General features: G+C 38.6%; 3 protein-coding genes and 3 long non-coding RNA genes across 13 annotated transcripts in view; 4 read left to right on the top strand and 2 right to left on the bottom strand.

Annotated features, from left to right (window-relative positions):
• Positions 1-4893, top strand: part of LOC135418884 (uncharacterized) — a 7453-nt gene extending 2560 nt beyond the window's left edge. Inside the window, exon 3 of the long non-coding RNA XR_010432715.1 lies at positions 4750-4893. This is a non-coding gene — a long non-coding RNA (uncharacterized LOC135418884). The remainder of the gene's footprint in view (positions 1-4749) is intronic.
• A 39313-nt stretch (positions 4894-44206) lies between these two features.
• Positions 44207-79933, top strand: SNX7 (sorting nexin 7). Of its 5 annotated transcripts, none has more exons than XM_064664677.1 (9): positions 44207-45400; positions 50792-50974; positions 52874-52984; positions 53410-53574; positions 54510-54711; positions 56588-56787; positions 60130-60216; positions 65686-65838; positions 74904-79933. In XM_064664677.1, exons 1-9 carry the CDS (start codon positions 44336-44338, stop codon positions 74916-74918), a joined length of 2181 nt encoding a protein of 726 aa, XP_064520747.1. In that variant the 5' UTR covers positions 44207-44335; the 3' UTR covers positions 74919-79933. The 5 variants fall into 5 exon arrangements, with proteins under 5 accessions (XP_064520747.1, XP_064520745.1, XP_064520746.1 ...); XM_064664675.1 differs by lacking the exon at positions 74904-79933 and adding an exon at positions 73490-73889; XM_064664676.1 differs by lacking the exon at positions 74904-79933 and adding an exon at positions 66911-67641.
• Positions 79934-105690: 25757 nt separating this feature from the next.
• On the bottom strand, positions 105691-213182 carry PLPPR5 (phospholipid phosphatase related 5). Of its 3 annotated transcripts, XM_064664684.1 has the most exons (8): positions 213162-213182; positions 166877-166951; positions 149933-150121; positions 129202-129334; positions 126666-126916; positions 117736-117912; positions 115917-116036; positions 105691-107897 (listed from the first exon to the last, which is right to left on the bottom strand). In XM_064664684.1, the coding sequence occupies exons 1-8, from the start codon at positions 213165-213167 to the stop codon at positions 107865-107867; spliced, it is 984 nt and encodes a 327-aa protein (XP_064520754.1). In that variant the 5' UTR covers positions 213168-213182; the 3' UTR covers positions 105691-107864. The 3 variants fall into 3 exon arrangements, with proteins under 3 accessions (XP_064520754.1, XP_064520755.1, XP_064520752.1); XM_064664685.1 differs by lacking the exons at positions 166877-166951; positions 213162-213182 and having other exon boundaries at positions 149933-150280; XM_064664682.1 differs by lacking the exons at positions 105691-107897; positions 166877-166951; positions 213162-213182 and adding an exon at positions 107910-111417 and having other exon boundaries at positions 149933-150294.
• LOC135418882 (uncharacterized) lies at positions 175255-194970 on the top strand. Its single transcript, XR_010432713.1, has 3 exons — positions 175255-175484; positions 192446-192587; positions 194192-194970. It is a non-coding gene; the product is annotated as an uncharacterized LOC135418882 (long non-coding RNA).
• On the top strand, positions 201925-231579 carry PLPPR4 (phospholipid phosphatase related 4). Of its 2 annotated transcripts, XM_064664680.1 has the most exons (7): positions 201925-202081; positions 214192-214377; positions 218588-218717; positions 220413-220608; positions 223379-223436; positions 224696-224869; positions 226831-231579. In XM_064664680.1, exons 1-7 carry the CDS (start codon positions 202004-202006, stop codon positions 228166-228168), a joined length of 2160 nt encoding a protein of 719 aa, XP_064520750.1. In that variant the 5' UTR covers positions 201925-202003; the 3' UTR covers positions 228169-231579. The 2 variants fall into 2 exon arrangements, with proteins under 2 accessions (XP_064520750.1, XP_064520751.1); XM_064664681.1 differs by lacking the exon at positions 201925-202081 and having other exon boundaries at positions 214264-214377; positions 218588-218730.
• LOC135418883 (uncharacterized) lies at positions 223433-271059 on the bottom strand. Its single transcript, XR_010432714.1, has 3 exons — positions 270926-271059; positions 260942-261109; positions 223433-223932 (listed from the first exon to the last, which is right to left on the bottom strand). It is a non-coding gene; the product is annotated as an uncharacterized LOC135418883 (long non-coding RNA).
• Between the last annotated feature and the right edge of the window lie 17299 nt (positions 271060-288358).

Raw genomic sequence — 288358 nt, 5'->3', positions numbered from 1 at the left:
TTTATGTCAGCGATGCAACATAATTAATTAGATTTAGATTAGATGAGAATACATTAGACACAGTGAGACGCTACCTTTCCTGCCTGTCCATCCTTGGAAGAACTGGGCACACTTTCTTTCCTTATGCATATTCCCTTAATAATATATTTGTCACAAGGATTCTTCCTACACCCATCTGGCATATAGATATTTTTCCAAATTTGTCATTTTTTATGTTCCAAAACCTATTTTACTTCAGATGCTTTCATAATGAAGCAGCAAAAACCTGCCATAGCTTGATATATGGAGCAGAAATCACATCTGTGCCAGGCTGTTTTCTAATCAGATAAAGCACTGAGTACCTGCAGTGCTTTTTCTTCTGGTCTTTGAATAGATGTACCTGAGCGACTTCCAGTGCTAGTCTAGCATTGCATTTACAATTACTAAAAAATACCATTCTTAATTTTAGCTTTCAGCTAATTTCAGTCCTTTTAAAGCAAAAGAAAAAGAAGCATTAGAATTGCCTAGTGGTCCCCTGCACGACACAAACCATGGAAAGTCATTCTGTAACTTGGGCATCAGCCCAAACACTTGTGCTTGAACTGGAGTGTACTCAGAATGGCATTTGCCCCTGTTTCTCCTTTTAATGCTGTCATTCACACCATATAATTTAGACATCTGTTATGAGTGAGGAGTGGACTTCAGTGAGTTCATACCGTACCCCAGACAGAAGGATAAAAAGAGTTGTGATGTCACATTTTCACCGGCACCTTAAGTCTGTGGTGGAAGGAACTTCACTTAACAGAGTCATAAGGATATGCTTCTACTTTTCTTGAGGCTTCACCTGCCCTGCTGTGCCCAGCTTCTTTGCGTGCACACAACCAACAGGCAAGATGGATTCTGTAGGAGATAATTTCATCTGAAGCCACATTAACTCCCCAGACACACTGTCTGCTCCTCGTGGTACATCCCTGGAGAGGCTTCGTTGGTACAGCAGAGACAGGAAGGCTGATGGTTTGTGGCACTCCCTGGTGCCAAATCCCGGGAGAGAGTTCCTCCTACTTTGAATTTCCTCTGTTCATATAAAGCAAAAGGACAATCTGAGGCATTGCTCTCAGCATAGTTCAAAACACAGTTTGAAGTGTGAATTTTTCAATATTTGAAGCATTGGCTTTTATGATTTATTTATTGATATTCCAGGACAAGCATCACAGAGTGAGGCTGGTGCCTACTCCAAATATAACAACAATCATTGAATGGATAGCAATATTTTCATAGACATTTTGTCCATTGCTATGCAGATAAATTTTGTCTCTGTATAATAACACAAAGATGATAAGATCGAGCATATTGGAGAAACACTAAAAAAACCCCAACTCTGAAACAATTTGGTTCATATTGTTTCATTTCTGACAACAGTATGCACTTTATGAACAGAATCTGACTTTATAGCGGGTGTGACTCAGGCATAGGAGGTGTGCAGGGTTTGCTGTCTCTTATCCCTTGAGTCCACCTTGTAATATTGCTGGTATCCGTGTGTAACAGATAGTGTTGTGCAGTGGGCTGGAAGATAATAAATAGATGTGAGCTGATGATTTACAGGAGGGTGCTTGGAACTCCTTGAACCACTGGGGAAGGGAAACTGTGCTAGTGCAAGGTTGTGCTGTCAACCTCGCAATAGTTTTTCCTCTCTCCTGAGGGCAATTTCTCCAAGATGTAACTTGCTTCCTGCCTCATCATCTGGAAATTCACAAATCAGAGGAATTGTGGTTAATTACTAAAATGGCTGATCCATAGATTGTTAGCTGTCAGAGCCTGGGGGGAGGGGTTTAATTGTTGTTTTCCTCTGAAAGGATTTCTCCTAAAGTGATGAAATGACTCTCAGTAATGAAACTTGCAAATAGAAGACTTTTGTGATTATTTCCAGTTGTTGGAGAATTGCTTATTTAAAATGCATTCCTTTCTTAAGCGAAGAAACTTATATTTCTCCAAACATCCAGAATAAATTTAGCCCTAAAACATTCATAACAGAGGATGAATGCATATCTAGGCTAACACTGCATGTGATCTCTGATCATACAGTAGTTAAGTTATACAATCACAGTGATTTATGGTACTAAACTGTGGAGCCTCATATCTGCAGGGGTGTGGGTAAAGGGGTGGAACTCTCATCAATCAAAAGACTATACTTGTTCAGCATTTGGATAATTAAGGCAGACAATAAAAAAGCATGAAATAATATTTAAAAAAATGAAATCAGAATATCTATTTGCATAGTGTTATTAAGCAATACGGTGCTGAGACATCTTTTCAAAAAGCTTGCCTAGAAATCCACTTATTATCTTGTAGCACTCGATATATGAGTTCTTTATATTCATGCTGAGGGTATTTGTAGAGTAGTTATATAATACACATACTGTCTTCAACTTAAAAAAACAAGATTACAAATAATGGCTATCTTTCCAGTTTATTCCAAGACAGAGACAAAACAAGAAGGGAAAAAAACCAACCCCATAAACAAATTTAAAGTGCAAAATTCTAAAATTTCACTTATCCTATTGATAGTGCTTTTCTTCCAATTCACCAACCTCAGGTAGAGATACTCAGGCATAATAAGGGGCTAGCACAGGAGAACTGTATTAATCAAACAATGTTCAAAAAAGAAGTTTAATTAACTGCATATTTTGTAAAAGCCACATTTCATTACTGTTTGTTAGGAAGATGGAAGCATGCACTGGAAGCACTAATTCTAATTATTACTTCAAGTGGGAGTTTTTGGCAGAAGGTCAAGGAATAATAGAAGAATGTGTGAATCTGTGCTACAGCATAGCAGTAAGACTAATCATTTGAATACAGCCAGTTGCTTTTTCTTGGACTGTCTGTGTGCTGTTCAATGTTCTGGATGAATCTAACACAATCAGCCTGTTCTCTGGTGTATATCCACTTCCTGCTGACTCAGGGCAGCTTGCCCCTTCTGCCATTTATTAAAATGAAACATTCCTATTAAAACAACATTTTTCAGAGAGATGACCAAATAGATATTAGTAATGACATTATTAAAACTATTTTGTTTAAAATGAACTGTCACACTTGTGTGTTGCAAAGCAACACAAACAAATCTATTTCATTTAGTGAGAGATTGCTTTGAAGAGCTGGATTTCTTTCTTTCTATTAGAAGGTATTGCAGAGGGGATGTGATGTGTGCTCCAGGAAACTGCTAGCTTTTATAGCTATTAGAAAGGAAGAATATTGTTTCTAGTACTCTCCATAGCAAATAATGTATAATTCATGAATTTCATTAACATGCAAATATGATCCATGGCCTCCTATGTTTGTATCTCCTAATAATCTATTAATGGTTTTAAAAGTAAAGGGTAATAGAAACATTTTGTATGAGCAACATTTACTCGTGGTTCTCTTTGTTTGTCTCTAATTGTATAGTATAAGCATGTATAGAATTAAAACAGAAACAATGGAAATTAATTAACCTATAATTCTCAAATAAATATTTATTGAACATAAGGTCACATGTCCAATAACTTGTGATTCACTAATGAAAGACTCCATTATCATTAGATGACAACATGTCTTAGAAAAATTGTGCTGGGGGATGGAAAGCTATTCATACCATAACTATTGCTTGAAATGACCCCTAGATTTGGAAATAGTATTGAGATTTCAGCTCCCCCATCAAACATGGATGGGACAAGAAAACAAAGAAAGGATAATGTGCATCCTGAAGACTTAGACTTTTCAGTTTTCTTTGTCACAGCAGTAGATAGATAAGATTTTATACTGATGCAACCTTATTTAGTGTTTTAGGATCAGCTGCTCTCCACTTCCACGTTCTGACTGAAACTTTAGAGTTGTCCATCTGAAAAAATGTGAAAACTCTCTTCTTGCTTTGTCAGAGCAGACATACAGCATTACCAGGCAGATAATTCCAGATTTTGGCCAGGTTTTTTTCCTACTCTGAGCACTTGGTGCTTGCAGGTTTGCATGCTTTGCCTCCAATTCTTTGCAGTGCCATTGTACCCCTGTGCCCGAGTGCTGCCACCGCTCCCCTGCCCTGCACTCCCAACTCAGCAGGTACCCCAGCCCCATCACTGAGCCCCTCACCTTTCCCTCTCCCTTTCTGAAATTCCATGGGAGGGATCTGCCAAGATAGTAATTTCACTTCCATATTTATCAGAAACCACATGAAGAGAAACAGTGGACACATCTGCTCTTTGTAAAAAAATACATTTAAAGTAATGATGCTGTAGGCAACAATAAACCATTTTAATCAACTAATCGAAAGAAACATCCTGTCAAGGACAGTTTTGATGATTTTCATATTATAACCCATAAGCACTGGACAGTATTTTAGACCAGGGTTGAGGACTTTTTCTCTGAGTCTGAAGAATTTGTCTGAGCACAAGGAGAAAAAAAAATAATACATCAATCCCCATAGCATTTCTCTTTATTTTTAATAAAAAATTTTCTCATATCACAGGAATATGGGAGAAATTATGGACTTCTGAACATCTTTTAACAAATAAATACAGTCTTTTTAAAAACAAATCCATATGTGATATAAGAGCCCTTTATTTTACCCTTCCTATGATGCTGTTTCTCAGAGAAATGAGAACAAATTATGTCAGGCTGGGAAACACAGGACTTTTACTCAGTGCCTGAGCTCACCCCTTTGTGGGTAACTGTGTGGCGTGCAGATCCTGACCATAAGCTTGTGCCAGTGTTTTAATATTCTACTGTGATGATCTTTTTCAGGCTCACTGTGACTAAAAAGTCTCTTATCCACACTCTTATATGTCACACCTCTACTACATCCTCCTCCAGTCTGAAGCATGGAAGAACACTTCTGTCTCAGAAATGAGAATTGCCTGAAAGCTACAACTGCGTGAATTGGGGAAGCTGGGTGGTGGGTCCAACAGGAGAGAGGTGGTTCAGAAAAGAGCTTATATGCTATTCATATTGACCTATCTGTGTAGAAAAAAAATTTTATTTGTTTAGTAGAGGCTACCTGTCAGTATAAACAGTCACAATCACATTCGCAATGAAGATATGCCAATTTTACACAACAAAAAAGCCTGTTGGTACATACATTTCACAGTTCGTTACAGATTTCCCTAATTAAATGAATGTAACAAGTTGATTAGACTTGAGAAGCTCGGAGAAAAGTCAGATCCATTTATATTGAAAAGTAGGACTAAGAAATAAATTATTCACAGTTGATTAGACTAAGGCAAGCATTTCTCAAACATTTCTCAATACTTTAGAAAAAGCGACATATTGAACTCTATTTTACTGTGAGGCTCAAAATGGCAATTAACAGTCCTAAGCTGCATATAAAACTCAGTATGAACGACGTTTACAAGAACATTGTGTGTGAATCAAATTACTTTATCTTTGGTTTGAAGAACTTAGAAATAATTGCCAATAAGTATTCATGTATAGGACCAGTTTTTTGAAACAAGTTATTTTAATTACTACTAGTGTCAGGAGTACGTGTAGGCGATTTTATTAGACTTAATGTGTTTAGTGAAGCTCCCTGAACTGTAGCTGGTTTATTTCTGTAGAGGATGAAATATTTAATATATCTTTATTATTCTTACTTTCTAATATTGTATTTATCTCTACATCAAATCCCAACATTTGATGTTTTTGCCACTTTCATGGAGAATATCAGAATGAAGCACAGGGATGTATTACCCTCAAAAAAATCTGAACACCATATAGCTATGGGTTTCTGTATACCCCACTTGAAAAATTAATACCCTCCAAGCTGCTCTCCATTTGTGACCACACCTGGACCCCAGACACAGTCATGAGTGGGAGCCCTTCCATGAAAGAATGTGAATGGGAAAAAAGGGAGAGAGAGGAAAGGTCCCTCAGAGGTGAACATCTTGGTCCTAAAAAATTATAGAAATCCTTGATGATTTTCATTCAGCAGCTCTTTCAGCAATGTTTTTCTCAAACATGGAGCTGGGGAACCAAGGCCACATCCTGCCTGGCACAACATGCAGTGAGGGGTCACAGGCACAATGCCACTGCCTCCTCCCTCACAGAGGAGCAGACTCAGCCATCCCTACACCTGCAGGAGCTCTGAAGGAGTAAGGCAGTAAAGGAAAAACAATGTGGCACTTCATGATAATCCATATTTTTCATCACCCAATTCCAAAGGTATCATCTTGCACATGTCAATCCCATGCGAAGGTTTTACAGACGTCTGCAAACATTCATAATTCAAGGAACACAATAGTTATGCACTTTACTGATGTGATATAAATTAGCAGTTTCCCACTCTTCATTGCTACAATAAATCCACACAGAAAGAACTGTTGGTATATACAACAACATCAAAGAGCCTGGAATAGAAATAGTGAATTGCAGTTATAAAAATAATTTTCTAAAAAGAAGAGAGAAGCAAAAAGGGAGACGAATGTTCTAATCTTACCTTCATCATAATCTTATTAGCATTTCTCAGTGAGTAGTTCAAGTATCAGTCTATACTCTTATGAATCTGTCTCATAAATATGTCAAGTGCAAAGTATAGTTATTTTAATAGTCTGTGTTGGTGGGCCATCATGGATTTAATTAAGAGACAACTAGTGTATGAAATATGACACAAAAGCACCAAACTAAATGGAGAAATGTTTTACTGCAGATTTAAATCAGCGACACAGAAGTAATGATGATCTGGCCTTAGAATCCTACCTAGATTTAATTAATGTAGACCAGCACAGACCTGTTCTTATGGGGGGGAAAAAAAAGAAGCATTAAAAATAATGATTTAAGCTATACCATGTTATTTATAAAGACATTTGCATTATCTCCAACTTCATTATGTTATTCATAAATGTGTGTTGGTTTGTGGCTCTTAAATTAATTTTAAAAAGCTGGAAATGCAAGTCCAGTAAAAATTGCTAAAATAGTACTTTCAGCTATCCATTTTTCCAAAATGAAGCATTTATTAAGGTTTCTGCCTTTTTTTGAAGGCTCTCAGAATGCTCAAATGATTCTGCTATAAAATTGTCAATATCTTTCTAAGGTTGCGATGAAAACTGTTATTTTCCATCCAAATCTGCTCTTTCTCCATCTTTTCAAAGAATGAGGGCATAGTCAGCACTGTGAGTATGCAGGATTAGATTTTTCAAGCACTGCACAATTCTTCCTGCTATCATTTTGGTGCACTGTTTTGACTTGATAGGAGAGATTTGGCAAGATACACTGTTTTTAAGAAGCAATGCAAGAGCATATATTTTCGCGTTTAAATTCTTACTACTTATATGAGTTTAACACTGTTTTAGAAAGAAAGAATCCAATAATTCCATGAAACTATTCCAATATCTTGAACTGATCTTGCAAAATCATCGACTGCCAACAACCTCAGTTGCACTGAAGTTGAAAGCAAGGCTTACTATTGATTTTTAAGGGCACAGAAGCAGACTCTGAGAATATACAGTTAAGTATATGCCTATCTGGCTCTAGGAATTGATGCCTTGGACAACTACAGGGACCATATTTAGACATGATTTTCATCTCTAGGACTTTGCATTTTATTAATCTGATCCAGCAGGTACTAGTTACTGCATGTTAGCTTTCTCAGTTCAAGAGGCTTCCAGTAACTTAGATCAGAATAACCTTTTATTGGTTGGTTGGTCTAGCAGGCAGTTAAAGTATTCATAGATTTTATTAACCTTTTATGACAACGGAGAAGAAAAAAGACAGTGGCCAGAAAGCATCACTAAGTGAACTTCATCCCTATTTTCAGAAAACTCAGAGCTGTGGACTCTAGGTGCTCTCCAAACACCATAATTTGGACTGCCAGAAATGTAATAAAAACTGTAAATTGACACAAAAATGGAAGTGCTTGGGAGAAATAAATTCATAACTACTTTTATTTTTTGGTGAAGAAAACATCAAACATTTGCAACTCAGCCTGGAAGGCAAAAACAGATAAAAGGATAGTGCCTATAGTTTCAAAATATCTTTCTCTTTAATGAACAGTTGAAAATATCCATAAATCTCTTCCAGTATCACTGTATTTAAAAAGCAGTCAAGTCTTTTGTGCCTGGCATGTTTATAGTAAATCTATTCTCATCTGTCATGTTTGCATAAATTGTCCAAAAGTTCACCCTGTCTTGGCTGTCTTTCAGTTTTCATTAGTATTGAAGTAATTTTTGGAGTAAATGAAGGGGAAAAATGCCCAGAAATTGAGATAATGCATAGAAAGAACGAGACTTTGGATAACTAACAAGAACAAACACAGCTTTATTCAGCCAAATTCACAGAAATTTGTTTCTTATTGAACTAAACTGTATGAATTGTGCATGTAATAAATGAATTGTGTGTAATAAATGTATGAATTGTGTATAATAAATACATGAATTGTATGTAATAAATAAATGTATGAATTGTATGTAATAAATACAGACAATCAGGATGAAATTCCAAATAATATATGATAAGGTAGTAATATAGTGCAAATAGGTATTTATATGGACATCTAACTAATCACATGGCTCCTGTCAGAGGTCTGCTGTGAGCCATCACCTGGATTTAGTACAGCTTTGCACCTTCATCTGACAGTGAGAACTACAGTGCAGAAACACAATGTTAGTCCCAATCTTTCACCTTCTTCCTCAATTAAGGAGACTTATATAACAAAAATGAAGAAAATAGCATTGCAGAACTGCCATGTGGGTACAGCCTGAAATGTGGGGCTGGCTGAAGCCCCTGGGGAGTGATAGAGGGAGGGGAGGCACTGCACAGCTGAGAGCCCCTACCTTCTCATGGAACAGAGGATTCAGGTGCCTCCAGAGCTTGTCCTGGGTTAGCTGTCTGCTCCATCTGGGATTTTCCTCAGCACCCACAGTCTGGCTGTTTCCTCTCCCAGCCCCAGCAGCTGGAGGCATCCCCAAGGCCCTCCTTGCAGTGCTCAGCTGGGCCTCGTGTGTGTTTGCAGGAGGCAGTGTGAGCACAGCCCCCTTCCCATCCGGGAGGAAGGAACAAACATGGAGCTTTCATCTTCTCAACAAACACTCCCAATTCAAAACTTTCCTCTCAGGAATAATTAGAGCCACTTTGAGTGGCATGGTAACTGCAGCATCTAAACACCTTTTAGATTACTTTTAGCACGAGGTAGTGACTTGATAAAAAGGGCTGAAGATCAAGGACAGCATTTTGCTAAGTCCCCCAAGTAATAAAGAGGTGAATAGGTAAGAAACAACTGTACAGCTGCACTGCAACCAAAGAAACAAGGAAACCCAGAACTTTCCACTCTAGACTCCCATGGAATCAAACCTGAAGATATGCAGGAAGAAGTTTACCCCGGTCTAAATTCTGCACAATGTGTTCATTAGATTTTAAAATAATAGGGCACGATATCTCTTAGCCTCAGGGCATAGTTTCCTGTGATTTCCATTAAAAGTCTTGTTGACAGCAGGGTTTGTTCAATGAAGTGCGAACACAACAATGATCTTGCAAAGAGTTTTACAGAGTAACTTACATTCACAGAAAGCTCCCCACACCTCTGTATCAAAAACAATTCGCAGAATTAAATATTTAACAAACAAGTTTGAGATATGCAGTGATTAAATTAGTGAGATAATTAGGTAGATATTTAAGGTTAATGTTTACAAGTAGGTTAATTATATCCTTTCCCAAATTTCTGTTTTCATTTCACTTGACACGTTGCAATAACAGTGAAAGTGAGGCCACACTTGCAGGCATGGCAGGCAAGGCAGCAAGTGTCACCAAAGGCGTCTAAACACACGCTTCTGAGGGAACTTTTCTCCAACATACAGTCTTAGAGCTTTATGTTCTTCATGTCCCAGCAGTTCTCCATCTTTTAGGGTGAGTTCCTTTGAATAACACTTAAGATCTCTATAAAGAAACATTTTCGACAAGACTTGCAGGATTTCATAGCTTCAAGACTTCATACAGCTCTCTGATGTTAATTACAAAAGAGACAGCGTTTAATGCTCTGTGCTGAATTTAGTTCGCTTGCACAGCTCCAGTGTACAAGACAGCAGACACAAGGCAATATAAAGAGCTGAAATTCCCTCTGATTGGACTTTGCAGAGGTTACTTCTCATTTACTGTAATGAAATTAAGAACAAAATCTGCTGCAATGATCAGCTGGATGGTTGTAGAAAATCAAGAAGGGAATCAAGTGCTACAATAAAGTTTTAAAAAACTATTTAACAGTTATTTTTGCAGAGGCAACAGGACACAGCATCTGAATTAACTTACATAAAGTTATCTTGCAAACATGTCAAGTCAATGCAGCCATGGGCCCTGAGAAACCAGGGAGTACAGCCATGCAAACAGTGCAATGCTCCTCAGCCTTGAGCTCAGCCACAAGCTGGTGCTGATGAAAGGAAAGGTGCTGAAGCTTTCCAGTAGCAGAACAAACATTTTTCAAGCATCTGAACACTGTTCCCTCTTCTGCCTGAAAGGGACTATCCATTTGTTCTCTCTTCAGCATACCAGAGCCCAGGGCCAAACGTCCCAAACCCTGATGGGACTAAAATCCCACATATAGGGCTGAGCTTCAAAATGTTCACTTCTAAAACAAGGGAAGTTGAGACCCAGATACTGTCAAACATTATGATATTTGATATACAGATCTTATTTAGACAGCATGTATGGTTTGTAACCATTACATCCACCCCAGCACATTTTACAAGGCTTTCCTCTTGGTAAACATACAAAGTGTAGTCCACTGAAGGCCTCCCAGCCCAGCCACCCTCCCCCAGTGACAGGCAGCCTCAGAAAAAGTTAATTTGTCATTCATAGTAATTTTTTTGGATTCTTCCATATGGGAAGACAGCTACATTTCACATCAGGGTCAGGGCTGCTGGGGAGCCCATGCTCATGAGCTGTGGGATCTGTCCTGTTCCAGTCCCTTGGAGTGAGTGCTTTCAGCTGTCACTGCACAGCAAGGGTGGCTCCTGGAGAGGCTGTGCTACTTATTGCCCTAACACAACCCCAGCGCTGCCATCCCCTGGAAGAGGGCCCATTTCTCTCCAGGAGGAGGGTGTTTTCTAGCTGTTAACTGACATCTGCTTTCTCTCATGTTGACTCACGGCCCAACCTTCCCCACACAGACCCCTTGGGAGAAGCACATGCCAGGCAGCCAGGCCCAACCTGCCCAGCCCCTCCATCCCCTTGATTGTGGAGTCATAAAGCTGTTACTAGAAAAGCAAAGCATACTCATTGCACTACAGGGGAAGAGGGAGGCCAGGACTGAGGGACAAATGAATAAAATGTTTTGTGTCAGATTTTCTCCTGCTACCATTTTGTTGAGCATAAGAATGGATATCCGTGTCTTATTACTATCCAAGGAGGATGTGCTTTTCTATACCTCTGCAGCTATAAAAATCAACCTTCTGAGAAAAAGGAGTCACCTTTTAAACTAGAGTAAGCCACAGCAGCTGGTTCTTGGGTTCTGCACTGCAAGAAACTCACTGCACACTATGTTGAAATTTTAACTGCTTTCTGACTTTTTTTAGGCTGTAAAATCTTACTCAGTGTTGTTTTGTTTTGTTTCAGTTTTTATTTTTCATTTTATTCTAGTATGGTGCTGTTATTCAATACATTATTTGATCAATTTGCCATAGCATTAGAAAACACTAATGTGCTGATGCCTGCTGGACCCTGCTGATAAGAAGGCTCACAAGACAGGAGCTGGTGAAAATCAGTCTCTGTCCTTTTGAAAAATTAGTTGAAGTAATTTCACATTTTTACTTTCCCAAAGAGACACTGCAACCATTTCTCTTCCTTTCTTATTTATTGTTCAGAACACTGCAACATAAGCACATGCTTCTCTATCACACAGACCTACTGCCACAGACACAGCCCCGCTCTGTAGCATTTCCGTGGTGAGCATGGAGGTGGGGATGCTCTGGGCTGCACTGTGTTCGAACAAGTGACTGCTGTGAGTACACATGCAAGTAGAGCAACTGATTTTTGAAAGGCAGTTAGATACCCAACCAGTAATTGTGTGCACAATTACTGTGATTACACATGTAATCATGGTCATTGTGCTTTCAAATGATGCATGTGCTATTCTAAAAATTCGCTGCTGTATTACTAAAATTAATGGGAGCTTTGCCATCAATTTAAACTGATGGAGGATCAAACACTATGCATTGTGGCAGTAGTCTTGATATATCCAAGAGCAAATCCAATTTTTGCAACCCAAATGCAACCCAATTTTCAGAGTGTTTTAAAACAGTAAAAGAGGGATGAAGACATAGTTTCTTAGCATATCTAGACACGTATTCATTATGCATTTGTTAATAAATTATCATTTTTGACTAGAGTTCTCTATTTGATTCAAACTCAACTGACATTAAGCGAAAACCAGGACTCTGGCTCAAGGCTTCTTCCTTTAATGTTTCCAATTAGCTTAGGTTATACAGCCATGCATGCATTTTTTCATGGCAATATCTTTGGGTTTTGACTGCCTTGTCCTTCAAGGGTTAACCAGGATTTTGCAGTGAAAATAGTGTGCAACACAGTAAGTACAGTGATATGTAGTATTTAATGTGTAGTCTTTGTCCATGTTCTAACAATGTGCATTAGATTTCTTACTATTGTCTCTTTTTCTGATTAGTTTACAGCCCTGTAGTTCCAGCTGTTTTATTCTGAAACTCTAAAACCCTGTCACTAGGGAGTTCTGTGTAATTGCCCATAATACGCACCACATTATCCATTTCAGGAACTGTGCTGAAAGACAGCAGCAATAAGGGGTTTTCTAAAGGCAGTCTGGTTTACACTAATGGATCTAACAGGAAGGAAATGCAATTTGAAAGAAGCTGATGCATATGTTCTATTGTTGAATATAATGTTTGATTTAATTATTAACTGTCTGTGATGGAAAGTCAGATCCTGCTTAGTTCTGCTTACAGTTTGGTACTCTCCTACCAGCAAAACCAGACAAGATTCAGTCTAAGGATTTAAGAGTTCTTTGTAAAGTACTGACATATAATTGTCCTTTTATATATATCAGCTGAGGAACCTCAGTTGCATGCTTCTTCCATACAGGCTGGCTTCCTTTTATCAAGCTAAATATACAATATAGAAGCTAACATTCTATCACTTTTTCCTTGCAAAAATCAGGAGATTCTCACAGTTAACAATCTGCTATAATTATTTAAATAAATATGATCCAAACTGAGTTCATATTAACTGCTGTTCATGATCTAGTCCTTTATTTATTTTATTTTATTTTACATTTCATGTCATACATACCATGGCAGTCAATTTAATTCTGTATCACCAAGGAAGTACACAATGGACCCAAGTGAATTTTTAGGAAGGAGTTAAAATGTGCTGGCATGACTATACCTACCTTCTTTTATCAGGAACAGAGTATTTGGCAGCCTATTTCAGTCCAATTCTATAATTGGTATTTTGTGATGTCTAGTAAATTGTTGCATTGTGTTACAAAGGTCCTTAATTCCATGGGTGGGTGTTAACATGGTGTAAGGAATGAATTCATTATGAAGAACTCTTACCTGAAATTCCATTATCCTTTCCTCACCATGGTGACTCCTATCAAACTCATTCATGTAACGTAATCTGGAAAGAAATAGGTACTGATGCTAAATGGCTGCATTTTCAGAGGAGTTTGAAGGTAAAAAATCATAGCTCTTCTGCATGATTCAGAGAAATACAGTAGTTTAACACCACTAGTAAACAAAATAATTGAGCAACATAATTTGTTTTGTATTTTGTATCCGTCTGGTGAGATTATTATCTTTGACATAATCTTAAACAGATGCAGGACTGGAGTTGAAATTAAACAATAGTGATGATATTTGGAGCGCATCCAGAATGCATCTTTTGTTAAACATACCTGTCTACAAGTGGTGCACATAACATTAGCTCTGTGGGATGCACCTTCCTTTGCAAGCTCCAAAGAGATTGGTTACTTCTGTCAGGAGGTAACAGAGAGAAGTTTAGTTCCTAGGAAATACACCACCATGCCTCAGACACCTAATTGATTTGGGAATCTTTAGAAAAAGTCAAGACCCCTTCCATCAGGTATTTGTGTTATTGGTGTCAGTCAGCAGACTTCAGTCAAAGAGTATGAAAGAGCCACTGCAGCAAAATCCATCTCAGATTTATCTGGAAACTTCTGCTTGTAATCTGTTCTCTCTTGTAAGGATCTGAGAAGATTTTAAGCTTTTTAAAAATCTCAAACATTTTGAATATTTTGGTTTAGAGAACTACCTGAGAGCTCAGATCAAAATATATCCAGACTGCTTTAGCCTATGATTCCCGTCAGAGCAGATTTCTGCTGGGTCTTTCCTGGGTCACAACATCATAGAAACAATCTTTCTTCGGCTGTTTCAGGACTCTTGAAAAGGATTCCTTCCAGAAATCCTTGCCAGAAACCAACAAATTCCAAAATGTGCAGTTTCTTTCGAAAAGTTAACAACAAACCTGCAAAACAGGTATAAGCTGAAGTCACTTCTCATTTTGCCTAAAGTTTTCCCTTAGTTTCACTGTTACTCCTACTCCTAATTAAAACTTTATTGAAGCACTTTGCATACTCTAGTGTATTGAAGAAGCAATTGTTGGAGTGAGAAGGAAAACTGTCAGTTCCGAAAATAGCTTGGACTGCTCATGTGTCATTCTCAGTATATGCTGAAATATCCAGAAAAACGTGGCTCATGCTGAGGATTGCATCAGATACCAACACATGTATAAGCAACCCTCTCTCCACCTTCTCCTCCTGTGGCTCATTTTTACAAAACACACAGTTAGAACTGAGCTGTGCCTCTTGTCATTGGAGTAAACTACAATGGAGCAGAGTACAAAGGAAGTTTATTCCCCATGTATATGTAGGATCTGTCTGTAGAGCTCAGCGTGAGAATTAAGAGCAGACACGTGTAACCAGCACACTGCAGGGGATGGGGGGAAGCAGCCTGGTTCATTTTCTTGGATCCCACGACGAGACCTCAGACCTACATACGTGCCAAGTGTCAGATCATTTGCGGATCACAAATGCTAGGTCCTTGCCCAGGTCCTGCGAGCTCATCCTCCTATCTCAGCCATGCCAGAACCAATCTGGCCTGAGCATTCCCAATGCTCCCCCAAAGCACCTGTACAGTAAGGGTGGTGGGACCAGTCCACCCACCCATTCCCTTCTCAACATACAGCTCCCTGTACTGTTCATGCTTTGACTTCATCCTGAAGTACTATTCTGTGTTTGATGGCTTAGGCACGTCCAAGAAGGTGACTGAAAAGCGTATCAGTGGCTACACACAAGGGCAATTGAAAAAGGTTCCTGTGAAAATCATATTCACAGGGAGACAGAACTGAACTCACGCAGGTGTTTCTCCATGTCTGCTGTGACTTCTCTAGGCAGCAAAACAGGTGAGTTTGCTGCATGCTAATCAGGAAAAAAAAATCTGAAATATGCATCTGCACATGAGCATCTGTGCAGAGTTTCTCCAAACCAGTTCTCAAGTGCATTTTTTTTTCCCTGTATGGGCCTCTTTTGTACTTTGTTGTGCCAAGAGGCTTATTTTTTATAGGTGGAGAGACCCTATCCACCAGCCATCAGGGAGTGCTATTAATATGCAACATCTTGAATGCATGAGCTGAATGACAAGCTGGCAGTGTTTGAGAATGTGTGGTCCAAGTTTATGTCTCTCCCTGAAGAGGCGAAAAGCCCCTTCCTGAACTCTCTGCCAAACTGTGCAAGAAATGAGAGAAAGGAGAATGGGCAACCTAGTTTTCTGCTTCTCTCTTCCTAATATCTTCACCGTGGCGTTTCCTTCACCTGGCCACAGTTAATGTGAATGGCTGATTTCACACAGTTTGCTACTGAGCTTCAATGTCAGAACACAATAGCAGAGTTGTTCTTTTATTGAAAAAAATGCTTGTGGAAGAAATCGGAAATATTTACTAGACTTTTTATACATACATCATGTTTTGGATTCATGTATCATTCTCCATCCTGTGTCTGAAATGTACTGACAATAGTGAATTAAATTGAGGTCCTGAATTCTAGACATATTTGCACTTTGCTTTTGGTCATGCAGCATCATCATGCAAGGCTCAACTCAGTGAGTTTTTGAGCCTGGAAAAACTTGCTGAGTGTTTTATGTGCCTGAATAGGAAGAAAGGATACTGGCATGTCTCATTATGGACTAGTTACAGTTTGATCTAGGAAGAGTAAATAGGTGTTTCTTACTCTCCTCACCAAGAAGATGGGGAAGGATGCGGAGGGAAGAGGAAGAATCAGATAGTCACCATCCCTGGCCTCTAAACCAACCTATGGCTGTTTCCAGACATTCAAGTGGGGCTCAAGAGCTGGACTCCGCTTGTGCAAATTAGCTGCACCTACCTGGGTGTTCACCTAGGTCTTCCTGCACAAGAAACACTCTGGACACTGTTATGACACAATCTAACCATGCTGTGGATTGTTTGTAGTGCTGGTAGGTGCCTTAAAGACATACTTTTAGCTTTCACCAGCTGTTCAGCTTTGGGGTGTTCAGAGGAATTAGAGAAACAATGAGCCACAAATTGAAAATTTGCTTCAGTCTCGTGATAGAAAGCCAGAAGCACAGAGATGGGCCAGCATGTGTCCACATAGTCTAGGAGCAATGTATGAGCACAACTGAAAGAAGTCCACCTCAGAAACTTTTCCTTAATGCAGCCATTCCCGATGAGTCCATGTGGTCAAGCAAGGAACTGGTTTTCCAACTCTCCATGGCAGTGTGTAGTTAGGATCTGGTTTTGCTGTACTAGATGCCAGCTGGCTGGGGCCTCACAAGCCATGAGTTTTGGACCAGCATCTGCACCGCAGTATCTGTGCTAGAGCCTGGCCTGATCAGTGAACGGCTCCGCCCCAGCCTCCACACAGAGCAGTAACGGGGACGGCAAACTGGGCTTTTCAGACACCAGCTGTTTCCCTGGCATCGCTGCCTCCCTCTCTGCGTGCCTTTGTCATTCCCTGAATCTCTGCCCGCTGCAAAACTCTTGGAATCAGTTAAAATGACTTTCGGGATGTTTTTCTCTTGCCTTAAAGGACTCATGTGCTTTGTTTTTCCCTCAGTCACAGCAGAACATAGAAAATGGTCTACATGGAAAATGTGAAAGATGGTTTCTATGTAAATTGAAGGTAATGTCAGCCAAATTAATTTCTTAATTTAATGTCTAAAAATAATTTTGTATTCTGCATTTACAAATTTATATTCTTTCTTATGGGAATCTATTTTCTCTATATTCAAGTCATTTTTTAACTGCTCCAACCATTTTTCACCATTTCATAAAGCAGGTTCATTTACAAATTATGCTTATCAATCACAAGGGAAATTACATCTTTTCTTTCTTATTATGAGATTGAAGTCCTATCCCTTTTCTGGGAAGATTATGTAGTATCTTACCAAAAATTCTTTTTGATTCAGGAAACAGGGGAAGGTAGGGAAGGTCAGACAAATGCTGCTAGAGGAGTAAAATTATTAGCTACAATGCATCAGCTTGAGGAAAAAAACAGTTACACTTTGTGGAGTGATGTGGAACAAGTACAAATACATACTTTTATAATGTTATAACCTTCCTTAAAATTCTGTCAAGTAAATGCATTAAAATTTAGGTGAGTTATTAAGAATCTCATAAAATAGACAAAGTATTAATATGATTGTCCATGCTAATGCCGGAGGGGCTAGCAACAAACTGTCACTGATACTTTAAATTTGGGAAATATGGATTATTACCATCTTGCCTACAGAAATAGTGAAGAGATTTTCCAGGATAAGAGACACATGGGTAATTTAAACTTTCAGACATCTCTCTGTTGTTGAGTTCAGGTAACCTCCCCAAGATCACAGATAGGTGCTAGGCATGGGTCTTCCACAGAAGAGAAAATCAAAGCTTTGAATCATCCATTTGAGGACTTTTCACAGAGAAAGAAGCGAAGTAGTTTTTAATAAAATTCCCAGGTATTGAATAAACACTACAACAGCACGGATACCGGCAGCATGCCCCAGTACCTGGGGGGCACCTGGGCTGTCACCCCAGCTCTGCACAGCGCTGTGTGTGTGATGGGGACAATTCCAACTGCGGCAGAGCAGGCATGGGAGTGTCCCTATGAGCACATGGACAAGCCACCTCCTGTGGTAGAGGAGCACCTCTCTGTGCTAGAGAGGCTATGTCTGCAACATTAAGCATCCTTTCCCTGGGCACACTGTGGTGTTCGCTAGTTACAACACCTCTGCACATTGCCAGCATCCTTACAAACATTCTGTTCTTCCTATGAGCCACAGTGGCTTTACACCACCAGGTAGCATTGGAGAGAAAACATCTAGGAGTTAAAACCCACCACCTCAGTCTCCTGCTCGACTTTCCTGGAGGTCAGAAGCCCACAGATACCACAGACATCCAAAGGCTAGGGGCTATTTTAATGACACCAGACAGACTACACTTACCTTGCTGAGAGTGTCCTCTGATGCCACTACAGTGGTGAAATAACTTTCCCTACACTGTCATCAAGACAGATGTGGATTTCTTCAAAATAATAGAGGTCTGGAAATAAAAGGATATTGATTTAGGCTGTCTTGTCAATCACAAGAAAGAAAAACATCCTATAACATAAAGGGAGTTTGTAACAAAATGTGCCTTTGTTTCTAAAGACCAGCAGATATACGTGGTTTTAATGTTGGTTGGATGGACTATGAGCTTCCAAAAATTTACTCTGAGACAAAGTATTTTGCTGGAAACACACAAGAGCAAGAGAACAAGTTTTCCACTGGACCAAAATAAAATGATTCAAACAACTTCATTAGCACCTTGGAAGGAAGCAGCAGGAAAATCTGAGCAGTGTGCTATGCAGCTGGACTGAGCTTGGCAAGCATCTGGTACCTCTCACCTTGTGCAAGTTCCTCAGCCACTGCTGGCCCTCATGTATTGCCCAGATTCTTGATACCTGGTTCTTTTGAGATGCTCCTGACACAACAGGTCAGCAGCCTCCACAGCCTGGATCGTGCTGTGTTGCCCCTCATTGGCAGCAGGAGGAATGCTGCCAGCCCCAGGCATTCTGTATCGCGCTACCTCCACCAGTAACCCCTGGCTCCGACAGCCAGCGCGGGCACTCACCGCCAGCCCTGCAGCACAGCAAGGCAGCCCAGGGCCCCACGGCAAGGGCTGCATGGGCAAACCCATGGCCTGAGAGACTACAGAGCCTTTATGTTAAACAGAGCTTCAAAGCTGCAAAAATATTAACAGACACCAAAAAATAGAAGCATAAAGGTCCTTTAATAGCCCTATGTTGCTCTTGCCATGAGCTCAAGCGCTTAGTGTGGAAGTGACCTTTACAAAATTATTGTTTATGATCTCTCTGTGTGTGCCAGTACAGCCACAAAGAGTATTCCAATTTATTTAAAAGGTTACATATCAAAACTGAATATGCAGTACAACTGTGTTATCACATTGTATAGCTTTTACACAGGAAATCCAATCTTGGCATGTATGCCTTCTAGCCACTGGGACTGGATTCCCTCACTATCCAAACTAGAGATGAAGAAGCAATAGGTAACAAAATAATTTATTCACCCTTCTTTTCTTGTTTTTAAATCATCTACAAATCACTTAGAAAACTCCCCATATAATCCCTGGCTTTAAATTACTCACAAATTTCTTCTAATAAACAGTATTTTAGCTTGCACAGTATTTGAACATGGGATTCAAGGTACTCAGCACCTTTGCAAACAAAGACTGTTCTGGCTAAATAATTTAGTTGTCTCAGTTTCAGAAACCTGATTCAATTTCTTTTGAGTTGTACGACCCTCTTATGGTACCGTATGCATCATAAACAATTTCCCCTCACCTGCTGCTTGTTAGAGACTGGTTGTGCCTGCCGAGGGAGACTGACCCAGCACTGCCTGTTACTTGCCCTCAAGGTGACTCCAGTAAATAGGTGGAAAACCACTTCTCTGCTCCGAGGGAATACCTGTGTGCCAGTGTGTACAGTTCTCTGCTCCACCAGTAAGAAAGTGCCCTGAATCAGCCATAGGGAATGTGACTTTCACTTGTCAAAATAAAAGATGAAAACAGGATACCTTTAATCCAGTAAAATAAGTGGTTAGACTCTTGCACACCACATTGGATAAACTCACAAAATAAAAACTAAAATTAAAAAGCGCATTTCTAGACTGTAGTTATGGATAAGGACCTCACCTAGCCCCTGCAAGATCAGCAGCAGAGTGGGCTGCCAAATACAGTCCAAACCTCGCTCAGGCTGTTCACTCTGAGCAGCCTCTTTCCCCCATTCAAGGTGGATGAGCTCACCTTCTCTGGGCCAGCTCGTGGGGTCCTGTGGGCACCTCTCTCAGCTTCCCCATGCATTGGAGCTCAGGCCAGAACTGATCCTACTGAGTTCATGGAGGGGTCAAGAATCCTTCCTTCTTGTCCCTGTTTCTAGGAATACAAATGTACATGTGCCAAGCTGGCCACATCTTGTCCTCTCAACTCACCTGCTGGTGGCTGTTCTTCTGATATGGAAGATTGCCAAACTGTCATTTCTGTCATATTCCTTAGTAAGAATACTCTTTCTGGCTTCAGTTCTTCCTGCAAGTCACAACAGGCTTAAGGTCATGCTTAAACTGGATACACCATGAGAACAGTTTTATACAAACATCTGATTAGATCTAGGACTTCTTACATGAAGTCAGCTTCTATTTGAAACTACATATCTCATTGTGGAGCTCCACTGACAGTCATTGCATGTATACCACTTTTCTAATTTATCCCAAACTATCAGCCATTGCATTCTATCAGGATTTTTGTCTTTAATGGTTAAAAAAAAACCCAATCACTTTCTTAAAATTATTCTGCTTGGATATAGTCAGTGATCATCTGACAGCACAAGTGAGAAGAAATTGGCCTCTAAGATTCGCTTCATGCTGAATTACAATTATTAAAAAAAAAATTCCTCAAGTGGAAATTTGAAATCTGCACAGTTTCTTATTTTCTTGTATCTTCTTTGTTTCTTCTTCTTGATGAATCCTGTAATTCACAAAGTAAAGGTTCTCCAAAGTGTTCCCTCCAGCCAAAGCCTTCCTGAGGGCCATCAGATATGCAGTCCCACTGAACAGATCATGAATATCAGGCAGCATGATGTGAAATCCAAATCTCACAATTAAATATATCCCTGAAAAATTATTTCCTGTAAGTATCTGAAATATCTAATTGAAACTTTGCTTTTGCAAATATTCATGAAAGTTAATTTCAAGTGCTTGTATGCTCATAGAGAGCAAATTCCCAAAGAGTCATAGGTATGATCAATTTGGAGTTCATTTCTGAATTTAAATGAATATTCATAGCCATTTTTAACTATTCCTTTAACTTCAATACAGACTCATCAGCACTCATTTGCACCTAGTTTTTATTACTGTGAATCAGAATTAAAAACATTGAAATCAAAAGTTATGCCTGAAAAATACTTAAAAACCACAATTACACCAGCCTTTCTTATCTTCAGAATAGAATAAATCTACCTTCCTTTTTCTATCTTCCTTTTCTATTAAAATTTGAGAATGATATGTGAAATTTTGAAGTTATTGTTCTGCTGTCAGCTAAAGCCATTTATATGCTTTGATAATAAACATTCCTTTACATAATGGTGTCTCTTCCTCCCAATTCCTTAAAAATTACTCATCTGCAATACTTTTTTTCCCATTTCCTTGGATTCAGTTTAAATGAAGTTTATAAAACTCTTATAAAATTGTCTATTTCAGGCTGATTTCAAATGTTACCAAGTTGAATATTAAAAATTCTTCCACTTATGAAAAAATTGACCATATCAAGTAGAATAAGGAAGATATTTTAGACAAGTTTAAGCGATTGGAGATCAATGAGTTATTGAACCATTTTCCTAAAGAGTAGCAATAGTCATACTTAGTCAGGTTACTTACACGCTTCAGGTTCTCATGTGACTGAAGAACTTGTGGGATATGATATTAAAGTAAAATTGTATTGTTTGAAAATCTGTAGTCAGGGAACTTTGTTTTTTTTTCCACATCTTGTGATTTATTCTTTCTCAGGTTAAGGTTGAGCTCCGCAGTTCCTCATTTTATTTGTCTCCAAATTTATCTGGAAACGCTGGGATGACCCTTGAAGCTGTTTAGAAAGATGGGACTGTATTAAAGGTCATATTTTCAAAGATATTCTAGGTGATTTAGAAGTATAAAGGTCTGTCAACCTATAGGATTCAAAATGTCTTAGTCATTTCTAAAAAGGGCATAAATCTGGGACTGTTTGGCTCTTTTGACTGTCTTTCTAACACTACATTGTCAGAGCAATGCACAACGACAAACTGAGTTGCATCACAAAAGCTAAAAATTATATTAGAGCTAATCAAGTTTGTGCTCTATGATGTCAACCATAAGCCTTTTCAAAAAGCCAACAATGAGCCTGATGACCATCATTCTTGAAGAGTAACCAATCTGTTCTTCATCCTTTTCCCTAGAAAACTGGACAGATGTAGAATAGTGTCTCTTAAGAATATTTCCTTCCATGCCATAGCACTTTCTGGATGTTACAAATGACATATTTGCAGTTATTAGTTGCATTTATATGGAGCTAATTGATTTATTACAAAAGAATATCCTGGGAAGTATTCGCAACAAACGAGAAATATAAAGAAAAAACAAACAAAATTTTCTTAGATTATCCTAACATCTAAAATCAATATTTTTCTCCCTACTTAATTTCTTCAGTACCCAGCTTCTGGGCATGTTTTATATAAGGCAAAGCGAAAGTCTTGGCTTTGAAGTCATAGAAAACTCACTGGCCAAGTGCATCAGTAATTCACAGAAATACACATGAAGGCATATACAGAGAACTGGTACAGATCAGAGGAACTGCACAAGCTGCTGTATCAGTTCAGCTTCATTTACTAAGAGGAATTGACAAGATACTCTGTATTGGAGTCTTGAATATATTACTTACAGAATAACAGGTTAAACTTTATTAGAAATTTTTGTTGCTGCCTTTTGCAGATGGAAAGGTCTTACTGCAGGTGGATCATTTATCTCCCCTGAGATAAGACATTCTCATTCCATCCAGCCTGATCACTCTTCACCTTTATTTCTTAGATGATATTCACCCTCATTGCAATAATCACTAATTATCTACAATTCTGAAAATACAATCAAAACATGATATTTCCTTAAATCCTTGTCTATTATTATAATACTGAGATAGTCATAAACCTCCTATGCTAATTGATTAGCTGAGATATGTCGTAGTGGAGGAAACTGGTTTAATGTAGGGTTTAATTCCAACTGCAGAATTCTGCAGCATTCTTTCCCATTCAGCAAAAATAATTTTTGTCCTTGTCCTCTTTGCTTTCTCATTCACCCCACAGTCATTTACTCAACGATGCAGTTGTGAAGATTGCAGTAGCTGTTAGTCTACACGAAGAAACTGCTACATTCACACCAAATAGATGATATGCAAATATACCATTGTGATTCATCTGTTTCTTTAGGTTAATTTATATTTTAATGAACTTTATCATTGGGAATTGAAGTACTTTAACTTCAGAAACAGAGCTTGTGTAAAACCTTTTACTGAAAGACATAATTTTCAAGTAGGTTTTCAGCCAGCTCAAATCATTGTTGAGATCCTTTATTTAGGAACTAACACTTCAGTAAATAAGACAGAGATATAACTTTTGTATAATAACCCATAATTTTGTATACAGAGTATGGGGACAGAAGAGGAAGCTGTGCCCGCTGGGACAGATAGCCCAGCTATTTCTGAGGTGTAATGCAGCTATGAACCACAATTTGAAAACTATTCTAAAATGACTTTGCCTTTGTTTTGTTGCAGGAGTAGCTTTTTTCAGAAGATAATTTAAAGGAATTTAAAAGATGCCATCCTATTGAATAGACAAGTTCTAGTTCATAATTGGGAAATACACCTAGGGTTGGCTCACATGTTGGACAGAGGTAGGAACGGTCTGATGGGAACACTTCACAAGGTGGAAGTGGTCGATGTTCCAGCCTGGCATCACCTGAGATGATCTAAGAAAGACCACCCCACAGATCTGAAAGAACTGTAAAATGAACACAGACTTTACATTAGCACGTGACACAGCACTTTAGTGGAAAAATCCAAACTCACTTGGCGAAGCAAATTCAGGCAGTAATGAAATTGCTTTGGGAAGGGGTGTAAACCTTGCCCATGCTGGGTGTGACACTGACTAGCCAGTGCCTTCTGAATTCATGCAGAAGCTTAAAGGCATTCATTTTCCCTACAGAAAAGCACTGAATTTGAATTTTACCACGGCTGAATATAGTCCGACATCTGAAAAATCTAGATTTTCTGTTGGCAACACTTAGTTACAGGAAATATGAGCTTTTAAAGAACCCCCCTGCACAACAAACATTTTGGAGCTCTGGTTCATTAGCTGGGGATTAATGAGCTCACTGATGCTGGAAAGCCTGCGCTGTCATGGTCAAGCTAGAGTCATGCATGGTGGCAATTGTTGGCTTTTTAAATAGATTACTTCAGTTTGGATGGAAAGAACATGCAGATTCAAGATCACAATCAGGAGGACAGGGAAAGACAGAATGAGATTAAGAGAAATATCACTAAAAAACCTCACATGCTGAAAACAATGGCAGTAAACTCACAATGACAGAACAATCATTTATGTCATACCAGTTTCAGAGAACATCGATTTAAAAGGTGTAATCAGATCCATTTATTGCCAGGACTAAAAAAATATGGAAACTGTGAAAGTGAATACAAATACATCCTTTGCTGTCTTTTAAACCAGTGGCATAGCTTTACCCAATTAGAATGAAATCCATCTTACAAGAAATATCTAATTAGATATGGTAAACTTATTTTATTTTAAAAGAAAGACATTGATGACTTCTAATTATACACATACATGTTCTCTAAGTAAATTAGTTATTGTCTAAGCCATTATGCCCAACATGTCCTTATACAACAGTGGCATCTAGTGGCCAGTGGTCAGGCTCTGCTCCAGCTGGAAGAGGGAGATGGTCAAACAGAGGAGTAATAACAAACACGACCGGGTTTTTTGTTATTTTAATAGATCGCATTATTTCACATAACAAAATACTTCATGGTTTATTATGTTCGTGTTAATTATAGGCCTTTCAGCATGCTAGCAGAAGGCATGAACTGACCGATACTTGGACACTGGGAGAGGAAAGGGAAAGCCTATCTGCTGTCAGTCCAGTGGAAACAGGGGCTGTGCCAGGTTCTTTCTGCCATGTTAGCAACATTGACATGTTTAGTCTCTTTCTGTACCTCCAGATTTGTTCCCTGGAGTCCTTTTGGTCCAGGTTTATCATTCAAGCTGGGGGAAGCTTTTCTGTCGACTGCACATTCAACAGGGAGCTGATCCTAGTGGATCCATGAAGGGAGCTGATCCCGGTGGGTCCATGCTGTCCTACAGCCCTGGCTGCCCCACAGCTGCACCCTGCTGGCAGCACAGGGGGAACAGAAACCCCCCCCCCCAGCCACCCTGTGCACAACTGAGGCAATTCAGATCAATTTGTGCACTCAAGTCCGCAGCTCCCCGCATCGAGCTGTTCTGCTCCATGCCCTACACCTCTATTGGAGTCAAGAAAGTCTTTTGCAAGTCACTTTGCTTCCTATTAGCCAGCCAACTGCACACGGGTGAGAATACAGCAGCATGTGCTGCCTCTGACTGCAGTACTAGAGACAAAACACCCAGTGGAATAAATAATTACATTTTACAGACCTGCATCCTGGAAATACTGGTAATTAATGAGAAACAGAAAAAAATTATGTGATGACAACATGCCTTAAAAGCAATGCATCACCACAGCCCTGAATGACCTGTCATCATCAGCTGAGCCATGCATCTACCAGTAAATCTTATTTTATGAAAAATAAGAACTTTATGTTCTAGAACTACTTGGAAGTTCTGGATAACAACATTGTGAGTGTACAGCCTTGCAAGGGACACCTACCACAGCATTCAGTGAAAGCCATGTTTTAAAAATTAGATGCCTCTGAGATCCAATACTGATCATAACAGTCAGACATGCAAACCCAGATAGTTTTTCTCATCTCCTCACAGTAACAGGCTACTCCTATTCCCAGAAAAGCCTGATATCAGCAATCCTGACAAATCAGACATCATCAGATTGTCAGATTGGCAAACTGTGATGTTTGAGATAACCAAATAAAATACAGATTCCACCTCAATTCACAGGAATGCAGAACTATTTCCGAGAGTCTTCAAATATATTCCTGGAAGAATTGTGGCCCTATTTTTTGACACATAAATGTCATAATTTGCACTCATTAAAAGACTGGATTAATTTGGAAGGTCTTCTTTAGTATGTTCTTGAAAAAAAATCACGATACATCGTACACAGATTTTCAGCATCCACTAATTACAACTAGTATTGTCTCATACTTAATTTTCCCTGATCAATGACATTATGGAAATAAAGAAAAACAGACAGAAAATCTTGTAGAAATCAGCTGCTTTGTTAAGTTTTTTTGAAGGTAAAAGATAAATAAAGGGCCGTATTTTATGCACCAAATCTGATCTCTAACCAGTCTGGGATTTCCCCTGTTCCCTGCTGCTGGGTCCCACTTACCCAGCTTTTTCTTTCAATCCAGCCATCCTGAGAAGGGCTGCACTAAGTCAGCATTCTTTGACTGAATTGTTCCAGTGATCAATAGAGAAAGGACAATGATTTATTTATAAAGCAGCAATGCAGCACTGCAAGAATTAGTTCTCTTCTGGAAACGTTTCCCATTTTACACATTTTGTACATAAAAGAACGCACAATAAACTTCAGCATGAATTACAGTGCAAACAACATTTTAACTGTACCCCTTCATTTGTTTCTCTTTTGGAAGTATTGTGTGGTTTTGTTGTTTGTTGGGTTTTTTGGGGGGGGGTGGAGGGTGTTATTATTTATTTATTTAAAGCTTGTTGGATATTGATTCAGCAAGGAACAAGTAATAACCATATCAATTTTCTCACAGTAAGATGTACTGGTAGAAAAACAATTTTATAACTAAACAGGAATGACTGATCTATTGGCTATTATGAGCTATTCTATTATAGATAGATTATATAGCTGATATATATAAATAACATAAGCAAGATCTGTATTTTAGATATGCTTCAACTAACACAGGCAGTATTGCTGAAAGCAAAAGGTCCACATCAGCAGTATAATATACTAGAAATGCATATTTTGCATAGGAAATGGGATATGTGTCTCCAAATTCCTTATTATGTTGATTATTACATTTGGGAGAAATAACATTGATTATTATTATGGCAGCTTGAGAAATAGCAATGTATCTGAATCTGCAAAAAATACAGCTTGTAACAATCCAGGCACACACTCAGCGTTTCAGAAAAAGTAAATGCAATAGAAAGTATGTTTTACATCTTCAAGAATAGATTTTTTTCCCCCCTTTTGGGTTGCATGTTTCTTCATAATCATCATTTTGGAATATAATGTCAGAATGAAGCACAAAAGAGAATTTTTTTCCAACAATTGGAATTGCCATGGCAACACCCCAGATCTCAGATAAAGTTTGGTCCTGTACTGATAGTCACATTAGCATTTGTTTTTGTGCTAAGCACAATACTGCATGTGAAAATCACCTCGGTCTCTCTAGTTATGTATAAGAAAATGTAATTTGATTATTTCAGAAATGTGAACTATATAATTTTGACAGCTCCATAGAAAGCTTCATCTTTAAAATCACGTTTTTGAAATTACACGAATCATCAGAAGAAAATTAGGTACGGATATCAAAATTAGGAGCAGTTGTTTGCATCCCTAGTCTCAATTATGCTGAATTTGAATAACTGTCCACTGGCCCCTTTCTAGCAGCTCTTAACTTTCCCAAACATATTGATCTTCAGTCTTTGTATGCACATACATATATAAAAAACCTGATGAATTTAAGTGACGCCTTCAAGCTACTAAAGAATCGAAGGAGACTTTTCCCCAGACACCTTTACAAGGATAATTTCCTTACACTAATGCAAAGAATCAGTTGAAGATAAAGACAGACATTTCTTTCCTGACACTGAAAAATCCTATCCAAACTATAAGGAAATGATAATCTTCTAAATTACAAATATTCTAACAGGTAAATCTACCTATCTCTAGAACATATACATGCCAACGTACTTAGGATATATTCAGGAGATTTTTATCCTGTAAGATTACTCTGCAGGCTTGTAGAACAACCTACCAGAAACAAAACACAGAGGGAGAACCATGACCATTCGAGCTGAAACCTGATTCCTCCCCAAGCAGAAAACAAAACCAGAATATACTTTCTATCAAAACAGCATACAGTTCAGATTTCAATTACTCATTTTCTCAAATAGTGTAGAGTCAAATGGTATGTTTCAAAAAAGCATGATGGAAATACCTAGGAGATAACCATAATTTTCCCAAATAAACTGGCTAACAAGTAGACAGAGCGCTAAATCACTTACTATGAATTTTAACAGTTCTGATGAGACTGAAATTTTGTTACAAAAATAAGATATTTCAGAAAGATTTGATTCTTCATGATTGGGAAAATGATGAATCATAAAAACAGAACAATACAAGGATGTGGTCTTGGTATACTCAAGCTGGTACCACATGCTCTGTAATAAATACAATAAAGAATATACTACACAACGTTTCCAGCTGGAGAGGGAGTAACTCAAACACAAGACCCATGTCTCCTTTCTCTTTAAGGGACAGACAGGTAAACAACGTTGGCTGGGAAAGGATCTTCTGGAAGCCTGACATTAAACAAAGCACTCATGGCTGTCACTGGAAAGATCCTAAATTCTAACATTTTATGAGTTTACAGGGTCTGTTTGAAATCCATGCTGGTGTTTGAAGTGCTACTGTTCTATTCATATTTCAGATACAACTTCATGGGTCCAGGATGACAAGCTTAGCTCCTCAAATAAAAAATGGGACAAGCACCAAACTGTATTTAAGGGCAGAATAAGATAATGACCAAAAGGACAAAAAAATGAAAATTAAAACCACAGAGACCAGATGCTGTTGGCTGTTGTGGGGCTCAGTTTCCAAGCACCCAGAAGAACTTTTAAGTCCCTATTTCCTTGCCCCAAGGAAGTTTAATGTACCCAAGAGGTGTACATTACTCTTTACTGGGAATCTCGATGCCTTGACACGACAGCATCCTACCCTGACACACAAGTCCTTAGAGTTAGGTGAGGACTTCACCACTTTTAAGAGCAACAGCCTTGACAGTTGCAAAGCCCTTGGCAGATAAATTCCGCATGTCCCAGATGAGGCCCCGACAAGCCAGGAACACATGCTGCACTAGAGTCACTTATACGTGATTCCCTTTTAATATTTACTGGGGGATACTAGGAAAGAGAAAGGAGCATTTTGCTACAATTCTTCAACATTGTTTAACTTTTTTCTTTATCATATTGATTTCTACCTGGCAGAACAGGCTGTAAGCTTTGTGATCCAGCAATAATCATTTGGGTTTACCTCTGCTTTAATGCACAAATTCTAAACTAAAGATCTTTCCCACAGAAAAGGCAAAATATTCTGTTAATGCACATCATCTTTCACTCTCCCAAGTAAGATGTTTACTTTGTAAGGGTAATAACTGGGATCTTTTTGAAGACATAGGAATACTTTGAATCAGCTTTTCCATACTTCACATTGTTAGGCATGAATAATTACTACCTATGATGTGAGGCAAAAAAGTTAGAAAACTGGGAGATAGGAAGAAAGGACAGAAGCAGTGAGACTACACCACTGAGCATCTGTTTTTCTCTCTTCTTGCTGCCCTACAATTTTTCTAGTAGCTCCTGTTGGAAGGGAATAATACATAGGTAGCTGTGTCACTGGTGGCTCTATCTGCAACCATGCAGTTGTGATTTTATTATGCAGTGTTGTGTTTTAGTAGCTATTTGAAAGCATTATTGAAATATCCCATTGCACATTACGATGACTCTTGTACCAGTAACTAAAGATGTAGTCCCCAGGAAGTGCCATTTGTTTCAGTGGAGCACAGCTGCACTACAGGAAAAAGCCTGGGGCACCCACAGCAGCAATAGGGAAGCAAAGGGAATCAGCAGCTTCTGTCTGACTTGAAATAGGAGTCATCTCCTTTAAAGTACTTATTTGCAAACACCTTGCACAATTACATTTTAGAGGAGTCTCCATTTGGTTTATTCTTAATTATTTTTTTCTTCAGGTGTTTTGATTATTTTGCTAATCTTTTCCTTTGCAAATAAGTCTATTCCTTGTAAAAAAGTCTGACAGTTCTTTTTTTAGCATCCAATATGTCCATACATGGAAGTTACACATTGAAAAATGTATGCTGCTTTTCAAATTGTTCTTGTGTTCTAATGGAGGAAAAGCAGCAAGTCTTTGAAATGTCTTTCTTCCTATGCAAAAAATTTAGTTTTCTTTTTTTTTTTTTTGCATTTTAGAAAAACATTCTGAAATGACAATTGGAAGCAGTAGTTTCTGAAAACCCTTTCAAAGAGGTTTACAACAGCTACTGTATATAGTTATAATTATTTCTGTAGAGAGGCACAAAAAGGATACAATAAAATTCAAGCCAATTCCAAACTCTTCACCTCTTCCTAAAAATCAGGACTACATTTCTGATAACTCCTAATTTAGTAGGTTGGGCTAGGAATCTACTTCTCATGCTGTCAAAGCCGTGTGTTGTGATCTGAAACAGGTCACTTAATCTGTATCTGCTGTTTTCCTTCTTCCTTCCTTAGCTGTCTAATTTATACAGTGAAATATCAGGACAGACTACAACATTGCTGCCGACACAGCTCATAGAAAAATGAGGCATGATCTTTAAAATACAGTATTCATTATAACACTGGCATTGGAAATGCTTTACTCTTTTACAATGCAAATAAGTACATCTTAGTTATGGAGGTTACGTGTACAGATGTCACAGAAGGACATTTAAAGGCAGGCAAATATATGAAAAAAACCAGAAGAATCGGAATGAAGATTAAATTTCATGGGGTAAAAATCTGATCATGAAGGACACTTTCTGCACAGTGCATACTGGAGGTTATGGTGTATTCATTTATATGCCTCAAATGTGTACATTTTCAGTGTGCACCATTTCATAAATTAGAAAAGAAATTTGGATGTCAGAGTTTCCATAAATAACAAAAATCATCAAGATGCATTTTTCTCATGACTTTTTTTCTTTTTATCTGATTTATAATTTTTTAATTTCCTTTGTGTGATCTCGAGATATTAAAGTCCAAACCACCTAGCTATATCACTGGCAAAATAAGTCATATGTCATGCTCAATTTTTAGAGTCATTAGCTATCTGCAGACATCGTCTTATGCAGTGGAGTTAAAAAACCTAAAGAGAGAAAGACAGAATATATCTGAGGGTAAAAAGCCTTTGTGGGTGTTGATGGAAGTATATGGAAGAAACCAGCAAGAACAGTGGATAATGGAAGATTGGTAGTGCAGGTAGTGGGCTTATCTATATGACAAATTGATGAAGAATGAGGAGGAAAACTATGTTGATTTAATGCTGGCAATTTGAAGCATAGGCTGCACAGCTGTTTCAGACAGAAATACCAAGATAAATTCAGAAGCAACCCCTGCTCTGACAGATTAATAAAAGACCAGGAATTATTTGAGCTTCTTAGAGAGAGGGATCACTAAAGAGCCCTTCGAATACCCGAGATATTGCACATAAGAATAAAAGAATAGCTCATCCAGCCCTTGCCTGTCTGTTATCAAGAATATGCTTTAAACTGAGAGTCAAGCTTTTCTAGCAGACATAAAAAAATACATATTAGAAGTCAAAAAGCAAAGAATAAAGCGAACACCTGCTGTTGATACAATTTTAGGGAAAAAAAGTCATTGGCAGAACCTTCAAACAGGACACCTAAAAAAAGACTTACCTAAAATAAAAAAAAAAAAAAAGCCAGACAGGGTCTTCTGTTTCAACTTATGTTTCTTAAACTCATTACTAGAAATAGGAACATTTATCCACGTAAAGGGAAGACACAGGCTTTTTACATTTCAAAAATAAGACAAACCAACTCCACGTAAATATTTTCACCACTGCTTTAGGCATGTCTGTGAATGCTAAGCCCTTCATTCTCTGGTCAAAAATGAAAGGCCATCTTTCCCTGGTGCTGCCACATGTGTAATACGTGTCCTGCATGCTCACTGCTAACAATGCAAGTCTATATAGTCATTATAAAATATATTTTAGCACATTTTACTAAACAGTCAGTCATGCCTCTTAGCTGAATTTCTGAGGGAAAGTTTGATTTACAGGAATTTTGGCCAGTTCCAGACAATCCAGCACTCTCAGAAAGGTTACACTGCATCAGCAGCTTCCCCTGCTCTGCTCCAGAACCCCTTGGAAAAATAACACAAATTAATTCACAAACCTAAAGATCAGAGCTGAGAGTTAGTTCTATGTTGGGAGAGAAGCTTGTATGGAAGAATACTTAGGAAGTGTTAAGACTGCAAGATAGCACTGAAAAAAAAAAAGTAAGTAGCTTTGGTATCCCTCCCCTCCTCCCTCAAAAGAAGGGAATACTTCTTTGGAATACTTCAGTGTGATGGCTCACTAATGAATTATTCACAGAAAGGTAGGACTTGCTTTCTTTCCCAGGGGTTACAGCAATGTCAAGTGAAAACACGTCAGTCTGCCAAGAAACACCAATGGTGTGGAATAATTCTACAGAAGATGACACAATCACCTCTCTAATGCTGTGAGCTCTTTTGATGAGTGTATATGAATTACATTCCTACAAAGGATGCCAGGCATTACCAATAATTTGATACTTAATTTTGGGAAAACTTAAAGATTAACAAGCTCCTCTGAGCAACTTGTAAAGCCAGGTTTTATTTTTAATTTATCAGCATTGCCTAAGCTTATTATTCATTGCACAGTCCTTTTCCAGCACTCTTTATAGAGTATAAGCACTCTAAGCACTAATTTTAACGCTAAAATGACTTGTGTTGTAAAAATGCCCACCACCTCCTCATCTCAGTTCCAGGCAGAATTTCCCAAACCTCAGCCCAATAGACAATCCCAAATGGTGGGGAAGATGATAGCTCACAAGATCCGACTTGCTCTCCGATATTTGGGGTAAGCCTATTTTTCCCACAATCCCTGTAGATGCGGTAGAGAAAATGTGTTATTTAGGATGCTTTTTGTCAAGCTGTTGGTTCTGATGGTCAAGAAGAAAATTCCTTTATCAGGAAACCTATTAGGAAAATATCTGCAGTGGGTTTTTTTCACCTCATTCACAATATCATTGCTTAAATACCATTTAAAAATAAATTTAATTTTTCTAAACAGGTTGCAATTCACAACTTAATTTATGCCTAGTGCTAGTAAGAGATCTAAAGCACTTACCTTCCAGGACAAAATTTAAATTCATCTAGTGGACTTGATTCTTATGGGAAAATCTTTGTAGAGTCAACTTGTTCTTCACAATCTCTCTCTCTCATCCTCCAGAAAAAAGTTAGAGATCAGAGAGTTAGCTGCATTCATAAGTCAGTTGCAGGGGAGTCTCACAGAAACTCCATCATCTGTCTTCTACTCTTATATTAAGTTTTGGTATTTTGTGTGAGACAGTTTTAACCTAAAACGGAAATGCATGTTCGTGCAAATCTTGATCTGCCCATTATGTACAAAAATTAAGTTACAGGCAAGGAATTAAGAAGGAATTCTAGACTGACCTATGCTCAGACACTATTTCAGCCCAGAGGTGGGGTGAACTGGCCCCTAAGAACACCTGGGCCCTGATGAGGGTGTGTGTGCACTGCCTGCAGCACACTGCTAACACCAGCAGTCCTGTGACAGTCCAATACTCATAAACAAAGCTGGATTCAGTCAAACATGTGCAGGTATAGGAAGGATTCCCTCTAAAAGTTGTTCTTAAGCCTCAAGGTAGAATTAAGGCTACTTGGATCATTTTTCCTTCTCTCTGATCACTGTGTATTTGCTGTCATGTGGTCAGATACGAGACTTCACAAGCCGGTCTCTTTCTGGTCAGGGAACTCTTGATCACCATCCTTCACTAAGTCAAAATGCTTCTGTTTTGCTTGTATCTCAGTTGACAATGACTTTTATCTTAAAGCCTGTAGACTTACTCCTACTAAGCAACATCCATTTCCCACCACAATCAGTAGCAATGTTTCTAATGAAGACAGAATAAAACATTTTATTAGTTTTAGGGTCATACATTTAATCTCTGAACAGTGACCCCACGTTGTTCTTAGTGGTTTGTTTCTGAAACTGCTTGCTTAAAGCTGAGTAATTTTATCATGTTTAATATCCACTTCAAGGTCTAGCTCCTCTTGACTTTAATTCACCTTACTCCTACCCTTCTTTAACTCTTTTGCATAGATTTCTCTGCCTGTCAGTCCTTTCCGCAATCTTTTTACATTCTGCTAATTAATTCCGTGGCTATTCATCCAGTTAGATTATTTCTACAATGTTTCTTTCTTTGTTCTGGATATTAATACCGGATAGTGTTCAAACTTGTGAATAAAAAAGTTCCAGACCTTCTCCATATTTAAGTTTCTGAGTTTCTTTGGTAGATTGATTTAATCATTCAGATCTGTACAGTATCAAGCTTTGAAATCCTCAGTTACATGCAGATTTCTTTTACTCTTGTAATTTAATTGATGTGAATCACACATCATATATTCTTCAATCAGCTCATCTAGAATATCTTCATTACTTAAATGAAAAATTATTGATGAAGTGAAAAAAACTGTCAGCTATTATCAGCAGAAATAGCCAGTACTGTTAGCATTTGTTCTCCAAGCTATTCTGAAGAAGTTAAATACTTCCATATGCAGGGCTGCCCATCCATATGGTCACAACTCCTGGTAGTACTTAAAAGCTTTAATCGTGCACAAAATGTTAAAACATAAAACGCTTTAAAAAGATCCCTTTTAGTAAGCAAATTCAACCCTACAATATCCTACAGACTCAAAAAACTAATAGAATTTTTCTATCATTATTTGATTTTGAAGTGCTTTTGATTCAAACAACATAGCTACACTAATGCTATTTCTTTCTTTCATCTGCCTCATAAATTAAGATGTAATTCTATCTTTTGTGATTTCACACCTGTTTTACCACTACATTCTTGTAATCCTTCTAACACAGAATCATAAAGGTTGGAAAAAACCTCCAAGATCATCAAGTCCAACCTTTGCCCTAATACCACCATGCCCACTAAAGCATATTGCAAGGTGCCACACACTCACTTTTTGAACACTTTCAGGGATGGTGAATCCCCCACTTCCCCGGGGATCCTGTTTCAGAACATCCTACATTTTGCTGCTCCAGCATAAAAACATTTTAATTTCTCTTTCCAGGCCATCAGGTTTTACCCAGATTTATCAAAATCCTCCTGCTGACTGTGGCACCTCAGGAGCTGCTCTGGCCTGTTGCTTTCCCCTCCAGCTGGGCCAGAAGCACTTCCCTCATCAAACCACTGGCCAGTTCCTCCCAGCCACTACCCTGCCCAGCCACAGAGGAGAGGCAGGTACCCTGGAGAGGTGGCATAACGTGTCTCCCTCGGAGGTGCATTCACTGGCACAGGGATGCTAGAACAAGAACCAGCAAGGAATTCATCCCTCATGTTGCAGAAGCTGGACCAGACTGATCTGACTGTTGTCATGCAGATCATTATTCTTCTCTTATTTTGCCCGTGTTTCTGCTCATTGCCAACTCCATTATCATTGGAAAACACTTGATTCACTTCTTCTCTTAATGAGAGATAGGTTGGAAACCCAAAAATCTCTCTATCTTACCTCCCCTTTCTTAGCTCCAGACTCATTTTGCCAATTATGCCACCTTCAGCCCCCAGAGGCAGATTACCAAAGCTATTTCCTTATTGTCAGCTTCCTCAGTATGCAGCAGTACATTTTGATCAACTGTGAGATAATCTGTGTCCATTCCACTCTGCATTGTGGTTACCTACAAATTGACTGATTCATTTGTAAATAGGCATAATTTTGTTTAAAAACCATTTACATTTCAGGACATACTTTTATTCGAGGCTCATTGTTCCACCTTCTGTACTGATCTGTACATTACTTGGGGTTTTTGTGCTATAAAAGTAATGAGAAAAAAATGCTTTATCAACTAGATCATACTTTTAAATATGTTGCATGACCAGAGGATTACTGAAACCTTTTTTCTTCAGGGTTTAAGTTTATAACTATTGTGTTTGTTTTTATTGTTTCCTTTCACCTCCTTTCCTTAATCCTATCAGGCATGCTTCTGTGTTCCAGCATGTATGTAAAATTAAGGATAAAGTTAAAAAAGCATCCTCATACCAGCAGCATATCTTCATGGGAACCTTCAGCTAACTTGTTGTCTTGTGAATAAACTACATTGGTTCTCCTAGAGCATAGGAATCATGCATCTTCTTGGGGAATGCTCCTAAAGCCCTCAAAAGGCACACAGATATCAAAGGAGATTTGCTCCAATCTATTCAATGACTCTATCAGCAGAGGACATGGCTGAAGGCAAGAATGGCCTTGCTGTGCTCCAGTACTATATTCAAAATACTTGTGTGTTGCAATATCAGCACAGGCTTCAGACAGAATCCATACAGCTCATAGGAAATTGTATTCGAGATTTTTGGCAGAGTAGGAACCAAATCAAAGTCTCCCACATCTTATATCATTCCTCCTGAAGGCTTGAATGGCTTTCTGAAACAGAGATGCAAATTCATGTGAAGGCACTGCTAAACTATTCCAACTTGCTAAAGAGCTGAAGTAATTCCCAGCTGGTTCAAAACCAGATGAGTTTACCACTAAGATCCTTTCCCCTACACTCAGCTATTGAGTGTGGCATTAGAGTTTGCCCATTTAAGAGGTAGTCTCAAAGAAGCAAGAATCATTAAACTGGAGTTTCCTCTCAAGCAAACCCAAAGGTGCTCTCAGAGATGCGGTACATGGAAAATAAACCCTTTCCAATAGTTGTGTTCTATTCATTGCTGGTTTTCTCATGTATATCACATGAGAACAAGAAAAATTTAAAATTCTAGTCTGTTTTAATAGTTTCATGTACAGTTTAGAAATGTGAACAATTTGATAGTATAAATAATTAAGTCAGTTTAAAGAGGAATTCTTACAGAATACCAATTCAACTACAACAGCATATGTAGCCACAGGCTGAAAAATGCAGTCTATCAGCTAGTCATTTGCTCTCTTAAATGATATGGCACAGAAAAAACCCTATTATTCTATTAAGGCTTCAGAAGTTCAATAAAGCCAAAAGTAGCATGCAGCTTTGCTTTGCAGATAAGGAAAGCACAGTTATAAACTTAAAGTGTAAAGGAACTCACTTCTCTGATTTCAAAACTTTTTCAGAGTATGGAGTAAGTTAAGTGTAAATATTGTACTACACATCTCCTGAGTTCTCCCATATTCCTTCCACTTTTTAAAGTCTATAGCATCCTTCTAGCAATTACTTACCATAAAGATGAATAAAGAAGAGAAATTTAATGTATTTAAGCTTTCATCTAATATGACAGGGATTTAATTCATAGGAGATTGGGAGATACACCTACTCTTCCCTGCAGTTTCATCTTGCCTAACAGCTTTTCTCTTTCTCTCAGTGGTAAACAAGTGCCAGTGATGTCTAACTACAGAGCTCACTGTAATGCACCAGAACACAGCATTTCAATGCCACAGTCCATCCACAAACCTAATTTTAAACAGAAGTTCTCTTGCAAATCCAGTGAGTCAACATCTTAAGTGCATTATCACATCATTCCTAAGTGAAAAGTCAGTCAAATTTAATAGGGACCTAATTAATCCCATTGTTTCCCCTCTAAGACACAGATCAATCCAGTCCTTTCCATATTCTCACAAAAGAGAAAACTGCAGGAAGCAGTGACTGCTTGTGTTGCTACTGTAAATCACACCTGCTGGAATAGTTCCTTCCTATCTGATCCAGAGCTGCAGTCTGACCATACTGTCCAAAGTCACTGTGTCTTAAGTTACATCATGATATAAAGTCTTGAAATTTAAATGCTTCTTCTGCTATTCTTTTCTAGAATTTGGCAATGGCTCTTGTCTGTATTTTGAGATAAATACTTCTCAGTTTTGAAGAAAAAGAGTCACCAAAATTGAACACAGTGCAAACACACTAAGACATGCTAAGAGGAAATAAAATTTAAAAAAAACCAAACAAAAAACCAAAATAAAAACAAAAAAACCCCACCCAAAATCAGCACTACTAAATTAATGAAGTCTACTGTCCTGTGTGCTCGTGCCACACCTCACTCACACATTCACTATATAGCATTCCCACCAGATATATCACATGCCTTAGCTAATCCCAAGCACAACATGCACTAGTGAGAGAACAGACAGTAGCTGGCTTGCTGCTTTTCATGTGTTCTGAGCACAGGAAAATAAATACTGTCACATACTCATCCACTAGGAGCAACTGGTATTTTTATATCATAAAGATATTTTGTGGGGGGTTAAATATAAAATTAGGGAATACAAGTAGAAAAATTGTCTACTACACTACCAGCTTCCTACGTATGTCTGCTATCAGGAAAATTTTGAGGTTTCCCAAGAAATTTTGCCTAAGTAAGGGGTAAGAGATCAGGCCACAATGTAAAAGCATTCATTCTTCCATAAATCTATTTCAGCTCTTTTGGGAGTTTTGGAAACTCTTTTAATGGTGTTGAAACTATTTTGAGCTATTTAGCAACTTTATAACAAATTAAGTTAGAAGAGGAAGTCAAGGAGAGGAAAAATCTTCTTAGACCAACTGCCAAGTTTTCACACAAAGGTTTTTCCACATATTAATATCTGCTAAGGAAACTATCCTAAAATGTTGTAAACACATGTGTTTCCATTCTAGGCTTGATGTCTATGCCAGGCAGGTTCAGTGCTCACAAGGTACCTTAATATTACTCTTTTGTAATTTTTAATTATTCGTAAGTCTGCTTCCCTGTCCAATCAAATTGTCTGACAACATACATTGTTCTTTTGGTCAATTTTGAGTCTCACCAGTTTTCAGATTTTTAAAACCACCTCCACTATTAGTCAAAATGCATCATTTGTTTGCAAGGATCTAACAACAGCTCTTCATACCCTGAGAACAGTCTTTGCCTTATGGATTGTGGGGGGGAAAAAAAAATCAATTACAGTCTGTGTAAATGACAAGAGAGGTATCCATGAAGTAAATTCAGAATTTATACCTGAAGACACTGCAGGCACCCTGTCAGGCTGCGTGGATTTTCTTCCAACTCTGGCAGACTGTAATTGTTTACTTAACCTGGATATTGATTGTAGTTAGACTGCTGGCTCACTTCCTTCGGCTGCAATTCTCATTTTGGCAGTTTCACATACATCACTTAAAATTCCTCTCTGCAGCAATGCTGTTCACATTCTTAACTCTGGGTCATAATCTACTAAACATGACTACATTTTTAGTTCTGCATTATGATGATGGGATTTTTCTTACATTTTCTGATCTCTGTAGAACAAAAAGTGGAAGTTTTTAGTAAGAATGACCTTGAATCACTGCCCTTTACAATTAGTATTATACAGTTTTATGGAAGAGCACAGATAAAAGTGAGAGATTCTGTGGCAGTGCAGCTGTAGAATACATTTTCCATGTTTTATGAATGACTATATACATATCACTTTCTATCAATTAGTATTAAAATAATAATTAGGTCTCATGTAGATCCAAATTTTATGTCAATAGCTCAGATGTGGCTTTGAGGACTAAAAAAAATCTTTTATATGAAAACTTTCTTAATAGTCATTCTGGTAGTAATAAACTACAGCAAGAGGCACATGAAGTTGCTGTCTGAAAAAATAAACAAAACTATTAAAACATAATGACTATGAAGTGTTAATTCAGTCATGATGTGTCTTGTCTCCTGTATTGGTTTAAGTAGGCTCATCTACTATAAACCTATTTAGGCTCACCTACTACAAAGCTTTTAGGGTCACTAATGTGTTCATGTGTGAACATGAAAGATTGCTAAATCCTTATAAAGCAACTCTGTAAAGGTGAATAAACCTTGAAATAATGGCAGATCCCATTCCTAAAAGGGCAAACAATGATCACAGAGTCATTACACTGCACCAGCTGAAATACAGAATTCTTCAATTTAAATGGTTTATAAAGAGACATCTGTAAAGAGATAACATTCATATAAGTCACTGTCATTTCTTTTCAGTTATTTAACAAACAGGACAATGACACCTGGTCATTGATAAACAGGATAACTTGACATCCAGTATTATCTGTTTCTCTTTACCTAAAGCTGAATTCCAAATTAGGCATCAGGAAAATTAAAAATAGAAAGAACTCATATTCATATATCAAATTAATTCAATAAGCCTCTATAGGTATGTTAAATATTAACATATTTTTGCATACTTTTGGACTAGGAGATACTCTGATATTTCAGGCCCTGAAGTACAGATTGCTAAATATATCATTCATCCAAAAACAAGAACAGAAGCATTTTTGGAAACACGAAATCATTCCTTCAGTAGAAAAGACAGTGCTAAATTAGAATAGATGGACTCTATCTGACAACAGTGCAAAGTATTAACCCCCCCTCAAAAAAAAAAAATCAATGCTTTCATAACTAATGAAGCTTGGGAACTGTTTTTAGATATTGTAAAAAATATGAAACCCAAAAGTGCTTCACCTGGAATATTTTCATGTCTAAAATTTGGCAGAGTCACATAACTTTAAAGGATAGCACATCTCCAGATGTCGATCAGGGCTTTGTACAGCTACAATGCCATAAAAATGATCTGCAGCTATAAAAGAGATAACACGATTATGAGTACACTACATTGTAATTTCCTTTGGGCAGTCAGAAAGGAAAGACAGTCTGATAGTCTCTGAGAAAAATAAGCTTGGAGGATATCCACTGTCTGACAGAAAAATCATTTTACAATATTCCAACTAAAGCACCTTCCCAACTTAAATAACAACAACAACAAAAATAACACTAGAGCTTAACAATTACCTTTCAACCAAAACACAACAGGCAGCTGCAAAGCTAAGCAGCTCACAATGTATGAGAGTTTTAATGCTCCAAATTCCTTGTGAGTTCAGGTATGGAACATAGATAGTTAACCTTATTTTGAGCCATTAGATGGAGCTTACTAGAAAGCTTGCTCTAATAAATGGTATGATATGAAGGTCAGCCCATAATTTACCATCAAAATATCTTCTAGATGTAAACATAATGCTTATGCACTACACAACCCTGACAAGAATGCTACTTGACAATCCATTTCAGATCTAGAAAAACGTTCTCATTTGCCTCAAGGTGCCGAATGTCAGCAGATTCACTAATATGCTTATTTGCACTGCAGTGGTGGAACAGAGGAAAACACCATGAGCCTCCATACCCTGCCGCTGCCTGGCTAGGGAGATGGTGAAATAAAACAAGATTTAATCCTGTCCATATCACTGTGCAGTTGGTGAAACTTGACAAAGCAACATTAAGTATTCAAAGTGGTATTGTGGTCTAAAGGGATCACATGCAGCCTGCACATGAGAGCAAAGGAATAACTTGGTTCTGCTTCGGTGTTTGTAAATTTAATTTGTTCAAGGAAAAGCAACTCTGGAAGGGATTACTAGCTGGGATCAACACTCTTACCAAAGAAAAAGATAAAATGCAAGTAGGAATAATATTGACGTTTTTGTAATACGAAACAGCTTTTTGGGCTTAAGTGAATAAATAAAAGTTGGAGGCAACTGCAGCTCAACCCTGGCATATGAGAATACTTCACTCAGTGTTCCTGAGCAGGAGGGCCTGGAAAGGTTATGTATTTCATGAAGACTGTATAGGTATTTAGAAAACACCATATTTTACAAAATTTAAAATTTATTCAGTAAAATATTGTTGAGTATTTTCTCAGTGTAATCACTATTTTTTAAATAAGTGGGGCAATAATATTCATGGCATAACAACATCTGATATATTGACTCTTTATTATTGACAACATCTCATTCCACAGGTTCAGGGAAGGATATCTGTGGCTAAGTGTGTAAATCCCAGGTGCTCAGGAAACACTGAGCCAGTGCACATGCACACATTTAATTAAGAATAACCAAGATGCAGCAATGCACTTCTGAAATGATAGTACAAGAGAAACTTGTAAATCCCGTTTGCTAAGTGTGGCTCTGTATTTACACTACCTGCAATATCCCTGAACAGCACAATTATTCAACTGTTAAAAGTCACCTCTGGTCCTACAGCAGAAAACGAGCAACAAATTTCTGAGTCTGTAAAATGCTCCTTTTGCTAAATACTGGAGTGGAGAGGTGCAGGCAATCCCCTGGGACTTGGCATGGGAGGGAAGGTGTCCTGAAGGTACATTTGCTTACTGGGCCCTTTCCATAGAAATTAGGGACAACTGGGGTAGAGGGTGGGGAGGGCAGCTGAAAGCAATGACAGAACGGTCTCCTATTTTGTTTTAGCAGGTGTCTTTGTGATAACTAAACCTCCAAATATAACAGCTAAATGCAATGCATATTTTCCTAGAGTGAAGGACAATGAAAACCTTTTCCTTGCAGATTGATACTTCAAATATAAAGCACAGAAAGATAAGCACTGCCAGCAAGGAAACTAAAAATACATCTTCTTAAGCTTGATTAATGAGCTAATAAAAAGCTATAATAAGAAAAAAATCCAATTAAAGCATCTTGTGATATTTCTCTCAAACAGAAATAAACAACCCAAGAGCATGGTAAAACTTTGAAAAATTAGTATGGATTCATATGACAGCCTTAGTATTCAAACCTACAGTACATCAGTTTTATACTTTCTTTGACTAGCTGTCTTTTATTTATCATCTCTGATGTGTATTGCCTAGAATTCTGATCCTTGATGAGTTTTTTTTATCTTGTTATTGCCTCACAAGTATAACATCTGAATTTAAATACAAACATATTAAAAACTCAGGCATTATATGGGTTGAAGATACTTATTCTATTCAGAAAACTTGCAGGCCTCTGGCACAATGTGTGGTACTTGGAAACAGTGAAATAAAGGTAAACCCCCTGGAAACAAAACTCACCCGTCCCCTATACAAAGTCAGAAAACAAACTAGCTACATGCATCACTGATGTACAAAGGACGGAGTAGAAAGCATAGAAAATTTATACTGTGATATTCACCCTTCATCAGTTTCTGGTACCTGAAGGTAATCAGAGGATACAAGAACAGCAAGGACACTGGAAAGGAACTCTAAAAGACATAGGTGGGAAGACCTGTAGATTTGAAGCCAGATGAGAAGCACCTGCACCACAAGGAACCCCAGCCTGCACCACGCAGCACCTGGAAGTGAGTAGCACTCAGCCAAGGGCCCGTGACAGTCTATGAGGAAGGCAGCCCACCAAAGAAACCCCAGGTTCCTCAGAGGCACAGAGCTGGGGCACAGCAAAGAGCAGCAGGGCAGGGACAGTCTACATAGGGTCGTAAAGAAGACTGAGAATCTCGTACCAGAGGCAGTTGTTATTTTAAAACTACAGAAACTGTCTGTTTTAACTTACTGAAACATCAGTGGAGTCTCCAGGATAGGTGCATCCCATCTCCCTCTGCCGGCTGCTCCCCGCGAGAGCGACCTACTGCAGCAAAGGCTTCTGTCAGCCAAAAGGTGTAGCGGGACACTGCCCCCAGCTCCCTCTGAATTTCATTTTTTAAACAAGAATTAAAACGTCTTAGTACACATTCTCTAATTAGGCAGGCATAGTCTTTTTCTCTTTGCACAGTTCAGTGAACATTTAGCGTTTCTTTTTATCCCTTTATTTCAAGTTGTGTCTCAAGACTTCACTGAAGAGCATGAAATATCAAATGAATTTCCTCATCAACTGCCAGGAGTGTTTCACGAATACTTTTCAAAATACTTTCGTTTGATGACGGGGTTTGCGTTTTCTTATTTGACAGCAAGGGAACCAAGATACACAAAGACTATATTGTATCTGCCTGCTTCAGCACCCGCCCAAGATTCCTGAAACTTACATTAACAACAAAGTTGACTTCAGATACTTCAGGCGGCGCCTGTAAAGACGTGCCTTGTTCTACACTGAACCAAGTGTGCCTGGGTGACGTGCCCGACACCGCAGCGGAGCTCCCGTGTGTCCAGCGCAGAATCCAGTCGCCCAGGGAAGCACCGAAACCCCCGCAAGTCAAACCAGCGTCCACCTCACTCCACCTCCCTACTCGTCCCTGGCTCCTGCAGGGAGTAACGCCGGCCATTACTTCCATTTCAATACTTCGAAATTCCGCAATTCTGATGGTTTTACTTAAGAAAAAAAAAAAGGGAACAGTTTTACTGTTTCAGAATGTTTGGCATCTCTCTTCGCGCTCCTTTTCTGATGTAATGTGTTGTCAACTTGTTCTCACAAGCACATCCCTGACGCCAAAGCAGTCCCTGGCCCCAGCACCAGGAAGCACACCTGGCCCCAGGGCGAAGGGGCAGGCGAGCCTCCAGCTACAACGACAGAGTGGCTGCCCCAGGTGTGACAGAGGCGACGGGCAAGGCGCGTTCGCGGGCTGCTGCTCCCATGGCGGGCCCTGGGCGTCTACCAGGAAGGGAGAGACCAGCCTTAAGAAGGCAGAAAAGCCTGGGTACGTCCCTGCCGGGCGCCCGGGGCTCCCGAGGACAGAGCGGGCGGCTGCCCGGCCGCACGGGGCTCTCCAGCCCGAGGCACTGCACACACTCGTTCCAGCGGCCCCGGCCAGCAAGCGGCCACGCTCCCCACGACCGCCCCGCGGGGGGCTCGCCCACGGCCGCTGGCCTCCGCCCGCCCAGTCCCCGCCGCGCCAGGGGCAGCCCGGGCAGGGGCCCCGCGCCTCCAGGAACACGCCCGTGGGCGTTGGGCCGCCCCGTCCCGCCTCCGCAGAGGTCGCAGCCGCAGTCCCGCCGTCGGGGCCCGCCGGCAGACAGGGCACCTCCCAGCCCGGACCGGCACTCCCGGCACCCGCAGCCCCCCGCTCCCTCCCAGCCCGGGCCGGCAGCGCGGCCCGCCCGCCGCCGCTTCCACTCCTGCGCACTGGGCGCGCCCCCCAGGCGGGCCGGGGCCGGGGCCGGGGGCGGGCCGCGGGCGGGGGAGCGGCGGGCGGCCAATTGCGGCCCCGCGGGGAGCGGCTGCGGCGGGGCCGCCGCCCGTGCTCGCAGGGCAGGATGGAGGCGGAGGGCCGGGCACCGGGGTCGCCGCTCCTCGCCGGAGGGGAAGGGGCCGGGGCCGACTCGCGCCCCGCTGCGGGTGCCCCCGGCACGGCCCAGGGGCCGCTGATCGCCGCCGCCGAGGTGCTGGCGCTGGACGATGAGGAGGACGACCTGGAGGTGTTCAGCAAGGTACGGCAGCGCCCTCCGCGGGTCGGGCCGTGCCGCGCCGGGGCGGCCGGGCGGGCGGGCTGGCCAGCACTTTGCCCCGGCGGGCACCGAGCGAGCCGGGCCGGGCCGGCTCCGCCCCGAGCGGGATCGCGGCCTCTGCCCGCCTGCCCCGCGGCCGCCGGCAGCCCGCGCTCCCCGCGCCCGGGCAGGGCAGGGCTGGTCCGGCCGCCCCCGGGGCTCCGCTGCGAGGGCTGGGCTGCCCGGGGCGCGGGGCTGCCTGGGGACAGCGCTCGGCGGCCAAGGAGCCCCGGGCGAGTTCCCCGGCACGAAAGGCAGGTTCGCTGCTTCGGACCAGCAGTTTGAGTCATGACTGCCCTTACCTTAAATGTGTCGTGTAATCTGGACTCGCTGTAACCTTATCATCACTTACGTTCGTTATGTACCGTATATGTATCTGTAAATTAAATAAACACTCGTGCTTAGTAATTGCAGTAGTGTTTAAATAAATGTTTGCAAGTTTCAGTTTGAGTTTTCTTTTGAAAGATGAAGTCTCCCACCTTCACATAGGAGGCTTGAGAAGTTAACATCTGTATTTTGATGAAGGGAATAAAATAAATGTAACTGAAATATATTAGGGTCCATGTTCAGAAACCACGCAGTTAGCTAGATACATGGGTGCCAGTCTTGCCAATATTGCCGATTTTAATTAAATCAATGAAGTGTGGTATGGCTACTATGTATATTATTTTTCATTTTGTACTGATTTGGTTAAGATTAGACTTACCTCTTGCCTTCTCGGCAGTTAAAGAAGAGAACATCTCATGGATCTATTTGCCTTATCAAGGCAGCATCTAAAATATAAAGACATACAGAGATCTATGGTGGAAAAAATATATACAGAGGCTAAGGTGCTGTTCACCCTCTGAGGCTTGTGAACTGCTGTGTGACAGGATGTGTGCCATGGGAGAGAAACAGCAAATACATTTCTGATTTGAAAAAGCAACAACATACATATATTCAGTAGGACTGGTTGTCATATGGATTAAATGCGTGGTTTTTTATATTTCTGTAGGCAAGATACATTGTTGTGGTATGCATGAATAAAATCATTGGAATAAGGACTTCCTTCTTAGAAGCTATGTATTTAAACTTTGACTCTAGTAGAATTCTTGAAACTCATGGCTTTTAAGGCCAGAAGGAACTATTAGGTCATTTATAGTTTGTAACATGAAAGACATCAGGCTAAATTTCACCAAGTTATCTGTGTTTTTCTGAAGCATAACTAGGGTCTAGCTGAAATATGTTCTTCTAGGAAAGCACCAGCCCTGGTTTGACATAAAGCAATGAATGATTCACTGAACTTGCATGCAAAAGCAGTGCTAAAATATAATTTTAGTTGTTTGTGCTCACTTTGAATCCTTTTGCTTTTATGAGGTAAGGTCAGGCAGTTCTGCATGAAGGTATCTGCCTACTAACACAGTGTATCAACAGTTATGCTGCTTGCTTGTCAAGAGCTATTCCCCTTGGGAATAAAAAATAAAAAGTGGAGTTGATAAAAGTTACTGCTGCTATTGGCAAATACCTATATCTTTAAATTTCTACTTGGCTTCATGACAAATATTTCTTACTTATATGAAATCTTTAGTACTATTAATGCATGCTACATGATAAGTTATTCCCCACAAACAAGAAAAAATGTCATATTATGTTAAAATACGGCCTTCTTTCCAAAGCTTGGACACCTGCCTGTAGTGTATATATAGACCAGAAATCCCTGGTTTGTTTTCAGGTGTAATTTGAGGGCTGATCTTCTGAGCTTATGAAAATCTGTGAGGTTGTTTAGGCTTTACACCCTATTTGTTCACGTTCCATATATTCAAGGGAAACTGACAGGCTAAATGTAGCTTCCAATTAAGTGTTGTAAAACCAATTTTTCTGTAACATACTGTTCCAGGACTACTTTGATTTAAATTGTACCTTAATGGGGTTCCTTATGCCAGTGTCTGTAAGGTAGTGGTTTAGCATTTGCAGGCCAAGCGGGATGGCAGCAGCAGTGCAGAGCTCAGTACCTGCCACTGCCGTCGACTTCATCTTTCTCAGTTTAGTCCGTGCAGTGTGCCATCTACCAAAATGGTGAAAAATGAGATTCTTAAAAATTGTCAACCTCAATACCCTAAGTTATTACTCAAAATGTAAATCCTGGGCTTTTTAATCTATGAAAATCCATAGACATTTAACCTGATAGTGTCATAAGCCATTGGCCTGGTATCCTGTGACATATCTCAAATACTACAGACCAGTATCTTCTTCGGCATCTCTGATAAACCATTTCATGATGTGGTGTGCATTTCACTTTATCCTAGTTTTCACTACCATTGAAAAAGTTCTGACTTCTTTTCAGCAGAGACAAATTCTAGGAGTTGAGGTATGAGTCACACAGGTACAATGTTTCAACCTGCTTTCTTCCATGAGTTTGGAAGTATGGAGTACTGCATGTATTGCAATACCCATTCAGGTATCCTTTGCCTTCCTTGTTAAGTGACACCTAGCACTGGGAAAGCTTCATATGATTGCAAGCTCTGGATCCTTACTGGGAGGTAGGGATGGATGGATGAGGCATGGAGGCAAACCTGAGTCAAGGGACTGTGCTCTGGGAAAGAGTGGTGTTTAGGCAAACCCCCAGGCTTAATGTCTTCTACAAAGAGCTGCAGTCTCAGCTGTGTGCTCTTTTTTGAGGCCACTTGCTGTGTGAGTGTTTTCCTTCCCTTATTTATTTTAGAGTCTTACTGACCAGCTGCAGTCAAATGTGAGAGTGAGATAGGGTAACTGCAAGTATTAGAGAAAGGAGAGCCAGAATAAGGCCCTCATACTGCCAGGAGCTCGTTGATTTTCTGTCTGTTTGGTCTCTTGGCCAGTAAATCAAAAGGCCTGACTCGCACACACAGCTCTGCCAACTGCTCTGTCAGGAGTGAAAGGGCTTGGAAGGAGAAGGGATACTCCAGGTAAGTGGGGCTAGGGAAGGCATGGGAAAGGACATAATTTTCTGGGACAGGGCCTTGATGCTTTTTGCATGGATGAAGAGGAAAAAGGTTTCACAACACAAGAGCTGGAAGAATTGTGTTTTTCCTGTGCCGCAAAACTCCTTCTGCCCTCATCTGTATGCACACAAAAACATAGCTCCAACCACAAAATTACAGCTGTATAGAAAATTATCATCTTTTTTTAACTGTGTTTCTGTGATGACATCAGACTTAGTTTGCATGAACTTCAAGAACTACTGTAAGTAAACCTGAAGTATCATGAGGATGAAACTTGTTTAAAACTCACATGCATTCATTCATGTGCACATGACTACTAGACCTGTATTAAACAAATCTGAAGACCTGCTTATTCTGTGGATTTTTATGCCTATGTTTTGTTTCACAAACCACATATTCATCAGCCTTTCCACATAAAAATATACTTTCAGAAACCTGCATGTATAGAGAAAGTTTTAGTAGCAACCTACAAGAAAGAATGAAACATTAAGATATTAATGCCCCATGAAAAATGAGAAAATATGAAACACATTTACCTTGATCCAATTTAGGCCTTGCAGAGTCATTAGTCCTCAAGTTATATGGCCATTCAAGTCCCTTACACGCTCATGCATTTTTCTTTCCCTGGAAATTTCCCGTTGTCTCAGCGCTTTGAATCGCATGGGCTGCTCTGAACTAGCAGTCCTCATTCTTCATCTAGAGTGTGGCCAGCCAGTGCTAGCGGGCTCTGAAAACAGCTTCTCTGTTTATTCTCCACCACTCAGGACAGTGCTAGCTGGATACCAGTATAGAAATCACGTGTAGAAACACACTGAATAAAAGTAAAATGACTGACAGGTGTACAAGGAAGCCACTATATAATATTTAAAGTCTTGTCTTTAGTCTTCCGTGTTGCTTTTGTCTCCCTGTTCAAAGAACTGGTACATAATTGCTTTCTGGGCATAATTCCCAGTATAAATTTCTCCTCCATATTTGTGGGAGTACATTGATAAATCCAAAGGAGAGGGATGGCAGTAGGCAATGAGCTTAAGGCAGGAAAAGAGCAAGATACCATGTTCCAGAGAAAGTTTTGATCTAGTTGAATTCAAAGGGAAAAAGGAACTCTCCCCAGCTCAGCAGCACTATAGTGGTGTGCTCTTCACTCCCATGAGAGCAGCCTTGGGACGATGCCGTGACTCCAGTTTGTGTGGACTCACACATTTCCAGTCCTGGCATTCAAGCAGTTTACTCTTTAACTGCATCCCTTTCCTCCTTCCTCCATAGTTAACAAGGCACTGGAAAGGGCAACTCTTTCTTAGTGTAATCTAACTATGCTTTTAGAAAACTTCTAGAAAGTAGATTAATTTTCAAGTTTGTTATGAAAATACTTCATTGCATTGCATATATTACAAAAAAGTATACAGTATTTGCTATTTAAAATATAGTGATTTCTTTCAATTGCTCTAATTTATTATTTCTAATGGTTTAATAATTTGTTATGCTCTTTCATGGAGTTAGTGATTTCAATTTATTTTCCTAGTAACTGTACCTTTCAAGATTTTAGATTACTAGATCTCATCCAGACTTGCATCTAAGGAAGCAAATGAGATTTCTTGCTTGTTTCCAATTTACACTCCATTTCTCAGCACTTGAGTGGTCACCATTGAATGCACTGAGCAGAAGCAGCTGCTATGGGGTCATATTCTTAGAGAGCTGTGTGGAAGTGGTTGATGCTATCAAAAAGTGGATTTCCTCTTCAGCAAAATAGTGGTTTGACTTTTTTTTTTTTTTAGAAATTAAGCAGCAAATTTTTACTTCATCCTTACTTACTGTTTTCCTTTAGAAAAAAAGAAAAATATTAATTTATGTATCTGTAATTGTTTTCCATTTCAAATTTTATTTTAAAATACATGCAAACTGAAATATCCAATTACAATAAAAATTCTGATTCTGATTTTGTCTTGTTTTCTTTTAAATCATTGGGTTTTTATCTACCCTGTTCAGGTTATTAGAGATAATTCAAACATCATAAGTCCTCAGCAACTGGCTTTTAACATTTTAATAAAGCTGGTAAGTATTCTACACAATTAATGGGTGCTTGGATTCATAACTAATTTTACCATTCATAGGCAAGTTCTCTTTGCATAACATTCTTCTCAAATGGTAGTATTTTGCTCTTTCAACAGTTTTAGAATAAATCTTATTTCTTACATCCTCAATGAAGTACATACTGAAAAGGATAATAGATTTTCTAGGTACTATATAATTCTTTCATCTGCTCTATATTATATCTGTTCTATCAGATTATTTAAAAGCTTGCCATTTTAGCATCTGAGACATATGTGTTTGTATACAAAGAGGTACTGATATGAATGTTCTCATGTCTTATCTATAGGATACATCTCTGGCTGAGGTAAACTCATTCAGTCCTTCAATGCCAATATCCCCCTCATCAATGATAAACCAATATAAATTTGAAGATGGACCAGAATTAAGAGATCTCTTCATTACAGTCGATGATCCTGAAAGCCACATTACAGCCATTGAAACATTTATTACATACAGAGTAGTCACAAAGGTAAGCATCTATTCATGGCTGTAATGGCTTACTTTGATAACACCAGTAGCATTTTTGCTCTTCTTGCCTACCATTCTCTGTGATATTACTAAATTTAAATTGTACTCTGATTTTGCCATGAGTTACAGACAACTAAAACTGTATGAAACTGTGGTAGATTCTGGAAAAAAAAATCAGTGTAAGTCTGCATAGGTGCTTACCTGCAGAGGTGCTTACATTATTTATATTGAGAAAATAGTTAATAAACCTTCAATAGCAAAATGAGTGCTATGTGAGAATAACATTTTCTGTTGTGATCTTCAGCAGGAACATGAAACAGCAGAAGGACAGATTCAGTTTGAAAACACTATATTGGCACAAGTATTTATGACTTTTGGATCACTTGCAGCCTGTGGGTCTTTTGTCTGGCATAAATGTTACCTGCTACAGTCTTTCAGTTCCATTCTTTTCTAAGTGCATCCATTATCACATATTTTCTAATTGCATCCATTATCACATGGTTGTTTGTTTCCCATTTACAGTTGCATGTGATTTCTGGGGAAACTGCCACAATTCTCTAATGAAAAAGTAATGCTGGGAAACAATGAAGTGTATTTTTAGTTGTCCTAAATGCAAGTTATTTACAGGAAATAAGGAGGAAAGTCAGCCTTATGAGTCCAGCCAGGTCTTCTGAGATTACCAGCAAATAATCTGCAGGCTGCATTTTGAGAATTGCATTGTTAATTTATTTTACTTTGAGTTCTTTTTAAAAGATTCATTTAAAACCAAATTTTCAAATGGGAATTATTCATCTTTAAATAAGAGGAGATATCAATTCCTCATAAAATATTTAAAGAGTAGGAAGAGAGCTATCTTCATTAGGTTGCTAGCAATAATTTTCCCTTTATGCATGTTTCTGTAGACTAGAGAACATTTTTTCTTCAAGCAAGTATGGATTGGCCATAAGATAGATTGCTTTTGCCTTTTTTTATCTCTTCTGTCCTTTCTTATCATATTTAATTTGGAGTACTGGCTGTTGATGATAAAGTAATAGCATTCCTCCCACATACCTTGAAAAATTTTTATTCAACAAAAATGTTTAGATTACAAAAGCATGTTTTGAGGTTTTTAGAATTTACTTGCATCGCATTATAAATCTCTGTGCAACAATGAATGCTAAATAGCACATATTAACGAAAACATGGGCTCTTCGTGGCTTGCCTCTAGAAGACAGAGCAGTGATAAAATAAATCTCATGGTCTGACAATTTTGTAACTCTGTAATAAGCATTTTCTGTAGACATTAAAGGTTTGTTGGCAAGTTCTAACAAAGGGCTACAAAGCTGGAATTGATGATGGGATGCAGAATCCATTAAGCAGTGCAAGAAGTGTTATTGCTGTAATATTCTGAAGTTTTCATGTTTTGAACGTGGGGATTGTTGATTAGTGTCAGCAGGTTCCAAGGATGTGTGTCAGGTCTTTGGGGTTTGTTCAGAATGCTAAAAAATGGACTTTCCTCATTAGTAGATTACTAATCACTTTAAAAGAAGTGCCCTAGAAGTAATGAACATAACTGGGATTGCTAAAAGGAAAATGCAACACTAAAGTAATTATTGAAATATTTTGGAAACATTTTGGTAGGACAATTATTATGTCACTGCATGAAGTGCAGTTAAAAGCTTGCTTTTTTCCTTTTTTCCCCAATAGAACTTTGATTTCTTGCTAAAACACGATGTGTTTTAACTCTTCAAGGAGTCGATCATTGTACTTTAAAATAACAGCAAACAAATAACAGGGGCAAAATAGAATCATGTTGCATTCCCTTCAAGTACTCAGTTTTCTCCAAAATCTAAAACTGCATTGTTCTTTTCTTTTTCTGGTATTGTAACCTAAGCCTGTTGTTTCTGCCCCTGTTTTTCAGACATCCCGTGGTGAATTTGACTCCAGTGAATATGAAGTTCGAAGACGATACCAGGATTTCCTTTGGTTGAAGAGCAAACTTGAAGAAGCACATCCGACACTGATTATTCCTGTTTGTTTGTTGTTTTTATTTGTTTATAAGATAGCTCCAGTTTTATACAGAGATGTTTGAGGTCTTTTTGCAACTTCTGAAGTCTCGCAAACATTAAGCTAACCTATTTTCATTAGCTTTATATGCATGTGATAATTAAAAATCACATAAAGGTATTTATTAGGTTTTTCATGGTGCCATTTGCAATAATTTATGTCCTCCTTTCTTAGTTGCATTTGTGTTCTTCTGCACTGTGTGTTACAAGAACCATATTATTACAAGAACCATGTTATACGTTAGTTCAATATGATAACTTTATATAGCTTTTGGGTTTTTGCATGATAGATTTTACAAGGTATACCTATTTTTTTTATTAAGTAGAAGAACTACTGTAATAACCGTAATATTATGCAAATTGTACAATATTATTCTTCTTTTTTCCTTAGCCATTGCCTGAAAAATTCATAATGAAGGGCATGGTGGAACGATTTAGTGATGAATTCATTGAGACTCGAAGAAAAGCTTTACATAAATTTTTGAACCGTATTGCTGATCATCCAACTCTAACTTTTAATGAAGACTTCAAAATTTTTCTTACTGCACAAGCCTGGGTAAAATTACTTTGTTTTTATCTACAGTTATGTGAAACCACCTCTTGTGTTAGTAGAGTGTATCAGGAGTCCCCCTGGCTCAGTGTTCAATAGTGTCATTCCATGGCTTGTTACAGAAGTGTTAGAAGAAGGCAGGGATTTATGGAATATACATACCTCAAGATAACCTTTTCTTCAGTGGTTTTGGTAATCATGTATGTGATCATAAATATTGCTGTACCTTCCAAAGTAGTTTTTGTTACTGCATTCTGGATTTTTTTGTGGCAATTTCACAGTATGTCAAGTCTGCATGCATTTTGGTACACATATAAGCTTCCAAGATTATGAATTAATTATTGGTTTGGCATGGCACTGTCTTTTTCATCTCTTTGTTGTTTTTTTTTAAAGTTATACTGATCTCATAAAAGAATTTCCTGTTGCATTGTTGCAAGATGTCACCAGTTGCAAACTGGAGTTTTGTACTCAGCAAAGCCTGCCTCTGAACTTCAGCAAAGGTTATTCTAGCAACATTTAAAAAGAGACAAAAAAAATAGGTGGATTACTTCCTCCAGTGGGGACATTGTCTGCTTTTCTCAATTACTTATTTCTGCAATCATTACCTCTGCTTTCCTGTTCAAAAAGCTAAACTGGAAACTAGTTAACTCACCCTGAGGAATGAAGGGGTAAAGGTTCTCTGCCTTCTTTAACTGTTCTTGTGGAGCGTGATACATGGCATGCTTGTGTTTGCTCAGAAAGGCTTGGCTCATAAATGCACATGACAGGTACAACTCTGACACTTGTCTAGTAATTATAACATAAGATTTGTACACTAAAAAGACACAGAGAGGCTTATGTACGTAGTTTTATAAAAAAAAAAAAAGAAAAAAGCTTTATGAATTATTTTCAGAGAATTAAAAAAAGTCCTTGAAAGTAAACAGAGCTTATTCTGTCTTTAGGAACTCTCATCACACAAGAAGCAGGGTCCCGGTTTGCTGAGCAGGATGGGACAAACCGTCAGAGCTGTAGCATCCTCAGTAAGAGGAGCAGTTAAAAATCGTCCTGGAATGTTTACAGAAATCAACGATTACATGGGAACATTTAGTCAGAAAATAAACTTATTAGATAAAATAGCTCATAGGATTTACAAGGAAGAAAGGGGTAAGTAGAAAACAAGTATCAGTTTTATTGATTTAAGAAATTAATATATTGGAAAAGTAAATCAGTTTTTATCGTGCCAGGCAAAATGCTCTTTCCAGCAAGGAAGGAAAAAGGGAGATTTATGTTTATACTGTGGTTTTCTTAATGGTTATGGTTTTGACAGATCTTCCAGTTAGTTTTCATAAGTTCTTAATAGGAATAGTTTTAACATGTCATTCAGCTGCTTTTGAGGAACTTTGAAGAAAATGTAATAAGTGTGGCTGTCTTTTTACCTGTGCTTTTTTGAAAACTGAATGACCTTTTGTTTTTTACTTTCAGGGCAATCTCATGCTGACATAATGCTATCTAGATTCCAGATCTTTAAACATCTCTTTTTTTGGTTTCATTCTTCACCTTTTTTCTGTTTTGACTAAGTAGATTTTTTTTTTTTAATAGCTTTACTGTTGGGCATAATTTCTGTCATGGTAAGCTGTGTCTATTAAGAGTTTTCTTAAGAAGAATGACTTGACCTTATTTTTTTCCTTAAGTAACAGCAGTTTGCACACCTACGTGGAATGCTAAGTGATTGACTTTTCTGAGATTCTGAAATTACTCTGATCTCAGACTATGCCTGTTCAGTAGAATTTCCACTGGGCAGCACTTGAGGTATTTTCTTGTCTATTTAATTTGAAAAGCTGCACTGTGTTCCTTAATAACTGAGCCCTTGTGCTTTATTGTGCAGCACCAGATCTCAGCATGTCCTCACTGAATTGGAAGGATCTTATAAAAGGAAAATACATATTGGTGAAAAGAGTTCCTTTTGATATTGTTCCTTTCAATGGAAATAGCTGAGGTCTGTAGGTTCAAGGCATCAGTATCAAATTCTTGGAAGACCTTAAGAATTTTGACATGCTTCCAAATGCTGTAGTTATATCTTCTTCCCATATTTTCTAAACAGCACGTCAGAACACTTGTGTGCAGGGCTGCACTGTTGTGGATGGGAACTGTTGATAGCTGCAATGCAGACAACATTCCTGCTTGCAGTACCTTGATGTGGGATTCTTGATTACATCTTCCACAGAGGTTTTTTTGTCCAATTAGTCTCAAAGTAAACATTACACTCTTCATGCCACACAACTGCTTTCATCTTTTCTAGGACGTTTCTTTTTTTGATACATGACCAGTGCGTTCACAGTACCCTCCTGTGAACATGCAGCTTCCTGGTCATATGGAGCTTTGCCCACGTTTAGCCCTACCAAGTGGCACAGTGAATTCTGGGCCCTCTCTCTCTCTGCTTACAGATTATCACTTGGTCTAGAGACATAAGAGAAGTAATTTGTTGGATATCCCTATATTTAAATTATTAAAAACTACTGAAGGACATAACACCTGGAGAACTGGTGTGAACTTTAGTGTTTCTTTTGAAGCTTTTGGGACATAACAAAGCTTCTAGTTTTAATAACCGAGACAGGATTTGGAACATTACTGTTTCAAGCAGCAGAGGAATTCAGGATAGTAGACCCAAATCAGACCAACTGCTGCCCACGGCTGCTCATGGCTCCTGTCGCTCTATATGAAGATAATGTGAAGCAACGCAGGTCATTAATGCAGGGTGTCTGAGTACAACTCTTCAGGTCTGCCTGCATACGTGTGTCCTTTTGAAACGACTGGGGCATTTTTGCTGATAGATTTCTTGAAACTACTTAATTACAATACATTAATTGATTAGTTTATTCATAAACAATGAACCAGAGTTTACTTACCTTGGTCATTTGAGCAAATTTAAACACTAGCCTCAGCCTCTTGGTTTGTTCACAGTAAATACGAGGTTGTAATTAGCATCGCTTAGATATCTATTAGAGAACAAAGAGTAATATGTGTATATGTTCCTGTTAAGACTATTTTAATGAAATGAAGGAATACGGCCCCATCCACACCCTCTGGTCAGCATCGGAAGAAGATTTAGCAGACTCCCTGAAGGGCATTGCCAGCTGCATCGACAGGTGTTGCAAGGCTACGGAGAAGAGAATGGCAGGGCTCTCAGAAAACCTGCTGCCAATTTTACATGAATATGTTCTCTACAGTGAAATTCTGATGGTAAGGTTTCTTTAAGGATTGTTTGTGGCTGTAAATAAAATCTGGCTTAGTCCAGTGACAAAGTCTAGGAGAGAATGATGAAAATGATTTTACAGTCCCTGTTTTTACTCATTACAAAACATGTGCAGCATAGGATAACTGTCCGTTAGCAGGGAATCTGGTTGGTTCTGTTTCCCTTGCTAATCCAGCCAGAGATGCCCCTTCCAAATAAGAAGAGCTTGACAGTTCTGCTTGGCAGGCAGCCCTTGGTAGCTGTGCTAGGGTGTCTGGTTTTTCCATCTTCAGTGAGCTCTGCATTGTAGCCAAAAGGGTTTGGGAACAGCAGCTGAGAAAGACCTTCTCTGACACGGATAGAATATGAACTCATTGAGTAACAGATTGTGTGTGGGAAAAGGAGTGGAGAGGTTTTTCCCTTTCTAGGAGCTGTTCCTAAACTATGTTTTCTTTTTCCAGAACAGCAGGGAACTTCCAGTCCCTGCGCCATTATATAAGCATGTGTTAGTCTTTGCCATAAGCTACTGCTCTCAGTTCCCTTTATGTATGTATTTTTCTTACACTTGGAGAGAATGTAAAAAATCAGACTCCAGAGTTGATATACTCAGTGTTGGTGGATAATCAACATAATTAAGTAACTGAATTCAGCATGTCATAATTCCCACTTTGCTGCCTCCAGAAAGCAGAACATGTGTACAAACCCCTCTTTGTCTAGGTTTTGAGCAATGCCAGCTGCAGTATCTGTTCTTCTGTTACTGCTGGGAGTCCAGCTCCTACTGCAGTGCCTTCTGAGTAGGGGCTGACAGTGTGTGGCAGGCCATGGGTAGAGCAAGACCCCAGTTAACTGAGCCTTTGCTGGCACTGTGCAGAGCATTGCCAATTTCTCAGTAAGGCTCAGCTACTGAGAGGTTAGGAATTACTGCTGCAATGACTGCTGTATTTAAAACAAGCTTCACTGAAAGAGGGGCCATGCTGGTAGGTGGAGGTACTGCTTTGCTTAAAGGTTTAAAGAGATTACCATCCTAGCAATTGCAGCTCTTCTTCGTCTCCCCCACTTCCAGAAGTAATTTTTCAGCATTTCTAAGTCTGTTACCCATGAGTGATCCTAGCCTTCATGCTACTGAAGAGATTCTGCCTGCCCATGACCTTCTGTTTTGCAGCCTGGCTCACCCTTACCCTTTCTCAGGCGTTCTGTCCAGAGCACAAAGAGGTTTCTGTGGAAACTACCTGGGTGACTACCTGGCTCTTCATGCACACTTTACAAGTTGCTGTTCCCCACTGCATTTTTTCTGCTTGTAGTTTTCTTGATGCAGCACTTACAACACAGCATTAGTCTGCCATGAGGTCCTGTCCAGAGGAAAAACCTTCCTTCAGTAGCTCGCTGCTGTTCTACAATTGTCCCTTTCCCTTCTTTCACTCTGGATTTTTATTTTTGTTATGGCTTACTTCCCTCTTGGAGTTTGGAGAGGGTAAAACTAATCACACTAAAAATACCATGGGAAGTCACACAGTAATAAACCTGCTTTCAGAGGTGTGTTTAACCCCTCATGTGCAGTGCTGCCAAGATCACATGCAAATGTGCAAAACAAGGTGTGATCAATACAATACAGTCCTTGTATTTCCCAGTGTTGTGAGTTCAGCCTTTAACCGGGGAATGAAATGAATTCACAGCTAAAATATTTACATCTGGACCAGCTCCTTCCTAACTGACCCACAGAATAAAACTGCTGTCCCTCAGGGTACAAATTACAGCATTAATTATTTACAAATTCGCATAAAGAATTAGAGGGTTTTGTGGCAGGGTACCATTAAATATTACACCAAAAAGCTGTAAAAGTGTAATAATATGTTTTAAAAATATAGTCCCTATGTTTGTCATTAGAAGTCAGCACTTGTCTGTAGTTGTAGCACCTTAATATTAAAATAGTTTTGTTTTATAATTTGTGATAGTAGCCATTAAAACAGTTTTAAAAGAGGCAAAATAAATAGTAAAAAAAGAGCAAGCATTTGTATTATGAAGAAAAGTTGTTCCAGACATTTGTTTTGCTTCTGTGCTTATAGCTAAACTTTTTCTGTATATATTAAGTTCTGAGCTATTGAGCAGATTTATGAGCATTTGTATATATAGCTAATCCTTTACTCAGAATAGCCCAAAGTCAGGTTTACCAATATTTATTGTGATTACCAGATCAAAAAGAAACACTGAAAAATTATTTGAAAAAAACTCCTAAATTATTCTATTGTATTTGATAAAGTGACAAGATCTCAGAGATATTTTCAATCAGAGAGCTAGAGAAGGTAGAGCTGCTTGTGCCCTGTGATGTTTCAACATGCCCTGTGCTAGAGGTGAATACTGAACATCTCTGCAGCAGAAGCAGTAAAACCAGTTGTGGCAAGGTAAAGTAAAAGAAGATTTTGAGGTTTGTAATTTAATATGTTCTGCTTCTGACTTTTTTCAAAAGGACTAAAGCCTTGCAACACTTCTGCAAGATAAGCATACCTGAGTGTGCTTTTACAGATGAGGAAGCTAAGACAAAGAGAAATTTATAAGGCTTCATCAAGGTCTCAGAGCAAATTAGCACTGGAAATGGAAATTTAATTTGTTAATACTGTTCCCGTTTTGTAGCTTAACAAGTAATGTTCCTTCCCCCTTCTAATTATTTTTTTTATATTATGCTAAAAACCCAATACCTGATAAGACAGTTTTAAAGGAGGTAATAATTACATATGCTGAAAATAAGCACATATATCAATGGTAGAACAGCTATCATTCCTATGATAATTTTATCTGATTTTTGTTAATTTTTTCTGATTTTTCAGAACTACATTTGGCACTTACAAAATAATATTAAAGGTTAAAGTCACACTTTCAATAAGGCCTTGTATACCATTTTTAGTCATTCTACTTTATATTGTAAATTTTACTCAATGAAGATACTGTCATTCATGAGATTTGGCAAACTCATGTTGCTGTTTTGAGATATGAATATATAGTAAGTTGAGCTGATACCAATTGAACTGCTGTTGCAGTTTTGTTCATATAACTAGCAATGATACTGTGTATGCATATAAATAGCAATGATACTGTGTATGTCAGATTCTTGTGGCACTGATTTTGGATTTACTAAGATTCTTGAAAAACACATAAGATAAAATACAGGTATGGAAAAATAAGTCTTCATAATTTTAATTTTTTTAATTAAAGTATATGTATCATGTCAAAATTATTAAATGGCATCATTCTGTGATCTTACTTATTTTATAGAATAGCCAAGGTGTTTGATGGTTTTCTGAAATAGCTAAAATATGGTGTAGTTTACACCTTTTTTTTTCTTCTTCTATATTAAGGGTGTTTTGAAAAGGAGAGACCAAATTCAAGGCGAGCTTGATTCCAAAGTTGATGCTTTAGCCAATAGAAAGACAGAAAAGGAACTGGTGAGTATGTACAGAAAGCTGAAATCTTCCAGGCCTTATTCTAACTGCAAAAGATATGCAAAAGAAGTGTCCTGAGAAGCCATGTGTAGTAACTGGATGGTGTCTCTGCGATTTTTTGTAGCTGTATGTGCCAGGCAAAGGCAGTCCTGAGAAAGATGCAGCACTTCAGTAGATGGGCTGCTGGAGTGAAAGGCTGGTCATAGTGGGCGACCACTGTGTTTTGTCAACACAGACTGTACCACAGATTATTTTTAGCATTTCCATTTGCTTCCACACTTGGAGTTAAAAGAAAGTAAGACTTGCTGCAATGCTCTTGTAGCTGCTGCTCCATTGATGTAGGAGAGGGAGAGGAGGTGGTTAGAATGAGCAGTTGTTCAATAAGCTTATTTAAAATGAAACATTCTGCATTTTGTTCTGTCTAGTTGAGCTGAATATTTTTTTAAGTCCAGTATGACACTTCATTCATTCTAGTGAAGTCGGACTGTAACTGGTAGCCTGTGGGGGCAGGCATCCCCAAAACCATCAGCAAGGCTCAGTGAGCCAGTTAAAAGCAACTTCCAACATGAGTATTGGCATTTTAAAATTTTTGATTGTTGAACTGTCACGCCTAAGTAATGTCCTTTTAGCACAGTGTTAACACAAAGTGTTACACAGTGTAAATAATATATAAAACTGACTAATAACTTTTTAGTACATAAAAGGAGAAAGTCCTTGACATTTCAGATACTTTTTATTTGAGTTGTTGTAATTAGTTTTCATGTAAAGATGAGCTGTTTAGATAGTTTTCGGATTTGAAATTCCTATTTTCATTTGATTTGTCACTGAGATGAATAAATAAGAATATATTACCACTCTCTGGTATCTACTATGGCTATGGTATATTTTGTAACAGTTGGCCTCTGTGTACTGCAGTGGGACATTAAGTAAATACCTCTGTTTTTTTTTTTTCTTGAAGTAGAAATTCTGTTTACTTATATTGTCCTATCATTTCTCTGCCTCTGTGTTCTCGAAACTGTTTTTGTTTCTTTGCTTCCTTTGCTGCTTCTCCTGTCCTTTTTCCTTAGTTTAAAGTTTGAAACTCTTATAAAATGCACAGAGGATGGTAAGTTGGAGAAGTCCTCTAGGCTGGGAACAGGGTAGCAGTGGCAGGTCCATTCAGTGATGAATTCCAGTTTCATACAGCTTGTTTAGCAGGCAGTCTCATTGCTGTCCACCATAGAACATTGCATGGCAGGACATGGCCTCTTCAGGATGTATTCCTGTTATAATCTGATGGAGTCCTCAGGCAAGGTGCATGCACTACCTTTTTCCTGAACTGTTACAAATCAAGAATATTTTTACTTTAGCATAGTATTGATTACACCATGTTGATTTGATACTGACTGGTTTACGCCATCATGAGATGTTTGTACTTGCTTCCAGTAGGATTTTGAGATCAGCTTGCCCAAAGTTATCTTTTTTCACTGTTTCTGTGTTTCAATATCTGCATTTACAGTTTTGGTAAAGCCTTTGGACAGTATGATTACCCAAGTGTTCAGATATTTGCTTTATCTGTCCAATCCCTCTGTGTTTTACTCATTTCAGAGAATCCTGTTTCTGAGAGCCTGATTCTCCTTGCAGTCTCACAAAAGCAGTAAAACAGATGTCTGTTAGTCTAATCTGATAATAAAATTCTGTGTTCTCTAATTGAGTGGCAGCTGTATCTGAAGATGTTTTCTTAATTAGAAGGCTTTTTCTATTAAGGATAGTTTGATTGCAGAGAATGCTGTATTGCTATTTTTAACCATTGAAGTGACTTCTAACTGTTTTCTTGGTAATTTTTGTACTATTTTAAAATTTTTGTTATGTGTTGAAATATTTTTCTGACACTCCTAACCAAACTGATTTCAAAATAAAAGGTGGTCATAACACAGGCACTGTTATTGGAACTGGTGCCAAACACTGAGTTTGAGTGTGTTTGCACATTTCTATTCCTAAGCAGAACTCCTGTAGCTTCTAATGATCTCATAGATGTCAGATTGAACTTGTCAGTGCAATCTAGTAGCCAGAAATTTTGCTGACAATGAGTGGCATGAACTCTAATCTCATTTGAAGTACATTTCCACCACAGATAAGGAGACTCAGACTGTCATTAGAGCTGATAAAAGGCTGTGAGATCTTTAGCATTGGTCACGGCAAACATTAAATGATTTAACAAACAGGAGGTTGTACAGCAGAAGAATGTAAAACATCCCCAAGGTCAGTGCAGATGAAATAGGCTGGAATTGTAAATTAAACCTTATGGGACATTAACCTCATTGTCTGGGAAAAAAAAAGTTTTCTTGAGCTGTGCTTCTGCAACCTGGCATTTAGGAAGCTGCTTGTGGTGCTGCTAAAAACCCAAAACAATGTCTCCCGCTCCAAAATTTGGTCCATGAAGGCGGCAGTTGTTCAGGGTATGGATGGTTTGAAGACTGTGATTTTGGATGCAGGCTCTGACAGAGATATTTGGGAGGACTTTGGTACCCTCTTGCTTGCCTAGGCCTTTCTACCTCCAGAGCTCTGGCTGTGAAGTTGTTGGGCTATGTTGCTCCATCGCTCCCACGCTCCATTCTGAAGGCTACACAGCAATGCTCATGTATCCCTCTGTGGTTTGGATACTTTTAACAGTTTTAGTACTGCCACTAGCGCTGATAGTAATTCTGACAAAGGGTTGGTATTATGTGCTCTGACAGAACCAGATAAGCATTAAATGCTAACTTAAGGATTCTAGTGTTCAGGCTTGAAACTGAGTAGTAAAGAGATGAAATGCTGAATCTATTACATTCTGAGTATAGCTTATGTTTTAACTCCAGGCTAAAGGATTAATTTAAAACTGTAGGATTAATTCATGTAGCAGATAGAAATTCATGCAATTTTGCCATACTAAGACAGTGTAAAATGCTGTGTCACCAGGTAATTTGGCTATTGGGCCAGGTCTCTTTGCTACAGGTCCCACTCTTCACATCTGGTGGCACTCTGCCCTAACAATGTCTGGCTCCCACCTTCCTGTCCCGTGGTCAGATGTCTGATTAGCACTGTGCTGTCCTTATCTGGTGATCACTGATGTGAGATTTAATTTCTCACACTTGGTGCCTCAGTGAGATCAATGTAAGAAAATGGATTCAGAATCCTATTTAATTTGCAGGATAAATTGTAACAATTTACACCTTGTAAGTGAGGAACACACTAGGTAGATGTTTTTATTAAGATCAAGCCATTCTTCTTTGAATTCTGCTCTCATGGCAGCTGAAGAGGGTGGCATTTATGTTTCTTTTTCATTTTCAAAAAGCAGATATTAAACCTCTCTACTTGAGATGATGGCAGCATAATGCTGCCCTTAGATCTTAAGTCAGACCCTTGCCTTGATACAACACACGGTTCTTTGGGACTTTAGAGGGGGATGTTTAAACTGCATATCCAGGCAGGAATGTAGAACGGGGTCTGCCTATCTATGTCACACTGTAACTACACTGTGGGAGAAATCTGTAGTTCCTAGAAAAGGACAGACAAAAACAAACTGTAAAATAAATTACTTAGAGATATAAAGAACAAGATAAGGGGAAGCTGCTGGAGCCATGACTTCTAAGTCGGAGTAGTTCTTTTTGTGTGTAGACTAGTGCATTCTCATAGAGGAACTTTTTTTTTTGTAAAAGCAGAAAATGGATTCAACTGCCTTTCCTACTCTAAATCATCTTAAAAATGTCACCGTTTTCAGTATTCCGTCTGCATTCATTTTTTGGTGTTTGAAGGAAAAGCAATTAGCATGGGATATGCTCAAAATACCAAATCCAGTTGCCTGTAATTCCTTTAAAGGTAATTCCCCCACATTTAAACTGTGGATTAACTTTTTCATTTTGAATACAGAGTTGGTAGTTGAAATTACCCTTGTCTGTAACTTGATTACTGGTCTGGCTAGGTAATTGAACTTGGGCTTTTCAGTAAAGTAGAAATAAGATTTTGCATTTTGTTCTCGATTAATAATTGGTATTTCATTAATCTATAAGTGTGCCAAAGAAAATCAGTGTAGAAATCAAGTCTAACTAAAAATGTTTATTATGGAATGGGGAAAATACCCATTCAGATGAATTTTTCAGTTTTACTAGCTAAGGAGTTTTTGGCTACTTTAAGAGCTGAAGGATTCTAGTATGTCAAACTGAATGGGATCCAGGTTCTGTGACCATTTCAGGCAGTGCAGCTTAGTTTGTGTCTAATGGTGGCAGGACTGCTGTTGCACTTGGATTGCTGTTCCCCCTGCATGGTTCAAGCAGGAGGCTGTGCACCAAGACTTTCCACATCCTGCTCTGAATTTTGATGTTTCTGTGTTCTGCCAATAGAAGAACACAGAAGAAGAACACAGAAGAAAATCCTGGAAGTTAATCCTGGAATCCTGAACTTCCTATCATTGATAACACCATCTCTGCAGAAAGCACGAGTAGCTATCCAAGTTTACAGAGGTGTTGTACGAGGAAAAAAATTATTTGCCTGATAGCAGAATACAAGGAAGCAAAAGAAGTGTATGGGACCTGAGTTGCAATGGAAGCAATACAAGGAATTAAATTTCCTGCTTGATGTTCCTTACTGATGTTCTTGCCTGACCCCTCCTGCTGCAGACAGTCACTCTGCAGTCGCAGCAGATGAATTTGCGCTGTGGCTACAAAAGATGTATCTAGTTCTGTGACTGGGTGCCAGCCAGAACTGACACTGCTGATGAGTAAATGACAATAGGTAACAAAATTACTGAAAAGACTAGAAAATTCATTAAAGAGAGGGCCACTGTGCACTTATTCATGCCATTAGCTGCAAAGTCACTTTGTGCATCGACAGTAATTAGAAGCAAGTAATGTCTGTAGACTAGCCCTCAAGATTTTGGATCCTGGATCAATGTGGAAGAGTTTCTTCTCTGTTAAAGTCCTTTGGTTTAATTTCTTTCTCTGCTTCTGTATTCCTTTTTCCTTCATATGGTTCCACAAAAAAAGATGACAGTGTGACAGGCAAGAAATCAGAAAGGTTGTGCTTTTGATTTCTGCTGTCTTCTCCCCATTCTGATTTCTCCCGAGGTTATCAAAGGTTCTGTCAGGGTTTTCTCATTTTTCTTGCCCAAATCTAATTGTACAGTTGATTCTGCTTCAGTAAAGCCCTCTATATTTTACTTTTTAGATGCATTACTGTCAAGTGCTAGTGAAGACGTGCCAGAGTCTGTAACTTCTCAGCCAATAAAAATATCTTCAGGAATACTTGAGTTGTGGTCTAGAATTTCTGTTATTATTATTTCAAAAATTATAGTGAGTTATTCATTAGGAATGATGTTTCAGTATGATTTTTTGTGCTAAGTTAAATATCAACCTTGTTTTTTCAGTTCTGTTTGCCTCCACTACAGTCAGTTGATTTCAATAATTTTGAAAATGGTGATTTTCCTAATATTTTTTAATATTTACAATTAATATTTAGTTCTCAGAAGAGATTGGGAAACTTGAAGACAAAGTTGAACGTGCCAATAATGCTCTGAAAGCGGATTGGGACAGGTGGAAGCAGAACATGCAGTGTGATATGAGATCAACATTCACTAATGTGGCTGAGAATAATCTCCGTTTTTATGAAGAGGTAAAAACTCTTTCTCATAGCAATGTTATTTTTTCATTGGTTATTTCAGTGCAAAAGTCCATGGATTGCCTGTAAAGAGGAATTTTTGCATTTTAGTTCAAACATTTGTTAACTTCAGAATCACCTTTTGTGGGAAGAGGGAAGCAGTTATCCTTAATTTGACACATTTCAAGCAAAATGTGTTTTGCTTGTGCCCAAGTGGTTGATCTTGAGTTCATCATCGACAGAGGGCAGTCTTGTTTTACTAACCACAACAATTTGGAACATATTTTTCGGTTCAATGTCAGCTGCTATATTTCAGTTTGGAAACATTTTGCTGTAACTGCATGAAGAAGCCTTCTGGAAGGCTCAAACCTGTCTAAATGATCCTGTATGAGGAAAACGTTTCAATATTATTCTATCAGATTTTTAGTTTCAGCTCTAATGCCACGGGTAATATTCTTGGTAAGAATTTCCATTTACAAGGATATGTACTCAGAAGGAGAACTTGAAAACAAACAACAAAATACATTAAGCATTCTGTGAAGTTTCCTCATGGGGAACACGTTCTTGATTGAAATGCGCATTTTGAAAATATCCCAGATGTTTTTAAAAGTTTTAAAAAGAATTTCTCCTTATTTTAGGAAAAAAAATGGAATACAATAGGCCATCTATTAATCATAAATTAGTATTTTTTGCAGATATATGTTGATATCTGTAACTTCCAGTCCTGTAGTCCGAACCTTTTATGGATCGCCCATTAGCCAATGGCAGTGCCCTGATTTTACAAATCATTTGGTAAAACGTAATTGAAAAGACAGAGCTCTTGATCATCAAGTCTAATTAATTAACATGTGGTCTGTGAGATGCATGGACATTGACAATCTGTTGTTACATATTAAGATCAAAATATTTTCTGAAATCAGACAGCAAGCTTTTGGCATCCTCTCACATTGTCTTCAGTTATTGATGGTTTCTGACTTCTATAGCAGCAATATGTATGATAAAACAGTGCTGAATATATTGGAATATTTTGTTTATGAATGATTAGCTAAAACACAAAAATAATTATTTGTTTCTTTTTCCTGTCTAGAAATGCTTTTTGCTGAATCAGAAGTTTAATTCAGAACACCAAATACTGTACATGAAATTATTATTTTAGCCACAAACTGCAGAAAAAAGATTCAGCTATTTCTGTAACTGTTGGTGGTTCTTCTTAAATAGCCTCTGAAATACTGGACAAATTGGTTTATCCTGAGACATGATTCTTTGTGCTTTTCTTAAATATTGAAATCTGCATAAAATGAGTTTACTGTTACATCTCAGTAGATCTACATTTTAGAAAAAAACACCTTATCTTACTGCAGCAGTTGCACTAATAAACAACACTGTGCTAACTGTATCACTCCTTGCTTGCAACATGAGGGCTTACCAATATCTCTCTGTTTTATCAGAAAATCATTATTTTAATCCTGACATTCAAGAGAATTTGATAAAATGAATATTTCGATTGGGAGTTTGGATCTAAAATACCCATTTATCTGAGACCTGTGGTTAATGCTGATGGTTAACTGTTGGAGAAGTGATTAGTGATTACTGATTACTGTCAGAGGCCTTTATATTAAAAATTACCTGTGTGCAATGCACTCCTGAAAGGAGCAGGAAAATAAACTCTGGCATCTGCTCCAGCTGTTTGGAAGTGAAACTTCAGGAAGGGAATCTCAGAAACCCAGGAAGGAGAATATTATTTTTATGCTTGCAGTAGGAAACAAAATCCTGCCTTAAGGGCTTGAGTCTAACTCATTAAACTTATGCACAAACACAGTTCCTGTTACAGTGTTTTTCTCTTTTCAGTCATTACTTGCATCATTAACATTCTTTCACATGTCTGAAGTTACTCATTCAGACTTTCAATGCACCATTTGATGCTTACTAAGCCTGTTCTTGCTGTAGCATCCCTCTTTTCTTTTTCCCAAAGCACATTCTTTGCATTTTCCCAGGCACCATGGATGCCATGGATGTGATTCAGGAGTCATTCTTGTTAGTGGTCATTATCTGCATCCCTTAAATTTCTGAGAACTACAGTGATGAGAGACAGCCATCTATTTTCTGATGGCTTTTGCAGCAGAGAATCCAGTCCTTCAAGACTGTATAAAACTCAAGCCAGTGTGATCAAATACAACATAGCAATGTGTCAAAGTACACTAGAATTTCTAAAATGTTATTTCCTCTTGGTCAAAATATGGGAAAAGAGTATATGACCTTATATTTATTTGGGGTTTTCCGTAATTGTAGTTGCCTAAGGATTCTGCTGTCAAATTATCAAGCATCATTTAGATGTTAAGAGTATTTCATAAAAGAGTATGTCTCCCTTAAGCTGAATTAATGTTCACATTAATTAAGTGCTACTTTAAAGCATTACCTGTAATTGTATTTCTCTGGCAATTAGTAGAATTGAATTCTACTAATTCAAAACAAGTAGAGTTATTCCTGTAGCCTTCCAGTTTATTCACTATCTCTATTTAATATACTTGAATAAGAAGTGTTGCTTTGTTTCTACAGCCATGAAATCACCAATCTCTTTGTGTCTCTCAATGCTGTGGTAACAAAGACAACAAATGAAAGCCCAGTGTTGCAAATTTTCAGGGTGCTCCTGTGCAGGCCTATAAAAATGAAAGCTTTCCTGTGATAATGTACACACTTAATTATATTTAAATATGTCATTTAGTAGCCAAGAATTACCATGACTGACCAATCATTTGCCATTCCTGTAGCTGGTCTCAAGAGTTCATAGAGCTCTCTACTTCCTTTTCTTTGCTCTGGAAAAGATTTGAATACCTTCTTAAGTCTACCTGTATTCCACAAAGGCTTAAAGCCAAAAAAATACTGTAATAATAATAACTGTAAATGCATTGCTAAAATAGGGGGGATTTTCTGAAACTATGTAAAAAGGCTTTGATTTTTAAAAGTTCAGAACTTTACTTCTATTTGTGAACTAAATAGTATTGATTTGTTTGCCTTACAGAGAAAAGTTCTTGAATGCAGCATGAGTTAACACTGTACTGTTTATTTTATTCCTTTTCCTGATGCCTTTTAGTCCAGAAGAGATATCTGCCAAACAGCTGGAATCACAAACTGTCCACAGGGTGGAGCTTACCAGCTGAGAAAGCTGATTGTCACCATGAGTATTTTCATTAATTTAGGTATAGATACTCTATGCAGCATTACAAAAACCAAAATACAGAGTTGTTGGTGGTGCTGGTAGTATTGTTTAGGTAGCACATTTGAAATGTAACTGGTGCAAACTAGTGAAAAACCGGGCAGTGTTGAACTCTGGTTTCAAAGAGCAAAACCGATTAAACATATGCTAAATTCTTTTTTTACTATAGTCACTAGGACATTTACAGCATTGAAGAAAAAGAAATACTTCAATTTTTCTCAGCAAAGAACTTTGTTAACCTATTCTGTTCAGGAAGAACACCAGAATAAGTGGCAGCTCAATCCAAAGATAACTAGACATTATAATTCCAGGAAATATATGAGTTTGGTTTTCCACTGCTCATGAGACGCTCTAGTAAATGCAGAAAGATTGGTGGTTTTTCCTAATGTAGTATGATAGTTAGTTTTGGCATTGAAAGAACATGGTTTTTGTTGAGCAGAGATAAACCTTTGTTTTAAAGTGTAGTCTCTAATTTTATCTATCTTGTGTCAAACTAATCCTGTTAAACCTTTCCAGCTTAATCAGATAAAAAGCTAAAGGTACCTTTGATATAGTCAGATTCCCGTTGGTATTGACACACCTTAATCTTCTCCAAAAATATAAATGGTTTCCTGATTGTCTTAAATAGCTCAAGCATAATTTAGTCTATTTCTGTGACCTACATTGTTGTATAGACATAAATTGATCCAAAAGGTTCACTAGGGCAAAACAATACTCAGTCCCCATTACAGCAGCTTCCCTTATGTACCTCTCGGTCTAGTAAAAGCTGTAGAAAAATAGATGAGATTTGTTGCTTGCCCTAGAGGCCTCTGTAATGATGCATTAACTAATCATTTGGTTGCGTAGCAGAGAGTTAGCTGCTCATGCATGTTGATCACATCCTACCTTAGCAATGCCTGGGAATTTAGCTAACAAACTTCATGTGATTTTCAAAAGCTCCCACGTGGCTGAGCCCATTTGTCTTCTGTGCATGTCGCTTCAAAGACAGGCTCCATCTTTGAACCCTTATTCACTTCATCCATTACGATTTCTTTTAAATAATTTTAGGAAGACATTTTTTATAGTGGGAATGGCTGTTTCTATGCACTCTATTTTTTGTTTCCTTGCACCCAGAAATTATGAAAATATTTTCTGCCTTGGACACGAACAAGACTTCATTTTCATATTCTACTCCAAAAAATGCCATCATAAAGGGTATTTTTAAGGTATCGACCATTCATAACAGGGAACACACACGGCATGTGACACACTGCTTCTGCTAGCATCCTTACTACATATTCTGTTTTTATATCTCCTTTTTAGTTATATATGCAATTGTACTATATGAAAAACTTTCTGCTGTTTTTTTTCTAAGATTGATGTTGTAGAAAAGATACATGTCCTGCAGCAGTAATCGGAATATTTTAGGTAAAATAGCCTTATTTAAGCTCTTGCTATTTCATTTTGTGTATTTAGGCTTTTTTATTTCTTCCATTGGGCTTTTACAAGTAATTGGATTATGAATTTCAATCCTGTGCAAAGACATTTAATTTCCTCAGTTTGGATTTTCTGGTGTTTTTTTTTCCTTTCTGTGTCCTTTGTGAAAACTGGCTGATCCTCTATTGAGATCTCTGTTTTCAGCCTCCCAGGAGAATGGAGTAGAATCATTCTGTAATAACGTTGAAGTATACATCACTAACAAAATGTCGTTTATGCAGTTCATGCTTCACAGTACGAAAAGCTTGAGCCTAAGGCACAGAGACCTAGTTTTGTTTTGGTATGGTTAATTATAAAACTTGTCAGCTGTAGCAGCACTGTGATGTCTGACAGTGAAATGAGCCACCTCTTACATTTTGAAAAATGTGCTTTGGTTATATAAACAGAGATGAATTAAAAACTGAATAACTTGTGTGAAAAAATGCTTTGCATCTTTGTCTGGAAAGACTTCAGTAGATTGTATCTCTCTGCTTAAGCAATATACTGTGATTGCATTTTAACATGTGCAGTTTGGCTCAGTGTTGCAAAGATAAGACACAGCCATTTTTACAGTGCAGCCAGTGCTGATATATGTATTTTAACTCACATTACTGAAATTGCAGAATGACAAAACACGGAGTTACATGGTATAAATTAAACTGTGGTTCAGGAAAAAGATCTGTCATTGCCAACAAAAGACTCTTCAAGAAGAAGTGATGTTTTCTTGCCCTATATCTAGAAAAAGCCTAGGAAAGCAGCTGTGCCTTGCAGCTCTCTAGGATGGTAACCCAGGCTGGGCTCTAGCAAACAGCAGTTGATGATTTTGAGCGCCACAGTGAAGACATGTTGCTGCCTCACTGACATTTTAAAACCAAGATGCCACATTCCAACTCAGGCATCTCAGATAGATTCAGCTGCCACAGTGTCACATGAAGTATGGGAGAATCTAATGATCAAACCTTAAAGGCTTTATACAAAAGGTCAAAAAGACCTTTTAAGTCAGAAAACAGTTTGCACCACTTGCAGTTCACTGTTCGTGCCAGCAGTATCTTCACTATTTCTCCCTGATGTACCATTTCAAAATAACATTTATTCAAAAAGTCAATGAAGAAAGCAGATTTCCACATGAATCTTATCCTGTTAGTCCTCTCTTTTCACAGTAATTTAAACATTAGATGTACTCTGAACAGCAGCATAATGTTGTGTGCAATAGCAGAAGTTAGTTGGGGCTTTTGTCAGAAAGATCAGAAAAGAAAGATTGAGGGGGTAGATTCATGGTATTCATAGTCTAGGGGACAATATATGAGTAACAGGAATGATCTCTAACAGGGCTGATAACAACCAAAAACGTATGCAAGAATAAGCTTCCACATACTTTTTCTTTGTGCTCTTTTAGTTCAGTTGGCCGTTTTAACCACTCTCGTTATCTTGCAGACCCACATCTACTTTCTTATGTCTTCAGAGACAAAACCATTGCTGACTTCTGTTTGCTTTTTCTTGTTACTTTTGTCACCCATAATTTTACGGGTATCCCTGGTTCTGCATCCTTCTATAGTCATGGGTTCTCCCAGCTCCAGTCATCCTGTGTGTATTCTCTGTTTTGCTCTTTGAGCTTATACTTCAACATTATTCGTGACTATCAGATCCTCCCACTCATCAGCTTGCACATAGATATGGAGCTATACCAGGACCCAGGGTAATATGATTAAATCTGCATATTTAATGGCAGAGCTTGGAAGTCATTCACAAGAAATGTCTAACAGAGATAGATGGCTGTAAGTTCAAGCAGCGTAATTTCCACATCTCCTAAGCAATGACAGATGGATGCTACATGTTCCACTGTAGCTGGGCTTAGCAAATTGCTGTGGCTTGAATAGCTTATGGCAAAAGATTTCAGTTACGAAATGATGCTGTTTTCAGGCTACTGATTTAATTCAAAGTTCAGATAAATGGAGTGTGCTATCCAGGTTTTAATATATATTTCCTGAGAAATTTCAGAAGACCTATTTATTGTGAATAATACAGATTCTTCATGAAAAAAACCTGTGTACACTAAGTAGTAAATAAGCTGCAGTGTCTAGAACAATAGATACAAATGTATAAGTCAAAATTTTGTTAGAACATTTCCATTTCAAGAGCTTTTTATCAACAGCATCAGAACAAGAAAATTATTGCATGAATTTCCCTGCCCTGTTCTACTGATAGACTTGAAATAGTAGAAGCCTGGGGCTTTGTCAGCTCACTATGGGTTACCTAGTGATAGCCTTGCCATGGCTCTCAACATTAATCTATGATTTAGAATGGCTTGCCAAGCTGCCAACACTCATTTAAGCCAAATTGAACCGAAGTCATTTGGGGTTTTGGTTTTTTTTAATTTTACTTGCTACAGTCTTGATTATTTAAATAAAAAAAATAGTTTTTACAATGATAAATACATTTTTCCGTGAGGAGAGAAATGCCACTTGTTGTAAGGATGACAATTTCCCTAATCCCAGCCCCTGCCTTTCTGGTCCCATTTCTTTCCCATTACTCAGGGGAAAAAATGAATCCTCTCCTTATTTAGGAAAAAAATGGTTTAATTTAACTTGGAAGGCAAATTTGGTGTACAATAGGAATCCACAGAGATTACAAGGGAACTGTGCCTGACAATGTGCTTTCTATTTGGAAGAGATCTTTGCCTGTAACTAAAGGGGGAGATTAAAGAGGAGCATAATTAATGTTAGCATCTTCCATGCTACAACATACAATTACAATGCTCACACTGTGCACTTGTCATTATGTAGAAGTGACCTTTACAGCTCACTCAGCATGTTAGCTAACATTTTGCATATCACTGAGCTGCCTAGGAAACCGTATTTTGCTCTTACCATGGTCCCACAAAAGCAGCTTGTGACAATGTGTATGTATTCTGATTTTTTTTTCTCTTCTTTTTCTCCTTGGCTAAGTTTACAGAAATCTATCTGCTGTACTCATATGTATGTGTTTGGTTTTTTTAAGTGCCTTGCTACATGGGAGTCCTTCCTAGCATCTCAAACAGTGGATCTTCATGTGGAAGAAGATTCTGAAGACAGGCCTTGAGTAATATCTCTGCTTGATCTCTGCCTTTTCCATGCAGTTTCTCCCAACCAAAGTGCTTTATATGAGATCAAATACATTATTAAATTTAACTGCTAAAATCAGTGAAATGCAGAAAACCAGCTTATTGAACACTCAGGTATTCTAGTCCTGAAATACATTTTGAAACATGCTATATATTGCTTTTTATTGCTTAGCTCTGATTTTACATATTTTTATGCATTTGCATACAATTGTTTTCATAAATATAGCATAACTTGGATATAAAGTATTTTAAATATGTAAAAATAGCTTCATTTTAATAAAAAGTTTAATAAGGAAAGTTTGTCATCTTTCTGTATCCTAGTCTTTAAGAAGTATTTCGGTATTTTAGCATTCTTCTTATATTCTCTTTCTTGAGTAATTTCTTGTAGTTGTAAAATTACCTCACGTAGTTTTCAAGGACTAGGACTTTAGGATTACATTGATAGATCTTGCTGGTCACTTGATGGCAACATGGTACATAGAGACGCCAAACATCTACTGTAAGATTAATGATGTTTAAAGTATTGTTAGTTTAGTTTTTAGACTGCATACTTACATGTCTATTAGATGTCTATTAGATGTCTTCAATTTGACATTTTTTAAAGGATGAAGAAAAAACTGGCAGTTCATGAAACAGATTGTTTGTACAGTGATGACACAGCACTGATCCTACCAGCACAAGAGCTTCCATTTGGAGTTTGCAGGATGAAATCTTTTACTTCCATGGCTGACCCTCCTGTAATCCTTAACTTCTTCCCTCTTCAGATAGTCAGTGTGGAAGAGAAAGGGTTAAGAAAATAAAAGAGAGGTTTGCATTTGAAATTATTAGCTGATTCACTCATGCAATATGCATTGAAGTCTTCCAGTCATTCAATTATTCCACCCAAAAGGTTTTCCAGTCTGGACTTGTAGTTTCTGCAGTTTTATTCCCTTTGGCCTGAGCAGGCCGAAGGCTGAATGTGGAAAGAATGAGGTGCAGGAATGAGAGACAGTCTAATCAGGGCTCTGGTGTGGCAGAACAGGAGGGCCTCAGCCATCACCTGCACCTTTTGTGGTGGCATTTTGGGAGCTTGCTCTTGTCACTCACCTCATGGCAGCAGGGGTCAATTCCAGAGCACACAGCTGCTGCTCTTGGGTGGCTGTGGACCTGTCCAAGCTGGGAAAGTATTTTGTGGTTTTGATTTTAAAAAATTTAGATTGCAAGTGAAACCTGGAATACCATTACGACCTTTTCAGCAACTCTCTCATGCTGCTCCCGTGAAGTAGTAATGAAAGCTCAGCCCTTTTTTTCTTTTTATCTATAAAATGGCAGTTAAGATGCTCCTAGAGTACTGCAGGAAGTATGCATCCCTCCCAGGGTGGACAACTCACAGTGGAGTCTGTGTTAGGAGGAAGGCAGTGTGGTGCCAAAGGGCTGTGCTACAGAGTGTCTTCTCCAGCTGTGCTGGCAGTGGATGCTTGCAGGAGCCAGGGAGGAACAACATGGCTGGACTGTGCTCTTTTCCCACTGTATCCTTTCTGAAGATTTTTTTTTTTTAACATCAGAGCTTCTATCAATTAACTTAATAGCCTTTAATAGCTTTCACTGTGCTTTCTTTTTTTCCATCTAAACTCATAGTATTTACAGTGCTGAATGGATTCCACAACTTAACATGTAGGAAAAATCAATACTTTTTGTGATTTCCTAAACCAGCTGCCCAATAACTTCTAGTGATGCCCTCTACTTGTTAAATTGTGAGAAGAGATGAGCAACTGTTTCCTATTTATCTTCCCTGTGCCATTCAAGAATTTACAGACCTCTAGTGTGTTTTCCAAGCACTGCTGCTTTCCCAGAGGAAAAGCCATAGCTTAATACCATATTGTACAAAAGCCATTTCACATCTGTGCTCATTGTTATTGCTATTCTCTGTATTTTCTAGTTCTGCTGCAACCAGTGTTCAAAAATGCAGGCACACCAGAAATGTACACGTTGTCATAATTATGCTTTGATTTTTGTCATCATTCTTTCCCACTAATTTCTAATTTATTTTTTAAAGTACCACTGAATGCTGAGCTGCCATTCCATAGAACTGTCCACTAACATTAAGAGCTATTCTGAAGGTTACTGAATAATTTAATTTCCATCAGTGTGTATATATAGGAGAATTGGCTTTTCCCCAGTGAGCATTTATTTGCATTTATTAATACTCAATTTAGCCTGCTGTTTTTAGCTCCTAATCTCTCTGTGGTGTACAGTCCTATAAACGGGACTCCAGCAAGTCAAACAGCAGTAACACTCTGAATACCAGATAAACAAAAGTTCAAGAAATTGAGCTTGAACAGGCTTACCTGGAAGGATAGGAATGTTTCAATGTAACCAAAAATTAATACCGTGTGGCTCATTTAGGCACCTCTAAGGACATGTACTGTCTGGTTAGCTGAAATGGGCAATGCCAGTGTGTGTTGGGTTGATTTTACCTGTATATTCTGCTGGAGCAGAACGTTGCTACCTGAGATATTTGGAAATCAAAAGCATCGGACATTTTGCATCCTTGGTAAAAACGCTCATTATGTTCATGATTTCTTTTTCAATTCTTTTCATCTTTAGCTAGGCCATAACTTGTGGGGGAAAGACTTTAGCAGTCAGTTATACAGAGGCCTTCTTTTGACCATGTGTTTGTTCTCCTGATTTTCTCTATCATCATGCAGTACCAAGATCCATTGTTAAGTACAATCAAACATTCTCCTTTTTGTGACATGCAAATACTTCTGCTGCCTAACAGGGGAGCTGTCACCAGTGCAAATAGCTGATAGTAAAGGTAAAACACAGGTAGCTTGTGTGGGTAAGACATCAGTGTCTCTAAGCACTAAGTGATTTTATATGGTTGCCTGGTACAGACTCTGGTACATTATCTGCAGCAAGATGCACGTCTAGAGGAAAAGGAAATAAATGCGGACCCTGCTGGCCCCTGCTGCTGTCAGCCTACACCCAAAATAGTGACCTTTCAAAATGATTTGTGCTTTATTTATTGACATTTTTTCATTTGCCTGATAGCTATGGGCAGGATTTCACTGATAGCATCACTAAAATAAGGATCATGCTGGCATAAATTAATCATGAAACCAACCTTCCAGCAGGAGCTTTGCAGGCCAGAAGGAATATCAAGTGGCTTTCTTTCATATGTCTAAATCACTTTAATATTACATATCTGCACTGCCCACTGTTTTGGACAAACAGTCCCTTCATGAAGAATGGATGAGGGCAGAGGTGTATGTAATAGGCTGCTCTGATGTGTTTTAAGTGTACTCAAAGAAAATGGCTAAATAAACCTTTTTCTAACAAATAAAGGAGCTCCTATCTGCTACCCAGGGGGACTGACTTGAGTGACTAGAGGATCCAACTGTACAGCCCTTGCAGAAAGCACTTGGGCAGCAAAACTTTCATAAAGCACTGCACAGCTTTCAAGTTTTTACTGTGTGAACCTGTTGTTACCTCACCATCATTTTTACTCTACTCCTGCCATTATTGTGGAGAGAGAAAACCTTATCTATGCAATCCCACAGAGGCACCTTATTGAATACAGTGTGATTAGAAGAAATGTTGGCCAATAGGGTGAACCATAAACTCCTTCAAGAAACCTACCATGTTGCTTTTCCAAGAGACACCAATGTTTAGATGCAGCCCCTACTGCTGACAGTGGCTCTGCCTCACTGGCAGTAACTCACCTGAACCTAAAAGGGATAGACAAAAACTTTCAGTGGATTTGGGACTGAAAAGTGAAGGTACATCCTGGTTTAGGTAAAATACATGATTAAAGAAATGCAGAACAGTCAAATTATGTTCTCATCTAAAATATAATTGGAAAAAATGTCAAAAAATATTGTATTCATTTTTCTACAGGCAAAAAGTCATATTTGAGATTTAAATTTTTTTATCTAGACTGTGACATGAAACTGAATTTCCAGCAGGAATAATTCTTTTGATAATTGTATTACTTAGAAGGTTAATTAAGGAATAAACATTATTATGTCTGCATTAATAATTAATGAAAAGTTGCCAGAAAGCCATTAACTGTTAAAGCCAAACTAAGAAACTCCCTTGGAATCACAGCAACATTGATTATGTGATGAAGACTCATTGTTTTTTAAATAATTGTTTTAACACTATGGCATCTTAAAGAGCAACGGAACTGCCTTTTTGAATTAACTTTTTTAATCAAAAAAATAAGTAGCTGCAATGTTAGAATATGATTTGATTTTTTTTTTCAAACATAAAACATCTCACCAGGCTCTTTCTGCAAATGAAAACAAATAAGATGTTTATTTTTTTTATTTGTACTCTGGAGTTGTGTTCATTTAAATAATAAATCAAGCTTTCACCAGGAGGTAAAAGAATAGTATGTAAAATGAGAGCTGAGCAAGATGCTCCCTACATGTTCAGCTGTCACAAAGCTCCTTACTTCTATGTGGAGAAATGTTTTTTCACTCAGCCACGGCATTATTTGGCTGTCAGGTTACAAGAGAAAGCCAGAGGTGGTCTGAACATCATCATCTCCTACCCAGGAGCCTGCAGGAATTGCTTGGGCCCCACAAAGCTGGTACTAAGCCCTTCAAGCTGGCAGAGCCTACCAAAATGAGCAGCAGCTCACTGCAGTTGCAGAACCACTACTGCTTTATCATCTCTTTTTACTGCTTGATTCTTCAATATACACAGCATAAGAGTCCGAAGTTTCTGATAAAAGCAAAAGAGGGAAGTTTATGAGGGTTCTTTTCAACCTAAAAACTATTATATGAGGCTATGAAATAGAGTGGAAATTGAGAGCAATTATATTATGAAGTGAAAAACTGTTACAAGAATTAAGTATCCTCTCCTACTCTTGTCCACCAGCAATACCTTTTGCAATAAACAAAAGAACCTGGCAGACACTCAGCTGACATAAAAGCAAAGCTAAAGCAAGGTTAGAGAAAGATTTGTAACTGGGTTTGAGAGAAAATAGCTAAGTTAGAATAGCTCTTTGGAGACTATGTGTTCATTCACTGATGGGACAGTACAAATTTTATAAGTGAATTAATTGTGACAGGTTAACATAGTAAAGTAAGTTGTTCAATATTTATTGGTGCCTTCCAGCATGTTGCTTTATTCCTATTATTGTACCTATTTTGTTACCATCTCATTGTAGGAAAGAAAATTAATGGAGAAATATAAAAGGGGAGGTGCAAAAGCAGAAAAAGCATCAAAATTATAATCAAAATTATAATCTTCTGTGATGATGATTGTGCACTGTGGCATGCAGTTGTTAAAAGAATTTAAAAATATACAAATACAGTTGTGCCTCCTTTTGTCACATAGGGGTACAGCAAATTAAGAAATACACTTCTGCTAAAGGATGAACCTAGAACCTTTTATTTGTATTAGCCTTTTCTTCATATGTGAGTTTTTGCTGGAGCAGAGAGACACTCAGTGCAGATAATCATCAACCACACCTCGAATAACTAATACAGAATGGCAGTACTGGGTCAAACTGGCAAGTCTCAGCCAGGTTCTTATAACCAAGGTAAAAAAAGCCATGGTCTATCTGGTTAAAATGCAGAGATGCCAACAGAAGATGTTTCCTGGTTTTTTTATCTTTTTTTTCCCTTTCCATAAGAGCTGTAAAACCACTTCTGACACTGGTTCCTGCTCACCCACTGAGCACCTTGACCAGGTTTAATAAGAGCTTTTATGGCCACATTAGGACAGGGTACACAGACCCCTGACAGAGGAGCTGGCAAAGAGCTGGCATGGAGAGCTGGGAGCCAGGCACACACCAGGGAAAGGGAACTGCCATTCTCTTAGCTACCCCTGTGCTGAGAGATGCTGAGGAGCAAAAGAAGGTACTGTACTTTGTCCTTTACTCAGATTCTGGGAGTGGTACAAAGATAACTGTCATCTGTCACTTGGATTGCAGTTTATACACAGATTTCAGAATACAGAAAATTAAAACATAGAACAGAAGGAAAAAATACCTTGGATACAATTAGAAGGATATTTGCTTTCATAGTTTAAATTATATTTAGCTTAGTTTTTAACCCTTAATTTGAAATGTTCCTGTTCCTACTTTATATGGCTTGCTACCTACACTGAGTGTATGTCTGAAGTTTGTGAGGGTTGCCATGGGATTTCTGGCTTCACTGCTTCGAAAGTCATTATCTGCAATTTGACAAAGCTGATCAACACTACTGCTGTATATGTTCATTTTCCCTTAGAAACATTGGTTTTATAGATGACCTTTATGGAAAACAATATTATTTCATCTCTGCTTTTTAATATGTCATTTATCAAGTGTATTTATTCAGAACAAATAAACTGCAAGTCTGTGAAGACTTTCCTTTGTAGTCCCTCTCCAATAACACGGTTACAATGTTAGATTGTTCTAATTAATTGTCTGTGGTACAGCTATTTTATTTATTTATTTGTATTAATTTTAGTTTTAAAAAAATGGGAGATCAGTTCAGAGCAGAATTGAGTTCCCTGAGTAATTCTAACCATGCAAATGTATTTATATATTATCTGTATTTATATTTTTTTTGGTTTGCTCATTCATCCTGGGATACATGAACATTCCCAATGTGATTGCTGACCACTCCATCACCATGCTGTGATCCAGAGTCCATGCAAATGAATGGAAAGACTAAAAGCTGCTCTGCTGTTCTAATACAAAGTCTCCCAATCTAGCAACATTCAAATTATTAATAGTATTTAAGGAAAATTTACTCATTGTAAAGAAACTAGAGCAGAAAACTATAATCAGTATCTTGACTTACCCTTATATTTGGTGGTGACCACAGTCTTTCTGCCATTTTTTTCTAAAAGATTGGAGGGTGATTTTTTTGGGGGGGGGGAGCATTTTCCATTGTCTTATTTTAATTATCTCAGCTGTTTTTCAGCAGCTGCAACACGTGTTTAGAAGGGAAGCAATAAAATCTTAATTATAGGGCAGTGGAACAGCTACAAATGCATATTCTACTGCTACATGTTCTTGGGAAGAATGTAATCAATTCACACTGTTTTTGAATGATGTTTCATATTGTGATCTTGTAAACAGATCTTAAAATAGCCAGTTTATAAAGAAAGCTAAATCTCTATAATTAGGAGAGCTTTTCTTTTTTTCCCAATTAATCCTAAAAGAAAAGGTGGAGGCTGGAGGTACATCAGCTTTGATTTTGAACCCCCCACTGAAGTAAAAGAATGCTAATAATTTGAAAGTGGGTTTGGGGTATTTTTAAGAAAAATGTACAGCCATTAAACAACATACACAGCAACTAAATGTGGTATGTCAGAGATGAACTTAAAATGATGTTTCTGTAATGCCAAATCACCATGACTTTGTTCGTATAATGATCAGTGACACATTGTTTTGGGTTTCAGTAAGAAAACAAGAAAACAGAGTTGACAGAATTCAGCATTTTCCAAATTCATTTTGTACCATATCATTTAACAAGTGGCTAGTGGCTTCTGATCCACACTGTGAGGTCCTGTTGGAAGCTCAAATCTCTTGTGAATTGAATTATAATTCTGGGTTTTAAACATGCCACCAACTGAGGGTGTTAATGTACCATCCACAAAAAAACTCACCTGATGTTTCATTACAACAGATTTTGAGAACAGTTGCAAATCCCTTGCTATGGAGATGGAACTATAGTATATTCAGAGCATATTTCATCCTTTGTAGGGAACTTTGAAGAAGCTGGGATTAATGGATAAATCATAGTTGTAACAGCTCTATTTCAGTCTCTACAGCAAAGTAATTAATATTGCCTAGTGAAAAAAACCAAATTCTAAAGTATCGCGAGTTTTACTTTTAAAGTCCAGTGGAATTACACCAGCCCTTTGCTCATCCATTTTGCAGAGACATAGCCACTGAACACAGGGGCTGAACATTCATGAACATGGAACAGCTCTACCCACAAGCCAAAGTGGCACAAAGATGCCACTGAACTTTGGATTAATGAGGTACAGCTCCATTTTAGACTGTAAAGTCCCTCTCTCCTTTGCCACTTGCCAGCAAACCTGAGCACAGCTGTCAAAAAGCTGATCAACAAGCTTGGAGTTTCCATATTTGCTACATGAGTGTCATTTTGTGTAGCAAGTGCTTCTCATCATGGTCTCCCATGTCATCAAACTTCTGATGAGGCTCCCTGTCCATCTTATTTAACACTTCCTTGCAAGGATAACTTCATAAGTACGTTAATGACCAGGGAAAGAAAGTATGCCTATTTGGGGAATACTGTGTCTTTTTAAACCATAAATGATGTTCTCAAGTGAACAGAACCAAAACTATTAGAATAAACTATAAATTGTTTTGCCCAGTGTCTGCAAGTTGTGTAGGACACAGTCATATCCCCACCCTGTGGCAGAGGGCAAGAAAAGCTTCTCACTTTTCTAAGTCTTCAACAAAATACACATAGTAGGAAGGAGAAAGACTGTCAAGTCTCTTGGCCTTTTCTGTTCTTAAGTTTTATCATGTACTTCTGCAGCATATGGGTATAACTAATTACATTTTCTGAGCAGATGTGCAAGAGATGGATTGATATGCCACGGTTGGTAAATGTCCAATGAAGAGGCGACTGGTGTGCCCATGACAGATTTTGTAAATGAGACATTTACGGAAATGATGAACGTAAAACATTTCATTTTAATGTGTTACTCCTGAGGTTAAAAGAAGCACAAGTCCATTGTCAGTAGGGAAAAAATATGTAATGTGTCTCCATTTCCACTTTTAGAAAAATTATTTTTTTCAAAATCTGTTTGGAATATGTTGGGATTTTTTAACTTCTTTCTTCTCTCACATTTTATACTTACGTTGAAAAAGAAAGGTCAACAGGGAGGGATTTGGAAGGAAAAAATAAGGTTAAATTCCTCTTTGGAGGAATTGGTTTTGGATTGGTTTTGAATGTTAAAATGAAGAGTCAACTGATAAGACTAGTGAGAATCTGTACACTATACACATGAGCAAAAGAGCAAACAGGGAATTAATGTTGTTGCTACTGGATGCAGTATGTCAGAGCAGATTTGACTGACCATTCAGACATGATCAATGGCATGGCAGCTAATGCTGCTGAGTGTGTACCCAAAGCACAACAGAAGCCTTATGGATTCTGTCCTCAAGAAATATAGAATCGCCTTGTCCTAATTCAGTATTAAGATGGTGAGAAAAGACACTTTGCAAAATAAAAATAACACATTATTTGATATTTAAAATGGTATTTTTCTCCAAATGTTACGACCCTTTTGTAAATCAGTACTTCTGATCATGTTATTCCCTTAGCCAGATCTAGGTATGTTCCCACCTGGCTAACTCTAGGGGGTCTTCTTTTTGTTTTTAGACAGAGCTGAAGGAGGTTTGAGAAGTTTGTGTATTCTCTGTAGAGAACTACTAAAGAGGAAGAGTATTTGCCTCTTGAAGTGACTCATAGTTGTCACCATTTTTATTTCCCCCCATTAAGTCTCTTCATTATTATTCACATATCTCAAATCTCTGTATTCACCTTCTCCAATTTTCAGGTGGTTTTCCTTCATACTTAATTTCTTTCTTCATTTCAAAATCCTTGATTTCCCTCTGACACCATGTAATATTTATTATATTAGTGCTAAAGCTGCATGAATAATTTATCAACTATTTTGCTGCTTTTCCTATTCATGTATGGACCATAATAATTTACTTGAAATATTCATTATTTGAAATGTGTCACTGAATAATTTGTGCAAATAATTTTTGGCCTGTGTATTGTTCAGAGGTGCAACCAAAAACCCAAGTGGCAGAGCCCCAGCTTTCATCCAACTGTCCCCTGATGGAAGCTCTTCTTATCAAGTGTTATCCAGCACCTGCTGATAATGCCCCACTTGCAACTGGCTTCTTGAAAATACTCCTCAATCTTCACAAGTTCTGATATAGAAAAAAATACCAACCAAAGAAGGGCATATTTTTTAGGCTACTTGAAAAGGAAGGGCATTAGAGTCAGTGGTCAAAGCAATCTCATTCAGCAGTGAGTGCTACCTACAGGGAGTTTGCTGCTTGTTTAACTACCCGACAGGCTGTCATGCTCTCTTCAGTGGGTTACTCCCATTGCTCCTCAGCACCATGGAACAGCAGCAGTTACACCAAGTGACAAGTTCCTTAAAAGTGAAATGTTGTATGTATAATTTAAATTCTTCACTGTGAAGAGGCACTGGAACAGGTTGCCCAGAGTTGTGGATGCCCCATTCCTGAAAGTGTTCAAGGCCAGGCTGGATGGGGCTCTGAGCAACCTGGTCTAGTGGAAGGTGTCCCTGCCCATGGCAGGGAGACTGGAACTAGATGATCGTTAAGGTCCCTTCCAACCCAAACCATTCTATGGTTCTGTGATTCTACATTGCCAGAGATAACACTGATACCAAGAGCAACAACAGTACTGAGGTTTCCCTTGCAGCATCAATGCTGGCAGCAGTGAGAGGGCAGCACTGATCCTGGAGTGGAGAGATGCAAATTAGAGGCTTCACTTATATTCAGCCAGATACATTTTTTCAGCCAGCAGCGGCAGCCAGGGTATGCTGACTTCTCACTGTTTGCACAAATGAGGGATGCCACACTTTGGGGAGTGAGGGCTTTCAGGAGTTTGAAATTTAGTGGCATCAGGAGGTCACGTGCCCCCGTTCCCCACCTGCAAGCAGCTGGGTTTGCAATCACTGTCTGTTCTCATCAGCACAACGGCCATTTCCAAATAAGCATCCTAGACTATAAATCACTCTGTTAATGTTCCCTCTGTTCTTCAAGAAAACCTAGTACAAACCGCCCCCTTGTATCTCCAGCTTTCAGCTAATTTCTACACCCTATAAAAAGGTGCAGGACTTTCTTGGCTACTTTGGCTTCTTGGTGGGAAAACTGGTGCCAAAGATAAATAAATAGTGGCAACAAATTTTAGTAGTAGCATAATTATTTTTTTCCAGGCATTTCTGTAAACATCTATCTAAATATTGCAATTCCTTAGATTGTCAGCTTTCAAGCCCCAGGTGTGTTTCAGTTTTGTCGATAAAGCACTGAACAGAGCAGTTTCTGCTCTGAAGTTGGGACTCCTACTTGCTACTACCTCTGCACATGTATTTTTGGTATGTCCTAGGGTGAAAGCTATTTGTGTTTCTAGTAGGAGCAAGTGGTCATTGCAAACTCAGGGCTAGGTCCCAGAAAAGTGTTACCTACAAAATGCAGTAAAGCTGTTTGCAAAATACTGTCAGATATAAAAGTCAGATCTCAATGACATTTCTCTTGCAGCGAGGAGGCTGCTTTTAATTTAATTGCGAATTAAAAGTTCAATCATTTAATGCTTAATATTCCCAATTTAGCACTAAATAAACATTAAGTGATATAACTGCTGATGAAGTCCCTGACCAAATGGTAAAAGGAGGGGTGGGGGGCAACATTCCAAAGCATCAGAGCTCAGCCTGTGCTTATGTCAGTTTTCCACCTCCTCCTTCCATTAGCAATGGCAAGTGCAGAGTGCTGACCCTCAGGGTTTGCTTCTCTTGAACAACAAAATGGGGAGTGAAATCAGTGTGGCTGTCTGCTGCAGTCTGTGAGAGCTGCCAGCTTACCTGTGTTCTGCATACGCTCTGAGAGTGTGTCCAGGGCAGCAGGGAGTGACAGAGAGGAAGAGACGTGAACCCAATGGAGCTGTGCTTTGAAGAGGACCAAGAGAAGGTGCTATGTTACACACCAAAGCAAACAAGTGCGACTAACTTAGAAGACAGTAAGGAAAACAAATATATTTTTTCTTTCTGAATTTCTAATAAAACCTTGATATTTAGAAATATATACGAGGAAGACCACAAAGTAGACAAATCTACTGAGAAATAGTCTGTAAATCATTGACTATAAAGCTGTGACTTTTTGGAATTGTGTCATTTTTTTTTCTGTTAGGCTGAGCTGTCACACACTATAGCCAGATTCTGTGGAAGAATGTGTATCTTGTAATTAATTATTACTTATTGTTTTTCTGTCTGACCCCTGGAGTTGGTTTTTATAAACTACAAATTGTCAGAATCTGACTCGCGCTCAGTGCTGTGACAGTGGGAAAGATCAGAAGTATTCACTTAACAAATGTAGATGATAAAATAAAATGTCACATTTTATTACATACTTTCGTTCCATCTGTCTGAGCAATTTTAAATGCCAGATTTAAAGAAGTGCCAGCAGGCCATGTCTTTCAGGGATGCTTGCACATGGCTGCACTCGCTTTTAGCATTTCCTTTCTATTAAGAAGATAATTCGGTGGCAGGGTAAACTCCTAGAAGGGTGTAAGAGCACATGTTTGCAGTGGGACAACTCACCTATGCTCCTGCCCCTGTGCCACCATCCTGAGGAGAGCACTGGGAATCACCACCTCCCAGTTTCTCTCTCCCTAGCTCACATGACTGGTGTTCATGGCACTGCCCTAGCAGGGAAGCTGCATCATTTTTTCCATGCAGCTTTTGAAGGTCACCATTGCTCACCTCCATGCTGTTTGCTAATAAGACACTACAAGAGCGTGTCTGCTACTGTGGGCTTTTTCTATCACTCACAGATTTCTCTTGTTTGCCTACCAAATATTGAGGCTTTGGAAAATTTCAGATTATCTTCAAAGTATTTCTGTTTCCATCAGTGAGGCAGAGCAATGGTGGGGGTTGTTAGGTATAAGGTTGTGGTGCTTTTTTAGCTTGTGTGAGCAGCTCCCACCAGGCTGCTCCTGTTTTGTTCTGGTCCTTGTTGGGGACAGTACCTGCCCTGCCTACCAAGACTGTCTGACCAGCCAGACACACTGGGCCCACCCCATTCTCCTCACCAAAGAGGGAAGTGAATCCACATCAGCCCTGAAGTCCCTTAAAGACTGTGTATTTCAAAGTTCACTTCAAACTCAAAGCATCTCTGATGCATTTTCTGCTTCAAAAATGCTGTGAAAAAATGAACAGGGAAAAAGAATTCCCACAGGAAATAACAGTAGAGGAAAAAAAATTGGGAAATGGAGCACGAGGAGGTAAAATAAAAAATGTAGACAGGAGAAGAGGAAAAAAAAGAGATAATGAATAAATAAGTAAATGCAACATACTACACATCCAACTCCTGCTCTCTGTGCCAGCTCAGTGGCACTCTGGCTCTAATGCACAGAACTGGCACTGCACAGTGAGGAGAGGTTTCTTCTCCTTGGTACAATCTGACTGGCTTTCAAGGGGAGCAATGATACTACACAGGACAATCTGGTACTGCCTCAGTATTAATGTGAGAAAGCTATGACCTAATGAGCAGCCAGGAGTACCTCTCTAGCTACACCCACCTCCTGAAACAGAATTTTCATTCCATTCATCACTCTTTGCCACTGTCATGGTTTAACTACAGATGGCAACTAAGCACCTGCTCTGCTTCTTGTAAGGCTTTGTCCTCTGTTGGTTCAGGTGGCTCCTGCTACAGTAATTCCCATAAAATGCAACTCACCAATTTAAAGCTATGTCCATTACAATGTCCATTCCCAGTGCCCTTGGACCAGACCATCACAATGAATTCCTCCCCTTATCCCTGCTCTGCCTTGGACTTATCCACAGACTAGAGTCCCTCAGGGCTGTACCTGCTGCAGAAGGAGCCTTGTCTATGAGCCACAGTCTCTTCAGGAGGACACCTGCTGTGGCACAGACTTATCCACAGCCACAGTCACTTTGAGGGGCACCTGTTCCAGCATGGCCCTATCCATGGGCCACAGAGTCTTCAGGGATACACCTGCTCCAGTGTGGCCTTACCCACAGCCACTGTTCCTTTAGAGCCTGCCAACATGCCCTTAGCCCTGGCTGCAGTCCCTCCAGGGGTGTTCCTGCTCTGTTGTGGGCTTGTCCATGGCCAAACACTTTGAGGTGCTCCAGCATGTGCTCATGCACAGCCACTGATGCTTCAAGGTGTACCTGCTGCAGCACAGTCGTGTCCTTGGGCCCCAGTCCCTTCAGAGGGACACTGCTGTGGCACAGACACAGCCATGGCCACAGACACTTCGAGATGTACCTGCTCCACCGTGGATCCATCCACAGGTCACAGTCCCTTTGACCCGAGTTCACTCTGGAGTTCCAGCCTGTCTGGTACAGCAGCACAGAAACAGCAGCAATATCCTGGCCACCTGCCAGCCCAGGAGCATCTCCACTGCCAAAATTCAAATGATCCCAGAGTGAGGTGATCAGCAGCACAGTGGAACAGCCAGCAGGGAAGGCAAAAAGCAGCCACTAATGAGCTCTAGACTCTAATACACAAGTGAGTCCTGTGCAAGCACAGGAGCCTGCCAATTAATAGCCAAAGAGCAATAACAGCTATAAATTCCATCTAGCACATTCCAATCAAACCTGTTGTTATTCTATGAAAATTTAAATTGCATTTTGAAGTTGAAATTTGCACTCATTTTCAAGTGTTCATGGTATCTTGCTTTTTTTTTAAAGAAGCATTACTTCAGCTCTTTTTAGGTGCATGTGTGGAGTTAAGCAAAGTTGTGAAGGCAATACCAAAGCCACTTATTCCTCTTGAGCCTAAATTTTCTGTACTGATTTAATTAGAGTTGGACTTCCCAGCTAGGAGTTAAACTTTCATATCTGTTTCTGTGAACTGGCAAACAAGATGGTAAATTGCCTTGGCTGCCTTTGAGAAACCTAATGTATTTTTCAACCTTTCTTTTAAAAGTTGCCTGTACAATGGTAATGGTCAGAGGAGATGATGCTAAGCATTTATCAAGTCAAGGATCATTTAAAAAAAAATCAGGAAATATGTATACTAGAGCCAAATATGCCACATATTTTAACAACTATTAAACATCGTTTTGCTGAAAGACACTGAATGTAAGAAATACTCCATCTTTCTATACTAAATCTTTGCAAAGACGTTGAATTTTTTTTTCATGTTTAAACTTTTATCTTGATGCTTGATCCTGGCACATAATAACAGAGTCAGGGCCATTGTTTCTGAAATAATATAGATTATAAAGGGAGGTAACTCAAGTATTGGGATTTGAATGGGAAAACTTTGCTGACTCCAGGCTACTATTAGTTTTGCACCCTGCCAGTGAGTAAAGTATGGATTAGACTTGCAGAAATACCCCCAACTGTGCTCATGCCTTGGGGAGGATTTAGATCAGACTGATTGTTCCATTAAGCTCCCAATCTGGTGAGAAGTCACACTAGTAATTTGCATCTTCAGAAAAGAATTAGCAGAGCTGTTGCTTTGAAGTTTAATTATCCATGTACATGTTTAAAGCAGAATATTGGAAATGCACTGTGCTGTTTGCACAGCTGCAGAGAGCTAAAGACACGGGATGTTTGCAGGTTTGCTACCGAGCTTTCCCTGCAGCCAGGGAAACACAGGGCTATTGGGAAGTCTGCAGAAAAGCTAAAACCATGGACAGGCACTGAAGAGAAGTGAAGCTCTGAAGAAAGTTTATAACTTCATTTGTGGACACTGAGGATAAATTCAACCGACCACTTAAGTGTTTATATTATGAGGTGCCAGCTGCAGCTCTATAGTTAAGGCTGAATTGAGCTTTGAATTTAAAGCAGGGGTTCAACTTTGTTATTTCTGTGGATGATGTAGTTTCCTTTTCTTACCCTGTCTCAAAATATACAGTACTTGCTCTTTGGGTACACGATGGATTTCCTACACGCTATAAAGTAAATCAAGCAGTTAAGGGTTAAAATCTGTAAAGCAGATTCCTTGGGAATTTAGATTTTGTTCAGACTACTTCTAATTTTTTTCACATTGTTATTACTGTTAAAATTCAGTTATATAAAAATAGCTGAAAAACACTATGAAAATAATCAATGTTTATACATTACTATGATCAACAGCTAATTTATACATATAGGGGTTATTTCGACATCAAAGCTTATGCGGTCTATCATCCCTCCTTGCCAGCACTGCCATCACAGTCCTCCAGGTTACAGCTTCCATGCTACAGTTCTCCAGCTCAAAGCAGGGCAACAGATATGTTGGCCCACCTCCTGATGCCCTGTCACACTGGTGATCTCCTGCCTCCTGGCTGCTCAGGTGGGATTTGCTGCAAGGCTCTGTAAGATTCCCTGCACAGGCACAGCCCTGCACCTTCCCCAGAGGGCTGGGGTGGATGGTGGCTGGTAGTTTGGCACTTTAAAGCCTTGTCCTATGGACCTGCCTCAGCACTCCATGTGGGAACACCCTGGGCTCCAGCCCAAGCAGTGCTAGCCCAAGCTGCAGCTCCCACCTGGCATGCCCCCAGGCACCACCTGTGGGTCTGGTAGCAAAGAGACCACTTGCAAAAGCATCTGAAAAATGCACTGATATTGGTCTGCTCACCTCATTGAGAGAGATCCCACAGCTAAATGGGGCTTCAGAGAAGCCACATGGACTAGATTATCCATTATGATACAGTATGCACTGTAAGAAAAATGAATATTAAAAAAATTGGCCCAGGTAAGCTGCAGCTACTGCTGTCTATGCAAGGCACTTGATATTATTTTATGTCATTCATCCTTACATAACTGACACAATATTTCATGGACCACTCACTGCTTGCTGCCACTGTGCCACATGTTGGCTGCTGGTCATTTTTGCAGAGAACAGGAGGGATTGCTGCAAAAGAGACAGGCATGGCACATAATATTTATCTATGAGTGAGGAAGACATTTTGATATGACTGTTTTATTTATTGCTAGTGACTAATCAAAGTTCCAGCTTGGCATCTGAGGATCAGCATTTCTAATTTGCTGGCTGCCTACCTCTTAATCAGATCACCATCTTAACATCAAAGATTCTGCAGTCTGTGGCATTTGTTATAGGAATATATTTCCTCAAAAACCTAAGAGAAACAGACAGATCTCATCAGAAGGAAACAAATATATTACAGATCTCATGTTATCAAAATTAAATGACTGCCTTTGAACATACTACTTTTCCTATAGCAAAGACAATTACAAATGGAAATACAAGTGAGGAAGGTATTTTGAAATGCAGTAAGTAACTAAGAAAATTTCATGTATGAAAATCAAGGGTCTTCCCTATAATTTCATGCATTGATGACTCTTGTCAAAAGGAACAGAATTCCTTAAGCTTACAATTGTACATGTAGTTAACCACATCAAAATGATAACCCATAGGAATTCAACAGTTTGTCCCAAAACATCATCCTCTTGGATGTTGTGACAAATTATTTGTTAGAAAATAAGCTTAAAATGTTACAGTCAGATCTGTTCAGTTCACAGTGTGTTCAGATAGCTGTGTCTTCTCAAATGAAAAACCCCGGTGAAAGAGATAACTATATTTATTTTATCAAAATACTACTGATCCTCAAAGAACTAAGTTTGGGGTTAATCAGATTTACTGCAGTTTATTACTTTTTATGCATGAATTATTGGAATAGCATCAAATCCTGGTGCAGTCAAACCCCTGAGTACACTGCAAATCAATATAAAAATTGATCCAGTCTTTTTCCACAGCACAAGTCTTCCTATTGGAGTGTAAATGTTATTCAACTTAAACTAAACCGCTCAAAAAATTTTAACATTATAGCTGATTTCTGGCAACTGCTAGACACCTCTAGCCTGAGACCACACATTCCCTAACTGCACCACAGTCTCAATACACTGCTTTTCAGTGATTCATATTCTCATAATCTACAGATCATTTATTGTCTCTCTGTATTTAGCACTGCAATAAATGATGCCTTTTCACCGTATTATAATTTCTTTAATATTCCATGGTGTTCACACTACTATTGGAAAAAATATTTTTCCATAGTTTTTAATATTAGAAGGAATTATGTCTAGCAAAGAAAACAAAGTGTAAGAAATAGCACTGCACCACATTATGCCTTGCTAGGATTTATGTTATTTTCCTTAGTTGTTTATGATTCACACACTATTTTCTGGCTACACAAATCATGTTTGTCAAACTTGCAATATTATTTTCCTGTGATAAAGAAACTTCACCTTGTTGTTTTATTACTAACCAAAACCACTTTGACAAAACAACTCAAACCACCGCTCTGTTTTAATAAAATGTTTGTATATTTAGTCTGGCAGAAAGGGGAAACAATGCCACCTTCCTGATTTGCTCACTTCCAATGTGAACAGTTTGAATTGTAAATACTGCTAAACATCAAAATAAGCCCCTAGTGAGAAAAGCCTCAGAGAACAAAGACTTTTGTCCCAAAATGTGCACAACAGGGACTGGCAGCTATAAAGAGCCCAGTTCAAAGTTCAGAAATTAAAAGAGTGAACCTCAACTTGCAATTCCATCAGAAATTTTTCTGAGCCATCCTTATTCCCAACAGAAGGTGATTTCTGCAATACAGTATTTTAGATCTTCCCAATAAAATGTCTAATGAACACTGTAGGGGCCACAGTTCCTACTGAAACAATAACTTCTCCTTCTGAAGTGGCTGTGCCAGGACTGCTCCAAGCCCGAGGAGCAGTTGGAGGGTGTTCATTAAATGGCAGGCACTGCTGTGGCAGGACAATGGGACAAGGGCACAGCCGGATGGGTGACAGCTTGAGTCATGGCCCATGTCTGCTTCCAAACACAGCAGGAGCAAAGAGGAGGCAGAAGAAATCACCATGGCAGAAAAATTAGCTCTCAGAAGCCCAAAATGACCTTCATAGAAGAAGATAACCCTGAGATTAGCTCAGCTGGTTAGAGCATAGTGGTAATGACACCAAGGTCACAGGTTTGATCCCTGTATAGGCCATTGAGAGTTGATTTGGACTTGATGTTCCTTGTGGGCTCCAGCTCAGAACATTCTGTGAAATCTGTGAAGTAAGCCTGTTGTAACACCCACATGCACAGAGGGTGCGCTGTGGACATAGAAGTGGTTATGAACAGTACACATTACTCACAAGTGTCAGCAACAACCATTAAAATAAATACTCGGTAATATGTTGGAAATATCTAGAAAAAGTGCACGATTGAGTAAGGATAATCTCCCCATGTCAATGCTAGGACATAAAGCTCTTTCTATTCCCAGTACCCTTAAAAAATGAATTGTTTTTTAACTCCGGAAAAGGAAAAAAGAAAAAAAAAAACAAGAAAAAAAACTAAAAAAAATTATTCGCTTGGCAGTAATCTGGTAGCAGAGAGAATTTTTTGACACTGAGCCAACAAAACCAAAACCTCCACATGCTCTGTTTGGTTCCTCACCCACCAGACTGTTTCAGGGAGGTGATGTGTGGAGGAGAATTATATCGTTTAATTGGGTATTATTATCTATAAAGTACTAGGTAGGCCCTGAGGTGTAACCCGTAAAAGGAAAAAGCATCTGCAGTAAAGAGCATGACGAACATAATTCTTTGCTTATTTACTATTTAGAAGTATTTTAAATCTTGTTTTTATTTCCAAGTCATCTCAGTTTGCAAATGAACAATGCATCATTATAACAGCTGCAGATAATATTAGAAGAAACGAACTGCAAGTACACTTTGCAGCACTGCACTGAATCATTGATGAGTGCTGGAGAATTGTTCTTCCCTTATTTTAAATGTGTACACATTACCAAACAAAATTAAAATATCATGTATTATTAATATTGTATTACAATACAGTGGGTAGGTTGCATAAAATCCAGAAAATGATAACCAGAAAAACTCTAAAGTTCAAATATTTTAATAAAGTTTGTAGGATTTAACTTGTTATCTGAAAAAATTACAAAAATGAGGTATAGATACAGGATCTACCCTTGATCTCAGAAGGAATTTCATTATATCAATTGCTTTACAGAAGAAGCTCAGCTTTTGTATGACTTATTTTTTTGTGGTTTAATCATTGTAGGCTTCTCCAAATTAAATGTTCAGTTGTTTAGAAAAAGAAGCATAAATTATTACAAATACATTAGAAAGTATTTTTAATAAAATCCTGCTAGGCTCTATGAATGAATGGTGGTGAGGACTGTAAAATGTCATTCTAAAATGAACTCTTGAACATCAGAGAAACATTCTCATGCTTAAATGCAAGCTCATAGATTTTTCTCTAACATGGGAGCATTATTCTGCAATGAAATGATGGAAATGCCATAATATGCCATAAACACAATTTAATACTTTTTTTTTTTCATTAGCAGAGTGCAGGCACAAAGATAAACTTATTACAGCAGAACCATTGGTGCTTTCAAAGTTAATACTTGATAGCGTTTTCATTTCAAATTGGTTTATTCTGTGGTTTGTAACTTGATAAATTTGCCCTGGACCAAAACATGGTTCTCAAGAATGTCAAGAAGAGGTAGGGACCTCATTTAACAAATTACATTTAAGCATGTATTTTAAAAATAGTGGAAAACATTTTCCATGACCGAATCACGATGGCATGTGACAACCACTCAGGATGCACGGCAAGCTGATAGGGTGGTCAAAATCCACAGAGCAGGTTAAATATTACCTTTTCAGCAGCCTAACAAGAGTTACCAATCTGTCCCTGAAAATCATCATCCCTGCCTGCAGGAGCTTTATTTTACCAGTAGGAGAAACAACTGGCATTGGGAAAACATGAATGATCATCCATGCTGAGACATGTGAGCAATCAAGGCACAAAAGGTTCTCCATTCTCTGAAGGGTCACCCATCTGCCAGTAATTCCTATCAGATGCCTGCTCATTAGCTGTGGGGTAAGTCACAGGCTTTTGCTTTCTAGTGACTTGCCCAGGTTTCCACAGATGTTAAACCCCCAAAACCTCCAACCATCAGCCTACCTGCCAAAAAACAACTCACCTCTCTAAACTTTTTCTTTTCTCTTCCCTCCTCCTTCCAAAAGATATTTCTCTAAACTGGAAGTTTCAAGTCAACATCAGAGATTGGCAAATTAAGCCTTGTGTTGTTTTCGTTCTGGTTTATCCAAAGACAAGTAGGGCCAGAAATGTTACTAAAATACATGTGCTAAGTGCATGATGGCTGTATGCTGCAGAACTAGGTTTTCCAGCTTGAATGTTGCATAGCTCTTTCCTGCTGTCCTGTAAGTGTGGGAAATCTCTTAATACACGCTAGAGTTGAAATGAAGATTTCTTTGCTTCAGAAGCAATCTTCCAATATGAAGCTTAATAGTTTTTAAAAATCCACAAACTATGATTTCAAGAAAGGGCTCTTCAGAGCCCATAATCTGTCACTTAAATTCTCAAATGAATAGCAGAGACTGTGCTTTTCATAGGCACAGAAAATCTACTGAACTCCCACTGCAAACTAAAAGCATTTGACGCTTTATTTCTACAAATTTCTACAGCAAATCCCTCAGCTATGGTATATAAGCACCTTTTCCTGGCCAAAAGAAATAGCCTCCTGCAGAGACTATTTTATGGCCTGACAGGAGCTGGCTGGGCAGCCTCGGCACTGCGGCCAGCATGAACACCTCAGCGGGAAGAAGCAAGGCCACTCCATTAGGGAGAGCACTTCTTGCCATGTCTGTCCTCAAAGCACATGCTGGAAGGGGAAATTCAAGGCCTGCCTTTTCCACCACCCTTCTGAAATGAGATATAATCTCTGCTTTTATACTTTCATTCCTGGGAATCCTTCCAGGCTAATCTGTTCTGCACGGACTGTTTGGGCCGCCTCTGCCCCCGCTAAGTAAGCGATGAGGCACTCATTGCTTTCAGTTCCTGCTGGCTGTGTCCAATGAGCTCATCAAGAGCTTGAGACAAATCCAAAACCTCAAGCTGAGCTCCTCAGCATGTTTGGAAGCCCTTCACTGTGTCTGTCCCACAGTAATGTATTTTCATAGCTCAGCACCCTATGCAATCATATTTCTCTGCATAAAGCCAAAAAAACTAAGCTTTTCAAGCTGAGTCTTGTAGGATCATCCCAGCATCAGCTCTTAACTGCCAGTGCACTGAGCCCAAATCCAAGTGTTTAGCCTAATATTAGACTGTTTCATCCAGATAAGCACATTCACGAAGATGTAGGCAGTTATACCTTTGAAAAAAAAAATGAACATTTGAAAGTTAAAATGCATTTGAAAACTTTGGCCCAAAGACAGAAAAAAGTAAAATTGCTATCAACAATTGAAAAGCCCAAGTCAGCTGTAGGTCTACTAAGCTAGCTCTACTAGCATCTATTCAGACCTAAATACAAGTTTACAGTAATCAAAAAGAGATCCATCAGTACAAAAATAGCTATCAAATAAAATTAAACACTTTTATAAGTAACACAACTTCTTATAAGCACTTCAAGAACTTCTTTGAGTTTACAAAATAATAAAGAACAACTCCATACATGTAAATGAAAATGTAAATCAGAATGTGATTTCTCTATGAAGAACGACTTTCAAAGCATAAACTACTCATTCTTATATGTAGTGCTTTCCAGACTGAATGTCCTGCTTAAAACATACTTCCCATATTTCCAGCTCTGTATTCCCCATCTATCCCCTTGTTCTTTCACATTTTATAATAATATGTTTCATGTATTTATCTGATTATTCTTCACTTAGTTCTATTTTATATAGTAAGACAGCTACCAAGGTGTGAGAAATCTCTGTGACAGACTTCAGCCAAACCCTGAAAGGCACAGCTAAGCAGGCTACAGATTATGGAAACATGAAACCTAGTAAAGTACTAGATGCCGTTCAAAATGAATTTATGGCTCTTCTTGCCCACAGATAGAGCTTTCCTTGCAGTATTTTTCCTTACATTTCTCCTTCATGCTTCATGAAAGTGTTTCCAAACAGGGTAAACATGAGGCAAATGTCATGCTCAAAAGACAGTCTGGACACAGTTTTATGCATCCAGCATCCTTGTGCAAGTTTTCTAAGGACCTTGACAACAATATGCCTGCCCTAAGCCAGTGAGGCTCACCATCCAGCACCTTGTTGTTGGGTATTGTTTGCCTGACCCCAGCCTGCCTTTTTTAACCACTACTATTTTTGCCCAGTGACTACCCTGGACTGGCTGTTTTAGTGGTGCACAACTATATCAAACTGAAAAACAGGAAGTAAAAACTGTATCAGTCTATTGGTGGCACTGAGTAAATTAAGCCAGGCAGAATATACTTGGAGGTTTGCCAGAATACAAAATGTACTTCAGATCTCATCCAAATGGCTAATGTTGGATGACAACTCAGGCTAAACTCCATTTAGAAAAGGAAACAAGACAGCTGCAAACCTATAGCTGCAACTAAGGTGACCTTTAAAATAAAAATTTTGAAGAATAGGGGAAGAGAAAGATGGACTCGGATCTTTTTGCTGTTGCCTGCAATGTCCTGCTTCTTTGATACTAGCTGAGACATGGAGACCAGGAGAACAGAGAAACAGAAACAAGGCCAATGCTCACTTCTAACAGCTGCTTCTTTCCACTGAAAAGAGCAAGTTTCCAGAGAAGTAGGTTCCCCAAGGCAATAAACAGATTTTAATTACAGCCAGGGGAGACCAGACAAGGGACCAGGTCATTTGCTACCAAAACTAATGCATAAGAATTAAATTGGTTGTTTTGGCTGAAAAAACAAGTAGAACAGCAATGTGTTCTCATTACCTGGGTGACCACACTGGTCAATATCCAGCAAAGCAAAATCACCTGCTGTTTTTATACATCTGTTTAAGCATTATAAGCAAGCCTATATTTGAGGGTTTTTTCCAGTTGTTTTAGGATTGTGTTAGGTGAAAGAAATTGAAACTCAGGAAAATGAAACAACTATTAAATCATATTTTTGTTTTGAGGAAGTAAAGCTTTATGTGTTTCCTCTATGTTTAGTCTTTTCCATAAGAGTACCAGTAAATCAACATAAAGGAGAAATGCATTATTTTTTAACATTTCAAGAAAATTTAATCTGTATTATATAATTTTACTGTCTGCCATTAATGTTCAATGGTTTATTTATCTGCCAACTCAAGCCAAGGTCTTCCACTGGCAGGACCTTGCATCTCCACTTCCCAAGCTTTGATTCATTAGGCTAACTCCGAGGCAAGGTACTAAAAGATGCAGAACACAACTATTACAGGGAGAAAAGAAATCCCTCAGTTCCTTCAAACCAAACTTTCACTTCTCTGGAGTCTCCCAAGTGCTTCAGAAGTACTTGTGGGCTGGGCAGGTGTGGCAGGTAGCAGGTGATTACACTAGGATGAAAAAAAGATCTCTTACCATGATTTTGCTTTTAGATACGACAGTGAACAATTGCTTTAATAGCTGATGAGTGTGAATCCTCCTATGATGCCTTCTTACAGAGTCCTGTAAAGCTGAGTACCTTATCTGATAAATGGAGCCTTATGTCATTACTCAAAATGCACTCACACAGCTGTAGAACTGATTTCCTGATGTTCCCTCAGCCTCTGCCTAACAAATCTTCCTCCCAGACCTCTTCAGAAATAAATGAGCAATGAGAAACATCAGGACTCTGATACCTAAAGTCACACTGCATGTAAATTGACAGTTTGTTTGTCTAAAAGGCTCTCAACTGCTGTAATTAGAAACTGTAATGTTATTACCAACAGTGGAAATTTCTATTGCTCAGTCATAAATTGAGTGATTTGGTTATAATATCTCTTTGTAGGAGCATGAGTATGTAATAAGGGAATCAGTGAGTGATGGATTCAGTAGCCATCACCCCCAGCTCCCAAGCTGCTTTTTATCTAGCTGATATCAGCAAGTCCTGGCTGCACACCCATATTCAGCAAAACTCCACTTGATTGCTCATAGTGATCCTGATGAGCTACATTCAGGGAATAGCAGGTCAGAAAACAAATCCCTGTTACATAAATATAATCTATAAATATAGTCAATTTATACTTTTGTACACTGATCATATACTGCAATTTCCTGAATAGGATGGTGCAGTAAAAGGCTCAGTCTCAGAGAAAAGGCAGAAATCTATTTGCATTTATTTGAGTTTACATTGTTTCTTCAGCAAAATATTTGGAAAGCTTCCTTTTTGGTAGAGATTTTTTTTTTTTTTGGTAATTTTTCATCTGATGTGCTTATCATGGTTTTTATGGAATACCACATATCCACTGGCCCCAGCCCGTAAAATGGGGAGGAGAATCAGAAAAAGGCAAAAACTGTGGGCTGAGATAAGAAAACAGTTTAATAATTAAAATAAAGTAAAAATATAATAATAATAACAACAACAAGAAGAATAATAGTGGAGATTAAAAAAGAGAGAGAGGACTAAAACCCAAGAAACAGAAGTGATGCACAATACAATTGCTCCCCACTCACTGACTGATGCCCAGCCCAGCCCCAAGCAGTGATCAGCAGCTCTCAGCCAACTCCCCCCAGTTTATATATTGAGCCACACGGTCAGTTGTACCTGAAGGATGTACGTGACAACAGATGAGGTGACACATGCACTGATGCAGCAACATGTTATGGATTTGCACACAGAGGCAGACAACAGAAAATGAAAAAATGTTGGGAGACCTCTGTGTTTCTGGCATTACTCACTCCACCTGGACCCTGCTGACACAGAAACAGAAGTGTACGGGCAAAACAGCAAAATACAACTGTCATTGTGACAATAGCACTAAATACAAGAGCAGGGCTCCAAAAGGACCACTCTGACATGTGCCTGTGCCAGAGCTTCCTGAGTCTCATGGCTGTCTGTGCCAGGAGAGCCAGGAGGACACTGCTGCCCAGACTAGGAGGTCTCTCCCTGCTTTTAGAAAGTTTCATATTTCTCCTCGCCTGTACCTCTGCACTGAAACTAGCACTTATGTCCAACAATACAGGATCTGCCAGAACTTCACAGTTCCACCCCTGCCACAGGGAGACATGAGCCTAGGTGTTGAAAAGTGCAAGGCAAAGCTGCCTATTTGTCTATGATATATTCTAAACCAAAAGCTAAACTCCAAATCAACGTCAAACAATGAGGAAGATGAAATGCTTAAACACTAACAAAGTGTAAAACTCAGCAGAGAGGAGTGGCATTGTAGGGAAATGGAAAATTTTTGAAGATAGGTTAACGTATGCTGCAAAGCTCTTTATGCCATCTAGAAATAAGAGCAATAAAAGACGAATATGGAAGAGTGAATAAGTTCGAAAAGTAATCAAGAGCAAGAAATTGGCAAATGAAAACAAAAGATGTCATCTGTTACAAAGAATGAATGGAAATCACATCTATCTCATACTCAAGGAATAAGAAATGGCAAACTGAAAGCCAGTTCTGACAATGCACTGTCCTGGAAGAGGGCTATGCCAGGACATCCTAAAGCTTCTGGGAGACAAAGCTGATAAAATTCACATGGTAATTCTAGTCTCCATCTGGCAAGTGAAAAAGCCTTTTCCTGTTCCAGGGCTAACCACTAGCTATGTGAGCTTGCAGCCTCTTGTAACAACTGAGTCTGTAAGGAAGAATTATACCAATATAACAACACAAATATGCAATACTCATCAGCAACTAAGACCATGGCCCAACTTCCCTCAGCATCCTGTCCTGCTGAAGACATTTGGTGTCCTTTTTTACCCAAGTAGGAGGGAGCATGATTGTGTATCTCAGCTCTAGCTACAGAACAGCAGTGACAGGGGAAGGTACAGCTGTTCTGTGTCCTCCTCACAGCTATTGCAAAAGCTGTGTTTGATAATGGTCTGTGTGCACAGGCTGGAGCAGGGGCAAGAGCAGAGGAGAGATGTACAGGAGAGGAAGAACTGCATTTGCATTAGGTGGCCTACATTTGAGGTCTAATTCAAAGCCTGATCTCAGTGGGTTATGGGTTGCCTCTGAAAGCAGGAGGACACAAGGTGGCTGAAGAGCAGTGATGATGATTGGGATTTTCCTGTTGTCTCACATACATCTTTGCTGATTTTTTTTAGTAGCTCCATACAAGACATTTACTTTGGAAAGGGCCATTTGTCATATCTAGAATGCTGCTCCCAAATACCACATGCATTTGAAACAATTAACAAACATATGGTTCAATTTGCAAATGATAAAAAGATATAAGAACAGTGTCACCCCCTCCTCCTCCCCGCCTCCACCTGGAGTTAGACAAACCAGAATCAACAGGAGCAGTATCTAGTCCTTCCCTGACCAGTTTTCTTTTCTGTTATATTGCAGAAGGTATGATACAGACAGCCCTGAACATCTTGGCTTTCCGATTAGTTTTTGACTCATCACAAACTCAGGCCATATCTGTGCCCATAAACGTGACTGTCAGACCACTCCCTGTGGGACCTGCAGTGTCATGAATTAACCTTGTATGATCTCTTTGCTTTACCAGCTGTATAGGAAATTCTCATTCACAGTCTATAAAGCCACTACACATTATATCCTTTAAAATTTCACTTGTATTCAGATTATCTCACATTTTTTAGCAGATTTTTCTCACCACCTCTTCATTTTCTTCTGAAACAACCTCATTTTCTGCTCTTGCTCTACTCCCACTAAAATAATTGGTACCACACCACATTTTTTTTATTTTTATATTCATATCTGCATCTGAAAAAGCAATGTTATGTTGGCAAAGGCCTAAGTCCAATCCACTTCCTGGTTATTACACAATGTGACACAGCAGTATGTAACATCTACTAAGCAATACAAATGCCAGAAGCAGAGTGAGAAAGTGAAGACAGAGCACAGAGCCATATAACAAAAGGAGCAGGTACACTGAAGGCCAGTGAGAATGAAGAAGTTTTAGTACTGTTCCCTTTTGTGTTGACAGCTATGCTTCTCAGCAATATTCCCTCCAACTCAACCATAGTGAAGTAAGTGGTACGTTTGAAAATCAAAACACAGACTTGTGATCAAGCAGGTCATAAAGACATTCATAAGTGGCCAAACTCTTGTGGTATCTTCTACCCTACAGTGCTCAAGACTTGTAGCTAATGGCTCTTCCATTGAGCCCGTAGAGGTGACTCTTCCCCACAACTACAAGAAGCTTTTAGTTTCAGTTTTATAGCAGTACATGGGTAGAAGTAAGTTTACAATCCAAAGTTTCAAAAGAAATGACATCCATGAGAGATTTGCTTAACCTCTATATGCAGATCACCAGATTCCTGGAGAAAAATTTAATTTTATTAACTGTATTAAAATGAAGTATATAGTCTTTTAACTTCAATATGCAGGGAAACCAAGTCATCAGGCAGAAAATAAAAAGCAGTAGCATAGTGCCCAACGCCATAGGATTATCATCTTCTCTTAATCTGACAAAGAACTAAAGATCAAACATCTCATGATTATCTGATCTTCTAAGCAAAATGTTAATTGACTGAAAGATACACACTATCAGCAGGCAGCATTCCCATGGGAGACCCAGGATGACAGACTTTTGCCACATCAAGTCCTTACTCACTTGGTTTCTTTCCTGAAAAGATGCAGCGTAGTAAATCTCTCACCCTCTAATTGACAAAAAATAGTTTGTTTAGTCTTTCTATTCCCCCTCTTTTGGGCTGGTTTTCATGGTCTTCGAGAGTGACTCCACAGAATAAACATAATACAATACCAGTGGCATTCTCTGTTTCTCCCTGGAAGATTATATGCTCCAAGCTTACATCCTTATGTTTTTTCTAAGTTCTCAGGAAAAAAAAAGGGTATTAATCTCTACAAAGATCTACCACCTTGTCTGGACAACATGGTAAAGTATTGCCAAAAGGCAAGGGTCTTATCTTCGTCCTGATGTTTCCTACTAGGATTAGCTTCAAGTCTCCTGTCTTCAACAAGAGCCAAAGGGCATTTTCTTTTGTTTTGCCAAATAAGCACTTTTTTTCTCATCACATCAGACTTAATTTTAGAATATTTGAATAGACTATCTTTGTCAGTTGCTACTGTATAAATTGAGGTTGCTAAGGAAAGAACAGAAGCTGCTTTTCCTTAAGCAACAGTAGCAAATGAGGATGAAACAGCAGATGATTTCTTAGCAGTAACATCAGACTAAGAGCAGCAGTTCTCTTTTACTGCAGTATTTCAAAAACATAGAAATGCCATTCACTAAAGTATTAATATTTTATGTTAGAAAAATAATGCAAATCTACCTCAAATTGGCATACATGCTAATGAGCGTAAGAAGGCTTTTCCCCTGCTTCTGAAATTCATCCCCTTCTCATTTTGTAGCTCTAGTTTTTCTTTTAAAGTTGTAGACATGTTTACTCCCCTTTTTAGGATTGTTTGCCTACTTCAGAGCAATCCTAGGAATTCACAACTCAAGGATCTAGCATTTAGAACCACACTAAAGACTGTCAGCAGGGCTACAAGATCCCTGTAGCTGCAGAAAGTATGTATTTAGGTACAACACTGGTATTTAGGGAGAGATTTGTCAGAAAAAGGATTTGGTTTCTTATATTTATTTATTTTGCTCTGAACATTTTCAGATGAGAACACTGGCGCAAAGAATTTGGTTTTGAGGACTAAAGCTCTTTACTGGAGCTTCTACTGAAGTCCCCATCTTAGAGAATGGATTCAGTAATTTCACATTTGGAGATTAGCATTGTGCTCATTCTAAATCACTTTCAGAGCCCAAGAGCAGTCCTCTGCACTCAGTCTACTAATAAAGCCACTGGCACATGCACAATTTAGAGACAGATGATTATTTTGCTGATGTGACCACTTCAGGAAGCTGACAGCTGCACACTGTTCTGGCTGTAGTCACTAGGGGAAGATATTACAACAGCAGAGCTACTCTGAAGGGGAAAAAAAAGGCTTGGGACTTGTTCACACAGGGGACAACTCAGGACGGTTTATCTGAATTAGCTAGAGATTTACTGTGGATTAGTTAGAATCATATAAAACCTCTGAGGGTATACTTTTGCTCAGAATTAAATTGTTCTAATTCAATTAGATTAACCTACTTCCAAATGTTTTACACAGCTAGCGACAACAAACCAGACTAGAAGGCACGTAAGGGTATCTAAAACAGTCTGCGGATGAACACAGTCACGCTCCCCTTATGCCATGTGAATATTACATCTCACAGCAAAATGTAGCATCAAAAGTTGACAACTGGAATGGAAGAAATTGAGTTCAAGGACATGATAGGCAGAGAACTGGATGTCATCATCATCTTCAGAAAAAATGCAGTTGGAGCCCAGGCACTAGCCAGTTACAGTGCTTCCAGCTAGAATGATCATCAAACATGCCTGGATCGTGATATCATTTCAGGCAAGTGGAAGCTAAGCATCTTGGAAGCCTTAATGACAGCTAGCTTACCACCAGCTTCTCTGCGAGAGCATTGCGCAGACATGGGGGACAAGTTTCATGCAGGATATGCTGTCCTTCCTAGGATTCTCTAAAGAGAAAGAACAAGCTCCAGTATTGAGCAGGGAACCAAGCACCTAATCCTTTGTGCTGGAAGTGTACTAGGGCTTCATGATAAGGCAGCTTGGTATCAACAGCAAGTCCATTAGAGTCATACCTTAACATGGCAACTTGGTGAGTGCTGAGGAAACAACCAGGCTTATCACAGTCACACCAGGGCTTCCAATTCCCACTCCGGCAGGGATATTTCTGGGGTGTTCACAGTGTCTTCTTCCCCGAACATCAGGTCAAACCTGGAAACTCTAAGAAGCTTTTTCAGCCATCCTCGCACAGGAGAGAATGACAAAAAGGCAACACTGTGTTTTAGGGAAAGTCCCTAGTGGCCAATAGCAAGTGTAAAGCTTTCACACCCTAGGCATGCAGCAGAAGTTCAAGGAGGTAGAGAGACTGTAATGATTTCCTTTACTTTCCTTTGTGGAAGCCCCTGAAAACCAAAAGGCCTAGAAAGTGGAGGGGAAGGCCAAAAGCTGGAACCAAACTTGGTCTTCATTTAGCTTTCCACTTGTCCGAAAGAGAACCAGGCAGCTGCTGGCTCCAGCTGCAGTCGTGCTTGCAGTACACTTCAGGGTGAGGACATGGCATCTTGCCTGATCTGTCCAGTATCTCAAAGGTGCTTGAGGGGAGAACAAAAGTGTTCATGCTGGTGTACAGCAGGAAAATCCGGTGTGTTGGGGTTGAGTCAGCTGTCAGAGGCAGAGATGGGTAAAAATGCTTTTGATGTGCTTGGAGGGAGGTGCTGCAGGGCTGAGAGGTCTGGAGGTCTGCTCGCTTTTCTGTCTGCAAATGCTCCTGAGTGTCCCCAAGGCCAAGGCTGTGCAGATGGCCAGCGATGTATTAGATCAAAATAGACCCAGTTTATCTGCTCCTAAAATGTAATGCACTCTGCTTTCTGATGGCAAGCCTCAGAAATATCAGAATTAGACTTCAGAAGAGTATAAAAAGCTCCCTGCTAACCTAATGTGCAAATGGACTGTAGCACTTACTGTGATCTTGGGCAGCAACAAAATTAGAAGGCAACAGCAAACATGAAAGAAAAATGCAGCTGAAAAATACCAACATTATCCTCTTTTAATACATATTGTTAAAATTAACGTTTTTAAAAGCTGAAGAGATAGGAGCCTGGGTGCTATCACCGTATGTCTTATGCAGTTCGTGATTATTAACAAACAGCAGAATACATATAAAAGAGTCTGCAATGGTATGGATATGAGCCCAGCTGGTGTCCCCATATGCCTTACAAATTCCATTTTTAGGAACACAGTGGCATATAACATTAGAGATGCTTCTTAAACATCTCATTTATAAATAGAGCAGAGCTATTTTACTGAAGTACAGACAGAAAAGGTCTACAAGAACAATAAAATCAGCTGCATTCAAAAACACTGAAATGGTTCAACCACACTGTTTCCAGTAGGAACCACTCTGCACCAGAATATTCCCTGAATGAGGAATGATGCTTGTCATAGGCTCATCACTAGGATTTTTTTAAAAGCAACCACCAAAAAGACATTTTAGTCAGAAAATGCCAACTTACTTTTGTTTTGGCAAAACGTTCCTCCTGAAAGGTTTTTCGGGTCCAGAATGGAAGAAGGAAGGCCCAAGCTTCAGGGCAGTGGAGAGTTACAGCTGTGACTGAGCAAATTCTGGCCACTTGTGAAAATTAATCAAAGTAGGGTCTGGAGCCCGGCTGGTCCACATCCCGGGGAGAGTCCTTCACCAACAGGCTGTGGGGACTCTGCAATACAGCTCCTCTTCCAATGCTTTTCAATTTCAGCAGAACCACCTCGAAGGGAAGGTAGTTAACTGTGGGGATTCCTGGCTCATTGTGAAAATATATCAACAAATGCATTTGACAAAAAATCATAATTTCGTTATAGGTACACTATCAACCAAAATATATCTAAAGCAGATATCTAAAAAACATACACTACATATGAATGAAAAATTATTTTATTTAAAAATACATTATACAGCAGAGTGTCTCTCTTTTTGTTTTCTCACTGCTGGTTCACAGAGATAGTATGATAAATTTAACCCAAATATTTGACTGGGAAAGATCCTGAGAAAGAGACCAGTTACAAGCTGATGATATACAGTACACTGAAAAAGAGTCATCTCTTTTAACATAAAAGAATCTCTTGGTAATCTTATAAATCAGATATAAAAAATGCAGGTTTGCTACCATGCAAAAACGAGTGAAGATTTCATTTAAATCTGCACACAGAGAAATCATTAGTACCTTGGACCCTAACTACCTAGACTAAGAGAAGGGTGAGTGTGCCTAACACGGTGATACAAACTTTGGATCTACTACGATTTTGTAAACACAGCTGATAGTCTAATAAAGGTGGATTTTCAATCATCTAAGTATTGTAGTTGTAGCTAAGGACTCTATTCTAAGATTTTTCTCCCCATTGATATATTTCTTCACTCTCTTAATTCTCAGCTTAGCACAATGACTTCGCGACAAATGCTCTATTGCACTGAAAGACAACTTGGCCTTGCCCTGTTTGCCAAGCACTCTTTAGGTAGTTGAATTTTAGTGAAAGCAGAGGTTAAAACAAAAAGTAAAAAGCAGGCATCACCTGATGACTATGTGGGAATGCATTAAAATTCATCATCGAAAAAAATATACCCGCTTCTACATCCTTATGTTTCAAACATACTCTAACAATGATTAACGTACAGAAAATACATTGAACTGTGGAAAATTTAAGGCCTAAAATGCTCAACAGCTTGCACTGAACAATAGTATTCTCAATGTTTCTGTAGTGCTAGCATTTTATCAGCTGTTGCCAGAGGAAACACATGTGTTGCCAGAGTTGCACACATTAAGAATGTCGTCAGCATCTACAATATTCCGACCCATTTGGTGCTCAATTTTTATAGGACAACTTCATTACGTATTGTCAGCACGACTGTCTTTTAAAGGGGAGACTTAATCTGATTATTCACAGCGATAACAGAGCTATGATAATATCGCCTGATGTTGAAGAAAAATCAATTCATCAACACCACACAGACTGGCAGAGGATTTTTTTTTTTCCCCCAAGAACAAGTGCCTGAAACACAAACAGAGATAGAAAGCTTTGTAGAAAATCTGCCTGTCCTGGCCACTTAGGCTGAAGAAAATTAATGAAGCCATTTTGGCTTTACCGTGAGTTTTCCATGAAAATGGAGAGTAGAAATTCAGACGCACTTTTCTCACTAAGCCAGTGACCCTCTTCTTACCTTAGCACTCATTCTCCCAGCATAGTATCAGGGAGTACAACAAACATGAGAAGATGCAGGCTTTCTTAAATAACTCATTTAAATAACTTATGAATAGCATGGCTTCCATCAGATATGCTAAGCTAAGAACAGAGCCCTTAACCTTTCATGGGATATCATTAGTAATAAAGAATATATCAATGATCAAACTTGCTATATTATTTTCATTTCTTTTAACCTAGATACATATATATCATTCAAGACATTCAAGAACTACAAAACAACAATTCAACTACAATTATGTCAGGAAAATATCCAAATAAATAAACCTTTAATTATGATACAATACTTATTACAGTAAAAATTGGCATTTTTTTTCTCTTCAAAAGCAGAAGCACCAGTCTTACATGTAACATATTGTTTGAATGATATCTTACATGAAATACAGCGTAATACAATGTGCAAACAGCATCTTCATACAGAACATAATATTTGTCTAGTTTTTATACACTGAAATCGCCTCAAATGGAAACAAGTTCATGCTCAATTAAAAATGTAGATTTTAAAAATCAAAGTTAAATCAGAATACAAAGTACTGTTGGAATAGGTACATGAACCATTAAAAACAATGAGAAGCCAAAATAGAGGGTATTATAATTAGTGCTCAGTTTGTCCCATTCCATCATAGAAGTAAACAGTTAATATTTTTGCTAGAAAGTAAAGTGACCTTCTAATATTTAAGAATTCTTCAAAATGTTGGTATCATTTTAATGATGTAAAAATCAAGTCAGAAATAGGACTTTTAAAAATTTCTTATTTTTGATAACACTGCAAATATCATGTGTGGGCTGTGAAAAGAGATGAAGTCCAATGGAGTGAATATACATCAGCGTCAACATCATGTGACTTCTGCAAAGGCCGTGATGTGGTTCTACAAGTTAAAGGAAAAACAAACAGATAAAAACCACAAAACCACACAGATAGCAGTCACCATTGTGAAAAATTTTGCCTCTTGAGCTTTAAGGGCAGCCTTGTACTTAGAGATTGTTGCAGGACAATATTTTATTTACAATATTTACAATATTTTATTGTAAATAAAACTGGTTTTCACTGCAGTGCTCTCACTCGCTCTCAAGACAATTCTTTGTTAACCACTGAAAGACTGGATAGGGAAGTATGCTGAACAAAGTTATTAGGTGTGACAGTTCTACAATATTTTAGTTTTAAATGTTTTGGATTTTTTTTAATGAAGTAACAACGTGAATAATTGAGTTAGCTGTACCTTTATTGCTACATTATTCATGATTTAAAACAAAATTCCTAGAAATTAAAATGACCGTTTCTGTCAGAGTACCATTTTCTATTTCACTGTAAATAAAATTCTAATGTTAATTTTTTAAAGAATAATTTCTCCCCTGAGCTTGATGGCACTGAATCAAGTAGCAAAATGCTACAATCAAATTGCATTTGTCAGTTGAGAACCATATTAAAAATTTCTTTTTCAGAATCACTCCAGTGTCCTCTTCACTTGCTGTGTAAGAACATTTTCCTCTTTCTGTCAATGGGACGATTCTTATGAACACAAAGATGTGTATCAGAATGTGAATATACTATGTGTGACTCTACACAGTAAAACTGCAGCATCCCAAAGAGCTTTGCTACTTTTTCATACTCTAACCCAAGCAAGTGACTCTGCAAACATTCGACAAGTAAAGTCTCAACTGCACAGTGATGTGCAGGATCCAAAGGAAATGTACGTTCCCTTGAGGCACACACAGTACCCTTGACTGCCACCATTTTTTATAAAACATGCAATGCATAAAGTTAATCAAGGAAATCTCTATGTTAGGCCATGTGTTTGCTCCCCAGCACAAAAATGCACACAGGGTAAAATACCAAGCAAAGCACTGCAGATTCTTCTCATCACTTTGCCTCCTGGAGCAGACTAAAGTCAGAAGAGAGGAGGTGTAAGCTGAAGAGGACGAGTTATGTAGATAACTTGGAGAGAGTGGGACCTCTTGTTTTTTGCTTAAGGGAAGTCCTTCAGAAAATCTTTTTATCACACAGCACAAAAAGTGCCGGAGAGAAACAGTGGACACCACCTAAGTTTATATTTCTCAGTTCTTCTTTAAATTGTCAGAATATTTGTCTATCAGTCCGTGCAGGGGAAAGCAAGTAGGCATCTTTGATTTGCACAATAAAGGAAATCAGAAACACCCTGACTGGGAGCTGCCCCTTATCCCCCCTCTCCAAGCCAGGCTGTCAGCTTTGCTCTCACTCTCACTGTGCTGTAACTGTACTGTGTCCAGGAGAAGCTGTCTTCCACCTCCCCTACAACATGCATTTTAGCTCTAGCAATGTTCTTGCTGTATTTTATGACAGCTTTCATAAGAGAATACTACCAAATAGTAAGCATCTATATACAAGCATCTATACAAGTTCTTCTCCAAAACAGAATAAGTATATTTTAAAAAAATAGTAATTATTAAACCATAGGTAGAATTTTTAAAGAAGCAGTAGAAAAAAAAGTGTGCCACTTTCTGTGAAAATGTTTTCAGTAAACAATATTAACAAATGTCATTGCTTGCAGATTTTAATACTGCAGAAGAAATGCAAAATTAGATTTCCTAATTAGAAAACAAAAATTAAGAATTCAAAGCATTTGGGTTGGTTGGCCATCTTCTGTTTTCAGTACATGAAAGATGATATAGCAGGCAAACTCAATGACTCTGGAGTTGCTGTGAGGCTATTATGACATTTTCTTCATAGTATTTACTTTATTTTTCTTTATTTGGACCTGAAAAGTCATCCTGTCAACTTAAACTATCATCAGTCTAAAATTATTCACTTTGTTAACAAGTAAGATGGTCTAAAAACAAGGAATTGGAGGGGAAAAAATTTCCTCTATTTTAATCAATTCTTTCAAGTCCTGCTTTGTGCCATCCCTTTCCCTAAGTGACACACATTTGCCTGTGATGCAGAGAACCAACTGCTCTTTCATGTGACATTAATTCGGGACTGGATAACTATTATTTAAGGAAAGGAGAATGTGGTTCATACTCCTGCCAGCTATACTCCCAAAATGAGTGGGTCACCATGCCTGGAAGGACATGCAGAGGCATGGGATATAGTAACAGAAAAAAAATCTCCCTTCCTCAATAAACCCTCAAAGAGAACTGCTAAGCTCCTGATCATGGACCTATTGGTTTGGACCCTAGTAAAGGACTGTCAATTCATTTCCAATGGACTCAGAAGGGTGATGCATAACTAGGTCAAAATTAATCACTTGCTGATGGCAAAAATCACTGATACAGATTCATGCAACTGTCTGGTTATTCATGCTTTTTTACCTTATTGTCTCAGGCAAAACTACAAATAAGCCTTGCTGAGACTCAGCAGAAAAAAATTAACAAACAGCATCCCTCCTTGAATAACTCCATTAACCTCTCTTAATTCTGCTCAGGTTTACTGTCACAAAGTTCAGTGTGAGATACTAACTACTGTCAGCAAACAGATGCACACAGATGCAGGAGACAAGCGAAAAACATGCACAAGACCTCAGCTTCTCCAACTCCACGGGAAATTATTTTCCCTACAGTACTCAAAAGAATTAGAAATGCTGAGGGTCTGCTCAGTGGCAGCAGTTTCACAGACAGGCCCACCAGTATTTGTACTATCCATTCTAAATAGACAGTATCAGCTTGGTGAGCAAGGCATGCATCATAACCACGCTCTCACACCACTAACAAAAAAGGGAAAGCTAAAGGCTAAGCCTTGAGTGCAGGTTACTTGGGGAAATGATCCACACCTGTATATCTTCTGTTAAGTTTTAATTAATTTCTGTTCATAAGCAATGCTATAATGTTAAAGCATTGAAAAAATACATTGAAATGTCTTGTGATTTCCAGTTTTCAACATATATTATATAGTGAACTTTTTTTTTTGTTCTGTTATCATCAATTCAGTTAGAAATATTCAGAAACAGTCATCATCCTAAAATTTTTTCATTTTTGACAACAGGAATTTGTAAAACTGTTTGTAGTCCATGTTAAAAGAAACAGAAAAATACTATGGTAGTAGTTCAGGCAAATCATAATTTATCAAACAATAATAATACTGTTATCATACAATTCTCGGAGTGCGCAGAGCATATTTTACGCTTTTACTAGACAATCACATTTTTAAAGGAAAAAAAATGCATTCAAGTGAAATTCCCCATTTCAAATGTTGCAGACCTGCACAGAAGGCTGCTGCCACGCTGCATCTGCCTGGGTTCTCACACACGCTCACTCAGGTGCGCTCTCGCGCACATACGTTCATTGCCTTATGCGAAGCTGTTCAAAACGGTCTGTTCCCGATATCCAGGAGAAGAACCTAATGATGCGAGCTTTGAGGGAGTTTCGCTGCAAAGGATCTTCTTGATTGTTACTAATACCTTGATTCTGTAACATCTACAACATGCATGGTTGGGGAGGTCACACTGAATATATTGTTCCACTTCCCATGTTTAAATATTATTTTATTTAAACGTTAGACGTGGTGATCATAGTTTGCATTCAAACAGAAATAATTCTTGTACAATGCCCTAGAAGCTGATTTAAGCAGAAGAGTAGGATAGAAATGCAAATTCAGCTGCCTGACATTGAAACAAAATTGCTTATGTTTTTTTATGAGCTGACTCTCCCATATATGCGTTGAGGTGTGTGAAACAATGTTGTATTATGTCTCCTTTAAAAGACTGTATTATCACAGAGAACCATTATGCCAACAGAAATTTGAAAACTGCCTATAAGCTAATGTAAGCACATGGGCTCTCCTCAAACTTACCTGGAGAAACTATGTATGGATACCTATGTATACTTTTGGACATCAAGCACTACAGTATTTGGATATTTATCAACTAAAACATTTTGAAGCAACAGAAATAGACACAAACCATCTTCCCCACTTGCTCATAGCACGATGAGCTAAAACATCTTTGTGTTTTGCTTTTAGCTGTGAACTCAGTGAGAGGTGTTCAGTCTCCCTGGAGAGCTGCAGGGATCAGACCAGACTCCCTAGGCCATGCTGCTGTGTGATCACAAGGGCACATGATAAATACTACCAGAACTCATTGCAATATCTACACTTACTACTGTTAAAAGGTTTTATCACCACTACCTTTGGCACATACACAATAGAAAAAGAATTATAGTGTCAAACTCAACAAGACTTCTGGGACAATTAACCCTGATAGTAGCAACTGGTACGATGGGCAACAGCAATGTCACATATTATGAGAGGAATTCCAAATAATTATAACCATTAAAAGTTGGAAATAGCAGAAAAAGAGAGCACCTAATCTATCTCTTTCTAGTTCAGTCATGCTGGATAGACAGTCCTATGGGGGAAGTGTAAGAAACCACTTTGTAACAAGGAACAGGGACTGTGTTTTGGAACATGGTTTGGGCACTGCTGACAGAAGTGGCAGTATAAAGGAATACCAAACAGAACTTGGGGAATTAATGCACTTAGCTGTCAAACAGAGCACTGCAAAGAACCCTCTGTGCAAATAAGTAACACTGAATAGCTACAGAAAGAACTGATTATCAGACACAGTAATTATCTCATCCCACAGGAGATGAACCATAGCACATCTCCTAACCAAACACTTCCTCCTAAAACCTTCCCTCTCACTATTCTATCTACTGCCTCAGTTAGTCCTAAAATTGTCCATGTTCCTTGATTTTTTCGAAGCTAGAATACTTATTTAAAAAAAAAATAAATCAAAAACACCAAACCAAAAAAACCCTTAAAAACAGGCTAGGAGAATCAGAAGCTACTACAAGACATGCATGGAGCCCTCTGTGAGCCCCAGCCAATTTCAGGTAACTTTTGCATAAAATAACGTCAGACTCCCCTGAAACAGTGAAAACACAGTCTGTGACTGCACTGGATGAAGTTGAGCTTTTAAACTCTTCCAGGTAACACCCAGAATATCCCCATTTCTCAGTAAGTCTTGCAAAAGAACAGGAGTCTGTAACCTTGACTGTGGCAGAATGAGAGCTTACTCTCTGTAGGAGAGTGCCAGCTAACTGAAACACAAATTATCTTGTAAGAGATGAACAAGATCAGAGATAGTAGAGAAGAAGAGGCAGATGGGTGAGTGATGAGGTTTCTTGGCTTCCATTCTTTTCATTAATTCTGAATACGATTGTAGTTAAGGTAAAAGCACTAAGTCTGCACTGCTGAGCCAGCTCTGGCAAGGATTCCTCAAGGAGACACTCTGCAACTATGGCTTGAATGCATGAGGAGTGGGTACCCGTGCAGAAGAGCTTAATCATCTGCATGCACCACAATTAAACAGAAGTGTCATGCAAACAGTTATCTAACCTTGTCATTAACCAGCAGCAGCTCAATTCAGAATATTACAAGTACACTTATTCCTATTTAAGTGCTCTTCAAATGTAGCTCGACCTCCACCAGAATTCAGACAGTGGCAGGACGGCGAGCATGCCAAGAGCATTCATTTTCCATGGAGAAAGCACTGGAATAGCAAGTAGCAGATCTGGAAACAGAAAAGTAACGTGCTTCCAGGTCTGTGTGATGCACCCTATGCTTATTCATTTGGGGGTGAATTTGTAACATAATAGCAATGAGTGAGGTCGTGGGGCATTTCTAAAGAAAGTTGTTCTTTAAAACAGGATCTTTGAATTGCTTGCTCCCAGATACCTATACAGTTATTATTTTGAAACACCAATCACAATTGCATTGCTTCATGCTTGCGCTGCCTTAGCCTTTGATAACTTCAGACAGTTAGGATTTGTGCTACTCTTAGTAGCTAATTTCTGACAGTAAGCTGTCTTTAATATTGGCACAGGAGCTTGCAGACTGAAAATAAGGAAATACGGTTTTAAAATAAGCCAAATGTAAATCTATGTGCATTCAGAATGTTGAACTAGAACAGTCCTAACTGAAACGTAGTGAAAATCAACTCACACATACCCAGGCAAAGGCAAATAGCACACAGATTATTTAGTATCGCTCCATCTTCAGTGAAGAACAAAGGATGTAAAATAGGAAGGGAGTTAAAAAGCAAAGACTAAGTTAATAATGCTTGTAGTGATGGTAATTAATTGAGATTAACTAACTTAATTTAGACCTTAGTTCCCCGTAAGTATTATTCTTAGTGCCTTTTATTAAACAGGGTCTGTCTTCTATCTAAAACTTTGGACTAAGCATTTAATAAAAAAAATAAAAAATAAAAAAATATAAATAAAAATAAATCCACAGAAACTCAAAATCTAAAGCACTCATATGTAAATAACTTTTTGATTAATTATTTGCTAATTCAAATTTAAAGTTTCTGAGAGCGGAAACAGAAGAAAGCATTTCCCAACAATTAGCAAAGTCTCCACATTATTGTCCTCACATTCCATCCTCTCTGCCTGGAAAGGAGAAAGGTTTTGCAACACAAAGATGAACTATACACTGAGATCTCACCAAGTGTTAGCACCCTGCAGACAGTCTCCAATTTAGTTATCTAGAGAGAAGTTCCATGCCGGCAAACAGCTGCTGTCTACTGCCCCAGGAATACGAGCTCAGAATGAAAGAAGTTTGTTCATATCAGAGTCCTGGGCAGTTCACAAATAGCTTTTGCCACAGCATCTCGAACTAGGTCAAGTCTCAGGAAAAGAACATTATTCATCATGAGTGACAGGGTTATTAGCTATGATGGCTTTTGAGCCACAGAAATGGCTGCTATTGCAGGAGAGCCTAGCATGTAAATAAGACATGCTCTTATTAGTGTGGTATGTCCTAGGCCAACTGACATCTTGCTTTGTTTTGACATTTTACAGAAAGTTTACTGAATGGATTATTTTGAAGATACACACTCATCATGTAAATACTTGTTCAAGCAAATGAGACTCTGACCTCCTTATGACAAGATATCAGCAGAAGTAGCTTAGACACATTTGGTTCAAAAAGGCATGTTGGACCATTCTGAAAAGAAATCTTCTTTCCCTTCAAGGAAAGGAATAAAACGCCCAGGGCCCGCAGAAATTCTTACTAAAGGACAACTTCCACCACTTCCAAGTGGCTAAGACAGGCTGGGAAGTGATTAAAAACATTTCTTCTTAAAAGAATGCCATAGAAAAGTACTTTTAGTGCCCTATCCATTGTGGAATTCTTTACTATCTATTTCACTACTTGTTTGCTCAAAAAACTGTTCAGACATAATCTTACCTAACACATAGTACATCATAATCTTCAAAAAACAAAAATGGTTATCACAGTAAACTAAAATAAATTTTAAACACATTTTGTGATACTTACTCAAGCAAAATGTTTTGGCTTGAAAATTATCACTAGCACGCCCTTGTCCAAAATCCTATTTGTTTTGACAAGAGATTATGGGGTTTGTGCAGTTACTATAAGACCCATGTTACTCTCACTTCCAAGTGGGTACCCTGTCCTTGGGTACCCTGTCTCATGATAAAAGCACCACAGCTGATCCAGAAGGGACTGGATGCTCTATACTAGCCTGAGGACATATCACAAAGAAATAGGACAAATGCCACCTGTACCTGAATTGCCTAACCCCTTGGGCCCAGGGTTAGATTTTCTTTCCAAGCACTTCAAGTTCTGTGGACTCTCAGACAGTGTTAATAAAATTTACTTCAGGACCACAAGGGAAGAGGCCTCAGATCTACTACTCATCCTGATTCCATGGACTTGGCAGCAGCTACAGCAGTAAACTGGACAGATATAGAGCCATTGTCCTCATAGACGACATTAAGAGCCTCCCATGGAGTGTCACTGAATTAATTCTTCCCTTCTTTTTCCTTCACTGGCATGTCTCCTTATTTTAAATCTGATTACCTCGGCACTCTTGTTAAGATAGTGTGGGATCATCCTTCCAGGAAAGCTACATTTAATTTCATTGTTTTAAAAAAAAGTCAGACATTACCTTTTCTAAAGGGCTTTCTACTCGGGGTATGCTGATCATGGGCATCTGGGCCAGATTATCCATATGAGAATGCTCATGTTCTGGCTGACGTCCTCTGAAGTTATTTACCACACAAACAACCTAGAAGGGATTAGAAGATAAACAGAATAGCTAAGGAACAACTTATTTTTTTGAACTTCGATCCTGACATCCATAATTAGGCAGAAATTACACCAGCTTTAGTCACAGCTTTACAGTAGAAACACTGAAATGTGAAGTTCGTGTTTTAGAGAAAATCCTTAATTAATATTTCAAGACAAAAGACTTTCAACCAATTTATTGTTACATGCATCATTTGGGAACTAAAAAACCCTCTTATATAAAGAAAATCCTTTATAAAGAAAATCCATTACTCAATCTGAATAATAGAACACTAAGGCACGAACCCCGCTACAGAACACCAATTATCAGTGTCACGAAGAGATGTCCAGAGCACATGCAGCAGCACATGGCATTAACCTTAAACTCCTATGAAGACCAGTACCCTTTAAGTTTTGATCAGCAAAGACTTCTTCAAATGGAGAGTGAGAAAGGGAACAAGGCAAGGACCATCCCCAAGTCTAAAGGCAACTCTAAATCTGGTCAGGGCAGCAGTGGTTCTCCCACAGGGACTTAGGAATGTGATATACACCAGTTTGTTTGTGTTTCTACTAATTCAGATGCTCAGCTGAGTAGCAATGTTTGCCAACTGTATTTCCTGCAAAACACAACTAAATTTGACATCATGTTACTCAAAGGAGTTTATGCAATATACATCACAAAATACAAGAAAAAGTGTGGGACAGATTTCTTCTCTATTCTTTTCTATTACTTTAGGGGAATGAACAGAATGTAAAAACTAAAACATGAACAACCAAGTATAACTCCTGGACACCTTGTGTGGAAGGGAACATTTGGAAATGCAAGCAGGTATATTTTAAAGGAGACCTGCAACTGTCCTTGCATTTCTCAGAGGATAGAAAATACCCGTTGCAGCCATCCCTGGGAGGGTTCTCAGCCAAGCCAAGTCTTCAGATTCAAGATCTTGAGACCAAGACCTTGTAATCCAAGAAAAAAAAAAACTCAAAAGTGTTTTCACGGAGGAAAAAATCAAAGGTGTACTTAGAACTATTACAAGCAGCCAGGCAGACAAACTTGCAGGCAGTAAACAGCAGTGACTGTTCTATTCTATAGCCTTGCACTGCAGATATTAGTGGAGCTGATTAATAGATTAGAAATAGCTTTCTGACACAGACACTAGTCATCGGGAACTGTGGTTAACAATCAGGTTTTGGAACACAGTTCCAGAAAAGGAAAAGGCTAAACAAAGATGGTGGGGGTTTTTTATAGAGAATAACACAAAATTTCAATGTAAACCCAAATCAACATGAAAGGAATTCATTAGGGTTACTTTAAAGTCAGAAAAACAAATGCTACCTATTCTCTGATCAGTGTAGGTATCACTACCTCAAATTTAATACTTTATATATGAAATCATAACTATATGTTTTTCTGAGGCATATATAATTCCTTAAAGTGGGCCTTGATGCAAAAATTACTGTTTGAAATGCTACAGTCTGATTTATATGGAAGTCAAAAGAGATCACACGATCAGTCCTTTCATGACTTCACATTTGTGAGGGTATCTAAATATAACAAAGGAAACTGATAACTAATTAAAAACCCTAAAATTAGCAACACATCTTTTGTCATTTAGTGGTCTGATTTTATTTTTTTTTTTAGAGATGCAAACTTAAACATTGATTTTTTTCAAACAGAAGTTACACAGATACACACTTACCAAGAAGACTGCTATAGATATTCCGATTACAAATCCTGCTATTACATCTGACCAGTGATTTCGATACTCTGCTACTCTGTTGATTCCAGTAAGGAAAGCCAAGCACATTAAGCCCAAACATAGAACAGGTTTTGCAAGCCTTGTTCCTCTGGCTTTCACTGTGTTGGTGATATACATCTGAAAATTAGAAAGGAAGAAAGTGTAAGATTGATGGATCTCTTCCACTAATTAGTGAATAAAAGCTCTACATTTTGTTTGAATAGACTCTGTGTATTTGATGCCCTTTTTTTTTTTTTTAGAAGGGGAGGTGGGAAAGAAATTAGGAAATAGAGCACTAGATAAAGTCACCACACTCTTTTGCTGGGGATATAGAACTAGAAGCAGACCATACAGCAAAATTACATTTTATATGAACCTGAAAAGCCCACAGAAAACCAGGCAAATTAGATAATCCTATCCTATTACTCCCAATCTATGTATTTATTTATTTTTATAAAGGTAAAAAGACTAATTTTCCACTGTGCAGTGCTGACAGTTACAGAAAAAGATCTTTACTCTGAAAGGGGTTACATAAAGACCTTATTTTTATTAGCAAATGCCTTTTTTCCATTTACACCACTCCTTCATGTGACTAATTAGTGATTTGTCAAAAATCAGTGAAAAGGTGAAAGAAAAGTGTCAAACAGCAGTGAAAATTAAACTAAATGCCAGCATTTATTTTTATAAATAATGTGTAGTGGTTTCAACCAGTGCTGAACTAATACAACTCTGTACTTCACACAAACCAATCTAAATGCAGCAAGTTTTATGCATCAGACTGCGAGAAATCCATTTGCCCTGCTTGCAGTCTGACTCTCCCTGTGCAACACTACTGAATTAAAAGCACTGCTTGATGACAGAGAAGCTCTTCTGCCCTAAGGTGCATTAGTGACTACTAGGTTTAAGCCAGCACTTTCCAAGCTCTGATGGGCCAATGGAAAAAATGAATATAAAATATTTTAATATCCTTTCTCTTGAATCTTGGCATTAAGACTGCTTGAAAGACTTCTCCACTCTCCACATTCCAAAAAAAAAAAAAAAATATATATATATATATACTTCAACCGACAAGATTTTTGAGGAAAAAGTTTCTAATTTCTCCAATTAAACCCCTGAAATTCTTAAATCTTCAAATTTTAAACAGAGTTCAAGTTTTTTGATGGAGGAATGCAAGTATTTCCTGTGGAGCTGCACTAGAGAATCCAAGTGTGTAATGACACACTTGGCCACAAATGTTCCCTTTGAACTGCAAAGGGAAACAGATGAATCTCTATTGAAGAACCAGTACCATGTTTCTGGCCAACAAATGGTTGGGGTTTTTTCTGTACTAACTGAAACTTTAGTGGAATTTACTGTGTAATCAGTTAATGAAGTGCTTCAATAATCCAGTGAAGAACTGGTTTAGAAAGTGTGGATAAATTAACTGATAAAGTAGTGGACAGAATTTGCTCAAAAAGAGCAATATCTGACAATAATTTTGTCCAAAACACTGAAGAAAGATTCACGGTTTAGAGAATGAAACAAAGCTTAATCTTAAAATCACATCAGAGTACTGCAACACAAATCTTCAGTGTACTTTATATGATGAACAGTAAACAAGTAGCAAGCTTTCCACTAATTCAGACAGAGAAAAGGTTTGCAAAAAGAGGTTTGGGATGTATCTCCAGGCCACATGTCTCCTCTCTTCTTCCTAGACCATTTCAGAAACAGTGTTTCTCCCTTTGCTGACTATCCTTTTATCTTAGCTCCTTATATTTTGCAGGCTATCTTCAGTGAGTTACTCTTACCATGCAGAAGGCTGGACAACAGCAACTGTAATTTCCAGCTTTTTAGCCCCACTGGTTTTCTACAAGCTACAAACAGAGTAATGCACAATGAATTAACTCAGCAACCCTCTATTTTAGTGAGTCTCATTGTAGTCCTGAATACTACCACCATTATCCACATTCACACTATATGTTAGGACATCTGGTGATACCAAAAATATTTGAATATTTTGAATACACAGTAAGAACAGCTTGGGTGAAGTTGACAAGGAAGTTGTCAGGAAACTATCCTGCATGTAATTCCGTATTGTGCAATATTAAATTGAAATTACTACTGAGAAGGAAAAACCTGCTTATTTCAGTAACCTATAACACCTGGTCATCACTCAAGAAGAATATCTGCATTTTTATTAGGACAAAACACATAATACAAATGATTGATTCTGCAGTACTTCAGTCAAACTTCAACATTTTTAATATAAAGCTAAACTGAAAAGTGCTCTGAAAAAAATTCTCAAAATCTTCCCACAACCAAGCATGTCCTTCAAATTCCTACTCAGACAAAGCACTGAGCAGAAACAACCACATGCTGTGGTTCAACACATTCATGCTGTGCCTCACATGAGTAGTAATAACCTCCATTTGTAAAGTCCCTTCCTATATGTGCAATCAAGATTGTCATGCCCAGTCCATTACTCAAAATAACCTGAGGGTTCTGCCAGCATAGGTACTATTTCTGTCTTTTCTTTAAGTAACAGGTACCACTGATGTTAAGAATAGCATTATATTAAAATATTAAGAATCAATAGAAACAAGGTAAACTTTTCCTGAAACAATGTAATGAAAACTCTGTATATTTGCAAAACTCTATATAGCAAATGTAGCCTCTTTCCAAGCCAGGATTCACAGATAACCCATTTTTAAACTTGACCTCTTACAGCTCTACAATATGTTAACACAGTCCACTCAGTCAAAGATCTGATTTGCATTAAGAAAAAAATATCATTAAGCTGTTGTTTTCTTCTTAATTCTGGTGGAAAAGTTATAAACCAGCACAGTTAGTAATTGACAAAGAATAAACATCTTGAAAAGATGACAGGATTTTTCTTCTCTTACTTTTAATAAATATTAATGCAATATCAACAAAGGAAAATAGCTCAGTGATTTTAAAACATTAGTAAGAATGAACAACAATATAATTTTTTACATGGGTAAAGATGTTTACTGAACAACTTCATCTCAGTTCCTTTTAAAGAAAAAAACCTGGGAGATGAGGAATCTAATTAAAGCAAACTTTTAAATTAGTCAACAGCAAGACCAGCGGCAGAGATTTTGTATGTAAGGTAGAGTAGTTAGAATTAATTTAGGAGGTTGCACATTCTTCTGCAACATTAGATCAGTGGTGAATCTTCTCTTGAAGAACCTCTGCTACTGCTTTTCCTTCTTCCTGAAATAAGATTTTAGTATTAAAAGATATAAAGGTGACACCAGCACACAGACAGTGTCAGTCATACAAGGAGGTGGATTGTTACTTGTTACCTGATCACACAATATAACAATATTTACTAGATTTTCAGAAAAACTGCAAACACTGACCTTCAGTCTTCAAGATACTGGAAGTGAAACTGTCAGAGAATGTTGTAAATTGAAAGAAAAACTAAATGAAGCGGGTTTGAAAAACATGCATTTCAAAGATCAAAGACAAAGCAAGCTACCTGTTTCTGACATGACTGGCTCAGAGCATAGTGTAAGGAATAATCAAAGCATTGACACTCAGCTTGTGCTGGGAAATATTTCAAAAGTGTCGTGTTGCAAGTCCTATGTGAAATATGTCCCAAATCTAGTGCAAACAAAATCATTCCAAAACACATAATTTTACGTTTAGTGTGGGACAAAGGAGACTCCTGGGCTATGCTGGAAGCTCTTCCTAGGCATCTTTCAGCTGTCTTTAGGCCCATCCACATAAACATCTGCGCACACAAACACACATGGAACAGGACCCAGACTCCCCTTTCAGTTTCAGAGGAGCTAGACATCAGCCTGGGTGCACCAGCCAGGAGAGAGGATACTTTTCCTAGCTGATTTCATCAACCTGGGGCCCAGGTATGCAGTAAGAAGATTCCCTTCATTCCTCCCTGAAGCAGACAGTCTGGGGGACTGGCCAGTCCATTAGCAGGCAGTGAACAATGACTCATGAAGCAGAATGAGGAAGGAATCACAGTACAGGCACCTATCTCAGGTAGCACTTCAAATATAAATTATTTCATGGTTTCTTTTGCTTTTACGGTATGCTATCATTAAAGAAATAATATTGAACTATTCAAGTAATAGAAGAAATGTTATAAATGGTCCACCAAAGGAACTTTCAATATTCATCATACTCACTAGAACAGGGACACTTGGAGATCAAAAAGCTGAAAAAGTAGTGGGCTGTAGTAGTCTATAACCAGGTTCAATGTTTAGTTAGAATCCTGATTGACAATCTAAAATCTCTTCAGCTTCTTCTGTTAATAATTATTTCTAGAGCAAACCACAGTCATATTCTCAAATCATCTGTGTCCTTCTGCAACTACCCACTGAAGATCTTTTTTAGTATTTCTGAAGCCTCCTCCAGCTTTCTCCATATGTTTTGCACTTATTACTGATGACCCCAGACAAAAACCAGCTTTCAAAGGCAGGGGTCTGGGTTGGCAAAAGGAAAAGAAAGCTCTAGAAATTCTGAACCTTACTATTCGTTTTAGCACTACAAGCTCCCCACAGCTGTAACTGTAAACAACTGGAGAAGGAAAGAGGTATCTTTCACTGTACCAGGAATACAGAGGTTGTTATCTTGAGCAACTGAATTGTCATGAAGAGCTGACTGGCATGAAATATCTGTAAATCTTTAGATAAATAGCGTGATCAAACTGTAATGTTATTTTATTATTCAGTCTGAAAGTAACCAACACACTCAACATATGAAGCCCATGATGTTTGTGGTACAATCAGTATTGAGGGACACTTTTTCTTGCTGCACCAGATACCAAAAAGAAATTCCACGTTCCTAACATTGCCCCTGAAAGACAGCCCAAAGAATCCTTTAATTCTTTAATTTCCTAACAAAAAATGGACAAAGTTGACTCAATAAGGTGGCTCTGCTACTACTTTTCCTCCTAAACACTCCTGAAAGTCCATCAGAGGCCTATCACGCCTCCATCAGCTTCCCGTTTAGCTGGAGCCAAACAGGCACTTCGAGACAAAGCACAGGTGAAACTATACCTACAGCTAACAATTGGATCAAGGAAGGACACTGAGGAGAATGTCACCATGTTGCCAGCACTGTGACCCCGACTGCCTTGCTGTCTTTTCCCAGTGACTTACAAACACACTAAACTGTAAAAATGATGCAGCAGAATGTCAGGAGCAAGAACCTTGCAGGAAAGATGATCATAGGTCAAACAAAAGCTCTGCAGAGAAGAAACTCTGCAAGCTTTATGTGCTAGTCCTGTCTGAGGCTGTAGATGAGGCCAAGGACTCACAGTACAAAGCAACAAAAGCTGCCTACAGACTTAAGGGCTACGTTATCAAGACATTAAGCCTGTTCCTCTATTATTACAAATCCAAAGGAAGTCTGAAATGTATGTGGTAACACCAAGTTCAGACACTTCCCTACAGACTGGTTGGCTGCCACCTGCTCTTGTCCAATGTAGTAGGAACAACAACAACGCAAAATTTTAGAGAATTAATTAAAATTTGTCTTGAACTACAACTAGCAATAACTAATCCCCTAGGTCTGAAGTACCAAAGGATGACTGGTAGTCACAAGTCTTATATTTAAATCTATGGGAATAGGCTGACTAAATCTTCATATATCACTTTGAAATCCTACCAAAAAAAAGGACTCATGACTTCTCATTTCTCTGTCTCAGTTGTGGAAAAAAACCCAAGTATGTGCATACTTGGCTGCTTCAAAACATCCCTCTACTTGTCCAGGCTGTGTCAACTTACACATAGCAAAATCTAGCTTATACAATTCTATTCTATTTGATAAAGTTGCAGTGTTTGCCTTAATACCTATGTTAGCAAATGTTGTTCCAGCTGAGAAAGGTGAATTGCAATGCTCATAAGAAATGAAAGCAAAAATAAACAAACAAAAGATCTCCGATGAGTTGAGCGGACACCTAAGGAAAAACACAGGTGGTAGCCAGCTCGGTTAGAGATTTCAGAACAGATTTACAGTAGTTCATTTGGAATACACTGGTATGCTGGGAAAAATAAACCTGAAAGTCTGAAGAAGACAGGTAATGCATTATTGAGAGCATGTTTGGAGCAGGGTAGAGAAAGCATCTAACCACTGTGCTGCCTTTCAACATTTCCATTGCTAAGTCCTTCTTGAAAGAAAGTAATGGAGGAAAACATTTACAGAGAGGCCTAAATATTAGCAATACAACTGTTTGAAAAAGACTGTACTTTCAAGCAGGAGGGGAATTCTGGGTTACCATAGCAGCCACCCACTCTCAAAATTGGGGAAGGGGAAAAAAAGAAGAGTCAAGAACTTAGATGAAAAAAGAAGCTATTGTTAACCAGACAATATGCTAGGTGATAAGAACGTGGCTGCACCTCAATGGAACGAGATAGGAGCATTATTAGATAAAGCACAGGCTTTGTTTCTAAACGGGTTGACCGGTTAAATCACACAAGTCTGACAGTGAAATCACACAAGTCTGATGGCATTTACTTCATCCCTTCAGAGAGCAAGGACTCAGATCAGCTTGTTGTGTGTTTCTTGTCTTTAAGGTGGTTTTGTTTTGTGCACAGCTGGCTAAAATATCCAGGGAGGATTCTGTAACAATCTCTCCCTCTCTCCCAAATTTCTGTTAACCAAAAAGAAAGTACATTTTGTACCAGAGATTATATGCTAATGAAATATTGAGTACTATACGGAGGTCTTTATGTCCATGCTCTCAATAACTGTTGTAACATGGCTCAAAGACGAGGCTACTGTTCTAAATCTTCTACTCCAGTGAACAGTGATGAGAAAATTGTTATTTAGGGCCAACTATCTTGACAAACATCATGTCAGCATAAGGACATGACCTCAAATATTGGAACATGGCAAATTTTTTCCCCCCGGTGTGTAATAAACAGTATTTTTAGCTTCAATCATGCAGTAGGATTAAAAAAAACCAAAAACAAACAAACAACTGCCAATATTGTACCATTGCATCAAGGAGTTACTATAAGAACTCAGAAGTCCTAAGAGCAGTTTATAGTGCTTCAGTTAAATCATGAGTGTCATGCATCATGCAGCAATACAATAGCAACATAGAATATATTTATTTCTGCAGGTACTGAAAGAGCACATAGTCATGAAATGGATCACAGCAGTTTTAATTTTTGATATCACTAACTGTATATTGACCAGAGGCAAGGTTTGCATAAAGTATTCCTTGCTCATGTCAAAAGCCACTGATACTAGGCATTAAAAACTTTATTAATGTCTACTTTTTGTTTTCAAAATGTATTAATACGATTTTCCTTCCTGCTTTGCAGTAGCTGAACAGTTGGTTTCCTTTAGTTACAGTGACTCATGGCAGCAGTGAAAATACAACTTTACAGATGGATGAGAAAAATAGGAGCAATTAAAATAAAAATTCTGAGTATTTTCTAAAATAGCTTGCACCAAATTTAGAGGTATGTTTCAGTGAAGCAAAATCTTAGATATCTCCCCAAATAAAGACAATACTATCAGGAGACTTACAGTTGCCTCAAGTTAGAATAGAATATTATTGATCATCTCTTATTTGCAGATAACACTTGCCTGTACTAACTGTTAATCCACATCTCTTAAATGACATTGCTCACAAGCAACTTTTGGTAAATGTTACCGTCAGTGCTGCAGATTTAATCAACTGGTTCTAAACTCATATGCAGAAGCACAGAGTTGACACACTGCCTGTGGATGGGGTGGGATCTTTGCCACGTTGGCAAATATCAGTTTCCAGATCAATCAGGAATTAAATTGGGTCATTCAGTATATGCTCAAAAGCAATACACACTCACACGATTACATCTACATGTGTGTACACACACACATACATATATACAACATACATGTATAGGCAGGCCACTGTTCAAATACTGAGGGAATTAAAGGGATGACTCCTGCAATGATCAGAGGTACACACAAACACACACACACACAAACACACTTGTTTGGTTTCCCACTGATACTATGAGGGCGGTCCTGGGCCCATCCGGAGGGCTACAATGGACTGATCACCAGCTCAGGTCAGGTCAGAGACTCCCACAGGCACGTGCTGGGGACAGCACATGAACAAGATTTGCCCCTGCTTAAGACTAGAACGATATGCACTCCAAACTAAGCCAGTGAATACTTCACAGAATTACATGAGTGAGATTCATAGGTCACTCTTCCTCTGCCCTGCCTCTCCTCAGCCTGTACAAGAGCTCTGATGCCAGGCAGTAAACACCAGTTTTTATCCCAGCCCTGTTCATCATTCCTTGTAACAGAAAGGAGAGGTGGGGAAAAAGGGTGGATTGTCTTGTAGCCCACCTCATTGCATAATAGCCACACTGACTTTGCATGAACAGTGAGGTACCTGTAAATGCCAATCCTTGTACCAAAAGACATGCACAGATCTCAGGAAACCTGCAGAGATCAGATGCATATATATGCCCACCCTTCTGCTTCACCTCACCAAATATGGCCATGTGCAACTCTACTATCTGTACTGGGTTAAAATGTGGAAAGGAACCACTATCAGTCAGAAGCAGTCAGTTCCTACCCTTATTCTTTACCACCCAACAAAGTATTGTCCTACAAGCTCTGGAAGTAGGGAAAAAGTAAACCAAGAAACTGTTTATCCTATATCTGTAATCCTTTATGGACAACTTGCTCTCTCTCAGCCTTGGCTTTCAAGGCTCAGAAACCACTACACCTTGTCAGAATTAAGTCCAATGAATCACATTCTCAAAGGCCTCACAGTAAGTCACAGAAGCTGTGCATACACAAAATCAGTCAACAGTTGCCTTATCTTCTGCCCATTCCTCCCTCCTCCCCCTCACAGTGTGAGCCATTTGCTCTCAACAACATAGTGACATTAAATAGTACAATATACTTACAGCCAGATACATAGCTGCATATACGCTTAGTGCTGCTTCTTTGGATGGGAATGTCTTTCTGGCTTTCATGATAAGGTCTGGATTTCCAGTACAGGCATGAACGCTACTGATGAACTGTGTATACTGTTTACATCCCAGTGCTGTATAGTTGGGTTTACAAAGTGCAAGAAAATGGGGTGCAAGATTCCCTGTTACTACTTGTCCAGCATTTACAAAGATGTCCGTAGCAAACAGTCCAAATGCGTAAATTCCTAAAGATGGAAACAAAGAGTTAAATTTCCTGACAATTTCACCAAAGGGCAACATATTATATTATTTATCAAAGCAATATAACAGCTTCTTCCATTCAAGAACATGAAAAATCCTCACATGTACTGTACCCTAAAGATCATGGTTCATGCTGGAAATGTTACTTTCCGACACAACTGCAGCAGCAGCACTGCAATGTACCCACACACCTGATGTCTCTCCATCTTCCATAGGAGCATGTTCACCTCTTTGCAAGTGGCCTACTTTCCTAGGCCCCCTAGCCATGCATGTTCCCTGTTTGAGGTAGGTAGCTATACTGGTACATAAATTTTGCCTATGTTCATTAAACATGGTGAAACAACAGAAGCACATTCTTCACCCTATAAATCTCCTTGAGAACCAAGGAAGCTAGGCACTGATGGAGAAGTAACTTGAAAAGTTGTACCACATACTGGACAAACATTTTCTTTTCCCTTGCAGCTGTAAAGAAATTAAAATACTGAATAATTCAACATTGCCATTCACAAGTTGTTTTCATCTGCCTGCCACTGGGTAAATCCCTATGCATGGTATATTAATCACAGTATCAACAGAGCAAGCTAAAGACCTATATATTTGAGGAGCTACTTATGCTAAAGAGTTTTTTTAATCAGACATATCAGCAAAACATTAAGCACATGTACTCATTCATTAGAATGTAAATGCATGTATCTGATTACTTAAAAGAAAACAGATTTCTGCTTTTCTGAAGTCCCTCTCTATCCTTTTGTAAATAGAAAATGAGCTCTGGAAGAACATGCAAACACAGCACTCTGACCAGAAGGCAAAGCCAGTAGGTGCTTGTTCAAATTTCACCTGAGCTATAGATTCCCTCCTGTATTTCCACAGGCAAATGACCTTACCTTTCCCATACTCCAATTCACTCCAATATAAAGCAAGTTTTGGCAAATCCCAACTTCATGGGGCACCATGAGGACTCTACCAGATGAACACCACAGCAGCCACAATTTCACAGAAACGTGCATTTCTAAAGGTCAGGGGTTTTTTCTCAGCAAAGCCAGAGAATCAAGGATGATTTCTGGGATCTGGCTGGTCAGCAATGTCACACTACTGTTAATTCACCCTGGGATGCTAGACTCTGGTGAGCAGCAGACTGTGCCTAGCCAAGTCGCTTCACAGAAGGGCCCTTTCAGCAAGTCCCGAGGGTGTGCATTGCCCACATGTAGGTGGACACATCACTTTGTGTGAGCACAGTGGGTAGCGATGCCTCATCTGGTAGAACAGCACAGAGCCTTTTGTTCATCCCTGCCCTTCCTCACAATTTTTCTTTTTGCTTCTGCGAAAAAAGGAGGGCCCACCTAGTAGGAAGGAAACTCAGGCACTGATTATACACAAAGCAACTGGAGTGGGAGGAGCGCCTTACCATCACTCCCCACCTCCTTCGGACCTATGCAAGACAGTGTCATCTCTAATGACTTTTTGCACTCAGTGTGACAGCAGCAATCGCCCTCTCAGAAGGCAGGCACGGCTGTTACACAAACACTGCAAATACAGACACAGCTGCACATGCTCTCCCTCCCCCTGTGACTGGGGCACGCAGCAGGATTAGCTGCCCCAAGGCTTCATTCCTCCAGCTGTTTCTCTTAGATACAACCACGAGAGAGAGAAGCAAACAATGGAACTGAGCCCTGCTATGGCATCCCTGCACGCATTAAGAAGCAGCATCTGGGAATATTCAACACACATTTTGAGTGGTGAGACTTCTCCCTCCAAACACGTTTAGAGCAAACTAAGTAGAAAAGATGACTCCTCATATCTATGGAAGTCAATGGGGGAGTTTCAGCCCAAATCAGTGTAGCATGGATTTACTACAGTTTTCTACTAGAGACTATAACACAATATCCAGACTAAGAAAGCACCTAAATTTGCTTGGCTTCAAATACACATTTGTATCCCAATGTCAACTTTGGCATACGTGTGTGTACTGTCATCCACAGATATGGCACAAGGATATCTCCTTTCTTCATTTCACCCCACTCCAGGCCTGCTGATTGTTTTCCCCCCCTTGTGATCCCATTTTTTTCTATTTTTACAGCTGTTTCTGCAAGTATTTTTTAATCCAAACTTCCAAGAAGCTTCGTTTGCTACCTAAAAGGAACACTGAACCTGAATTAAGACTACACACAAAATGTTGTATGGTTATCTGAGTATTTTCCCCAGGTCAAAATTAAGACATAATTGATCACTCTCACCATTCAGATAATGAAAGCAGTAATTTTGCTCATACCAAGGAATCTGATGGTCCTGCGCACCAGTGGATTTATATAACAACAGTCTCCAGTTAATATTGTTTTTTCTTGGTTTTCAAAATCCTTTGTAGCTAACTGTAGACAAAAGACTGCAGTTTCTCCAACGATAATCTTAGGGGAGGAGAAAAAAGGGGAGAGAAACGGTACATCAGATTACAGCAAGTAAAATACACTAATATTACAGAGACAGCCATCTCATCTTAAAGAAACAAGACCAAATCAGCACAAAAGACAACATAAGTGAATCAAGTTCTGTACATTAATCTTCTTATGAGGGAAGTATGTCTTATGGCTTGATTTACTTTATTTGCCTTAAAAGAGAATAAATTACTACAACCAGGATTTGGAGTCGACATAACATAACCTAGTTTTCAGGATGAGGGGAAAGAGAAAGAAAGAAATCTATTAGTTCAAGAACAACAGATCACATAATGCAGAAGATTTGCACCACAGTAAAGGCCTAATCCTGAAAGACACTGAACATTTCAGTTTTCACACGGCTTTCACTGGCACTCAGCACTTCACAGGGTTGAGCTTTAAATTTTGCACCACAGCAGGTGAAAATTAAAAAAAAAAGAAAAAAAATCTTAACAGAACTCCTGTTCACATCAGAGGTTTGGTTTGCCAGGAGGCACTTGACAGGGTTTGATTCTTATTTTGCCAGCTAAGTTTATCAAGTCTGGCTTCCTCATGCTTGAACAAAGTGTCACCACTGATATTTTAACACTGTTTCACATTCATTACACCAAAATGAATAAAGTTCTCGTGTCTATATATCATTTACATTATGGTTGGCAAAAAATAAACAAAAATCAAAAAATGAGAAAAATATGTATTTTAAATGTAAAATATCCCCTGCAGGTTGTGTATTTACCTGTACAGCAAAGCATGGCCTTTAATTTATTCAAACAGTTATGGTATTGAGACTTAATAGCCAAAGCCAAGCCTTAAGCAGGTACTAACCTACTATACTGAAGTGTTATGGCACGTAGCACAGGCATAATCAAAAAGTAAAGCAGAAGGGTCAAATACTGACCACTGTATTCCAAATCTGATTCATTGTGGGAATTATAGGCAAAGCTCTTCTACTCTTCTATATGAAAAGCTGTACCTTATTGAGGTACATCACACTTTAATAAACGGGAATGAAGATCAGCAAACTGAAGTTGTAATACCACACAAATACAAGAAACAATGCCATTAAACCTGATTCACTGCCTAGGTTTTCCTAAACCTTTCACCTAAGAGGAAAACACGAACCTTTTAATACATCACAATAGGTCTGAAGAGTTCTACACACAGCACTGGTTACAAAAAAACCCACAACTATGGACACTGACTCACATGTACATTTTTTTTTCAGGAAGAATGCAATTAATGACCTTACTTAGCTGTGTGTAGATCTACACAGATAACCCTGGGGTTGAATTGTGACACACAGGAGAAAAGTGCTTCTTACAAATAATGTGACACAAGTAACAAAAATTACTGTGGTGGTAAGTGTGTAAAAAGCAAGATTCGGTTTGTCACCAAAACAGTCATTATCTATTACTTTAGACTGACTTCAGATCCTAGTGGAATTTTTACATCAAACAGAAATTTCAATACCTGAACTAACAAGTATCCTCTCTCTATTTTGATGCAAGCAAATTTTCAGTCTACTGAAGTAGAATTCCTTCATCTATAATTAGCAAATGATCAGTATACATGAAAAGTAACTCAACCTTGAATTCAAGGCCATCCAAATTATGACAAACCAATGAATTCTTGAAAAAAACATAAAAATAAAAAAACCAGTTTTAATATGATTCATAAAGGTGAGAACTGAAACAATATTATTTTCTGAGTCACAGTAACGCCTTTCTTTCATCAAGGACTAGGCAACCTGAACACAGTCAGATTCTGCATTTAACCAATTCTTTTTGCCAAACTCAATAAATTTCAGTAAAATTTTCACAGATTTTGAAACTCCAGGAAAAAGCAGAATTCAGCACAAGGGAAGCATCTGTGATATACAGCGCTCAACCTTTTGCAAGAACACCAAGAGAAAGAATGCCAGCAAGCTCAACTCTCCAGCTCTGAGCACAGACTGAATCTGCTGATCTAAGAATAAAGGCCTTCTTGCATAGTAGGGAAGCTGGGGTTAACAAAAGGCAGAACTGCTCACTCACTTATAGGAAAGGATATCCTCATTTTCAGCAACCTGTCTTCACTGGCTGCATCTAGATCCTTACTGCTGCCAACAATTTTTCCTTGTTACATTTCCCATCTTTGATGGTGACCTGAATGAAAAAAACCCTCTGTTCTGAGAATAGCAGGGAGCAGTGTTCATTCTTAGCTGAATGAAAATACTCTTAGAGTGGGCATGTATATGTAAGGGTCAGAAGGACGCAGAACCCGGCTAAAGACAAAATTTTTGCTATAGCAGGCCTAGTGCTCTACTGTCAGAAGTAATCAGAGTGGGATATGCCACTGAGCACACAAGGCATTCATCTCTATGCTTCTGTGGCTTCATTTTGACAGAATCCTTCTAGAATTTGGCAATAAATACAGGTCCTTTATTTTTCTGTACTGGCAGCTCAGCTAAAGCTGTTCTCCTTCCTCCATCCTTCAGCACAAGCACTGCTCATCTCAATAATCAGCCTATTGATGTTTCAGAAATGGAAAGAAAATCTTTTTCAATCTCAGCAAATCCCATGAGAGATTCTGTTTCTCAGTGCAATTCTTTCTCCTTCTCTCCAGCATCACTGGCAATAATCAGCCCTACACGGTAGAGGAAAAGGAGGGCGATCTCCCCCTTGCCCTTTACAATAATTTGCATGCCTGGAATATTCCTTGAAGGAATAATTTCTGTATTCCCGCTGGCACAGGAACCACCATTACCGCTTCCACTGCATATGCAAGTTATAATCAGTCAACAAATGACATTTAATTTAACAAAATTATTTGTGTACTTTTTCTCTAAGTCTTGGGGCAAAAAGTTTTTGGAATGTTCCTAAACTGACAGTGAAAGATTGCAATGGAGAATCTGAATGTTCTGACAACACAAATCTCTGGACAAAACTACACAAGTTCAGGTATAGAAATAAAATTTGCAATGGAAAGAAGAGGATATTAGAAGTATCTTTTACCTTATTCTAACAGGGTCATACTACTTAAGATCACTGTACAAATTTCCAGAAGGCATATATTAAAATTCTTAGCTCACAGATATTTTAACATCTGTTAAAAGCAGAGGAGGCCATCCTTCCCTAAGGGTGAGAAAACCTTTTGACATAAAACTACAGCATGTAAAATATAAGGAAAAGAACAATTTTCAGCTGAAGACTAACAATACAAAGTGCAGACTTTCCAGTATTCTAAAGAATATATATATAAAAAACTTACTTTCACAGTCCTTAGATAAAAACACAGAGTACAAAACTGCTACAAGAAGGAGCAAGACAAGAATGATCCTTTATTATTAGGGAAGCATGTAAAAAAAATATTAACCCAGTAAAATTTAAGTTATAGGAGAAGTTTCGCCTCTTAACCCCTGATTAATTTATTAGCTGATTGATTTTAATTGTGGCTTTAAACTAGTGATATATTTATTGCCAACCACTTAATACCAGTTCCCTTTCCTTGTTTTCTACACAGGATTCTTATAGCCTTTAGCACACATTCTCTACACTGATTCCTTTCTCCCAAATAAGTCCAGGGTTTTTTCTGTATTAGTTGTTTTTCTGAATGCAGGCAAGCTGTTCCTAGTTTTAGCACTGTATGTCAATTTAGAAATCTAATTTGGCCTTCCCAAAATGATCCATCCAGTATATTCTTAACTTGGTTCTAAATTCTGAGCTGTTTTTCAACTTAAAATGTCAAACCTGACTCATTCCAAATATTAGAGCTAGAGCAGCTCTGACATTGTTGATTTTCCAGTAAACTGACTCCATAAACAAACTTCCCCCACTGTCACCTATGGTTTACAACACCCAGCACCTATATAAATAAATGACCTTAAAACTGCACTTCCGAAATACTAATGAGGTTTATTTTATGGCCTACCTTCTCATCTATATCACGTAACTGCCTATAAAACCCCAGGACTCAACTGAGAATTAAACATTCATTTGGATGACAAGATATCTGAGGGTGCATTAGTGCATTTAAACACGATAAATCCTGAAATTTAAGGTTGATAATCTCTATCTGGGATTAGGAAATAAATTTCCATGTATGCAGTCATAGACTATTCTAGCTAACACCTACTTTAAGGATATACAAATGTTCATGAAATATTTCACACAGGCTAGGGAACATTGTGGAATACACGATTCCCTCTCTGCCAGTTCTCAGGGTTATGCTGTAGCTACAGCAACCACTCAGAAAGATGAGTAACGCTGAAAAGCAGTTATTACATTAAAAAAGACCACTAAATATTCATCCATGTGCTAAACTTGTCAAGTTAAGAAGAACAGTTTACAATACTGTGCATTGTAATTCTGACTTCTTTTCATTCATTGTATTTCTCTTATTTAGGCATGACTTGAACCCTACTCAAGTAGGCTTCTGTGAGACCATCTTCAAGAAATAACACAGCAAGGGATTGTCCCTTTGGGGAATGAGCATCTTGGGCAGCCCACAGCTCTGCTTTTCTCTTTAGAATGAGCTTTCTCATACCTCCTTATCAGATAAGAAGGGAAGCTGGGAACTGGAGCTAAAAATCTTGGGGATTATTTATGTATCTCTAGGGAAATTGTTGTCAATTAAGATGCATTGTCTCCCCATTCATTTCACTTATGAGTTCCCACTCATAAGTGTGTTGTAGATCTCTTCTAAAAACATGGCTTCCACATGCTTTATTATTCCTGCCCTTTACCTTATCCTCTCAATTTTTGAGACCATGGGGTATTTCTGGCCAATTTCCTCTTCAAAGATGCCATAAATGTACCAAAGAGCATAGTGGTCTCAGAGTTTGGAAAATCTAACAGCATAAACCTCGGCCTTTAGTGATGCTGCTCTACTCTCCACTTCAAGCTAAAAACATTGAGTGAGGTGACAGCCCTGGCAGGAAAAGCAACAACAGTATTTCCAGCAGTAGCAATTTCAAGTTCATTATGCAGAGCTTTCCCCTTGAGGCCATTTTCTTTGTGTTTTTCTTGTTCTTTGCTTCTTGCTTGCTTAAACTGATAGCCAATGCCCTGGTTGATTTTCACAGAAGTACATTTTCTTTAGTGAAAAATGACCAGTAGTTTTGCAGAAAGTGAAAAAAACAAATCCTAGATAAATCTGTCTGCTATTGGTTAAATACAAAATATCCCCTCTGCATTCAGCATGGGGATACAGGACTACATTGTATAGCAGCTTCTGAAGGTCTAGAGAAAAGATCTGAATAGAAAATTGCTCCTTCTAGAGACAGACATTGAAAAAAATACTCGGTCTTTTTTTATCCAGTAAATTTTGTTTTAAAAATATGTAGTCTTTCTGTCTTTTTTTTTTCAGAAAAATATCAAATATCAAAATGTAAATAGATTTCCTGGTATGTATTTGGTCATAGCCACTTACTAAAAAAAAAAAAAATTACATATCTAATAGTGAAATATTATCTGTAGGTTATATATGGTCTAGTGTATAGTCTGTGGTGACCAGTGACAGGACCCAAGGGAGCGGCCTGAAGTTGTGTCAGGGGAGGTTTAGGTTGGATATTAGAAAAAAGGTTCTTCCCCCAGAGGGTGGTTGGGTGCTAGAACAGGCTCTCCAGGGAAGTGGTCACAGCACCAAGCCTGACAGAGTTCAAGAAGCAATTGGGCAATGCTCTCAGGCACACAGGTGTGGTTCTTGGGGATGGTCCTGTGCAGGGCTAAGGGTTGGACTCAATGGTCCTTGTGGGTTCCTTCCAACTCAGCATATTCTGTGATTTCATACGCTACTAAGCAATAATGTTACTTCAGACAGGAAGTATTTTTAATACATTGTAGAGATAGTCAAGAGGCACATAATAACCAAGCATTTATAAGCAGGAAGCCAGAAGAGAACCCTATAAGCATATAATCACAGACATGGACAACTTCTTCATTCACTGAATTATCTTCATTCATTACTTAACCATATGAGAGAAGAAACTGTAATGTTTTAAGCAGAGTCTCTAAGAGCTTTGCCCCTCCTTTTCCTTTTTTTTCTTAACTGAGCAACTGATCACGTGTGCAAAAGGCATCTCCTCTGGAGCATGTCTGCAGTGCCCAACAGGCAAAGTCTCTGCAGAGCAGCACCAGGGCTGGAATCACACAATGCCAGAGCAAAGTCTGGTTACGTGAAAGGATCATTTTGAGAAAGAGTTACCAGGACCCCTCTCTTCTGAGTGTAACTAAGAGAAAGGCCAGAGCACAAGTCTTGGCACATGAGAGCAGACCCTGTTGCAGCACTTGATGCTCTGTGACAGAAGCAGAGGGATGAGCAGCAGCCCCACAGGGTGCACCAACCCTGCCAGGCTCCGCCTCGATGAGAAATTCACTCTAGTTCTAACTGCATTCAGCCCTCTTTATCCACTGTCCTTGGCATTACAGCTCCTGCTCAAGCCTCCTAAACCTTTAGTATCACTGTGAGATGAAGAACATCCAGCTGCTCTGCTCTGCAGTTCTCCCAGCAATTAGAAATGGCCAGGACACTGGGAAAACAAGCTCAGTAATGCCAGTGTGGCAGCCTGGGGGCCAAGTAAGTGTCTGGCAACTGGCTCTAGAACTATCTAAACTACTGGCACAGTTTCACGATACTGAGACAACTGTTCTTGGTGAACACATTGCAAGAGGTAGTAGATAACAGGCATTCATGAGAACTCTTGCACATGCACCAAGCTTTTCTAATTTTAAAATATAACATCCAAAAGCTGGAAAAAAAATGTTAATCTAGAGGAAATCTCTACATATAAAAAAACCCCTAGTAAACAGCAAGGGGAAGAGAGGAAAATTAATTCAAAACTGTTCTAAAAGAATCGATTCACATTTCAAACTGTAAAGTTACTTTAGGCTCCAATACTCCACATAAGATTCTTACAGCAGGAAATTCATACAGTTTTTAAGTTGTTCTCATTTTCTTTTTACAAAAGGCAAGGATGACATTATCCAGAGTTTCCAAGCTCCACACTTCACAAATACACCTCGTTAGGAAGAGTATCTGTAATATGACCAGAGATCAACTAATTTTAGTCTTCTGATCTCTGACTGATACTTTAAAAAGGTGGTTGTTAAATATAATTATTTCATTAGGGAGTTTGAAGAAGAATTTTACATTAAATTTCTCTTTTTTTCAAGCACTTAACTTCAACCTTTAAAATACTATGACACTTGTGAAGGAAAAACAAAATGTTCAAAGCCCCGTGATTTATCTTCCCTATTAGAAGATGAATTTCATAAATGTTCAGCTATGCACTCAACTGTATCAAGGAAGTCTTCTACTGGACTTCAAGTGACACATCTGAGAAAGACTGTGGTTGGTTCCTTATGACCTGGCCTTGGTAAACTCCTTTCTTTCTTGACTGCCCAAGAAAATGCCAGAGTACTTTGTTCTCTCTGTTGAGGGAGATTGGATTCTTAATCTGTCTGTGCATATTGAAAACATTATTCCTTGACAAACACTGTACCAATGCTTATACCACCCATTCCAATGATCATTTCCAACAGCAATGTTATGCTGTATTTTAAACCTTAGGTGATCTACGCAACTGCACTTTTCTATCCAGGACGAACATTCAATTGCAAAATTCAACATAAACGGTCTTTCATCCCTGTTTGAATAAAAACTGATCACATAAAAGGCATCTCTTAAAGATTCTAGTCACAAAGTAGTGGTTTTACAGTCAGCATATGACTGTAGCCAACTGTTCTCAGAGGCTCAGAGGAAGGAGAATGTCTGAATTTCCTCCTTTTCACACTGTCTTACTTCTATCTCACTTCTACTCAAGGCCAGCCACATTTTGTAGATACATTATTCCTGAGATCAGTTCAAGGAAAGCCACTTTCACTGAATTTCCATTGTCATCAAAAAAACTGAAACTGAAGGACCAAATACTACAACAGTACAAGCACCCTGTGTTTTAAAAAAGCTATGAGAAAAACAGGCTGTACATAAGATTAATACCTGTAAGATTCCACAAAAATTGTTTTCTGGATTTTTGTGGCAAAATTTGTGTATCTGCAAAACATACACACGTAATTGGTTTTTTACTTATGCTTGTTATTATCAATTACTATTTGATTCCTAATGATAAATTTAAGCAGACAGCTCAGTAAAATAACTACATTTTTTACTAAAAAATTATTTTCACAATAAAATAGTTGTCTTTGAAATCACATACCTAGCTCCACCCCTACTATAATGGCCTCTGAATAAGCATCTCTTCCTTTACAGTTATTTTAGGCTACAGTATAATTGCCAACACATCAAATGCATTAAGGTCATTAACTTCTTCCAGTTGAAATCAAAGGTAATAATCCCACAAATTTCAACAGGAGCTGGATTTGTTGTGAAAACCTACGGCACTCTAGATTAACAGCAATACTTAATCCAAAGTCAAGACATGGATCTTAGCTATGAATGCTATCCCAAGAAAACAATAAAACAAAACTAGGAAGACAAGCCAATTTTACAGGAGAGTAATACCAAATATTTGGGAAGAAGGTTGAACAGGTCAGATGAATCAGGAAAAAAAAAGTCCAAAAATGTAATGCCAACTCCTGAACGTATTACCTTAAAGTCATTCTTCTTATATAATACTTTATGTCTTCGCACTGTAAGCATTATTGCAAAGGATCTAGGTGTCATTAAAAATGGGTTTAAAACATTTTAAAAGCCAATGCACAGAAGCATTTGATCCAAAACTATTACTTACTCTGAGCTGTCTCTCATCAGGGTTACTTGTGTGCAATATGTCCATAAAGCATAAAACCAACAGTAAAACTACTCAGTAACAAACCCTGACAGTATAAATCCATTCTTCTAGTGCCTCTGAAAGCCAGGAAACAAGTGACCAAATAAAAGCTTTCAAAGAAAAGTACTGACTGCAACTTATACTGACACTTGAGTAACACAAAGAGAACTATCCCACAAAAATTAACTTCTGAAGTTTCACTGACTTCAGGCAGACCCACAAAGTTATTCCCATATCCCAGTCATTAGAGATGCTGGTCAGTGAGAAAGGATCCAAAGAAAAAAACAGATCAGAAGTCCCTCTTCTAGACTCACCTCAAACAACTAGTAAGCCCAGATATGAAACAATGTGTGACCATTCCCCTGCATCTCCTTCCTCAGACCTGAAAGCTGTAACTTCAGTGTGCAGTTATTTCTCCTTGAGAATATTATTATAATAAATTAAGATTCTGAAGTGATGTTTATTAGAAACAGAATCTTAATGAAGTCATCAAAGTGGAGGCAGAGGCCTGTTTATGAGGACCAGAGGCTTTAATAATTACTTACCACTGCTCTTAACAATGCGATGGGAGTGCATTGTTAGCCAGCTAGCTTTTTCACACAACACTGCATAGCAGTAGTATATCCCATTTGTCTTTATTTGATACACATATATGTAGAAAGACCTTTTCAGTAATGATACTGTATGTCCTACAGACCAAATATGGGGCATTTTCTTCATAGTTTTCTGCAAATATGATTTGCACCACTTTTGTCACTCTTTCAACTCTGCTACACAATGTCTATTTTAGTGCTCCTGCTACAAATCCAGATGGCTGCAGATGTGCAGCTGGCAACACTATGTTGTCTGACCCTGTTTAGGAGTTTACACAATGCAGTGCTTGAATTAAGAGGAAGTCCCAAGTGCCCTCATTAGCACAGCAGCCAATGAGCTGAAACAGGAGCAGCAAGAGTGGGAAATTTTAGCAAAAATTTCCTAGTACAGGAAATGCCTGCAAGACAGAGAGGAGATTGTATACTTTGCTGTGAAGACAGCAGAGCATAAAAACAGCCCTTTAAGGCATGCACTGGTATTCTGAAAACTAATTGCAAAGTCTACTGGCCAAAGTAAGCCCTGCTACTCTTCTTCATTATGTCACTGTATCTCCTTCCACTTATAAAGTAGTGCAAAATGCTTTACCTTAACAAGGACCACCTCCTTTGCATAGATCTGTAAAATATTAGTAAACATATTGCTGCTTTATCAAAAATCTTGGAAAAAAGTTCAAGTGGTGAGAGAAGTATTTTAAGGATGAATGTCTATCTGAAAATTTTTGATCTTGTGAAGCTTTAACACTGACTGTCTTCAAGGCAGACTTTATAAGAGCTGGCTTTTGGTCTTCTCTGTGAAGACAATAAAGGGGTACTAGATAAAATACATATTTGTTATGTAAACGTATGAGCATGTATTTTTAAATCAATGTTGGATGCAATCTCTCATTATTCGAGCAACTTAAATTACTAGAAAAGAAATTCAAAGTATGCTGCCTTGAGAGGTGCTTGCACAGATCTGGTGATATGATAATAATTTAAGCATTCTGATGTAATGAACTAATTCTTTCAGGCGTTACTTTTTTTGCCATCAGCATTCAAAGTTAAAGGTACACATAAACTAAACTATGGATACAAGTCAACCAGGTAAATATGACTATTTTTCTGGCAGCACGTGCACACACTTGCATATGTAAATAAGTTTATTTTTTTAAAGAAATAGTCTCCACTTTACGATTTCCTTCTAATTCTAACCACACAGCAATCACAGTCAATTCATAAGCAAAAGAAATACCAAGTAAAACTGCAATATTAACTATGAAAATAAATGTGGTTCCATAAAAAGATTCTAGTAGCACCACACACTCACATATATTATTCCACCTCAGGAAAGCCTTGTGATTTCAAGTAGCACGGAAGCGTGTGATTAAACTCCATCAATACCAAGATAATTAACTATCAATGAGTATGTATCTAGCTCCTGTACAATTCTTTTCATGCACAAATCTTCTAATGCTTTACAGAGAAGCCTAATTTCACAACTACCACTCGACAGCTAGGCAGTAAAGGCTAGATGTCCCTCCTGCTTGAGTGGTCAGATCCCCTTATCGAGGCAAAGCCTGATAGAGCTCACAACCCAGCTCTGTACATTCATTCTGCCAGCTGCAGACGTCCCCAAAACACTCACATGCCCCAAGGTCAGTCTGCCTACAAACCTCATCTGCCTTTGCTAAATGCTCTGGAAAGAGTTCCCATGACTGACTGAAGTGCTGACTTCAGTCAAGCGTGAGCACTTGGCAAAGGGGACCATCCCAACAGCCGGACTGTCCTCACACCATCACACTGAATGTGCTTGTGGACTACAGTATAATGCAGCATAAGCTCCCTTTTGCTCCCTCGGGCCTCTTGGATGCTCAGACTCATGTCTGTGCAGTTTGAATGCATGATGGCAGCAGCCTCAAGCCTGGTCTCATGGCAAAGCCCTGATACACCCTGAGAGGTCCAAGGACACTCCTCGCAGGAACAGGAGAGGCAGAAATTGAACAGTGAAAAGGCTCTGCACATCAAGCTCAATCTATGTTAAGTATGATCAAAGTACTATTAAGTATGTGCTGAAGCTCAGGCACATCCACACACTGGTCTGCATAGAGATGAATTTATGCACAGACTTGCACCTGGGGAGGTCAGACATCAGCAGGAGCTGTTTGACCACATGAGGTCCCCACTTGTCAGCAGAGCCCCATCACGGACAGGCTGTGCACCCACTGTGCAAAATACTAAAAAGTAACATATATTGGTCTAACTCTTAATTAAAGCAGGTCAAGCTCAAATATTTCACCTCATGCTCCCCACAGCCTGCAAGTTGCATGTCATTGGTTACTGCAGCTCAGCTGACCCATGACTAAGAAATCTTTAAGCAGAATTAATTCAGTCATGTCTGAGCCCTAAATTGCTACAGACAGGTCACAGAAATCCTTATTACTAACCAAAATAACTAGACTAGGAAGCTGAGTTCCACTTACTGATTCTAATATTTAATACTTGATTTATAATGAGGTAAACTATACATTGATCAAAGAAATCCTCATACTATTGTTCAGAATTTGACTGATAAAAAACCAAAATTTATGACTGATCCTTTTTAGAGACAGCATGACCCTACCAACCTAAAACAACAGGTGTTTCAAAATGCTACATAGAGAAGGAAAAAATAAAATGAGAATAGCAGAATACTGTTGGGCTGAAATGCTCTTCATAGCTGCTTTTCCCCTTAATTATTATTTAGAAAACTAAAAACTCTGAATGCCTTCATACATTCTCTTTAACCCTACATGGCTGAGAAGGAAGAAGTAATACCAGCAGAAAAGGAAAAATACTATTTGTAGAGAAAAAAGCCCTTAAAACATAGCTATACTGCATTTATATAATTGGCTGTACATCAAGAAGTATATAGGTTTAATTAAATTCTCATTTAATATACAAAGTATAATAACTTAGACAGAGGATAACTATGATACAATTATACAATACACACAGAATTACAGGTAACTGTATGTTGTCCAGAACGATAAGCAGAAGTGGAATCTACAACCTACTGAGTTTTCATCCAGTATAGCCAGAAGGGTTTTTATGGTGCCTCATACCCCAGGAAATGGCAGCCAGAATTAAGAATCAATTTTGAAGCTGAACAATTTGTTACATTAATAGTAGATTTTAAAAAGTCTTAATATATACAATAATTTTTCTATTGCTTATTTCTTAGTGCTTTACATTGAAAATTAATATATTCTGACCCACAGGTAAACAGAAGTTATCTTAGTAAAGCCAGGTTGCCCATCAGAGGTAGCAAGTGTTAGAACTTTTGCTTTCCTAGTCATTCTTTGAACACCTTGTCAGTACTATATGTGAATACAAAGGACTATGTTTTCAACAGATAATTCTTATTAAAATAGCATGTCACATGTACATGCTTTTTGAATGCCAGAGATATGGCATATCCACTTTAGCTGGACTTTTTATTTGCAATCTATGAGGTTACCACAACTCCTCTAAATAAAAACCATTCATGATGAAAGCTGGGCCGTCACGCACTTCTATGAGATGGTGCAAGAGCATATAAAGCTTTTTAAACATTACACTGCTTTTAAGGCTGAAAAAACAGATAAAGCTACTTACAATTCTACTTTGGCTGTCATTTATTATGTATCACATGGACACCCATCTCCTCAATCTTGCAGGATGTACAATGAGCAAGAACTGTTTAGCTGAAAAACTGATTATTACTTCAAGCCTGCTATTTTAGATTACAAACAACGCTTACAAATTCCTTCATCGGACAGGATTAGTTGGATTATAAATTTCTCACTTAAACGTAAGTACATCCTTTGTAGGACAAACAGGCATTCAGCTGTTGCAAACAGAACCCTGTCTGCCTTGTTCACATCTGCTTGCCACTTTACTTCCAGGGAGCCCATCAAAGGATGAAGCATATGGCCTCAATCTTGTTAGTGTTTGTAAATCGCATGCATACTAAGCACAGCAGAAATACACTCAATTGGAAGTACAAACATAACTTCTGCAGGCGCTGCTCACGCAACCCATCACACCACAAGAAGAAGATGGACAGATAAAGAAAATTCCTAAGAAAATCCACAATGGTTATGAGTTTTTAATTGTTTCTCCTGGTTACAGCTCTGTTGGATTAGTGGTTTTATGCTGAGATAAAACCAGCATCAGATTATCAAATCATGTATTTGTCTTACGATGTGTCCCAACAGGCCAATACCAACATCTGGTACACAAAGTTACTGCAGACCTTAATGGTGCAATTTATTTTTTTATTCTTAAGTAAAGTTGCAAAGCAATTATCCATTCACAAAGGAAGAGCATGACATAAATTATCCCTTTGTTTGAAACATCTCCTGCATTCCCCCACTCCAGAAAAGGGCAATTCCCCCTTTCAAAAAAGTGTTTTTCTCAAGTCCCTAGCATTTGCAAATTAAAAAAAAAAAAAAAGGTGCTAGTTTTATGTATCTTCCCCACAACCACCTGAGAACAGAAGAAGAAAACTATCAAGGAAAGTAGTTGCAGCTGTGCATACAGGTTGAAACAGAAGTATGATGACACAGACCAGATGGGCCCTTACAAGAATAACCTGATCACAGAGCAATCAAATTATTCTGGCAATTCCTTACTCATGTAAAGTTTTAACGGCTGACAAATGTACCAGCAAGAAAAAGGCACACAAAGCTAAAAAGCTTTAGCTAATCAAAGATAATAACTGCAGTACTATTGAAATAGGTTATATATCAAGAAGCTAAAGAGAGTGTCTCACACAAATAAAACCATTTCCATTTGACTTCAGAGGCTGCTTAGTCTACCCAATTCATATTTCTCTGGGTGTAAAACTGTAATCTTCTGTTGTATCAGCATTATCATATCAAAAGCACCAGGAGATGTTCAAATACTGCAGCTACCTAGCACAAAAAAATTCACTGTTTCCAGAAAAGAACGCTAGGATAGACTGTACACCTTGCTGGGCGATTCCTCCAACTTGCTCTAGAAGTTGTAAAGATGAAAACTTGACTACCTTGCTACATACGCTTAGGATTCTTGCTACATACACTTAGGATTTTTTGCCCTGTAACACAGAGCTGCTGGCAACCGCTCATCCTTGCATTATTTATCAAGCTTCCTTGATTTGTTTCTGGCAGAAATGACAAAATACTTTTAGTCTCCTTCAGGATGCACAGAGGCCACTTCTCCTTCAAGTAGCAGATCAGGAGAAAAGTCTATTCGATCCATGGAACCACAGAATGGCCTTGGTTGGAAGGGACCATTAAAGATCATCTAGTTCCTACCCCTTGCAACTAGGTTGCTCAAAGCCTGGTTGCTCATCCAACCTGGCCTTGAACAATTCCAGGGATGGGGCATTCACAGAGTCTCTGGGTAACCTCTTCCACTGTCTCACCACCCTCATAGAAAAGAATTTCTTCCTAATGCCTAATCTAAATCTACCTCCTTTCATTTAAAGCCATTCTTCCCCTATCCTATCACCACATGCCCTTGTAAAAAGTCCCTCTTCAGCTCTTCTCAGCTCTTTATGTACTGGAAGGGGCTATAAGGTCTCCCCAGGGTCTTCTCTTCTCCAGCCTGAACAAGCCCAGCTCTCTCAGCCTGTCTTCATAGCAGAGGCATTCCAGCCCTCTGATCTTCTTTTGTGACACTCCTCTGGAATCACTCCAGCAGGTCCATGTTATTCCTATGTTGGGGAGCCAAGAGCTGGATGCAGTACTCCAGATGGGAGTCTCACAAAAGTGGAATGCCCCTGTGCTTTGGTTTCTTTCCAAACTATCAAAGTGTCCATAGAAGCAAAAGCGACTTGGTATCAACCATGAAGTAGAAAAATAGTCAGCCTAAAACAGGTTGAAGAAACATTTGTGAAGATACTGGGTTTTTTGTGACTAAGGTGAGGAATACAGAAACATCTCAGGTATGAGGTAAATGAACAGATTCCTGGCACAGCAAATTTACAGAGACCATTTTTAGAAATATTTTTTTTTCGGAACTTTAATTCTAGATTGTGCTTTTCCTTGAGTTATAACAAACAGGTAACAGTATTTTGATGTCCCTGAAGTGGATCACAATCTAGAATCCATTTTCATGTACAGCACTAAGTTATATACTAGTAGAATAGTTTCAGTGAACTACAGGTTAACTAAAAGCTTCTCCGTCAAGAGCATTTTGAGAACTCAGCCTGATAAAATCTGATTAGTCCCTCATGCCACAGCACACAGAATCACAGATCTGAGAAGGAAAATAGAGACCAGTAGGTTCAGAAAGAAAGACTGAGAAGGGAGCATGCCCAATCACATCAGCTAGATCTATGTGCTGGAATCAAGTGGTGCATCTCCTTCAGGGCTCTGTATATTCAACTGCTCTTGAGCTATGTGGACGTGAAAGTATTAAAAGATCAGCAAAGACATTGAAGAAGAAAGGAGACTTATGAAGTCTGTGCTGATCCTTCAAAAAGCAGCTTCTCTTTTTCAATTTTCAACAGAATGATCTTGTTTTTCTTAAGCATCAGGGTACAATAAATTTGATACAAAACCAGTGAAATTGCATCTCACTTTACAGTCTTTTTTTGCCAGGATTCAAAATTCCTTCCTCAAAAGAATGGAAAAAGTTACTAATTAAAGCTAAGCTGAAGGCAGAATGCCTGATTTTTGGCACATCCCAAACAAGGAAAGGATGTAAATCTAAAGATTCCTCCAGTCTACTAAAAAAAAAGAGAATACAATAGTTAACATCTAAATGGCAGATATTTTTTCAGTGATAACATTAAAAGGATTATCCCAAAACAAATTACTCTTAATTGGTTTACAGAGAAAAATATGAATATGGTAGGAATTCACTGAGGCAAACAGAAGTGCATATTTTATGAATAAGTACTCCGGTCATCCATTTGTTACTTCAAAATAAAAAACAAACAACATTTGCATAACAAAACTGTTTACATATCTTAATGAAAATGTGTCATTATCTCCTCATGCCTTTTTTTTGACAGTCAGTATACGTCTTAGGTCTAATATATTGAGTTTTATACCATCTATTGCTTCAACAGCTTTGATATTTTAAGTAATCCACATTAGCATGCAGAATCAACAAGAATCCTTGAGTGCAGTTATTAGTATTTTAAAGAGGTCAAAATTATGCAGATCTACCAGAAAGAAATAATGCAGAACTGATCACTCTATTGATTCTGAAAACATGAGACACTAGCCTCACCATTCTACAAATCAATTCTACTGGAAGCTAAAGGATTAGACTGACGTGTATTTCCCAAGCTACATCTGTCAGAAGTTTAAAAAAGCAACCAGCCCACTGAGCAAGAACTGGCACTTTGGGAAATGGCTTAAATAGCATTGAGCTCTCAGCTAGCAGTTTTATGCTTATTACATATTTGAATAGACTCAAGAGTCTATTTCTTGTCACCTCCACATTTGACTTAAAGATAAAAATTAGGGGGAAAAAAAAGGAAAAAAGAAAAAAACAAACCCTGTATTGTGAATTTCTCAGTATACCAGAGATTTCAGGATATTACTGCTATGGACAGTAAAAGCACAGGAGTACAGAGCCAGCAGTACTGTTTCAACCCTAAGTAACAAAGACAAACAGGAGGAAGGGAGGAGGGGAGCCCACAGGGGCACTGCCTCTGCCCAAGTCTCATCCTTCCCTCCTAGAATCTCAGACTTACGGCTTTTCCATTCTTCTGATTGCAATTTCCACCTCAGCCACATTTTACTGATAGTGTGCCTAATGTTCCTTATGCAAACACATCTACTCAAGGCACTACTTTGCTTGTGCGTAAAACTATGACTTAGGAGACCTTCAACAAATAAAAGTCTTACATCAGACTGGGCCATATACTTTATGTTAAACTGCAGTTGTTTTCAGACTTTTTTTAAAAAACAAACCCAATCTTTTGGGCCCTCAAAATTCTCCAGTGGAAGAACTCAAAAACTACAGATTTGACAGATAAGAAACGGTGCATACACCCTTTAGAGATAACCCACACAAAACCAACATTCTACTGTATCCTGCTTTATTTCATGAAACCTACACAAAAGCTAGTCCAACTGCCCGACCAATTCAGGGCTGACCAAACGCTTGGTATATACATTGTAATTACTTGACCAAAGGCTGTAGATATACACACCCAGTAAGCACCAAGTGCAGAGTACGAAACCTCCTTCCTTCAGGCAGTTTCCCCTTCCTATGCTAGAGCACTTGCAAGCCAAGCACTGCAGTAGAGCTAGCAGTCTGCTTCTGCCTTGGGACTACATTTTCCCAGATCAGACTCCTGAGCACCTGTGCCTTGACAGCCAGCTGCATCCATCCTTGGATAGCATGGGGGCAGATGGGAACGGGGAAGCAGATGGACTCAGGCATGGCAGCAATGCTGTACTAAGGCTGCACAAATGCACTAGCAGGAAGTAGCACTTTGAAGACTAACCTGAAAGGTCCCATGATTAGTGCAGGGCTCACAATACATCCTTGTCAAAGGACACAGCTTGATATTCACAGCTCAGCATATGCATGTTGCTGCCCTGTGACCAGACACTCAGCTCAACCTCATGGCTTGACACTGAGATCTGCTACAGCATCTCTGATGTAACACTGGAGTTTTGGATGAGCAGCCATGTGACAGCCTCACAGCCCCAGGAGACCCACTGCTGATGAGCTGCTTATCAAGACAGATCCAGCTACTGGTGCTTTACTTTTCCACTTTTCTAATAGCAGGCATGTGGAAAGAGGAAAGTCATTGGGAAAACTCATCTGACTTTTGAGCAACTTCATTAAAACTCCATGCAATGAAGCCATTAACTGAGTCACTTTAAGAGAATCAGGCTTACCTTGAAGCACTCTATGGCTCCAATTCACAAGTCCCATGCCTCAAAAAAACTCGGCTGCTGCAAACACCAAGGTAAAGACTTTGTTGCTCTATCTCAAAACTCCAGAAACAGCAAAAATGATTTTTTTAAAAACTCATAAATCATGGTATTTAGTATGCTATATTTGAGGACAATAATGATTTTGAAAAAAAATAGTACAATTACATTTGTAGAAACCCATTTTCTTCACTGGTCTACATTTTTATCTTTACAGACAGAAATTTAGCTTTGTTAAATGATTCATTTTTATATTTCATTTACAAAAAAAAACTACAGAACACGTATGTACAAACTGTCATAGACGAGAAAAAAATTAAATAGAAGGCAATCTAATTAATCTCTGAAATCTTGGGAAGAAACTTCAACCACAGCTGAAAACATACAAGTTTCTTTGGTGAAGAAATACTACCTTCACCACTTCTTTCAATGAAAAAAACAAGCAAAGACAATGTGCATATTCTGCACAACTGAAAAAGTGTCATCCCATGTAAACACTAAAATCCAGGAGGGTTGCCCAAGGCAAATCAGAACAGAATTCTGTCCAAAGACTGAAAAATGTTGCCTTCATTTAATAAAATTAATTATTAGACTTAATGCTGTTGAAGTCATGAAATTCCCAGGAGTTGAATTCTCCATGTAATATAATTAAATAAAAATATTTTTTTAAAAAGTGCAACACGGGCACCTAGAATGTGGTTTTCCATGCCCTGACATCCCAAAGCATGTCATTTGCCCAAAAGACTGGTGACTGGGAAAGGAAGCAAAGTTAAGTATCATTAAATACTATTATTAGCTTTTTAGCAAGGCTAATTATAAGACTGCCAACCCAAAATGTCATGGCGATTTCTCATCTAATCATCTAGCACCTAGGAAATGAATGGAAACCATCAATCCATTTTTCTGACACATATTAGGAAAAACTGATGCTCAACATAAATCTGACATAATTTTTATAACTTCCTGAGCCAAACAAAGGAAATAGAATTAAAAGCAAAACAAACATCACAGGCCAACAAAAGGAAAACATCACCAACAACCAGTAAAAAATCTCTTCCCTTTCAAATCTTAACAGCATTTGGGGGTTCAAAAGAGCAAACAAACAGGAAAATAAAATGGTAAAGTACTTGACAGTAAAAACAAAAGAACAACAAAACCAAAAGACTACATGACCTGTTTTGCCAAATGATGAGGTTCAATCCCTAGCAAAAAAACCCCAACCAAACAAAAAAACTGAACAAAGTCTCAAATACTAAGGCTGATCCTCTAAAGGTTTTATGTTGGATACCATCTGAGACCTCATGGTGCTACAATGCAGAAATTGTGTCTGGGATTACCATAGCATCACCATGATGAAGCTTTTTATCTTCATAGGTTTTTCATATTTTCCTGAAAATATAATCTGTGAAACAAATAATTACTAAAAAAGCCTCTTCTTATTGTATTTTTTTATTATTCTAATGCTTATAGTTGATCAAAATAAACTCTTTACAAGGACTTTATGTGTAACTATGCACCTGGTGAGTCTATATATGATCCACCTCCAATGGTTAAATATTCCCCTCTCACTCTTTGCTCCACAGTATGGTCAGGGATGACTAAATAATGCTAATGCCCTCCTTATCTGACAACACAACGATACCCACAACAGCTTGAACTGAAGACATATGACTGATTTTCCCTTTTAGCTGTTTAAAAAAAAAAAGGAAATGGAAAGAAAAATCAATGAAATAAATCTCTTTTTAGACACACCTGTTTAGAACTGATTGATAGAAGATCACGTTCAATTAGAGACACACAGGTTTCGCACGCACACACATCAGTAACTGTGACATATGGAGACAACTAAATCAAGTATAACTGCTCCCTGTTCCTTGCATATATCAGTTACTTTCAAAAACCAAAACTGACAGAGGGTTTTTCTCATTAGTACCGGATGACACATCAGTAAGCGGTTGCTGACAAGCGAGTTTCCCCCAGGTTGCCCACACACCTGCAACCGACAGGCGTTTCGAAAAATAATAGATTATTTTTACCAAAAGGAGTCGCACGGGGCTGGTAATAGAAGCACTGGCAGTTACATAAACCGGAGCTAAAAATAAACTTCAGGGGCGCGGGTGGGCAGCGGTGGGGCAGGGGCTGGGGCCGGGGGCGCTGCCCGCCGGGGCCCGCGGGACCGCAGCCCCGGGAGCGCGGAGGGTCCCCGCCCGCCGGGCACACCCCGCCGGCGGCGCCGCTCCGGCCGGACCCGCGGCCCGCCCCGGCCCGGTCCGGTCCAGCCCAACAAGTCGCCAGAGTGGGGGCGCGGGCGGCCCCTGCTTACCACCAGCACGGGCACTCCTGCGGTCAGCGAGTAGAGCAGCACCGGCGGCACGGCGCTGCGGTCCTCCGGGCCCGGGTAGGGCTTTCGGTACGCGCCCTCGTAGCAGAAGAAGCCTTGCACGTTGACGGTGAAGGTGTCCGTGTATTCGAAGTAATAAGCCAGCATCACGGTCCCTGCCATGATCACCATCTGGAAGTAAAGCATGCTGGTGAGCGGAGGGGGCACTCGCATGTACGTGGGCTCCGGCGGCCGCGGCAGCCCCGCTCCCCGGCGGCGCGCTCCGCCCGCTCCCCGCCGGCATCCACCGCGGGCGGGGGCGGCTCAGCGGCGGCCGGGAGCGCGGTCGGCCCGGCGGGGAGCGCGGCCAGGGCAGGGCAGGCGGGGCCCGGCCGCCGCTCCGGCACCGGCTCCAGCGCGGCCGCGGCTCGTGCGGGGGGCGGGCGGAGCGCGGCGGCGACGGGGGGCGGCTCCGCCCCGCCCCGCCCGCGGAGCGGCAGCCGCGCCGGACCCGGACCCGGACCCGGCGGGGAGGAGCGGGGCGGGGGGGATCAATCCGGGAGTTCCCCGGCCCCGGGACGGCTCGGCCGTGATTAGCGAGGGAACCCCTCCTACGGGGCGGGGGCACCTGGGTCCCTCTCTACACCCACTCAGACCTGTACGACGGGCGTGCACGGGCAGAGCAGCTCCCGCAGGTGTTTGCCGGCCCGGCCCGCACCCGGCACGGAGGCGCCGGGAAGCGGCCCCGACACGGCCAACAGCCGCAGCTCGGACGGGGCCGGGCAGGCAAAGGGATCGCCACTGTTCGCCGGAGTGGTAAAGGTCTCAACATGGAATCACAGAATCAGTTAGGTTGGAAAAGACCTCTGAGATCATCGAGTGCAACCTATGACCGAACACCACCATGTCAACTAGACCATGGCACTAAGTGCCGTGTCCAGCCTTTTTTTAAACACCCGCACGTACTGTGTGTGATTCTGTGACTCTGTGATTTTGCAAGAAAATAAGTCTTAATTTTTTGCTCTGTGGTTTGCCAGACATTTTTATGTAAGCAGTTTTGGACATACTTTGTAATTATATATTAGCAACAGAGTCCATCATATACTTCAAAAATAGATGCCTTTAAAAAAAGCAACCCAACAACTTTATTATATGTGCTTATATTAAAAAACCTGTTAATGCATAAGACTAATCCTGAGCATAACTACTTGTTTGGATCATGAGGTATATGAAATACAACATTTGATTTTTGTGATCAACTTGTGCTTCTGGCTCATTACTGACAACAGAAGTTTCCCACAGTCCCACAACTACCCACCCTCACTTCCCAAGCCTTCCAAAACCAGGAATGGAAATACATACCCTTTTGTACATGGATACCCATGAAAGCAGTTAATACTCAAAGATTTCATTTAAAGGCTATAAAGAAATTCGTAGCTGGCCATGAAGCTATCCTTGCCCAATTAACATCCTAGAGTAAGAGAAGAGTCTGCTCTGGTGCTGGGAGAAATCATACAGATACAAACATAAAAGAGTTCTACTTGAAAATACATACATAGCACACACCCATGCAATTTAGAATAGATGACTGTGCCCAAGGCCCGATACATCCATATGTGGGCTCCAGTTCGGATTCCCAAAGCCAACAGCTAAAAAGATAAAAAAGTTACTTAAACGTACACACCGCAACCCAAATATTATAAGGATGTGAAACAGTCTTTAAATGGACACCTTAGCCATAAAAAGTCCATTTATCTTAGATAGCAAAGGCCGTTAAAAAAAACAAATGAGATTTGATTGCTCCGTTTTATAATGTGTAATCATTCTCCTAGTATTGTACTTTGGCTTTAACTGTTCATTTTCCTCCCCCTTCTAGAAAATGTTGTCCATATTCAGTGATGTTAGTCTCCATGCATTTATTTTTAATCAGCCCTTGAAGAACACACACTTTTCATGCCTGGATTCCACATCCAGTCTATTTTTATGTGTTCTTAACACACTTTCCAGAAGAATCTAAATCATGTCATTCGCATTGCTCTCACCAGACTTAGCTGGATAGCTCCCTACCTTTACAGATTTTTCAGTGAGACATGAGACATCTTGTGGTGAATTCTGCCTAGCACAAAGTTTATATTCCCCATTACTTTAGAGCAGTCCAATACCCATTACCATACACATAAAAATCTTAACCCTGGAAATTGCATACAGGCACCTTCATTGTTAGGATATAAGGTCTGATCCAAAGACCAAAGTCGACAGCAGGACTGCAATAAGCACGAGACTCAGCTCTTCAGTTCTGTTTGAGTGGATGCCCCAGAGAAATGCTGGTGGCATATTTCTTTCAAAAATTGCCATTGGGGAAAATCAACCTTTTTCCAGAAACCAGCTAATAAAATAGTCCTATATTTGGCTATTACAAACCAACTTCTGCTTATAGATATAACAATGGAGATACTGCATGTAGGAATTAGAGGACATAAGTAGTCTTGTTTTTACAAAACAGTTTTGAAGCTACTATCAAAATCTCTAAAGGATTTTGGAAAGAATCTCTATAACTAACTCCTTATTAAATAGCAAGGGGCTTGACAACTACAAAACTTTAAAGCAGAAGGTATCTAAAAACTTCAATGATTTTTTTTCTTTGAAAGCTCTCTAAATTTTTGACTGTTTCTGGAAAATAATGATGAACTGTGTATTTACTTTTATACAGGTAAGATATGCTCTTGCACTGTCAACCTTTCTCAGCCCCTTCTTCCTCTTCTCCTATTTAAAAGATCTTTTTTTCCTTAGAATAAATCTAAAAGGCTTGGTTTATTGCAGCTAATAAAGTTAAAATCTGGATTAGCTTCTAACTTGCACTAGTTGAAAAACACACACGCACTTGATGCTTCCTACTGTTCTCTTCACAGAGGCCGATTGTTGTAATATATAGCCTACTATTTGGTATGATAATGAAGGGTAGGAATTCATAGGTGAGACAGGTCCAAGCTCCACAAGATGCTTGGAATATTACAAAAACAGACACTAATACCAAACATTGCTCTATTTTAATACTCATAACCACATTCCCGTTTTTGCAGATGGACTTCACAAGCATGGCCTGCACACCAGTGATTTGCCTGCATGAATATGTATTTAGCTGATCAAGTAAAACCAAAGATAGCCTTTTATTATAAAAGAGCATGATGTTTATTGACTGCACAGTTGAATATGCAAACATGTATTAAATCAAACAAATAGAAGCATAAGAACACAATCCCCAGTGACTAATGCAACCCACTAAATATATTCTGCAACCACAGTGATATGCAAAGACAGCAGAATGGCAGAGAAAAGCCCAGAACCAACAATTTTTGTTTCAGAAGGCTATTGGTAAAATTATCAGCTGAAACTCATATAACAGACAGACTTGTTTTGAAATTAACTTCCTTGGGAATAGTGCCACTGAGCTCAGAGCAGGAGTTCCCCTGATAGTCATCATAGATTTATCTTGGTCTCATCATTTTCTACCTAATTTTAAGTGAAATTCCAGCTCAGGAGACACAATGTACAGCAGACACAATAAGATACACTGTTTTGCAATACTTTGAAATCATGACCTGCATTACAGGAAGATATTTCCAATTCCAAACCAAATTCACTAACCTTTCATGTGCTTATATCACCACCTCTTATAGTATTTTCTAATTATAAAACACTGCTATGTCAAATGGCAGTAAAGAAACAGAGCCAACACAACTAAACTATCTCAATTAGAAGAAAATAAGAATTGGTATCAAATCATCCCACTGTTTTTATCTTTCTGTTTACCTCTTTCATGCTTTATCTGAGTGTTAGCAGCTGGAAGCCCCCTGACTGTTTCCCTGTTACATCTCCGCACTACTACACTAACCCAGCCATTTCTGAGAGGAATATTGGATCTGTGTTGATGGCACATTAGTAGGGAAGAGACAGAATCAACTAGATATTGTTAAGAGATAACTAAAAGGATATTCTAATTGATTAATTAAATTGTTCAACAATGCACAGTAATATAAGTCCCAAAGCCCAGGACATTTACTGCTAAAATTTATGTTTGTAGGACCATCATAACACAAGACAAAAATAATTTCCTAGCAGTTGGAACAGAATCAGCACAGAATCAGAAATGGGGGCCTGCCCTGAACACTTGCAGTAGGATTCAAACAAGTTATGCACCAAATATAAGCTTTTCGTATGGTCTTAGTAGTAGTTCACAGAGAGAGACAACTCCATTAGGTGACTAAGCTCTACTACATTAGGGCAGGATGAATCATCTTCTAAAATGTCATTCATTACATCTTAAGAAATACCAGCCTCTGATTATACCACTTGCAGTGATACAATGATACAATGACACAAGCTTTGATGACTAGCTTAGACTAGCACCCTTCTTTTAAAGGGCTCTAGTGAGATGTGATCAATTTTAAGTTTCACTTGAACACAAATAAACTAGCTCTAAAATAGGAATTATACTTTCCAAGAGTCAGAGGGGAAAAAATGTCAAATTGGTAGCAGCATAAGCATTAATATTGTATTTGTATTGCAGTATTACATAGACCTGGACCCCCTTTCCATAGAAGACAACATTTTGCCCCAGTAAGCTTGGGCACCTCTACGATGCAGTGCAAGTATATGAGAGAGTGAGCAGATGGAGATGAAATAAATGAGGAGGAGGAGGACAAGGCAACAATGAAATGATTGAGTTTGATATAATGAGTAGCAGTCACAGCACATTAGTTGACTAGTCAGTGTTTACATCAATAATAGACTTAATCTTCTTAAAACTGCTTGCTGTATTCAAATTAAGAAGTATTATTGTATACATGTTCTTCATAGGTTATAACAAAAACTTGGGACGCCAGAGGGACACCATGTGCCTAAGGCCTGTAGTTCCTGAGAATTAAAGCCCACATTAGCATATCTACCACTATACTGTCATAATAAAAAAAATACAGACACAGTTTTGTCAATGGGAAATGACAGGAAACACTGGTACTTGAAAGCTCAAATAATGATTATTTAATCTTACCTAAGAAAAACTTAGGAAAAAGCCTACCACTTAGAAAATTACTACCACACCTATGAAGTTATTTTCATTGATAGACACATTTTTGGTAATTGCAATGCTATACAGACTGTAAACGTGGCAATCTTTGGCATAACTGGCTCAAAAGAAATCATATGACTAACCTCAGAATGTTGGAATAAATTACTTCTCTCATTCACAGAGAATTCTTACAATTTCTTTTGATGAAAGAAACCCCCTTTCCAAGGTAATCAACGATACCTTGAAAGATTGATGCAGCAGATTACTAAACAGTAGCTGACATAAGCAGAGCACTTGTCTATTCATGGTGCAGTAGTCAAGTGGGAAAAAAATAATCACTCAAACCTACCTTGTGTAGGACACTGTATGTACCCATACAGCCAATTTTGTACATAATCCAAAATTAGTTCAGACATTTTACAATGCATGAAGGTTTTACAGACCAATTCTAAAACTCTCTTTACATGTTACTGAATTATTTTCAGTCATTTGAATATGGCAGTTTTCTGCATTGTAATTGGCATTCTCTTTTGTACCTTTTTATTACAAATAGTGAGACTAATTAAAATAATTTATTGGCTAAAGATTCTGTATAGTCATTAAGGGGATACGCCTAAAGTAAATGATTGCCCACTCCTCAAGGTTCTATGTTATCAATATAAAACTTTCATCAATCTGAAACCTCAGAAAAATGAAGGAAGGAAATGATGAGCCCATCAAGCCACCTTTCCTTATGCTGTCACCCCCAACCCCCAGTTTAGCTGCCTTTAGGAACTGGACCCTAGCAGTCCCCAGTGCTTTTACAGACACTTTAGACACATTGCTCAAGGCTCTGTGAACAACAGCTGAAGTTACCAGAGGGATGGAGATAAACAGCTGTTTTAGTGGCCAGGGTTGCTGGTCTCTGCCTGGATGAAGCTACTCTCTCATTTTTAAATTCCACACTTAACAGAAGCTTGACTACTTTTTATCTCTGTGTACTTAGCATCATTATCTTTTGCTAATTCCATGACTAGGGAATAAAATATCCTGAGATATTGAGGAGGGGAAATGTAAAACTGTCCAGAAGTGTGTAAAGAAATGAGACTTTGGCATGGGACTCTGCACGGAACTGTGAGGTCTCCCTTTCATTCTGATGATTCCTCAATTCAGGGGCAGCTGAGTAGTAAAATGTGCAGAGTTATCTCTTACCTTAACCAAGCTTGACCCTTAGCAATTGTATCACAAACAGGTAAGGTAAACAGGACTCCACTTTCAATCACAAATCTGTACATAAGATTAAATTTACCCACTTTCTAACTTTCTATCAAAAGGGAAAGACAAATAGGCTAACAAAATAAATTATGCACCAAAATCACTGCATACTTCCAGCTCTGGTTGTAGTTAATGTATGCAGCTCATCCTGGCAGGAGTCCAACGCTTCCTCTGTAGCAGTTTCTGCTGGGTCAGCTCACACACAGTAGTGCAGTAGAACTACTTATGTTCTTACAAATTATACCAGACATTTCTCATTAGCATTACACCTGAAACCCCATTCCCAAATTGGATATTATCCATTGCTTCATAAGCTTACAATGAAAAGCATAGAAAGAGCAAGTTTAGGATACCTTTAGCAGTGGTTCAATGGAGAAAAGAAAAGAAAAACAAGCCCACAGAATTTAGCAAACAGAATTACAAACAGTATCCATTGCTACCAGGTAATCGTTCAAGAAAGGTACAGGTAGAGCTCATTATTTTCTTAGATCACTTTGAAAATTTTAAATATTAAAAATGGACTTTAAAAAGTCCATTTCATAATACTCATCATCCAGACCCAGCTCTTCAGTACCCTGGTGTAGCCCTCAGCATTCACGATCCACAGAGCTACAAGGAATACTTGTATCACACATTTCTCTTTGTCACCAAGACATTCGTGCTTTCACACACATCTCTTCTCTGAAAAATTCTATTTTTCATGAGGTTGCAGCAAAGACAGAAAACTCAAGAAAGAAGAAAATTTAAGTGACAAAAGGTAGTCAGCTACAAAGACACAAAGCATTTGTACAGCCTCAGGATACTGCCATGAATGACACCAGACCAGTGAGGACACACCTCACAGGAATTTCCTACACTGGTTTGTTTCATAAAGTTGCACTTTCCATGCCCACCGCAGGACAGATGCCTCTGCACTTTGAGAAGCCCCCACCTTCTGCAGAACACTGCCTTTATGCTATCCATTTTGGCTACAAGGCTAAGCTCAGAGTAGGACTAAAAAGACAACCTTTGTTTTAAGGCATTAGGCCTGCTCACGCTGAAGTATGTATGTTTCTCCAAATGACTGTATTCCTACAAAACAATTGTTGCAGGAAGCATCCATTTCCATCAATCATTATTCAGCTGGTTTCCTCCTATCAAGGTATCTCTATCCTTGGAGATATATTCAAAACTTCACTTACAAGGCTCTGAGGAATCTGACCTAAAAGTGAAGTCAGCCCTGTTCTGAACCTAAAATTTTCTCTGATTCTGTGAATTGCATTTGATTTACTCCAGCCCAGAGATTTGCTGTCTTTAGTCTTAATGGTTATAATCCATTCGAATGGTGATTCACTGCAATTATTGTAATTCACTTGATTATGGTAATTCATATCTAAAAATAAAATCATCTTTCCTCTAAATGGGTGCATTGATACAAAGTGAAATTTCCCATTCAGTTACCTACACTGGTAGCAACAAAGATATCTCTTAATTTTCCCCTTTCTAAAGGGACAATACTATATATATATATATATATATATATTTATATTTATATTTATGCTTTAATAAGGCACTACATAAAACCTGTTACAGGATTGTCTCTTAAAAAATAATCTGAGAGACTACACCTTTGAGTTGGTCATCATTTCTTATCACAATTACCTTTCAGGCAAAAACTATACTGTCAAGGATTAGCAGGAGACTCATGAAGGCAGAAAGGAAGGAAGTAACTTAAACATCGAAAACTCACTTCTGGGAGACATAGCAACAGCCTTTGCTGCTTTGAGAAGTGAAGCCTGAACTGAAAGTAGCAGCTGGAAAACTGAAGAGCTAGGCCAATAATAAAATAATAAATAAACCAGATTTTGAAGATTCTTTGTGGTAACTTGGCACCACGAATTATTAATAACCAAGGCTTTTAAGCTCTGCTAAATTAACTTACTTGAGATTGCTTCTCATTTAAAAATATTCTGTGTTTAACAAATTGCTAGACTAAAGAATAAGAAATTTATTTGGTTATAATATGACTGTCACTAAGATAATAGGGGACACTGTCAAATTATTATGTAATAAAATATATGCTTGTTTGGTTAATACACAACTCTTTACTTTGATCACTGCTTCTGAAAATTCTTACTCATTCAATGCCTTATTCATCCAGCTGGCCAGCTTAACTACAGGCAACGGACAGTACTAAAAGAAAGAAGTGGGAAGTGATCATGTGGGAAAAAATTATTAGAAAAGGAAAGGTGGGGAGTGACAGATTTGTGCAATGGTACATTTATAAAGTTGGCAAGAACATCAGAAGTTGAAATTACAGGTTTCTTGTGGGAAAATGCAGTAAGTGGGGGATTCTGCAGGCTCCTGCCAGAGCAAAGGGATTAAAAGGTAGCAGCTCAACAACTCGTCCAGACAGTGAGTACACAGATGTGACAGCAGGACAGTATGAAGAGATCTGATTATGCAGAGGCAGCCTGGCTCTTCATAGGCCTGGCAGGTGGTAAAGAGGTAAAGAAGGCTGAATCACTGTGACAGAACCAAGGAATATGAAATACCTTCTGGATTCATTTTAGGACAAGATTAATTGACACCTGCCAGAACTAAGGTTCATATCTCTTTTCTGTTATGACTGCCTACAGACTACTTTTATGGCCTTAAAGCATCATGCAGTTTTTACACTTCTCATATTGCCAGAAACTATCGTTTTTAGAAGCATATAAGGCTCACTTCCTTTGAAGTGACTGCTATGTGGTAAACCTGTAAATGCAGTACAACTAGCTCAGAAATAGAGAGACGTTAAAATATTATTAGTGTTTGGTTTTTCCTCCCCTCCCTCACATAAGAATTCTGCTGATTTATAGAAATTAAAATCAGTACGAAACCTGAGTACAAAATATAAGAGCTGGAGATCATATTCTCACTAAGCTAGCACAAAAAATTAACCTTTGGGAAATGGAGTGGACAATTGCTAAAAAGATACAACTATCTTAGGACACATAATTTTTATGGCATTAACCTTTTCTTCATAGAGCAATGTCAATATCCAACATGTTGATTACTGCTTCTACAATAACTAGGACAGCATCCAAATTGGATTTAAGCAAATTATTTAGCTTATTAGGCATCCTAATGTCCAGGATTTAATTACATTAGGAACATTGAAAATTTCAGCTAGCAAAAAAAGGAAAAAAAAAAAAAACAAAAAAGAAGAAAAGAGAAGTCATCCCACAGAAATGGCAGCAATATCAGATTTGTCCTAGATGACCTTGACATTAGGTACACAGCCCAAGTCAACAGTAAGTTAAGGAAAAACCATGTATGATGTATTATGTCTGACTTTAAACAATGTATATGATCCAGACAGTTTTAATCATGTACTTTTAATATCTCAACTGTCTTACAATAATGTTGCAACTAGCAACTCCAGAAACAAGGATAACATAAACAGGGAAGCAGAGCAGATTTTGTCATAGAATCTTCCACAAAGATAGAAAAAAAAAATCTTGAAAGGAGAAATTTTTGTTGCTGTTGATACACAGCAATTTAATCCTACCCCAGTAGCTATATCTCATTAGTTTTATACAATTAATAGATACTTCTACATAATCTTTTCACTTCAGTTTCCAAGAAAAAAATCACTAGTGTGGGCGTTTTAAAGAACTACAGAGTAATAAAACTTATAAACTAGTTGGGATATTTACACTATAGAAATTCTTAGAAAAGACATCCACTGTCTAAACATCTCCCTACACGTACTAAAAATATCCCACAGGAAAAGGAAAGTTCAGCTACATGCTCATATCCAACAGGTACAGAACTCACAATGCCCTCCCTTCTAGGAGAGCCAGCAGGAGTGGTAAACCCCAATGCATTCACTGGATACCAGAATTTTTTTTCTCCCTGCTTTTCTCATGGTCAGGGCTGAAAAAGTCATTTCTTTACGGAGAAGAGCAAAAAGCCTGGGAACCTCATCAGACTTCAAGACAAGTCCAGAAAAAAAATCATTCATTGATTAGTTTCCCTCAGAATATAGTTCCCTTGGATCCTACTGTCCTTGGCATCTGCCTGCCTTCTTGTGCTTTGATCTATTTCTTACAAGTGGAACAGGCGTTATGAAAAGCAGGGGAAACAGCACCCACTTCATGTGACTGGCTCCTGCCATCGCCTCAGTCCCAGCAGGAGAGGATGAACAAAGAGGGGGAGGTGGCTCATTTCTGCATTGCCCGGGGTGACTGGCACCACTCTTACACACAGGACATTTAGGTGCATCTGGTTCTCTACTATACAAGTCTTAAACAATTACCTGCTACAGTGCAAATGCTTATTAGGGTGTTACTGGTTTATGAGAGCTAAGCTCAGAAATCGCTTGGGAAGATTACATTACTAATAAAGAACATTTATTGAATTACTATGCTTTCTCCATTTCAAAAAGCAGCTGCTTTCCAATGCTTGCCTTGTCAGTAGAAGACATTAAAAAGTTTCATTAGCACAGTTAGTGCTTTTCATCAGCATCAGTTCATTCTCTCTCAGTTGCATGGCTTTCAGTGAATGATTAATATTGAAATCCTCTTCTCTCTGAATGTTAATCATCCTGTTAGATATGGTTGGAAGTTTAATTTTTCAGGACATTGTCAAATAAAACATGTTGCTGGTTTTGAAAGTGAAATACTATACAGATAGCCAGAGCCCCCACTGTTTCTAACAGAGGACTATTCCTGACTAGCAATGACAGAACAGATCTTTATTATATACATTTTTCATTGTAAATTATTACTAAAATGAGTTACAGAAATTAGCAACTGAAAAGAATTGTGAATTAATTACTTTCATGTAAGGTCATTTCAATCCAAAAGTTACTTAAGTGAACAGCACAGTAAATGTAGGCTTATCAATATTTGGCAATAACTTTTACAAAGCTCAGAATCTCAGTTGGCAACCTTTGCTATTTTCACAAAGGAAAAGAAGAATCCATTGGAATGGGAAATTTGCATGCAGTTTTCCTCCATGCTCTTTGTCAGACAATTGATACATCAAACTCAGCAAGATTTTAAAAGGATCAATAATTTTTTTTCTGTTTTTGTAATGGGGTTAGAGACAGTCAGTCACAAGAATTGCTCTGTAAGATGATCTCTTGACATCCTGGACAAATTTGACAACAAAGACAGCCTAAGCAATTCACTTCCTAGTTCAAAACTCATGCATTTTCCTAAAGCAACTTATTTGTGCCACCTGTTAGGATTGCATTTTTATCTGAAGTCATAAACCATGAGTAGTTAATGGCATGCAAGATTAGAAGAAAACAAGCTTTCTCTCCCCAGACTCCAAGAAATATGCAGGATAGTCAAAAGTATATTTTCCCTAAGTCAAAATGCGCCAAAGGGCTACTTTGAATTGAAGGAACAACACTCCACCAAAGACAGCCAAAGTCACTGAAAGCTATGGAGTAGGGTTTTCAGCTATAGTTTATTTATTTATGAATTCAGTTTTCCTATTAAATCTCTGTATAACTTCTCTGTTTCCAGTATCACCACAAGTTCATACAACTGCAGTCCAGTCACTCACAAACAACTAGTTTTGGCATCTATGCTAAATGCCTTACCCAGTTTTTAAGACTGTTGACAAGCTACTTAGGTACTGGGAACAGAAAAAAAAATAAAGTGGAGAAGAAAATAGTAGGCTGAGAAAATTATACAAAAGAGAGATTATAAATAATGTCCTTCTTAGGCAGAAAATAAATCCTTAAAACCCAAAGGGTAAAGGAGAAACTAAGATTGACCTCCTGCTGTTGAATCAGCTCTGAATTGTCTGAATCATCTTGATTCTCAGCTACAAAAAAGCTCGCAATTCAATGGAGAATAAATTGCATAAGGAGCTCTGCAGAGTGCATAACCAAGGCAAAGAGAAATATCAGCCAGGGTCTCCTGAGAAGCATGAAAAAAAGATATTGCTGTATTGTTATAAAACATATCCCAGAAAAAACTTTAAAAAGGACAAAGCCTATCAGTGTAGTTAAGCACAGTTCAGAGCTCTATGCTAAGTCAGAAGTGCCTTGCACATTCAAGTAATTTTTTCACAAAATTTAGGTAAGTCGATAGGTAGTTGATGAACGTAATTCCAAGGTATCTGAAGTACACAGAAGACAATATTCTCACAGGTACATGTATTAAAGCATCTGCCCACTGCCGGAGTTAATAATAGTCTAATTACAAAAGTTTATGACAGGTGAAAGAGTTATACCTGCTGTAGAGATTCTAGTGTGTATATTTATATGCAAAAGTGGAAAAAAAAAGAAAAGAGAAAACTGGAAAAACTCTGATAATATAGATTGTTTAAATCACTAAATGATAGTAATACACTTGGTTAATTTAGTATGAGAATGCCTAAGCCTAAAATTGCAGAAGTGTGAAAGATTAGCAAAAGTTTGCACCTGGTGATACTAAGAAGTTACAAGATTAGACCATTAGATTTAGGGTCATTAAGACAGAGTCCAGCAGGCAGTTAGACTGCCTTGTCCCAAGTATTTCCCCTAAAGAGAGAGAGCAAATGTTACCTCACAGCTGTTACCTGGACATCTGTTTTCAGCATATATGTTAGAAAAAATAATTCACTTATCAACAAATAGTTAAAGCATCTCAGAGAAAAGAGAAATAAATCAGGTTTTGCATAACAATGGACAAGGTAGGGAAAACTCAGGTCAAATGAAAATTGAACAATACCTTTGGACAATAATTGTCCTTTGGAATCTAAAGTTATGGTCTGTCATAACAGCTGGATGAATTGGTACTGCTGGAGAAACTAACTTAAGATATTGTATGGCTTTGAGGAGGTAAATCTCAAAATCTGATGCTTACATTAACTTCTTTAATGAAAAAGGTACTCTTAAAACAATAAATAAACAAGTGCAGCAACATGCCATTAGAATTCAATGTCTGATACAGAAGACAGGTATACAGGAGACTGCATAAATGATGCCTTGAACCAGCAGAAGCTCTTAACAGCAATAGCATGTAACAGATGTTTGCACAGTTCAGGTTCTGCCTTGCAGATTCAGGTTTAAGCTTGCAAAGTCTTGCAGAATTCACATTTTTTCCTCCAGCTTGAATAGACATGAACTTCTAGTTCTATCCACTAGGATCAACAGATTAAAAGAGGTTCATCTCTTTGAATTAGATTAATGAAAGTATCTGAAACACATGACAGAACACCCAAGTGCATCTTTTCTATCATTTGTGAACTGAATAGGACAGAAATGTTTGGAAACATTGACAGTAGTAGTTCATAAGACTGTTCAGTAGAGAAAAGCTGACATTCTGATAGGTATAAAGCTTAGTATCACGAGAAGAATCAAGTATACAGAGACCCTGCTTCTCTTATCAATGAAAGTTTCTGTACATCTTAGATGATTTCTCTCTCAAAGTTAGAAATTAATTAGGAAAAAAAAATCACTAGTGTTAAAAAGGGCAAGAGCACAGAAACTAGACCTACCTGTTCTGACATCAGTGCTTAGCAGTGTTGAGCCTATGCTTGGGAGCAAGCTCTAAAAAGTGCAGAAAACCTTATTCTGCCTTGTTGCAAGAGAGAAACTACTCTAATGTAAATAGCTCTGATCTTTGCAGTTTCTTTTACTCCTAACCTGCAGGCTACTCATGAAAAAGTAATATTTTTCTAAAGAGCATGAAATAGAACCTGACTAACATGTATGTAACTATTCCCTGCTGTAACTTCCAACACGCACATTCACATCCCTTTCCTGGGCTAAGGTACTTACTGACCATCTTTCACAGCTTTCACAGTGCTGCCCCTGCTTAGCTCCCAGTCAGGAATGCCAGGCCAAGCCTTGGCTGAGGGCTAAGCCTCTGTTTAACCACTGCTGTAGAGCTCAGGAGAAAGTGCTGCCAGGACATCAGCAGCATGGGGAGCTCAGACACACTTCTCTGAGAAGCAAGCTAGGACTTGTGTACAGTCCTGTGTCATATCCTGTATCCCATTTACACCTGCTCAAATACTCTAATCGTTAAGACAATAAAGGCTAACAGATCTTCAGGAAGTCAGATTTTTACTGCGTTCCATGCAAAATAAATTCTTGAAATACAGGCTGAAAAAGCCACACACTTAGTAGCCTCTTAGTACTGCGCCTCAGCAAATAAGCAGTTTCTCTGACAGATAGTGCAGTCCTATAAACTGTGCAGACACATCAGGTCACTCCAGGCAATCACTACCAAGTGAGTGACCACTACTGCCACTGGCACCTCATGGCTGCCTTTTAACAGTAGGGAGGACTTGGTCTTGTGGCCCTGTGTCTGCAGATACTTGAACCCAAACCTGGTACCTTCTTTTGCTCACAAGCTGCAGTCCAAGTGTAAGCACAATTGTTGGCTTATCATGCTCTTCATGTACGTGAGCTGACTAATTTCTTCTGCTAGAGAAGTAAGGAACATATAACAAGGCTTTTAGAGGAAGGCTAAGAAAGCTCACAGATCTTTTAATCACCCAAATACCTAAAATCAGGTGCTCAAATATTGCATACTTGTCTTATCCAGTTGCTTTAAAAAAAGAATTAAAAATTATACAACATTTGGAACACCTTTTAATCCTGAAATTATGTGACAGAAATAATGCCAGACAATGAAGCAATTTTCAATCCACATGGAAATAACCTCCAAAATGTGCTGATAAAAAAAAACCCCACCTTAATTTATTTAAAAAGCAAAGAAGAAAGACTCCATGGAGAATTAAAATTTCTTCAGAAAAGGTCACTTAAGTCATAATGTTTACACCATAAAAAACTTTTGCTTAACATGCTGCTATTTTCTCTCTCAGTTTATGACATCCCCCACTCTCCATTTATCAGATAACTCTAAATGTATCACAGAAGGATCTATGCATCCCACAGGAACAAAAGCACTGGTTTCCCAGCACTAGTATGAGGTAAGGAGATAGGTACCAAGACACAGAGTCTAGGAAGGAGATTCACAGGGGAATCTTAAAGCTCCGTAAGTTTTACTTCTGAAGCCCAATACCAAGCACCACTGAAACCCCCAGAACAACTGCTACTAAACAGATTGCCTGAAATCCAGGAATAACAATGCCCAATTGCCTCTGCACTAAGGCCCAAGTGGCACACTCAATATGGCACATGAAGTCTGTGGCTGAGCAGAAAACTGAATGCAAATCCCCCACTCTCCCTCAGCCTAAGAAATGTTTATCTGAAGATGTTCTACTCTGATCTGCAGTCCACAGAATCCAGTGACATCAGTGTGCACATGTAAGTCAGGAAAGATTGTGCTGAAAATACAGCTTAATAGTCTCCCTCAGGCTCCCTCATACCAAGTCAGCTGGCAACCCTGGAAGAACCATCAGGATTTTTCATTATAATTAGCATGCATTAAAAGATAAGAAAAATGGTGCTGGATTTTTTTACATGATCCAAATGCTTTAGATGTAGAAATGCTTTAAGAGAAATGAGAACAAAGCCTCTGCCAATATAAACGGGTACAACTACCCTAAACAGAATTGCCAGTGTAAAACATGTCCTATGAAGAGTTCCATTCTCCTCTACACCAATATTTTATTGGGTTCTGAAAGATATATATTGTTATATAATAATATATTTGTTGCAATATAATTTGGTCCAAGCTTGCATCTAGCTCGAAATGGGACAATTCCACACCACAGGCCTTGCATGACTGCAAGGTAACACACACTAGCACAAGTTTTACTGCAGGTACTAAGAGGCTGTGTCTGCCAGCCCCACACACTCCAGTGCAATGAATGTGCCCCTGGCCACACACAGCTAGTCTGTGCAGTATCCTTATCCATATCCCTAGGGATCTAATCCTAGGTTAGCACAAACAGCCAACCTAGTCAGCTGTTTGTCTATAGTCACAGCAGCCAGGCACTCCAGAATCCCTGCAGGTGGCAAGTTCTGCTGAGTTCATGGTGGGGCTGAAGCGAGCCACTATAAAGGCAGATCAGACAGAACCAACTACACCCAACTACATCTGTGCTGTGCTGCAGCTCCAGCTCCACTGCAGGGCAGACATAATCAGATTGACTTCTGCTATAAACGTGATCTACAAACATCAGAGAAAGAAAATTAATTGTTTATAGTACCTCAGTAAGAAGTGTCAAAAATAGAAGAAAAAGAAACATAAACTGTTTTAGATGCTGCTTAAGTTACTCAACATGTATTATCCCAAAATGTTCCTAACAGACACTGAACAACCTTAAACAAAGCCTTGAACTTCAGTTCCATTGCTCCCTAACTCTATAATTAAAATAATGATACTCACTCTCAAATGTAAGGTGGTTTAAGAATGAAAAGAATTCTAGACTCATGGACTATTGTTATGAAGATTTAATCATCAATATTTATATTACTTTGCTCCCCTGGATTCTGGCACTTTAGAACATCACCATCACTTAAAGTGAAATTGGAGGCATATGGACTCCATTCCCTCTCATGAAAGAATTGGAGAAAAAAAGTACAGTATAGGGACAGGAATTTTATTCACAGCTGCCGAGATCACCAACTACAGAGAGCAGACCATGTTGAGATAAACATAAACATGCTGGTAGCTGTTGAGAGCATTTTCTTAAAAAAATATACTCAAGGATTTAGCAATGTATCTACAGTATTTTCTTACCTCAACTAATATCGAGCATGGCAACATCATGTGGTTTCTCTGAGACTGATGCCCGGGATTTGAAATCATGTTCACCTGTGAAGGAAACAAAGTGTCCATCTATGTCCATCTATAAGAAGCTATCCTTGTTTATAATAATGTGCCCACAGCAAACTAGAAAAGGCCTGCTTAAAACACAGGTTTGTACCAAAATAAGGAATGGCGAGCATTACAACAGAGAACTGTTTGTGTGCATTCCTTTATTCCAGTATGAAAGAGCTTCAAGCTAATTTAGATGTTACTATTTTGTTAAATTGATTAGAGCCACTTTTGTTCCAAATAGCAGTATCTATAAAAAGATTTTTACTTAAAATTATATTAAACATATCCCTGAATACTTCAACAAAACAAATCCTTTATCTCTTTTCTGCAGAGCTTTTCTAATTCTATTGACTTCAAAGAAACTTTAGCACATTCTTAAAGTTTATACTAGAGGACTTTGCTGAAGAGGCATTAGTTGAAGGCTTAAAAATGTTCAAAACTTAAATATTAATCTACCAGGCTTCTACAGAAGCAAGGGAACACAGGACTAAATGGAACTGCCAAGCCGTGAAGTCGTGTCTTGCAGTTTCAATACAGTAGATCTTTAGTTCTGAAGGATCCACAAATTATTTATTCTCAACATTGCAGCTACAAAAAAACTTTCCTAATCCCTTACAAAAAAGTTAAGATCTGTTGTTAAAAATAAAACAAATCGAAAAAAGCAATAACTGCCTGAAAGAAAAACCTGCCCTACTAATCTCTGCCATAGGAAAAGTAGAGCAGAGAACAAAGTACTCTGGATGTAATGATACTACAAATCAGCCCATGACTGATACAGTAAATTGACTAAAATCTCTAGAGAAGCTAGACTCTTCAAGAATTAGAAAACTTCTAAATGCTGGGTAGTCCCTCTAGATTGCTCTCTTCTTCCTTAAAAACACCCCACAAAACCAACAACCACTACTGCTCTGATTACTTCATTTTTAAAACTCTACTTGTAAAAGCTTCCCTCTAGGCTCTTCCTAAAAGGTGCTGAAATAGTCCATTAGCTGTCTTCTTTTTTTCTCAGCTGTTCTCCTCACTGTTCTTCATTTATGTCTCACCATTCTCTCATTTTTTATATGCTCTCTCCTTCGAGTCTCTTGTGTTCTCCCTCCAGTTTATCCTTTTCACATTCTCCCTTTTAATTCAGTTTCTTGCATGTAGCACATCTTTCAGCATCTTGTATCTCCTTCTCTCTCTCTTCCATGGCCTCCCAAATTCAGCTTTGATTCCCTTTCTTCCTCTGATGCTTTACTAAGCTGCACCTGACTCTTCTCTTTCTCCCTCCCATGCCCTGCCTATGCACGTGCATATTTTATACAAGGCTTGGGGCTGAAAAGTCCTGGAGGCAGCACACTGAAGAGAAGAGAAAGCAGATGCTTCCAAGCAATATCAGAAAAACTCTGCTCTGTGTGTGTAGCCCGGCTCCCAGCAATGCACCAGGCATCTCTGATGCTCTGCTCCCCCCGTGAAGGTGGCTGGGGCAGCCTGACACTGTGCCTCCCTCCCCTGATGAGTGAGTCAGTAGTGATGTGGAGGCAGAGGTGTTGCTCTGTTCTATGAGACTTATGCATACACCAGCTGGGGTCTCCCTGGGAACTGGGGGATTTTTTGCTGTGACCCTGTGACTCTGGGCATTTTTAGCCCAGTCGTTGGTGCTATAAAACACAGCAGCAATCTGCATTCAGCTTGTGTTTATCCAAAGCAATGAACAAAAAAGCACTTCATAAGGAAGCAAGTATGGCATATGTTCTTGAATTCTTTCTCAGATCATTAGAGGCTGAACTTTTTTATCAAGCAAATAGAAAAGGTTGCTCTGCTGTTGATCAATTACTTGTATGCATACAAGGCCAAACTCTGCAGTTCATATTCCATTCAAATCCTCACTCAGGCAAGAGTCCCAGAGACTCCTTGACACTCCATTATACAGTTACATAATATAACCATTAATAATGCATATGGAGATGTGCATGCACAGCTACTGCACAGTGGGACTATAGGCTCAGTTCATTAAGGAGACATCAACATAGCAGTTACTTACTATTTAATGAGTGCTAACAATACATTGAAGAAAAGGGAACCAGCTCTGAGCATTAAGGACCAATACGTGGCTCCTCTGCAACTATTACCTCAAGAACAAAAAGGGCCTAAGATTCATTGTCTCCAACATGGCATCAAAGGAGTGACATGTTCTTGTTAATTTTGTGTAAGTACTGCAGATGTGTGTCTGCCAATGTCCAAAGCTTTCAATGCGCTGAAATTGGGATGAACTCTAGAGCCTGAGATGTGTGCCAGAATTTTTTCTTTCAATAGCATGGAGATGGGCACTGGTTGGAGCCTGGAACACTCTTTACACAGAATAAACACACCTGATATGTGAAATTGTCCCTCTAAAGGTTGCTGCTATGAGTTTGGAGGAAGATGAGTGAGCCTGAATGAGGCATCAAGAAGCCATCTGTGAGAGAATGGCTGAAATGCTACGAGCATCCCTATAAATATCTCCTGTTAAAAGGACTAGTTCTGTTTCAGTGATATGAAGTCTTTTTATGTAACTAGTTACTAGGCAGCCTATGAAACAGTTTCTCTGGCAGTACCACCCTGTATGCATTAGGCAGTCTGCCTCCCTCCAGCTGCAGTTCTGGGGGTATGCCTAACAACAACCTACAGGATCCCTCTCCAGACAAGCCTACCCCTGCTGCATGGCATCACCGCTAGACTAGGGTGTCATATTCACATCTGTGCTGTTTTGGGAAGAAAGCTGGCAAGCACACACCTCCAGGAGGAGCTCTGGACAAGAGCATTTTCCCTCAGCAGCAGCACCCCCCTGCAGTTCTAAATGCGGCAGGTCAGGAGCCAGAGGTGAATTTCACAATTAGCACTGTAGGCTGAACATCCACAGTTTATACAGTTGTTGCAAATCTGCTCTCAGTGTTTCTGATCACATTTGGATCCAAATCCATTCAATTTATATCTCTCCTCAACATGAGAGAACTGCATTCATGTTTCTAGGGTGGGTTTTTCATAGAATCATTAAGGTTGGAAGAGACCTGTAAGACAATCAAGGCCAACTGTCATCCCAGTGCTATCACTGTAACCCCTAAACCACCAACTCTTAATTGCTGTCTAAAGGGGGTAGGAATTTGGCAGCAAGACCATGGCCAAAACAGCAGAAAGTTTTTACAAAAAAGCAGTCACTGCTCTGTATATTGCCTAAAAATCAATTCTATAGACAATTTCTAGGCATGCCTACTGACCCAGGTACTTCAGGTTCACAGGGAGACCTCCTTTGAAGATGTGACATCAACAATGAACTCTGGGAAACTCTAAACAACTTTCAATGTAAAAAAGTAAGATGCCTAGAGTTTAATAACTTCCAATGTTACTCAGAAACAGAAGAGGAAATACTTGGGCTTACAGCTTGAATATGACTTCAAAGGATTTATTTAATACCATATTTCTGCCACAGCCAGAAAAAGGAACTCAAATATCCTTAGTTCTGAAACTGAGTCCCCTAATCTCACTATTTTGCCACATCTATTATCCGCAGTTGTCATTCTTATGTCTGTCTTTCAGCATTTTTGGTGAAAGCCAGTGCCAAGCAGATTTAAGACACTACTGTAACATTCTAAAATGTCTGTTCCATCACAGGTTTCCCTATAACTTGGAGTTTATCTAAAAATAAAAATGGCATCTTCCATGTCATTTGTCTCTTTCCATTTATGGGTGAAGTTCCCCTATCCTAATGCAAAAATACTTACCAATAAGCAGGAGATGTAAGATGCACTCTGAACTAAAAAAAAAAAAAATCTACTAAAATGCATATAGAGCTCACTAGAACTATCAGTAGCACTTACATTCTCCAATGTGGCTTGCAGAAGGTAAACAAAGCATGTGTCTGTTCTGTTAAGAAAACAGGAAAATAAGGTCACTGTGCTATGAAGAAAATCTTCATGGTAGGAAACCATTTTTATGTGCCAAATCTATATAGTCTTCATAGAGGTAATGGAGAATAGAAAAGATGATGAAATTTTAATTACGAGAAAGAGAAAGAAATATAAATTCTGTAAGAATAAGTTGCTATCAGCTAAGAGACACACGAGAGAAGAAAAGTTGTGAATCACCCTGATGAGAGCAGGAAATGGCACACTTGGCTGCTTTTGCTACCTGAAAATTCATGAGTACCACTAACTGGTGAACCTCAGTAATGAACTCAGATGCTCTGTCCCTCTGAAGCCCAGAGCAGTTACTCGCTTTGCCACTTCCTCCAAATAACCTTCCACCTCACAGTGTATCCATCCATAGCCAACAAGGTCCCTGTAACATCTGCCAGGCTGTCAGTGATTGTCGATGGACAGCAACATGTATGTCAAGTGTAAATGAAACGTGGGGGAGAATGTTACTGGAAGATTGGAGGCAGTGCAATAGATACCAACACAATATTTTCCCTAGTGATTTCCATGTATGTTGCACAAATATCTTGTTTCTTCATTCTTTGCTGACCTTCTGATGGGTGTTTCATTTGTGATGATATTGGGAGCTAAATTGTGCTCTTCTGTCTTGAAATTAGATAAAATTTTTCAAAAGCTGTTAAAGAATTGAAAGAGTATTGAGTGACAATCTTATTACCATAAAAGATGAAAGCTATAAACCAAACTATATCCCTCTCTTTCTTAGATTACTCATTATCTGAAGATTAACATTAAGAGGACCTGGAAGCCTGTCAAACACCAAATCAAAAGCTCCCACAGGAGTTTAGATAGTAAAAAGTGTTATCAGTAAGAAGAGGATTCATGGGATTATGTTTGTAACGACAGGATTAAGTTTTGCTCAACAAGCCACAGTAACAGAAGTAACAAAGTCATTTTTCTTTTAAGAAGATGAGGGAAGAATGCACTTGTTTTACAAGCAGGCAAATTAATATGGGATTAATCAATAAAAGAATTCCATAAAATTACTCCATTTGTGAAATCAAGGTGAATCTTAATCCTGTAGTTTTGTACTTAAAAGACCCCACTGGAGTGAAGGAGCAAAATCCTGGTGCTGACATGAAATCCCATCCACCACAAACGTGACAATGACCCTCCACCATAATAGCAGGAAGCCCTTGCCACTCAGAAGGCATCTACACAGACACCTTCCCACAGTGAGGCAGCTAACTGTGGGAATCTCTGCAGAGATTCACTAGAATAGTTAGTGCAGTTTAACTGCCTGGAATAATATAGATCTTGGAATGGCTTATTGTCTTCATTTTGGTCTCTGTTTTAGAATCAAAATATTAAAATATGTGGAATGCTTTAAAAAGCTAGTCTTAATATGCAGCTTGCTCTCCAGTCAAGAATGGATTTACCAGACAAGGCAAAATCAGCTGCAGCATTCTCTGTATTATCAACACCCAGTGAGGTATGAATGACACGGGCCGTGCGATGGGGGAATGACATTGCACTTGTTCTAAACCCAGTGGAACCAATTCTTGAATCCTAAAAGTTTTGAACAAGTAATTCACAAATAAAACATGGAAATTAAAAGGGGTTTGTTTCAATTACACACTGATGACACTAAAATTAATGCTGCCGAGAGTCCCTCACAGTCACGGCTGGGAGTGCTGTGGAGGCGGCGGGTGAGTCAAGCTTGACTGATGTATCCATGATTGTACCTACATGTGAGAAGCATCTTTCGTCTCACAAGTCATTGCCTCACTCAGCGCTCAGTTGAGTATTTAGAGTTACTGCAGTCCTTTCTGGCCAACCACACTTTCTGTATTCTTTTCTAGTTTGTGCATTCCTTATCTGAACTCTGGGTCTGATCAGTCACAGGCACTATCCAACAGTGAATGTAGATTTGGCCCACCGTGAGCAGTGGACATTGCCCTGTCTGTCATACAGTGTCATTTGGAATCAGGTCTGAGACAGCTGCTGATAAAACTTATCCAGCTGATTAACGTACTTTCTCTCTGCCTCATTAACAGTATTAAAACAAAATTATAGCAGAGTAAGTGAAGTTATACCGTGGTTTCTTCAAATTTGTTCAGTATTGACATTTCTGTCCTGATTTTTTGAATTCTCTTAATCGCAAAATGTTTAAATTTTGAGTAATGTTGATTAGTTTTAAGCAGATATAAATATCACATATTATTGTTTCTGTTACAAGGATCAATTCCATCCTGTATTAATTAAAATTAAAAGTTAGTTTGCATGCCAGCCTGTGAAATGTACTATTTCTAAATATTTTTTCCAGAAAAAATCAATTGCACTAGTGTTCAACAAAAGTACAATAAAACAGCATAAATCACCCCAATCACATGTATATCAAAACTAATTTGTATTTAAGAATAGCTGCATCTCAAGTTGTCTTAAACTGCTGATCTGCAGAATTCCTGATGGGGATTTTTGGTAAGCTGGGCTGAATACACTGTAATGGTTTTCTTCCCAGTCTTTAGCTGCTGCTTTTCTTTCAACTGTATCTTAAAATATATTAAGTACTTTCCTCATGTGACTATCTAATCAAATTCTGCATGGCCAAACAGATGGCACCGGATATAATTCTTCTTTTTCAAAATCAAAATGGTGCACAATGTCATCAGTATGAGAGACTCTATGACACTGCAGCATAATGATGTATCAATTATTTCTCATCGAGAAAAATTTGATGTAGGCTAGCATATATTAATCTCTACATGCTATTTCTTCAGATTCCACTTATTTGTTCTATTTCCTTCAGGTCAAATAAACTCAGCTCATGTAAGACTAAAACCTGGCATTATTTCTGACGAAATAAAATTCACTGGTAGTCCTCAACTTCTGCATAAGACCTAATTTGTGCATAATAATATGTGTAAAAAGCCACAATTAAACTTCAAAGAACTTAAGCATGATAATCATCTTTATGCTTCATTAAAACAGCAATGACTTGAAATTTTACTGCATAGTTGTAAAGTTCCCAGTTAGCTTATGGAATTTTTTTTTCTTCTTCCTAATCTCTGTTCACTTGAAAAAAATAAATCACAGTAAATATCCTAAAGAAAAAAAAAAGAAAGAAAGAATACAATTTTTTTTTCCACAAGGGAAATTTAAGTAAAGACCAGTAGGTGAAGGTACATGAGTTGGTGAGCTGTGTTCTGGGCCTGCCTGGATACCAAAATACTGCCTATGCTGCCTACCAAAGTACACAGGCTGAATTGTTCAGAGTCCTCAAACAAATGTACAATGAAATAGGATCTCTATGTTGTGTTTGCATTTTTTAGTGATAAATTATGTACTTCTTATTCAGGCAATTGGGATACCTCACAAAGGGTGAGTGCAAACTGCTAGATTTGCTATCTATGAAACAACAGTATGTTCACAAGAGTATATAGCCATACTATAACTTAAGGCCAAGTAAACGCAAAAAATAACCTCAACATGTATTTGTGCTTTGGATCTATCCATGAAAGATTCATTGTCTAAATATGTCACTGCAGCCAGTGATTCAGAAGTAGAACACTTCCATCTGGCAACAGATGGTCAAGATGCATCTTATTTGTAGGAGAGTCTTCTGCTAAAAGAACTAGTTCTCTCCACAATCTGTACAATCAGATAAGCAGCTTCTATCTAGTATTATTGGCATGAGAAACCACACCAAAACCTTATCTCACAAGTTCAATCAACCCTGTATACACCTACATCCCTGCTTAATTAAGCATTCTTCTACGTATCATAGCCACTTCTGCATTTCACTCCTAATTTCTTAATTGACAATGTACATGTTACATATGTAACCCCTGTGTAGTTTCCTTAACATTTTAGTTGGTGCTATGTATCATGCAATATTTTGTGATGAGCTTATCAGTAGCTGTCCTTACTGACTGAGAGGTGCTTGCAGCTTCCTAGTAGCCTTTGCCAAGGGTTTGCAAAGCCATCCCCTCAGACTGAACCCACTGCATTCTTTCACGTGTTTTCAATCACTCACACACAAGAGACAGTGTCTGTGGGAGTGACAGATGGCTGCTAACAAAGTTGGCCTATCCTATTTCCTCCCTCACCATACCAGATACGTGGTGCCCATTGCTGACTTTTCTTCTCTAAAGGTTTATGGAAGAATATTCCAAGGCCCATCAAACCCTAAACAACCATTCAGTATTTACTCTTTGCAAAAATCCATCAGATTCTGTTTTACAGTAACTAGAAAAAAGAAAAAAGGTTACTTTCACTAAATGAGTTGTTCTTTAGGAGTTGTTCCCTCAGCTCTGAGGAAAAGGGCTCAAACATCAATTCTAGTGGAGAGTTATGAGTCATCAGATAAGCAAATTCAGCTCTCCCATTTCTGTGTGATATGGTAAACAAGAAAAGAACTGCAGAAGCAATTCAGTGCTTGCTTTGGTCACAGAATCTGAAGAGACTGTTGCCATGGGTACATAGAATCAAGTCTTAAAGGGGATTTAAGGACGTGAAGGAGCAGAAACGACAACACATCATGGAAGATTCAAGAACTGTAGATGCCTGAAGAAAATGATGATCTGAAACACAGAGACACGGAAAAGAAAAGTAGCCACTCATGCGATGAAGACAAGGTAAGAGCAAAGACAGCTAACTGAAACACCACGGGGGAGGAACAAAGAGCAGAAACTGGCAGACACACCAAGGGGAAAAGAAGAGCAGCTAGCTCTGTAAGAAGAGGAAGGGGCAATGAAAATAAGCAGGATCATGAGGCCACTGAATTGCATTATACAGAAGATCATGACAGAGAGGAGAAAATGACAAAAATAATGGTTAAAGAAACAGCAGATGGAGGATAAGGGAAGAAGCACATTTACAACATGAAAAACAGGCATGTATGGATGATTGAAGATTTTCATTAAAGAGTCTATGAGCAAGTCATCAGAGCTGATCTGGAGGAAAGCAAAGGTGGTGTGGCAGGAGCAAGAATACTTGTTCTGAGCTACAAAAAGTCACCATGTGAGAACAGAAGCATTCTCTAATCCTACTTCATGCTTATAAATGTCACTGCAAAGTTTCATCAAGAATAGGATCAAAGAGCTGCCAGCTGAGAAAGACTGCCTTCTCTGGCCTTGAATGGAATTCTTCCAGCCTCAAGAGAAGGAACTTGTATGAAATACAGTATTAAATAAGCTGCAAGATGACTCAATGACTAATCTTAGAAGGAAGGTTTTAGGTTGCTTGGCTACTCGATAGAGGACTTCTTTCAGAAGAGAGACATTTTAAGGAAGGGACTGTAAGTAGAAACAAAATATTAAATAGTACCATCAGGTGAGCCAGTGACATGGCTGCAGAAATCTGGTTTTTAAAATAAAGTAGTTAAAAAAAACCCCAACAGTAAGCAATACCTGAAACATACATGCATAAAAGAAAATAACCTCTAGAGGCAAAGCACGTTGAAATAGCAGTTGTGATGGGGATAGCTGTTCTTCAGTGAAAGCTTAGCTCCAGTGTAGCTTTGAACTTGAGAAGCGCAGTCTGGCCTTTCTTTGCCTTGCTATTACAGAAAAGAAATGTATTGTTTCAGAAACGTTTCTTTAATATTTATATTCTTGTGGAAGGTAAAGTTGTGAATGGATTTAGATGCATTCACTGAGATCAGTTTTTAAACACGATTATCCAGATGAACTTTCAGATTAAAAATCACTAAATTCAGAGGAAGGAACATTAGGACATACATTCTATTTCTTCTACATTTTCCTTAAACATCCTTTGATGGTCACAGTCAGAAACAGGGGACAAGCTAGATGGCCCTCTGTTCTACAAACTCTGCATGCCTGTGCCTTCAGCCTGAGAACAGTAAAGTTCTCTTCCTCTCAAAAATAGATTTATTTTGTCTACCACTACTCTCAAATAATCAAAGACAGATCAAAAGAAAGCTATGCTACTATAATATCTTAATGTTATTAAGACATCTTTCTTCCTTTTGAAAAATTGTGTTTTTCCTTCACAGTCAACAGACTTTCAAGCATTTAGGTCAAACATGTTTCAACTGGTTGAGACCTGTTGGAAAGCATCTTGCAAATGTCTTATGCACTGTGAGAGTTTCTCTGTGATAATGAATGTTGTAGTGCCATGTGACTGTTGAAGTTTGTAAAGATGTTGTGTAATTAGCAATATTTATTAAAGTTTCAAATATACTCTAAAAGTATTAACTGCTGCCCAGGGAAAGATAGTCACTGCTGAAAGTGGCTTGTGATTTAAAATCAGTAGCAATGAATAAGGGAAGAACAAAGGTGTAAGATCAGATTATTACACTGGCCACACTTACAAGGAAAAATATTTAGTCAAAGTATTTTTTAAAGTATTTAGGTAGCTAACAAAGATTACTGGGACAATGGCATTACTTGAAAATGTGCAATGACCTATACTCATCTGAATGAACCACCGAAAGCTTTAGCATATTCTGGAAGAACAACTGGGTGGGCAAAGAGGGATGCAACCTAAAATGACTTCTACACAATTTAGCACACACTGTACTGAAAAGTGACCTTTTAAAAAAATTTTGACTATGGATATAGCCATGATCCATCTTTTTTTGCCTATGGATATAGCCATGATACAGCTGTAGTTTACCTACAGCTATGCTTTATATTTCTACTAGGCTTCTGGCTAACTCCCTTGAACAAAATGTACAAATGCTAAACACCACATAGTAAAAAAGGGTGCAAATTCATCCCGCTGTCTCAGATACTCACAAATTTTTTCCATGTTTTTGTTTTAACTAATATTAACACAGCATCTGTTCCTGAGGTCTAGATGCTATTGCAATCAAAACAGTACAAGAGATAGATGGAAACGCAGATTAACATCTTGCTGCATCTTTAAAAAGAATGTATTATGAATAGGCTTTTATCAAGGTAGGCAGCAGTAGTAATAATAGAACAGGCGGTGACTACCTGACACTGAAATCTGACACTGACATTTGAAGGAGAACTTGAATTGTGATATTTGAAACATTCTGGAAGAGAACTTAATGGTTCTTGATAAAGATTTGGGGGGGTTTTTGCTCTTCTTAGAAATAAAAGACTAATGATCCTTCCTTTTTCTGTTGAAATGAATTGAACTTTTGGCCTTAATGTGCTGAAAGACAGATCTCAAGATACTGCTTTTTTCTGAACAGGTTTGGGGACATCACTTTGGATAGTTTTGTGCATAATTTCAAATACTTGGTGATACAATTTCTTAAGATATAATTTGTAGCTTTTAAAAAATGGCCTTTGAAGCTGTTAACACTGCTGTCCATCCAGACTTACTAGTTAGTGAAGTGCTAGCTTCAGGTGTCCTGAAAACCTGCTTGTTATTTATATACATATACATATATATATAATTTTAAAATGCATTTCCAAGATACAGTTGTTCGAAATGAGATGTTAAGTGACAATTGATCTCCTGGTACTTCAAACAGGTACATCGGAAAAATTTTGCAGAGTATGCTGCATATAAGAATGGCCATAACGGATTAAAAAAGACAGGGAATAAGTACTGCTGACACCACAGGCCCACCAGGTTTGACATGTCTTTGGGTGATCTCACACCAGCTGGTCTCTCACTAATTCCTCACCAGTCAATCTCCACCAAGATGTCTCATGTCTCTCCATTTCAGTTTGTATAATTACTTTCTTCAAATTATCCAAGGGTACACATGATTTCCAAGAACAGTAAGTTTTTCTAATCATTTCTAATGCACACAAAAGAAAGCTCAGAGTAGATGGGTAGTAGAAAGGTAGTAGAAAGCTGAAGGTTATAATTCCTATAAGAAGACCTATTTGTGCTTGGGTTTTATGAATGGTACACCAGCAGTGACACATATTAGGAAATATCTCTATTAGGAAAAAAGATTGCATTGTCACTACTAGAAAATAAAATACCTTGTCAAGGTTGTTTCCTTCCCAACATGCTAGACCATGGTATTGTAGAAGTATCTTGGAGGAGGGGCTGAGCAGGAGAAAGTAAAAAACAAATTCTGTAAAATTTTACAGTAGGCATTACTACAAGGAACAGCACTTGTTTTAGAACCCTGTGTGGCTATGTGCCTGTATTTGATTTATTTAGGAAAAAAATATTTCAAGGAAGCAGCTTAAGCTCTTCCTCTTTAAACTATCTCATTGGGTCCCATTCTGGGTGTCTTGCTTGGAGTGAGGGACTGTGTTAGGCAGGAATCCATTATAGCTGTCTAGGGTTATAGCAATATAAATCAGGGACATCAGCAGAAGTGCTTTGGTCACTGGTGATTTTAACGGATTAGCTGTTTCCTTTTCTATTTCTGGAGAAAAAGGTTTTGTGCAAGGGGATTTTTGGTGGCTAGAAAATGAAATATGCTTTTATTATTTTTTTCCTGTTAAATATTACTGAACACCTATTTAAAATTTTACGTTTTTATAAAAATAATGTTCTGAACCAAACCCTACTACTCTGGAGGTTTAGCCAACTGCCTTCAGCGGCACATTTTGCGTAAAGGAAGCAAGTATTGTGTGGATCAACATTTGCAATATTTCTTTTGATATTAGCAACAGCAATTTAGAAACATTAGAACCATTATATACGAAAAGACCAAAGACCCATCTAGCTTTATATCTTTTCTGAACAACCACACCGTTTCAGAAAACATCAAACTCCAATAATGAATTGTTTGGCAGAAGGATAAACTTCTTCCCATTCTGAGTAGCTGATCATTTTATGCCCCTATTCTTAAACACTTTTTGTGCTACAGTGCATGCAAATGTATGTAAAGTTCAATATGAAAAAGCATCATAGATAGACTTGAACAGCACTACTGCAGAAAATATCTTCTGTCAAAATTCACAAATCATTTGTGAGTTTGGAATTGTATATTAGAAGAAAGACGTACTTGAAAAAATATACAATATAGACTTTTTTTTTAAATCCCATATATTTTCTTCCACTATATTTTATTCCCCACTCACTAAGCCTTTGACATCAGCAAAAACATTACTGTTTGCATCCTGCAAGCTTTGCACAGATTCTTCCTGTCAGATGAACGCCCCTAGAAATCAGACTCCATTTTTCCAGGGAAGTTGTATCCCATTTTGCTACAGCTGTGTGATGCTTTGGCTCCTTATTTACATACCAATCCTTCACTCGCTGCATACAAAAAGCATTTTGTAAGCTGTACAAATGCACATGTACCAGATTCCAAAAAAGGCGAAGTCTGGTTTGTGTCCTACACTCTAAAGATTTCTGAAGACACAGTAAGGTTGCATATCAACCTATGCTCAGCAGAGCAATCTTTAACTATAATTAGTCTTCCTAAATACTAATCACTATTTCATCTGATTTCTTATAATATATTCAATTCCCCAATGCATTAAAAAATATTTCACTCCATATTTCAATCTCTGGTTCATTTCTTCCAGAGGATAGATAATTTCAGGTAATTAAAAATATTAAAAAGTATTACCACCCTTCTTAGCAACATCAGTTACTCGTTATGCCTGTTAAATCAACACTAATAGAACCAGGTACAAAGTACAGGGATCTTTAGGAAGTTTCCATATGCATTAGGCATTTATGTAAACAAACTACCTTACACGCTTTAAATGAAATTAAATGCTTCTGTTGAAGAAAAATATAGTGCTAAAAGTATTTTAAAAAGGTAATGAAAGGAAGAGGCAGGGCATGGCACAGTGCTGGACTGAGGAGAGTCGGGGCAGCGGGCAGCACGCGTTTGCCCGCAGAGGGGCTTGGAGCACGGCAAGAAGCTGCTCTCCGTGGCTCCTGCGCCCACACACAGCTGCTACCAGGTGTAAGAGGAACAACAGAATAAACATGGAAAGCTCTAATAGCATGTGACTGCTTCTACATTACATGGACTCACTGAGAAAATAAAAAAAAAAAAAGTCCAAATGTTTGGGGGTTTTTTTGACAGAGCAAGTTTGATGCATAGTCACTTCTGAATGCACTGTGCCGATGCAGTGGAAAATCCCAATAGGAATTGCCGGTGCCAGCTGAAACAGGATTATGCACCATGATTGACATAGCTAAGTAAGGAGCAATGCAAACCACTGCTGATTGATTTCTATAAATCAATTACACTCAAAAGACAACAGATTTCTATCTTCCACAGCAGAACTCCTGTTTGGTTATCCAGACCTCAGGATTAGAAGTGGATGTGGCCCTTGATGTCACTCTTGTTGTGTCCCAGCCACTGCCACCACCGCCCATGCTCGTCCCCCGCAGCCCCAGCCTGGGCCCATCGTGGCAGCCCTGTCGGGCCCCCGTTCCTCACCCTCCTGCCCTGCCCAAACTGCAGGCAGGGTCAATCCCCACTGCCTCCCACCCACTCGCACTGCACAGGGATCCCCCAGACCAACAGAGGGAAAGCTGGAAAAAAAATACTAATGGCATATTCTTGCACCAAGAAAAGAAATCAAGGGAAAGGAGCAGAGCCGGAAAGGAGCAGAGCCTGAAAGGACCCACGCTCGCCGCCGGCACGGCGGGGCCCGCTGTGCTCCGCGCTCGGCAGAGGGCTCCAGCCCCGCGCTGCTGCCGCTGCCGCCCGTCTGTGCCCGGCGGTGCTGCGGGCAGCCCACGCACACCGGAGAAACCGCACCGCCTGTCCAATCGCGGGGCATATAAGCCTGTCTGGAAATCAGGGTTAAGGTATTTGTTGATTTGAAAGAATAAATAAGCTTCATGCTTTCTGTTCATACCATTTTATGGAGATCATGGTTATTCTTAGCAGAAAAAAAAAAAATCTATGGTGCTCTTGCACTGAGCAGCTGCAGAGACTGAAATAAAATGGCTCATGTGCTTTCTGCTTCTGTGCAACATCCACCACACAGAAAAAAGCAGACAGCAGAGCAGGAAGTATGCTTGGGTTCATGTGCCCGTGCACTCTGCATTAGTGACATACCATAACTAGTTTTGCTTGAGTGAACAGAGTGAAATACTTGTTCTCTCTCTTATTAAAGATGCTCTTAAAAAACATGCCTCAATGTCAGTGTCTGCTCCCATCTTCTCCTTCACTGAGTGCCTTCTAGGCTATAGAAAACCAATGAAGGAGCCAAATGTAGACAAAACCGAGCCTTAGTAGAGAAGAGCAGTACTACCTTTCCAGTTGTTGTTAATACCAACACAAAAATATTTCAGCTACTTAATTGAGCCTAACATGAAATACAGAAGCAATCTGACTGGCCTAATTTTGACTGTGTGCCGGGATTACTCCCTTCACTGCAGTACAGTTGCTCCTGAAGTGTGCCACTGCAAGTAGATCATCTCTATTCTAAATTAAACCCTCTTCACAAGCATATTCAGTCTACACCCCACTTTTTATATAGTGCTCTGCAATATATGGGTCTAGAGGGTAATACAAACAATTATTACTTCTTTTTTATTACAGTCATCATTAAATGTTAAAAAAAAAAAAGCAAGGTTTCTTTGTGCTCAGTACTCTATATTTATCCAGTTACTGGTACATCCATTGATTATTTTGGGGTCCTTAATTGTACTGTAGAGGATAACTGTACAATAGAAGACAAATGTACACCCTTTCCCTCACTTCCGCTCATACGCTTTTTTATACTCAAGTCTCCAACAAGCAGCCTAATTGAAATTGCATGAATACGAATATGGATATGGATTGATACACATGAAACAGGGCAAAGTCACAAAGGGGTGTGCAGTACACACATACAGGGGCAACCTTCACATACATACAGTATGCACAGCTGAGTTACAGCAGTTACACATGTAGACATCACTTTATCTGAACTGAAAGCTGTCTGTAGCTGTAACTCTAAAGAAGACCCCAAGGACTCTGATGATGTGTTGATCCCCCATGAGAAAATGGCTTTGAATGTAATGTATAAGAACACATTTTGTACTGTTTTGTAGTATTTACTATAGGACAGCAATGATATTGCTACTGAATATCACATATTTTTGCCTTTCTTTAAGATCTTTATGTCATTTCTCAATGAGATTGTCCATTTGAAAAAAAGAGACATTTTCGGCTTTATCAAAATTTAGAGAATTTTGCATATGTGATATCTTATACTCTTAATATTTTTGTTCTTCAGTATTTATTGTAAAAAACAGCCCTCCATCCCTCAACACAAATTCTAGCAAGTCTGAAATCACACTCAGAAACCCTCAATTTATGACAAGTACCCTGGAGATGAAGGTTTTCTCTGGCAGAGATGTTGTCCAAAATACAGAGATTTTATTCCTTACGTTGTTCAGTGACACATGGAAAATTTATTTGTTCAGTAGGTAAAAACATTCAAAGGCAAAGTGAATTACCTTAATGTCTCTTGTAAAATGACAAACCACTGGTGTAGAGTACTGTCGGTGTTGTGAAGCAGCACTTGTAGGCAGAAGATGCCCTGATGTCACAACTGTAACTGCAGGCAAACAATTCAGAACAGGCTAGAAATAGCAGGCTTTCTCGTGACAGCCATCCACATAATGTGGATGCAATGCCTGGCATTGTTATCATCTTTTCTCTTTTGGACTGCAAATAGAAGCGAATTGTATATTTATTTTCCTGCTGAATTTGAAAGATCAGTATGAGGTAAATGCAGCATTGGAGTGGAAGTGAAGTGAAGGGAATGTTTCAATTTTTGCATATTTCTAACCTAGTATAAACAGATATTCTTTTGCCTGAAAATTTCATTTATTTCAAAAAATCTATTTAAATTAAAGCAGGAAGATTTGAAACACACCATTCTTAAAATGTGTGTCCCTATTCTTCTCTGACTGTTTTTTATTAAGCAAATAGAGAGATATGGAGCAGGCCATGAAAAGAGTATATAGACATGTATATAGATATATGCAGATGCATGCTCAAATGAGACTTTGAGTGAATATAGACATAAGAGCTTTTCACATTCAGGACTTAAGACTATCACATGTTAAAGTATCTTAGTACTGTAAAAAAGAAGAGTATGTAATCTCAGTAAAAATAACTATTTTAATTACACCATCAGCAATTTGAAATAGAAAATTAGCATTTTTGAGTTCATTTTAGAGCTAAAGATGAGAGGTGCTAAAAACACACAGTACCATATCATGCAGATTTTCCTCTTTGATTAGCTTTGTTTCTGTGGTAATGGGAGTCAAATTTTTCTTCTCCTTTTTAAATAATAGAAAACTATCAGGTCCAAGTTAGTAATTTCCAAGGGGTCCACTGTCCTATTACTGAGAAAGAAATGCAACAGCTTATTAGATATTTCAGAGAAAATGTAGCTCTGCACTGAAACCCTGCATCATACAATGCAGTTAGTACCTGGGAGTTTAAAGTGCAGTTAAAATAACCAGCTCTTTCCAAGAAAGGAACAAGTTTAACCTCCACAGATTTATCACATCTTTTATCCCTGTGAAGTCCATGGGGAACAAAAGTCTCTATTTTGAAGAAAGGAAGAAGAATGTGTCTCTATTAAGCTGAATGTACCAGTTACCATGGGGGAAGGGGGGGCAAAAACTACCAGCTGAGCCATGAAATCAGTCCTGGCTGGTGTGCTTTCGCAGAAAGACCTTTACACAAACACACACTGCTGTAACAAGGAGGACTCTACTGTATGAAATATGAGGTTGTGATTTCACATTTCCTATGAAATTTCATATATGTGTGCTTCCACTACAAACGTAATTTGACATGACATTAACTGAATATACATTCTAAAGACTGCAACTCTCAGTGAGTCTTAGTTTAATGCTATGTATGTGAGATGCATTCTTTTCAAATTAATCCTGACGCTCTAAGAGACAGATTTTTCCTGGCATAGGCTGGGGGATAAAATACATACCAAGGCCTTGGTTTGTCCAAATTTAGTTATTTACCTGAAGTACCTCAGCTAAGAGCTTCCAACTACACCTAAAATCAACAGAACTCAGGGAGTATATTTTGATCCTCCTAAAACCTGAACTGACTTCTGTAGTCTCACAAAACACACCCACTCTTTCCACTGACTATATGGAAAACTTGGGCACTGAGTACCTAAACTTGGGCAGAATTAATCTGTGCCCAGATATCTGGCCCAGATATCTCTGACCTCCATGTGACATTGAAGAATACAGCACTAAGGGAGAGCATTGCTGTACAAAGAATAGTAGAACAAACATATCACAGTCCCTATGAGGCATCTAAGGACTATGCAGCTTATACGTTATCCAGCTCACTGAGGAGGTAGCAAAACTACCCCTCTATTCTTTCATGAAGGATGTTTAATACAGCTCTACCATGAGTCCTTTCTTCCTTAGACAGCTATTTTCATTAAACACAGATCACTGTACTGCTGGGATGATAGCAAAAAAAAAAAAAAAATCACTTGACCATCACTCTATAATGACAATTTTTCTTTCCAGCATTAATAGGCTTTATATAAATGACAAAATGCAGCTATTCTCCAGGCCACTTCATTATTTTCACCACAGCACCTGTACCTAAGAACCTATACCCCTGAGAACTTTGCATTACAGGTGCCAAGATAGCCTTGCCTTTTCAAGTAGGAGGGGTAAAACCTTGATAGAAGATGAAGACAACTGTATATATTTCAAAGTACCCATCTGATGCTGCATCTTCAGACCAACTGTCCCAGTTTGTCCAGATCACATGTTTGGGGCAAGCACACAGGACATTCAGAGAAACATGACTTCACAGGGTCCTTGGTCTATTTCAAATTTTAAAACTAATACGAGACAACTTGACCTAAAATATGCAGTAAATAAATGTCTAAAACAGACATTGTAAGGGAATGAATATTTGTGCCTACAAAGTGTTCCAAATCTAATTCTGTATTACAATTTTACTAAGTCAGTTCCTTCACTCAGTGCAGCTCTACGAATTTGCTGAATTGATAACCTTTTCTTTCTGCAATATATAGTCTGAAGAGACATAAAAACAAAGCACTAAACTATGTTCCCAAATCCTACTGAAAATGAAAGAAGCTACTCTGAAACACCAGGAAGCAATATTTGGTTCTAGTGGTTTTTGCACACAAGGTGGCTATGTTTTGAGTAGTTCCTACCAGGAAGATATTTTGAAAGATTCATTAGATACATTGACTTCAGTCCTATGCCATTTTCACTGGCTTAAAATAAAAATGAAGGCAGAATCAGGCTATTTCCTGGTTCAGAATGCAGCTGTTCTCCCTCTGACAGCATAACTAATTCATTTAATAATATTCAAAGCACTGTAAACCAACATAGTCTAGCAATTTCCAGTTGTCCATTATTTTTTTTTAGTTTCCCCTCATAATCAGACTTGACTGAGAGAAAATGAGAGGAAAAAATACATACATTATGCATGTGTAGTGCATACCGTCTGATCTACGATGGCATTTCCCTACATTCACACAGAATCGTTTTCTCCTGGCTATGCCTCTCTTGAGTTTTTCCTTCTCTTTCTACTTACAAAGATATGTTTTATAGCAATGATCCAACATTATATGGTACTGAAATGATGTCAGCCAAATCACTGGGGCAGGAAATATCGACATCACGATAGCAAAGTCTGATGCTTTGAAAGCTGAATCTAAATTTCAGAAAGAACATATAAAAGACATCTTAAAAAAAATCTCAGGCAATTCTTGACAAAACTGCCCTGTGTGTACAACAAATAAACATGAGCTTTATGGATGTATGACTTAATTTTTTCTCCTGTTTGCCCTTTTTTTCAGGCTAAGAAAGGGACCACAGATCCATTTCAGTAAGCTGATAACTTAGAGAGACAAAGAAGTGCAAGTCCTCATGAAATACTTTACATTACAGTTTGGCTGAAGTAATTAACTTCACTTTTGGGCCCAGATTTTTCCTTCTTAAATGCGGTACAATAAAAATCTAAAAAGTTATTATGTTAAAATAGTTGGGTTTTACATGGTGGATCACATATATTGAAATATTGGGTAATGTCTGCTGACCGTAGTCACAAAACTATGTCCTTTCCTTTTCAGCTCTTAAGAAAACATGAAGGAACCAAACACCCCTTTTTGTTTATTTGCTCTTGATTAGCATGATCATTAACTAAGCACCATATTTTGAAGGGATTGTGGCTGTTTTAATAAATAGCATTAGTGTCCCCAGGCCCTAAATAGAGCATAATTGCCTAGAAATTTGGGGGGCAGAGTCACTGACTGAAGATGTAAAGGTTTCTTAGTCATCCCAGTGAAATCTCTACCATCTCAATAAAGGCAACTTAATGCAACTGGTCAAGGGGGCAAGGCCAGAACACACAGGTACATAAGCTTCATTTTTGCCCTCCCAAAGTCATTTAGCCATGGAAGTTGTAACCCATTGAGCAGGACCAGTTGGGAGACAAGACAACCCAGACTTACATGGAGCACAGCTGAGCAGTAACCAGCACTCTGGGGACACTTGTACAGAACAAGTTGCTTGGGCCCAATTCTCATCAACAACTCTCTCACAAACCAGCAGAAGGCAAACAGCACAGGGGACAGTTCAATAGAACTTGAAGGCATTGATGTTACCAGGTATAAGTGAGTAACTAATGCCATCTGTGGCCATTTAATTGTAGGTGAGGATTCATTGGAGGAAAGAGCTCAGCATGATTCCCCCATCAAAGCCTAAGCACTCAAGACTGTAAGTGAGGGCAAATGACTGCTGCTGGTTTTAAACAGGTTTTTACAGGGAAACTATTGAGGAAAATAATGTTTTCCTGTTCTACTGGTTAGTGTAAAATCCATTCCAGATAAAAATAGCACTGAAAGTAGTGTTTCACTCCCAGGAGGTTGAGTAGGTTGAGGAGGTGGAAAAGGGCAGGGGCGAGGAAAAGCTGTGAATACTTCCTTTTAATTTTCGCATTTAATGAAAAATTAATGCATGTCCCATTACATCAGGTATAATCTGCACTTCTCTGCTCTGTATCCCATTGCAAATCTTCTTTCTTGGAGTAGATTAGCTAGCAGCAAATAACTCAGAAAAATGCTCTCTCTTTATTTTATGAAGTAACCTATTCACTATAAATCTTGCGATAGCAGGGGTGACATTTAAATCTATGCAACTTGCATGTACAGAGCCACATGGGGATTGTCCTCCCTCCTATCACTAGAGTGCACACAACTCCCGAAGTAAAAATCCACAGAGGAATATTATGCTTAACTTGGCAAACTTCTCTTCAAATACGTCCTCCTTTTTTGCCCTTCTGCACATGCCAGAGGTATGTTTTCATAATTTCTATAAATCACAAGTGACTATAATTTTTTTATAACACCTCATAAGAACCACCTTCCATTTCTCCCATATTCAATAGTTTTCCAAAATACAAAAGCTGAACTTACTCAGAACTGATATGCAAGACATTTAACCATTACACTAATAACACTACTGGTTAGCCATATTTTCATAATGGGAACAAATTGGAAAAATAGTTAATGAATGTAAAAAAAAATCTCAGCACTGCTTTGCAAACCCTCATTTCTTGTCTTTCCCATTTTACCATTTAAAAGACTCATTGGAGACTCAGGAAATATAGAGGAAAAATGTACTTGAGAATAGTAAAAGATGATAAATTATTACATATATATAATAATCTTATGTGTTACATTTAAAGAGAAAATATGTGACTATAATTCAAAAAACAGTACTAATAATAACCCCTGTTTCTTGCTTTGTGAAATTTCTAGAAGAAAAATTATCCCATTGTGTCATTAAAAATCTGTCATTGTATAAAAAAGGATACTAGCCATGGAAAATACCCATTGGAAGGCACAAGCTCAGGTTTACTGTCTCCTAGAGAAACTTTAAACATTATGTGTAAGTTTTTCTGGAGACACAGAAGTAGCTAACAATTGCTGTGTTGCCATTCAGTAACAGTGAGAGATTAGAAGAGATTAGATGGAGTAGAGGATGAACCTTTTGTTATCAGCCTGATTCTAAAAATTCTAGGGACATTAGAGGATTCCCATGGCTCCTCTGGGAAGAGGACTCGGTCTGTAATGAAAATGTATGGAGAGGCAAAGATCATAAGTATTCATTGTAGGTCTTCAACACCTTTAGAAGTTCCTGAAAAGTTCTAACTCCCATCCATGTTGTTAGAAATTGTACCCAACAGTATCTTTAGTGTGGCAGTAACAACAATAGACTTTCTTCTAATGATCTCACAGTACTGAATTTAATTATGGTTTACATAACACTCATACCATTGCCTAAGACTGCAAAGGACGTTGTCTCCATGTTACAGAAGCGTAAACTTCAGCACAGAGAGCTTATGAGAGACAAAAAAAAAGATGGAAAAAATTTAATGAAAGAAACAACAAATTTTTATGCTCTGTGCCAATGCCAACCATCTGCTTTTTGGCAGGTGATCCTATTTTTATGGGTTTCAGGAACATCACTCTTGGAAAGAGTCACATAAATGAGTGGGAAACTGAAGCACTGGAGAAACGAATGAATTACACACAAAGAATTCTCAAATGTACAAATTAAGCAAACTGAAAAACAGACACACTTTCTTTAATCCTCTGTGTATAGATGTTACTTCCTCAAACAGATGATGAAAATATTCCAGGCAAGACATAAAATTACTTAGTTGAGAATGCCCATGAAAACAAATCTTTGGAACAAAGAGAGGTAAAGGTTGATCCTTTGTACCTGTCAGTGTCTCTCACCATATCTTTGATATACCAGGTATCCATTACATAGCTTCTAAATGAAAGATTAGGTCAACAGACTGGAAAAGTGTCCTCGGTGTCAGTTCACAGTACAGAGAGCAACGCACAGAAGCACATTTTAAATGCATTTTCCCAAACATCTGAAAACAATTAAATTGCATGGTATGAACTGGATATAGAAAAAACCCCAACATATCTGCATATCTGAGAAATCTAGCTAGGCAAGGGATTAGGGAAGCAGGACACTGGTGATCTGTAATTCCATCTCCATGTAGAAACTGTATGTTCTTTCTGCCAAACTTTGCAATAAGAGATACTGCTTTCCACACTTAGTTCCTTATCTTCTTCAGCTGGAATGGTGTTTGAGCTGCCTGCACTGCAACATCCTACTGACTCCAGCAACTTGAGATTGTTATCCTGGATTCTATCAGCTGGAGGTATCAACAGATACCTCCCCACAGACAGCAGTGGAGTTACTAGGATGAGAGAAAGAGAGTCTTATCTGGCTACATCTGCAGCCACCTGCCTGGAAAGCTCAGTGCCAAAATACTGAAGGGGAAAGAGATAGAAGGGCACTACAGGACGAGGCAGGACAGGACAGGATAGCATGGCACAGGACAGATGGGACCGCCAGGCATACCTTGGACAGCTCCTCAGCATCACTTCAGCCGGCGAGCACAGGACGGTGCCACACGGGCAGCGACAACCTCGTACAGGTGATATTTAGAGGGGTATGGTAAGCACAGGGCACAGACACAAGCAAAGAAAAGGGTGTCACGTTGCTCTTCCCTTCAGGGCTTAGTCACCTGGTGTCTGCTTTCTGTCTCAAATAACTATTGCCCTAAGCAAAGCCAGTTGGCTGGCAATATGCAGGAGACAGCACGACAGGGAAAAGCAAAGAATTGGATCACTGTGGAAAAACGTGCAGGGAGGCTGGAAACACACATACTGAAGGTAAACCAAAGAGGGTGAAAATGGAAGACTGGAAGAGCTGGATAACAGAAAAGGATAAGGGAGGATGAGGAGGAGGCAAGCAAAGTAAGAAATTATGTAAGAAGGAGTGAACAAGACATTAAGATAGAAGAAAAGAAAGAAAAGGTGTGTAGAAAATGGAGTGATAGAACTGGGATGCTGAAATGGCAAGGAAAATGGGGTAAATATGCAAAAGAGACATGAACAAGAGATGCACAAACATCTGGAGAGCACAAAATAAAATGAGAACATACAAAAATGTGTAGCAAGAACACACAGAAATGTGGAACCCATATTATGGGTAGTGATACCTGCTCCTGGAACATCACATCAAATCTCCAAACACTACATCTATGCCCCAAGACAAATCAATATTTACTGTTTCATCCACTAATCCATTAACAGATGAATGGATACACTTTAACTCCTGTAAAAGTGTTAATACTTTCCATCCTCTTAACAGTGATCATAATCTTGACATCACAGTGATATAAAATGTAGCATTTTAACCTGTCTAATTAGGATGATAGGGGCATTCATTGCTTTAAACTTTGCTTTCACACCATAAATAAACTGGCTGATGATAGCTAGGAGTCATAAACAATTTTCATCTGGTATCCAAGATGGTGATATGGTTCATCTGCATATTCATCAAGTGGCATGCAAGTAAATAAAAAAGTTTTGCTGATTACTTGCCCTACTTCTTCTACTATAGTGAAATCCATAACGTTAGGATCTTCCAACAGCAAGTCAGATTATCAGAACTTAATTCCAATGAGAATGAAAGGAAATATTCCCACACTCTTATTTAATTATTAATTAAATACAGAATTTTACATTAAAATGGTAAACTCTTCTGTTGCCAAAGCAGTGTATTAGATACAGAAAAAACAGTTGAAATAAATTATTGCCATTAGAGAGACAGATGAGCCCATCCAAAGAACAGTAAAATTAAGTATTAAGCAGTTACAAAAATAATACTGCCTTCATCTATTTTCCTTGGGTTTAGACATGTAATTTGTCACTGGTCACAGTTTCCTATTTATCACAAGAATTTGTATCCAGAAAGCATTCTACCAGAGCAGGAAGGCAAATAATAGTAATGAAAAACACATGAAAATTACATTCTATCAAATAAGTACTTATATTGATGTTCTGTTATCAAAGCCATTTAAACTCCAAACAAATAAATCCTTCAATCAATGGGAACTCCTGGGAAAGATTAATAAAAGTACACTATTTTATATTTGAATTAATTTGGAATTAATAAATTTTAAGTTTTGCTTCTTTGAAAATCCAACAGTTTTCTTTTTAATTTGAGTTGGATTAAAGATATAAATAAATATATTTCAGTGTCTATATAATTCAGGTGTACTGCTGAAAACTGGGCAGGGTGACATCCCTTTATCCACAGCACGAAGAGAGATTTTAAACAATTACTGATCTCTAATTAACCTGCATATCAATTTGAAATCCTAGTACCTAAAATGCTGTGGGTCTTTTAAAGTAATATTTCAAAAGAGGAATGCCTTGCTTTTCATGGATTTACAAGTGTTTGGATGAAGTTAGTGTTTTAGCTCAACACAGTTTTTACCCAAGCAGATCATTAAGGGCTCCCTTAACCTACAGTGTTGCCTCAGGCAATGCACAGCTCCTTGCTCCACAGTGAACTGACAGCTGTTTGTCCATCAGTGCCATTTACTCCCATTGGGTTCAAAAGAAGCTTCTCACCTTTTGTAGCTCTCATAGATCTCACCACCTAACTCATAAATCCACTCCTCAGGTTGGAACTGCCTGGGAATGGCAGCTAAATTTTGCTGGAATCTGGACTACACAGCATCTCCCCTCTACACATCTACAAAATTAACAACAAAGACTAAGTCGCCTCTAGTTATGAGCAAAACCTTAGTGCCTCATTTCTTACACTGACTGCACAGAAACCAAAAAGATGTCAGATCTCCCTTTGTCTCTAGGCTGACGGATACACTGCAGACATCGAAAGCCAGCAGCAGAATTCTCCACCAGCCAGTCTACAAGGCAGAGGCCTGCAGAAGATATGGTTACTAGGTGTTCTGAATGCTTCCAGAGTGCATTGCTGCAGGCAACAAAAGTGAGGTACACTTAAACTGCTTTGGTTTATTTTAGGTAACACTTTGAGCTGTAATTTCCCAAGATTTTATATGTAGCTATGTTCTTTCTAGAATGTGTCAAAGTCAGGAGCAACCACCCAGGGAAGGCCAGGTGCTAAATGGAAGAACATGAAGCTAAAAGCATTCATTAAGTCATCAGATATGTTTAATTCTCTGTTTTTCAACATTTCTTTTTATCCTACCACTTGTGCTTACTGGAGCAGCTACACAAAACAAGAACTTACTGCCACGCTGTGCTGTGAGCTGCAGGCATACACAGTCTCCACTTCTGCTTGTACTGTTGCAAAATCATCTTATATCTTCCACATATTCTGAAAACATAACGAGCTGCAGCAGGATAGTTATCTGGGACTGAATCTGGGACCATCAGCAATAACTGCCTACTCCCAAATGCTATCTGAAAAATCTGCAGATTTTTGTAGGCATGTACCAAAAGACAGACTGAATTTAGATGCAAAATTGACAATTTGAAAATTATATATATTAAAATGCATATGGTCCCAAGCAAGTGTAGAAATATCTATTTACCTAAATGAATTATTTATTAGTAATTGATTAAAAAAAAAAAAAAGACAAGTTATTCCTGTCTCAAGAATGAGTACAATCACAGAAAATTACACCCATTTAACTCTCAAGCACTCATTGTACAGGCACATCTGTGAGAAGAACATGGCCTACATCACTCAAGTCACAAAAAAAGCATCTCCATTTTTTCTGCAAGTTATGCCTAATAGTTACAAACCTTAAAACTCAGTGAAAAGCCATAATGGCTTGAATGTATTTAAGTTATTCCAGTCTGGGGGGATGAAGAATTGCACCAAGAGAATCACCACCTTACATTATTACAGTTGCCATTACACCTCTGTTCAGGCTTTGCACTCTGAACTTCAGCAACATACTTCTGTCAGACGAAAGTCCGGAAGTTTCTACAAAAAATGAACTTGTCATAAGAAACAAACTATTTGATATAGAAAAAAAAGATGACACTTAACTCGCTGCATAGGCCTTTATTCATTGGTAATGTACAGAAACTGTACATTACTGTAACTGGAGTGCATCCAGTTAACTGTGTACAACTACAGTCCATGAGACTACACCTACTGTGCATGGGCAGTATCACTGATCCTCGTGTGTGGGAAATCCACATTCCTGGGAAGCACTGCAGCTACTGAATGTGTGCAGACAGATGGTGGATTCCATCACATGACAAGAGAAGGATTGTAATTTGCAATTTTTCATGTCATTGGAAGCACTATAGCTTTAACTATTTGGAAAACTAAATATCCATTTCTGCCACTGTCATTTTATACTCTGTGCTAGTAAATATCCAGAGCATCCCAGTAAGCTGAAGAAGCTTGCCTATTTGGCACACCTCTGCTATGCAGGAACTATTGCTAGAGGTAAGTTTTTAACATCCAGTGCTAAATCCTCCGTTATTTTCAGTACATTTACATCTTTCTACATTATTCTGAACAGGAATAATTAACTGTTCCCCTTTTATGGTGAACACCCGTTGACTGTTTGCATCTATATTCCCATTGTTAACAAACTTTTCTACATTTATTTCAGCAATGGTTGATTTCAGAAGCTTTCTAAGCATGATCAAAAAGGGGCTGAAAGCCACCTGACAGCTCTTCAGTCACACGTTACAGAATCAAGGTATAAAATTATTGTGTACCCTCTTATATTTTTGCCAGTCTTTATTTTATAAAGAACACTGTCTCTGTGAATATTCAACTAGTTTTTATAATCCAGGTATTTCTACACAACTTATTCATAGATCAGGTTTTTTCTACTTTTAGTCTAATAAGATGATAGACTGATTCTTGTACTGTGCTATTTCTGCACACCATTTATTGATAATGAGTTTTTCTGCTACCTGATTATGTTGATTTTTTTCAAAGAAAATGTTATACAAATAATAAAATAGGAATTTCATGGATTTTCCCTTTCTGTTAGTTCGGTCATAGAGTTCTCTGGTGCTATACAGTATAAATAGTTAATCCTGATATATATTGAGTGCTATTGTGGAATTGCATTTTTAGCCAAGGTGACTTCAGTCAATTGTCACATTGGCTTGAGACCTCATAAAAACAAACCCCCCATATTTATCTGCATATATACATATAAGATGTGTTTTTATGCCTTGGTTTTAATAACTGACAGTGAAAATTAATATTTAATGATGGGGGACAGAAGTTTTCTTCAGTTGTGAGGCCACCTAATTTGTGTCCTTGACAATGAACAGCACTATGATTATGGAATTCCAAAATAATTGATGTGCTCATATGAAAGTTAATATTGGACTTCAATATTGTAAAAATAAAATATTTTTGTCACTTTGTGAATTTGGATCATCTAAGAACACTGAATATACACATTTTAGCATTTTAGATATCTTTTCTGCCTATGAATAAGTCACTATCCTGTGTTTTTACAATTCACTTGCTAAATTTCCTTCTCAAAGTCACATGTGCAATTTGCCTTTTTTCTCACAGAATTTGAAACATGCATTTTTCATTAAAATTCTGTATTTTGAGAAGGAGGTTATTTTAAGTTAGAAAAACATGACATCTGAGTCTTGGATATGCCAAAACTATGTTCAGAAGCAAATATGTGCAGTGGTTAGAAAGGAATGGATTAATAAATATCAACAGGCTATCGAAGTCCTAAAAATGTCAGACAAGTATACCAGCCTTTTTCTCACATGCTATTTCATACAGACTGCAGGGCAAAGAGGATTTCTGCTGGGACTTCAGCACTCCATTTGGACAAATGGGCTTTACTGTTAATTGCATGACTGCAGTTTCTCATTCAACCTCTGCCTGAGCTCATGCACCAAATGGCCGATATTTAATTAGCTGGTGATAACTTGCCTAGATTCAAGCAAAATATCTGTGACAGGTCATCGCATAATAATCCAGATTTGTGCTTTATTAATATCTGCACGAAATTGCTTTAAAGAGCCATTGATATTCCAGAAACAGTCTGAGATTTTCACATTCTGACATTTTCATGCCTTCATGCCTGTAACTAAGATCTTAAATACAGATGTATGCCAGTAACCAAGAATCTACCATTATCAGCATTGAAATAAAAGCAGACTGAGCATAATTAATATAGTGGCTCACTGGGCATATAGCAAACACGGATTCTTTTTCCTGCATTCCACACCACCCAGTCACCAGGCAGCTTCACTAAAAAGCCACATAACCACTCAGTCTGTTGATAAATCTGACTTAAGGGGAAGCAGCTCATAGAAACCACAGTCCAGCATCACACTTCTGAAGCCACATAGCTGGCAACCCAAAACTCGCTTAAGGTGAGAAAGCACAGGCATGTATGCCTGCAAAATACTACGTAGATGTATTCATAAACAGTATTTAAAGCCACAGAATCAGAAGAATGATCCTAGTACGACTCATGCAAAACATGCAAAATTCATTGCCCAAACCAAACGCGACAGTGGAAAAGGCAGCAGGAAAGCCAGGGATCATTCAGAGTCATCTGCTACTTTAAAGCTGTGACCTATATCTGGCAGGCAAAGACAAGACACTAGAAGACAGAGCTTTACAGCAACAGGAGATTATTAGGCATAGTGGAGAAACAATTGCTTGTTGCAATTACAACTTCAAAGCAGAATTTAACTCTCCCATCTGCACCATGGATCTCTTTTGTATGTTTGAGCTTGTTCCACTATGAATCTCCCAATGCTGTCACATGCCATCTATCCAAGAGTAGTATGTGCTGCTCACATGGGATCTACAGATGGGTCAAAGAGGAAAATTTTGCCCCAGCATGAAAAAGCAGGGGAAAAAAATCTTGCACTTGAAGGAAGCTAATGCAAATTTAATAATTAAAGGGATGCCCTCAATATCATTCAGCTATCCAGTTTTGCTATATCCTTCAATGTTTCCCTTTCATAACATTTACGAGGTTCATACATAAGGTACCTTGTTAGGATGCTAGAAAAGATGTTGCCGTGTTGTCTGACATGGGCCTTGTCCTGGGAGCCAGAATTTTCTTTTCTCCAAATAAATATACTAAAATAGTTGCACCAAAGATTAGAAAGCCCGCTCATGAAATTCTTGTAAAAATGTATTTGTCTTATGACTATAACAATCTTTTAAATGGGTAACTGTAAAACAAGCAATGTCCCCTCATCTTCTCAGGGCAGATTTACTTACTGAATAACATGTGAATTCAATACACAGGGGAAATTCCCGCAACCAGACATTTTCCCGAGAGACTAGGAGGGAAGAAAGAAGAATATATATACAAACACACACTGCTGCATATCTGAATTCTGATATGGCAAGCAAAGCAGAACAAGAAACATCTGTCAGTTCCACACAGCAAAGCCCAGCTCCCATATGCCACTCTTTCTCCAGAGAGGATTACTGTTTTAATATGCTGGGTTCACATCATCTATTCCACACAGTCAGTGGGCAAACCAAAAACAAAAAATCCATCTATATAATATGAGTGAACCCTGATCCATGCACACAGTCCCAGAGGAGGCCTTCCTGCAGGGAAATTGTGTGGTGACCAGGGGAAAGCAGGTTTTCTTAGGCTACTAAGCAACAGTAAGTGCAATTGCAGCTGCTGCTGCGGCCTCTGGCCAAACTTCTGCCTGCTACAAACCCCCCAGAGCCACTCTCTGACCAGGGGATCTGCACAGCCCTGCACTCACCAGCTCTCTTTAAATCTTTGCCATTTTATTCCATACTGCTTTGCAAGTGGGTTTATTCAGTGATATAGCACTGGTCCCTGCTTATGCAGTGTGCTTTCTGTTCCCATGGAAGCAGTGAAACCATAGCCATTGCCTGTGTCCAGTACCTACCAAAGCCTGGGAATAAAGGCGGGCTTTGCTGCAGAGAGAAGAGAGCACCTGGATAAAGAGATGATGACCTGCAGTTACATTTTATGCACTTTGCCAACACAGTAGACTTTGCTGGAAAATCAAATCATGTTTCTAATAACTGTGGCAGCTGCTGTCTGTCTGACAACTACAAAGAAAGGTGTTTTCTTCATCTAAAGAAGCTTCACCAGCAATGCTTCTTTAAGGGGGTAAGGTTTTGGGTCAAACTGAGCTATTAAAATTCAGCTTGCAATCACCAGGGACACCACTGATGGCCAAGTTTTCTTTTTGTTGACGAAATAATAAATTGCTCTTAAAAACTTATTCCAGATGAGTCAGAAAAGGCCTATAGTGCACATCTATGAATTTCATCTTTTATTTCCCCAACTTCTTTAAATGTTTCCATGAACTTGATTGGTTTTGCTGAAGCAAAGCACAAACAAAAAATATTATGCTTTATGCTCACATGTTGCCATGTTACAGAGATTGCTTGAAGCTGGGTAAAAAAGCTGTCAGAGCTAGTGCAGATCCTGTACATATGACTATCCTGCACATAGATGCGTTCATAAAGTCACGCATCACCACACTTTCTTGTAAGACTATCTTGACTGAAATGGACAGGAGGTGTTTTCTGAATTAGTTACTGCCAACACATTTTCCTTTAGGAGATCATATGGATGAGCCACTCATTGTGGTGGGCTGAACCTAGATGGACACCAGGTGTCTACCAAAGCCACTCTATCACTTTCCTCCTCAGCTGGAGAGGGGACAGAAGATCTAACAAAGGGCTCATGGATCGAAACAACAGGGAGAGATCGCTCACCAGTTACTGTCTTGGGCAAAATGGACTAGACTGGAGGAAATTAGATTAGTTATGACCAATTTATTAATGAATTTATAGCAAATCAAATCAGAGTAGAATAATGAGAAATAAAACCAAATCATGAAACACCTTCAACCCCCCCCTTCTTTCTGGGCTCAACTTTACTCCTAAATTCTCTACCTCCTCCCCACTCAGTGATGCAGGGGGATGGGTTAGGGTTAGAGGGGTGTTGTGGTTAGCTTCACATTGCCTCTGCCTTTCCTTCCTCCTCACAGGGAGGACTCCTCACACTCTTTCCCTGCTCTAAGTGTGGGGTCCCTCTCATGGAAGACAGTTCTTCAAAAATTTCTCCAGTGTGAGTCCTTCCCACAGGCTACAGTTCTTCACAAACCGCTCCAGCGTGGGTCCCTTCTACGGGGTCACAAGTTCCGCCAGGACCCTGTTCCAGCACGGGTTTCCCACAGGGTCACAGCCTCCTTTGGGCATCTACCTGTTCCAGTGTGTGCTCCTCCTTCTCCCCCACCTTCTTCACTGACCTCAGTGTCTCAGAGCTTTCTCTCACATAATCTCACTCCTCTCTCCAGCTGCAATTGCTGTTGCACAGCAACTTTTTCACCTCCTTGACCATGTTATACCAGAAACATTACTATTGTTGTCAATGGACTCAGTCCTAGTCAGTGGTGGATCATCTTGGAGCCCGCTGACATGGGTTCTGTCAAACACAAGGGAAGCTTCTGGCATCTTCTCACAGAAGCCACCTCTGTAGTTCCCCTGCTATGAAAACTTTGCTGCACAAAGACAATACACTCATTTACACAAAAGCTATTTCACACTGTTCTATCAGCATTAAGGGAATTTAACAAGGATATAAATGTATGTTATACTCATTTGAAGGCTGCTTATACTTCTTAAGCAATCCAATGAGTTTCTTTGTAAATGGGAACCAATCCCTTAATTTCTTATAATTAACTTCAAAATAGCTGAATGCAACAGCACTCGGGGGACTTGTGTGTTTTCAGGTATTAATATATAGATGAAACCCTTAGTCCAGAAGCCATATCGTTGCACTCAGCAAGGGATTTTTCTAATTTTCCATCAATATTCATGTGCTCGAAAGAGGACACACAGCAACCTAAATATCAGTCTTGAGAAGCAGAGAAGAAATATTCTTACTCCATTATGTTAGTTCAGGACACAAGGTCCAAATGCCTGCAGCCCTCTCTGGATACTGCATGGTGAAGAAAGGTACAGAGCCTCTGCATTGATTCCATCAAGTGCTTCCCTCTGAGGCTCAGGTAGATAAGAAGGGGGCTAGGAAGGCATTGCTGGCAGCAGAGCAAGGCTGAAATGATGAAGTAGCTGTACCTTGGTGACTTACTCTATAGCTAAGTCTCAAAAAAGAACCTAAGTGAAAGCCCAGAGAGAAGGGTAGGAAATGCACCCTAGCCACGTCCATACTTGCCATCACTTTAAGACTAGTGTGAGACAGACATGCCACACTCTGGGACCGAGGCACTGATTATCCTTTTCCTCCTCTGTTTGACTAGATAAAGGGCAGAAATTCTTGACAAGGTCTGTCACTGACAAAAAAGTGACTGCTTCACTTCAGCTGACTCATAAATAACTCCTCTTCTAACTCCTTCTATCAGTACACTCACAAAATAGTGAGCAAAAATCCCAGAGAATTAGCACAATTCTTCCTGCCCTTACAGCAGTCACACAGCTTGCATTGCATCCTTCCCACCAGACACTTCTTTATAATGAGAATTTGTAGAATAGAGGCTGGATACTGCCTTGTGTTTCACTGTGCCTAACTATCACAGATGCACTCTTAATTGGCTTTTAGGCAGTACAATGACAAAATATACTTACTAGTAGGAGTTTCTCCAGTTTCTAAAGTTACATTACAATGTGAGTTTCTCGGTTCATTTTACCGAAGAAGCATCCTAATCCCCCTGCTCTCGCAGAATGAAGCAATCGTGTGTGAAACAGAGGCAGAAAAAGTACTCTTGAGTCATTTTTATTAGTGTGTGCTGATGATTTTTCAAGCCAGATTCATGATTTCACAATAATCAAGGCTCATACTGTAAATGCAACTCTAAGTGGATATCACTCATTAACATTCTCCCCAGTAAAAGTTACATAATTGGCAAGAGCAAAATCTTACTACAGCTCCTCAAGACTTGCTGTTTTACTTGGAATAACTCACCAGCAAAGTTAACAAAAAGGGACTTTTTTATTCAAAGGCTAGACCACTGATGGGCAGAAACCACTACCAGACATCCCCACACCAGTGTAATTTCCTGGAATCTAGTGCTGATAGACAGGCACAAACCTCCTCTGCTCACAGCTCCGCTGCTCCCAGCAACCATTCTAGCCACCTCCACTGCCTGGAATCCCCCAACTTGCCTTTCACAAGGTTACCAACAAGTGCCCTGATTCCTAAGCCAGCAGAAACTCTGGAAATCTTTCCTAGCAGGGTTAGGTTATGACGAGAATATGTGTTGGTATGGCAACACATGTTGCAGCTCTGAAAAGTCTTTTTCAATGATTTGGAGTCAGACTACAGATTTGCCTTCCACACCTGCCTGCAGGCAGGGAGTATGTTTTTGATTTTACCCTCTCATGAAATGTCTTTGCTTGTCTGCTCAGTGCAGAGCATGGATTGGCATATCCGCTCTGGATAAATGAAAAGAGAACAGCTAGAAAAGAAAAGCGGCTCATGACAATTTTCATCTCCATTGCCATAGCAGCCAAAATACTAGCAACCATCTGAACAAGAACAGCAGGTTATTTCCCATTTTCCCCAAAAGAGGAGGGACAGGAAATAAACGACTGCTTGAGTCACACTTCTTGAACATTAAAGCTAAACACCACAATGCAACGAGAAACAGGCACAAGACTTTTGTAGACATCATTAATGCACTACCAAGAATGAAAACGCTATCTTGCACAGAGAACTCCTGCAGGCCTTATCCAGGGTACCTCTCACTGACATCAACAGGAGCTTGCCTGAGAAAACGCTGCAAACTTTGATCCATAAATAGGATCTCAACACGTTTCACCATGGAAACAATTGTTCAGGTAAATTCTGCTCTCTTCAAGACTGTAGCAGGAACTGCACCAGATACTTCACAGATCAGAGGAATCACGTGCCTCAGTATTGCACATGGGGTTGAGGAGCTCACTTTGGCTCATCCCAGTCACACCACACCCCCTGACTGTCGCTGAGGCTGGGGTGAACTGTCGTTAGCAACTTGGTCTCAAAAAGAGTACACCTGCAAGAAAACATTGGTCGTATAGGAATGCGATTCCCAGGGCCATTCTACTAATCTGGTTCAGAAAAAATATTTCCTAGAAACAAGATAAATGCCGCAGGCTCCCCACGGAGCGTCCCCAGCATCCTCACGCCCGCAGGGATCCTGTCCCGGTCTCTCACGCCTGTGCGCGTACACGTGCAAATCGCTTGCTGCAGCCAAAGCTTCCTCGCCGGGGCTCCCCCCGCACCCCCGGCGCGAAGGAGTTAAGGCGGCCGGGACCCCCGCCCGCCGCCGAGCAGGCTCCTGACGTCAGCCCCGCGCTCGGCGCAGCGCTCGGCGCGGCGGCGGCGGGCGGAGGAGAGCCCGCGGCGGGCGGGCGGCTGCGAGCGGCCGGGGCAGCGCTTGGCCGCGGGGCCGCCGCCCGCAGCCCCGCCAGCATGTCCGCGAAGGAGCGGCCAAAGGGCAAAGTGACCAAGGACAGCGTCACCCTCCTGCCCTGCTTCTACTTCGTGGAGGTGAGTGGCCGCCGCGCCGAGCGGGCTGGGCTGTCCGCGGCCAGGCGCGGGGCTGGCGGGCAGCGGCGCGGGGCCGCTCCGCGCGCCCGCGGACAGGGATCGCCTCGGCGCTCGGTTCGCACCGGCTGATGCAAAACCCCTACGTGATGCTTTGTCTCACCGAAATCAGCATCGAAGCCCCCCATAAGGAGCAGTAATAAAGTAACCTCTTCTATGCGGTCTTTTGAAGCGGGAATTATTTCTAAGAATTGCTCAGAAAATGAGAGGGTTGCTCAGCTAAAGTGTGCTATGTGCACAAGAACCTCTCGGGAGGAAGACATGTTTCAAAGGAGAGCTGGCTTCCAGGCAAACACCGCTCACATTGCTGTGACAGAATGAAAATCATGTTCATCAGGGAATGCTTAGAAAAATAGAAATGTTCTCAAAATTATAATCACTGGTATGTTTTTGCTGACCCCTGGACTATATGCTTCCTCCATCAGAGCTAAAAATGTCTGTTTTTAAAGCAGAATGAGGTTCTCGGCACATCTTAAAGAGCAAAACCTGCTATGGCTGCTCAGCTGGTCGCAGGTGGAGTTGCAGACATTGGCTGCTTGGTGTGTTACTTGGAGGCATTTAGCCTCCCTGGAAAGTACAGTCAGTGAGGTGCTGCTGCAAAATCATAAGTAATGTATGACATACATATAAGTATGTAGACAAAGGTTAAGCTTAAGGATTTGTCTAATGGCACAGCAGTAAGAGAAAGGTAAAAATGTTTTACAGATTGAGAAAAGTGTTTCAGGTGACCCCACTCACAGGGAAAAGCCTGAGGCACTTTGAGGCACCAAGTAACTTACTGAGAGAGATTGTGAAATAACTTAACGGTAAAATATGGTGTAAGTTAACTATAACTGACAGTCAAAAGCATAAAAACATATACAATACTTAATGTATAAAACATTAAAATATAAACATTGGGTGAAATATAAAACAAAAATTATTTTCCCTCAGATGCACTTGAAGGGCTTTGGAGGTTCTCTGGGAGATAGAAAGGGTTGGGCTGAGAAGGAGTTTTAGGTACCAGTGGAGTGTTTCTGCTCCCTAAGCACCTGGGCATGGTCAGCAGCTAACCCTAAGTAAGCTGCACCAATTGGAAAGCTTTGCAGAGGCTGGTTATATGGAAGCATCAGGCTCATCCTGTCAATGTAATTAGGCCTGCTCAAGAAAAGCCCTTTGATGGAAGAACTTGTTCTGGCATATATCTTACATTAGCTTTGCATAGGAGGCAGAGGTTAAGCTTGGAGAAGCCCCTAAAATAGGTAGAGGCTTCTTTATTCTCTGTGCTGTCTTTGCTGCTTTGGTAATCCAAACAGGAAGGGAGTCTGCTGTACCTCAGCTTGGGCATAACTCTAATGTAGGGGATGATATAGAGAATCCTGCAAGACAGAACAGAACCTATGCTGTTTGGTGGGCTGTGCTTAGGCCTGCAGAAAGATGGGAAAAAATACAGAGCAACAGCACGAAATGTGTGCGTGCTGCTCTTAAGTGTTGCCTTATATAATATTGATTGCATACTTGTATTTCCCATAGAAGCTTCCTGCAGCTGGTACAAGGAATAAGACAAAAGATTCTGTGAGCATTGAAGAACTTGCACTGAGTTCTGTGTATAGTTCCCACATGAGGCAGGCGAGTTCTCTACGCTGGTGTGGACTCTTAGGACCCTCAGCAAGTTATTTACAGCTACATCTAAAAACAGGTGGAGATTTCTTCGACACCCAGTTGTCTGAGAGAGAGTCTGAGTCCTCAGCTAACAGAATGGTCTCCTAAGGAACTTTTAGGACTTCTATGTTATACAGTCACAGGAACAAAGTCTAGAGCCTGCAAAAACCCTTTCCCACCAAGAGCAAGTACTAATTATTGAACTGCAGACTTAGGACCCTTCTTGAACTGGGAAGTAAAAGCAACATCAAGAAAAAAACAATTGACTGCAATACACTTGACCCTAACATTGATTAGGAAACTTCTGGTGAGTTATCAGCCCTCTCCCATTACACAGCAGGAGGATTTGAAACCATCTCTCACATTTCAGTTGAGTACTCCAATCACTTGAGTGAAGGGGTAAAAACAATATGATAAATATGATATTTAGAAACATGTAGCTTGTGTTACTTGGGTGCACCCACTCTGTACTTACACACACGCACTCTAATTCTGATCAGACTGTTGTGAATGCCTCTCTAAAGATTTGTTGCACAGCAAATGGCAGCACTTAAGAAGCATCAGGTAAAGGACATGATGACTTAGATTTGTCTGTTGTGACTGGCTCAAAGAGAACCAAAGATTAAGTTGTACCCCATAAAGAGAGATTTAATCAAAGACAGCTTAATTGCAATGAGAAGTTTTAAATATAAGGGATAGAGGAGTTCACCCGGTGTGGTTGACAGGCATTACTATGTAATATGGATTTCCTTTGTAAGCAGGAGGTAAGTTCAATCTAACAACAGCCAACTACTTAAAAACAAGACACCCTTAAATAAGGCTTTCTGAATTTTAAGACTTTTATGAATGGGTGATAAAAAACAGGCTTTCAACCTCTCACCTCTGAATGCTGTGAACTCTTTTATATTTTTTTTTCCTCTTGGCACTCATTCACTTTTATTTTCCCTGTCCTGTTCACAGCAGACAGTCCTTTCCCACTCACTCTGCATTGCAACAAAAAAAGCCATAGCCCATTAAGTTTGTACCTTCAAACAAGAAAATTAGGGTTTGCTGACATTCACTTTCCATCAAGACCTACCTAGGAGGTCTAGGCCAAAGGAAAAGCAGATTGTTTAGAAAATACATTATAAAAAAGTGCCATTTTTTTCTCTTGAATGCTAGACAAAATGATAGACTTGGAAAAAAGGATGTTGGGTTGAGAAGAAATTCCAAATTCCAAGTGGTAGGAAAGAGATGTGTTCATGTTATACAAATGAAATATATTCTACAGGGTGAAATAATATATGTAACAACCAATATAACGCAGGCATGCAGAACTTCAGAAATAGCAGCAAACAAATGCAGTTCTGACACTGAGGGCTTTCAGCTATTAAGATCCTTTAGAATGTGTTATGAATGAGACTAACTCCTGTAAACAAATGTGTTTAGTGGCAACAACTTTCAGAGTTGGATAAAATTTGATTACCTAGAATATATGCAGGCCAACTGCCCTGAAGAAGAGACTGAGGGGAGACCTCATTGCAGTCTACAGCTTCCTCTCAAGGGGAGGTGGAGGGGCAGGCACTGATCTCTTCTCTGTGATGACCAGTGACAGGACTCAAGGGAATGGCCTGAAGTTGTGTCAGGGGAGGTTTAGGTTGGATATCAGAAAAAGGTTCTTCACCCGGAGGGTGGTTGGGTGCTGGAACAGGCTCCCCAGGGAAGTGGTCACAGCACTGATCCTGACAGAGTTCAAGAAGCATTAGGGCAATGCTCTCAGGCCCAGGATGTGACTCTTGGGGATGGTCCTGTGCAGGGCCAGGAGTTGAACGCTGATGATCCTTGTGGGTCCCTTCCAACTCAGGACATATTCTGTGAACTAATGGATAATTCAAACTAGCAAGTTTTGCCAACAAAAGAGTTAAAACATAAAACCAATATGCCCCTCTTAAGATCAGTAGTTATTCTTCATTTATACAGGAAAAGCAAAAGGAGAATTGGGCTAAAGCTTTGACAGACATAGAACTGTAAAGGAAAGAAAATGAAGAGACAGCTTCTGAAAAATCTGGATGGGTCATTCCCTAAAAACATCAGAGGCAAATAAATAAGTATTATGAAGTAAATCTTAACACATTTTCAGTTACATATTTGCAAGTTTCATGATTCATAAAATAAAATAACTGGATGATTTATCCTATGTCTCATAAGAATGCTTTAGAGGTTATTTTAAAGGACTGGTAGTACTTCTGCTTAGCAGAACCTCTGATTAAAACACACTCGTTGGAGCTGAATAATTTTAGATTGCCTTGTGCATACTTACCTGAAGGATGTGGTAATCAGCACTGCCAGGCAGTTAGGTTTGTTTTATTCCTAATTATGCTTATGGTATTTTAGGGTTCTGTAGACTTATGGGTTATCTGAATTTCATTTGCATAGTTGAGAAAGACAAAACTTACCATGAAAATTCATAGCCCCTCTGGCCTAGTGGGAATTTACTTTTCATGGTAAAAAGTCTACATGCCTCTGGGAGAACTTGAAGACAAGTATTCCTGGAATAAGTTTTGCTTTTTGTTAACTGACTTTGTTTTCAGCATATTCAGAGTGTATCATAATTATATTCACTTAGAGAAGAAATATCAATGTCTTGCATTTTAATATGAACCTGGAAAACTTCCAGAGTTACGCAGTTTCCATTCCTGGCAGAACGGTCACACTTAGGAGGCAGGACAGACAGACACATTTCTTCTTGGTGAAGGAAAAAGACTGTCTTCACTCATGCTATCCCACTTCTTAACTCTTGGTTTAAATCCTGTTTTCACAGAAGTGACTATAAATTTTGCCTTTGACTTCAGTGGCATTACTGTTTCATCCAGTGCCTCAGATGTGGGAATGCAAAAGGTCAAGGTGTTGTCAATCTGTGTGACTTGATGCACTTATTCTCCAGCTAAATTGTGCTCCTGTGGCACAGCCTCCATCTCTTGGTTGCTTAAATTCCAGCTACTCAAATCAGAGATATTTCAGTCAATGTCCCTTGTACAGTTATATTTCTTTTTCCTTATGTTGTCTTCTAGACTCTTTGTATGATGCATGCATACAGATACAGGCAGCTTCTTTTCCTGCATTTTCCAGAGCTCAGCCAGGCCTTAATCATACCAGGATTGTTTTGAAACACTTCTTTCAGTACTGGAAGACCACTTATTTTTCTTGGTCCCCAAAGGAGTTGGAATTCTCACCAGCAAAAGCACAAAGATCTGTTATCATTGTAGGACTCCAGGCTGCAAAACTTGGGAGGTCATCAGCTTCCACTGAAATAAGTGCATGTAGAGAATGACCACTGTGTCTCAGCAAAAGATGCTTTATTTCCTTTTGTTTCTAACTTACACTGACAAAGCTGGGTTTGACACATCATTTGATAGCTCAGTGCCACTTCTCAGTTACATCTGGAATGTTTTTCAGCTGTTCAGTCATGCATGACCCACAACGTTTAAATTATAGTCACCTGCAAGTCATGTATAGGTGTGACTGCAAGAGCCACAAAAAGCCAGAGAAGTGCAGTGATTAGAATAAGAGAAAAGGGAGAGTAGGCTGTAGGACTAAATCTTTCTTCCTAAGAACATGATGTTTGGATCTAATGCAAGAATTAAGCTATACTGCTGTGCCTTGAAGGCTCATGTAGTCATATTCCTAGATTGGTTTTCTGTTATACTTAACTGGGGGAGGGGGGGAGGGAGGCACCCCCAAAAAAACCCAACTGCAGAATATGAAATTATCTTCATACTGTCAAAGTAGCATAATACTTTGCAAATAGATGGCTTTTTCTCTGAAAAGAGTCAACCATGTGTGAGAGCAGAGGAAGGAGAAATACCCTTAGCTGTGTGCTCATTGAGCTGACCTTGTCAATGTGGCTGACTCGGAGGATAGATGTCAGATTTTTTATAACAGTGCATTAGAGACCAGCATCCCCAAAATATTAAAGGGCTATCTGAGGCCTGAGGAGACTGCTGTGCTCAAAGCAGCTATATAATTTGTTGGCTAAAGTCATCAGTGTTACATCCTTGACATCATGTCTGTGCTTATAGAAGAGCTGTACAGTCTGCATACTACCACAAAAGGGGAGTGAAAAGGGAGGCGTCGGGCCTGTGCCAAGGCTGTCTTGGGAGAACAAATGCAAATGACACAAGTTAGATGTCCCTTCTGTTTTTGGCTTTGTGCTTGGCAAGTGTAGAGTTTGAGTAGTTCTTAGTGAATGAAGACCCTGCTCCCTTTCCAGTCCAGCAACATCCTCTTGACCTAATACTTCCAGTAGTAAAAGAGGGCCTGAATACATTAGCAATTAAAGGAGATGCATTTTTCCAAATTATTGTGTCTTCCAAAAATTAATAACCCTGCCTGTGATTTTCTTCTGTAATTATTAAAAATCTATTACTCTGCAGCCAAAATTAATAAAACCCAGCTTATTGTGGAACCTTAACATGCACAGTAGCTGAGCTGTTACATTGCTTCTTGACTGATGATCCTGTCACTTAAAAGTTCGATTTGTTGGGAGTTCTGAAGTGGCAAAACAACATGGGAGTAAGTCACTGGAGAAAGGCTGGCACCCACAAGATTAATTTTTTTTTTATATATATGGGAATCAGCATGTTTTAGAGAATACAATAAATTGTAGCATTGTGTAGGGACTGATAGCTTTGTCCCTTAGAGATGGGAGTTTTGAGGAAACTTCTAGCTGAAATTTGGTAACACTGACCTGAAAACAACCACCTTTTTTTGAAATGCTTCTGTTCTTGATTAACCCTAACCTTGCAGTAGGAGCATAAAGTGAATTTTGTAGTCAACAGTATGTGCGATATCCTAAATCTCATTGTGTGTAGTTATTCCTTGATTATAACTAATCATTGATTTAATTAAACAACAATAATAATAATAATTAAGAGAATGATTCATCAATTACATTTGAAGTCACACTGAAAAGAAATGCATTGGTGGGGTTTTTTTTATGTTTTAAATTTCTGCTTAAGGATTTACTTTCTTTTTAAACACATACATGCAATTAAAGAGAAATATTTGCAAACTATTTTTAGATTATTCCTGCTTGAAAATATTTTGTTAAACAATTTTTATTTTGTTTGTTTCTCTCTGTGTAATTGCTGCTTCACATACATTTATAAAAAAATTTAAAAAGCACTTCTAGGATTACCATGCATTCAGCATGACTGAGATTTCTGAAATAAATAGGAATTGTATCACTGGTATATCAGCTCTATTTTTGGTCTTACACATACTGAGAGCTTTCTATTAAGATCTGGTAAAAGATCAAGATGTTTGATATCGGTTGTATTTCCAAAGCTAGACTCTAATTGGCAGTCACCAAATAATTAGGTTAAATTCTAAAATCAATCCTGGAAATATGGATAACTTCATTTTCCAAAATGATAATGATAATAGATTTCAGTGACATCTGGGATTTGAAATTAAATCAAACAGTGTTAAGTCTAGGAGAAGAAAGATCATTATATCATGTCTCTGCACATAAGTTCCACAAAACTTAGACAATGGCAAGGTAAAAATCCTTTAGAGAAAAGACTAATTCCTTGTAGCTTTTGGGACAGATGAAACCTGCATCCAAAAAAGGGACAAGAAGCAGCAGAAACTTGAGTTCAGAGAGAAAAGCAAAAAACCTTTATACAGATGCAAGTCTTACACTTCTGAAAAGCCTGAATGCCTTCTCTTATAAGCCTGAGGCATTTAAGAATTAAGTTTAGAACATAAAAGTAAATCTAAAAATCTGACTTTTATGTGAGACGTCCCCTGCTCTATAGCCAGTATTCTTATGTATGTATGCTTAGTACTCTCTCTTCAGAGAGTCAGGAGTTCTCAAAAACAAGAGAAAATGGCAGAATTTAGCTATACTATTTCTTAATATTGACCTATTATGGAAGGATTTCAATCACAGTTATGACCTCAGTATTCATTCCTGTCAGGAGAAGAGAGACCTATCCTCTTTGCATTCTCTCCTCCTGTCCGTTGTGAATCTCACAGCAAAGTACAACAGCCAGGGCAGCTGAAAGCTGCAATCGCTGTTAGTAGCTGGCTGAGAGAAGGAATACCTTGTTTCCTCCAACCCATCACAGCCCTCTTTCTTGTCTCATCCATCTGTTGTGCATTGTCATTTAGACCATGAATTCTTTGGCACAAGGACTGACATCGATGATAAATTTAATAAAATCTTCCACAATACCACAGCCTTGCCATGTTATTGTCCTGAAGATAAATAGGAACTCTTTGCTTAGTTAAGTGCTTAGAAATACAAGAGTTAGATACATAAATAGCAGTGTACAGTTTTGGAGAAAGAGAATTTATAGAAGCCAGGGCTTCCCAGGTTCCATCCACTCCAATAAGATTTTACTGCTAAGGCTTGACCTTCCACTGACCCATTTGCAAGACCTCTGCTGTCATACCAGACCTGTATTCCTGCATTACAGAGTGTGCAGTGTGGTGGAGTTGCAGATGTAGGATAAGAGATGGAGCACATGGTACTGGAGACCTCAAGCTTATAAACAAATCACCCAATAATCAGGTAAAGAAATGCAGAACTGCAGCTGGCAAAACTGATTTAAGGGGTAACAAAGAGAACAAAGAACAATCATCCAACATTACTGTTTTGGTTTTTCCTGCACTAGGTAACGTACAGGAGGTTTTCTCCTTACAAGATCTCTGGGTATTTACATCCTTGTTGAACTCTTGGGAACAGAGAACATCTTTTCTGATGCTTGGACAATTCCTAGCTCAATACAGCAAAAGCTTTTAAAATATTAATAACATATTTGTTATTAATAGCAAAGTCCATGGCTCAATGAAGGCTTTTAACTTACAGTTTAAGAAAACAGCAGGAGGAAAAAGAAAAAGAAATTTTTAAAAAATAAATAGACCATAAATCAAACTTTTCCAGCAGCTATGCTGATTATGGTTCAAGGCTCTAATCCAAACAGAGTTTGACCATTTGAGTCAAATTCTACATTTACAGATGTAAATTACAAGATAAATAGGGATCTTTCTCCATTAGCCAACCCAAGAAGTAAGAGTATAAAGACTTATTAGTTAAAATATGTGAATTGACATTGGGGGTTTTATTATTCTAATTAGGAACAGGAAAATTCCTATTCCATTTTGTAATTAAAACAGTACACATTCTACCATCTAATTATATTTGACATTTTCAAGGTGTTGGGAGTTGAAGTCTATAATTACAGAAATACTACTGCCTTAAGCAGAACACTGCATAAATATTCATATATGAAATAGCCAGTTATACTGTTTAGAAGATTTTAGAAAGATTTACTTTTTTTTAAGAAATGTTAGGCTTTAAGAAGATGCATTTAATATTTGTATTTTTAAAAAGATTGGAAGAAAAATGTCCTGTGGGATCTGACATACTGTATATAGCAAATTGACTACAAACCTATTCATTAGTATTGTAAGCAGTTATGTTGGAGATTCATAGTCCTTTAAAATTATTTCTTTTCTTTTAGCAGAGTGAGTAATTACAGTCAGAAATAATATGGGAGTCCTGTAGTGAAGTCATAAGACAGTAAAATGCAATTCTTACAATTCCTTGATTTTGTAATTAATAATAAAATTATAGCTTACATACAGTAGTTTAGAAAAAAGTTATCCACATCTTTTATTTTAGTGTCTCACAATAAAATACCACTTCAGATATCACCTATTTTTGATAGTTGAATATTGCCATTTAAAACAATTGCCTTCCTAAGAATCTCACGATAAAAGTGTAGTTGGACTTGTTGGTAATGCATAGCCTATTGTTCAAAGAAAGACTCCCTTTCCTGATATTGGAGAAATGGAAAAATACACACTAAAGATGGAACTCTGAATGCAAGGTGTTCCATGAGTGTGCCTGCTCTGTGTTTCCATTCTAAGAAATGAACCTTTGGGGACATCTTGATAAAAGAGTGTAATTTCTGAAAAGAAGGGCAATAGGCACTCTGCCTGTTTTGTTGATTTAGCTCATTGGAATGTTCGTGTCCTGTTATAAGATGCTTTGCCCCATGGGGCATGGACCCTGGCTAAGTCTTTATGTATGACTTTCAAATATTTAATAATAAAAGATGTTGCAAATGTTTCAAGAGTTAAATACTGTGCAGAAGGGAAGTTGCAATGCGTGTGAGTTGAAATGCTGTGCAGAATTCCAATGTCCAAGCAAGAGCAGCAGAGACTCAGTGCAAGCTCCCTGCACACCAGGACAGCATGCACTGTGGCAGCCTTCCTTCAGGAGGACACTTATCCCAATGGGGTCCATAGTCTCTGTGCAGGCAGGTGTTGAGAGAAGGGCAGAGTCTGAAGAGTTTAGGGAAGTTCTCTTTCGTCCTGCACATCTGTATAATGACTGGAAGCAGTCTAGCCCATGTTGACTAATCATGCATGCTTGCTTTATGGTCAGTCAGGGGCTGCATCCAGCAGGAAGTGAGGAGCAGTATATAAAGCATCCAGTTAAAGAACTGGACTTCTTCCTGTGGTGGGCAGGAAGCAGGACTCGATTTAGTGACATGGTATATAATTATTCCATATATATTTATGTCAGATTATATAATAGTTGTGTATTCACATAACATGTATTACATATTGTGTATGTTATATGCTATACAAAATATGTATGTGTAATATAGTATATGAGTGCAAATAGATATATACATGTTTGGGTTATATATATATACACACACACTACTTACTGAAGCAAACTTCCTAGATCCTGGTGTTATTTTTGTAATGCTCACAGCACTTAAGGATGGCAATACACATTTCCTCCCTTTCTGTGCAACCACAGCCTCTATACTACGTGCCATTACAATGCAATCAACTTGAACACAGACAAGCAAAATTCTTCCATTCTCCACCTCCTTCAGATTTTGCTTGGAACACTTTGAAGACACAACTTAGCTTCTTCAAATCTGTCATTCAGCAGAGCAAAGATAAGCTGTTCTTTTAAACAAAAACTAAGTCATATTAAAAGATGTTTCGATTAAATGTAGCTGGAACCCTCCTTCTTTAATCACTCAGTTACATTTTATGCAAAAAGTCTACATTTTAAAATGCTTAAATGCTTCAAAATCTGAAAATTGTCAGTTAATGCAAGAAACCATTGTCCCTCTGCAACGTATAGCAGATTTTATTATTAATAATTTTTCTGAAACACATATTGACCCCATTTTACCTCTGCTTTTTCTATTGTATTGTAGAATGGGATGAAGAACATTGATTTTAATCAATCAGTTATTTTTGTAAATGCGAACTGAACATTGCAAGAACAATATAATCTAAGTATGCCCAAAATATGTTAGATCAATCCATATTTCTCATAATCTCAGATGCTATTATGCATAGGTACCTTCATTGTAGTAGACACACTGGGAAGGAGTCATTGCATCTTAGTGGAGGAGCAGGAGTTTACTCTGGTGTTGCCTTATTCAGGGAGGACTCTGGAAAATAACAAACAAAATGTATTTCTGAGCATTTACTTAGAGGATACAGAGAATAATCACATCCTGCTGGTCACCTCTGAATGCCCCAACACCCACCCTCAGGGCAGGGCTGCCCTCTCTATTTGCTTATAAACCAATGGCTTTAAAATGCCTTTTTGCTATTTCTTCTCTTGAATGACTTCCTTCCACAGAGACTTATTGGTTGAATCTGTGCTTTACAGAGCTGGTGGGAAGCAGGGGTGAATTTATCCCCAGAAGGGCCAACTCTGCTCTTAATAAATTACTGGAAGTAATTGCAAAGCATAAAATCACTAAATAGAAAGAGGATAAAAGACCATAGTCATCATGGTTCCAAACAGACTGAGTCTTGCCAAAGTTAATTGCTTTTCTGATAGAATGGCAAAATGAATGTGCAAAGGCAGAACGCTATTTTATCATATATTTAGATTCTAGGGAAGCACTGGATACTGGTTTTCATTAACTATCACTTTGAAACTTAATACAAACTGGCTTTGATGTAATGACTGTTGTACACATGACACAGAGTTGCTCAAGGACCAAAAAGAGCGATTGATGAACAGCAGAATGCTGAGGCCCCACATGGGAGATTGCAGTCCTGCTACGCTTTTTTTTAAAAAAGGTTAAAATCAAAGTTTGTCTATTAATGATTCATAGATGAAAAGGATAAATTATGTGTGCTGAAGATTGGACTGGGTGTTTTGACTAGCTTGGTAGAACACATGCTTATTAATATCAACTGAACAGTATAATATCTCTAGAGAATTAATTATTTAAAGATAATAAAATGGATATGACAGGAAGCAGTGAGATGTAAATAGCAAACATCACAGAGATTTATTAACAGACTCTGTTGTCTTTGCAAAAGCATTGCTATTCCATTTCCAAACAGTAATTTGTTGCTTTCTTCTCTTCTAGTTGCCCATATTGGCATCTTCTGTTGTTAGCCTCTATTTTCTTGAACTTACTGATGTCTTCAAGCCAGTTCACTCTGGATTTAATTGCTATGACAAGAGTCTGAGTATGCCATACATTGAACCTACACAAGAGTCTGTTCCCTTCTTGATGTTGCTTAGTCTGGTTTTTGCTGGACCATCAATTACGGTAAGTTTGAGGTGCTACTGTCACTTAATAAGGATTTTGAACAGAGTTTCAGTTGACATAAAGAAAATAGCATCTTTGGTTTCAGTTAAGCTGCAGACTGTCATCCAGGCTAATTACCTTAGGATTTAACATTTGTATTTCATTCTTCTGTAGCAAAAGGAGACACACTCCTTAAAACATCTCCTGTAGCACTTCATCTACTCTCACTATCCTGATTGTGGACATTAATATTAAGAAACAGCATCTACGATTGGGTGATAATAGCTTGAATCATTCTGTTACACTCTACAAATATTTGAACTTTAACAGACAGGACATCTCCATACTCTGAGATACAAAAAATTCAAGATTTTGTTGGAAATAGCCCTGGATTTGCCACTTTTTTTTAGAACTAGCTTTATTTGATAAGAAGGTATATCAGTCTTGTCAGTGAACTCAACATTTTCCCAAATAACACTGGAACACCTCTAAATTTCAGGTTAGTCATTAAGAGCAGGCAAAAAGGGGCTGTTTTAACCATTCACCCAAAGGGAGGAGATGATTTCAGCAGAACAGAGATGTCCTGTCAGAATATGAGCCATATATATATATATATATATATATATATATATGAAAAAGAGGGAATTCATTTTGTCTGCTTTTAGCAGTTCAGATAGGAACCTTATTCTCACACCACTCCTGTCTGGCAAATGGAGAGAGAAATTCACCTTGAGTGAGTGATTCCATGCACCTAAAAAGCTGAATCAACCTTTTGAAAGGATCTCTTCTCTCCCCTGACAGCAGTGACTACACATCTCAGATAGGCACTTCTCGAACGCCAGCTGCAAATGTATCTCTGCTGCCAGCTTCTCTGAATTCCCTTAAATTCAACCAGTTCATTCCTTTTATACTATCCAATTTACAGTTAAAAAAAATCTATAAAATATGATGCCTCTATAAAAATCATCAAGTGCTGTTATCTCTTTGCTTTCCAGAATGTTTTTTCTTTATTTGTCTTTTTTTTTTTAACTGAACTGTTCTTACTGCATTTGATTTTGTTGCTTTAGAAATTATTTTTGAAGGATTCTGCGCAAGCAGCAGGCTAAAAATTGCGCTCATTTAGCAACTGGGAGCTAAGACTCTCTGTGATCCTGGTGCAAAATGATTGCTACAAACACCAAATACTGTGACCAAAACCAAAACTTCGGTATTGTGGTTTGGCTGGATTTCTTAAGGTTAGGCAGTGTTTCTGTTAACAGCAAAGTGGACTTTTCTCAAGTAGCTACAGAAGGAATCTTTCTAGACTCATTTGGGCCACAGTAGAGGGGTAAAACCTGATTTTTACTTTGGAGAGTTTATTTCAAGCCTAGGTAATATCAAACACCTTAAATCAAGATAAAAGATGCCCATTTCGTTACATAGTATTTATTAAGGGCTGTGATTACAGCTAAATTATTTCAGCATTGCATGAAGTTTTGCAATAGAAAATGTCATTCTTGCTTGAATCATTCTACCAGCAGTACTGAAAATTGACCAAAAACATGCCATGTGAGGAACTCAAACCCACACTTGAGCATGCCTATAAAAAATAAGTTTGGTAAACAAAATAAATCCAGAAGCTTCAAAGTACAACTGGCTGAAAGCTGAAGGCCTTAGGAAGGTGTAATTCATTAACACTTGTGTGAGCATGAATGTGATGCTGAATGTATTAGTTGGAGACTGGGGAGTGATAGTGCAAAATACACAACTTCCGTCAGCTCCTTATTTTTCAAAGTAAAAAAGCTGGAATAAAAAAGTCTGGGATTTTTTGTCCAAGTGGTCCCTTTTTCTTTGGAAAAATAGGCCAGTGAAGCTCAGTGAAAAAAGATTACAGTTGTACCATTGTCATCTTATAGAGTTTAGCGTTTTACAAATTACTTTTCATTAACATTTCAATTAATTATACACTTCATAAAGCTTGTAAAATATAGAAAAGAAAGCATGAGCTATGTGAGGAATTGAGGATCTCCAGTATATCCAAGTCTGTGTCTACACTTCAGGTACATACTGCAGTATGAGGCAGGAGGTCATCAAGACTCAATAAAATACAGGTGTGATTAAGCCACATTTTAAATATTATCAAAGAGTGTAAATAAGAAAAAAGAAAAGAAAAATTGTGTGTGAGGAAGAAGACAAGCAAATTCCACTCTCAGTCCCTCCTTATTAGAAATATAGGAATAGGAAGTAATAGTAGAAATATTAGGAAGTAATTTTTTTCTGTATTATTTTTGTTGATATAATAATTTTTCCCATATATAAACCCATTCACTTTAATTATTTTTACAAAAAAAAATCTAACATTTTATAATTTATTTTCCCAAGCCATTATTTCAGAAAGATCTGAAATAAGGCTTTGGGGCTTTATGTTGTGGTTTTTCCTTTGGGCTTTTTTGCTCATTATTAGTGAGTAGCAAATGCTTTTAAACAGGTCTGTTCTGTAGACCTGAAGGGTTACAAAAAGTAACTACCTGTATTATTGACATATGTCTTATAGCTTGTGGCATAGATTAAATTTTGTATATGTATTCACAAACCACAGGAGACTTCAGTGTGGAACAACTGGACTTGAGGAAATTACCAAGATGGATGTTTTAAGTCTGGAATATAGATATACCTGAATTGCAACATGACTGCCATTTGCTTCAAAGAACTCTGAATCTGATCCTCTGACAGATTTGCTCTCTAGTTACTCCTTCAGAAATATTAGGACCAGTTATTTAATGGTATCAGTGTAGGTTCAAACTCTTATCAGCCACTGACTAAAAACCTGCTTAAAGGCCCTTTCTAATAGAGATCACTAGGAAATTAGATCACATTAATCTGGGAAATCAATTCATGCAAGAGAAATTCACTGCTGGCAGTTTCAGTCCTACTGCCTCCTCAATTGTGGGAGTTGGTTTCTTTGCAAATACCAGCCTCTGAGTTTTCCTTGACATAGGCCTTGTAGTTTCCTACTTTTTTCCTCTCTCACACAAGCTAATCCATCTATCTTCTGTTTTCCCTGTACCAGACGTTCACTAAAGCTTGCATAAAAACTATTAGAATGTGTCAGGCTTTTAAGTTTGAAGTACTACTGATTTCTCTGGGAAGCTTCAGATCTAAATTGATCCAACGTAGACAGATAATAGTGAACATAGTTCTCAGCTAATTAGAATTCCTTAAATAACCCTTACCACTGAGTTTTCAATGTCATAAGACAACCTTCAATACTTTGATTTTTCTGGCAAAGAAATTTCAGTTTATTAAAACTTTAGCTAAAAATAGAGTTAGACTATGCTTGTCCATGTTACCTCCCTTCTCCTCGGGTGAGGGGTGTTAGTATGGACAGACTTCACTGGTAATTACAGCAGATTCAGCACAATTCAGATCCTTTGGCACCTCATTGCATTGTAAGCTTTGTGCATTCCATGTATTAGTTTTCAATGCAGCTGTGGCTAGGCAAGCTGAACCTCCTGTTAGTGGTGAGAACTGCCTCATTAAGTTCAATATTTCAATCCAGCCCTTATTCTGAACTCTGTACAAACCCTGTACAGATTTCCAAGTTGTTGTACTATTGAACAAGGCAAACAATAAAATCTGAGACTGCAAATGTATAAATGAGTCTGGATTTTCCAGCAAGTAACACTGTTTTTCATTCATATTCTTCCCCTTATAAACTGTTGTCTAGGACTTTGGTCATAATCTGTTTTGCTTGGTGTGGTCAGAGGGACCATAAGGACAGAACTTTTTCTGCTGCTGTGGATCTGGTTAAAACCCTAGCCAAATTAAACAAATACAGAAGAGCAGGCTGTCATGTAATTAGAAGCTGCTAGGGATTCCTAGGCTTGCAGCCAAGACTGAATTCTAAAACCACCTCAAGAGCACTAGGATATTGCAGTGGCTCTGGATTATTTTAGAGGTGAGATTTTACGATTATTGCTTTTTTATTGTAGAAGCATTAAGCTTCAGCTGTAGATCAAGGCCTGGAACCACTGAGCACAGTATACTGTATGCTATTTGCATTTCATTTCAGGCCACCTTCTTGCCTGCCCTCACTCAGGCTAAGTTGCATTGCTTTATGTTCACATATTGATACAAATCTTTTAAAGGGATGACATTGGTTGTGCTGCAGTTATATTTCAGCCCTTTAAATTCAATCAGGATCTTCTGAGTAAGTGCTACTTTTAATTTAATGGCTCCTTTGTCATTGCAGATAATGATAGGAGAAGGAATTCTCTACTGTTGCCTGTCCAAAAGAAGAAATGGGATTGGAACAGAGGCCAATATTAATGCAGGAGGATGCAACTTCAATTCTTTTCTTAGAAGAGCTGTCAGATTTGTTGGTGGGTTTCAAATGTTAGTCAAAAAGTAGAGCTTTCCATATACATTTAATTTTCACCATGCAGGTTTCCTTCTCTGAAACAGCCTTTCAGAACAGAACTGTCATGGGCATACATCTTCTTCTGCTAGAAAATGTGAGAAGAAACTGTCAGACTGCAACAGAGCAGCCCCATACTCAGTAATGCAGCACCTACACTCTCTATTTTCCCTTTCCTCTCCTGTACTACTGTCAGTATCTCTAAAAGAATAATTTGTTTTTCCTTCCCTGCCCACCTTGAGCTGGCTGCCTTTTAATGATTTCAGTGTATAGTTTCCCCTGCCTGTCTTCAGTGCATCATAAGGATTCAACCCACCTGTCACGATATTCAGCCTGACAGTGAAAACTTGTCAGAAACTCAATAGGTTTGACATTCTTTTTCTGGAATGTGTTTATCTTCCTCTCAAAAAGGTCTGGAATCTGGCAGCTTAAATGATAGAGGAACATGTTAAATTGTTTTGTTTTACTTTGTTTTAATTGTCATTAATGAGAAACTGTCCTCGAAAAGGCAACTGGACTTTGATCTCCTTTTTACAATTAATTCCCTGTACCAATGAGAGGCTAAAGGAAAGGTTTACTCTGTTTCAGAAATTCATAAGAGAGGGCAGCCTAGGCAAAGACAACCAGCAGCACAGGAGACTGAAAACCTGGTAGGACAACTATTCCCTGGGTTTCTGTAGTCGTGCAAGCAGGAAGGGAGTGACAAGCAGGGTTATACATTCTGTGACCAGCAAAGCATCCTCTTAAGAGCAGCAGTGAGGAAGTAAGCAGAGGGTTGGTACATTACAACATGAGCAAGGATACCCCATGTTCACTTCTTCTCCTGTTTGGTATTCCTTCACCAAAAAGACAAGCTCAAAGACACATGAATATCATTCCTGATTCATACTCTGGATTTGCAGTTTCTTTCATATTTTGATGACTTAAACATTCTTCCAGTTTTAGGATGAAAAATAGATTTATCTATATGAACACAAGTAGGGAATTCTAGGCAAATCTTTAGGAGAAATGCATTTGAAAATGTTCAGTAAAGCAATTGCTTTACTTCAATTGCCTTGTGAATTAGGCATTATTAATCAGACAGAAACACTGATCCTTTACGAAATAGACTTAAAATGTGGAATAGTGGCAAGGACACAACACTCAAAAAATATCAGAGGTGTGAAGGTAGCCAGAGTTATCACCAGCTGGTGATTCTGTGGTAGTAAAAAGAGAACAGGTCTTCTGACCAATGATCTGATGGGCAGCAGGCCATGTTATTTAAAGCTCACATTCCAGTGGGAAAGTACAAGGACTGGATGAGCCCATGTGCTCTCCTCAAATAGTTGGCTATCCTTTAGTCAGTTCAGAAAAATTCCCTCCAAATTGAAGCAGCTCCAGTGTAGTTCACTTTTATGAAAGGATGTTGGAGGACATCAAGCCATTAAAACAAAATATTAAATATCAACAGGAAGAAAACAAGCATAAATTATCTTATTTTTTTATATTAAAGAATTCAACTTTGCAACAAGCTTTCATTAGAAAAACCCTCTCATTCTTGACTTAAATTCAAGTTTAGTGACACAAGCCAACAGAGTTCTGTGGAATGCATTTTGCACTATTAATTAACCTAATTAATGCATATAATAAAGTTAACAAGCTGTGTTGATTTCTTTCCTAGGTGTTCATGTGTTTGGTCTTTGTGCAACTGCTCTTGTTACTGATATTATACAGCTATCAACAGGATATCAGGCACCATATTTCTTGACTGTTTGCAAGCCTAACTATACATCCTTAAATGTATCCTGCTCAGAGAATTCATACGTTGTGGAAGATATTTGCTCAGGAGCTGATCTCAATATTATCAATGCTGGAAGGTTGGTTCTATCCTTAATTGTCTACATTTTTAAGTATTCATTTATTTTTTATTTTCTGTCCCAATTTCAAGATTTTTTTTCCTAGTTAAGTCTGAATGAGTTTGTCAGTTTTTTATAACAAAGGTGAGTGCATAAATGTCTTTTTAGTGATGTTCAATTTTCTTTTTAAAGGTATTAGTCTAACAGTGGGCATCTGTTTTCGCTCCTTCAAAGGAGACAATTTCCTATACCATTATTAATATGTATAGCATCTGCTGTAGGAATTATAGTATAAGTTCTCGAGTCCATGAGGTTAATTTGACTTCAGTAATCAGAGTTTGTAAGGGACTCGTTCTGAGATTCCTAATGGCCTTCATTTTTTATTTGTACTTCCCAGAAACTCTGGCTCCAGAAATTTGCCTCTAAACTCCCCTAGGAAAAGTATAGAGAAGAACACATAATTATCCAGCTGATTACATGAAATCATTTTTCTGCAGCATCCCCAAATATCCAGTGGTCCCTATTGTCCATCTTTCCCTCTATTTATCATCAAAGAACCTTTTCAGTCATTTCTGTTCAGAATCCTTTGTCATTTCTGATGTTCTGACTCAGTATGACTCTCTCTCTCAGTATGACTCTTTTTCTTCCTTGTTCTCCCTCTACACATCCTCATGCATGAGCATTAGAGTGATACACTGTCATCTGAGTTCAGGACATGTTTTCTTTAAGACCTTTGTTCACCTTTTCAATACAGAACCATACAAAAAGGCTACATATTTTTAGCTTGAATTATTTTCATTTTAAAGATAACAAATAGAGGAACAAAAGCAGTGACACCATTAGAGAGTTCAGAGAGTGCATTTAGTCTATGCTTGCCTTGAAAGCATAGGAATAGAAAATAAAGAGAAAATTGACTGTAGCGTAGTGACACACCTTATATCCATAAAAACGCCATCAAATTAAGGTTAAGTTCTGAATGGTACTAAAGTTCATAGAATCAAATCTACACATTAGTTCCACAGAGACTGTAAGTAGATTTATGCTTCACTAAAACCTGCACAGAGTAAAGGAGTTGATTAGCTATTATAAACATTTACTTTTTTTTCATGTCTCTTTTCGGTCCTCAACCCTGAACTTGTTCCCCAGGGATACTATTTGTGAAAGGTTTGTTCAGGGAGGAAAAAAAAAGGAAGAATTTAGGTCTGTCTCTAGAAATGAAAAAGGAACCCTGCAGATTTCATCTTGGCCAGAGTTATGAGTCTGCTGGAGCCATGGGCTCAAATTCAGGTCAGCAGTGTGCGGCATTCACACTGAACTACATGCACATCTTTGACTGCCAATTAATTATGTAGAACAGACAAGGCAAAATGCATAGGAAAGAAATTCAGAAAGTAGACTGCTGCTTTGCAGAAAAAATGTCTTTGAAGTTAAAGGGCTGTGCTTCAGTCTTTGCTATTTTAAACTAACTAACTCAGGTGTTGCTGGGAAAATGGCTGTACATGGAGCCCAGTTAGGGTGGCAAGATCCATCTGTGACGCCAAGTGATTGTTCAAGTGTTTATCCCAAGCTGAGCTTTCTCAGGTGAAAGTTGCTGCTGTGACTTCTTCACCAAGACAGCCAGCATGTTACATTGTCCATACCATTTTAAGGAGATAAATGTACAGATATAAATGGCTATGCATCCTCACTGCATCTAGAGCTCAGAGGTCACAGAAGTTTTATGATCTAGATGTCCACTGTAGAACAGTGTTACTGAATGCACCCCCAGCTTTTTTTCCCTCTACTGCATGAAAATCTCTCCTTCGTATTCCCATCACTTTTCTTTAGTTGTTTTTAGAGGATTGAAATGGGTCTATAAGAGTAATATTAAAATGTTAGACAGGCTCATGTGATGGTTCTCTGTAGCTTCTACTTACACAAATTCTCCTTTTGTCAGAGAAGTAGAAGCTAAGCTTTCACTTTTTAATTTTCATATCTGAAGTTTCTGACTCAAGACCCAGTCCACATCATTAAAGTCTGCAGGTTTTCAGTGGGAGCAGAAGGGCCTCAGCAGCTTCAGGAGTAGACCTGATACTGCCTACTGTCTTACAGACTTTGGACACATTTTCATTTATTCTCTTGTTCTGGGCATCAGGAAGGGACCCAGTTATTTTTAAAATACTCTCTCCATGTTCTTGTGCTCCATTCACTCCTGTCATGTTATAAAAATAAACCTAAAGACAATAGCTAATAAAGATGTAGTTTGCCTCTCTCTGAGAAGAATGTCACCCTGTCATCCCCCCATTATTAAAGCAACAGAGCAGGGGCATGAACATGATGAATGCAGTTGCATGAAATTAGGGCCTGATTATCAAAGTATATGAGTTCTTACTTAGAAAAGAGTCAAAGTAAAGTCAATGAGAATAATCATAAGATCGAAGTTCATGCATTTAATAAGTTTTATATTTAGGTACTTATATGGAAAGATATTTTTGGAAATAAACTTATAGATACTTCTGTGAATCAAGCAAGCAGTTTGTACCTTGTTCCCATTGCTCTCTTAGTACACCCACTTGGTACACAAAAAGAATTTCACAGTAAATATTTACTTCAAAATAAAGGTATTTCATTAACATTGGTTCTTTCTCCAGAATACAGAAAAAAAATTTAGAAATTAAATGTTAGTCATAGATCACATATTGCTTAGGAAGTGTAAGATGAAAATGACTGTACCACCCAGTGTATTTTTCAATGAGCACTAGCACAGTGAATTTGAATTGAGAAGCATAATTTGGTTGTCCTTCCTTGGCAGAAAGTCATTCCCTTCTCAACATGCCACCCTGGCAGCCTTTGCAGCAGTGTACATTTCGGTGAGTAACTAACTCTGTTCAGTTTCCTTTTTACAAGACAAAAGTCAGAAAGCAATTTGCTGTATATTGTAAGATGGTGTGTTGCCTGGATATCTTGGGTGGATGTAAGTTTTTATACTCCCAATTTGAAAGCAAATAAAACTACTAATAGAGCTGGTTTTATTGTAGCTGGTAAAAAACAAGGAAAAGATTCAACTGCTTCACATCCTTTGTTAAGAAGCAATAGAAAGTGTAATGTTAAAGTATATTTGATGCTTTATATAATCCACATATAAAATGCAGTGTTTATCTGTCTTATAGAGTGATATATTAACTTACCATTCAAATTACCTTTATGCATGCTGCCTTTTCTTTATTGTTGTCTTCCTTGATTCTCTGCTTTTAAACTTGAGGCATCAAGGGCTACACATTCATGTGATGTAGTTTGATTTGACCTCCGTAGAATTGCAGTTTGGATGAAATGGCACAATCACTCCCAGGGGCCTTCAAGGTGCTCCTGCAACGCAAGTGAATAAAACCATCAGTCACTAGCAGAGAACTGTAGGATGTGCTGCAGCAATCACAGCTGATTTTCCACATCTGACCAGTAACATTTCTTCAGTATGGCCTACAGTGTTTGTACAAGTGACAACTTACTTGAAGTTTAAAACAAAATTCCATCACTCACGCAGTAAAAATCAGAGGAAAAAACCAGTGGGAGCTTAATCACATTAGGTAATAGGAATTGTGCACATACTGGAAGCTTGCCAGTATTTATTCAGCCCAGGAAAAGGCCAAAATTTGGAATAATACTGATGAACCACTCCACATAATTTTTGTGACCTCCCTGACATTATAGCCCTCAGTTGAGAAATGGCTCTCTAAAGCATCTGGTGGTAGCTTTTGTTAGAACAGGTTATTGCTTTCATCTGGCATGACATCTGGCTTCTGTATTTCACAAGCAGTGGCTCCTTAGTCACATTTACAGAACATTTAGGCTGACTGTGAACAGTATTTAGGCATAAAATCCTTATACTGATTGATGTCAATGAGCAACACTGCCCGTGTTTTTGGAAATCCATTCCTTGTGATTTCAGATCTTTCAACAGCAAGTGAGCAAATTTTAACAGGGCTGTAAAATAAAATTAAACTGATTATTTGTGTTATTACTGTGTAATAGTGATCTGTGTGTGAAAGAAACATTCAATGCAAGAAATTAATACCCTCTTAGGTAAATTTAAGTTTCTTCAACTGCTTCTTCATTTATTTCTTTTTTCTAGATGTACTTCAATTCTACGTTAACAGACTCTTCAAAACTTCTGAAACCACTCTTGGTCTTTGCTTTTATCATCTGTGGAATTATATGCGGTCTGACTCGTATCACCCAGTATAAGAATCATCCAGTTGATGTTTACTGTGGTTTTCTCATAGGAGGAGGAATTGCTCTCTATTTGGTAAGTATAATAGTCATAGTTAAGTTTTAGCAAATAAAACTGATAAGGCTGTAATAGGAGTACTGGTATTTTTATGAACAGTTTCATCATGGTCACATTCCATAGCTATAAATATAGTCAAAATGTGTTGAAGATGATGAGTTAAGGATAATCACCCTAAAAGCAGACAGAAAAAAGCAAATATGTATTTTAGTGTAAAGTCCAGTAACAGTGCACAAAGTGGAATATAGTCATCTGGCACTGCATACAGAAACAGCTCTAACTTTATGTGCTTCGTTAAATACTTCAAAATACTCATCTTTTCTACTCCACAGTTAAAGCATAACGCAAGAAAAATATTGGATTAATTGGTATTTGTTGCTGACCTGAGTTTACGTTGCCAGTGTTAGATTTATGATCTCAAAAAATGGTTGAATTAGTACCAGCAACTCAGCTGAGTAAATTGCTGAACCTACAAGAAATTAAAGGCAATATTATACACTCGTGATTCTTTGGAGCTCTTAGGGTTAGTATGCAGTGGAAAAAGGATGGCCAAATCGGATTATTCCTCTGCTGTTCCTCTGTACTGGGTTGAAACAGATGAAGCACCTTGGAAGGGTCCTGTTAGGAAGTGTGTAGGATAGGTCTGTTTGTATCCACCAGTAGGAAGCTTGTGAAGCATTTGCTTTTTCTTGCTGCTCTCCAAGTGTCTCCAGCAGGAGTGCTGCTACCTTGGCTGCTCAGTACAGGTGCCTGTGAGCAATCAGAGCTTCTTCAGACACCATTTGTGCTCGAGTGTGGGCAGGTGAACAGAAGCAGCCAGTGGGATGATTTTGACCCCTGAGAATTCAATGATGAATTTTAGTATAATAGTAAAATAAGTTCATTTCTTGTCCCCTTTTTTCTGTTATTACGTAACCTAAGGTACATGAAGATGGTCTACAAAGGTGACCAGGGGAAAAACTGTCTTCACAGTGGCAGAAGAAACAGCAGCCACGGTAGTAACAGAAACCCCATGAGCTACTAAAGTCAGTTTCTGTGATTGCACTGTGAGCAGAACGGCACTCTGTTGAGAATATTGTTTCAAATTGTGAACCTGCTGTAGACTCTCATAAATGGAGCTGTTGTTCCCATGTTTGAAATCCACAAACAAGTATGCTTTGTTAGGTCTTCATACACTGTTGCATGACAACATATATCAGAGTACATTGTCCTGGATACACAGTATTCTGTAAATCTGCCCTGAAAACTACTCACCAGTAAGAGGAAGGGGAGGGGAAATAACGTGAACATGCAAATAATTCTGAAAAGAGTGTAAAGAGCAAGTAACTCAAGTGACTGAGTCAGGTATTTGACCCTTTCATGGAAGGGTCAGTCCTTTGCAGAGTCTTTTTATTAAGAAAATGTTGTATAACTAAATCTTATTACAGTTCTGCACAGCTTGGAAAGCAGTTGATTTAGAGTTGATAAATTGTTCTGTGATGTAGGTATTGTATTACATGGTTATTATGCAGTAGAAAGGATGGAATCTGTTACAGCAGAGAACAACTCAAGCCATTACAAGATTCAATAAATCAAAGCAGACAATGGTATAGTTGTAAAATAGCTTTGCCTCAGTGACTGCAAACATCTATTTTGTTATTTTCCTAACAAAATGTTATTTCTGTGGCTGCAGCTGTTGCTAGATAAAAAGAAGAAAACTCATGGAGGCTAAATCTTTTCCTTAACTGTTTGTTGCCATGAATTATATGCCCTAGTTATCCTAGTGAGACAACTTCATACATATCCAGATGTACCAGATTGAGGACAGAATTTGGACTAAGGATATATTAGTGAGGAAAGGAAAGTGAGCATTCTCTGTCACTTTAGCAGGAGTAATTATGTCACTCAGTGTCTATTTAAAGGCAAAAGAATGTAATTAAAGTAACTTAAAATGTGTCTTTTTCCATAACTGATGGTTGATGCTTCTCTTCAAATATCAGGGTCTGTATGCTGTGGGGAACTTCTTACCAAGTGATGAAAATGTGTTTCACCCGAATTTTCACAGAGAAGCTCTAAGGTCTTTGACAGACCTCAGTCAAGATGCCAACAGAATCCTGCCAGGTAAAAATGGTCCCGGCAGCGATGGCATTGTCTCTCACCGTACAGAAAGCATCCTGAATAGAAACCACAGAGATTCAGGGTCTCTGACCAATCTCAAGAGAGCGAATGCTGATGTAGAAATAATAACACCACGAAGCCCAATGGGAAAGGAAAACATGGTTACTTTCAGCAACACTTTGCCAAGAGTCAACACACCATCCATGGAAGATCCAGCACGACGAAATGCAACAATACATGCATCAATGGATTCTGCCCGTTCCAAACAGCTGCTTTCCCAGTGGAAGAACAAGAATGAAAGTCGAAAGTTGTCACTGCAAGTAATAGAGACCGAATCTGGCCAGTCACCACCAAGGGCTATCGAAATGAGGTCAAGCTCAGAACCCTCCAGAGTGGGTGTAAATGGTGATCATCATGGCCCAACTGGCCAATACCTGAAAATCCAGCCTGGCAGTGTACCAGGTTGTAACAACTCAGGTCTTTCTGGTGGGCCGAGGGTCTCTATCCAGTCACGTCCTGGCTCATCCCAGCTAGTACATATTCCTGAAGAGACTCAGGAGAACGTGAACACATCACCCAAAAGTAGTTCAGCTAGAGCTAAATGGCTGAAAGCTGCTGAGAAGAGTGTTGCTTGTAGAAGCAATAGCCAGCCAAGAATCATGCAAGTAATAGCCATGTCTAAGCAGCAAGGAGTGCTTCAGGGCAGTCCAAAGGGTTCAGAGGGAAGCACAGTCACTTGTACAGGAGCCATCAGATACAAAACCTTGACAGACCATGAGCCAAGTAGCATTGTTAGAGTTGAGGCCCATCCAGAAAATAACAGACCTGTAATTCAGATGCCATCAGAAGGAGAAGGAAGTGGGTCATGGAAATGGAAAGGTCCTGAAAAAGTCACCCTCCGTCAGACATATGAGCTAAATGATCTTAACAGAGACTCTGAGAGCTGTGACTCCTTAAAAGACAGTTATGGGTCAGGTGACAGGAAAAGAAGCAACATAGATAACAGTGAGCATCACCATCATGGTATCACCACGATAAGAGTCACACCAGTGGAGGGAAGTGAGATTGGCTCAGAGACTCTGTCCATTTCTTCTAGCCGGGACTCAACACTTCGGAGAAAAGGTAACATCATTTTAATCCCTGAGAGAGGGAGCAGTCCAGAGAATACCAGAAACATCTTCTATAAAGGTACATCCCCCACACGAGCATACAAGGAATGAGAGGAGACATATCCGCTGGTCCGTACCACCACAAAGTAAACACATCTTGACACAGGTTCTGCTCTCTTTGTTTTGAGCTGATATTTACCTTTATGTGCCAAATTATTGACCAGCAGCCCAGTGCTGTTGATGTGCAATGTGCATGAGCCTGTGGAAAGCATGTGGTGGGGGGAAAAGCACAATGCCAGAACTAATGTGAAACATTTTCATGCAGCTTGTTTCTTCAGACTCAAAACATTTATCTGAGGGTGATGATGTCAATCAAAACAATGGTCTTGAACACAGATACTGTGTTTCCTGAATGTGCCAACTTTTTATTTTATATTTGTGTCCAAAATTGACTGACTTTTTCACAGCAAAGGCTGTATCAGTGTTATATATTCACCTTTGCAGAATTTGCACCAAATCTTTAATACAGGATGGTGCTGATGATAACTTTACATGTTTTGAAAAATTGCATACTTATTAGACTCTGCAAACATGACATATTGATGTGCAGTTACTTTAAAAGTAATATTGCTAATACTATGATGATGCTGGCTGCATTCATTTAGCGTAGGAAATATTTACAGCTTTGTTATAGTGGATCTGTCACATTCAAAGATTGCAAAGGTTTTGTGTAGTTCTTTAAGATGTCTTCTGCAACAAAAAATGTGTGGGTGACATTCCATTAGAATGGAATGACTATCTATTTTGAATAGTTTGCTGCTACTGCTCAACTTTTGTTTAAGAACAGGTGCTACTAATGAAGAGGCTGCTTCTTAGTGGGCTAACTTGTAGAATTGTTTTAAATTATGTTTTTTAAGGGGTCTTATCAAGTACTACAAGTAATTCAGATTTTACATTTTTAAACTTCTTATTCTGTCCTTCAGCGACCCGTCCGTGTTTTTATTAGTTTTTAAACATATAATGTAGGACACCAATAACTGCAAGATGTGCGAATGTGAAAGGCGAGCCATGAGTAAATAAAAATAAACAGCCACTTTCCTGACCAGCTTCCAAGGAGACAGGAATTAATACAGCAGCTCACACTTAGGAGCAGTCATTCACCTCACTTGCTTAGTATGCCACAAGAACAATGACAAGTTTCACCCCAATCACCATCATTTAGGGGATTTGTGCTTCGCTTTAAAAAATGGAATGCCTTCATATTGCAGAATCACTGAATGAGTGTTGCGTTGTGCCACTACTACTGTTCACCTCCCTGAGACACCCTCCAGAGCCTTTTAAGCATGATATTTTTTCCCACCACTGCCACTTAAGAATATGAAGGTCTCTGCACCTGAGAGAACATGGAATATTTTAGTAAATTGAGCTTTGAATATAATGAAAGAACTTGCCTGCTAAAAATCTCCATTGCCAAAAATTATTGAAAGGGTAAGCTCTGAAAGGAATAAGTGTAGCATGTCCTGGGCATGCCAGAAGAAGTGTCTCATTACATTTAGCTCTGACTTATACCATGAAGGAAGCCGGGGCAGTGCTCGCCCACTGCAGTTCCTCATTCTCTCCTATTTCTGTCTGAAAGAGAACTACTATCAGACACCTCCTAGACCCCCTAGGAGGGGGAGGGAATGGCTTAGTAGTCTCCTCAGTGAATAAATAGTAGCAGATCAGGTCTGTTCTCTGGCTTCTTGAGGGGAGTGTTCTGGTTGAAGTCCTCTTCTGATTTAGGGTATCAGAGAACCAGATACATACTACATAGTCAGAACCTGTCTACACACCCTACCCCACAGAACTCTAAGGAAAAGCCCACCCTACCCCAGCCAAGTAGGAGGTAGAAGGAAGAATCACCCCATTCAAGAAGATAAACAGCACAACACACAGACCAAAAAAAAAAACCTAACCCAAAAAAGACCTCAAAACCAAAACAAAATCCCAACCCCAACCCTAACCCTAAGTAATTTCACAAATATCAGGATGGTGTTTGTAATCTGTATAGAAGAAAAGATTGAGAGTCAATGGAAAGCTTTATATACCTTCCCAGTTTTACAGGTGCTCCAGGCTTAGCTGAGGGCTTACTGTCAGCCAAACGTGCCAAGCAATGCTTCCCTCACCTGCCCATCACCCAGTGCTGTGGATGAGAGCTGGTCCTTAAGGAAATGACCACACTCTCTCTGCTAGTGATAAAAGACGATCCCATCATACTTACAATGATTGGGAGAAAGTATTCTGCAGGTTCCATGTAAGAAGCTACCCAGGAGGCTTGCAGCATATTGTGTACGTTAAAGGCACAGTATGTTGAAGACACACTTTAAGGCACAGAGCTGGGAAAAATAATCGTAGATACCAGGGGAAAATGAAAAAAAAAAGTAGGTTTTTAGAAATAAGTTCTCAGACTCTAGCATTTTCAGGATTTGTTTTTTCTTTTCAAAAGGATGAATCTTTAGTCCTTGGTATTTAATATCAAATTTTGTACAAGATGCCTAGGAATTACAAACACTTGGACTGTCATGAACATGAACTAAAAACTTTGGTTTTAGTTTAGTCTAGGTACATGATAAAGCAGGTAGGATTAGCTTTAAAGGAATGGGTAAGACAGAAACACTGTTGGCCTATCAATGCAGGGAAATAAGATGCAATTGTTTGTTAGTTTGTAAGTGCAGGGGAAAAGAACATAAGTAGATGAACCTGGAAATAATGGAAAATTGAAATGGAGAATAATGGCAATAAAGCAAAGATTAGAAAATGTTCCCTCTGGCAATTTAGCTGTTTTGGAAACAGCAGGATTCCTGGTGGGAGTGTTTGTTCTTTATTCCTCGGTTTTAGTCAGATATATTGGCATATGTGTTGCTTTTATTACTCTAAAACTTGCTGCACTATTTCAAGTGCAGTGTAATATTTTTCCTAAGGTTTCCTATTTCTTAAGAAAAGATTTTAAAGCTCTTGTGTAATCATTGAAATTGTGTTCTATACATAAATATTGATATATTCTTTTTTACTCAAAGTGCCAAAGGCTACTGTTTTTAATAATGGCTTATCAAATTATATTACGTTAGAGAGCAGAAATGTAATAATATATACATTGGAACTCAGACCTCTGCATGTATATTTGATAAGGAGCCTTTTGTAAAATTACTCTTTGTTTACATTCCACTGGTACCTTAATTTAAAAATTACTCAAATAAATTGACAGGTGACATCTTCTTAGTGTTCTGATTTTCTTACTTGCTAACAGGCACGAATTTCTTTGTTAGGCTGTGCTTTACTGAGAAAAGAAAATACTTAAAATATGTTTTTAATGAGAAATCTCTATATAAAGTATTGTGTTTAATAAAATGTTATGCAATGTTTTCAAATGGAAAAGAATTTGTAAATTGCTATAAATGTATTTTGTTAAATAAGTACAGATCAATGCTACTGTGTGAGTTTATTGTGCTAACATCATGAAATAAAGATAAAATTCCTCATTGATGTTTAGTCATCTCTGTGGTGAAGCAAAGTTTTGTTCCTCCCCAAATTATTTTTCAATATCAGGTACCTCATGACATAAAAATGGTCATCAATGGGAAACCTCAAGATGTTGCATAGTGGTAAGAAGTTCAAAGAAACAGTGTCTGAACAAGCTTGTCTCTATCCAAAAAACATTTTATATGAAAAGAAAGCAAGTGAATTGGGAATGTTGGGCCATGTGAGGACATGTCTGCTAGATCATTCCAGAGCACCAGCTGCATTGCTAAATCCCTAATGCATCTAAAACACTTTGCTAGTATTGGGTGGAGCTGCCAGATATGGTGAAGCCAACCTTGGATTTGTGAATGAGACAAGGGCAGATGTCAGGAGCAAACCTGAGAGGATGGGCTCTCCCCAGGGGAAAAAGTTAGGATGCAGGAGTCAGCAGGTGACATACACCCTTTGCTGGCAACAGTGAAAAATGATATGTGTAACAGCATACTGTCAAAAGCATTCTTACCTAGAAGCCACACAAAGTAATGTGGTAGGCAAACAGCAAAGATTGTCTCCAAGCCTGTCTTTAAACACGCTGAAACAGGGCAACAGCAGGCCCCTAAGTGCCTGGGATGGAAGGCGTGGCTGTAGCTGAGGCATGCACCAACATTGCCAATGGCATAACAAGGACCACAAGGACACACAGCCCCTACAATGCATGGCAGCACAGCAAACTGACTAGGAGAAGCTTTTCCCACCCGTGCCTGGGCCTTTGTGCAGGCTGACACTTTACACTTGTGTGTCCTTCCAGCAGGTGACTGCCACGCTGGGGTGGCACTGGGCAGCTGCTGTCACTGCTGCCTCCAGCCAGGCACTGCTGTGCTGAGCAGTTCAGCAATGTCACACATGTGCTGTGCTCCCTGCGAAGGCACATGGGGATGGACTGATAGCGCCCCAAGCTGTGCTCCAGATCTGGGTCACTTGGCAATCCCTGTCCCATGACTTTCATGACAATTTAAGATGGGGGCCCTCAGGCAATACAGAATCAAAAACCACTATGTTTTCTCTCAAAGAAAAAGGAGTGTGTGTACAGCTATCATACTGTTCCCTCTGTGGTGACTAAAGGAGCTCTCTTTGCATAGTTGGGGCAGGAGAATGTCCTGACCCCACAGCAGGAGTAGCCAGTTTCAGGAGAAACCTCTCCTTTGGCCAGGAGCAGATGCTGGTGTGGCTGCAGCAGACAATGCCTTGGGTGAAGCTGTGTGAAGAATGAGGGCTGTGGCCCAAGGTTATGGTGTCCCACCCTCTGGGACATGTATTGGTAGCCTGGGAAAGCTACAGACAGCGCTGTCCCAGATATGGCTCAGAGAGACCCTGGGAAGGAGTGCAAGAGAGTAAAACAGCAGGCGAGGGTGTGACTGCTGAAAGCTGACATCTAATACAAATCTAATGAGTTCTCCTCTGGGAATGACTCTTTCCATGAATGACAAAGGGGCCTAGACAATTAGTTCAAATATTTTAAAAGGCACATTTTAAACATCTAAAGTTAGGCTAAAAAAGAACTCCCCCTCTGAAGGGTTACCTTTGAAGTTATATTGAAGAGGTTATATTATAAAACTTGATTTAAGATGGCACTTAGTGCCATGGTCTAGTAACCACAGTGGTAGTGGATCAAGGGTTGGACTAGATGATCTCGGAGGTCGCTTCCAACCCAGCTGGTTCTATGATTCTATGAGAAATTACCTCTACTGACAAACCTTGTCATATTCTCTTAAACCATTCTGGCTACAGCAACACTGTCACACATTAGGAGACCTCACTGTGATCCAGACTGATGACTATATCTGATCATGCAAAGGAGTTTTCAAAGGTATGATTGATTAAACTGAAACTTAAATCTGTTTTGTGGGGGGTTTTAAAAGATCTTCAGAGGTCTTCATATAAGAAGTTGCATAAGAGAAGACACTACTGGAATCACTTTGGTATAGATTTATGAAGACCTTTTGTGTAACAGATCAGTGCACAGCTAATTTGGCAGGAATATTTTAAAAGCATTAGAATCCTGGTTCATAAAATCATGAATAAAATCTCTTCACAAACCTTACATCACAGAATGTATCAAACACCGGACAAAGCTTGTAAGTGTCTCCATACTGCACATTCAAAATGAAAGTAAGGGAATTTCAGCTACATACACGTGCATACAAACACACAACACAAAGTTAACGTGTTAAAGCCAGGGTTTAGAAGCAGAAAGCTGAACAGATAATTTAAATGAAGGAACAAGTTGTGGCAAGGCATGCATTTAGTTATACCCCCATATATGAAATCTGTTCTTTCAGTGGTTTTGCCATAAAGGGTAATAGGAAACTTGCATATTCAATGGTTTTATCAGCATAGCCCTGCTAAAAAAAAAGAGCTAAGATGAAAACTTACCCAGAACTAAAGCAAGTCTTCTCAGCCCTAGAAAGTACCTCTCATGTTTGAGAAAAAGAAGAAAAAGAATTATCCCCCCACAAACTCTCCCTACCTTCAAAGGCCAACTGTCATTCAGTTGTTCCTACTATATTACTTTTTCAGTGCAGCTCAGAAAGAAATGAGAGTCATGGGGATTTGTGGATCTGTCAAGTCTCTGCAGCTACTAAATGATGCATAGGGAAAAGCTCTGCTCTCTCACCAAATCATTCAGAGCAGATTGGAGCATATCTGAGTGCAATGTGATCCTGTTTCAAACAGTTTCTGCTCCTGTTTCAAACAGTTCCTGTTCCTATTTCAAACTGAGCTTGTGGATTACAATACCTGTTCCTGCCCTTTTCAGGGGCTAGAAGACTAGCTCTGCTAAGTGAGTTACATCACACAGCTGGGAGCATGTTTACCTGTAAAGTATATGACAATAGAATCAATTCTTTGCAAACAATACCCGTATTTGAGTTTTCCCTAAAACAAGCTATAATGTTTTTTTCAATTAGTACAATCTATGTTTATCAAATTTTTCAATATGCATTCTTTTTATGTTCCTTCACATACACATTCATGTGAAGTTCTATGCCCAAGCTATGTAACTCATCCTTTGGGCTGGTCACCCTGATATTTGTATATTTTAGTTCATAAGTGGTGTGGATACTTAGCAGAATGTTAAGTGTACACTTTTTTTTACAGAGCATCATCAGGGTCTGAAAAATCCGATCCCAGGCCCAAAAGAATTATTAGCTAAAACCTCTGGATAGTGTGAGTTGCAATGTCCTCTGATACTCCTTATCTTTCTGTATAATTTGAGACAATTATCCTCACTCTTATCAGAGGGGAGAGTTTTCACAGAACCGGTTCCAACATCCTGTATCTCCCAACACTGAGTGTGCACCACCCTGGCAGGGGAACAGTTGCAGGCTTTGGCCACTTCTAGGTTTTAGTTTCCTGAGAACTGCTATGCGTGTGATGACAAACTAATGCCTTGGTTTACTATCAGAGACAATGAGGTTTCCACCATTTAATAATGAGCAGAAAAATGGAAGAGAAGCATGCATTTTAAATGATCAGGACAGTTAAGACTTCGTATGGCATGTTCTGGTTGGTAACACAAAACAAATGTGCTGTGAGCTCTGCACGCCTAACAGATTACAGCCTTGTCTAACCTCCTAAACCAAGGTGGACCACTGGAAGAAGTTTCTTAAAATGCCTTCATTTTTAATGAGATTTATGAAGGAGTCCTCCATTCACTAACCTCTTTTGTGATGCAAGTAGAAGAATTCAGATACAAGTTAACAAAAAACAACCTCACCAACTTGTAACTTATCCAAGAAAAGAGAGTGAGTCAAGAGAAAGTTTAAGGTGTTTTCCAACCCAAGCAGCAGCGAAAGAACAAAATCACAGTTTTTAAATTTGCACATTTAGGCAGTTAATTAGTACAATCAGTGCTTTCTTAATCCCTCTTCAATTATTCATCAAATAATTGAAGACTGGGTCACTGTAAAATTATTTCCTCCATAGTTAAGATACAAAATGTGACTAGTTTACAAAGCCCTTCAGCTCTTATCATTGGGAAGGGGCAGGGGAGAAACCTAAGAGCATGGTAAGAGCATGTCTGTGAAGTGATACAGAAGTTACGTGAATATTTTCTGAGATTCAAGATTAAAATTTTTGAAAATTACAACAAGGAAGGGTAGCTAATCCAACACTGGACATGCAACTAACACAACTAAAAGACTTCTGAACTTGTGAGAGGAGTATATTGCCAGGTCAATCTCACTGAGTGGATTTTTAGCAAGGATGGTGAGTTGGGCAGTAGCAGTTGTGTGCCACTAAGCTGTGTTAGACCGTATAAACAGGCTGTCATAAAGGAAAACCTGTGGAGAGACACAGCAAGAGATCTGCTGCCATAGAAACAAATGTAGCTGCTAGATATGCTGCATCACTGCTATACTGAGCACAAACCATGGATCAGCAGTATACCACAAACTGCATCTAATTTTCTTTGTTCAAGAAGAATTTCAAATTTCAAACAGATAAATGATGATCAATTATTATATATAACACAACATAGCTGCACAGACTTAGCATATTTTCTAACAGAACTTAATAACTAGTGGAAAACCAGAGATAAAAAACTCAAAAAAAATTAAGGATTAAATATCATTCAGAAGCTTTAATCTGATGTCCAGAGTGCTTTGCATTCTCCGAAAAATGAAGAAAGCTGCAATGCCTGATTGTTCATTTCTTATCCAAACATTACTCCTCCAGGGTAATGTAAAGGGTGCTTTACTTTTGCAGGTTTTATACCTATTTGTCAGAGTCCAAATTCCATATTTCTAATGCATGACCATCTCTCCTATTCTAGTTGATGGTACTTTTCTAGTACATAAGGAATCCAGCTACCAGAACAATACACTACAACACTACACATTTCATCTTCTATTATAGCTGGTCTTGCACCAGCCTTGTAAAGACACAGCAGCCTGTTTCACCTACACTGCAACTGCTTTATGTGGAATCAATGAACTCTTCGAACAAATAAAAATGAGCCACTGTCTAAATCACTGCAGAAACTGGTGTTTTAAGTTTACTTTTAGAAAAAAATGATAATGACAACAGTGCAAGGCTAAAACATTATTTTTTGGTTGTCAGTATCTCATTTATAATTCTATAGTGAAGTGCAAATGTATTTCTGCTTTTAAATTATGGCAACATGCAGCTTTACATTATCCAGAGAGAGTTTAGCACTGATATATAGCTGATATATTGAATCCTGAGCCCACCTGATTCTCACTTCCTTGAAAGATTGGACTACATAAAGTAGTAGTATAATAAATTATAGACAGAGAGGTAATATCTGTTATTTGTATTATATTTAGGGCACAAAGATGACATTTGGCAGATGCTATAATCTCCTGCAAGTGTATTAATCCTTACTGAGTGCTGACAGTTCCTGGTAGAATTCTGATGTTATCACTTAAATAGGAAAAAAATGATATGTTTGAAAATTATTCAGTTTTGCTCTCTTCTGTGAGACAAAAATAAAGTATTCCATTTAAAGGCACTCCTACACGGTTTTCACTGCATAATGGTACTCTGTAGCAGCTTACACAGTAATGCTGCTTTCTACTAAGAAGCATGAATTGACCTTATGTAGACTGCAGTAATTGTTTCCTGCATTAATGGAAAGTTCTTTCATATTTCCAGAACAGGAAATTCAATTCAGTTAAGATGCTGTTAATCCAGAAGTTCAGATATTTGCAATATTTACACACCTCTGATACCAATACCATAGAACAACCTATGGAAGCCTCTGGATATGAATATCACAGATGTATCACTTGAGAGTAAAAGTGTTAAAAGTACTTTCAGTGTATGTCTTTTTAACATATTCTTTCCAAATTCACATTTGGAAATCTAGTTGATCCTGGTGACTCTTCCCGTTGCAGAGAAAAGGACTGCTGTTTGGCCCAGCGATGTTGGTCTATGGGAACATACTGCACCACATCTCTGTTAACTGTATTGTTGCTCCACTGAACACAAAGCTCAAATCTATGTCTTCTGCTCCTAAGTATTAATACTCTGACTGGAGTCTTAAAAAAAAAGCTCTTTGGATTGGCCTTGTTATTACTCCTTGGTGCTTGGTCTATAGCAGAGCAATGAGCGCTTATTAAGAGGTGAGATAAAAGGACAGAAGATTTGTATATTTTATGCTGTTTCTTTTCAAACTGTCATCACCTGAAAATAGATAAAAACACGTAGTGGTTCTTGAGACAGAGAAGACTCAGTTACAATGAGCAAGATCCTTTAACTATCATAGTGGATGTTAAAAATTTCTGCAACTCTGTATGTTAACTAACATATCGCTCAGTCTTTTCAGTGTCTGAGGTCCACTGAATGGACTGGTACCAAATAAATCTTGGGGAAATGTATACTGTCAAGATTGAATAACTTTGTATGTATCAGGGAATCTTCTAGCTGTTTCTACCACGTACAGCTCTGCCCAGGTAAGCAATCCTGACATGACATAATGTCAAAACATGGCAGATGCATGGGCACGTACATGATTGATGGGCAGATTAAAGATAATGAGGTCTGGAAATCTTTTCTATCTCCAGTTTCTTCCATTCTCCTTTAATGCTCTTAGAAAAGTGGAAATCCAAGTATTTTTAAATTTTTTTACCATCTAGCACTCCTCACCATAGCATTGATACCATGTCCTAATAACCTCCTTTCTTTTCTCACAAAAACTACAACTCCATGCAAAAGGTTATGTTTCTTTCTTTCTTTCTTTTTACCATATAATTACTTTCCTTTTTTCTTAGATTGCAGATGTTTTGGGAAGCACAATCTGTCCCTGTGTTTGCCATTACACAGTGAGAAAGATCATGATAGTAACCTGTATAGATATCCAAAGGGCACCCCAGAGGCATCACCCAGCACAAACTGCTACACCACAGCCCATTGAGACACTATTGGGTCCTACTGTATCAGCAGTATGAATCACTGGCAGCATTGTGCCCCTTTGTCTACAGAAAAAAAAGCTAACACACACTTCTAGTTGGCTGATATTGCTTCAAGGTACCTATTCTGATTGCTCTCCATTCCTTCTCTCCCTACTAAGAAAGAGCAAAAAGATCCTAGAGAAGCGAAGTGCCAATAATGTGCAGTACCATCACGTGTAGCCTTCAAAACAGCACTAACAAAAATCAGCACTAACAAAACTATGAGTGCAAGCAGGGGCTAATTATCAACCCACACTAACAAATGAAAGCAGCAGCATTTCAGCTCTTCCCTTAGTGTAAAAATTCAAAACCTTGAAATGAGAAATGTTCTAAGCTTGAGCCTAGCAAATGTCCTAACCCTTTCTGTCACCAATCTCCTTCCTGCCTGTCAAATCCGATTGACTGACAGGCAGTTTGTATGAGCCTCTGTACTATGTAAGCTCCAGTAATTCCTTCTTTTAGAAAGCTTTTCTCTCCTGCTCACTCTTAGAGGCAAAAAAATGTCTCTGTGTGAATCAAAAAAGCAAATTTGGCAGAAAGCAACCCATCAACTCCCATTAGCACTGCTCTTGGGTATGGCAGCTGGGATGGGCCAGTGGCCATAACTAGCCATTTTCTCATTGTTTCACTTCATCTCTCAAGAGATAGTGATGAGATCCTATTAGCATCTAAGTCCCATCAGACTATCGTATATCAGACTAAGTCAAGATTGTTTGGACAGATGAAGGTACAGAACTAAAAAATACTGAGAGTGATCCATGTTAGGACATGAATCGGTCATTTCTTCAAGGAAGAGGAAGGATTATTTCTCTCTTACCATTCCCTAGCAACAGAGAAAATGAGGGGTTCTTTTTCATTTATAGAAGAGCCTTGATTTCAGGATTACTAGAAAATAGAAGCATCTGCTTGTAACCAAGGCATCTTCTGAATAGCACAGGACCTTCAGTTAAAGTTCTAAGAGCTTTTTAGACCTTACGTCTTATTATGGCAATTATTTCAGATAAAAGGAAATTACAAAGCCTGAGGTATGGGAAGGTTTTCATCACACCGTGTAGAGCTCCTATTATAATCCATCCCTAGGAGAGAACTTGCTTGACAAATACTATAAATAGGAGCCTACATAAGAGGATAAATAATTATTCATCTGCTGATAAATTCTGACATATCATCCTTCCTATGCAGCTTGATCGAAAGACATAATCAGAAAGTCCTTGATCTGTTAATGAGCAAACAGCACTTTAAATCTAAACTACCTTGAAAAATACTGAAAGCTTTAGAATGTTACTTTGCATTTTTCCTTTTGTCAGTGAGGTAGTATCACTGAACCCTAAGCATCATATGAATATCATATTGGGGAGTTGCTTTTGGTTTGGTTTTTTTTTTTTTTTTTTTTTTTAAATTTTTCACCTTGTTAATGTTTAGCAGAGTTATTGTCATTACCACTAAATTCAGCCTAAGTTCTTAAGCACTGCTTTTTGTTGAGAAGGCTGGTAAATGCCTCAGTTGAGAGATAGAGTTAAAATGAATAATAATTATTTACTTAAATGAATATACAAAACCCCTAAAATTTCTTACCAGCTGCTACATTTGTTCTTTAAGTCAGAGTCATTGTGTGAATTGAAGGACAAGCAGGTAATATTGAAGGAAAAAGACAAAAAACCTTGAAATCTCCAACAGTAATGCCATTATGCAATCATTGCTGTAGACTCCAAACCAAGAATTTCAGCTAGTCTCATTCCTTACAGAGACTGAAGAATGTTCTAGTCAAGACAGTCAGGTGACTATACATGTATGTGTCACTAAATAGAACCTAGAAATGGAAACAGATACAATCTCCACAGCTTCTTTACTTCTGTCTAGACAATTTGCAGGAGAAAAGGTGCTGAAGATGAATGAGAGAAGTATTTCTCCTTTTCTGCCAGAATAATTATTTTATAATCACTGTGCTGCAGAGTTTGGGGCCTGCTGCAGTAGTAGATCTGAAAAATCAGAATAACACACCTCTAGTGTAGAAAACGATAACGATTTTCAAAAGATTTAAAAATTCTTGAATGCCTAACAACCTGTGTCCCAAAAATCTTCTACTGAATCCATGGGTGGATAGTGGGGGAAGTAATAAAAACGTTAACCATGTAATATGGTCACATTTTTTTAGATATTTATAGATAGTTTGTGGAACAACTTAGGGTTGGGGGTTTTACCATTTTTGCCCATGAAATGAAACGTTTAAAATAAAATTATAATAGTTCATGTTCAAAATGAACCCTCCATGCCAGATCTCTGAAGCATTATGATGCTAAAAATAAAACGTTACCAGGGAAACTGAATGGAGCAGAAATTAGTGATAGGACCTGATCTAAAGCCACAGAAATAAAATGGGAATGGGATCAAACTACACTGAAGAAAATAAATCAAAAATAAAACAGTCTTTCAACAGCAAAAGCTTTACTCTGTTAGCATCTCTGGTTATAAAACAAAACCAAAAAGATCTCCTAGTATGGCTTTTTCAGCTGTCAGAATGTCCTCATAGAAGGGGTGGGTGGGGGGTGTGAACAAGACTCTCAGTATCTCTTTGGCACCTCCTTGGACTACACGGGGTCCCCAGGCCTGCACTGCACTGCTTCTCCCCTTAAGAGCTAATAACGAGTCCATTTTACATAACTAAAATTTCATCTGTTCTATTGCTTATATTAGCAACTCTTCCATCTTATGATTTCAAACTCCTTCTAGGGAAAGCAAAAGGTGGAAAATTATTCAGGATACTTTTAATTAAGAGTCTAGATACTCTAATTTTAGCAGACAGACACATGCATTCATAAGGAATATAGAGTCACCTACCACAAAGTAAAAAACCTCAAATTTCTCTATTGCTGAAAATGTTAGTCTACTGCTATAAAATGGGCAAATAGCTATTTTCAGACAGAAGACATTACTTCAGGACTAAATTATTTACAGAGAAGTACAATGACTCCAGACTTGACATCTCCATCCTACATTTGCTAATTTTATCACCCATCTCAAGTTTATTTCCTCACTTCACCCACAACTTAACTGTGGTACTGGTGTGAGGTATCTCTGCCACAATATCCATTCCCACTCAGTGATGGCAGAAAGGCTCCCATGTTTGTGTTACATCTCCCCAGCCAAAGAAACCTTAAAAGGGCAAAAGGTTAATACTCACAAAAGCAACTGCCTGGCAGCTGAGCATTATTTTCTCTAAAATGTTATTGATTTTTGTTTTCTGAAATCTGACAGAAAGGTTCACAACATAATCAGTGATATTTAATGGCTATTCATTTTACACATTTTTCATTCTTGGTCCAGATTTCTATTTCCAACCCAAACACAGTTCAGTATTACCATTAATATTAATAATTTGTTCAGAGTTGTCATTGTGAGCTAAACCTTTTCAAATTGATGCCCCAGGTTCCATAAACAAATTTACAAACTCAAGCGTGGATACTTGAGTGCAGAACATAATGACCCATGGTTTACATTTAGACAGGGAAACAAATGTATGTATGTATGAATGGGATTTTACAGGTATTTGTAGTCTGTCTACACAAAATTAAATGAAGTTATAAAACTTCATCAGCCTGTTTTCCCTTCCGTACTTCCAGCTTTTTGCAGATGACTGCAGGACATTTCCTTTGAATGATAATTCCCATCTATATATCCCATTACCAACACATACAAGCCACATAAAATAAAGAGGGTCTGAATTACTTTTATTAATTTCAAGACCTTGCCCACAACAATGCATATTTTTTGAAGGCTCTAAACCCTATAATCCCTTAAAATCTTCCAAAACTAGTGTAAGCCTACCTTATTAGCTTATTGTTGCTAATTGCAATGTGAGCTTTCATTTTTACTTGCTGTTACAGAACACTGGCTTGTCAGTAAATAATACAGTTGAAAAATTTCAAAGTTTGAGGACCTGGCCTAAATTCAGTGTCTCTAAGAACAGGTCATAGAAGTAGGGCACATCAGACTGGGCAGTCAGCGGGGAGAGGGAAATATGTCACAACTTTCTTTGGGGAATGCAAGCAGTGCCACAGGCACAGTAGCAGGTGACCTGCCTCAAAGCTGTAAATTCAGCCATAATTAATTTTCAAGGATCTGCTTTCAAAAGTATTCATCTGATGTTTAGCTTCCTGACACCGCTGCAACCAGCTGTGTTCTATAAGAAATTTCAGAGGAGATATAATAATTAATATATTATTATTAAAATTATTAAAAAATAATTAATATAATAAACACTGTTGATATCCAATGTTTAGCTGTTTCTGATAAAGGGACACGCCAGAATCTCCCAAATTTACTATTTCAGTCTCTTGCAAGTGGGATCACAGCAACTGAGACAAAGTCCTTCATAGAATCATTTAAGCTGGAAAAGATCTCTCAGACTGAATCTATCCATTACCCCATCACTGCCAAGGCCACCACTAAGCCATGTCCCTAAATGCAACATCTACACATCTTTCAGATATCTCCAGGGATGGTGACTCAACCACTTCCCTGAGCAGTCAGTTCCAATGCTTGATAACCCTTTCATTGAAGCAATTTTTCCTAATATCAAATCTAAACCTCCTCTTATGCAACTTGAGGCCATTTCCTCTTGTTCTATCACTTGATACTTGGGAGAAATGACTGACACCCGTCCAAACTCCATTCAGCCGAAAGAACCCCAATTCCCTCAGCTGCTCCTCATCAGACTTGTGCTCCAGACCCTTCCCCAGCCCTGCTGCCCCTCTCTGTAAAGGGCTCAGGACTGGACACAGTGCTCTAGGTGTGCTCTCTAGGTGTGCTCTCGCCTCTTGCCCATTACAGAGGAGCTCTCAGCCACCTCAGCACACTGCCAGCTCTTGTTACAGAGACTTCTTGTCCCAAGCCCCTCCCAAATCTATTCCCCAGGCTGGACAACATATGTCCCTCACACTACTTCTCTTCTAAGTCACTTCTGTCCTGTAAGTTACAGGCTGAACCCAAGGAAAAGTGGCCTTGATGGCAAACACCAAGGTCTGCCATTGTCACAAGGTAAATTAATATGTCTGCTTCATGTCAAGGGAATATTAAACAAAAAAATGCACACCTCTATTTTTGATGTTTTGTTGACATGTAAATGAGCATAGCAGTGACACTTCTATATTTTATTTGTAAGCCATAAAGCAGAGTTAATCTTGAGGGTTATTCTGAAGCATTCAAACAGCATTTTATTTAAGTAGGTAATCTGTTATCATGCTATAGAGCACAGGACAGCAACATAGTATGCTACATTTGCCTTAAGAAGTTCACTTTGAAAGGCATCAGTATTCAAAACAGCAAACCTCTGACTTGAGTGATTCCATTACAAGCTCATTTGTTCCTTCAGTATGAAGTGAGTTAATTTCTCTTTTAAAAACTTCTTTTTAGAAAAGCAAAGGTCTGATAAAAAGAATTGATTCAAAATATATACATTCCCAACTGTTGTTTAGACTATACATTATATATTTGCTATTTTTATTGTTATTAATTTATATATATATATATATCTCCATTACTTCAAACTTGAACTCAGTCTAAATGATGTTCAAGCACTTTTCAGACTTTTAGTACCCTAAATGCAAGTACAGCTGATGAATATGTCAATGCAGCCAAATGGCAGCAGCTGTCTAGATTCCACTCCTGGAAGGCTACCAGGAAGGTGGCTTATCAGAAAGAATGAGAAAATCCCGTGATACCTAGCTTTCATTCTATGAATTTTTTTTTTAAATGCTACAGTGCAGTGTAGTGGAAAAATAAGGCTTACTGAACCTGAAAAAAATCAGATTTCTGCTCGAGATGAAAGGCAAAGTACAGTCAGAGATGGAATAGCTTTGCCCTTGCAAGAAGCTCACTTGATTATGGGCAATATCTACTGTATGTTCACAAAATGGTCTGAGGAAAAAGACCTGATTTTTGAAACAGACTGGACAGTTTGAGAGAGGAAAGGCATTGGTTACTCATTGAAAAATATCTCTTTCTAGGCAGCACTGTAGCAGCAGCCTCACTGGCTGCAGGACAGACAGACAGATGGCTGCACATCAATCTGCTGGCTGAAATAATTATATTGTCAAGAACTTCTGAGTTACTAACAGCACAATACAAAAACAGCAACTAAAATGTACCCTCCTACAACTGTACCAACACATATATTTCTATAGGTACTTTAGCTGAAATGTCACCCTGGCACAAAGCACCTCCTGTATTTGTGATTACCTGCTATTACAAGAGATACATATCACTCAACATTTCTGTAAATCCAGGACTCACCTCCTCCTTTCACTCACCACCACTCCTCAGCATTCTACACATCTGTAACTCAGTAAAACAAACCTCAGCATTCTTCAAATCTCTAAGTCAGTAAACAAACAAAGCCTATGGAATTCTATCTTTGCTGTCAGCTATGGCTGATATACACGATACACATCTAGGATACCACATTTGGTTTTCTCGATGTTTACAAAGTTCTTCGAGATTCAATAATTGTATGTGCTTCTGTATCTTCTAATAAGGGCTGACTTCAATGTAAAAAACAAAACTGGTCTTCAAAGGAGCTTCAACGTGAAAACCAAAATTGTTACAAGAATCAGTGCTAGAGAGGCTTGATAGAAAAAAATACCTCAGGATGTGGAAGACCAAGCAGAGATATCAATACAATAATGTAAGAAAAGCCTCAACTGCTCAACTGTTCATGGTTCAGAAGGTTCTCAAACAATGCTCTTCTGGTAATACACAGGGCCTGATGCAAACTGAGTTTAATGCAGCCATACTAAAAGATGGTGATTTCCTAAACTAGAGCCACCTTTTCTTAGAGTCTGATTCAAGAACATCTACCTTGGAATTTTCTGACATTTTCTTTTCAATTTATTATCATCTACAGTTTTTTCATGGATGGGAAAATGATAAAAACTTTCTTCTTCAAAACATACAGCTCTGCTGCTCTTCAATTCTTGCTATTCAGTTCAGAAAACTGCAGCTGCCACTATGAATACATTAAGGCTTCATAAAACAGCTGTCCTTAAATATCTCATCACACCTCTCCACAGACAAGTATGGCATAAAGCCATATTTCTGTTTTCATTCTTTTCATCCATGTCAGTTACAAATGAACAAATTCATACAGACATTTTGTGATAATTCTGATGAATTTTGTTATGCTGGTGATAACTTTCACTTCAAAGTGGAATTGTAAAGCACACAAAAGAAAGACACTAGACTCAAAAATTAGCAAAGCAGACTTTATATTTCTGGATGGTTCCTAATGGTTAAAAATGCAGACTGCTTTAGGATGGCACCAAAATATCAATGTTAACTTCCTTTTTCTACGTCCAGATGAGACCTTGTTTATTGATCCTCCTGCAGAAAACCTCTAAAAGGCAACTTGGGAAACACAAAACATTAAAAACCTGTTTTTTCTGTCTCATTTGAAGCAGCAACACAATATTAAAAGCAGCTGAGTGCCTGAAAAATTAAGGATTTACAAGAAAATTACTTCAACCAGTTAGTGTTTAAAAGACACAGCTTCATCAAAACATAAACTAGATTAAAAGCAAATATAAACTGTGCATTCCTATGACTACTAACATATAACTAACAAAAATTAAAGAAACAGAGCAAGTTTTTCTACAAGAACAAATCTTGTCTAGTATTTCCCTGCAAAATTAGACAGATTTGCCAGGAAAACTGTCAGTTCTATTAGGAAACTGTACATGTGCCTGAAAATCTCAAAGAGAAGCTATCCTAATCACGAATTTATAGCACAGGTTGCTAGTTCTAAACGTCCTTCTAAAATACCCCAATTAATAACTTCATTGTTCATGACAACGTGTCAACAAAATTACAATGAGTAACAGAGAATAATCACAGTCTGCAACTGTAGGGAAATGCATCTGAATTCACCATTAGGAGGATGTGGAGTATGCCCACCACACACCTTATCTCACCCACAATATAGGATGACCTACAGGTTTAGCTTAAAACTTCTAATTTCCCTAATGAAATAAACTTAGAAGAAATAAGGGGGGAGAAGGTGGCAGGGAAGAAAAAGGAAAATACAGCAGGTTTTACCCACAGATTATTTTTTAAATAAATGTAAGATAGTGAATACAAAATCCTCCAGGCTTCTGCTCAGACAGTACGAAGACTGCTAAAGGCACTAATTTCCAGACGTATTTACAGTAACCTGGTAGGCAACTTTGTGTTAAAGAAAATGAAACAAGCAAGCAAACAGATGTTACAAAGAGAGGATGTGAAGATATGCAGATTTAATGTTATTGCAGAAGTAACCTTCTAGTAACCTTCTGCTTTGGTCTAGCTGACATAATCACTATTAGCTATTGTCAGTGCAGAATAGTGATTTAGTGTGGGGTACCGTGCCCTGTACCAATGTTATTTATGTCCTCTTTCTTCCTTTTCATTTGTAGATGTTTCAGAATTGATGACACATGGCAAGAAAAAAAATCACATCTGTCATGGGACTAATTTTTGTTGTTATAACCACAAAACTCAATATTTGTCATCTTTTAACTGGTCTTAGTTATGATTAAAATGGTTTCTAACTGCAATTATATAATGATAAAAATACTTAATGTGTTTTCATAATGGATTGATTGAAATCACACTTTCTTTTTTTTCCCTATGGCTTTGTCATTCCTTTCTATACAGCAGAAAAACAAAAGCAAGCCAGCATTCTCATATAACTGATGAAAAGGTTTCTGTTTTTTTACCCCTCTCTCCACCTACTCCATCTTCACAGCTGCCGGCTTCCTCCTAACCCCTTGCTGTTGCTGGCAATGTTGATCACAAGTCAGAACCATAATTTCCAGAAGTATAGTTTTCAGATGGGTTGTCAATCAATACAAGGAGATAGCCATGATTTAAAATTCCCACTTCCTAGCAGAACATTCCCACACTATAATGCGAGAATGAAGAATTCTGCCTCTTTCTCTTCAACATACTACATTTCTTGCATTGAATTTCACACTAAATTCATTCATAACTTCAGACAAACCTATTCTAAAGACTTCCTTCTTTTGTAAAAAGTAATAAATCTTAACACATGATAGTCAGCTATTTTATATATTACAGAAAAACCCCAAAGAAAACAGGTTTAATATATACTGGGGGGGGGGGGGGGGGGTTCACTTAAAACATTTTTTTTTGGGGGGGAGTATTTTTTTATGTTCTTCCTTTACTTTTAGAATAACATATAACCAGTGTTTTTATTATGTGGTTCTAAATAAAACACACCTTAAGGTGAGTTATTTCTTTGGCAGATCAGGTGGCTCATTTATATATGAAATTTAATTTATAAAACTTTTTAAGCACTTCCAGAGGCTCAATAGATTCAATAATGTATTTCCATGGATCTCAACCATGAAGGACAGGCTAGGGCCAACATACAGGCATAAACAGGCTACTGTGAAATGAAATACGGAGGTTATCAGGCATAAACCAGAAAACAATTCATAGATACAGTTTTACTCCATCACTGGTAAAACTCTGAGTAGCTTCAGTTAAAGCAGCATGGCTGTAAAATCAGGACCAGAACAGTATTCTACATAATTTAGATATCTTTCCCTACTGACTTTTGCCTTGAAAATGAAAAAGCAGATGTGATTCGAGTAGTCTGTTGTCCTCTCTCCCTTGTCAAAACATGAGAGCTACTCACGTGCAGTCATTAAACTACAGTATGTCACCTAAACGTGAGAATTTATACAGTTGACAGGAAACTGTAGTGCCCGGGATGTAGCTGCTGATATCCAACATTCAGTTGTAAGGTGATTTGCATCACAATCCAAACATAAATTCCTACTTAAGAATTACTTTCTGTTTAAATAATCCTACAGTAACAATGTTCCCAGTATTGCCAAAATAAGGAAATAAGGCAATAATGATAATACATGGTAACTAAACAACAAGGTAAGTGCTTCTTCTTTTCCCTACACTTTGTACAGGCTCTGTCACAGAGCAGCTATCAACAGTAACCACCACAGATTTTTTATAACATTTTCACAAATGAGTGCAAAAACCACAACACATTAGAAAACCAGATGCCATGCCTATGGGAACATCAAGACTTTCAGTACTTCAATATTCCTGTCCAAAAATTAACAATCCAAATTGTGTCCAGTACTTTATGCATACAGTTATTTAGTAGTCTGTAATATGAAACCTTAGCTTTGCTGAAAAAGATCTTTAGTCCCTTCTCTTCTGCCTTCTACTGGAAGAACTCTCCTAAAAACTGCAGTTTTTCCTGGATACAATAACACTAAAAGCACAAGCCTGACAGCTCTATAAGAGTAGGTGCCTGTCATATGCAATGACAGATATTCATCCATACACCCATCCATAACGACACAGCCTAAAATTATTACTTTTAAAAATCATTTGGTGTTGTTAAAATGTCTTATGGAGAAGGAAATATAATTTTTAAAAAAATACAACCCTTAATGTTAAGAACCAGTTAAAACAGAATTCTTTACAGTGCACACCTGTTCTCAAAATCATTTGAAAAGCCAGAACTCCAAGGAAAAAGACACTTTCTCTTCCACTTTTATGAGCCTGAAATGTGTTTTTTCTTTTTTTTTCATAACCATAGCAGTCATCAGAGCTAAAGTAATATTATAGTAGGTTGGCATGTCTTAAAAGCCTTGATTATTATCATCAAAGTCACTGTGAGAAGTTAAATGTAATTAACAGCCAAGTTGTCCAACATTAGTACTAAGCTACAGTGGCTTTGACCTGATCCTTTCTCCACAGAAGAAGCAACAGTAAGGCTCCCAGCACTGGTCAAAGGGCACAGGATCCCCTGATAATCTCAGAAAAATTTTATAACTAAGGAGGAGTGTTGTCTTCAGTCTAAGCCATCACAGACTAAAGTACCTGATCCTAAAATATAATTGTATTTGGGATGTATAACACTCTCTTTAAGACAATGGATGGAGCTCCTCAAAAATCCTCTCCATGAAGGGAATAAAAATTCTGATTATGATTTTAATAAGATTCTTATTTATGCTTAGAAGAAGCAGCAGCATTAACACTAATAGTAAACATAAGCCCATTTTGAGGATCAAGAGTTGAAGAGAAGAGTACCTGGGACAGTTTTACAGCCAAGAGGTTTTAATCTCAGTTCCCTAGAATAAAAACTGCCAAAAAAAGTCACAAATCTATCAATGATTTCACTTACCACTGTTATCAGAGCTTCACTAGCAACATACATAAAGAATGTTCTAAGTAGTATAAGTGAAAAGTGGAGAGGGAACTTTAAATACATCAGAAAGGTCAAAACCCACATTAGGAATATAATTTAGGCCAGCTAAAAGTCCTGAAGTCTTACTTTTTTCATCAAATAGATACATCTAATATATACATATTAGCATATATAAACTGATATGGAGATGCTGGGTTTGATCAGAATAAAAGAAAAGTAATTACTCAATTTTAGTCTATAATTAAAACTAAAATTTGAGGCTTCTGCAAGTAGTAGCAACTACCTTTTGTGTGTGTGTGTACATATTTGTCTGTATACCCTTGGTGTCTTAAGTCAGGAATAAATGCTCATTTAAAACAACCATGCATTGTATTACCTCACCGTAAGATCTCCATGACTATACTACACCTCACTGTGGGGTAGGAAAATAATGTTCTTTAACATTCCAGTATCATTAACCATAAACCATGACATGTTGTTTTCATACTGATCCAATGTTGTACCAAAGCTCTGAAATCTTATGGAAGCCCACTTTTAGATATTTAATTAAGTAGGTTGTTCTCCCACTTGAGAAAAACTCTCTACATTTTCAGAGCTGTGGTTTTGGCTGTGAGGTCAAAATTTTAAAGCACAAATGCCACATGGACAGCTGGTGTCCAGGTCCATTTAAACATCCAGCTTAGATTCATGGTTCAAGTAAAGGCATTACATTTTAGCTACCAATTCTAATGAAGCACAATTTAATTTTAAAGAGCACTGGATGCTTGCACCTTCTATTGAGTTTTACAGAAGCACTGAATGACAGTTATTATTTGGATACTTGAATTTGCATTAACTTCAAAAATAATGAACTTCAACTTAAGAACAGCTAGAAAGGATTATCTGAGTTGGGAAAGATCAGAATCTTTAAAGAAAGATTAGAATTATTTTACAAGATTTAGTCATTACAGGACTTTCCTAGACACTTAACAAATGCACAATGATTCTGATTACGTCCTCAAGGAACCATATAGCCTAAAGTCATGTCAGATTTGCTTTTCACAGTGGGCTGTCCCAACAAGTTCTGATGAACTAATAAAATCTCCTTTTGCTGTTTCTTAAAAGAAGGCACCTATAGGCAGCTGTGAGGGGCCAGGGAACAGAAACTGAGAGATTTATGCTAATCAAAACTCACTTTAATCTTTAACACCCTTAAGTGAGGATTTACATGAAATCCTCTCCCTAGTATTTTAATTCTAAGCCAGAAGGAACACATCCTGATCCATGGTGTCCATGAGACAAATTTAATCCATTTGAAGATCAGGATTCATCACACCTACAAAACACTAGCCATGTTATGGTGTGAAACAGCAAAACTTTCATTAAATATTATTCTTTGGCAGAAAACTTGACATCAGTCTGCCTGGGAACCCTTAAGATCTTATACCAGTCTAGTCTATTTTGAAGAGAACCTACTGAAAATACAGCCAATGGAGCCTGACAAATTGCTGACCTACAATAACTTCTGTTCTTCCACAAAGACACTGAAACACTACTTGAAGAAGTCATCTCCTTGTCACAACCAGCATGGCATTCGCATGGCATAGTGTGCCTGGAGGAGACAGCCAGAAGAACCCAGCATTGCCACATAAGCCGAGCACTGTGCCTCAGAAACATAAAAATTTCTAAAGCAGAACACATTTGGTATGTTTGACACTTTCTTGTCCAACTTCACACAACCAATCCCCTACAAAATGCTTAAGTGCTGTTTCTCAAGTGAATGCTTAAGCAAGAGTCTGAAAGCTTCACTTTTCTAGAAGCACCATAATTTTAAAAACAAGTGTGGAAAAAATTATGACAGCTGATGGGCTTTATGAATTAAACTGGCAGAAATTTCTCCTGTAGCAGAACAACAGATCCTTTAGAGCTAAGTTGTGGGTGGCCTTCTGTATGTAGGTTTGTTGAAGGTCATAGCACATAGTATGCAATACACAAAAAGAATACAGCTGTAATTCTGGCTTTGATTCCACGAGGACGGATCTGAAAACTAAACTAGTAATCCCAGTAGTTACCCAGAAGAAACGAAGCCATGGTTAAACTTCAGGCAGTATCATGAGCAAAAGGGTTGTCTTATAGCACATGTCAAAGGTCTCCAGGACCCATCCAATGTCTCAGATAAGAGATGCAGCGGTAGCTCATCTAGAAAACAGCTACAGAGAATGCCCAGAGAAGCTGCTCCTGTACTGCATAAGTTGCCTGTTTACTGCAATCAGACTGTATCTTACATACGTGGGACTGACACATGGTCCTGCTCCCCTGTGACCTACTGACAAGGCCCCCAAGGCTCTCACTGTCTCCTGCTGCAGAATGCCTGGTAATCTATATAGGTATATTTATTCTCTCACCTCTGGGGTCCTATCTCTACCAGATCACCCTTCACTTTCTCCAGTTGACAGAAAAATGCAGGTTTGTAGAGTGAGGAATTCTCAGTCCCCAAGGTTGTGCCTCAAATGTGATACCTGGGAGATCTGACCTGTCTCCATGAGCAACAGCAGGAGTCTGCAGAGATCCAACGCCCCGCGAGCAGTTACATTAGGTCACATCCCCCTGTTGCTCAGTAATCCCGACTGTTTGCTGATGCGTCTGACAAGGTACATTGAGCACGGAAGTTGCTGACCTGGAGACACATCTGCCAGTACAATTTTAAGTGTCTATTTAGCTATTCATGAGGGCATTTACTGACATGAGCAAAATTATAGTGTGCAGGGGGAGCCCTGCTCTCTGTTACAGAGAAGATTGCATTCTCACCCCTAAATTACTTTGAATATGCCAAGCACTAGCATTTTCTGTATTCAGCATAGCCACAGTCTGTCCAAGATAATTCAGCACAGTGCTAATGTGAAAGCTCTTATAGAAGTTTTCGTTACCATATTTGGGTGACTAAATTGCTGCAAAGATCAATAAAACAGTGGACCTGCTCAGTTTATTGAAATAATTTAAAATACGGCAAATATCCTATATTGTCTTTTTTTTTTAAATTAAACTGAAGTAGAAAAATCCAGTATTGGTTGGATCAGAAATGAATATAAGGGTGAAGTCTGTAGGTAGATGAGAATCGTTTGACTAAATATTTTCAATTAAAAATGTGGCATTTTTACAGCCAAAACATTTTGTGAAAAAGAAACACTTTAACAGATTTCTTGTTTAAGAGAAATCAAAAAATATATATGAATATCTAAATAGCTTATGTTGCTTTTTCAGAACACAGAAAATACTACTTTTGGTTAGAATTTCTTTTTATATCTGCACATATGATCTTAGAATATAAAAAGAAGATAAGAAATAAATTCAGTATTTCAAAGTAATTTGAATTATATGTTTCAATTTTCCTGACTGCATTTTTTCATAACATAAGTTCATTAATATTTTTGAGGGTCGAAATTTCATTGTGAGAAAGAGGGTATTTAAATAGTGAAAGGGAAGAGAATTTTCTGCCCCGCTGTAAAAAAAATTATTTTTATTAGAAATTGCTTGGCTTGTTTTAAACCATATACAAAATCATGCTTTTTTATTCACTATAACTAATGCATCACTATCTCCACAATCATGGCTTTTGTGGAATAAATTTTGTATTTAGGGGAGAAAATTGTCACGAATCATTTCATTTCCAGCAGGTGAGTTGCCTGTAGAGCATCTTGTACACAAAAAGCCTTTTAAATGGCTTCTCTTTTGCACTTACGTAAAATGCACAATTGTTGGGGGAAAAAAAGCTAAGCGAGATAATGACAGGCAGGCTCAGCACACAGGAACAAGCAGGAAAATTTCTTTTCCAAATCCAACATATTTGGCAGTCGGGTCCTTGGAACACACATATTAGCTGGCATTTATATTGGAAATCAGAAGAGTGTTCTGGTAACAAGTACAATCTCTTACATTCTGTCAGAGCCCACAATATTTATTTTGTTCAGGCCAACCATCCATTTCTCACTTTGTGTTAATATTTCCTGAGCATTAGCTACAGACCCAGCTGGTAGACATAGCAACATTAAAGCCAGGTAGAAGCATTAATGAAAGAGCTGAAAAAAACAACAGCATAAGAAAACACACAGTTTCACCAGTGAAAAACTACAGCTGAATTTTTAAATCCTTCCTGATTCACTGAATAACATGAGAAATTTAGGTTTTAGAAATAAAAGGCCAATTACCTGAAATCCATAGGTTAATAATAATCTTGTAAATCAGCCCATAGTTCTCAGCAGGAATTTTCCCACATGATGGTAATGAGCTCTATAATGACTTGGTGGATTAACTACATGGATTTTTAATCATGTCATATCTGTCCAAATCCATACAATAATTTAATTTGTGTCCAACACGCTATTTTCTCCCTCCAAATCAAGCCTTTTCCCTCCAAATAATTTTTCTTTGATCTTTTCACTACCACTGAAAAAAGATTTCCATACTGGGATCTCCCACCATGCTGTCTGCACTTGACAGTGTGCCACCCACACAGTTTTGTACAAGTGTTAAGCCTACAGTATTCATAAGCTCTCTAAACTGCAATTCAGAATATTTTCTACAGCAGATGTTTTTCCTTGCCTCTGCTTTCATATTTAGTAAGATTTTTAAAAAAATCAGCACATATTAAAAAGAAAGATGATAGAAACATAATTGCAGCCAGCTGAAGACTGGAAGGAAAACCTCCATTCAAGGACATCTGAACAATCACCATCCTGGTCTAAGCCCAGATGCTAAGAAGTGAGAGCATCTTCTACCCCCCATTACTTCCACTGAAATAATTAAGAGGATGGGGGCTGTTTGTTGCATATCTTCTGTATTTGTATTGCTCCAGTCTTTGGATGTGTACATACAATGTATATACTTATGTGTACAGATCAAATAACCAAAGATGGGCCATCCTGTGCTGTGTACGCAGTGACACGTGAGAACATTTGAGTTTGTAGGTGGGGACAGTGAGACTCCTGCTGTGCCCTTGAAAACCTACATCTCCTGTGTGGAAACAATTTGTTCATCTTTTTTTATATGGTGAATCATTAGGGTTTTCCACTGAACTCAAAAATGTTCAGACTACTGTATTCACTGCACTTGCTTAAGTGTTCCCAGTAAACATGGTCACAGTGCACAGATCATTTCCTTCTTTTGGGAGCAGCAAACCAGCAAGATTCTGTTGCAGGGTAAGCTTTAAGTCTAAGACTCAAATCTACATTAAAATATATAGGAGGGAGGCTTATATATGTCACTATTTTTCTTTCCCACTCTTTCATAACTTTGTGTAGTTAATGTATTGCTGTATATCGAATTCATCCAACTGGGTTACTTATTTTTACAAGTGAAAAAATTCAGCTGATAGTGATGAACTTTAACACCTCTGTTAAGATAAAAATGTGTTACACTGTCAGAAAATTAACATCTAATGGTTAATGACAGTAGTAAAAAGGGAATCTCCCTTTTTAAGATGAGAGAACCAAGTATTCCATTCACACCGTAAGACTAACGGAAACCAGCTGGTTTTTTTTTGTCTAAGATAAAGCTTAAGGAGCCCCAAAACCAGAAATACAAACAGAATCCACATAAGGAAGAATGCATATAGTGCTAAAATCAGAGGGATGATTCAATAAATAAATATAGCAGGAGGTAGGATTTTGTTTGCAAGGCCACTGCAGGGGTTCAGAAAGAAGCAAAACTCCTGGGCAACTGCATACTGTCAGGTAGCGCTGGTCGTTATCATTCAGACAACACAGGAATCTTTATCTGTAGCTTAGGGGGGATTTTAAGTAACATATTACTCCATTTTTTGGAAGGAAGGCAGAAAAATTTCTCAAAACAAACATTGTCTCTGTAGTCTCCATGACCACCTCTATTGAACTTCTCACACAAATTATTTGTCCCGTAGCTCAGAGTTCTCAGCTCAGTTGTGAGCTAGAACAAGCAAGCGAATAAATTATTTTCAGTGCTAAAATACGAAAGTCAAGTCACAGCTCTGTTTTAATTCCATTAACTTTTATGGAAGCTAGTTTTGTTAAGTAAATTTAGCTACTGGATTTTAAAGCAAAGACTCTAGTATATCATGGCATTGCTTAATAGTCTAGCAAAGTAATGTTAAACAAGATCATCAGCTTTAACCAGGAACCACAACAAGCAAAGCAAACTGAAATGTGCTCTGAGTAAAACACAGGGAAAATCTCAAAAAAAAATGTGCAGAAAGCAGAAGCCAGAGAACTAAATAACCCCTCACAGCACTTTATTGAACTGATTATAGCTGTCATTTGGTCTCTTAACTCCTGCTGAGAAAGTTACCAGAGTTTTAGAAGAATAAGAAGTTGTTCAAAGTACAAGTGCTGTGCTGAAAAACTAATCTGTTACTTGCAAATAAAGAAAAAGCTAACATTTGGTGTTACTTAATATTGTTTACACACATTGAAGTTCTTATTATTTAGCTAGAGAAACAGCTTCAACACTCATTTACTGAGAAGTAATTTGTGCTCCTTACAGTAACATGCTCCCATTGCCAGTTTTATTAGACAACACAAGAACTTACGAGAATTTAAAAGTTAAAAATGAAAGGGCAATCGACCAGAAGAGGAAGTCAAAACCCCCACAAACCCAGGAATCAGTTATCTGAAATGTAAATGTCAGACCACTTAAATTAATTGAGATTAGCTCAGTTGGTTAGAGCCTGGTGCTCATAATGCCAAGGTCACAGTTTTGATCCTCACATGGGCCTTTCACCTGAGAGCTGGACTTGATGATCCTTGGGGGTCCCTTCCAACTCAGAATATCCTGTGAAATCTGACTCCCAGTTATTCATTTCCTACCAATACAATTCTCAAATGGGCCAGAGCCCAGGTGGTCTTATAGCCAACCAGTAAATACAAACATTCATGAAAAATGATACACCTTTGTGTTTGATCTTTGAACCAGTTTCCCCTCTTTATTTAAACAAGGTCCCCATTGATGCTAGCTGAACAAGAACTCCTAGAATTTTCTTCCTTTGTCTTCTATCTTGTTTTAAGAGGCTTTATTAGAACTGCCTCCCAGCAGATATTGAATTTATTAAATAAATTCAAAAATTCATGTTACCACACCCAGTGCTGATTTAAACAATTGCAATTCACTAGTAATAGATGTAAGAAGTCAGCCACTGGTGTGTGACATAAATTAATTTGTACCATTCTAATTCAATACCATTCTTTATCACCAAAGATATAAAAATTTCAGCCCCGGAATAAGTGTTATTCCTTATTTCACTGTACATTTTTTACTGAGAAACAAACAGATCTCGAGAGTTAAAATTCAAAGAAATACACAGAAATCATTACTTTGCCATACTTGAGATCCTAATTTTAAAATCTCAGCCTTCTATTCAGGTACACCCAATGTGAAAGGGAAACATTAAGACTTCATTGATTGTGAACACATTAATACCTCTGTTATGAGAGGAGTTTCACCAACATTCTCTTGTGCACACTTCACATCAGACTGAACATTAGCGTGAATGGAATTACAAATCCAAGAAAAATAAAAACTTGCTTTTTTACTTTTTGTTTTGTTTTTTTGTTTGGTGTGGTTTGATTTTTTTCCCCTATTTCTTTTTCATTTCTTTCACACACCCACAAGAGCTTTAAAAGCCGGTTTTGGAAGAAAATATTGCATACTTATTTCTCCCATAAAATCCAAATTTATGAAAGCTTGGGATTTAAAAATAAAAAATACTCAGGGATGCTTAAGTACATCTTGTTGAATCTAAAGGCTGTTTCACATCCTATTATGCAACATTCAACAGGGACACAGGTGAAACAAACAGTGCTTCAAACCTATCTTACATACGTTCCAGTTGACTGGCCACCTGCCAGCGTCTGCAAGCAGATTATGGAGGCAGAGCCAGGCCCTTCCCACTGTTGCATAGCAGGAGAGTGAGAGGGGATAAACTGAAATAAGAGAGGTTCAGGCTGGTTGAAAGGACAGACTTTCTGACTATGAAGTCATCAGGTAGTGAAGCAGGTCCTCACCTGGAGTGCTGTGTACAGTTCTGGGCCCCACCATTTCATTATGTGAGGGCACTCAAGTGCATTCAGAGGAGGGCAACAAAGCTGGTGAAAGGGCAGGAACATCCTGTGAGGAGAAGTGAAGGACTTTGGGCTTGTCAGCTTTGGAGAAAAGAAGGCTGAGGGGTCACTCACTGCCCTCTACAGCTTCCTGGGGAGAAGAAGTGGAAAGGGAGGTGCTGATCTCTTCTCCCTGGTATCCAGTGGTAGGACACACGAGAATGGTTGAAAATTGTGCCAGGGAAGGTTTAGACTGAACATTAAGAAGCATTTTTTTACTGAGAGAGTGGTCATGCACTAGAACAGACTTCCTAGAGAGGCGGTTGATGCCACAAGCCTGTCAGCATCTAAGAGTTTGGGCAATGTCCTTAAAAACATGCTTTGACCCTTGGCCAGTCCTGAACTGGTCAGGCATTTGGACCAGATCATCGTTATAGGTCCTGCCCAATTAAAATATTCTGTTTTAATTCAATAGGCCTAAAATCTTCCTGATCTTAGCTAGATTACCAGACCAGTACAACTAAGACACACAAGCTTGTACAACCAACTTCACCCAAAGGAATGGTTTCATTTAGCCTTCCCAGCCCAAATAACCAGACACCCACTTGCAGATAGCTCATACAAAACAGTCTTTAGCACAAGTCCAGAGTGAGGCTTGAGTCATAACAAGAAAAATTAAACATTCTGCTTCATGCATTTCCATGTGTAATTACCATTATAGATCCGAGTTGAAGGCAGATATACAATTTATCTACACACTTCTCTCCATGCCTTCAGTGTCCACCATAATTAACAGATTCCAAGAGGACTGACTGCATTTGATTTCAACTGCAAACACACTCTGTTTGGGGACTGACCAAGTCCATTCATACCAGGAATCTGCATAATTATCCTGGAATTGTAACAGAAAACGTAAGCTTTAAGTGCCAACAGGACAACAGGTAACTGGCACATCCATGTAACTGCATTACCTGTGGTCACTTCAGCTTACACTAAGTGCTTTTCCTCTCAAATACATCTTCCTGCCAAAGACAACTGAATATTTATTTGCCTAGAATTATTCAGTGTGCATTGTATATCATCTTGCTCATGTGTACAAGCTACTGCACTGATACTTTAAAATCCTAGAGAGACAAAAAAATGAAATAATTACTATAGAAAAAAGTGCCCCTCACAAGTGCAGTAAACTGCAGAAGAATTATCATTTTTCATTCATGCTTATATGAATTGGCTAAGCAAACACAGGAGTAGGTATTTATTTGTATTTATTCTGCACAAGTTGCTGTGAAATAAGCTCCAGAGAAAGACTATTGAAGCTGAAGTGCTACAAGAAACTCTCACATATTGTATATTTTATGTCTCTATAGAGCTACCACACAGTAATGACTAGTAGAGAACTGCACAGAACAACCAAATCTCTCCTGAATATTTCATCAGAGACATCCATCTCAGAATTCTTAACAAATTTTGGACAACTGTGTTAAATTAATTTATAAAGTAATCTCTCTGAAATGTACTTCAGAAGACTCACTCTTCCTGGCTGTTTCAATAAAAAAAAAAAAAAAAAAAAGTAGACAGTCATATGCAAAACTAAGTCAAGAAGCAATATTCACGTTAATAGGTAATATTCTGCTTGGCTGATAAGCACATGAGTATTCATTGGCTGAAAAGAAACAATTTAGCCTGCATTTTTTTGTTACTTATTTCTGTTTGGTGAAATGAAATAAGGATATTAATCTGGTGCAATGGAAAACAAAAACCAAAGAAGCTGTTTAGACTAGTAACATTTTACGAAGTGGATACGGGTCTCTGTGAGAGTTTGCACTATTCACCGTTAATCTGGTCTTATTTTATTGCTAAGCTTCAATTAACACCTCAGGAAAAAAAAACAGTTCATTGCAAGGTTTTCATCAGGGAAGCTACACCTGTGTACTGATCTCTAGCAGCCGTAATGGTGTACCAGTGCTTTCTCTTACAGCAGTTATTCCCATCAATGTAAAACTAAGTCTTGGAGAGTTAAGTATTCTACATCTTCATAACACCACCACAGGTAACAACAGATGAAAGTCTCATCTGTTGAATTTCTGACCACAGTTCAATAGAGGCTGGCATTCAGTCTGTAAAAGCAAGATGTCCTAGTGATGCATACAGATTTACTCTCCCTAATACTACAGGATGTGCTTCAGTACTCAGTCTTCCTCTCACCATGTCTGTTGGGGAAGGTTCACAACTCTTACTGCTCTCTTCATTCATTCCATGCCTATAGAAATGGACCACAACATGCATGGGCATGTCCCTGTGTATTTAAGATATTTCATTCCATACCCACTCCATAGCACTGTGGGAATCTGAACACATTTTGCACAGTTTTGTGGGCTGGCTTTGTTTTGCTCTTTTTTTTCCCCTCAAAAGTATATCCTAGGGTCAGCAGCTTTGTGCCTACTGCTGTTCAGAACAGTTTGTCCCAACAAGAAAAGATGACACCAAGGGAAGAATTGTTTACTGCCATATAGAAAAGATTTCAAATGGAGCCTCCTTTAATGGAAGCAATTCTAATAATTATCAGCCAAGATATCTAAACTGACAAAAGTATGGTCACAAAATTACTGAATTTAACAACACATTTCTCACATTTCTCTGAAATTAAAAATTAATTGGCAGATGCCAAAGGGGGGTAAAAAGTGATGTCACATATTGCATCTTTTTATGACAGATGGTTTCAAATGGATTAATGAGGTGAGTTATGAATTTCTAGGTTGTGGTTAATATTTAATCTCCAGCCAGCAGATACCTCTAAGATTTTTACATCTGAGTGGTCAAGAAGCCTACCTAATGGAACTGTTAAAAGCACTGTGCTAATTTGAAGAGTATCTGCCAAATGAAAAAAAAATTAACAGATATTGGAAAGTTGAGGGGGGAAGAGGACAACAGAGATCTTGTCGCAACACTGGTATGGAAACAGAAATTCAATACATTTTTTTCCCAGAGAGAAGCAGAGGAGAGACATACAAACTACATGAGTTCATATTATTCTATGTCAGACAAATTAAGAGAAAGAAAAGGATCAGTAAAATAAGTAATTCCTCCCCCTCCCTTCCCCTTCATTTCTAGACAGTTTTAGAATGGTAAAAACTTACCACCTCATACAAAAAAGGTGCCAGAAAGCAGTTCCATGGAGAAGGACTTGGGGGTCCTCATGGACAATAAGCTGTGCATAAGCCGGCAGTGTGTCCTTGTGACCAAGAGGCCCATGATGTCCTGAGGTGTATTAGGGAGAGCAGCAGGTCAACACTGTACAACAGTATCTACAAGAATTAAAAAATTAATGAGAACAAAGTCAAATGAGAAACATTAACATTCCTAGTGCAAATATTTAACATCCTAAAAAAAATAATTTTATCAGGACATTTCATTTCATTATCTTACTATTGCATTTATTCTTTTCCTGGGATACAAATTAAAGTCATTCTGAAGTGACTTATTGTTATATTGAACATCCTGCATTTCTCCAACAAATGGAAAAAACAATGCCTAGTCACATACTCTTATACTGTAGCTATTATTGTACAGTATCTGGTTCACAGAGAGCCTGCATAGGCCACAGGTAACTCCATGACATATCCTAATCTTTCAAGAGTATAGGGAATATCATAATTCACTAATAAATCAGGAAGAAAGAGATTGAAAAACAAATTATTATCTATAAAAAAGGAAAAAAAATGCTGATTAAGAGGATAACAAATTTCTTTTGGTTTCAAAATCCTTAAAGAGAATACTGTCGAGTAATTTGTGACAAAAGAAAAGAATAATACTCTTCATTAGAACGCAGTCCGTATATCTAAACACCCCTCTTTACAAATTCTATATACAAAGCATTCATTTCTACAAAAAGCTGTCACACAAATTGTTATGTAATGTATTTTTTTAAGTCTTTAAGAAGAAAAAAATACATATACATGCAATATACATAAATATAATACATAAAAATGTTCCATATATCTTTAGTATTTCCTATAAAATAGATTTTCATCTAAATAAAATGCAGAATATGCTCCTTGATGGCCGGCAATATCTACAGCCTTTGACAGATTTGTGCTCTGTTTCAGCATATCCCAGGTAGACATTCAAGAAGTAAAATAATTAGCCAAACTGGAATACACGGTGATTATCCAAAATGGTACTTAGAATTCTGCTCTAATAAATGTGATGAAACCCTTAATGATTTCAAGCGGCAAGGGGAGGGGGAATTGAGGGAAGAGAGACTGAAGCTGTTTTCATTATGAAAACTGACAGCTCATGGTTCCATTTTCACCCCAAACTGCCATAGAGATTAATATTTTTCTTTCAAAGCCACATTTTTATAAGAGATTATGTTTTCCTAAGAAAGCAGAAGAGCTCCATTCAAAGACATTCCCATTTGTTGTTGTCAGATTCTGCCTAACTGGGCTGAAAGCCTACTGTAGCTCTGCGGATCTGTGACCTGCACTTCACTCCCTCCAGGCACTATAAATAATTTCCATGGAAACAGCACTGAAGAAGATATCTGCAAGCCAAGAGATATCTATAGACTTTCTGTTAGATTTATGCCTTTATTTTTTCTCCTACATTTTCTCAGTTAAATACAACATTAAATACATTTATTCTATAAAATATGTTACACACAACATTAAAGTTATAAAAGAAATGAAAGATACAGGGGAAAAAAATGAAGGAGATTCCTACTCCACCATATGTATGCGTCTATAGATTATCTTCACATCCTTCATTCCCCTTTGTCCTGAGGAAACAGTACATTGCATCCACACTGCATTTTTTTCACACACAGAAGCATTCTCCCTTAGTCATAAGATACCAAGAGGTATATCGGAATATCATAGGGTAATGAAGACTGTTCTAATTCACACCTTGATGAGGCTGAGAAGAAGATACATGTGAAATCACAGCTGAAGGGCTCTAAAACAGCCACATCAAACCAGGAAGGGAGGAACTGAACACAGTGGAATACACGACAGCCTTGCCAAGTGCAAATCCGCAGCTCTTCAGGCCTAGATGTCAATTCACAAACAGTGAGAGTCAGCTAACTTCCCAGCCACTTCCCTTTCAGCAATGGAAAGATAATGCTCAACATGAGCACTTAGTAAAGATAATCTGGAAATCTACTGAATTCTGTCCCCTCAAGATCCTCCAATTAATGACAGCCCCTGTATATTGGAGGTGTACAGTACTCCCTCTTTCTCCTCCTGGCCACAGTTTACCCTCCCTGTGAACTGTACAGCCTGTATTGGTTTCTTTTTCCACTGAAAATTCAGATGACTAAGCCCAAGTTATAAAAGTCTCTTTATTCCAAGATCAGTATACAGATATGGGGAGAAACAGAGATTGCCTTTTCTCTCCTTTAGCTGGACTTATACAACCTGCCTGTAGCTTAGGGTACAAAGGAAGCAAGTCAAGGCATCAACTCAAACACAAGCACCTAAGGAGAAATAACTGTAATCACTGCTCTGGTTTTGGCTTTTCAGTATAACAATAGCTGTCATTGAAAATAACAATAAATTTAGTTAATTATTCTGAGGTGTTTTTGCAGCTGGTTTTCCCCTCCATGCTCCGCCTATAGGACATATTTTATCCTCACACAAGTTTTGAGTGCTGACTATGAGGTTTTTCTTCACTAAAACACATCAGATTCCATATAATCGTCTACATTTTTTTCCTGTTTATTGTTCTCGTGTCAGGAAGAATTCACACAGTTCACAGTAGTATCGACACTGGGATTAAAAATAATGGCCTAGGCTTCCTCAAGCCACCGCTATAAAGGAAAGGTTCCTTACTACTACATAAGTCTTTAGCTGTACTCATCATTTAAGGCTTCTCTCTTTATTGTAAATACTAGAAAAATACTTGACAAGCCAAGACTCCCTTGGAATGTTTTGAGCCAATGAAGTTTAGAAAAATATCAGAAAGAAGCTAATTCATCATAAGAGACACTTGTATTTACATCTTCTGATAGCTACTGATATCCAGATTGCTGTTCAACTCATGCTTGAGTTTTTAGGTCCAGTAGCTAAAGGAACAGGAGTATCAAGATTAGAAAAACTATTTCTTGCTGTCAGTCTAAGATATTCCAAAGGTGGCTATTTTTTAGATTGTTCTCAGATCTCCCCTCTACCTGTCAGAATTCTTACTGTAACTACTTAAGATGCTACCAAAGTATTTAACATCATGTATATTACTTAACTTCTCTGTGCCTTGTCTTACCGCTCTAAAATTAGTATCTCATAATAATTACCAATCTTCTTTCACAGAATTATTAAGAAGGTTAATTAATTAATGTTTCTAGCACTCCTGAGATTCTCAGATGAAAAAGCAGTACATCTGTGAAAGGCTTTGGAGAAACTTTGAATTCACTGTCATAATTACAATTAAATCAAGGAGAAATTTTACATTTTTATTCTCAGATTCTCTTAAGTTCACTATTTTGTTTTTTCCTGCAAGTTGCCATTTGCTGCAAAATATCTATAATATCTATTCAAAACTCTATAACTTGCTTTAGAAAAAAACTAAATTGCATCCAACACACCTTAATCAATTATGTATCCAGATAACATAGGTGAGGACAGATCATGTTTTTGCAATCACCCCTGTAGACTCGACACCTCTTGCCTCTTTATTTCCTTGATTAGCCACGTTAGACCAAAAAATAGATTCATATCAGCATAATTGTTCCCTAACTCCTGACACCAATAAGATATCTCATCAGAATCTGCTCACAATAATATATATGAAATCTACGCTGATCTTCCTGCCATTGTACTTTGACATTCGGCCCTTAGTTACTCCTGCAATCATTTTGAATTAACAGAGAAACAAGTTATTTTGTAAAATATGGTCTGGACATTAAAAAAAGTAATAGTCAAGAATACATGGATTAAGAAACAGTAAAAAAAAGTAAAAGAAGAAATTCAATTCTACTATACTGTGTATATAAAATGTATGCTGACTTCTTTCTGGCAGTTTTCAGTGGAAAGATAGTCCTTTCATTCAACTTACTAACTGAATGTTCCCAAGATACATCCATTTAGTGTCTGTAGTAATTACCTAATTAGAAATCTTATAAATTACAGTAAGACAAATAATTTTCAGAATTCTGCTCAGAATTTAAGATCATGACATTTGATTCATCAGAAATTGCAGACTGTTATTAAAAATATGTGGTCTTGTTTCAACTTTCCGAATACCTGTTTATTAGCTAATCATATTAAATAGCTTAATATTCTGATAATTACTTAAAAACTTACCTTTGAAAACTAAGTCTCCAGAAGCATCATATGCAGGTTTGGTCACTGAAATATACACCTTCAAGAACTACATGTGTTTATGACAACAGCATGCATGCTTTCAGTATTCTCTTAATTTATATTTACCACTGAATCTGAGGATGGTTCTGACCTCTGTTATATTCAGGGTAACCTCATACATTTATTCTACTAACCTGAATTGGGTTAGCTTTAGAATTCAGTTTGGACTTACTTTTATTATTGAGGATGCTTTAGCCATAGTAATGTACTTCACTGTCACACAACCGAACTGTATTTGCCCTATATATAAGTACATACGTATGAGTTCATATTTCTTGTATCAACTTATGATCTGATGTGGAAAAACAGACCAATTAGGTGTTCCAGTGGCTTCTACCAGAGCATCCTGAGCAGCACCACTGTGAACCTCATGCTGCCATAGCAAGATCACCACACAGTCCCATCTTGGACAGCCCGAGGGAGGCAAACGGGACATAAGCCACTGGCAAAACAGAACTGCCTCTGCAGCAGCTTTTAAAAAATTAAAAATCAGTTTTCTGCCAACTGTTCTTAGCTGAAAACTTTTTGACTTGGTGTTTAAGCCAACTATGAAACTCCCACATACAAAGCCACCTTCTGATTTGTTCTGCTGGAGAAAAAAAACCAGTAAAAGCATTGTTTGTGGCTTCCACTTTGTGTGGTTATTCAAACCCATGGAAGTTAGTGCATACTAACATGCCTGAGGAAATTTTTCCCTTTAGTGCCTTTTTAAGTTTGCACAGGCCTTCATCTGTTCCTTGCTAACTCATTCCCTTTGAAATAGAATACTAAGAGATTACCCCATTGCCCCTTCATTTTGGGCCATATAAGTTGCTGCAGCAGCAGCAGGTTATTAAGCTTTTAACTCCAGTAGCCAGTGGGGAAAGCTTAAAACATGAAACAAACAGAATTATAGGCAAAAATTAAAGAAAGTAAAAAGAATTTTAATAAATTTTGAGCCCTTTTAAGGGGCTGGCTCATACTGTTGAAATGAATAGAATATTACAGTATAATAATAAATATTATTAAAATAGCAATTTACAGATTAATAAAAAGTAATAATAGTAAAAATTAGACTATTTTATATTCTACATTATATTATATATTATAGTATAATAGTAATTATAGTAATCATAAATACTATTAATAATAGTAAAATATTAGTAACCAGGCAGACATCCTGGTGGGAATATGTTATAGAACTATTCTATAACTACAGAACTATTCCATAAAAGGCTGGCTGATGTTTCACAATTGCCAGCTCTTGTTCTTGTGGGAGACTTTAACTTACCAGATGCCCACTGGAAACTCAACATGGCAGAGAGGAGGCTGTAGAGCAGATTCCTGGAGTGCAAGGAAGACAACTTCCTGACACAGCTGGTAAGTGAGTCTATGAGGGGTGGTGCCATGCTGACCTGCCTTACAAACAGAGAAGGGCTGGTGGGAATGTGGTGGGCAGAGGCCATCTTGGGCATAGTGACCATGAAATGATCGAGTTCTCAATCCTTGGTGAAGTAAAGAAGGGAGCCAACAAAATCTCTACCCCGGACTTCCAGACTGCTGACTTTTCAGCCTGTTCAGGACACTGGTTCAGAGAGTCCCATAGGAAACAGCCCTTAAAAACAAAGGGGTCCAGGAAGGCTGGACATACTTTTAAGAAGGAAATCTTAAAGGTGCAGGAGCAGGCCATCCCTATGTGCCAAAAGACGAGCCAGCAGGGAAGACTGGCCTGGCTGAACAGAAAGCTATTACAGGAATAAGCAGAAAAAAGAGAATTTATGACCTTTGCAAGAAGGGACAGGCAACTCAGGAAGAAGAGAGGGATGTCATTTGGTCATTGTCTCAGTTTGAGACAATTTGGAGGGGTCGAGATCTCAGACAGAAGTCTCCTCCTTTCTCCTATACAGAGAGAGAGACCAAATATGCCTGGATGTAAGTGAAAAAATAACTCTTTACCAAGAACAGTAATAACAACACTGACAAAACTGGCTTAAACAAGCAGATGAGGAGGAACTTCCCAAACTCCTCCCACTAGACCAAATCGAGATGGCCACCGGCCTCCTCTACCCAGAAAAAACACACGTGGCCACAGGACAGAAAAGACAGCTGCTCTTCCACATGGTTTGCCTCCCCCACACCAGGAAAACATGATAGGAATGGTTGGAGAGTCAGCACTGGCAGGAAATGGCAGATAGCTGAGATTAAATACTGGCAGATGCTGGTGTGGTGCTGGAGTGAAGCTGCAGTGCTGGTACAGGCAGCCAGAGCTGGGCTTAACCTTAATAATTCTATGATTCTATATGTCATTTTCATTCTATTTATAGGACCAGAAAATTTTCAATTCTATTCCTAGCATGCTTTTTGATACTAGTTACTACTTTCCTGCAGTATGTAAAATTTCCGAAGAAATTTAGCATAGTAGTACAAAAATTGCTTAAAGCATTTGACACATCTTAGAAATAAATATATATATATGATTTATAGATTTCTAAATGACGTTTGTATCTTGCTTAAAATAAATGGAACTTTTATATATTATTATAGTAATACATGCCTATATGTTATACATCTAGATACACTGTATATTTATGTTAAAATATCCTAAATATGTGTGCCTATTTTAGGGGAACTCATTATAATGTGATCCATAACCTTTAGGAGTATCTTAGATTCCCTCTGAATGTATAGAAAACAATTAAAGATACTATCACAGTTATGTAAGTGTCATAGTCATGATGAAAATACAGAAACACAAACATGCACCTTCACAGCACTGATACAGAACATTTAGTGTGACTTAACAGAGCCTTTCAATACCTGCAACAAGGTTCTTGGGAGGATAAAGTTTTTTGCAGAGACGCCTGACATGAACTAAAAAGGAAGGTTCTGACTTGATCAGGAAAATAGTTTTTGACAGTGATAGGACATGAAGCAGCAGAACAGGTTGTCCAGGCAGCCCAAGAAGTCTTCAGACTTGAAAGTTTTCAAACCCAGGAGAAACCTACTTTGAACTCAGTACAGATCCTGGACTGAGAAGTGGGTTGGACTGGGTCCTGGGTTCCATTCCCTGCATGAGTTTGTGAGTCTATACATGTCTATATACATAGATTATGAAACATTCCAGATGCTGGACTTTTAATTTTTTTTTCCCCTACAATTCAGATTTTTGAAATGAGAAAAAAATCCCAAGGATATATAGAATAAACATAATCTAAGTCTTTGAGAGCTTTGGAAGAGAGCTGACAGATGATCATAAACATGTAATTGTGACAGAGGTGCTACTTGACTCCTGCACTGTGGTCACTTCCTCTGAAAGTATTCTTTAATACAACCCAAAGCGGTGGTTTAAGCTTTGACAGGGCAGAGCACAATGCTGAGATTCACAGTTTCAATTCAGAAGTGATAGGTAAGAAACAGTATAGGCCAGTCTCCACTCTGGTATTTACACCTCTGAGCAGTCAGACCTCCCATATCTGTTTGTATTTATTCTAACCACCTGTTTGACACAGTTGACCTACCTCAATAAGTTCTCTCTCAAGCCAAATGAAGCATAAAGTTTAAATGAAAAACAAAAGCTGCAGACATAGTCAAGTTATTGGAGTCTTTAATTACAGGATGAAAAATCCAGTTACTCTCACCGTGGTTTCTGGTGCCTGGCAATTTGTAACTCTGGTAACATACATGTAAAATTATGGCTGTTAGCAACCCATGAGCACCAGCTACAAGCTTCATACTTCAGCTGTGCATTTGCAGTGGCCTGGTAACTAGTTGATACGTTCCTATTCTCAGATGATTCTCATCTTTTACAGATATTAAATTCTGTGGTTTAATTACTAAACAGTCTTTCACAATCTTCTTGCTCTGAGTACTCAAATCATCTGGGATTAGGCTATAATTAATTATGAACAGCATTCCTTACAAGCACACCCACTTTCATGAACAAATCTAGTTCTTGCATTGGGTTTTGATCATCACAGATAAGCATGACTTATGGTTGGGCTAAACAGGCTTCAGTCAGTGGTCTCTTCCCATCATGGCACAAGTGGGTCACTGCAATATCTTAGAAAGTAGGCTGCCTTCTGCATCATTCCTAGACACAAAAAACACTTAAGCCGTCAGGGTTCTCCTGTAATTGGGCATGACATAAGCCTCAGGCTCCTACTACAGTGTTTTTACAAAGGACAATATAATGCTACAGTCTTAAATGGTAGTGTCTGGGATTATCTTCATGTTGGGTTTCAGAAAAATGATAGCTAAAATGCTGCAGAAGGGAATTAAAACACAACTGTTTTATATAAGATGTGAAACAAACAGATTTATTATATAGCTTTACATAGTTTAAAAATGCTTCTGTGAATAAATCATAGGAGTTCTGTTTGTGAGGATGTACAGTATCTCAGAAGCAGTGACACATATATATTCACTGAAGCAGAAGCCAAGCATTGTTTACATAACTCCCTTTCAAAAAAAAAACCCCGAAGACTTGCTTTCACTTAGATAGTCACACAGCTGCAGAGCTTGTGCAAAAATTGAAGTTGGGGGGGGATTAAGAGCAGTGCTGTTGGGTTTTTCCCCTAAACGCTCCTTAATTTTTGTCTCATCCTGCCCCCTGGTGGGAGCACAGGTCTGTTGGTTTCACAGAGGCACATTTCTACAATGCATCCCCAACCTGCACGGCATTTCACAGATTTCACAGAGTATTCTGAGTTGAAGGGACCCACAAGGATCATCGAGTCCAACTCTTAAGTGAATGGCCTGCACAGGGATGAAATCCATGACCTTGGTGTTAGTAGCACCATGCTCTAACCAACTGAACTCAGCGTCATTTCTTACAGAGCTACTTGTGATAAAGGATCTGTGTCACTTCACATGGGAAGGATTTAAGTGAATACTAAGGGAAATACAATAGTATTGTCAGTTAATAAAATAACTGTGTTATCTAAAACTTGACAAATCACCTGTAGATATTCACATTGCAATAAATATCCTTCCTATTCTAGATAGATATTTAATAGTCATGATTAAATGAGAATGGATAGTGAATTATACATATATATGTATAGATAAAGAGAGAGAGGGGGGGAGAGAGAGAGAGAGAGAAGCATACAGTGTTTATTATTCAGTGGTGTTTTAGTTGGACCTCAAGATTTAGCAACATGTATAACATGAGAGAAAGTTTATCTACTTAAAGATTACATAAATTCCTTTATTTCTAGAAGGATCAACAAAGATGATAGCACAGACCTGCTGTGGGTTACAGCTTGGTAGTTGAAAAGGTACTTTAGATCTAACAGGTAAGAAGAAGAAGAAAAGCAGAATCAAAGGCCTCAACACTTGCCATCCATTTAACTGTTGCAATTCTACTCTCACTAAATGATTTCCTCTAAGAGTTACAAAATAAGGTACTACCAGGGTAAGTAAATGCTAATTTTAACCTCTTCAGCACATTCAGCCATGTTTAGATTATTTTTGACACATCTGTATTGTAACCTCGACTCCTTTAAGCTCAAAACACTTCTGTATCCTCATGAACTCCCTCAGGCAGCCAGGTCACCCACTGGCATTTCAGCTGTCTCTTGCCCCTAACTCTGGGTGCTGTAGACTATTGGCTGCAGGCAGCACATTCTGCTCTGGTCTACATTAGAGCTGTAGTGGAGGTGGGAAAAATCATTCAGCCCCACTCAGTTCACTGAACAGACAGTGAAAACAGCAGCACTGCAGTCTCTGAACACACCAGTCATTGAGGCAACAATGTTTGGCCGAGGTGTGACACTGGAGTATACTCACCTCCCCGTGCTCCAGGAGCCACCACGGGCATCTTGATAAACCAGATCAGTCTCAGTGGCAGCCACAGCCCTATCCACCCCGCTTTCTTCAGGTACAGTTGTCAAAAACCAAATGGATTCTTACACCTTTCCTTGGTTTCCAATACAGAGAGCAAGAGTCACTGTATGTATATATGCAAACTGATAGAAATACTCAGTCATGTTTTCACCCAGACAATACAAATGAGAAGTTACTGTAGAGGCATGTCAGAACAAAATATTAAAACACCAGAAAATATCAGCAACCATAGCAGAGGTTTTATGATTTGCATATACATTTTGGCCTGGATTCTCAGCTGGTATAGAGCAGCGTAACTTCCACTGCCTTCAACTTAACTGTTTTGCACTCACCAAGAATCCAGCCACATGTGCCAGCTTGGGACAAAAGGAGATTAGACATCTTACTGCAGTTACATAACAATTTGCCTGAGTGGTGAATTTACAAGTTGCAATCAGATGGGTCTACCCTGTAGAGGCAGCCCTGTGAAAATACCTCAGGCTGTGTGACACAGAACTACATAATGTCCCTGACTGATCAAAAACCCCTAAGAAAGGGTAGGTTGCAAATGAAGATGAACTGCCAACTGCAGTCTAAAACCAAAACATTCAGAGAACAATTTCTTATGACTGTGTATTACCATGGGACAACCTTTTCTCTACTTCAGCACCCAGTCCAGACTAAGTTGTGCTAAAACATTTAGGAATTGTGTTTTTATGAACCCCAGCTATTGGGGTATATAGGATTGTGCTTTTAGGGCTGTTTGATGGCTTATTTTAATTATGCTCTAGCCACACTGTTAAAACCTGATGAGATCTCAGTTTGATTAAGTTCAATTAAATTGCCAAGGGTAATGTAAGAGCCATAAAGTCTAATTAAAAAAAAAAAAAGAAAAGAGAACTTCACTCGTCTTACATGGAAAAACAAAAAGGATTTTTGTTCATCTCCAGTGATTATAATTGATTTATACAAATTTATATTCTCAATAATTCAGATGAGGACTTGATTCCGCAATCCCTGTTTATGTCAAACAGCATATACTCAGGTGAATAATAATACTGATTTTAATATTGTAACTGCACACGGGAAATAAGTAGGAAATTTTGCGAGGTGAGAAATTATCTAATTTTTTTGGTATCATGCTTAAAAGCTGTTTATCAACCCCATAAGCAATTTACTTGACGTTCTCAGGGAAGAGGCAGGTAGTCAAAACCTGCCTACTCACAAACATCCTGGGAAATCAGAGCAACCTTCCTGAAGCAAACCAGAGACAGCACAGATCTGTCCCACCTCTAGGTGACAGAAAGGACCCCTCGGAGCCTAGCTTCTGTTAAATGCTGCAGGAGCTGCAGAATGGACAAAATTCCCACCTGAAAAGCTCTTGGGCTTTCAAGACCTCTCTATGTGAACTACATTTACCTGCTGTGATGCTCCGAATTTCTTGCCCCAAGACCAAACACAGAGTTGGAAACAACAGAGGGAGGTGGCAAAGGCTTTGGACATAGCTCCCAGGCATGCTGCTTCACATCTTGGGGTTGCTGACCAGGAGAGCTGACTTCTTTCATCAAAACAAAAGATACGGCTGGAGGAAAAAAAAAGGCAAGTTTTCAAGATAAATGGCCCTTAATGGCTTTTATGTGCCTCCAAATTTTTTTTCCCAACCAAATAATCTGTCTATTATAAGGTATTACCCTCTGCCTATTCATCTTGCATACTCACCAAGCACTTAAAGAAAAACCTCTGTCATTAGAAAACAGATTCTCTTAAAAGAAAAAGGACTGGTTGCTACATGTGTCTTGTCTCTAGCCAGTTTTTGGTGTGGACTGCTAGTGGTCCTCCCTCATCTCAGCAGTGCACAGCAAAACTTGCATCTGTTTCCTTTCACTGACATCACACAGGACAATTTCTAGAGTTCTGCATTTCCCAGCAGTGTTAAGTACAGCATGAACCATCAATACACCTCTATGTGTGTGCTGAAAGTGAAACCAGTTGCCCTGACAAATAGCAGAAAAGCAAATTTCAGCTGTGCAAAGTTTAAAAATCAGTTCCACTCACATTCTCTTAGGCTGCATCAGACACAATATTTTACTACACAAAGTAGATTGCAAATATTTGTTTTCACTATAAAAGAAACAAACTGGAGATAATTAAATATCCCACTGCCTTTGGAAAATAGAATAAGAGGCTGAGAGGGATATCTGTACTCAGGCCAGGGACCAGGAATATAACCAAGGAACCTGTCTCACTTGTAGCACAAGGCACTGGTTTGTATTTTCATTGCAGGCTGTGATCAGTGGCTGGGCTCTCACTCCCTTTAGCCTGACTGGCAATGAATTCACCTTCTGGAAAAACTCCCTGTAGAGATTTTGTGGCAATGCCTAGTGGGGATGGTCAGGTTATCCATTTCTTCAGATTCAAAGTGCTTTAAGCATTATGACCAAAGGGTGAATGACCCAGTCCAAGAATTAAATATCATTAATACTTGTATATTTTCTGTCTCCTAAGCAACCACTCTTCTTTCTTATTTCAGAAGATTTAAAATACAAACACACACATGAAAAGGTTAGGGCAAAAATACACATTATTTCCTTCAGAAGGATGTGTGCTGTCCAATGCCAGACATGTTTCTTTGCCATAGCTTGTAACCAGCAAGTGCTAGAAAGACATTTGCATCACCTCATTGGAGAGATGTGAGTGAACCTGCTGGCTACATTAGGGAGCTCCCATCCAATTCACATCCTGGATGGAACCGGTTGGAACCGGCCCCGGCCGCCCCTCAGCCCCCGCTGCCCCCCCACACCCGGTAAGGACAGACCCGGCACAGAGAAAATTCAGGGCAAAGGGCATTTTCCGGAATTCAAAAAAGTGAAACTTGCTCGGTTTAAGAATGAAAATAGTCTCCTGGTTTTCCTCGATGAAAAGTGCCAGTTTCCCACACTCGCAGAAGGGACTTCTCTTTAGGAATTTTGTGAAATTTGTGTGATCCCTTACAGTCCGAGAAACTTGAAATTGAATTCTCCTTAGTGAAATGAGTCATTGCAATCTTTCCCTGTCACATTCCTAATCATATCCCTGTCTGACTATCTGAGCTGGTCAAAACTACAATGAAAGAATTATACCATCAGCTGAAAAGCACTTGCATGAAGGAAGTGAATGGAATTTGAGAAATACAGCCATTCCCAGGAGGCAGCTGTATTGCCTGTTAGCAGCTAAAGAAGCACCAAAATTTCCAACCTGGTTCTCCTAAAACAGAGCTTTTACTCCAAGAAAGACTGTGAACTGATGGCTTTTTATCTTAATTCGGGATGAAAATAAATCTTAAAAGAAAAAAACATCACTTGAATGTTTTCCTGGAGGAAACTTGCATTTCCCAACTGCCTTCCTATCTCCTTTGAGCAGTCCCTCTTTGCAAGAGCACTTTTACAAAAACTCTTCCAGGGCAGAATATTTTATGAAATATGTTTGAAAGACATGTTCATCACCCATAACACACATCTTAGGTTGCCCAGCGAGTAATGAAGTTCTCCCCTCGGATCAGTCAAACACAAAGGACTTCAACAGAGCTGCAAACAAGACAGCTGTTCCTGTCCTCTGCTTCTCCAGGACACACTGCTGGAAAAATGCTCACTGCTCACTTCAGAAAGTTAGCAGGTTGTTAGCAGGACAATAAAAGATGTGTAAATATGCAAATAAGTGTCTAATGTATTTCTTATCTATGACCTATTCATAAACTAAAAAATAACAGCTTGAAATTAATTGTTGAGGGTACTTAGCATACTAAGAGGGAAAAAAGGCAGCCAGAATCAAAGGAAGATTCTGGACCTACTTTTTTATCTTTGCTATGTTTTTAATATGGTTAACATATAAGGTCCACAAAGGGCCATTAAATCCTCTAATTTTACATTTAGAAGCCCATAGAATTTCTTCAAAACCAACAACCATCCATTTTTTATTTGAAGCAGTTTAAAGTTCATCTCCCCTTTCCTGGTTCCTTTCATCCATTAATACATCTGACTTACAAAAATTTCACCTGAAACACCATAGACCCATACAAATAAAATCATGAGTCACCTTCTTTACTGCAGATTACAAATAGGAATGCTTCTCCTAACATGGCTGTAGAATTGCAGTTCAGTTTCTTAGTGCTCAGGGTCAAAGACCTGGATGCTTCCATCTGGGCAGAGGTAAGAGTTTAGAGAAATCATAGTTTATAAATCACGTGGCATGTGCTCTCAGAGCTGAGAGTTGTCAAGGAGCCCAGTTTCCTTTTCCTACCTTCATCACGTGTACCACGATTATTGTTTATATCTTCTCACCAGTAGTGCAAGTTTCTTCTCCTGATGCTGTTTGATACAGTTATCAGATCTACACAAGTTATATTATGTGAAAACTGGGACCTTCATTAAAGCAAAGTAATGAGGTAATTTTTATACTTGCATTCAGTTACAAAAAATACATCTATTTTAACAAAGTATTTTATACGCCTAGGGATGATATCATTCCTTTGTTCCTGTGACTTCTTCAAGAGGAAAAAAAAGTTCATTGTACTACAGTAGTGATTATGCCCCCCTAGCAGTGTCAGACTGTGCTAGGCACAGTAAATGCATGAAACAATAAAGTCATTTCCTGCCTCAAAGAGGTACACTTTAAGCATACATGACAACAGATGGAGAAAACCCTGAAGTATTAATATTGCATGCACCAGAAGGGATTATTTTCACTGTGTGTGAATTAGACTGTATGCTGTTGCTACTTGTACTGAAAGTCCTTGGTCCAAGACCACATCCTGCAGGACTGGAGGTGGAATTAAATTTTCTTTCAAAGTCTGCAGATTGAGTGCTTCCTCCCACACACTTCATTATACTGCTGTCAAGGTTCATTCTCACTGGCATTGTCATTTTTATTTTGAAAATGTTTTCAGATTGCAAGAGGCGGCAATGGGAAGAATCACTGACACAGATTTGGCATGCTTTTCTGTAAGCAGTAGAAGAAAACTCTGCCTGCATTGCAGGCGTGACAATCAGCATATCCCGTGGGTAAGAGTACTCATTTCCCTCATCTGAAAGCAGCACAGAATATAGGTGTACTAATAGTCTTCACTTGCCCTGTATTGGCATGCCAGTGGTTAGCAAAAAAGGAAAAGGAGAACTTAGTAAAATCTAGCATGTTGTCCTTAAATATACAAGGTCTGGAGCATTTCTGCAGCAAACTACTGACCTGAAAGTCCAGATGGTTTGTAAGTAGTACCCTTAAAAGTGATTTGCACTCTGGCCAAGCCACTCCAAAATCTGTGAAGCTGTTCTCTACTGAGAACAGTGTTTGGCACATCTCAAACACATTGTAGAATGGACTTCATTTTTGAGAAGCTTTGTTTCTTCTTATGCCTAATACATTTGAACTTCCACAGAAGGACTAATCAAACCAAAACAATACTCTGTCATAGACTGTGTGTGGACCAGATGTGCTTCTGTTGATGCTACTGAGAGGATTTTTCCCAGTGGATTTGAATTGGGAACATGAAGAGGCCATATGGTAGCAAAAATAATTTACAAAGTACCTTTCATCAACAAATATCACAAAGGACCTTGCAAATCACCTACTGTAGAGGAAGAATTTCACTCAGAACTGAAATGCAAATATCTTTGGGGTAAAACTTGGAAATACATAATAGCACACAGTAATACTATGAGACAGTTTCTAATTAGTTGTGAAAAATAAAGTCATAGCAAACTGAAATCATGAGAGGAACACAGGCGGGCAAGTGGCAATCTGCACAGTCTCGCTCTATATGTGAAGTAATAATTCATTAAAATTGTTTCTTCTTTTGATAAATGCAACTCTGATAATATGATCTGCAAATATAGATATTGAAAAAGAACATAAGACTAAGCAGATAACTTCATTTTAATTTTGCAGACATTCACTGTACATATGCACAGTAAATGTGTATGCATCATCTTAATCACCATGTCCCAGAAGGTAATGTGACCAAGAAAAATCATACTATCTTTTGTATTTGTTATAGGAGGGAGTTTGGGAGGCTCTGGAAGTTTCCAATACTGTCTTGAGTGTCACTACTAAAGTTAGAATAATCAAGAAAAGATATTTTTTTCAAGTAAAATATAATTTTCTTTCTATCCATCTTGGGAAAAAAATGGACAGTAGGAGAAAGAAAACATGAGAGATTGCAATATGCATCAAGGTCAGCAAAGAAAACAGTCATAATTTTCAAATAAAACTATGCAAAATTCCTTTAGTGAGGTTTATTATTTGAAAATGTTAACTTCTTTGGTTACTTTCTACCACTTCCAGACTGAACTTTGTTTCAGCCCTGAATCTGTCTAATGTGCTGTAGATACATTCATATTATGTTTATCTGCTGTAAGAAGGCAATTCTAAATGCTGTTCAACAAATCAAATGAATATTAAGTAGATATACAACATAATTTATGTTGTATATTTATAGAGGTCCCAGAAGAACTTACTACAAAGTTATTCACTGCTCTTAAAATGAAACTGGAAATGTAGCTTTATTTAAAGAGATTTTCGAGACAAGGATTTTCAAAAAATCCTGAAAATTCAGCTGCTGGGTCCTACCTTTTGATTTTCTAAGAGCTGCTGTCCACTCACAGTAATCCAAGGCTGGTCACACAGTCACAGCAGTCTTAATGTCATATTTATCCTCATAACTAGCCATAGCAGTCCTTCCTATAAAGGAAGGATATATATTTCCTATAAAGAAAAGACAAAGACAGTGTTACTGATTCTAAGTAAACGGCCAGCACGTCTTGTTCTCATTCCAGCATTGCAATGTTTTGTAACCAAGAGTGCAACATTTTTCATCATAGCCATGTAACAGCTGCAAAACTTTTGAATACTTAACTAGCTGCTAATTAGGAGTAAAGTGTTTTCTTGGAGCTGTTCAGACACTTAAAATTGACTATGAAAAGATAGTTTCCCAGATATTCCTGTTCACTTCAAAGGAATAAGAGCAGAGAAAGGCTGTATGGCAGACACACCAGTACTTGGTTGTCTTGAAAATTATGGGTTAGGAAAGACATCAAAGATTTCATTAATAGAACTGTATATCTCTGAGAGGGAGCAGTGCAGCCATGTACTGAGGTTCTGTGTGCTTACCCTTGACATGCACCCAATTAGCATTCCTGGAAAATGGGCACTAGCAGTACCACTCCACAGTTATGATACTCATTTTCATGGTCATGTTTTGTTCACCCTTCTGATGACAGTACTTACAATCAGAGGTGTAGAACAGCACAAACACAGTGCACTCTACCCCCAGGAGCAATTTTATTTTTTTTTAATTTTTTTTTTAATTTTTAGAGTTATGTGCAAAAATTCCTTTCTTCCAAGCCTATATAAAGTGGAGAGTCTAATTGTGAATGTTTATATTACTGTGTTGATAAATGTATCATATCATTCATTCCTTTTCAGAAAAATTTCACACAGGCCTCTTTTAATACAGTGTTTTGAATATCAAACTCAATATATCTATTTAGAACAGCAATCTTAGCTGCAGTAAAAATAATAGTAACACTTACTGTACTTTAGATCCTCAAAGCGCTGTATGGATATTAAGCAATTTGTCTCTCTTGGGAAAGATTTTAGTTTGCATTGGACAAAATGTATCAGCAGGTATCTTCTTTTTTTTTTTCATTAAGATATTTTCCCCTTTCTGTTTTATTCCACATTGGTTAGAGGAGTGTGCCGCTTCTCTGAATACAAGAATTCCAGAAATTCCTTACTAGGAATGGCTTGAATGGCTTACTGAATGGCTTGAATTTGCTTTTACCAGCTAGAGCAACCCATCAGACCCCTATTATTTGTAAGATCTCTCAGGAACAGAAAGGAAAGTCAACTTTCTCCTGAAGCCTGCTCTTTTGCCATAACACTGAGCTGTCCTGGATAGGTTTCACAAGGAAATATCCACTTTTGGTTTTTTTCTAGTTCCAATGCTCTTATTTACTATCACAACTAATAGAACCAGAATAAGCCCAAATCTTGTCTTTTGCAAGTGCTGGGGTAGAAACTCACAATGAGTGCAGTCTCAAGCATGATGCTTACACAACTACAAGAATAAACACTATTGTTCTTAGCTCTTTTCAAAGCAGCCCAGTGAAACATGGCTTGACAATCCCTGCTTTACACTGGACACTACCTCCTTTTCAGGTTGCAGGAAGTGCAGGCAAAAGAGTCAGTTCTGCTTACAAACTAGGGTAAAATATACTGTAACTGAGATTTGTAGAGCCTGAGCCTGTCACAGCAGCAATGAGAGTTTGCCATTCCAGAAAACAGTTGGACTTAAAATGTATTGCACTCCTATTCCACCCAGGTACTCAGAAACTGGTAGAGTCTTCACTCCTCTTTGCAGCACTTTTTGTTTCTGTACGTGTTCAGGGTTGTTTAGTACCCATGTCCTTGAAATGTCTAATTAAACCCCAAGGAGACTGAGGAGTCAGCAGATATAACAAGCATTAATTCAGTCGTCTCTGTTGGCAGAAAAGCAGTCGATGTTCAAGTGCATTACAGCCATTTATCGTCTGCTTATCCAGGAAACTATTTCTATGAACTTGTGAAAGGAACATTTTCAATAAACATAAAAATAAAACCATTGGAGCAGCTTGGCTTGTGGAACTTCTCCCAAACTTGAGAGCTACCAGCAAACGGAGGTGCAGTCTCAGCATAGATGTGAGGCATATTCACAGCAGCTGTGAATGTCAGGTGACTTTGTGTCTCCTCGTTGTCTTCTCTTCCTGTCTCCTAACAGTACATGTCCTGAAAGCACACGCTTGCTTCCCCAGGACTGCATGGCTACCTCTGCAGAAGCAATTCTGAAGAGTTAAAAACCCAGCTCTCTTCTTTCATGACCAGTACCAACCAGTAGATCCAGAGAAAACAGTTCCTGCACAGTGATCAACTTATCCTTTGCCAACACCAGTAAAATAATGTTACAGGAAGATGCAGGCTGATATTTTGCCACAGAGACAGCACTTTTCTATCACACAACGAAAAGGGACATTAGCTTCTTAGATGCCCAAGTAAATCATCTTTTATTCAGACATGTTTTTAAGCTTTTCTCTTGAAAAACTAGCATGCACATGGCTTGTATTTCCCATTGTATCTAGAGATATATTCTGAATTCTGCTTTGGAGACTGCTGTAGTTACGGATTAGGTCTTGACGACAAGAAATTAGGAAAGTAGAGGGTAGGACTTGCTAGAAGAATTTATACAGCTGACGACAAAATACAAGACTTCAGGTTCTGAAAGGGTGAAGCAGAATTATTTATCTCTGATGCCACATAGAAAAGATTTCTGAGCCGATTTATTGTGTAGCTTTTGAAAGATCAACACATGTTCACAGAACAAAATCACTGTTTTCCTTTCTTCTTCTCAGAACCAAAAACCTATATTTCAAAAGCCACTGCTGAAGTGGAAGATCAGATGAAAAGCTTGATCCCTGACTCAGTTTTCAAGGGCAGGTTTCTTGCTATTTAACCCAGGAATTTTCCCAGTTTTCTGTTGCATTCTATGCTGCCATCATCTGGCTCTTTTCATAAAACCTGACATTTTCTAAATCTCAGCTACCTCCAGGCCTGTGTTTCTCTTTGGATAGGAATCTTCAATGCTTTTTGTGATGATCTTTCACAGTATGAATTTACCCTTGTTCAAACAAAGGTAAGAACAAGTGTCTCTCTTAAGCTATCATTCTCAGAATATTTACCCAGACTCTGAGCCAAGCATCCATCTGCCTTTGCCTAACTGAGCACTCATGATGGAGGGAGGATGTTGACTTATGTGTCTTTTTATACTCCAACCTACAATTCTGATTGTAAATCTTCTCAATCATCCAGCAGAGATTTCTTGATAGCAAGCTGATTGCCTTTACCATGCCAGCCACCAAGAGTTCTGATTATGCCTTCCTAACTTAGGGAATGCAGACATGAGGTCATGGAAAACATCTCGCGTCCTACAATAAAAGGGTGTTACCAACTCTTCCAGTGATTAACTTAAATATAAACAGTTTACTTACTTACTTCAAGGCAAATGTTCTCTTCTGCCTGACAGGGCAATGGTAAAAGGTGACAGAATCTTTCCAGTCAGCTTACACTGATGCAAGGCCACACTTCTTCCAAGAGATCACAACCTTCACCTCCTTCCCATATGTCTGGCAACCACATTACTGTGCAAAGGTTCAGAAACTTTGATCTGGCTAAAAGTTGGGACCATGAAAACATTGACGCTAATGCAGGCATGGGGGGGAACAATACACACGATAAACTTTGCTTTATCTTTAGATTGCAGCACACCACTCTGGGTCCTCAGAAAAGGCTTTTTTCTTTGAGCATTTCCAGTGCTTGGCTTTTTGTCCGCTCTGATCTTCACAGGAGCCCTCTAGTCTCTGTGCGTGCTAGACAAAAGTCTACCTAGCAAAACATGCTCAGCTGCTTTGTCTTCCCGCCAAAGGATTCACCTAACCTGTTATGTAGGTAACAAGGACAGGAGAGTAAGGTTGCCTCTCTGCTGTCCAACCACACCCCAGTTCCCAGTGCAGAACAGAAAGGCACTGCAAAGAACATTTCTGTTATACATGAACTGCAAACAAGTTAATGCAGCAGATCCCCTCTCTCACAGCACACATCCATCAAGGCATGCAGTTCTTGACAGGACACTGGGGAGGCAACAGCATGGGGTTACTGGGAGACATTCCAATGTGTTTTCCTTTATTCTTTTTCCTGAGCAATTGACCAGGAAAGGCAGGTTGGATAAGGTTCTGCTGGAGCTTGGGATGCACATTTTTCAAGGTATGGGAATTACTGCATACAAAGGAGACTTTGAAGCCCATAAATTGGAATGAACAAGTATTGGGGCAAATCAGAAAAAAAGACATATTTACATGGGGACTGTAAGGAGAGATGAACCTAAAAAGAGAAAAGAAGACCTGGTTTTAGAAACTTCAAGAACAGCTCCTGAGAAATTCTACAGAATAAAAACTGAAATTAAATAGAGACTTTACAAACAGAGTAAAAATCTGCTTAGTATTTGGATATTGAGAAATGACCACTTCTGCCTGAGTACGAACTTCAAGTGGCAGAGGGCTGAAATTAACAGATTCTGTATTTGCTGTTTATTTCTGTATTGACTGAGCAGAGATGGGACAAAGAGGCTGGAGGATTTCACAGCTGAATCAAACTTCCATTCTGAATTCAAATCTGAATTGGACCTGAACTAATACATGCAGGTCTTGAGCCTCCCTTAAAATCTTCACTGCCCTGAATACTAGATGAGTGCCTCATGCATCCTGGCAAAACTGGGCTGAGAGTTTCAGACCCATTTGAGAACTGGTGGAAATGGAACTGGGCTCCCAAGGCTTGAAAGAAGTATCGATCCTAATGAAGCAACACAGAAAGTAAATGTGTACCTCTAAAAATACTCATGTCAGCACAGTTAAATATTGGAGGCTTGAGGAAATATCTTACATACAGTTGTTGGTAGAGGAAATGCAGACAAGCCCTATATTGGCACTATATAGCATTGCTGGCATTTATTTCTTACGCAGCCAATTTCCTAGCCTTGACCTGCGTAACTTTAGAGTAAGAAGAAAATAGAGAGGAAGCAAATCATGTAGAAATATGTGCCCGTGTTCCTCACTCATGGATTAAACAAAACAAAGAATGCTTCATTTCAATTTTCTAAGCAGGCTCTCTATGTTTCTGAAGAGTGCTGATGCCCTGTGATATCCGAGCAAGACAGCATTAGGACTATACAAACTGTATTCCTTCTTGCTTTATTAATAAAAGAATAATGAACTCAGTGGTGCAGAAGCAACACAACATGCTGCTGTGAAGGAGACCTCAAAGCCCACTCAACTGCTTCACTGGTGTATATTAAAATTAATGAGTTTCTGCTGCAGAAAGAAAGAGGTGTCCTTACATGGGAATGAGATCTATGATCTCTGTATTTTAGCACAACCACTGAAAAGCACAGAAATCTACACAGTTCAGTCTCAAATAATAAATTTCTTCCAACAGGGGGAAAGCGAGGACCGGCAGAATACACTCACTGTATATATTGAAAGAGGGTAGAGAGGAGGTTTTCATTTGCATCTTAAGGACCTTCCCACTAGTAAAGACTAGATTGCTGTTAAAGTCTCCTCCCCCTCTTCCTCCCAGCTCCCCCTCCTCCCATTTTTACAGCTAACAGAGAAAAACATCGGCAATACTGAATGCCAGCCAGCACCTGAGGCTACTAACTCAACCAATATAGCTACAATACTTAATGGGTCTCAATTACAGAGCCCTTATGTTTGTACATGGGAACAAATATCTGGAGGTCAGCACATTTCATTAATATTTTTGGCTAAAACAGTGTTTTTGAGCTTTTAATGCTTTAAAGTTAATGAAGCAAAATTTTGAAGCTACTATTAGCTTGGTACATAATACAATTTTTAAAATGCTGTTTCATTAGGACAGCCCAGTTTTATCCCAAATTCTCCAAGGCTTCATTCAACTGCTAAGGGGAGTTAATACCACACTGTTACAATAATATCTCTTTGAAGCTTATTTCCTGCTTAAGAGTTCCAGTGAGGAAAAAAAGTACTAGTATTTCATATCTGAAAAGCAAATCAAGTATTTTGCATGCTCCATTCAAACCATTTGTTTGGACTGAATATGTAATTAAAGGATACTTTTACCATCCTAATTCCATAGAATAACTGCCCAAAATGTTAAGGAGGATCACTTCCTTCTCTTAGGTGCTAGAGACACATCAACCTCAGATATATTAATAAATGTTGGAGCTCCAACTATAGTATAAAACTACAATACCAAATCATGATAAAAATCAGAGGCCATGTACACATCTGCAAGGACTGGACTTTGTGAGAAACAGAGCTGTGGAATGAAACAGTTGGTGGTGGTGACCTGACATCCTCACCATGCATATTTCCTGGGGGCTTATGTCAAAAAAACAACTAATCAGGTCTGACTAGGGACTGAGTGCAGTCAGTGAGCCTTGAACGTGCTGTGCTCTTGCAACACTTGTCCTTTCAGTGTCATCTGAAAGAGATCCAATAATGCACCCCAAGACTGCTCCATCACATGAATCAAAGCGCATTTAGCAGAGACAAGCAGATTCAGAAGCACATTCCTGATCTGAACTAAAGTACTAATCTGACACACTGTAAGGTCTTCTGTATGAGACCCTAACAGCAGAATATATTGAGGAAAAAAATACATCCTGTGCTATGCCCAGAGATGCACCCTTGAAAAATGGAATCAGGATGCATCTTCTAAAGTGAGGTGATGCTATGTAAAAGACGAAGAGATAGGCAGGCAATTTTTTTACATTAAAGATAATAGAATGAGGCAATTTAAGGTAATTTTCCTCCCTTCAAGAGAAAAAATTGCTTTTACATTTTAATTTAATGAGAGCAGCTATGCAGTATAAGCCACAGAGCTAAGCAGTGAAAAGTGTCTCCTCCAGTGTCTTGGATCTTTCTCCAGTGACACTGAAGTGACAGAAAAAAGATTAGGATTTTTTACTGGCTTAAGACCTTTGACATTCTCAGTTTTTCTGTATCTAATCACACAAAATTAACCAAAGGTATTTTGACAATGCCTCAAAAGAAATAAATTTTTTTTTTTTCAGACAGAAATTAAATATTGTAACAAAACTCCAAAAGAATCTATTTTTAGTACTCTGTGAGAGATTAAATCACAATAGGAATTGTATATAATTGTTTGGAAATGTTTGCAACAAATTTAAGAATTTCTTAATTAAGAAATTTCAAGAATACTAATGCGAAAGGTAGTCTCCTGCCAAATGAAATACAGTTTTCTATCCATTGCAATGGATCAGTTCTTAATGTTCATGGGTAATAGTCACAAGTCTGTAGAGGCTTCAAGTCAAGTTGTAAATTTGCATTTCAACTTCTCGATATTTTTACCCCAATTTTAAGAAAACCTAAGTACGTACGGCTCTTGGCTGATATAGGTAGCACTTCATGAGAACTATGCAGAAAAGCTGAGACTTTGCTATTGCCTCTTAGACCTGACCAGTTGAACAAAAAATAATGAAGCATAAATCCATCAGCTGCCCCTGGTTGTTCAGTTGCCAACCCACCTTGCTACTGCTTTTCTGTTCTGGTTAAACTGAGCAACAATAACAAAGATAATATCTTAACAGAGGAGCAAAAGGCATTCTTTTACTTTAAAGTTGCTTTGGGTTAAAGTACAGTAGCAGTAAGAGTCAAAAGAGAGTAATCAAAATAAAGAAAGTATCATGACATATATAATACCATGTGGCAGTTCTGGGAACAAAAATTATCTCTTCAGACAAAGTTCCTGTAGTACAACAAATAATATTAAGATGATTTCAAGTTACAGACACTACTATACGAAGACACAAGTCTCCATATAAAGTATTGCCAATGTGGTTTGTGGTCCTTTAATGTAGAACTCTGCATAGTTTTGATTATCCAAAACAAAATCACTAACTGCATATTCTTGCCTCTTGCATCACATATTCAGACAATGTTTTCATCAATAAACAAAAAAAATCCTCACGTTATGAAGGAACGTTTTCTTACCAGTCACAGTCTGGCAGGTACCTCCCTGTTTTGTCCAGTCTTTTCTGAATATTTGTGTAAGTTCGTTACATTTTCGTCCTGGTTTTAATGCCATCATTCAGCCATCGGTTTACCCAAATTTGACCAAACCATTTACGGTGGACCAGAATTAGACCATTGTCAGTAACACTTGAATGCAGCACACAGTAAGTCTTTATTAAACATATATATATATGAGATGCATACAAATTATATAGTTATAGTTATGTAATTTCACTTCTTGCCCCCTTTTAAAAAGCTTGTAGGCTTGTAGCAAAAAATAATTCCATGGGTATGTTTTTAGAGATCATAAATAAAAAAACAATTCGAAAGAGAAATATTCAAAAATAAGCTATACTGTTTCTGTCCACGTTAGAAAAGCACAAACTGTTAAATGAATTGGGACTCTTGCACTGCTGTGAGAATAACTGTGTCCTGAGGTACTAAAGAGTTACCGTCCCCGACACGGAACCAACGCTGGCCGCCCTCGCCTGCCCTGCCCTCGCCCAGCCCCGCGCGGCCGCGGCAGTACCGGCACCGCCCGCCAGAGGGGGCCGGCACCGCGCCGGAGCTCGGCCGGACACCGCGGGGCGGCAGAGGGGAATTACCGAGAATGTAAGGAACAGAGGGGTCCTACCGAGAATGTACGGGGCAGAGGGGAATTACCGAGAATGTACGGGGCAGAGGGGTCCTACCGAGAATGTACGGGGCAGAGGGGAATTACCGAGAATGTAAGGGGCAGAGGGGTCCTACCGAGAATGTACGGGGCAGAGGGGAATTACCGAGAATGTACGGGGCAGAGGGGTCCTACCGAGAATGTACGGGGCAGAGGGGTCTCACCGAGAATGTAAGGGACAGAGGGGTCCTACCGAGAATGTACGGGACAGAGGGGTCCTACCGAGAATGTAAGAGGCAGAGGGGTCTCACCGAGAATGTAAGAGGCAGAGGGGTCTCACCGAGAATGTACGGGACAGAGGGGTCTCACCGAGAATGTAAGGGGCAGAGGGGTCTTACCGAGAATGTAAGGGACAGAGGGGTCCTACCGAGAATGTAAGAGGCAGAGGGGTCTCACCGAGAATGTAAGAGGCAGAGGGGTCTCACCGAGAATGTACGGGACAGAGGGGTCTCACCGAGAATGTAAGGGGCAGAGGGGTCTCACCGAGAATGTACGGGACAGAGGGGTCTCACCGAGAATGTAAGAGGCAGAGGGGTCTCACCGAGAATGTAAGGGGCAGAGGGGTCTCACCGAGAATGTACGGGACAGAGGGGTCTCACCGAGAATGTAAGGGGCAGAGGGGTCTTACCGAGAATGTAAGGGGCAGAGGGGTCTCACCGAGAATGTACGGGACAGAGGGGTCTCACCGAGAATGTAAGAGGCAGAGGGGTCTCACCGAGAATGTAAGGGGCAGAGGGGTCTCACCGAGAATGTACGGGACAGAGGGGTCTCACCGAGAATGTAAGGGGCAGAGGGGTCTTACCGAGAATGTAAGGGGCAGAGGGGTCTTACCGAGAATGTAAGGGGCAGAGGGGCCTTACCGAGAGCTGGCCCGGCCATGGACACGGGCTGCGGGCGTCCCAGGAGAGTTTAAACGCAAAGAATCCTTTAAAAATGAAATATTTTCAAAATTATGACATTTGGGTTCCTATGCGATCTAAAGATGCAAATCTTGAATAAAGGAGTTGATATTCAAGTCACAGTTAAAGACTACTCTTTTAATCTCATTTGAAATTATTTCATTACTAGTATTTAACGTATTTTTCTTTTTTTTTTTCTGAAGGCAAATATCTAGGGCAACATATGCATGAGAAGCAAAAGATTTTTAGGCGTTCTACCTGGCCGAGTAAAGAAAGGACACCTACAAAACTATATTTTCAGTTCTTTTGTATTTATGTGCGCAAAAGATGGGAAGAAAGATAGCTAGGAGGTGGTACCATGACAGAGTTCACTTTCAGCTCTGCTGGTAGGAGGCCAAAACTCTGTAACTGATGAGTCTCATAAGTCAGCAGCTCCTCTGCGTCAGCAAGGAGCAGACCTTATTTACAGCTGGTAACCTTGCACAGCAGGAGTTACCTCTGGGAAACGGGGCACACTGCTGACAGAACAAAGCTTGGATCAGCCAGCACAAGCCTTGTAGACTTGGTCACAGATTGCCACACAGTTAGTGCTCCTGTGCCAACCTACTTTTACTTCTATTACAAAACACAAAACAATATCCCAGCTGGCCTTTGAATATTTCCACATCTCAAAGAGATACGTTGCCAAAATGGAAATATAATTAAAAAGACCATATCTTTCTATTACAGTTCAGAGATTTACATATCAGGTTCCCCAACCCCTGAAACCTTCAGCACAAGGGGCAATGGCCCCTCACATTTCTGTCCTGTTACCAATTTCCCCATTTCCTTAACTCTTTGTTCCTGACATATCTGCTTAGGGAAGCAGCTTTTCCAGATTTTTCAATTTGTCTAATATACTGCTTGAATATTTGAGAATGCATATTCCTCTGGCCAAACCTTTGCAGATTTGATGTAGATATTCTCTATGGAAGTGCATGCTGCAGTCTGAGATATGGCCCAGGGGCAAGTATGGCACCCTGTCAAAAACAGAGATATGTTTCCTCTCATTCTTCACATGCTACTAGATGGATAAATCAAGGTGTCATGAAACTTGACACAGGAAAAATCGAACAGGTGCCACGAAATTATTGCTTTCAAAGCAATTTCACATGAAACAAAGCATGAATTGATTACATATCCACTGTAGTATTCTCAT

This window comes from Pseudopipra pipra, chromosome 9, assembly GCF_036250125.1.
Source record: "Pseudopipra pipra isolate bDixPip1 chromosome 9, bDixPip1.hap1, whole genome shotgun sequence".
Classification (NCBI taxonomy): domain Eukaryota; kingdom Metazoa; phylum Chordata; class Aves; order Passeriformes; family Pipridae; genus Pseudopipra; species Pseudopipra pipra.
Note: the sequence above shows the minus strand (reverse complement) of the source record. Positions and strands in the feature narration are given on the sequence as shown.

Excerpts from the sequence above, each read along its gene's own strand:
- SNX7 (XM_064664675.1), top strand. The coding sequence starts at position 44,336 with ATGGTTTTACTTAAGAAAAAAAAAAAGGGAACAGTTTTACTGTTTCAG. Across the intron at positions 52,985-53,409 it reads ATCCGACACTGATTATTCCT|CCATTGCCTGAAAAATTCAT; the intron begins GTTTGTTTGTTG and ends TTTTTTCCTTAG. Across the intron at positions 54,712-56,587 it reads GATTTACAAGGAAGAAAGGG|ACTATTTTAATGAAATGAAG; the intron begins GTAAGTAGAAAA and ends GTTCCTGTTAAG.
- PLPPR5 (XM_064664682.1), bottom strand. The coding sequence starts at position 150,163 with ATGCGAGTGCCCCCTCCGCTCACCAGCATGCTTTACTTCCAGATGGTG. Across the intron at positions 129,335-149,932 it reads CAGGAGTGCCCGTGCTGGTG|ATTATCGTTGGAGAAACTGC; the intron begins GTAAGCAGGGGC and ends TCCTCCCCTAAG. Across the intron at positions 117,913-126,665 it reads ATGCAGCTATGTATCTGGCT|ATGTATATCACCAACACAGT; the intron begins GTAAGTATATTG and ends TCTAATTTTCAG.
- PLPPR4 (XM_064664680.1), top strand. The coding sequence starts at position 202,004 with ATGTCCGCGAAGGAGCGGCCAAAGGGCAAAGTGACCAAGGACAGCGTC. Across the intron at positions 202,082-214,191 it reads CCTGCTTCTACTTCGTGGAG|TTGCCCATATTGGCATCTTC; the intron begins GTGAGTGGCCGC and ends CTTCTCTTCTAG. Across the intron at positions 220,609-223,378 it reads AATATTATCAATGCTGGAAG|AAAGTCATTCCCTTCTCAAC; the intron begins GTTGGTTCTATC and ends CTTCCTTGGCAG.